This window comes from Cyprinodon tularosa, unplaced genomic scaffold (assembly GCF_016077235.1).
Source record: "Cyprinodon tularosa strain WSP-4 unplaced genomic scaffold, ASM1607723v1 ctg683, whole genome shotgun sequence".
NCBI classification, from domain to species: Eukaryota; Metazoa; Chordata; class Actinopteri; order Cyprinodontiformes; family Cyprinodontidae; genus Cyprinodon; species Cyprinodon tularosa.
In genome coordinates, this window is record NW_024039433.1 from 232,129 (window position 1) to 520,486 (window position 288,358).

The following is a 288,358-nucleotide window of genomic DNA, read 5'->3' on the forward strand; positions in this document are numbered from 1 at the left end:
TTTCCCATTTTGGACTATCTGTCCCTTGCAAAAACTCCTCCGACATGTCCCCAACTTTAACATTTGATAAATGAGAAATAAACTTGCCTGGTAACAGTGTAGCAAGCATGACTGTGCATGAAACTTCTAATGGCTATTAATAGCAGCTTTTCTGAGCTAGGAACAGCCATCTCGGCTAAACTTAAACTTTCAGGCAAAATTTTTTAAGATGTTGCTTTGATTTTGCGGCACATTTTTTTTTCTATTAGAATGCCATCTATATTGTAACGAAAAGACTCATTCTATTACTGAATTAAAATGATAAAAAAGGAAATTTAACATTTATTTGATTTAATTAAGATATCCAAGAAAAACTTGAAGAAGAAAATGAATACGCAGTTTAGATGACCAATGAGCAGTTTATCAAAAATGCAGCTAAAACTTAAACATGATTAAGCGGTTCTGGTAATTCTTTGATATTTACAAATTTAACATATGGAAATGACTTTGATCACTTTATCCCGGGACATTTTTTTTTTTTCTTTTTTGATAAAATGATTGTAAAATTTATTTTACATATTGTTTCAGTTGATTTACCAATTCAGAAGTACCAGGGAATACAATTAAAAGTTTAGATGATTTTAATATGATTGAAAGGTCAAAAACTGCAGCTTTATTTGATGGATACATATACCGGTAACAGAAATTTTGAATCATAATTCTCTAATGAAAGCTCTGTGTACCATTATTACACCACCAACACAATGGTACTTTTAAGAAGTAAAACACAATGTACACTTCAGCTATTTTAGTCTGCTTTTAGATCACAACAACAAGAATGATGAAGATTAGGCTGATGTTTTCTTTCACTGAAAACTGGTTTCCTTTAATTGTCTTTCTTTTCATGCACTTTGAAAGCACCCCTTCTTAAAGATTTACACAATTTATTTTAAAGATTATTTTGTCACATTCAAGAAGGCAGTTTAAAATGTTCCAACTTTATAACATAGTCCTGCTAGAGGTTACCAGGAGACGGATTGTGATGACCCCTGTGTTAGTTGGGATGAATTGAATTGAAACACCAAGGGTACGTTTCACAAAGCAGGTTTAGTTTTCTAAACCTTAAATCAGGGAAACTGAGTTTTCCGTTTCACAAAGAGAGTTTAATAAACCTCTGTTTCTCTGTTACTGAAGTAACATTCTCCCCAGAGTTTTGTTCAGTAAACTCAGGGTGTCCTCCTTCTCTGCTCTCCTTAAAGCCAATCACTTTATTTCCTGATTTAGACAGAAGATTTTTTCATAGTTTTATACATACAATCTAAAAAATATCTAGGTGTGTTACAAACATTGGGTATTAAGACCAAACTATACGTGTCCTTTTGGCGAGGATCTTATTAAAGAGTGATTTGAATTTTTTCACAGAGAATAAACTATTTATCAGGAGAGGATTCTACAACTCAGAGGACAGGATATATAATGTACTTGTGTTTGGTTTGTATAAGTAAAATGTTTTTTTAATGATGCATGAAGAAAAGCTGAAATTATTTTCAGAATACACACATTAATTCTGCGTGGGAAAATGGAATTACCTTAAGGTTAGAATTACGATTCACAAAGTTATAACAACCTACTGAGCATACTGGAAAAATCTGCTAAGACTATTTACCGTGTAATTAAAGTGAGAATCATAATGAGGGGGAACCCCATGAACAGGTCCCACCTAGTTGAACAATGACCACTTCCAACAAAAGTAAATTTTTCACATCTAGAATAAACATTCTGGATATCTAGATATTAATTTCAGATCTCCATATTCCTATTGTTACTGGCCATTTCTAGTTATATGAAACTTAATTCTTTCTAGTATGATTGTCAGTTCAATTCAAGCAGGCTCAGGACCCCCATCTGCTAAAGGTCGACTTGGGTTTAAGGAGAAAGAAACAGACATACAGAAAGTAGCAGAGATACAAAAGCTGACGGTCAACAGGCTCCACTTCTTGTTTTTTGTAATTTTAAAGTCTGTTATTACAGTTCTGTCCAGGAATGTGATTTTGACCAGGAAGAACCCTATTTTAGTGATCTACAAATGGAACAACAGAGGAGAGCACTTTTAATACATGTTAAAACACCTGCCAAAAAGAAACAGCCTGCCATAGAACACTTCATATAAACGTATACATTAAATTGAGCAGCACTCTTCTCCTAAAGTGCTTTTGCACTGTCTTTTCTCCAATAATTTTTTTCAGTTAGGCATTAATATCTCTAGACCAGTGGTCTGACTCATCGAATCAGGGCTCTACTGATAATGGCTATTCATATTTGTTACGCACGCTAAATATACCTACTCAGAGTTGCTTTTGTGCAACTGACATCTCAGAGTTTCCAACCTTAGGTTAGATCAATTCAGATCAATTTCAGTCTGAATTTGTTAAACCTGCTATGTGAAATGAACCCCTGGGCCAAATATTCCAAGTCAGTTGAAAACTACAGTATGTGCTGCCAATGCCCTTGTTGCTTCTTCACCCTCAGACAACTGGCTGCACATTAGCCTCACCTTGGGTTGTGTTTATTGTAGATCAGGTTTATTTCTGTTCTTGCCCAGTTTGTTTTAATTTGGTTTAGGCTATGTAAAGGCAATGTTCTACTGAAAAAGTAAACCCTACACATCTGATTGCTAGTGCTGCTTACATCCAATACATTAGGATTATTGTTAATTTATTGTAGCTTAAATTAGATTTAAAAAACTGGAAAAAGCACTGTGAGAGTGCAGACCTCTGCCAATCAACAAACTTTGCTCCAAATTGTCACTTACACCTATAGCTAAATTTGGCACATTATCTGGATCATTACCAAATCTAAATGAATGGTTCCTTGGCATAACACAGACCTCTGAGAAAAAGAAATTACATAAAATCTGTTCACAGGTTTTCACTTGATTCTGCTAACAAACCAACAACATTCCCTTTTTTATTGTGTTTTGGTCCTCAGTAAAATACCTCTGGGCTTTTTTAGTTCGATGCTGAGGCTGTCAATGGTCACTGCAGCTACCTTGTGGTTTAGTGGGGAACTGCTTGTTCCATCAAATATCTCTATCTCACAATCTTAGAGAATTCCTGAATCCAGATTATGATGTGGATCATCATCATGCCGGACAAGCTATCAGTTAATGTAACCTAAAATACAATACATTTTTGCTAAATGGTCAGTCTTCAATGCTTTACATTATAACCCTAAATTTTCATACATACAGTAATTTGCATAATTTAAAAAACTTCCAGTCATTAAAATCGATATCTTTTTTTCCTGAAAACTTGCATGCTATTAAATTCTGGTCCTGTTTGTATTTAAAATATGTTTGAAAATATTTGCTGAAGTGCCTGATCACTGTGGAGTTTGATCAAGGAACCACCAAATTCCACCACAATAAAAGGTCGCACAATTTTGTTTTGAGGAACCTTAAAGTGATCAAGTGAGGTTTTGTATTTATAGGTATAAATCCAGCCATTGCATCTCACTTCCTTAATAATACAAATATTAGGAAGAAAGACTTCAGAGTCGTAAAATGTGGTGAACATTAGGAGAATTTTGCTCACATCTTAAAAAAAAACCCATAAACTTATGCAATATAGTAGTTTTAATTCACATTCTTTTGTTCATATGATGTAGAATATATCATAAGAGAAACGTAATAGTTTTATTTCAAAGTATTACCCAGCCTCTAGGTAAATTTTGAAAAATGCAACCAAAGGGAGCATTGCAAGAAACTCCAAGTGTGGGAATTTGAGTCAGGATTAAGTAAGGGGATGGTCAAAATATTGAAAAAGGGCAGTTGGTCAAGGCTCAGAACAGAGGACCCAGTTTTCAAAGCAGACAGACAGTTTGATATCTCAAAAAGTGTTGATTAAGAGTAACGGATCTGCAGTGAACAACGAGGACATCTAAAGCCCCATTTACACTACCCTTGAAAAACCGAACCAGGCCCAGACCGGTCCAAGCTTGGATCGGTAACCAGGCCAAGCTCAGTTTTGACGACCGTTCACACGTCACACTTATCTCGGTTATCTCGACTCCTCGCCTCCTAGTGACGATGTGCGGTATTACTGCTAGGATTGAAGGAGGGACTCAAGCAGCTGGTGGCGGTAATGCACCAAACGCTGTTTGTCAACCGCCGTAAAACCCAAGAAGAAGAAGACGAAGGAGGAGGGAATCAAGCAAATCAAAATGGCGGCGACCGTCACATTCAGAAAGTTATGCTTGATTATTATTGCTGTACTTCCGTGTTTGCGGTGGGTCAGGCGAAGACGGCAACCTTGCGCGGATGTACTTGAATGGAGTGTGAATCGGCATGTTCAGCCAGTCGGCGATGACGCGTTCTGCTCATGCGCTCTTGTTATCAGAGAACCGAGCCAGGAAAAAACCGAGCCGAACCCACCTCGGGAACTGGTCTGCAGTTAGCGCGGTCCGGTTATGTCTATCTCGGTTCAGTTCAGGTTGTTTCCGTTCACACACGACAAGTTATCTCAGTTACTGAGCTCGGACCGGTCTCGGCTCAGTTTTTTAAGGGTAGTGTAAACGGGGTATAAGGCAGGAACCTCTGGTCTTAAAGTTCATTCCTTGCCAGAGGACGAGGTTGGTTCCAAACCGTCGGCTGCCGAAGAGATATGGCGGATGCTGCTAAGAGAGTCCAATATGTTGAAACTCCGGAGATAATCCAGAGGGAGAAGCCAAAGCCAGTGTTGAGGCGGTGCTCAAAGGTGCCAGAAGATCAGAGATCCGAAGGGAAATCCAGGCCGGTGTCAGTAATCAGTTTCAGGTGCGATAAACAGGCAGAATCCAGCAGGCGTCTGAAGACAGGTCAGGCAAATGGATCAGAATAGGAACAGGCAGGCTCAGAGGTCCAAAGGCAGAACAGGTCAGGATCAGACAATCAGAAACACTTAGATACACTAGAAGACTCTCACCAAGGGCTCTAATAATCTGCCAGTGACGTCTTGAAGAAGGCAGGTTCATAGAGGCTGGAGAAGGTGGAACAGATGAATGGTAATGAGAAACTGGGCAGAGCTAGGCAGGTGAATGAAATAAGTAGCATGCCAGTCACCAGCGCCAAGATCATGACACAGTTACTACAACAATCTAAACAAAAAAGAAAAAAGTGTGATGCTGTCCGATAGGTGATAAAATGTTCCTCTGTAAGATGCCATCAATCAGTGCTCTCAATTCCAACTCATGACTTGCTACACTAGTGCAAGTGTCTGAGTGAGATGGTTTTATGGTATCCAGATCAAAAGATACATTTGTTCTTCACATTATTATTTTTTTATATTTCTTTTTAGCTAAAATAATGCATTATTACTCATCCTCCTTTAGAATATTATATTTTAAAAGTCCAAGTCAGCTCGTCTGTATGGTGGTCATGTCAGTTTCTCTGTTTTTCTTAAGTGAGAAAATGCTTTTTTCTTATGAAGCCCTGATGACAAATATAAAACATCTTCTGTGTTCGAAAAGGCAGACTTGTTAAACTGCACAAGTAAGGCTTTCCACAATGTTTCATTATTGTCAAAGTTGGATGAAGGACCATAAAAATGTTACATTTCTTGAAATAACAGCCATTGTGTGTCAAACTAATTTTAAGCAGGTAAGTGGCAGGCAACAAATACAACTTCTTCAATAAGAGAAAGGTTCCATCTTTCATTTCATTCTACATTTTCCTCTCAACTTATCTCTTTGCCAAAATAGTGTTGAACTTAGACTACCTCATATCAGTAACACCCAAGGACTATTGTTACTTTTCCTTTCCTTCTAAAGGATTTCCCCACTTTTTTTTTAATCAAACCTGAAGGAAGGACAAGTCAACACTGCTAATCAGCAAAAGATGCCTCCCTTTACCACCAATGGCTTTGGAAAGCTTTTACTGGATAAACATGCTTTGGAGATTCAATTCAATTCAGTTTATTCATATAGCGCCAATTTACAACACATGTCATCTCAAGGCACTTTACAGTTCACCGGATCATCCAGTCAAATTGATTCAAAGTTTTCTATCTAAGGAAAACCAGTTGATTGCATCAACTCATTGACTCAAATGCAATCCCTCACACTAAGCATGCTTGTAGCGACAGTGGAGAGGAAAAACAGGAAGAAACCTCCAGCAGAACCAGGCATAGTGTGAGCGAGCATCTGCCGAGGCCTTATGGGCTTCAATGAGACAGAAACAGGGATACAAAAAGCAGCTGTAAAAGGCGACCCCTTCCAGGAAACACACCGCCAGGCAGATGAGCTCCGAGCCAACTCCCATGTCAGAGGATGAAGAGAGCACATCCAGCCAGTCACAGTCAGACACAGGACTATACTGGAAAACAGGCCGATCTCCAACATCTATAAGCAAGGGTGTTGATGGCAGCAGCACAGCTGATATTTCTCTCCAGGATGGCGTCACAGCCAAACAGGAACAGACGAGGCAAAGCTACTATGAGAAAAAGCAGAGAGAGTATAACATTTAAAATGAGATTAAAATAGGTTGACTTGAAAAGAATGTTGAGATCAATATTTAACTCTCTCTGTAATGCCAAAGAGTGACAGTCATTAAGCAACAGTCAGCTCAATACCCCAGCAAGCACATTAGCAACTAGACCAACCTGAAACACCCGTGGACCTTTCTAGGCATAAGGTTAAAAGATCATGAAGACGGCTGACAGGAAAAGTTCAGTTTTAGACAAAGCAGAAAGACCAGGGTGAAGAAATGTCCACATCGTGGTAGGGGGCATCTGTGAGCTAACAAGTGATAGGAGTGAAGCAGCTATAAACTCTGATATTTTTCTTTAAAATAGATTTGCTTCACCCCAAAATGGAAACAGGGAACACAATCTATGTTCTAACAGAAACAATCTTTATGTTTACCAGCTTTCTTCGCAATTGCAAAGAATAGGATCAGCTACTGGGCGAAAAACTGTAATAGTGCCAACCCAGTAAAAAAAACAAAAACAAAAAAACAGAAGTAATAAATTGTATTGACAACAGGTTTTCTGTAATCTCCAAGATAATTACTACAAGTACAAAAAAGTGCCTAGCCTGACCGATAATATATGCCCCTCCAGGCTAACAGCCCTTCTAGGTTAAGAGCGTTGCCAGGTGTAGATGAATGAAGCCCTGATGAGATGATGGGGTTAGCTCGAGTTGGAGATAATCCATTGTATTTTCCAGTGAGCTGATGTTGGAGAGCAGGATTGATGGGATCGGTGGTCTGTGGGGATTCCTTCTTAGCTTGGCCAATAGACATCCCCTCCGCTCTTCACCTGAGCCTAGCACACCCACGGAGGAGGAAAAAAAATCCACATGTGGACGCTGTTTTTGGACTTCAGTTCAGCTTTCAACACCATCTTCCAACAGCATCTAATATGAAAACTGGAACAGCTGGGCTTCTATACCTTTGCAATTGGATGTTAGACTTCCGCACAAACAGACCTCAGTCAGTATGGGTTGGACAGAACACCTCTGATGTCATCACCCTTAGTACGGGCTCTCCTCAGAGCTGCATCCTAAGCCCCCTGCTGTTACAGGATACAGAGAGGAGGTGGAGCCACTCATGGGCTGGTGCAGAGATAACATCCTGATCCTGAACGTGGAGAAGACTAAGGAGACCATCATTGAGAGAGCATTATGACCAGCTGTCTCAATGTATGGTGTGCAGGCTGCAGTGCCTCAGACTAGAAGAACGTGTGAAGAGTGGTAAGAACAGCTGAAAGGATAATCGGGGCTCCACTCCCCTCCATTCAAGACATTTGATCCCAGCGCTGCCTGTATCATGCCCATAACATCATCAGTGACCCTTACACCCCCACCATGGACTGTTCTCCCTGCTGCTCTCTGGGAAGAGGCTTTGCAGCATCCGTGGCAGATCCACCAGGTTCTGTGACAGCTTTTACCCTGCTGCCATAAGACTGTTAAACTGCTGAAACTGTAATCAAGTCGCAAAAGGAGACTCTGCATCACACTTGTAAACATCATATTTGGACTATATGGCAAAGTTTTCAAACCCCTCTTAAACAGAACTCAATGTTTCCACTGATTTTGCAACATATTCTTCTGATCACTACTGAATTTTATAAATGGAAATGTTCATTTGATTGCTGTAAGCTACTCATTCACTTTTGAAAAGCTGGATGTATCGAAATATTGTTTTGTATGCATTCTGTATACTTTGTCTAAGTCTAAGTTATCCAGGGGGTATCCCTGGAGAAGTCTGATCCCCTGATATTCCTTAAAAATTCTTCTGAACCTTTTGTTCTAACAATGAACCTATAAAACACTAATACAGAACACGGAGCCACATAATTATCATGAAGTTAGGCTCTGATTACAAACCAACTACAAAACTACACTGACTACAAAATTACAGAAACTAACAAATAGCTTTGGATCATCATCTGGAACAGCAAAATCTATGATCAGCCTCATAGATTTTGCCTCCATTTCTTTTCTGAATACTTTTTTTCCATTTCTCTTACCTCAGCATCATCTCAGCATGAATGTCCAATATAACATAACAATTGGCCTGTGTCTGGCTTGTATACTGGCTAATATTCTCTCCTTTCCATGGGGGAAAGGGCGCAGTAGATGTGGCACACCTTAGTTTTTTCATTAACAACCAAGTAACTCTTTCAGTGAAGGAACAAAATAACAAAAGGACTCCTTTGAAAAAACAGATGCTGTGGAGTGTGCCAACTTCTCCCAATATCGTCTTACATTCTTCACCCACTTTGAAAGCAGCTAACAATCCTAAGGAAACGTAAATAAGCTGACACCATCTTTATGGAGGTTGAAGCAAGAAAACTGTGAAATAAAATGAAGGCACAGTTGCATCTTTATACATGAAAACTTCAACAGCTGTCCAAAAAAAAAACAACTACAGCTCTCACTTGTTCTTTCAAATACACCACTTCCACTTTCTCCCTTAGTTACTAACCAACGCGTGAGTCCTCTGACTTGCAGCATTTTTTTTTATAAATACGGGTGCTCTTAAAATTATTACATTGTTCATTGGTAATAACGTTTAAGATAAAAAAAAAACACTAAAAATTTCAATATCGTGTTATCAACATGTTAATTAGTGTATGCCACTGCAAAGTTTTTTTGCTTTGTCTTTTTTTTATGTACAGCACTTGATATTGTCTTGCTCCTGCAATGTGCTTTATAGATCAACTCTCCTTGGCTTGACCAATTTTGAAATTTCTTTTCTATTTTATATCTTTATTCATATTTATTTATTTTTGTATTTGCTTTTTTTAATATATGGTTGAATATTGTAGGAGTAAAAATCAGTTTTCAATAAGATGTAAACTCTCCTTCTTTCCCTTCTGCTCCTCTTTCTTCCTTTTGGCTTTTTAGGCACAGTCAACACTTTTGTTGTGACTCCTACTAATGAAAAATATATCTGTGTTGTACATACTACTAAAGCACCCTTCTGCTTTTTGTCCATAGGTGAACAAAAAAAAATAAAAAATGCCAGAGACGACGACCACTGGTGTTCTCTCAGTACTGCCAACCACTGCTAACGCCAGCAGTTCTTTATCCCATTGTCAGGGGGTGAACCAACATGTTGCTCTCACCTTCTTCCTCTGCCTGGTGTTCTTCATTGGCTTCCTCCTGAATATATTTAGTCTGTGGGTGTTCTGCTGCCGTTTTCCATGCTGGACTTCTGGAACTATTCTACAGTTTCACCTGGCTTTAAGTGATGCGATAGCCACACCTGTTACCCCAATGATGGCTGTGTACTTTGCTGTGGGTAATGACTGGATCTTTGGCCGCTTCATGTGTCAGGTCAAGATTGCCCTGCTAAGCTCACATTTTTATGGTAGCTCCATATTTCTTACTCTCATAAGCATCCATCGATACACTACAGTGGTGCACTATAACAAAGGCTGCTGCATCAAAAAGAAATTATTTGTTCAGAAACTTTGTGCATGTGTTTGGTGTTTGTTGGGGATCCAGGCTATAATCTTTGCTATCCTGCTCCCTCCCAGCTCCGAGAAGGGTAACAGTCACTGTCTCTCAATTCATCAGAAAAATCTAACTGATTCCTACTTTATCATTAACTTCATCTTGTTTATAATTGGATTTTTACTTCCTTTCTCCGTGTCTGCTATATGCTATGGCCGTTTGGCAAACAAGTTGACTACCCTCAACGTTAGCACAGCGAAGGGTTTGAAGGTCAGGCTGAAATCTCAGAGGATGATAGGTATATGTCTGCTTATATTCTGTGTGTGCTTCCTCCCGTTGAATGTGTCACGAACTCTGGGAGTTGTGTTTAAAAAATGTTATCCACAAAAATGCCGCCTTCTCCAGGGGATCGAGACAGCATATTACACAACCTGGATTTTAGGAGGAGTAAACAGCTGTCTTGACCCTATTCTATATTGTTTTGGCTCTCAGAATTTTCGAGATGCATTTCAGTCTCTTCGAACTGGGAAGATGGATGTTCCAAACAGGCCAAACAGAAGTGAATCAGAAATGACTGCAAATCCATAGCCAAGAGGTTATTGACTAATTGGAGCCCCGTAAACTGAAGCAAACAACAACAAAAAAAACAACAACATCTGATATATCAAATACAAAACTTAGATCAGAGTTAATATTAAAGTAATGTACTGGATGAAGGTTCTTATAGGCAAGTATTAAAATCCGGCAAGTTAGCATGTTTTACCAAATTGATGATGCCCCTTATTAAATCAAATAAAACTCGCAATTATCACATAAATTATTTGGATCTGATTAACTTACAGTTTAAAAAAAAACTTCTAAGATAATGAACAAATGAAAGTCAGATAGTGTTTTCAACCATGCTTCAATTGAGAGATTTTAAAAACAAGCACATGAAATAGGCCTGAAAAAAATATATATATAAATTATATGACCAAAGGGACATGTTAGATTTGTGTGTCCACTAATTAGCATCACTGGTGTAGACAATCTTGTAATCAGCATAACAGGTGTCACAGGTGTCAGTCACTGTGCTGTTTGGTGACATGATTTGAACGAGATTCAACAGGGACCAGAGAAAAAATTAGAAAGAAAAATATTTTTGAAATGAAATGTTTCTCAAACATGTTAAAGATAAAAGCTATAAGACCATTTCTGAGCAGCTTGAAGTTCCTGTGACTACAGTTCCACCTTAGTTGTACTTCCCAGCATTAGAAAGCTTGATCTCATTCACAGGTCATTGGTGTTGCAATAGCAAAATTACCCAAAATGGCTAATAAGATATAATATAAAAATATTGGACTACTCTGAAGTGCCCTTCTATGAGCCCTGGGGACCCTTTCACGAAGCAGGTTTATCAAACTCAGATTCAAATCCACAGCTCTAGATTGATCAGCCCTAAAGTTTGTTATTCAGAGTTTTCGGTTTTGCAATAGCTGCTATGAATTATTGCTGTGAATATTGAATTAGTTCAATCAACTCCAAGTAGAACCACTCAGATCTATTAAGCTGAAATCTTCTGGTAGCAGGTGAAAATTAAGTCATCATCCCATGGGTCCCTCCTCATGTTGATTTAGTCTTATTTTACACAGTAAATACTAAGTGGCTGTTTGCAGCCACGGTTCGGATGTTATCATCCTAATAAACTGTTTTTATTAGCTATCAGTCCCTTAGAATGGTTTCAGATTGTGCCAATAGGCTTATTAGGTTGTTATCATCGAGTAAATCCTAACTCTAAAGTAATTCCTTTTTGCCCATTGAATCAATAAATGTGTAATCTGAAAATTTCAGTTGTGCTTCATCTACTTTAAATATAACTAAATAAAAATAAAATTATCCGTACCCTGGTCCGCTCATATTAAACAAACCAAAGACAAGTAAACCCATTCCCTGTCAACTCAGTTGTAGAATCCTCTCCCTATAAAAACCTAATTCTCTGTAAAAAAAAAAGTGAAGATCATTGTGTAATAAGATCTTCGTCAAACTGACATGTATAGTTTGGTTTTATATACCCAATGTTTCTAAACAGACCTAGATGTTTTTTGTATTGTATGCATAAAACTACATCAAACAACAACAAAATTCTGTCTAAATCAGGAAATAAAACAATGTGATTGGCTGCAGAGAGAGGGGAGACCGAGGAAACTCTGGGTTTACTGAAAAAACCCTCCTACTGACCAGGTAAGCTCTAGAGAGAATGTTACTACGGTGACTGAAACAGAGGCTGAGGAAACTATTTTAGTGAAATGGAAAAGTCAGAGTTTCCATGTTTTCAAGTTTAGATAACTTAGTTTTTGGTAAACCTGCTTTGTGAAACAGATCCCTGACCTAAATCATATTTAGCATCTTTGAAAGAAACATATGGTTTGGAAAAAGCACTTTTCAATTCTGGGACAACTGGGTAATGAGTGCTCCAAAATCCCTGCTGAGATGTGCATATGTCTTAGGTTTTGCAGCAAGATTTTATTTAAAATGGTACCATCATTTTTGTCCATGGCTGTTTCATGGCTTTTTTTTTTGTCATTCTGTTAAAGCATGTATAAAAACAATGTCTGACTTATATTTTTTTATTTTCAGATAATGGTTATTTATTTTTACCTATGAAGATTCAAGGTATTGCTGTAACCATAGTGTTTTTTTCTTTCAATAATCTAGGGGTACCAACAATTTTGTCCACAGTTGTATATGGTCTCTCTTCTATAATTTCAGTGTTACCGGATTAACCAAAACTTCTGTATTATTTTGATGTTTTTTTTTTTTTTTTTTTTTTTTTTTTTTTGTTAATTCATCTTTAGCTTCTTTGGAATTAAAAAAAAACAACAAGGATTTCTGTCACTGCTTCTGTCTAGCCAATTTATGATTTACAAAACAATATTTTTTATGTAACAATCAACTTTCTTCAATTGTGGTTTTTGTAATGCTATTTAGAATTTCATTTTTCTTTTCATTCACTGTTTTATGATAATACTCTTTATTTTCTTAAATTTGGCTAGTTTTGTATTCTTTCATGAGATTCCTTTTGAAATTTATGAGTATGGATTGATTGTTTTTTTCTTACCAACCTCTTAATAGGTCAACGATTATCATAAAATTCCAAGAATCTGTCCCCAGCTGTATTATAAGGTTCATTAATAACTTTTGCTGATAAGCATTGCTCTAAGTAAGTTGTAACACAATAAACAAAAATAAAGAGCTGTTTATTTTGTGCTTATTAAATTATGTTCTGTTTCAGAGATCATAGTCGACAATGCTCTTAACCTTCTTAAGTTCCATCCATCCATTAAATATAACTAGAAAATCCATGCATATTGACAGGACATGTTGGAAGGCCATTAAAGAGACACACAGATATGCTGTTGCTTTTGCATACAGCACAAGGTAGCCCTCCTAATTTCTTTTAACCTGAAGAGACAACCACAAACGGTCAACTGCACCCTGCTCATCCAGGACAGTCTGAGTTTTCATCTACCATTCAATTTATTTCCATCTAGTTTATTTATATAACTCTGTTTCACAATGCATATCATCTCAAGATATTTCCCAGAGACAATTCAGTCAGATCATTCAGTCAGTTGGATTAAAAAAAATGTTTTCTTAGAAAAAACAGCTTATGGCATCAAGTTTTGACTTTGCAGGACTTCTGGATTAGGGTTTGGCAACAGTAGATATTCGCTTGCATTTTGTTTTTGAGTGATCCCTTACAATGAGCATCCCTTCTTTCGAGGCCAACTGGAAGTTTAAGAAGACTGAAGCAGACACAAACATGGAAACACTGATCCATAAATACTTTAAATGTTAGATGATGTAAAGGTAAACTACCTGCACAGGTGTCTCTGTCTAGAAAAGAAACAGTTAAGCAGATGAGCTCTGAGCCAGTTTTCATGTCAAAGAGATAAAAGAGAACACTTATTATTGGTCACAGTAAAAGCTGAGCCCAGGCACAGGACTGGGGCTCCTCTATTATCAAAGGTGATGGTGGCATCAGCCCAGCTACTAGACCAGATTAATGCACTTTGATGAGAAAAAGCAGAGAGAACCTTAAGTTAGCGGTTTAACTAACATATACTGCAGAATTTTAGAAGAGACAGAATAAAGCAGATTTATGGTTGCTATGTCCTCCAGCAGCCAGGCCATTAGCATCATAATTATATTGATAGCTCAGGAGAAGCTGAGCCACTAGAACCACAACCGTGTCTGCCTCACAGACTAAAACTGGAGGTTGGTTCCACAGGAGAGGAGCCTGATAACTAAAAGATCTGCCTCCCATTCTACTTTTAGAAATTCTAGGAACTACTAGTAAACCTGCAGATTGAGAGCGAAGTGCTCTGTTACATAATGGAACATAAAGAACAATCATATCTCTGATATAAGATGGAGCTTCGCCATTTAAGGCTTTATATGTGAGTAGGAGGATTTTAAATTCTATTCTGGATTTAACAGGAAGCCAATGAAGAGAAGCCAGGATAGGAGAGAGATTTTTTCATCAGAACTCTCCCTGCAGCATTTTGGATCAGCTGAAGGCTTTTAATTACAGTTTGTGGACTTCCTGATAGTAAAGAATTACAATAGTCCAACCTTAAAGTAACAAATGCATGGACTAGTTTCTCAGCATCACCCCTGGACAGGATATTTTTAATTTTTACAATATTCCGCAGATGAAAGAAGGAAATTCGGGAAAAGTATTTGATATGGGATTTAAATGACAGGGCCTGATCAAAAATAACACCAAGATGTTTTACTTTATCATCTGAGATCAGTTTAATCCCATCCAAATGAAGTGACTGGCTAATCATCTTCTTTTTCAAAGACTCTGGCCCAAAGACTATAACTTCTGTTTTGTCTGCATTCAGGAGCAGAAAGTTAAAAGTCATCCAGTTTTTTATGTCTTCAAGACATGCCTGTATTCTATGTAATAGGTTAGCTTTATCTGGAGTTATAGACAGATATAGCTGAGTATCATCACAATAACAGTGGAAATTAATCCCATGCTGTCTAATAATTCTATCGATAGCATACTGTATACAGTACATAGTATATAGCACTGATCCCTATGGTATTCCACAGGTAACCCTTTAGCATGAGGAAGGTTTGCCATTATTTAGCACAATACAATAAACCTGTTCCTGCCCTTTTAACATTTCAGCTCAGTGGTCAACCACATGGTTGACCATTTGCTCAGTGAAATGCAGGTTGACAAGGCAGTTAAAGGGTTAATGCAATTTCATTTATCCACTATACATTGCAGGAGAGTTTGATGGCCATTTGCTGTGAGACAGGAGTTATCCCTGCTAACAAAGGCTGCTGACGCCTTACAATGACCTAGAATCAGGTCCCGAACAGAACTCCAGCTGGGCTCACTGCAGGACAAGATGACCATAGGCCTGTTCAAATCCTGTTTCCAGTGGCTACGTTACCTCAGGCTTGTGGTCATCACAATATTGCCACTTTTAGGGGGGTTAACATCTTGTTCTACAAATGTAAGACCCTGATGACGACCCCCTGCATCTACCAGCCATGCAGGATGGGAGAGTAGAAAGAGACACCATCTACCAGGGTCACTTCTTACTCTAAGTCACCACCATCACCACTGCTTAAGTAAAAAGAAAATAGTAAGATGACACACATTTTACTTGGTATTCTCTTTTTTCTACAAATATACATATGGAATGTTTGCATCTTTCCAAAAACTTTACATGAATCCTGTCACCATGCACTCTTTGCCAACTTGTGCTCCAGTATTTATATTTCCAGGCAGGCATGGACTGCTAATCGGGCATACCGGGCATTTGCCCGGTGGGCCGACGTGATGTTTGGGCCGGCAGACCCGACATGTATATTAATAATACGTATTATTATCATTATTATTAATAATATATAAAATATATTATATAAAAATAAAATCAAGAGTCTGTTCCGATCATCCGGTGTCGTGCCAAATGAAGTATCCCCGCCAGGATTTGTATCCCCTGCGTCGGGAGCGCGCATTTAGCTTGCTGAACGTATACACTAAACTACGCCTCATTTCCAGCCAATTTGGCGTGGAAATTAAGATGTTTTATTTATTTTAACAAAATAAAAGAAGAATAAAGCTTTTGCAAATGTGATTTACACCCACAAAAATAAAACACTAAAATGACTGTGTCGGTGATTTAAAACATGGTTCGAAAATCATACATTGTTCTCATGACACTGAAATACATGGTAGTCGTCACATTACAAATTTGCAAAAAGTGTGGCTGAAGGTTACGGCTGTAATATCAACAGCTAACTACTTCCGTTCAGTTAGTTATGCACAATTAAAACACACACATAAACTGTACTATAGCTCTATTCTTAAAATACTCAATCCCAAGATCGCTTATAGGACCTTGTCTCGTCCCATAGTTAATTATGCAAATTAGATGACGAAATACCTGAATGTTTTGCTAGCTGACAGTGCTTACGTTTTTGAAGTGGCTTGAGAAATCTACACCGACAAAAATGAATCCAGCAGAGTATGAAACCATTGTCAAATATAAACTCAATGGAGTTTACCCAGCTCTTTTAAACATGAGAGAAAAATTTCAGTTGCGACGAAAAGCTGCAATTTACAGCATTGAAGACGTCTTTTCATAATATTGGAGCGCTGATGTTGAAAAAAGAGTAATTAATTTTGGTCTTTTGAGAGCAATTTATTTTTTAAAAAAAAGTTTAAATTTCAAACATAAAAAGAATGTTTACATTATTTTTCTTATCATTTTTCTACATTGTGAGGAGTCTTTCTGGTCAGGATTTCATATCGCAACTTTCCAAAGTTTACATAAGGCAGGACTCTATACTTAAATTAAGTTTTTTGTCATTACATCTACAGAAGTTTATATGCTATTGTGTCTATATTCATATTAAACATGATGTATGGATTTGTCTGTAAATTATGAAACACGTATTATCTTGTAGGTCTGACAGTTGATTGACATAAACAAAAACGCTGTAAAAGTATGTGCAAATTACATACGTTAAAAAATTCACAGGAAAACTGTACAATGGAACTTTTTGAGAATTTGCCTGCGTCAGAGGTCTCTGAGGTAGTCTATTTTCACCTATTCAATTTTATTCAATTCAATTTTATTTATATAGCGGCAATTAATGAAACATCTCAAGGCACTTTACAAAGTCAAAATCAATCATTCATACAGATTGAGTCAGATTATACAGATTGGTAAAAAAAAAAATTTCCTATATAAGGGAACCAGTTGATTGCATCAAAGTCCCGACAAGCAGCATTCCCTCCTGAAGAAGCATAGAGCAACAGGATGAAACCTCAATATTTGCCATTACAAGAATACAGTGCAAGGAGCAGGATAAGTTGTGCTACAGCCCTGCAAATTCACCTCCAGTTGGCCACTGGCGTGAATGTCTAATCAAACTTTCAAAAACAGACTTCATAGGTAGATCTGAGGGCCTGGCATCCTTTAATTGGCCCTGTGCTCCCCACCTGACACTGTGAATCCCTCCTGATATTTGTGAGTGAACACCAAAATAGTAAGGTTGAGAATGTTCCCCTATTCTTTTCATGAATGAGAGCAGGTTCACTGTAAGCTCATGTGAAACAGACGAAAGGGTCTGTGGAAGTTGCATGGAATGTGACATTGCTGTTACAGTGTTCACGATGATTGACTTGGTGGGTCAATGTCTGTCTGGTGAGGTATTTCCATGGAGAGATGTTCAGATGAATCCAAGATAAACAGTTGCATATTGTCTGTCATTAGAGGTCAGGATGAAATCCTCTGACCTGTTGTTAGGCCCTTCGCTACTGCAGTAAGGCCTTTATTCCTCCTGCTCCATTACATAATACATCACATGGCAAGAGTCTGCATGTGACTCCTGAAGGAGGAAGTGACAGCATTAAATGGCTTTCACATTTCCCCAACTAAATGCAGCAAAATTCTCCAACACATCCTTTTTAGTTCCATAGGACACCCAAATGTTGTAATTCTGATTGTCCAGGAGCTCAGTGATGACCAGGTCATCATCTGGGAGCAGATACCCTGGACACCATGTGCCATCTTTTCACAGGGATTTTCCAAAGCTGTCAGGCATGGATACTATCCTGTAGCAGACAAACAAACTACTAAGTACCATCCTTTTTTAATTGCTAAAATGACATGTCAGCATATTAAGTCCTCAGTGGGATGATGATTTTTTTCAAATAAAACAGAACATTGTTTCTAACATAAAGATGGATGTCCAGCTGGAGCATTTTTCCAGATAAATCTGCTGTTTTCAAAGTGTTCCTTTATTTCTTCTGACCAGAAGATACTCAACATGTTGTGAAAGCTTAAAATGTGCAGTTTTTTAAACTCTGCTTAAACGTAATTTAATTTAAATTTTTATTTTTTTTTTCAGGAGAAAAGTTGTTTTACTGGCGTCACAAAGGTACTGCCAGAAGCCTCAAAACAGAAGTGGTCTGCGGTGCTGAAAATGCAGATAAAATGTTCAAGGATTTTCACTTCAGCTCTACTGGGGCCCACTGTGGCCAAACTAAAACAAGAGAAGCAATTTCTCAGAGATACTACTGGCCTGGCATGTCAGTCGACATCAACAAATGGGTATGTATGCTGTAACAAGACATATAGAGGACCTGATAATTTAGCTCAGACAAACAAAAATATGTTTACAAGGTTTTTTCAAGCAAAAAGCATTGAAAGGCTGGAAACTTGCTGGAGGGCATTCAGGAACCTCTTTAACAGAGAATAAGGTTAGCTGCTTCAGAAATCTCAGTGGAATGTGGTGAACACAGAATAAAAGCCAAGAACATTGTCAGTATCCGGTAGATGATGCTGGATACATTCAATGGGTCCACGAGTTGCACTTGCTTGGTGCTTATGTGAGAAAGTACAAAGAAAGGGCTTTGCTCATACTAGCTTGTGAGCTGTGTAGCAGTGAACAGGCGGTCCGAGAAGCACCCCACAGTCACTACCTCTATTTAGGGGTGACAGGTATTGCTACATGGAGCTAATAAGGAAAGCAGAGCAGTGAGTAACACAGAACACATTAACAAAAACACATGGAGCTGTAGCATTACAGTAAGCATTACATACACAAATAGAACTTTCAGTACAAAATTTGATAAATCTTGATATTTAATACCAGTTATTTTTTTTCATTTATTTCATATCACTTGTTTTTACCTTTGAGTTTTGTTCTTTATTGTATAACATTCTGTGCTTTAGGTCTCACAGTGCTTAGACTGTCAAGCCAGCATTCCATGTCTCAAGTGTCATGATGGGTCTCTGTGATTAAACCCACATGCAGAACACCACACGAAGCAGGGTAAAAGTTTAACAGTTTATTTAAGGAAGGCAAACACGGAGTAAACAATGCACTGGTTCTGGTACTGGTCTGGGACTTGGTTTCACAGAGTAATCTGCAGAGAAGGATAGTTTGGTTAGCCAGGTAATTATGACGTCTTGACAGGGTTTTGATTCAGAGTTGTACCTGATAAGGTTCAGACTGATCGGTGGAGAGGGGGAACCGGTTGGGTCCAGAGACTGTGGGTTCAGCAGAGAGCTTAGCAACGGCAGAGCTTAGCTTCAGGCTAGCGAGGTTCAGACCTTGAGTAGTTCTCCAAATTCTCTCCTGAGAACTAGCAGGGAGATTCAGACTGAGGATCTTCAGGTTTGGCTTCTTAGGGCAGGCAAGCAGGTTTCCAAACATGAGCTCCTCCAGAGCTACAGACTTCGATCAGGTTTCCTATAAGGCAGAGAAGACAGAGGCTGGTTAGAATCAGGTTACTCTCCAGAGCAGACAGAGATTCTATGTGCAGGCTGAGGATCAGGTTCTGCTAACCAAAACTGGTCAACACTCTGGCACTGAAGACAGGTCTGGCCGCTGCTTATGTAGCTGGTCTCCTGATGGGCTGATGATTCTCAGGTGTGCAGGAGGCTCCAGCTCAGGAGACCCATAGCGCTCTCTGCTGGAGACAGGTGGCAGCTCTCCAGATCCCAACATCAAGAAACCATCATAGTTTACGCCAATAAAGGTTTGTCCATTAATATTGCCCTTTTTCATGAAGGGGTACAAACTTAATCCCCAAAAGACATAAAGGACAATTTAAGAGACTTAATGTTATTTAAAAGTTGTTTTGAAAGTTTCCCAAATTAAGCTCTGTGTGAGAGAGATGGTTTGAGTTTTTGTAATGAAAATATATTGTCTTGTTTCAGGTTTCTCAGTCACTTGAACTGGTCGGGATGGACTTAATTGGAAAACTAACAACCACAACAAAAGGGAACCAGTACATCTGTGTAATGGTGGACTACTTCACCAAGTGGTCAGAGGCTTATCCATTAAAAACCAAGTCTGCCAAGGAGGTCACTGAGTGTATCCTCAAATTTGTTTATCGGTCTGGAGCCCCCAAGAGGATACAAACTAATGGGCTGGTTGAAAGGATGAATTTGACAATTCAGAGGTGAGTCATTTCTTTTCTTTTCTGCTCACAAACCATCAAATAATTATCTACTACAATTTCGTGCACATTGACTTGTGCAAAGATCTAGCATATGAGAAACTGATTCTGATACTAAATCATTAAAAACTTCTCAATCCTAGAGCCTTGAGTAAAGTGATTGGAGGTCATCCAGAAAAATGGGATGACTTTCTGGATCCGGTCATGTTTGGTCTGCGAACAAAAAAAAATATGACCACAAAGTACTCACCTTACTACATCTGGTTTTTGAGAGAGGCTCGATATCCCTCTGAAATTCCCTAGGAGGTTGAGGTATTGATATTCTGTTAAGTGATTCAAAGTTTAGTGTATTCTATTCAAACGGATGGCAAGTTTGTTCATATCACATTTATAAGAAACAAGATTATTAAAAGTGCATGTCAGACAGTTAGCTACACCATTATCAAGAAAACCAAAGGTTTACTGATGTCTCAGTTAAAATATGTATCATAAGATTGATGTTTCATTTTGGTTATGCACTTCCTTTAATATGTATCATAACAGTGTGAAATGTTCTGGAAGAGCAGGCTGGCTCCTTCAACTTTTTAAATATAATATTAACAGACAATTGTAACTCATGAAAATCACACAGTATTAATCCAAACTTCCTGTTACTTTCTCAAGATTGACAGCAGCATAGAGGATGCAGTGGCATCAGAGAAGTTAGCGCAGGACATTGTGGAGCAGATACTACTCTTTGAGAAAGTCAGAAAACATCTTGATGAGGGAGATGAAAAAACCAGAAACAAAAATAAGTCTGGCAAAATAGTTTTCAAAGTTGGGGAGAAAGTATGGAGACAAAATCTCAGAAGCCAACAAAGAAAAGGGGGGAAGCTGGAAAGAAGCTACTTTGGCCCTTATTTCATCACAGCAATAAAAGGAAAAAGTGCTGATCTGCGAGATGAGAAAGGGATTGTATTTAACAAAATTAGTACTGATCAGCTCAAGTTGGCTGTTGAGAGCACACCCAGGGTGCCCACAATCATCTGCAACCAAGACATACTATCCCTGCAGCTCCACCACAGCCTTCAAATGCTTGTTCTGAGCCAGCAGCAGAAGCTGTAACACCAGCTGCAGTGACTCCACCAAAGCCTTCAAATGCATTTTCAAAGCCAGCAGCAGAAGCTGTAACATCAGCTGCAGTGACTCCTCCAAAGCCTTCGAATGCATGTTCAAAGCCAGCAGAAGAAGCTGTAACACCAGCTCCAGTGACTCCACCAAAGCCTTCAAATGCATTTTCAAAGCCAGCAGCAGAAGCTGTCACACCAGCTCCATTGATTCCACCACAGCCTTCAAATGCATGTTCAAAGCCAGCAGCAGAAGCTGTCACACCAGCTCCAGTGATTCCACCACAGCCTTCAAATGCATGTTCAAAGCCAGCAGCAGAAGCTGTCACACCAGCTCCAGTGATTCCACCACAGCCTTCAAATGCATGCTCAAAGCCAGCAGCAGAAGCTGTAACACCAGCTGCAGTGACTCCACCAAAGCCTTCAAATGCATGTTCAAAGCCAGCAGCAGAAACTGTAACACCAGCTCCAGTGACTCCACCACAGCCTTCAAATACATGTTCTGAGCAAACATACACAACAGCTGTTTTTGAGAAATGTAAGAATGTTTTTGGCTCTGATTTATAAAAATACCTACCGGTATATCTAATCATGTTGTACACGTAATTCTGATCAACTACTATAATCATGCATTTTTAATTATGCCTTTGTTTTGCATGGAAAATGTGTGTCCTAGGGCACAACAGTTTGTTGCTTCAGTAGCAGCAATTCTTTATTGACAGTTTTGTTTCTTTATATTTTTAAATAGATGTCCAGGAAGCATGGGAAGGAAATGTTTCACATGTTCTCCTTTCCAAAATCGGGCCATACAAATTATTTTATTGGGACATTTCTCAAATTGGTCCAAACATGGAGCTGGACAGTGAGGTACACAGTACTGCTAATGACTTTAAGTGCTTTTTTAGTTATCCACATAACTAACTGCATTTTGCTATATCTATGAAAATTTCATTGACAGTCCATCAATGCCTACATGAATCTATTAGTGCGTGGGCACAATTGTGCCGACAAAGAAAAAGCAGCTGTGATAGACTCTTTTGCAATGAATGCAATTTGGAATGGAAAACCACAAAGGCTTAAGGTCTGTATAACCTAACGAGATATTTTTGACATACTCACAAATGCATAGTAATTTTATTTCAATCATTATCTTTCTATATTAAGTCAATGATTTAAGTTTTTGAAATGCAAGGAATAACCTGTTAGAAAAAAGAATGTAAGTAAAAACTGTCTTGACCAAATACTTTTATTCAATTAAAGGGTTTTCTTTATTTATTATTTATGTTTTTCAGATAAAACCAATGGAGCATGAAGTTTTACTGGGGATTATAAATTAGTATCACCACTGGAAATTTGCAGTAAATGGCACTTTAGACACAAACAACAACACAGATACTTGTAATAGTATTTTTTATTTTAATTCATACTGCTTTCCAAGGTAATTTATCTGCATGTAACGACACTATTCCTATATTTCGTTAAGAGAAATAAAACATCTTGATTTCCACGCCGAATTGGCTGGAAATGAGGCGTAGTTTAGTGTATACGTTCAACAAGCTGAATGCGCGCTCCTGACGCAGGGGATACAAATCCTGGCGGGGATACTTCGTTTGGCACGACACCGGCCCTTACCACAGACAACTGCAGCCCATTGGTTATCATCCCTGACAGTCTAAAGCAGGGTTCTTCAACGTTTTCCAGGCCAAGGACCCCCAAACTCATGGCAAGATGGAGCGGGGACCCCCGAATATTGTATCAAACTGGTCCTATAGTCACTCAACTACAGACGGAGTAATGCAATTAAAGTAATTTCTCCCTGGGATTATTAAAATATTTCTGATTCCTGGTTGATTGGACAGGTGTTGTGAATGGTGCCCACCTTGAAAGAGCTCCTGTGTGTTGCGGAATGTGTGCATTGATGACTGAAAGACATCTTCTGCCTCCATTTATCTTTTTACTACAGTGTGTTGAATTCATGTTAATGTATTTTTAAAGGCATTTCAATTAGTGGAAAAAATTACAGGGGAGAATATAAACAAAAATTTTGAATCAACCAAAACTTTCACGACCCCCATGCAGTACCTCCAGGGCCCCACTAGGGGTCACGGACCCCCTGTTGAAGACCTCTGGTCTAAAGGGCAAGGCCAATTCAGAAAGTAGAAAAACACCTTCACTCTCCATTAGAACTTTGTGCAGCGGAGTTCACAGTAGTAATGGATAAGAAACACAAGGGAGGCGCAGAGAAACTGCGCGAAAAAAATAAACGAGTTCTTCAAACAGACGCTGCGAATGTATCAAACTGACTGACATGTTCCCAACAGCAGGCCCTTCATCTGCTCCGGTGTCTGATGTAAAATATGACGGTGGTGGAGGTTGTAGTGGAGGCGATGGCGAATCGAGCAGTGAACATATCAGTGCGGCTTCTGCAGTAGTAGAACTTGCGGTAAGCCGGACAGTTTTCAGAGCCCCAAACTATGTAATGCAGACATCCCAAGTCTCCCGGAAGTTCTGGGAATCTCCCTGATATAGATAGTTGTTCACGGATGCCCACGAGTCTGATAAATTATCCCGGATTTTAGACTATGGGAGGTGGTGTTTTTTTAATGCGAGTGAGAGCGGGCAGGCAATACAATATTTCATGCATCATGTGCGGATTATAACTACTTCAATTGCGCAGACACAACAACCGAGAGCAGGGTGTGGGGAGGAGGAGGTTGCTGGTGAAACCTGTGCCGATGCTCTGATCAACCAGCGTTCCAGGCGACTGGTTGATCAGAGAGCTGATTGGATCAGTCTGATAAGTTTATCTGGGTTCCTCTCTGGCAGTCACCTAGTTACCACTTAAAGCTGTGCAAACGGCAGAGGTTGAATCCTCGAGTAAAAAACAAAAAAATATAGGACTAATTTTACAGCAATATAAAGTATATCCACGTCTAGTGAAGCTGAGGAACAGTGTCGGGCTGTTTCCAGGACTGCTTTTCTACTTTGGCAGTCCGAGTAAAATATTTCTTTTTCAGTCTTTTAACATTTTCTTCAGAAGGTAGATTTTATCTTCTTCTTTAACAGGTAGCTTGGGATACAGTTGCATATATTTTAAATTGCACAGAATTGCACAGAATGACCCTGTCAGGTTTACTTAGCTTCTATCTTAATGCGTCAATCTCTGCAGTAGCAGTTAAGTATATCTCCTGATGTGAATATATTAATACATCAGTAGGGGCTAAATGTCACACTATAATCCACAAGACTGTTAAGGAATGAAAGTGAATTGATAGTAATAGGCAACCTCTGATTCATCCATGAATTCCCCTCTGAAGGTCCCAGACAATGTCTCCTCATACACCCCGTACTAGTACAGTAACAATTTTCAGTATGGACCTTAAAAATCCTATTTTGAAAAATCTTTTTTTCAAAATGGGATTTGCTTACAGTTACAATGCCTGTTGTGGTATCAGGGGATCCACTGGGAACACAGCACCACCACATCCGTTGGGGCATAAGAAAGAAAAGAGATATGAAAGGTAAATGCATACTTTGATGTGAATGCTAAGAACAATTTGATGCAAACATGGGAATATATGATTGGACCATTCTTCTTTCCTTTTAAATCATGTTAATGTATTTTTGGTTCATCAATGGTAACTCCTGTGTTTATCATTTTATTTAGACATTACAGTTTTCCGATGGTTTAAGTTTTTATGATGCATTTTAAGGCCGCATAATGAGGATTCTTGGATTCCGACCAGACCTCGGCACCTTGCTCTGATGTAATCGTTCTTCGAATCTGGCCTTCTAAGGACGCACCCCAAGACTCCTCGTTATGCGGCCTTAATATGCGCCCTTCTTTTTGCCCGATTTGAAGGACGGTCCGATGTATCCTCTTTACCCTTGGTTTTCCCAGAAATCATTGCGAGACCAAGCAAGCCGGCTGCTCCGTGATCAGAGGAAAGGTTACTTGGCGCTGAACAGTGGTGAAAATTGGAAGTGCAGTTTAATATAATAAAAGTATTTGAATAGTTTCGTCTGAAATGAATGAAAATAGTTGTTTTAACTGTTATTGAGTCAGATATGTGGCGGAAATGTTTGGTTTATCTAAAGGTTTTTATCTGTTACTGTTTAAATGAGTTTGGCTGTAATTTAAGGACACATTCTAATGTATCTGCAGTGCAGGGACTGATAGGATTTTTATTTTTTTTTATTGCTGTTTTGCACAGTATGCTTAACTAAGTATTTTTTGTTGAATATTAGAGATTTTGCAGATATATATTTTATACATACATTGTTTAGATTTACTTATATAATATATTATGATTATTGAAATCAATAATCCGAAGATTTAAAGTGTAAACTGTAAAGGTTGACATTTTTTGGAACATTTTTCTACTTTTCACTAAATGTACATTAACCAGAAATTTGAATTTTACGTAGTGGGACGTTATAGGCTTATTTGGATAATCCTGATTCAAAATCTCCTTTGTAGAAACTAGGCAAAAACTAACAAGGTTGATCTACGTGTAAGATATTCGTCAAGATTATCTTTGAGCTTTTGGTGATGTCAGGAAGGAGACGTCAGATTAGGGGTGGAGTTAACGATCAAGGTAAAGCGTTCAGTTTGTTTGCAGTACAGGTGATCCTCGGTTTCGGTGAGAGGAGATCATGGGGAAACTTGAGACGTTCGAGATTGAGTTTAAAGATAAAAAAGACTTGTACGTCCCGGGAGAATCAATTTCTGGAACCGTGACAGTCAAACTGAACCAGCCGATCCAATGCAAAGGTAGGACAATTAACGCTCTCACCTGTTTTGGACACTGAACAAGGAAGTGGGAAGTTATTCAAAGTGAGGCTTTCCGCTTTTTTATGTTGTTTTCCCCTCCTCACCTCTATGACCAGGTGACGCTGTGCTTTATTTGAAGATTTTTTATTCTTCCAGTCTAATTTCTGTGACCCAACAGCTTGAGCTAAGGAAAGCTATGGAATACAATGTAGGCCTGGCTGTTTTTGAATTGGTGCCAGACTAGAGCGATATATCTGGGATTCAGAAGTTGGCTCCTTTTGTTTTATGTGTGACCTGCTTTTTAATTGCAGGCATATTAACTATGGCACTGTTACATCCTTGCACCATCTAACTAACTAACTAAATAACTAAATAACTAACCCACCCACCTAGCCTCCCTGTTGAGTTATAACATTGAAGCACTTCAAACCCGTAGGGATCACATGAAAATACAGAATTCAGGTGAATTAAAATAACCGTTATACTTTCAAAAGTTTTTAGTGGCTTTCATTGCTGATGATTGAATAGGCCTACTGAATAAAAATAAATAAAATCAGCTGCTGTCTTATTGATTACACTGGGATCCATTTATTAAAGCAGTTAAAAAAGGAATTGACTATAGCTAGGTTCAAAGTGTTATTAATCTAGTATTTTATAGCTGTCGAGTACTGATTAGTTGGAACAACTGAACTTGAGAACAGCACAAAACAAACCCGTCAGAATTTTCCAAATCACTTTACCCACCTTATTCTCATGGGCTCAAGCTACTCGGTCCAAGTGGGGAGGTGAAACTTCACTTCCTCACCATTTTCTTCCTTGTTGGGAGTGCCCCTCTGTTTATGGTATTTCCAGTTTGTCAAGATTCCTGTTTGGGCAGATCAGGTTGCTTCTCTAATAAAAGCAAGTTGGACGTTAATATCAGATGTATATTTCTAGGTAAATATTTTCATTGTTATAGAAGTTTCTGTCTTTAACAGTTTTTATTTCTCATCCAGTTGATCTTCTGGGGTTCCTATAATTGGAAAAATTTTAAATGAAGACAATTTGTTCACTGACTGTAGCTACGTACCTGTGGAAACAATTAGGTTTTTCTACTAGCTTTTTAGAAAATTATTCCCACAAATTATGTTATAACAAGCCTCTGTTCTGGCAGATTTGCAAAACATCCTGTAGGTTACGTTCACACTGCAGCCAAATCAGATTTTTGTGGCTCATATGCGACCTGTATCTGATCTTTTCATGTCTGTCTGAACAACACACTGATTTGTTTTTCAGTCTGACGCAGGCCACTTGGCTATGTGGTCCTGAATCTGATACGAATCTGATCTTTTCAAATGCGTCTGAACAGCCAGGTCGCATTCATCCGACCTGAACACCATTACCACCCGACAAAGGTCACTATACTGGGTCTTGCTATGAAGAAGCGGCAAGAAAAAACAACCGTGGCAGAAGATGATGCGGAGAGCAGTGTTTATGTTTCACCATCTTGATGGCGCTCTGGCACTACCATCCATGTTTACTTCCATGAATGCAGAGCACGCTGGCCTGTGATGTCATTGCAATGTCCTCTACTGCGCATGCAGGACACTTGCGTTGTATGACTGCAGTTCACGCAGGAGATCTCACATACAAGTTGCATATATTTGGAAATGTCAACAGCAACACAAAAAAATTCGTATTTCACCAAAAAAATCGGAATTGAGCATCAAGGCCTGCCGTGTGAACGTAGCCTTAGAGTGAAGGCAATTGATTCTGCCAGACCTGTGGCTTCCTGCTGCACAATTTGTGTGAGGACTGCATGCAAGAAGATTGTGCAATATCAGTTATTTAAATATATATATATATATATATATATATATATATATAAAACTTTAAATATTAGGAATGATACGCCTTTCTTCATATTCTCTCCTCTTCTTACTTTACATTCTGTCGTTTTAGCATTTTGTTTTTTGCAACTTCCACTTTCTTCGACCAGCTAAATATTACATGTAAAATACGAGTTTAGCATTTAGAATAATTTAGCCAACAGTTAACTGCTTTTTAAAATATCCTTCATGACAAGAATATTGCACATCCTTCTATTTAACTGAGGATATATTTATATGCTGTGCCACGTTATTCTGTACATTAGCAGCCTAACCAGAACACACAAAAAGTATCAGGAAATAAACCTGTCATTCATAAACCAGACAAAAATATTATTAAATGCACATAAATAAATACTTAAAGAAATAAGTAAAAATAAAGTTGAAGATTATAATATATACAATTCGATTTCTTTTATAAGATGGCGCTTGGCTTTATATGTGAAGAGACGGATTTTAAATTCTATTTTAGATATAACAGGAAGCCAATGAAGATAGCTAAAGGCTGAAACCTGTGTCCTGGCAACCATTAGATGAGTTTAATCTTTGTCCCGTCTGTTTTTTTGTTTGTTTTTTCCATCTGCAGCCGTGAAAGTGAACTGCAATGGTTTCTGTGGTATCACTAGTAAGATAAATGACACAGCATGGACAACAGAGGAGCAGTACTTCAACAACACCCTCTCTGTTTCAGATAAAGGTAATTTGCAGCACTGATGAGACTGTTAATATAAATGTCAAGTCTCCCTAACGTTTCTATTGTAAGTAAGCTTAGCAGCACCAATAATGTTTACCATATTATTGATTATTTCTGTGTCATGAAATTGGTAGTATCACTGTGTAAAGTTTGTAAACTTAAAGTTGTAATTGTCCACTTAGCCACTAAATGTAAAATAAAGCTAATTGTTTCTCTGTTCTCTCTGTGTCTCGTCCAGGAACCCTGAAACAGGGAGAGCACAAGTTCCCTTTCAAGTTCCTAATACCAGGTAGGTAGGGTTTGATAGCGGGGTTTTTCCCTTAGACTAAGAACAGCTCTCTAGACTATTTCATTTTTTAAAGTGCCACCTTGATAAGGTAAGTAGCAGTAATAGAAAAAAACAACATTGTGATGAAAAACAGTAATGTAAACATATGACTCTATAGTTACAGTTCAACATCCATTTAATTAACATTCTTTTTTTTTTTTTTTTTTTTTTTTACAAGGGTTTTGCTCTTGTATTTCCTATCATGCTAACTTTTTGAATGTGGATTTATAGCCAGATCTTGCCCTAGAGTAGTAGCGGTTACCAGCAACACTTAGATTTTTTTTTATAATTGGATAGTGACATAAAAATTCTATACAGTTATATTTTAAAACGCTGCCTTTTAAGGTTCCTGGGTAACCAAAGACCAAGATGGCTCTGATGAATTCCACTAAGAAGAACTTGCATTTAAAGCTCTTCAAAATTGTTGCTGAATCAACTGTTGATGTACTAAAAGAGCCCCTTTTGCCAAACAATTGGTTATACTACAAATTACATTAACATTATTTATGTTATAGTAATTGGATACAGTACCCTGTGTACCAATTACCTTTTGTGTTCTACCCTACTTCAGAAGGATGATGGCTCCCTTCTGGGCACTTGTCAGGTCAGCATCCTTGTCCATGATAATGTAGCAAACTGACCAAGAGTGAGAGGCCATTTCACAGCTCAGGAAACCTTTGCACGTATTTTGAGTTATTTAGTTGAATTTATGTGATGATTTTTATGATTTTCACTTCCTGAGATAACTACTAAAACATAATGCACTTTTACCTTGGGCTGGGCGATAAAAATAGATTAATCTAGTTTCTTTGTTCATGACTGTTTCATTTTTGGAAACCTGCATTTTTTTTAAACTAATCCTCTCCATAGGTTTTCATAGCTCACAGTTACATCAGTTTTTTGTTCTTATATTAGAACTCTTCTCATAACTGATAAACTAGGTCTCTTTGTAAAACCACTATCTGTTTAGTTGGTTGCATTTTCACTGTTTGTTGTGAAACGTGATTGTTTTACAAGCATGTTTCACAAAAAGTCTTCAAAATCAATATAAGCCATTTTGTTGTTTTGATTTAGAAATTTAAATGAAAAAATTTAATTTAGCAGGAAACTACATTCAAGATTAGATATTGAAGCCATATCTTCCACCTGACTTTTACCTAATATTCTGAGTTTTGAGTTGTGCCTGTAAGTACTGACTGGTGATTGAAAAGCTATATTAGTATATGTGCCCATTAAGACTGGATAATTTAGAATTAACTTCTCATGCAGAATTTGATAAAAATAAGTGGTTTGTTGTACATTTCAGCAGCTGTAGGGCAGCTTTGCCTCGCTGAAAAAAGGGAGCCAGATACCCAACCCTTTCTTCCAAGATAGTGGTTGGGGGTTTGATTCCAGCTTCCCCCAGCCACCTGATCCTCAGACAGAACAGTGAACCCCATTTGTATTCTAATCTATGTGTCAGTGTGTTATGTGTTCATTTAGTTTTTTTCTTTGTTTATAGATACAAAAAGTTCAGCATTCCAAAACAAAACACAACAATGGCACTTAAAGCGGTCATAGAATGATTCTATAGGGTATTTGGTGCTGGTCCTTAAGGGCTCTGTATAGAGTGTGTAACATTGGTTGGGCTGAAAATGGCATATTTACTGTTCTATGAGCCCTAATGCAAGCCTGGTTAAGAGCCCCAAAATAAAACTACAGGTTTACTTCCTTTTATGGTGTGTTCATGAATATGTAGATGAGCTGTGCACTGATTGGTTGGTTTACAATGAGGGAAGCTGCTGAGCAAAGACTCATCATAGCAAGAGGCACTCACTCACAGAAAAATCAAATTGTTAAAATGGTAGGGTGACGAGATGTCCTCTTTTCCCTGGACATGTCCAATATGTCCGGCGGGGGGGAGGGTTCAAAATCGTCCGGGATTTTGGTAGACTGCAGTGCAGCACGTAGTCGAAACACACCCGGCAGTTAATCTGAGCTGTCAGCTCTGGGACTGGTCCAGGAACCTCAGCAAACGGGGGCAAGGAGCCAGCGGGGGACACGGCGGCCGAACCTGACCCGTTGACTGTAGCCTGGAGACTGCCAGCCTTGTGCTTCCCCCCGCCGGCCTTACCGGCCCTCAGCCCCGCTCCTCCGGCTGAGGATGGGCGGCTTATGGCTCTCTGCTGAGCTTCGGTCCAGTCAGTGGCCCAGCAGTCGACACCTAATAGCCATCCCGAGTTTAGGTCAACTCCGTTTTATAATGGAAGTGTAGAATTGTGAAAATTGCAGAGAAAGGAGGTGTCAATGAAGTTTGAACTTCTCCTTACATCTGTTTCACCCACTAAACTATTGTTATTCATCTATGTTAATGTAAACTCGGTTTTGCATTCTATGACCCCTTTAATGAATTGCACTGAAAAAATAAAGCCTGGTTGTTTGATTTGAATGGCAGGTGCTCAGGATTGTTTTAATGAATGCCAACATATTGTCCTGTGATTAATGGGTTTTGCATACTATTTTGATTTAACAAAGATTTGGTTAGGATGTTACTGTTCCTTTTCACTCTACACCAATTCTTGCATTGTTAACGTTCACTGTGAGAGATCAGACATACCTTTGATATTGGCTGTAAATTATTCAGATACAGGTATGCTTCTGTTGCGAAATTGTTGGTAGCCTCTGAGATTTGGAGATGCATATTAATAGACAAGACTCTTATGGTGTTTTACTGGGAACCCCTTTAACAATAGTCTCTGGTTCATGCAAGATTTGTACGGATTTCAGTTGGACCCCTAGTATCTTAACACTGATACAGCCTATGGTGTCAAGTAAATCTTTAGTTCTCCTTTCTCCAAAACAATTCAATTCAATTTCAATTAGGGCTGCAACAACGAATCGATAAAATCGATAAAAATCGACTTTTAAAAGTGTTGGCAACGAATTTCATCATCGATTAGTTGTGTTGCGCGATTAATGCGTCATCCGCCGCCGCCGTCATCACTGCCACTTGACTGAAACGGGGGGAGAAAAAAAAAATACCACAGAGCGAGCCAGCGCTGCAGGTGCAGTGTTGCCAACTCAGCGACTTTTCAGACCCCTCCAGCGACTATTTTTCAAAAAAGTGACTAGTGACAAATCTGGCGACTTTTTACAGTGTCACTGGCGGCTTTTGGATACTCTTACGTGAAAGCATGTATTGTTCCTACTTTGCCGTGGGGCGCCTCCCCCATCCCAACCTCGTTCTCCCACAGGAGTCCCTCTCAGCGCTGCAGTCAGAGCTGCAGGATTTTTACCCTCAGCGTCATGACTGCAAATGAAGCGTGCATGCGCCGGGATTGACGGCTCAAATTGATCACAATTATTAAAATAGCCTGCGCTTTGTAAAGTAAAAAAAGTCGTAACAAGCAACTTTTGTAAAAACAAATTAACATGGCACGGAACCACCATGTTAGTTTTGTTTTAAAGTGGGGAAACGTAACGTTAGTTTCTCAGGTAGCTCATCTGATGCTTTCCTTACCTTGTTAGTAGGTTACAGACAGTGATAAGGTTGACTACTTATTTTACTTTTAATTTCATTTGAATCAGCTTAAGCAGCGTTTATTTTTACTTTATAAATAAATTAACTTGCAAATTATGAGGGCAAGGCTTTTAAAGTTTAAATCTTCTGGCAAAGATAAAGTAAAGAAGATCCTGCAATTTATGGAAGTAAAGCAGAATAAAATCCAGCAAGATCAGTAATATGTCAATTAATTATATGCCACATTCCCATGTAAATATCTGTTTTTGGAGGATGTGTTTTTTACCACCCCTAGTTCTCTCATTTTTATTCCAAATACAATTTATAATTTGAATCACAGGGCTATTTTTATCTCTATGGTTAAGTATTTTCTCAAGTAGCAACTTTAACTGCTATACTTTCCTGTCTTAAAAGGCAGAACTCTTCTAGTCTAAAAAAAACTAATTTGTTTAAATGGGGGGACCAATTGTTTGAAGCCCTTAGGGGCTTTTAAAAACAAAAATGCCTGTCTTTTTTGCGCTTTATGAAACAAAGTACCCTATATTTTGTGGATGTACAGCTACATTTCTCATGTAAGTTTGCATAGTTTTAACACAAACATTTATTTTTCATATTGCACCAGGACAGTTAATGAGCAACCTGTACTTGTGTGCTTGTTTGTTCTGTCTAAAATGTTTATTTTGGAATAAAGAGGTTAATATAAAAAATATTTTTTTGTCCGATTCATCGATTAATTGAAAAAATAATCATCCAATTCATCGATTTTTAAAATAATCGTTAGTTGCAGCCCTAATTTCAATTCAGTTTATTTATATTGCGCCAATTCACAACACAACTTATCTCAAGGCACTTTACAGTTCAACCAGATCATACAGTCAAATTGATTCAAAGTTTTCTATGGAAAACCAGTTGATTGCATTGACTCATTGACTCAAATGCAATCCCTCACACTAAGCATGCTTGTAGCGACAGTGGAGAGGAAAAACTCAGTCACGGTCAGAGAAACAGGACTACACTGGAAAACAGGCGGATCTCCAGCATCTATAAACAAGGGAGTTGGTGGAAGCAGCACAGCTGATGTTTCTCTCCAGGATGGTGTCACAGCCAAACAGGAACAGACGAGGCAAAGCTACTATGAGGAAAAAGTAGAGAGAGCATAAAGTTAGAGATTGAACTAACAGATTCTGCAGATTGGGAGAATAGAGAGAGAATGAAGCAGAATGATGAAATGGGGGTCCCTATGTCCTCCAGAAGTCTAAGCCTATAGCAGCATAACTATAGAGATAGCTCAGTATAACCTGAGCCACTCTAACTATAAGCTTTATCAAAAGGAAAGTTTTAAGCCTAGTCTTAAAAGTAGACAGGGTGTCTGCCTCACGGACTAAAACTGGTAGTTGGTTCCACAAGAGAGGAGCCTGATAACTGAAAGATCTGCCTCCCATTCTACTTTTAGAAATTATAGGAACCACTAGTAAACCTGCAGACTGACAGCGAAGTGCTCTGTTAGGAATATAAGGAAAAATTATATCTCTGATATAAGATGGAGCTTGGCCATTTAAGGCTTTATATGTGAGAAGGAGGATTTTAAATTCTTTTTTGGGTTTAACAGGAAGCCAATGAAGAGAAACCAGGATAGGAGAGATATGATCTCTCTTTTTAATTTTCATCAGAACTCTGGCTGCAGCATTTTGGATCAGCTGAAGGCTTTTAACTACAGTTTGTGGACTTCCTGATAGTAAAAAATTATAATAGTCCAGCCTTGAAGTAACAAATGCATGGACTAGTTTCTCAGCATCACCCCTGGACAGGATATTTCTAATTTTTGCAATATTTCTCAGATGAAAGAAGGAAATTCTAGAAACCTCTTTGATATGGGATTTAAATGACAGGTCCTGATAAAAAACAACACCAAGATGTTTTACTTTATTATCTGAAATCAGTTTAATCCCATCCAAATGCAGTGACTGGCTAATCAGTTTATTTTTTTTAAGACTCTGGTCCAAAGACTATATCTTCTGTTTTGTCTGCATTCAGAAGGAGAATGTTTAGAGTCATTCAGTTTGTCTTCAAGAGATGCCTGTAATTTATGTAACGGGTTAGCTTCATCTGGATTTATAGACAGATATAGCTGGGTATCATCAGCATAACCGTAAAAAATGAATCCCATGCTGTCTAATAATTCTACCGATTGGGAGCATATATAAAGTAAAGAGAATTGGTCCTAGTAGTGATCCCTGTGGTACTCCACAGGTAACCTTTGAGCATGAGGAAGATTTGTCATTAACGTGAACAAACTGAAATGAATCAGATAAGATTTAAAGAACACTTGATTGTCAGCATTTAGTTTTGTAGACGAGTGGTTCTCAACCTGTGGTTCCTTGTTCCTTAAAAAAAGTTTTAAAATGCCTTGCAGGATTTTACCATTAAGAAGTTTTAAACAACAGATGGACGTTTTTTTTTTTTTTTTTTTAAGTTTGCCAATTCAATTGTAATAGTTATTTATTAGATTAATTACAAGAGATCAATCACTGCTTGTGTTGAAAAGTACTTTCATTTTTTATTTGAATTGTTACCAAATTATTATTATTTTCTTTTTAAGAAAATTGATAGAAACAAACCTTAGATTATCAAAGAATCTTTTGTTGCACCATCTTGTCAAGTACGATTGTTTTATTAGCTTTGCCATTTCCGTGACGTTGGTGTCATAATTATGATGTGGTGTTCTAAGTCATTCCTGTCACAAATGCTCCACCTGCTGGTAAAAATTTTACCTGTGGAATTTTGAGCATTCTGAATTATTACCCCGACTTAAAACCCACCGGGTCGCCTGTGACCCGGTGGGTTTTAAGAGGTTAAGAAGCTTTTCTACCTGAGGTAATTTTTGTTACAAAGCACAAAATCAGTCCAACTAGTCCCTTGTTGTTACAAAACATTGTGATTATGTGTGTTTACTTGTTATCTGTTCAGTACTTTTTTGGCAGGGTCAGTGTATCTGAGTGTGTTTGCTCTTACCCTTTATCAATTTGTTTTCAAGTTCTTAACATGACCTGATCAATTTAAGTATTTGGAAGTAAAAAAAGTCAGTCTTGTATGTGATATATGATCTGATATACCTTGCTTGATCTGATTTTAAAATTGTAATGGTCATTTTGTTATGCTTGTGTTCCACAGCCACTGCCCCAACATCTTTTGAAGGCGTCTATGGTAAAATCATTTACAGAGTGAGGGCATTCATCGACACCCCGCGATTTTCCAAGGACTACAGCACAGAGATGCCTTTCTACCTGCTAAAAATTCTCAACTTGAACGAATTGCCAGATATATGGGTGAGCCATTATGAATTTTTCTCCAGACTATTCCTGGATCAGTTAAGCTTAGGTTTAGGATGTGGAGGTGTAGAAAAACATCCACTAAGATTAATAGTGTTAAAGTTGCTGTAGGAGATCTTGAAAAAGCGGTTCCAGCAAGCAATTTTTTTGAACATACACAACCATGCCTCTCCCTTCAGACCCCCCCCTCGAAACCACGCCTTCAAAACACATGAACATGCATGCTGTCTACAGCGTGTCTAGAGCAGCAGGAGCAGCGCATCTGAGCAGCTGAAGCAGCATGTCGCTGATCTGAGAGCTGGCAGAGAGACTGGCACAGCAGCTGATGATGCAGAGCGCAATGATCACTCCTCTGAAGCAGTGTATTAATGCCTAAATTAACTTAAAATGCTGAAAACTGCCAGCAAAACATGTTTGCTTTTATTATCCTAGTGCCTGCAGTTTGGTTACGTACACAAAAAATGCCTTCCAGCCGCCGTGGCAAACCGCAAAGCAGTGACCGAGCCAGTGACAGCACACTGCTGGTGTACAGGGGTCTGAGCGACTCGAAAAATACCCGAAATAATATTTGAAGTCAGGATGGTAATCTGGATGAACTGACTGCACTGACAAAGTTTTCAGGTGGACTTTCTCACTTAAAAATAGATTCAAAGTACTTTTTACCCACTGATCACAGCAAATATATCTGCCATTGTTACAGGCAAAGAAAGGACAGGGTAGCTCCGCTGAATGAGTTTTCCTGCTCTTGCTGCTTTAGGTGTGAACGTAGCATAACCCCCAGATTCCACATACTCCGTCAGTGCTCCGCCCCGCTCAGGTACGTTGTGCGGAGTACTTGTCTTTCATGTAAATCAATGCGAGCTGTTCCACATCCACCGCTACGCCTCCGCACGTCACCGTCCACGTACGTCTTCTCCGCCTGTCACCATCAAAATACGGAGCCAAGCTATTTTTTGCTCCGCTCCAGACTGGCCATGTCAAGACCCGCAATTGCAGTCACACCCAACAGAAAAAAACAACAACATGGAGAACATTCGGTTTGTCAAATTAAAATATAGTAACAATATATCGGTAACTAGAAAGAAGAGCAAAATTCTTATATATTTCCAAAAACTAAAAGCGTTTAATGAAATGATTGGATGCAAACTATTGGTACTTCATCATACCAGAAAGCTGATTTCTCATCTCCATCAACTTATTTATTTTATACTAAGAGGCTTAAAAGTTTAATGAAATCTGTTCAAAACTTCTAAGAGTGCCTCTCACAACTTCAAAAGAAGCTTCTTACTGCAGCATTTTATAGGTTTATTGTTGTTTGTTTTTTTTACTTATGAAGTTTGTTTAATTTAAGAGGTCAGGTTTATCATTCGATCGTGTCCCTCGTGCTGCCCTGTGGGGGGTGCTCCAGGAGTATGGAGTCGGGGGGCCCTTTATTAGGGGCCATCCGTTCTCTGTACAAGTGGAGCAGGAGTCTGGATCGCATTGCCAGCATTAAGTCGGACCTGTTCCCAGTGCAATTTGGACTCCGACAGGGCTGCCCTCTGTCACCGGTCCTGTTCATAACTTTTATGGACAGGATTTCTAGGCGCAGCCAAGGACCGGAGGGGTTCTGGTTTGGGGACCAGCGGATCTCATCCCTGCTTTTTGTGGATGACATAGTTCTGCTGGCTCCCTCCTGCCAAGACCTACAGCGTGTGCTGGGGCAGTTCGCAGCCGAGTGTAAAGCGCCTGGGATGAGAATCAGCTCCTCCAAGTCCGAAGCCATGGTTCTCAACCGGAAAAAGGTGGCTTGTCCCCTTCAGGTTGGAGGAGAGTCCCTGCCTCAAGTGGAGGAGTTCAAGTATCTTGGGGTCCTGTTCACGAGTGAGGGAAGAATGTAGCGGGAGATCGATAGACGGATCGGTGCGGCTGCTTCAATAATGCGGACGCTGCACCGGTCAGTGCTGAGAGAGCTGAGCAAAAAGGCAAAGCTCTCAATTTACCGGTCGGTCTATGTTCCTACCCTCACCTATGGTCATGAAATCTGGATCACGACCGAAAGAACGAGATCCCGGATACAAGTGGCTGAAATGAGCTTTCTCCGCAGGGTGGCTGGGCTCTCCCTTAGAGAAGAGGTGAGGAGCTCAGTCATTCGGGAGAGGCTCAGTGTAAAGCCGGTTCTCCTCCACATTGAGAGGAGTCAGTTGAGGTGGCTCGGACATCTTCTTAGGATGCCCCCTGGACGCTTCCCTCGGGAGGTGTTCAAGGCACGTCCCACTGGGAGGAGGACCAGGGGACGACCCAGGACACGCTAGGAGACTATGTCTCTCGGTTAGCCTGGGAGCGCCTAGGGCTTCCCCCAACAGAGCTGGAGGAATGTGTCTGCGGAGAGGGAAGTCTGGGAGTCTCTGCTGCCCCCGCGACCCGGTCCCGGATAAAGCAGGAGACGAGGAGTACGAGTACTAGAAGTTTATCATTTCACTTGTACATTGTAGACATAAAGAAGTAAATTTTACAACTGATTTTACCTTTTCTCTTTCCAGGGAAACAAAAGTGGTAACTGATAATGATAAGAACTAAAAATTTAAATTGTCAGCAAATAGATCTTTTACCATGAAAGGTATCATCATAGGGAAAAATAGTAAAATGTTTTTGCCAACTAGGATGTCATTCCAGTGCTCTATTTATTGGCAACATCATATCATAATGGCATATCATAATCTTTTCCATGATTGAAAAAAAAATGTGTGTGTGTGTGTGTGTGTGTATGTATATGTATATATATATATATATATATATATATATATATATATATATATATATATATATATATATATATATATATATAGTTTATGATATGATGTTTTTTGCAAGTCCAAGTCAAGTCTTGAGAAGGCCTGTCACAATAATCAATAATCTCACAAAAAATTCTAATCGCTTGATTAATAAAAAAAGTGCAATAATTCTCGTGCTTGCTTGTTTCTCCTTGTGTTTTCATCTCCGTCACTGAGACGGTATAGCTTAAAGGTCGCTATTATATCTATGGAATTATCATTATCTATAACTGCTAAATGAAAAATACAAATAAAAAAAGCACACATGCAAAAAAAATTTCCAGATAAATTTTGCATTTTTATTTTTTTTTCTTTTAAAAAAAACTATTTTCTTACAGTATTTACCTGACATTTGTGGTTACAACTTTTTCTAGTTTTAGCAGTAAATGTCTGCTCTTTCATTTTTAAGTGAAAATGAGGACTGGGAAAAAAAAAAAAACAATCACAATCCTGCCTTTTATTAATACATATGAGGTTAGCAACTACAAGAGATAAAGAAAAACCCTAAGAGCAGGACAATAACAATACTTTCATAAAAGACAGATTGTGGCAATAACTTTTTGTAACTTAATGTCTTGGCGGGCAGTATTTTCAATTCAATTCAGTTTATTTATTTAGCGCCAATTTACAACATTATTCACAACATATTTCTCCTCTACCACTGCCACTGCCATGAAGCTTTTAAAGCTGGGCTTGTCGATCAAAGACAAGGGGAGGTTGCATGAAATAATAAGGTCCTGCATTATTGCCTTATGTCTGTGATGTCCCTGGCTGTACACCTGCACTGCACTGTGGCTGATAAAATTAAATGTGGTGGACCAAGCATCGTGTATTTTTTTCTAAAGAATCTGCAGTTTGCTGCTCTTTTATTCCCGCCTTATGTAAAGTTTTTGTAGCCAAAGGTTATTATGAACGGTGGCACCGAAACAGGGGGGGTTATCATCGCTTCCATACCTGTATGGGTTGCATGCATGCATGCGCACGGGCATATATGTCACGTACTGTTGCGTCAGTGACGTCAGTGTGTTGCACAGGGAAAAATATGATTTATGGTTTTCTTTCATTTAAATGTTAGTTTTATGCTTTGCATGTTTGGAGAGGAAGATATAATTTGTTTTTCTTTGTATTTTCTTCTTGAGCTTTGCATGTTTTGATGTTTCTTTTTTATTATTGTTTTCCTTTATTTTAGACTTTTGAATTTTTCCTGCATGTTGGGTTGTTTTGGTTTGTTTTTCCCTTGTTACAATCCATGCGCACTGGACTGAAGTAGTTGTCTGAGGAGGCGGAGTGCATTAATCGCGCTGCGTAATTGCTGCGCTCAGGTGTGAGCAAGGGCTGATTAAAGCCGACATAAAAGGAGTCTGAAGGAAAGGAGGAGGAGAACGGAATCTGCAGGTGACAGAGACGGACGCGCTGCCGGGGGGAGAGGCAGGCGGGTGCACAGATGGCCCAGTAAGGTGTATTAGGGCAGAGGAGGAACCTCGCCTGTAAGTAGCGCTCCCCCTCCCTTAAAGCATAAACAGGAATATATCTTCCGACGGGGTTTTGGCGCGTGGATGCTGGCGTTTGAATTTTAGGTTTTATCAGGAGAAGAAAAGGACTGTTTTATCATGCCACTTTTGCTGTGGCTTTTTGTATAAATAAAACACTTGAACTTGAGTGTTTCACGGTTTGGGTCTTTGAGGTGTTTGCTCCCCCACTGAGTGTGGGGCCATACTGGCCATAAGTGCTACTTTTTTTTGTTTTACCTCTTCTGTGTGCGGGTAAGGCGAGCGGCGATCAGTCAAGTTAGTAAAACAAAAACTTGAATAAGTGTTTTTACACTGGAATAAAATATTGTTCACAAGTCAGAAATCACGAGTCTCAGTCGAGTCTGAAGTCCTCCAAATGCAAGTCCAAGTCGAGTCTGAAGTCATTAAATATGCGACTTAAGTGCGACTCGAGTACGAGTCAGAAACTCGAGTCCCCATCTCTGCTAGGATGTCATTCCAGTGCTCTATTTATTGGCAACATCATATCATAATGGCATATCATAATCTTTTCCATGATTGAAAAAAAAAATGTGTGTGTGTGTGTGTATATATATATATATATATATATATATATATATCCCTCAGGGAGTTTGATCCATATTGACATGATGGCATCACACAGTTGCCGCAGATTTGTCGGCTGCACATCCATGATGCAAATCTCCCGTTCCGCCACATCCCAAAGATGCTCTATTGGATTGAGATCTGGTGACTGTGGAGGCCATTTGAGTACAGTGAACTCATTGTCACGTTCAAGAAACCAGTCTGAGATGATTCCAGCTTTATGACATGGCGCATTATCCTGCTGAAAGTAGCCATCAGAAGTTGGGTACATTGTGGTCATAAAGGGATGGACATGGTCAGCAACAAGGTAGGCTGTGGCGTTGCAACGATGCTCAATTGGTACCAAGGGGCCCAAAGAGTGCCAAGAAAATATTCCCCACACCATGACACCACCACCACCAGCCTGGACTGTTGATACAAGACAGGATGAATCCATGCTTTCATGTTGTAGACGCCAAATTCTGACCCTACCATCTGAATTTTGCAGCAGAAATCGAGACTCATCAGATCAGGCAGCGTTTTTCCAATCTTCTATTGTCCAATTTCGATGAGCTTGTGCAAATTGTAGCCTCAGTTTCCTGTTCTTAGCTGAAAGGAGTGGCACCCGGTGTGGTCTTCTGCTGCTGTAGCCCATCTGCCTCAAAGTTTGACGTACTGTGCGTTCAGAGATGCTCTTCTGCCCACCTTGGTTGTAACGGGTGGTTATTTGAGTCACTGTTGCCCTTCTATCAGCTCGAACCAGTCTGGCCATTCTCCTCTGACCTCTGGCATCAACAAGGCATTTCCGCCCACAGAACTGCCGCTCACTGGATGTTTTTTTCTTTTTCGGACCATTCTCTGTAAACCCTAGAGATGGTTGTGCGTGAAAATCCCAGTAGATCAGCAGTTTCTGAAATATTCAGACCAGCCCTTCTGGCACCAACAATCATGCCACGTTCAAAGTCACTCAAATCACCTTTCTTCCCCATACTGATGCTCGGTTTGAACTGCAGGAGATTGTCTTGACCATGTCTACATGCCTAAATGCACTGAGTTGCCGCCATGTGATTGGCTGCTTAGAAATTAGGTGTTAACGAGCAGTTGGACAGGTGTACCTAATAAAGTGGCCGGTGAGTGTGTGTATATGTGTGTATATATATATATATATATATATATATATATATATATATATATATATATATATGATGATACTCTTCATGGTAAAATCTATTTGCTGAGAGTTTTATTTTTTAGTTCTTATCATTATCAGTTACCACTTTTATTATGGAAATAGAAAAGGTCAAATTAGTTGAAAAATGTACTTCTTCATGTCTACAATGTATAAGTGAAATTATAAACCTGACGACCTAAATGAAACAAACCTCATAAGTTAAAAAAGAAACAAAAAATAATCTCATTGCAAAATGTTAAAATCATAACACTGTATTCACTGTACAAAGCACCAAAACATGGAACACATTACCTGCAGAACTGAAGGGAGAGTCAAACTGGGTCCTTTTTAAACATAAACTTAAAGACTTTTTACTTTTTATTGAGAGGTTAGACATGTTAACATTAATAATTTAACTGACACGATCTTGTATCTGTGATGTCTTAATGTGTAATTTGTTCTGTTTTGCCTCGTCTACAGTCACTGTGTTTTGTGTAAAAGCCTAACTGGGGATAGGCATTGAGAATTAGCCTTAGCTATAATGCTGTAGTGTGTGACATGATTCATGAAACATACTTGTCCCTATCAAATAAACGAATAAATAAATAACACAAAGATCTTTCACACAGAGTCCAGCTCTTCAGAATCAGGGTCAGTCAAAGCCCACACTTAACAAGGTGGAGGATTAATATTAGCGCTCTTTTGTATTGAGAAACTAGTATCAAAGGGCCGGATTTATCAAGATCCAATTTTGCGTGCAGTAATTTGCGCTCGCAAACTGGAATTTTGCGCGAGGGGCTGGACCATGGTTTGCGGGTGATTTAACAAGAGCGATTGCGTAACTGGTGGCAGGTGCAAAACTGTTGGAGACGCCCTATTTAAATGATGGTTTTGCGCGTTTTGTAGTTTGCGGCAAAGTAGTTTGTAGTTTCTACAAACTAGTGCATTAAGAAATTTAAATCTTACAGTGATATATAAAGAAAAAACTTTGGCAACCTTTATTCCCTAAAGTGGTATGTGGCAGAATTTCTACTTTACTGCAGTAAAAAAAAACAACAACAAAAAAACAGGTGTTTTGTATTGGCCTGTAGAAAAATGCACATACCAAATGGCTCACAAGAAGTGACTGTGGATGAGATTATTGCGCGTATTCATACCCGCAGCATTTGGCATGTTGCTCCACAGGCGCAGGGGGAGAACCCCGACCCCGTCGGACAGCACTTCTGAAAAACGAGATTGGGAGATCCCAGCTCTCGCTGCAACCGTACGCTGGAATGACCCAGATGCAAAAAAGTGCAACGTTGCAAGGAGTTTTGTGATATCTGTTATTGCGTGGGTCCTCCTTGTGGCTGGCTCCAAATCCATTCGGAGTTCCCCCAACAGCTCCAAAATGGCAATGCTGGATAAACGACATGTTTTGATGATCGTTTCCTCGTTCATTCCAAAAATATTCACACGGAGTGAAAAAATGCGTTCTCTGCGTCTCCTTGCTTCATTTCCATGTCTCCTTCTTGCGACAATAACCGCTGCCATGTGTGCGCAATTACGCATACAGACCATTTGCACCTTCTTTTGAAACGTGTTAAATATAGAGTCAGATACCGTTAGCAATATTGCTTTCAGGTTTGATAAATCACTTTGCGAGTGCTAAATTAATATATTTACATGTTCACCTCCCACAAGACGCACTTTTGCGTGTAAACGCCCCATATTGCATATTCATTGCAGACAAAGTACTAAATGGATAAGAGGCGCTATTTAGCACGTTTTAAAGACCAAATCCTTTTAGCACGCTGTTGATAGATCAGTTTGTACATTTTTTAGCGTGGGCAGTGAAATAGCTCACGTTTTTATATGCGCAAACCTTTGATAGATCCGGCCCAAACACTCAGATTGCTAAAAAATATCCACCTTTCATCAAAATACAACACATATCGCTTCTCATTCATGTTGTATAATTAAATAATCAAAAAGCCAAAGCTGATGTCAGACATCTTCAGGTGGGTGCCTTGGTCTTTCTGCTGATCTTGGTCACTTACAAGGGACATTTTGAACGTTGTCTGCTGAGCAGCTGGTCTTCAAAACATCAGATGGATTACTGATGTGTTAATGAACAAATCAAAGGGGATTATTCTGCCCCTTTATTCTGATTTGCTTTGTTGAAACTTTTCCTGGTTCCTTCCTGATTAGCTGAGATGAGCTCTGATCAGTTTCTTTTGATGACTTTGAGCCACACCTTCTGGTGCTGAGGGATGGCTGAGATGTTTCTCAATGAGTGTCTCCAGGCACCTTGGTGTGTCTGTAAAGCAGTCTCTAATTAAGGGAAAAAGTGTCTTGTAGGCCGTTTTAATGTGTCACCTGTCAGTCCTAGTCTGGCCAGTGGTCTGGTTTGTTCTGTGGTCCAGGAAAGGGTTGACCCGTCATGAGCTCATGTGGAGTAAAACCAGTAAATTTACTTCCTTAGTTTTCGGTACTCTTTATCACTTCTGCACCTGCAGAAGTCCAAACAAACTTCTCCTCAGCAGAAGAGGGAGGGAGGACTGTGTGTGTGTCAGTGGACTACAGCAATGTATACAAGGGAAGGCACTGGGAGACATCTAATCGAGTGCATGTTTAATATTTTTCTATCCACCATCTACAGGCTGCTACAGTAATGGATATGCAATTTGTGACAGCCTTATTGTGTTTAAACTCTGCTTGAATGTGCAAGCGGCTCTAGATAACTTCTAAAAATCTTATAATTTGTTTTGTTGAGTAAATTGCAGGATTAATTTGCCTCGGGATAAATGCTCTCTGGCTTTCTGAAACCGAAAGTCCTGGTTATTCAGGGATTTATCCTCAAACTCATTCCAAGTTATGACTTATTCCACCTGCTTAAACAGGGCCCTGGTTCTGGTCAAACTCTTATGCTAATTCTGTATAGTTGAATATAGGCTTAGCTTCAGCAGCTGTCTTAAAAAAAAGATTGACCTCTTTTGACTAGAGGCATGTTACGGTATTCTGTTTTTGTTTTTTTTATATAACCAAGTCATTATTCATTTGCACTACCATTGATCACAAAATGAAAAAGTAATTAAGAAACATAAAATATTTTTGTTGAATTGTGGTGTTTTTCTTTTCTTCAAGACTTTAACAACTTATAAATTAGGGGATAAAAAAACTTGCAGACATATTCTATCTTGTGTCCTTTACCTCTGCTTTATAGGGACCTGCTTCCTCTGCAGTAACTCAACAGTTCACCTACATGCTTGTGAAAACGGGGACGATCATTCTGAAGGCCCAAACAGATATGAAGGGTTACACACCGGGCCAGATTATCAAGCTGTCAGCCAACATCAGTAACCAGTCCACCAAGACCACAGGCCACATAGCTGCCAATCTGATGCAGGTAAAGACTTTTACTAGTATCTTAAGCATTTTCGTTGCCCCTATCTATGTAATAATTCTGGAATTACTTTACAACTGGGAGCAGCCCATTAACAATTTTTAAGGAGTAGGACATTTAAGCCGTCTCTTCCATCAATCACTATGGGCATTAGGAAACAAGTTAAAATAACTTAAAGCCCTACCAAGGGCTATGATCCCTAATGTCGGCAATGCAGCATTATGTTTTTTTACTGAAACATGGCTTCAGGATCATCCTCCAGACTTCAGCCTCTTTCTGCCAGGTTTTCTGACAATAAGAGCAGATTGAGATCTAAAGAAGACTTGAAAACTCAATGGATGTTAGTTGGCAGTGTTTGTATGGCAGTTTGTTTTGACATTTATTAAAAGTGCTGTCCTCTCCATTGTGTTCTATTTGTTGATCTCTAAAATAAGATTCTTCCGGGTTAAAATTAAATTCCTACTAGTCAGAACTGGTCATATAGATATCCTGAATAACATTTTTGCAAGCAAAAATTTAATTTCAGGATGCAAGAAATATATTTGTACTTGTAATAATAGACTTTCAGAAACCTAGAAACCTGTACAAATTTTGAGTGGCCCTTTTGACATTTATTAGCTTGACTGAATAAATATTTCTGATATCTCAAATACATTTCGTCTTAGTCAAAATGAACAGTTCCAATATCTAAAATAATTTTTTTCCAATCTATAACAAGCAATTCAGATATCTTAAATGTAATTTGCACGAGTACAAATGACGTCATGTTTCCCATTCATGTGTATTGAGCTTTTACTTTCAGATATTTAAAATAACATTCTTTGTATCTAAAATTAATATTCTCCCTATCTAAAAGTGAATTCTGATGACCATAAACTATTTCAGATATCAAAAATGAACATAACCTTCTAGAAATCCAGAAATCCAATTATTGAAATCAAAAATATATTATGACTAGTTAAATTGGGTTTTCAAGTATCTTGATTTTAATAATGCCTATTAAAAATGCGGTTTTAGATACTTAAAAACATAATTTTGACTAACATAAAAAAATGCAGCTCCATTTTAACTGACTAGTCACATTTCTATTAGAGATAGCACTAAAGCACTCTACCTAGTCACAATTACAATGTTCCTGGTCAGAATTGTATTTTAGACTAATTACATTTCCACCAGTTGAAATTACGTTTTAAGTTAAATGGAATCATATTTGTAGTAGTAAGAACTACATTTCAGATATCTACAGATCTGTACTTATTTTAAGTGGCCGTTTCATATATATTTGCTTGACTGAATATGTATTTCAGATATTTTTAATAGTATTCCTCCTATCTAAGGTAATTTATCTAGTAATCCTAACTAGTACAAAATACCTCAATTTTCCCCATTCATCTGTGTTGAGCTGTTACTTTCACATATCTGAAACATTACTCCTATCTAAAAATAAACATTCTGGATGTCTAAAAATTAATTTTCAGATCTTTGTAAATTAGTTACTGGTTACTTTTCTCTAAGAGTACAAGTCACTTTATAAGGGAGAATCTGCCTTAGAAGGAAATGTAAGAGGATTTTCGCAGGAAGCTGAAGAGGCCCTGCAGGGTTGTTTTGAGTCTACTGGAATCCATTGTATCAGCTCCATGGAGAGGACATCCATGCAAGCACTGTGACTGACTACATCAACGTCTGTGTGGATAACACCACCCCAACAAGATGGTTCCACGGATTTCGTTCCACGGATTGCTGTGGGTTTGGAGTTGAAAATGCCATCATTCACCCGTTTCAAAAAAACCCACTGTCATTAAGAGAGGGCACACAGCACTGTGAAGGTCATTTTTATGTGGTTTATCCAGTGCTTTTAACACGATTCAGCCTGAATTACTTTGTGAGAAACTTCAGAAGACTGAGGTGGAGGCATCAACAGTCACCTGAAGGAAAGACTGCCTGACGATAAGCGTTAATGACTTGTCAATTAATTCCAATGCCCTTTTGCCATATTATACCAGTTAAAAGATCTTATGCAATTCTGTTAACTCTGTGTTTTAATTCAGTGGCATCAAAGCGATCGCCTTCAAGGAGTTGTTATCCTGCAACCTTTTTACGTGTTGAAGTCTGTTATGTCTAAATAAATGGAAGAATCACTTCCTCATGGACTTAAAATCTACATAGTACTGCTGATGACCCAACTATGTGGTTCGGGTGTGCTTACAGACAGACCAATTTGCAGTATACCAGCCCATGAGGACTGTACTTTGACATCTGTGCTTTAATGTTTACAGAGGGTGACGTATGAGACAAAGAAGCCAACCTATGACCTGAAGTCGATAGTGGAAGTGGAAGGAGGAGCAATAAAAGGTGGTAGAGAGGTAGATTGGAAAGAACAAATCATCATTCCTGCCCTCCCTCAGTCATCACTTGCTGGTTGTGAACTTATAAAGATCGAATACTATGTCAAGGTAATACATTTTCAACTCCAGTTCATTAAGTATAACAGTGACTGACTCAGTATCCAAGTATCTCTTTTTGTGAGGCAAATTACATTTATGCAGTTTTGTAATGTTCTTCAAGGCATCTCTAAGGCAGAGCTGATTTTTTTTTACATCCAATGTTTTTATTTCTTTAGTAATTCAGCTATATATATATATATATATATATATATATATATATATATATATATATATATATACACTATATTGCCAAAAGTATTTGCTCACCCATCCAAATTATTGGAATCAGGTGTTCCAATCACTTCCATGGCCACAGGTGTATAAATTCAAGCACCTAGGCATGCAGACTGTTTTTACAAACATTTGTGAAAGAATGGGTCGCTCTCAGGAGCTCAGTGAATTCCAGCGTGGAACTGTGATAGGATGCCACCTGTGCAACAAATCCAGTCGTGAAATTTCCTCGCTCCTAAATATTCCACAGTCAACTGTCAGCTGTATTATAAGAAAATGGAAGTGTTTGGGAACGACAGCAACTCAGCCACGAAGAGGTAGGCCACGTAAACTGACGAAGCGGGGTCAGCGGATGCCTACGCGCATAGTGCGAAGAGGTCGCCAACTTTCTGCAGAGTCAATCACTACAGACCTCCAAACTTCATGTGGCCTTCAGATTAGCTCAAGAACAGTGCGCAGAGAGCTTCATGGAATGGGTTTCCATGGTCGAGCAGCTGCATCCAAGCCATACATCACCAAGTGCAATGCAAAGCGTCGGATGCGGTGGTGTAAAGCACGCCGCCACTGGACTCTAGAGCAGTGGAGACGCGTTCTCTGGAGTGACGAATCGCGCTTCTCCATCTGGCAATCTGATGGACGGGTCTGGGTTTGGCGGTTGCCAGGAGAACGGTACTTGTCTGACTGCATTGTGCCAAGTGTAAAGTTTGGTGGAGGGGGGATTATGGTGTGAGGTTGTTTTTCAGGAGCTGGGCTTGGCCCCTTAGTTCCAGTGAAAGGAACTCTGAATGCTTCAGCATACCAAGACATTTTGGACAATTCCATGCTCCCAACTTTGTGGGAACAGTTTGGAGCTGGCCCCTTCCTCTTCCAACATGACTGTGCACCAGTGCACAAAGCAAGGTCCATAAAGACATGGATGACAGAGTCTGGTGTGGATGAACTTGACTGGCCTGCACAGAGTCCTGACCTCAACCCGATAGAACACCTTTGGGATGAATTAGAGCGGAGACTGAGAGCCAGGCCTTCTCGTCCAACATCAGTGTGCGACCTCACAAATGCGCTTCTGGAAGAATGGTCAAAAATTCCCATAAACACACTCCTAAACCTTGTGGACAGCCTTCCCAGAAGAGTTGAAGCTGTTCTAGCTGCAAAGGGTGGACCGACGTCATATTGAACCCTATGGATTAGGAACGGGATGTCACTTAAGCTCATATGTGAGTCAAGGCAGGTGAGCAAATACTTTTGGCAATATAGTGTATATATATATATATATATATATATATAGATATAGATATAGATATAGATAGATAGATAGATGCATTCTTGTTGTTTGTTTTCACTTGAAAACATTCATAAAACCTTTTAAACAAGCAAACATTTATCACAGTATATAACAAACATACTAACAAATTAAAATACATTCTATTATTTTTTATTCCAGTGTGATCAAATAGATTAGTCATTATTCTAATGTATTTTATGACAAATGCACAATGCTTCCAAAGATGCTGTTTATCTTAAACTGTCCTGTCTAAAAACAGCAACCATGTCAAGGTTGTTATGATATCTGCAGATAGTACTGATGATGTTTAAGTGATAACATTGTTTTTTGTCTAAGATATCTTTCCATTGTATACCTAGCATATCTGTGAGAAGATTATTACTGTTGAATGTTGCATATTTCCTATGTAACAATTTAAAAAACCCATCTTGCCTTCTTCAATATTTGGCTGAAGAACAGTTTTCTTTTTGTTGTTTTCCTTTCCTTAGGTCAGCCTAAAGTCTCCTGAAGTTACACTTACATTACCAATCCACATCGGAAATGTGTCACTTGACAGGAAACTCTGTTCATCCAAGAAAGAAGTTCCTCCTTCCAAGAAGGAGCTGACAGCCTCTGCGTCGACATCAGATGTCCTCCCATCTTCTTCCATGCTTACACCATCACCTCATATTGCCCCTAAACCTGCTCCCCGTCCAGCTCCACGCTCCAGGATTTCCTCCCCCAGCGCGCCTCCGGCTGATTACCCGTTAAGCACAGAAGCTGGGAACGTGACGAATGAACACTTTCCAAACAAGCGCCAGTCTCAGCCGGTGTCACCCAATGGATTCAGCTATGCCCCAGGCCTCTTTTTTCCACAGAATCAACTGCCTAATGTATCTGCCACAGCCTCAAGTGGGTCTTCATTAAGGGGGTCGACAGAGGCCACAGCTCCTTATCCTTCAGGGAATTGTGCCCAACCAAGAGCTCAACATGATACCCTTCCTCCAGACTATGGTGCCTTGGCTTATCCACAAGGTTTGTTGTTATGCAACATATTTCATGAAGGACTATAAAATCAGAAAGATGTACCTTAATCCATCAATGAAGTCCGGATATTTTATGCTCCTGAAAAACGAAAATCTGAATTTGCACCTAATCTGCCTGTGCAAATTTTAAGTCATCTTGGTCATGAAAACTTTAAAAAAGAGGGTAAAATCTGTAGTTGATTTGCGGAGATCAAATTTAATGCCAAAGTTTAGACCTAAAGCATAAGCCAGAGTTGGGGCGTGGGAACGTAACTACAAGTATAAATGTATTTTAGTGTGTTCAAAGACAATACAAGAATGGAGAGGTCAGTTCTCTCTTGGAGGTCTACGTGAATATGAAAGTGTGTTTTTGCAATGTTTTCAACACGTGACCTATGCACAGCTTAATCAAGTGTGGATCCAGGCTATTGTCTTAATGGTCAGCAGTTTGAATAAAACAAAGTACCTACACTGGTATATGCTACAGTGGGGGGTCTTATGAGTACTTCTAATTAGTTCTTGAGGTTTGATGTAAAATAAATTACCACTGCTGGAAGAACTCTGTTCTTTGACTCAGGGTTGCAAGAAAAAGACACATTCTCGATTCTTGCAGCACATAGAAAAGCTTAAAAGCCCAGGTTGCTGTTTATTTAAATGAATCAGCCATTTCAGCATTTCACCATGGTCTGCTTTTAAGGTTGTGGATTTTATATTTTGTATAAAAAGTGCACTGAGTAACATTTTTTTTTTTTTTATGTCTGTCTTTTCCAGAAGCCCCTCCTTCCTACACTGAGAGCTGCAATACATGAAGTTCATCAAGAAAACAGATCCAGGATAATAGTTGTGTGATTTTTAAAGCATGTACTATATGGACACGCAATCACAATTTGTTTTACTATAAAAAAAGAAATAATAATAAAATAAAATAAAAAGACAACTAAACAGAGGGGGCCAGCGAGCAACCATGAGCAAATGTATGTCTGGAGGGCTAGCTTTGGTCTATAATACACTATGGTTATTTTTTCTCCAGTTTTTAATACATTATTTTAAAGTGTAAGTTGACTTATCTCAGTCTCGTAACTCCCTGACAACATCTATCAATACAATACCTAAATAGAATACTTTGATTTGCATGTTTGCCTCAGATGTATATTTGTGGGTAACTTGTAATTTTTTCTTATATCGTTAGTTTTACTGTTAAATCTAGTAGCCTAAGAAACCAAACCTCTTAATGCCTTTTGTTTTTAGCAGTAAAATGTTGAAAATTATAACCATGTAAATGTTCATGGTTAGTTTTGGACCTTTATTTTTCTGTTGTTGTTTAATCTTTATCATCAGGTATGTGTACGGTTTTCTTTTTTCCATCTGTTTGCCTTGTGTTCACAAACTTGTGTGTATTAATGTCTAGAATAATCTAGCATGATTTTTATTTGAGCTTTTATTTCCCCATTACTAATATGATTTCTATTTACATCAGTGCAGATATATTGCTTTCCTGGTAAAATCCAGCAGACTCTATATTTATTTATTTTATCTTGCTGCTGTCGTTGTTTTAATAAACCAAATATAAATAAAGTGTTGCTAATCTTTCCTCCAACTTCTAATTTGTACAACAGATCTCTTTACCCCCCCCCACCCCCTTTCAAAAAAAAAAAAAAAAAGGGCTACAGTAGCACAGCAGTACTAGATTCCCTTATTATATCTCAAAACCATCACAACAAATCAGGTGGCAATTTCATTTGTACCTACAACAGTCTGCTTGTCCAAGGTAGTTTGACTACTAAATTAGTTGGATGAGCTTAGATGACTGCATTCTGTCATCTAAGCTTCCATATGAGAGCACCTCACCAAACCCATCTGTGAAACTAGCGAGTTTGCAAATCGCACCATTATCGATGGCCTCTTCAAAGACAGGAGTCCTTGCATAGATAAGATTGGCTGGTCCTCTTGTGCAGTCAGACTAACCCTAGCTTAAACATTTAGCGAACCCAGCCAATACTGCCCTTTTTCAGCAGCATAAAAAAGACTTTCTCAAAATGATGTAAGGTTTCTATTTAATAAATGCAAATATCTATGAAGTGTGACATAATCTGCACATCTAACACAATTATTTTGATTCATATCAGCTCACCAAATAAAGAAAAAAATGATTTGACTATTTTATTTCTAAGCACTTACATGCATTGATCATTTAGATAAAAAAGTGTTTCCTATTATATGGATTGCTAGCCTTTTCACTGTTGTCTCTCACCTTGTGAATTTCAAAATAAAGGTATGTATTAAATTTGAATCAATGTTTTTATTTCCTATAAATATAGTTGGAATGTTAATTTAATCAATACATCGGTATGGATTGATCTTTCATTAGACCTCTATTATTTATATACTGATGATCTCAACAGCTCATATCAAGGCCCTTAAAGAGTCAGTTAAACCAATTTATACAGATTGGTTAAAATGTTTATATCTTAAAAAAACTCAGCAGATTACAAGTCATTAAGTTGCAGAATTCAAACCCTTATGGATGAACATATAGAAACGGTGTACAATTGCTTCAACTGTGTAATTTGCAGCATTCCAATATAAAGCAATAAAGGAGAGTTATTTAACATCAAATTGATCTTTAAAGGCTTAATCCATGTTTTTTATATCCTCCATCTTCTCTTCTTTCCCCTAAGTATGCTCGAGACAGGAAAAGGACAAACAGTTAGGGAAAATAGTTGAATAAGCCAATAATTTGATGATTTGTATTGTTAATCACTAGCTGTTGCAACTGACCACTGTGACCATTGCAAATATAACCCTTTATACAGCTGAAGTAACCAGATTACTCAAAGCCCTGCCAGAAGAATGAATTAATTAGACTGAAAATGTAAAAGCTCATCGTCCTGCAACCTCTCAAAATTCAATAACTAGTACAATTAGAAACAGTTTAATCAAAACTGTACTCACTGGTATGATAAACAAAATAAGGCCTATAATGGTATGATAAAAAATGGTATTATATGATAAAGAAATCGATTGAAATTTTAGTCTAACTGAAAGCCCTACATAATTAAAAGCTGAGGACACACTCTTTAAAATTCAAATGCTATTTACACTTCCAAAGAATTACTAAAAATTTGTCACAATATTTATCAAAGTAAATGATAATCATGTGAAATAACAGACCATGCTTTCAATAATACATGCAACAAAACCAAAATATTCTGGAAATCCTTAGAAAGATGGTTCGGACAAAAAATTACACTTCCTGAACCAATGATAATATTGAAAGACAAAAAAATATTTAATTATATTGTATCATTATTTTTCAAAAACAGAAAATAACCTTAGATCATCTCCAGTTTTTAACATTTTCTTGAAATGTCTCAAACACATAAAGAAGAAATGTTATATATATATTATAAATGTTATGTTATATGAAATGCTAATGTACTACTCACTAATGCACATTGATACTAAAACATACACTCGTATGTTTTTTCTATTTTGGTGACTTTTATTTTATTCAAATGTTGTCTTTCATTTCTGAATATGCCACTGCTTTCCACACCGTTGAGTAGGACAACTGATAATTTCCAAACGCTTCCTTCTTTGAACTTCTTTTTAGTAAATAACTTTAAAAAAGAAGCTATCTAGGCAAGAAAAGCCCACTTTAAGCGTATTATCGCCACCTAAAGGACTAAGGTGAGAGTGTCTAACGCCCATAAATGTGCGTTTGCAATTTGAAAATTGCGTTTTGTAAAATCGCAATGATATTGCAAATGCAAGTTATTGCCTAATTCTAGTTTTAATCAGTTTAAAAATAAATAAATGGCTTTATTGTAATTAGACTAAGACAAACTTGTAAACATAGAGTGCATGCAGCTTACGACAAGTAAAGGGACTGGAGTTGAATTAAATAACATCACAATATAAAGTGCGGCAGTAATAAAGATATACCAGAGCAAGGAGAAAAACAGTTTTTTGTTTTGTTTTTTTAGCATGCAGAAGAATGAAAAAAATGTGTGCATAACAATGAACGGTAGCGTTGCAAAAATAATAATGGTGCAAATAAATGCTATAAAGTCCAATCAGAAGATGATACGAACAGGGAATAATCCGTTGTTACATCGATGTTACACCGGCCACCTTTAAAAAGATTTCAAATATCTTTAAATATATAGTTTCTGTTCTAGTAATTTCAGGAGGAATTGCGCTAAACATGACCCTTGAGGCATTCCGTACACAGTGTGCTTGCTGCTCTCTACGTTTCTCCTACTGGTTAGTTGAAACCTTGCTATGTTTTTTTTTTTAACCTTTCTTATTTAAGCCTTCATTTTATGATTCACCTATTAGCTGTAGTTTTCTAACACGACGTTCTAGTTGGATTATTCCTTCTTTAGGTAGAGTTCCACATGCTTTACTTTTGAACTCGTATAGAGACGATTTAAGAACTGCTTCTATTGTTTAAATACTGCAGACACTCGAGTCGCTATTCGGGATAAAAACGAACTAATCCAATTGAAATAGCTACTTTCCAAAGTCTGCCTCCCCTTCTTAAACAAAACAAAGATGGCACCCGTTGTTTCGTTGCTTATTTCAAGCGTATGACTTCATCGCATACCGTACTGTAGAAAGTTTGTGTTTTCGGTAAAGTATGCGGCTGAAGTTGGCGCTGCAGCGGTGCTTTCTGAACAGGCAGCGGTCATAGATTATATGGGGTACATTGGATGAAATGTGAAACGAAAGAGACCAAATTGAAGATATAAATAGCCTCAGTACAGAAACTCAGTTTGAAAAGCGTGTCAGTAATGCCACTGCCACTTGTAGAATGGTTTCACAGCAGGGCCGTGCAGAGACCACTAAAGGGGCAGGTGCTCAAAAGAAAAAGGGCACATCTTATCGCATTTTAGGACAGAATATTAACAAAGTCACATAGCTTTCAGAGTTTAATGAACAATGATAAATTACAAAATTGTGAGACATACAATCAAAGCTAAGGGAAATCTCTACATAGAACATAGAACTATGCATATGTAAAATATTTTATTAGTAATTTCTTTCTGCAGGTCTATTTTGTTATAGGAAAGTATTACAATATTCAAACCTGCAATTTAGCCAAAGATGTAAATCAGAGCTGGACCACCAGACATATTTTGTCTTTACAGAATTAAACTGTTAAAAATGCATACAAGGGCAAAATGCAACCTTTTAGTGTACTGTAATCTATAAAAAAGAATGTCTGCCTGGTTTGCTGTACTGACAGTGGAGATGGAGACGGTCCATTCAGAAAAGCAGAGCTGCTGCATCAAACTTTAACGTGGAACTGCAGAAAAAAAAGAACAAAACAAACATTTTATTAATGCATGTCACCATGAGAAAAGCCTACTCTGTTTGTGTCTTAGTGTATTTTCTAAGTACCTATATACATTTTCTTCAATCTTTCCTCTTCGTTTTTTCTTGTCAGTTTCTCTTCTCTTTTTTTCCTCATTGTCTCATCTTTTCTGTGTTGAGTGAAGGTCAATGTCTTATTTATTTCAGTCTCTTGCCTTTCTTTTTCCCCCAAACTAAATCCAAGATTATGATCCAAAAACTTATTTTCCGTCATGGTGATTTAACTGTTTAAAAACAAATTTCTAACTTTTAAGCATTTTTGTTCTCTTTTGTTCACAGCAGCAGTTTTCTGTTAGCCATGTCTTTAAAAATGTTAATAACCTCACTGTGAATGATTGGCACATCCTACTTGATTGCCAACAAAAGAAGGCCTGACAACCAATCCTCCTTGCATAAGCTGCACAGTTTTGTTTTCACCAGCTTCATACATTATATCTATCATATATCTATCATGGTAGTTCTAGATGAGTTCTCCTTTAAGATACATTTACCTAACGCTAGAATAAATGCAATGTACATCATGCTGCAAAGGAAATTAGAAAATCAGACATATATCCATTATGGAGATGATAGGTTTTTGACGGGCGATGTGCCCCTATTGCATAACTAATACTGAAGAATGTCCTATTATCATCAACGACACAGGGAAGCTTTTTAGTTATCTTGCTTTGCTAGCAAAGTCATTAGCTAGCAGGTAGCTCATAGCACAAGAACAACAGCCTAATGTCTGTATGATAAAAATACTGAATCGATAGATAAGAACAGCTTTTCCTCACCTGGCTGTCTCCTCCCGCTCAGTAGTTCTTCAGAGAAAGGCGCGCCGCCTCCTATACTTTCCTCCGTTTAAACCGCTACTCTTTGCTAAAGTAGAGAAATTATACAACTTTCAAAGTTTTCCGTTGTCTGACAAGTAGGAAGCCTACTCCAGTATTTTCACCAAAAATTATGTTTTTTAATTCACAAAAAAACTGTTCTGTAATCATTACAGAACAACCGATCATGGTTGATCTTGCTTAGGGCCAAATGAGCAGCGGCCACAGTGTAATGTGGAATATTCGCTACCTTTAGCTCCGCAGTTAGCCGCCTTATCTGACTGTGTGAGAGGCAAGTGCGTCGTCACCGGCAAAAGGTCAAAGGTAACAATGTGACCGGAGGGCTTATTGTATTGTTTTTCTTGCCAAAAAAAAAAGATAATAATAATAATTTCAGTACATGTGTCAAATAAAAAAATAAAAAAAGGGACCAAAAGGGCACATTGGGATCATGGAGCAAAAGGGGCAGGTGCTCAAGCCCCCTTAGCCCCCCCCTCTGCACGTGCCTGTTTCACAGTGATACCGGTGTTACGTCGAGCTGCATTTCCCCAACAGATACGGTTTCCCCTGCATCTCCGCACAGCGCAGGATGCACGATTCACCACGCAAGCTACAGGAAACGCGCATGCTCGCTAAAGACGCGTAACAGCCGCCCTGTGCTCGTGCCACAGGGGAACTACGGAGAGCGTAGATAGATAGATGGATGGATGAATGGATGTTGCTGTATCTATAACAATCCAAACACACAGGATTACTAGATAACTGAGATAGTAGGCCCGCTTAGGGTATGAATCTAAATTCAGTTATTTTTGTTTCATTTATTTCCTTGTCTTTCTTAGGAGCCTAACAGCAATACTCTTTGTTTTGGTGATCAAACAAGTGTCAATCAGACACATAAATATGCTTTCTCTTAACAGCAATGGAGACCAATGGAAACCATATGGCCGCTGAACTGAAGAGGTCCCCCAGCCCTGGTTCTACAACCCCCAAAGGAAAAGAAGCTAAGATTAATCAAAAGGCTAAATTTACATTGACTCCTTTCCATAGGTCCCCTATAATCAGTAACAATAGTGATTTGCAGAGAAAAGTTGCACAAGTATCTGCTGGGAAAGAGCTGCCACCTCGTTGTAGTTTGATATCAGCCTTTGCTGTAGGACTGGCTACTAAAGACATTGAACAGCCTCCTCAAGGCAATGTTACTGCTGCTGCGACAGCTACAAACTCCAGGCAACTGGTTCCATCTTCAGGTTCAGCAGAGGCTATGCAAGAGGGAGAAGCACAACATTCAGATTCTTTCAGCAAGGTAACTACCATGTAAATAGCTTTATATATAACAGCGAGTTTTGCATCTACAGAAAATTTACAAAAAATGCAATGTTCTCATTTTAGAAATCAAAACTCATTATATAGATTTATTGCACAGATTTTTTTTTAATACTTGTAATCTGGAGTGGCTTGAGAATGAAGTCAGCACATGAAGATCCAAGAGGCACAGATAAACCACACATTGGATTCTGGTGTCTTACCTGTAATAGGATAAAACAAATCAGAGCCATTGCTTATTGGTCCAAAGTCGTCTTTTAGTTTAAAGTAAAGTTGATCTTTCACTAAGAAATCTAGTTCCCGGTGTCTGAAGGAAGAGTTTAGAGGGACAGAATCTACATTGCTTGAAGTCCAGTTTAAAGTTTCCACAGTCAGTTATGGTCAGGTGTGCCAGCTAAATGCTAGTACTACTAATATTTTTTCTCTGATGTATACACTAAAAATATTACAGCTGTGGAATACTGTAACTATTGGAGGGGAGGTAGATATTCTGCTAAGTTATTTGATAAAAGCTTTTTTTTTTAATCAAAAATTATCCATGTCTCTTTTTCATATTAAAGACCTCTGGTAGAAAGACACCAAAGCCAACACCAAAGGACAACATACCTCAAGCACCATTCACTGCAGAGCCTCATCTGAACCAACAGGGGATGGGGATTGAGGTGTCTGCCTCTACGCAAGCTAAGATAGGTTGGTTGATGCTTTTTTCCTATTTTCTATTTATCCATCCATCCATCTAAAAAAAAAAACCTAATTAAGACTATTAATGTGTTTACCTATACAAAGTGTTTCAGTCAAAACAATAATTCTTGCCCCGCCAAAATATTATATTACAATTAAGTTTCTATTTTGATCTAATTGAAAATAGGATTTGATGTCACATGATCAGCAGCAACAGTATGTAGATAGTAATTCTTCCTTTTTTGGTTTGAATTTTCAAGCATTTATTACATCTGGGGAGTAAGCAGCTTTCACACAAAAACGTGCGGTACGGAGAACTTTAGAGTACTTTAATAACCTTGGTTCTCTGAGTAGCATGAGTGTGTGTTTCATATTGGCAACGACTTCAGCGCGACTTCATCAAAAGCTCCTTTTTACAATACCCCAGCCAGGACTGGCTGGAAAATAAACCTGTCGGTGTCAGAGAGGGCAGAGTCCCTCCCCCCATATATTAGGCAGATACTGCGCTGAGAGTTATTCAGAAACGATCACTTCCTTCTTGCAATGTTACAGCAAGGAGGATGATTTGGTGAGACGCTCACTCGTGCTACTCTGAGAACCGAGGTAACGAAAGTAACCCCTTTCATAGCATTCGTTTCGTGTCTCATATTGGGAACAAAACATATTGTGACTCCCTGCTGTCTCTTTTATGAATATTATTATAATTTTTTTCATAAGTGCTTGGTGTTACACTTAGTACTGAATGCGCCGGTGATGGAGCTGTGACATCAAGTTTGTAAAACTGAGTAAACATGATGATGCCCAGATGACGTCCAGCTTGCTGCAGCATAAATCTCTAGCAAGGATACTAATTTGAGTAGAATCCATGAAGAGCTTAAGCCTCTAGTAGGGTGGGCATGCCGGCCCTCTGGAGGCTAATGTCCTTTTGAGCTATATGCAAGGCGCACCGTACTAAAAGGCGCAGTCTCAGTTATATGTGTCATTACTGTATTTAACACACACATAAGGTGCACCGGACTATAGGGCGCGTTTTTTATATACAGGTACATGTCCTCTACTACATTTAAATACCTCTACTGCGTAGTTAAAAATAGAGCGGGAGTATTAATCAAACCTGGGAGCTGGCCGTGAGACAGACACATCGCTGATGACACAGGGCTGTGATCACTCCTCTGAAACAGTTTATTGACGCATATACTAGCACATACACCTCCCTCAGCCACGCTTTCATCATCTCCTCATCCTTCCAGCCCTTTTCATTTATTTCGTCAATAAACATCGCTGATGACACAGGGCTGTGATCACTCCTCTGAAACAGTTTATTGAAGCATAAATTAACTTAAAATCCTGAAACCTGCTGACAGAATATGTTCGCTTTTATTATCCTGCTGCCTGCAGTTTAGATTATTTAGATGAAAAACACCTGTCCAGAGGCTGCTGTTGAATTAAGTTTTCAGGTAGAAAATAGAGCGGGAGCAAAACTGAGTATGATTGTGCTTTATTCTAGTATTTATTACAAAGTATTAATCAAACCCATCAAAGTCATCATCCTCTGTTTCTGAATTAAACAGCTGTGCTAAATCAGACATGCCAGTTTCCCCTTCTTCGCTGTCAGAGTCACTTTCCGTGTCGGGCGGCTCCTCGGAAATGATGCCGGCTTTTCCTAAAGCTCGAACAACAGTGCCAGCAGACACGTTAGTCCAAGCATCAACAATCCATCCGCAAACGGTGGCGTAACTAGCCTTCCACTTTTCGTGAAACTGTGGTCTCAGTCTGTCATCCATCGCTCCCACGCCGCTCGCAGCCTTACTTTGAACGGCCGGTTCACACCGATGTCGAGCGGTTGAAGTTCCTTTGTCAAATCCCTGGGATAACGGTGAGCACAGCGTTAATTTGATTCACCTTTTTTTTCACATCGGCTGTGAGATGGGCACGCATGGAGTCACAGATTAACAGCAATGGTGATGCGTGGAAAAAAACACCTGGTCTCCTCACATACACCTGCCTCAGCCACGCTTTCATCATCTCCTCATCCATCCAACCCTTTTCATTTGCCTTAATATCATATGTCATCAGAGCGATGTGTCTATCTCACGGCCAGCTCCCAGGTTTTATTAATACTTTGTGTTAAATACACCTCGCAGCTATATTTGCTGTGATCAGTGGGAATAAAGTAGTTTTAATATGTTTTTAAGTGGGAAAATCCATCTGAAAACTGGATAATAAAAGCGAACATATTCTGTCGGCAGGTTAAGTTAATTTAGGCGTCAATAAACTGTTTCAGAGGAGCGATCACAGCGCTCTGTATATGTCTATCATCAGCGATGTGTCTGTCTCGCTGTCAGCTCCCAGATCAGCTTCTCTGATTGGTTGATGCGGCACGTCCAGCAGCAAAACTTCAATTTTTCCATCTCGAGCAGTAGCAGTGCATTGGCGGCTGCGCTTGCTGCTCAAAACGCGCTGCTGGACCTTTTGCTGCGTCTATACGCGCGTCAACCATCGACTTTGCATGTAAAGTCGCTGCTTCTGCTGCACCTGCTGCGTCCGGTTCACACCAATGTCGAGCGGTTGAATAACAGCAAGCACAGTGTTCATATGTTTCACCATGTTTTTCACATCAGCTGTGAGATGGGCACGCATGGAGTCACAGATTAACAGCAATGGTGATGAGTGGAAGAAAACCACCAGGTCTCCTTACATTCAGTTCCCTCAGCCTTTCATCATCTCCTCAATGAGGTGGTCTCAAAAGTCCGCAGTAACAACACACATAGGGCGCACCGCACCAAAGGGCGCGCCGCACATTTTGAGGGGGAAAAAAAGACGTTTATATGCGCCTTATAGTCGTAAAAATACGGTACTTAACCTCAAAATACGGAAAATACGGTACTTAACCATAGAGATAAAAATAGCCCTGTGATTCAAATTATAAATTGTATTTGGAATAAAAATGAGAGAACTAGGGGTGCTAAAAAACACATCCTCCAAAGACAGATATTTACATGGGAATGTGGCATATAATTAATTGACATATTACTGATCTTGCTGGATTTTATTCTGCTTTACTTCCATAAATTGCAGGATCTTCTTTACTTTATCTTTGACAGAAGATTTAAACTTTGCCCTCATAATTTGCAAGTTAATTTATTTATAAAGAAAATATAAACGCTGCTTAAGCTAATTCAAATGAAATTAAAAGTAAAATAAGTAGCCAACCTTATCACTGTCTGTAACCTACTAACAAGGTAAGGAAAGCATCAGAGGAGCTACCTGAGAAACTAACGTTACGTTTCCCCACTTTAACATGAAACATTCACCCTGCTGATCAGTTCTCCTCACTGCCATCGAAGGCTCCAACGGGTTTCCTTTTCAGGTGCTCTATCATAACTGTGGTGCTTCCGTGCCATGTTAATTTATTTTTACAAAAGTTGCATGTTACGACTTTTTTTGCTTTACAAAGCGCAGGCTGTCTGCGAATTGAGACGCAGCTTGCGTTTGCGGTATCGGTCATTAGAACAATTGAAGTTACTGCCTTTTGAAAACCGCCTTTGCTCACCTTTCGGCGCTGGCTCGCTCTGACGTATTTTTTTTCTTCCCGCGTTTCAATCAAGTGGCAGTGATGACGACGGCGGCGGATGACGCATTAATCGCCCGACACAACTAATCGATGATGAAATTCGTTGCCCACGCTTTTAAAAGCCGATTTTTATTGATTTTATCGATTCGTTGTTGCAGCCCTACACTTTACCTCACACTGTACCCTTGAACATCCCAAGTTGTATTCATTTCACTGCAGTCCTAGCAAGCAATTTGACCCACCATGTGCCACTATATTTGTGCAAAGTATTTAGTTGTCCTCATACAACTTTTTCATTTTCCATTCAATACTGATATTTCAGCTTTGAGTGTTGACCCATACCTGATACAGTATAGATATAAACCATACATAATTTGGTTAGGATTATTTTTTGTCATTCATTTATACGGTTGTTAAACAATTAAATAACTTTCCTATTGGGAATAGTAAATGTATTAGAATGTTTCCTTCCCATGGTTTACCACTATAAAGTATACAGGCTAATTTAAAGACAGATTAAATTATCATTAACTGAGAAAATCTCTGGTAGTTTGCAATTGAATATCCTTGATCTAGAAGAGTGTGTATATCTCAATATGGGTGGAGCCAGTGATGTCTCTTCATTTAGAAACGTGTATGATGTAATGATGTGGCAGGGTGTAACCGCAGATGTATGAAAATATTATTTTAACTGTTATTTGGGTCCTTTTTCTTAAAAAAGAACCCGATGGTAAGCACTGCCATTGTGTCCATCGAATCCTATCTTGTCTGAGTAAGACTGAATTCTCTTTAACCTGCAATCATGTTCAATAGTCATTTAATATATTTACATTCAAATGTGTTTTTTCAAGTCTTTCTACTAAGTGATCTCTTATCAGGAAAGTTTGAGGAGAGAAAGCTTGAAGCTGTAAGCACTTAGCTTTCCCCAACACTATTATTATTATACTAATTTTTTAAAGTGGAATGTCAGGAAAAGGATTGATCATGTATTGTCATTTAAACCCGGCGTACACTGTGCAATATTCGGGGTTATTTTCCAGTCATGCAAGTATTTTTCGATCGGCCTGACTCAGCCTGATCGTGAGTCGTGTACAGGGGGTTACGAGCGGCGATCAGCCTCTCACGACCAACTCCCGCTCAGGAATTGTGAGGTCAGGAGAAAATCAAACATGTTCGATATTCTCCGACTATCGTGTGCAAATCGCTCAGGGCGCATGCGCAAACAAGGATTTTTCTTTTTATTCTTCCTCTCAGATGTAAAAACAGCAGCGTGGCAGCGATGCAATGAGTGAAATGCAGTTCTGTAAAATTGACAGACCGTAGTAGCCACGTTTGCTCAGCCATGTTTTTTTTTTTCAAATACGTCGTCGCCTTTTCTTTTTAGGATTTTCAGCACAAAATTGCACAAATTGGCAGGGCAGCGCGGTTCACTATATTAAGTGTTAATACCCCCCTCTACTTGTTTGGCTTCCGGATAGAGGAGTCAGAGCAGCTCCATCTCACAGCGGAGCTCAGTCCGATGTTGTTTTTAGTCGCACAGTGTGAGCGGGTAGATCGCATCAGAGCGGCGGGCTGAACATAAATCGTGAGCTGTTAACTTAAAGGAGAAGTTCGGTTTTTTACACTTTAAGCCCATTTTCTGTAGTGTCCAGGATGAAATCGAATGATCGACACCAAAAGTTTGACAATTGCTCCTGTCTCTGCTTTTTGGCTCATTTAGAATCACCCCCTGGCTGCTTTAGAATAGCTTGCATAGAGCATGTCCGATTATGTCCTTAAAACAACCTTAAACGTTCTTTTTTTAAAATATGCTACTCACCGGGTCGTCAGCGCTGTTCAATGACGTTCCAAAAAAAGTTTCGTGAAGAAAAAACGTTCCTGTAGTGTTTTATTTAGCATTTTGTAAATCCCATTGAGTTCTGTAGGAATAGTCAATATTCCGCTGCCACCGGAAACGGAAATGGGGCCTGTTTACACAGTTGTAGTCTTTTCGCTTCACTCTGTGTACTCCGACGTCGAGAATCAAGAATTCACCTTTCGTATTCCATTTTCAGAGTTTTTTAAAGTGTTTAACAGAGACGTTAGCACCTCGACGTCGGAGTACACAGAGTGAAGCGAAAAGACTACAACTGTGTAAACAGGCCCCATTTCCGTTTCCGGTGGCAGCGGAATATTGACTATTCCTACAGAACTCAATGGGATTTACAAAATGCTAAATAAAACACTACAGGAACGTTTTTTCTTCACGAAACTTTTTTTGGAACGTCATTGAACAGCGCTGACGACCCGGTGAGTAGCATATTTTAAAAAAAGAACGTTTAAGGTTGTTTTAAGGACATAATCGGACATGCTCTATGCAAGCTATTCTAAAGCAGCCAGGGGGTGATTCTAAATGAGCCAAAAAGCAGAGACAGGAGCAATTGTCAAACTTTTGGTGTCGATCAATCGATTTCATCCTGGACACTACAGAAAATGGGCTTAAAGTGTAAAAAACCGAACTTCTCCTTTAAACTGTATGACCAAACCCTGCGATTAGTCGTACAGTGTGAGCAGCAGCTGCGTGCAACAATAGAAAACACAGTGTACGCCCGGCTTTAGAGAACAATAAGTAGTCATGAGAACTGACCCATGCATGATTAACTGATGGGTTACATAAACTTTAAACCAAAAGATTACAAACATATTAGATACTGGCTGATATTCTTATATTCGTTTTTCAGCTGATATTGGACTGTGTTTCAATATCTATACCAGATTGGGGTCATCCCTACATTTTTGCATTACTAACAGCTGTGCAGCTTAGTAATTAGAATGTTTTCTATTCAAAGAAGCTAATTCATCCATAGATCGTGTCCTTTTATACCAATATGAGAGTGGTCATAGCTGTGATTACATTTTGAGATTGACACATTAGTAGTGTATCATGTTTTTAATTTAATTTTTCAGTTGTGTGTTAAAAAAATCTCTGGAGACCCCTGGTTTGTTGGAACCATTTTGTTTTGTAGCATTTCATTTGCACAGTGAAAAAGCTTAGTGACTTTGTCAATGTTAAAGAGACCTTGAAAACACAATGCCAAATTTACAGAGTCATAAATATATTTTGTGTTTGATTAATCTAAGTTCTTGCTTGGACATTTGAATTGCCTCGAATAAACTCACAAAGCATAAAAAAAGAGAAATTATTCGACATGTCTGATACTAATACCTCTATGTGGATGATTCATTAACAAGGCTCTAGAGGCAACTAAAAATTGTCTAGAGATTCATAAGTTTTGCCATTTGGATCATGACATCATCAGACACAAGGACGCGTGTTTCAGTAAACAGGCTCTGTGTCCGGCTAAGAAAAAAACTAACTAAAATCACTACTAGGGCCAAAGGAGAGAGAGCGTGTTCTCAAGGGCTCCAGGAAAACCCAAATGTGTGATATGTTTTGCAATGTTTATTTTGAATAATAACAGTTTAGCAATCACAAACATTCTTTGTCTAAAATTAAGGTTCCTGCAGGTTTTTAAAGACATGATCGTTGCAGTGACCAGTGGACCAGGTGTCATGTGAAGGTATTTTATGTGATGAAAAAAACAAACAGGCATATTGCCCAGGACACACTGGAGGAACTGTGTCTCTCAGCTGGCCTTTTGTCGCCTCAGGTTCCCATGAGAGCAGCAGTAGGAAGTGTGCGTGGATCAGGAAGTCTGGGCATTTTTGCTTAGACTGCTGCCTCTGCAGCCCAGCCCCGGATAAGTGGAAGAGATGGATGGATGGATGGATGGATGGAGGGATGGATGGATGGATGGAAAACAACAAACTGAACTGAATTTATATTTATTATGATATATCATCCTGTTGTGATATCTCGAATCAATGCAAAGCTGATCTGGTGCTAGAAAGCCATGAGCCAACGGTTTCAGAGGATTGGACAGCAGACTGTTGGAAGTGAATTGATCTTTGCAGTATGATTACTTCTTTTTATTAAATTGTTGATGCCTGATTTATTTGTTCCTTTAGTTATAAAGAAGAACAAAAAGAAGAAGAGGAAAATGGGAATATATAGCCTTGTCCCAAAAAAGAAGATTAAGACTGTTAAACATCAGGAGAAGGCAAGTCCATTTATAATTTTCTTCTCTGTCAACCTTGCTTCCAAAGGGAAATGCATATCAGCAGCACCTCTATGAACCTTTTAATTCACTCCTCTAATTTGGGCTTTTATCACACTTTGTGCTTGAGTGCATGGAGAAAGGTAAAGATATTGGAAACCAAACTTGGGTAGTGGATTCTAAAGTAATTACACCTCTGCATAAAAATGTGTCTGAAAAAAATGCAGAACGTAACACCATGCAGCATGGACGACTGAACAGACCTGGCCAGTTGGAGCTTTTTATGTCTGTTAAAGCTAATTGATGTTGCGTATAACACCCCCCTGACTGACTGTATCCCATAGAACAAATCTCCTCTCCTGACATCAACTGTATACCCTAATGAATGTTAAGTGGTCACATGGCTAATTTAATGCCAATTAATGCCAAGTTCTCATCAAGTAAACAGCTCTGTAGTCATTTCCAGATGTCTGTCCAAAAAAAAAAAAACTACAGAATGTGCTCTTATTGCTGCACAAATCTTCAGAAGTCATCTTCCTCAGTGCATCGCACCGGTTTTTTACATTGGCCCCTTGATTTTACGTTATTACATCATGTTCTACTCACCCATATTAGTTTTGTGTCATTTGGAGCTGTTCCGAAGATATTCGGTTTTGTCATATCCGAGTAACATCTTCCTAATCTTCCTATGGGCAACGACTTGAAGGCACAAACTAAACTGTTCATAATTTATTCTTTATGGTACGTCAGCATTCATAACATGTAGGCCAATCACTGTCTCCTAGACATCCGCAGTCATATTTTTTATATTTATATTTTTTTAAAACAAAGTGGAGTGTGTATGACGTTATCTACGCGCGCTGGCTACCATTCATTCATCCTGTCCGCTGAACTGCTTCTAGTTTTACTCACATGCCTTGAAGATGTCTAGTGCTACTACCACAGATGATCTCGTTCTCGAAATGAAATTGAACGATTCAGATTAGGTGGCCAAATGAATAGAAGGGGTAGAGCGTAGCCGCCTGTGGCCCGGGCTGCCTGTCACAACTCCAGTCCAGCGTTTGGATAACGTCATACACACTCTGCTTTGTAAAAAAAAAATATAAATATAAAAAATATAACCATGAGCAGCTTGAAGCAGCCACACCAAAATATACATGTTTTACATGTATAGATGAATAACAAATAAGCTCTCAGGGCCAGCATAAAAATTATGTATCCTTTAGTAAAGTTATAGTGAAACCTAACAGGAATACATTTTCATAATCCCATTTTCTATTCATAGATACAGCTGTTTGTTGTTTTAAATAAGCTGTTATTATTTCGACAGGATGTAAATATAAAGATTATATGATCCTAGTTATCCCTGTTACAAAAATCCACAACAAAAAGAAAATATTTGGGTACAAATTGCACATATTCTAAATGCTGGGGATTTTTTTTATATGTCATTAAATTAAGCATTAATTTCCATATGTTTTGATCCTATGAACTTAATAATAATATCACGCATGCTTTCCTTGAGCTCCGAGGAAGTTGGAGTGCAGCGAGACAGGAGGAACAGTGTCACTGTAGGCTTTGCTGTGTGCAGGAGGTCTGGAGTGGTGACGGAGGATGTGGGATTTCGGGGTAACACAGGATAGCTGCGTCCAGCTGGCTGTAATAACGGACTTCCTCGTCTATTTTAAAACTGGTGCACTGTGCTCCTCATCTATATGTAAACTGCTGTTTCTGTGCGCAGCATGCTCGCGCACGCTTTCTACTATAGTAACAGTTTATATGCACCATTTTCCCCCTCATTCATAAATCTGGGGACATTGCCGGGGATAGCTTTAGCCAGAGACAAGTCCTCGAAAACGGCTACTGCCTCCGGAAATCAGAGATGTCTGGTCACCCTACTCAGGTGTCCGCTAAGTGTGATGCCCATTTCCCCCATCTTGCCCCCCTCCGCTGGCTGGTGCTTTGGCCTGCTGGGGCATTGGTGGTGCTCAGTGTTTGGAGGTGGATACCCGGGCGGGTGCTGGCTTATTCCTGGCGTCCCGGTCTGGGCTCCCGCCGGGGGGCGGGGTGCCCAATGGGCCTTGGGTTCCCGTGGGTTCGCTGGCCGTTTCCACTTCGGGGTGGCTGGCTCTTCTCTCTCTTTCATTTTTTTCTCCTTTTTCCTGTTTTTCCTTTCCTGTACTATTTTCCCATTGCAGTGTCCATATAATCTGTAATACTCCCTGCATGAAATATAATAAATCTATTTGCATGCATAAATCAAGCAGAACACTATGGCAATAGTACTGCTCCACTTGTGAAAGTAAAATCTATTGGGCTCTTTTTGGCATCAAGACGATTAATCTTATTGTCACATTGGCAAAGTAAAAAAAATACCACACTTATTACATATACCATTATCACTAAAGGACACAGATGAATTACACAGAGAGCAGGGGAGAGTAGAGGAGGAAGAAAGAGTCGAAAAGAATCAAGGGAGGGAGAGGAAGAAGTCATAGCTATGATAAGCTAGCGCTATCCTAGGCTAGCTACTCTTTACTACCAGAAATAAAACCTTGTGAAGGCAGAAATTGCTATGTTTTAAAGTGCGTCTGGACAGTTGGCGTTACTTACAGAGATATTACAGAAAAAAAGGAACTTAATCCAGATGGAGATAGCCAGACCAACAACACAACTCAGCAGTCAAAATAAGAAGTGAACACGACACGTCTCACCAACAGCAGCAGTAGCCCCCTCTAGTGGCAGGAGGTTTCCAACAACTAACATATTACCAGAATGATTGACAACTAGGAGGACCACTTATTTTGATGATCCACTTGGAAAAAGAACATCCTCCTCCATATCTTTAATTTCATATAATTCATTTATTTTCATACCTTTTGTTCCCTGTTTTAAAAATATTACTTGATCATTTACAGTATAGAGTAGGTTATAGAAGTTGGTTTGATTTGTGCTAATATTGGATCCGGTCAATATCGGTAGATTCTCAAAGCTGCAAGATCGGTATCGTATCGGAAATGAAGCTGTAGCGGAACTCCCCTATAAACAGGGGTGCACATAACTGGTACGCAGGTACACATGCGCATCACAAATAATGAAGGTGTAACGTCAATTATATTACTACGCGCATTTGCGTACTTACTGCTTGACCGTCACCTTATCAACACATGTTTTTACTGTCGAAGATGTCGAAAAAAACAACAAACATGAGGCAGCTTCTTTGGCGTTCAGCCACTAACAAAGAAACGCCAAACTGGACCGGAGCCGAAGAAAATAATTTTTTCAGAAAAGTGGCTCTAAGACGTGCCGTGGCTTGAAGCCGACGAGGAGCGCACTGAAATGTGGTGCAAGCCATTGTTAATAAACAAGCTAGCCGACAAGAACTGTCTAGTCGTCCACTTGGTAGATCGCAAGATAAACTAAATGAAGAACAGTGGCAAGCTCTCAATAATGTTTCTCCTCGCCTTCCAAAAAGCTAAACACGCATGTCCTATGTCTTCCTTTTCTGAGGACATTCCCTTACTGAAGCGGCTAGGAGTAAATGTCGGAGGTGCATATCATTCACGTGAAGGCGGCACACGGATCATGCAGACCATTGCTCAAACCATCAGAGAGGAGTTAAGAGTTAAGCTGCAGTCTGCTGAACTTTCTCAGACTTATTGAACTGGGTGCTGATAGAACCGCGTAGGCTATAACAGACGGACTTGTAAGACTTTCCTGGATGCAGGCTTGGATAACTGGACAACAAAGTTGGTCGACGGGGCTGCTGTCAACGTCGGTATGTACAATGTCATTGTGCCAAAGCTCAGGGAACTTGCTGCAGTTGGAGAGTCTCTTGTGCACATTTTGTGCACCGCGCACACACTGGAGAATTGCGCAAAATCCGCCGATCGCACTGTTGCTTACTGTGAGACATTAAATCGCACTGTGGTCAAGCTGCTGCAGTTTTACTTACAAAAACAGGGTGCAAAAAAATGCTGCACTGAAGAAGCTGTGTGAAGAAAATGGGATCTCCTTTGTGAAACTGGGTAAGTTTCATAATATCAGATGATCTGCACGGAGACATGAAACACTGTTAAAAATATCAAGACTACTGCCAGCCATTAAAATCCAACTGGCTACCAGTGATGACAGCGATTTGCAACAAATCTGCACAGTGTTTTCAGTGCTTTCTGTTGAACATGCTTGACATTGGAAACATGTTGAAGACCACATCCATCAACTTTCAGAAGGAAAAGCTGACCGTTGGAGAATGTAAAGATTAACTCATGGTGGCCATTGGACAGTTCACACTACTGCTTGATGGTGAAGGCCACTACAGGGCACACACTGCTTCTAATGTAGATGCTGACAAAGACAAGACACGCATACTTAGGGGCTTAATTAAAGAGTTTGAAATCAGATATGACTCCCTCAAGTCATGTGATAATTTTTTTGTATTTGATCATTCAACATGGCCAGAGGAAATGAAAGACCTCCACAGTTTTGGAAACACAACAGTTGGCAGCATTCTCCAGAAATATGAGGCCGCCTTGCACCTTGATAAAGACACCACTGTGACAGAATGGATGCGCTTAAAGCAGGCAGAAACACGACTCCTCTGTATATGACTTGGTCCAAATTGTAAAAACAAGTAACCCAGTTACTTACTCCAGCATCAACAAGGTGGTTAAGCTATCTCTTACACTGCCTTTAAGCAGTGCAGCTTGTGAAAGGGGATTCTCGCATCTCAGCATAATAAAAAACAAGTACAGATCTCGTCTGTCACACGCTCGTCTCTCAGCCCTGATGCACATTCATCTGTCAAGGCAGACCACAGAGACATTTGACCCAAAGCCAGCTCTAGACCTGTGGATCGAGAAAGCTAATGGGAGGCTAAACCAAGGACAGGGAAGTACTTCTGCAGCATCATTTACCACGCTGGAGTCTGAAGCAGAGGACAGTGGGAGCAACACTGAGGAGGACAGTGAGGAACTCTGAGCTTAATAAGACCACGCTACATATGGGGTGAGTAACAAACACCATCTTCTGGTACTCACCTGAGTAACTCATCCAAAATGTTATGTGCGCCCCTCCCTATAAACAAACAAGGACACCAAGTTAGCCTGAGTTGCTACGGCCTCTATCTGCTGTAATGAACTTAACAAGCTGCATCTAATCAAAGTAATTTAACACAAGCAAAAATCTAAATTATCGCAGATAGAAATATCCATCTTATAAAAACCTCTCTCTTCTCAAAACGGGCAAGGATATCGCTGAGGGGCTACAGGAGCTTTGGATGCAGTAGTTTGGGTTGGGTTGTTGTGTGCTTTGGAAAGACACTTCACTCACATTGCGTACTGATTGTGCTCTGCCTGTGTATGGCAGCCTTGCAGTGAGCCCCAGGACAGCTGTGGCTACAATGTAGCTTGCCACATCGAGTGAGTGAATGTGAGGATCAAACGGTGATTGACTCAATGTAGTGAAAAGCATATTAGTCAAGAAAAAGAGCTATATACCATTTATACCAGCATTTACCATTTACAAATGTAAGCTGCAGGACTAACATGTTTATATTTGACTCTGCACTCTGACAGTAAGGTTATCCCCAGCTCTTTACTTTTAAAGTGTTGATGATGCAATATTGATTTCATGTCATTTTGCATTAATATCATGCAGAAGCGCATACCAAGTGTCTCTGAATTATAATGAATCAGACAGGTTTATTTTATTTTTTTCAAATCTTTTTATTGAAAAGTCAGAGGTAGAAACAATAGATCGTCTTCATGGTTACAAATGACTTTCCGTTTTTCAAACTTTATACACATTTAGAAAAAACCACACCCTCCCCCCACTCAGACTGGACCCAAAAATAATTACAATAATTGTGATTGTACCCCGAATAACGCTATCATTGCACAGGGCTGTAGAGTGACTCCAAAGACTTTTGACAGTACATCAGATATATCAGACCAATAGCCTAACAACAGATGGCAAGACCAGAACATATGAGTCAAATCTGCAATATTAATATGACATCTGATACTGTTGCTGTCAATATTTGGGTATATGGAAGAGATCCTTGCTCTGCTCCAGTGCAAACGATTGGCAACCTTAAACTGAATGAGATTTAGTTTTGCACAAGACGTGCCACTGTTCACTCTTTTTAAAGTTTCAGTCCAAGTGTCGTCTGAGATTTCAGTTCCAAGTTCGTTCTCCCAATGATTTCTGATCTTGTCCAAGTTGACAATGTCCGTTTTCATGATGATTGCGTAACAGTGTGTGGTGAAACCTTTCAGAAAAAAAGGAGCCTTCAAAATTAAGTCCAAAAGTGATTCACTTGGAAGGGTAGGAAATTGTGGGCTATGGTTTCTAGCAAATTGGCCAGCTTGAAAATAGCGAAACATGTCGTTTTGCTGAAGTTCATATTTGGAAAACAGATCCTCGAAGCAAGAAAATGATCCATTAATATACAGATCACTAAACATCTTAATTCCTTTCCTGTTTCATGAGACAAAAGTGTGATCAAGGTTTGCTGGTAGGAAATTATGATTATTACATAGTGGAGTGTAACTCAAAACATTATCCCTCAAATTATGTTGCTTTCTGAATTGAGCCCATATTTTTAATGTAGATATCACTACGGGGTTGGAAGTGAACCTGGAAATCTTAATTGGAAGCTTAGAGGAAACCAAAGCAAGAGGGGACAATGATACGCATGACTTGTACTTCATTTCACACCAATCCGTATCAGCAGACTGAATCCAATATGCTATTTTATGGAAATTTGTTGCCCAATAGTAAGCTCTAAAGTTTGGCAGAGCTAACCCCCCTTCCACCTTTGATCGTTGTAAGAACTCCTTAATTTGAGGGTTCTGACCCTTCCATATAAATCTAGATATAAGCTTGTCAAGTTTAGTGAAGAAAGATTTTGGCAAGAAAATAGGAAGACATTGAAATAAAAATAAAAATTTTGGCAAAACATTAATTTTAATGCAGTTCACTCTGCCTGCCATGGTTACAGAACATCCCATCTTTGCAAATCTGAGTTTAATTTAGACATAAGTGGTGCTAAATTTTCATCAAAGAGGTTATTGAATGAAGGTGTTATATTGATACCTAAATACTTAAAACCTGACCTAGAAATATGAAATGGTAGTTCTTGGTCTGAGATTTGCATGGCTAGACTGTTTATGAGTAGACACTCACTTTTTGGTGATATAAACTCATTAAGTTTATATCCTGAGATCTCACCAAAGTTGCGCAAGACTGAAATGACTGTATCAATTGAATTCAATGGATCTGATATATATAAAGCAATAAATAATCGGCATGCAATGACAGTTTTTATTCTAATACCTCTTATTGATTGTGTTGATTTGAGAGTCAGGGCTAGTGGTTCTATGACAAGTGTGAAAAGAAGAGGGCTCAGTGGGCCGCCCTGCCTGGTACCCCTGGATAAAGTGAAGTTTTTGGAGCGGATGTGGTTTGTGATAACTGAGGCTTTGGGAGAAGAGTAAAGAAGTTGGATCCACTTGATGAATGCTGTGCCAAAACCAAATTTCTTCAAAACATAAAAGAGAAAGTCCATTTCTAGGCGGTCAAATTCTTTAAAAGCATCTAAAGAAACCACAATTTCTGGAACAATGGTTGATGAGGGGCTGTATAGTACATTTAAAAGACACCTTATGTTTGAGAATAAATGCCTGTTTTTAATAAAACCTGTTTGGTCAGGTGATACGATATGTGGTAGTGATTTTTCCAAACATGTAGCTAGTAATTTAGAGAGGATTTTAAGATCTGTGTTTAAAAGGGATATTGGTCGGTATGATCCACACTTTGATGCATCCTTGCCTGGCTTTAACAAAAGAGTTATACACTCACCGGCCACTTTATTAGGTACAGCTGTCCAACTGCTCTTTAACACTTAATTTCTAAGCAGCCAATCACATGGCGGCAACTCAGTGCATTTAGGCATGTAGACATGGTCAAGACAATCTCCTGCAGTTCAAACCGAGCATCAGTATGGGGAAGAAAGGTGATTTGAGTGACTTTGAACGTGCAATGATTGTTGGTGCCAGAAGGGCTGGTCTGAGCATTTCAGAAACTGCTGATCTACTGGGATTTTCACGCACAACCATCTCTATGGTTTACAGAGAATGGTCCGAAAAAGAAAATACATCCAGTGAGCGGCAGTTCTATGCGCGGAAATGCCTTGTTGATGACAGAGGTCAGAGGAGAATGGCCAGGCTGGTTCGAGCTGATAGAAGGGCAACGGTGACTCAAATAACCACCCGTTACATCCAAGGTGAGCATCTCTGAACGCACAGTACGTCGAACTTTGAGGCAGTTGGGCTACAGCAGCAGACGACCACACCGGGTGCCACTCCTTTCAGCTAAGAACAGGAAACTGAGGCTACAATTTGCGCAAGCTCATCGAAATTGGACAATAGAAGATTGGAAAAATGTTGCCTGGTCTGATGAGTCTCGATTTCTGCTGCGACATTCGGATGGTAGGGTCAGAATTTGGCGTCTACAACATGAAAGCATGGATCCATCCTACCTTGTATCAACGGTTCAGGCTGGTGGTGGTGGTGTCATGGTGTTGGGGGAATATTTTCTTGGCACTCTTTGGGCCCCTTGGTACCAATTGAGCATCGTTGCAACGCCACAGCCTAGCTGAGTATTGTTGCTGACCATATCCATCCCTTTAGGACCACAATGTACCCAACTTCTGATGGCTACTTTCAGCAGGATAATGCGCCGTGTCATAAAGCTGGAATCATCTCAGACTGGTTTCTTGAACATGACAATGAGTTCACTAGCCTCCACAGTCACCAGATCTCAATCCAATAGAGCATCTTTGGGATGTGATGGAACGGGAGATTCGCATCATGGATGTGCAGCCGACAAATCTGCGGCAACTGTGTGATGCCATCATGTCAATATGGACCAAACTCCCTGAGGAATGCTTCCAGCACCTTGTTGAATCTATGCCACGAAGAATTGAGGCATTTCTGAAGGCAAAATGGGGTCCAACCCGTTACTAGCATGTGGTACCTAATAAAGTGGCTGGTGAGTGTAGTTGCTTCATTAAGAGAATCTTGCAATTTACTATTTGACATAGCATCATCAAACATATCCAATAACAGCGGGGCTAGTTGTTTTTTAGAATATTTTATAAAAATCGATCGGAAAGCCGTCCGGCCCTGGAGACTTTCCATTTTGCATCGCAGAGATGGCCAAACTGATTTCCCTCAGTTCAATTGGTTCATCCAGACATTCTCTCTGTTTAGAAGACAATGTAGGGACTTCCAGATTTAAGAAAATATTACGGAACAATGTTGTGTCCTTTAAAGATTCTGAAGTATACAAATCAGAATAAAAATCTTTAAAAATGTTGTTGATTCTTAAGGGGTCGGTGGTGGTCCCTCCTGTTTCATCTGCAATTTCAGATATAATCTGTGCCGCTGACTTAGACTTAAGTTGATGTGCCAAAAGACGTCCTGATTTTTTCCCCTGCTCATAATATAACCCTCGGGATCTCATAAGTCGTTCTCTTTCAGATGGAGATATTAAGTTATATTGTGTTTGCAATGATATTCTTTCCTTATGAATTGATGCGTTTGGGGAGGTAGAGTTCTTCTTATCTAATTCAAATATAGCTTCAATCAACTTTTGTTTTTGTTTCTTTCTTTCCTTATTAATATAAGAAGAATATGCAATTATCTCTCCTCTAAGATAAGCCTTAAGGGTTTCCCATAAAAGTGATGTGGACACATCATCAGTCTTATTAGTTTCAAGGAATCTGTTGATGGCTACCTCAATTGAGGTGCAGAATGTGTTATCTGACAGTAGTGTGGTGCTAAAACGCCACTGAGACCGACAACTGAAGTTTTGGCAAAAAGTGAGATTAATTATTATGAGAGCATGGTCTGATTCTACAATGGTTGAATATTCAACTGCCTGTACTGAATTCAAGAGTCTTCCGCAATGAAAAAATAATCAATCCTAGAATAAGTGTGATGCACATTTGAGAAAAAAGAGAATGTCTTTGTATGTGCATTGAAAGGCCGCCATGGATCCACACATGCAACATGGTTGAAAAATTCTAAGAACCCGCCAGCCATTTTAGAAATGGTCTGTGTTTTAGGATTAGACCGGTCTAAGTTAGGATCCATTACGCAATTAAAATCTCCCCCCAAAATCAGCAGGTTATTGTCAAGGTCTGCCAGCTGAGACACAACTCTGCGCAAATCCTACATCATCCCAGTTGGGAGCATAAATATTTACCATTAAGACGGGTGTCTGATAGAGTGTTCCTGCTACTATAATATACCGGCGACAGGTTTATTTTTAACACAAATATACAACATTTAGTAGATCCACAGCACCACACCAATTAATTGCGAGAAAAACCTATGGGTGAGTGCTGATGTCAGAGGGATAACACTGAACAACATTCTATAATGAAGATGATGGGAACAATGATGATTGTTCCAGAAAATCAAGTGTTGAAAGGTTTTTTTTATATGAACCATCAGCCAATTTAAGCTCAGGAGAGCGTAGTGATGCTGAGGAATGTGGAGGCATCACAGCTTACAGGTCAGAACTATCCAGAGTAGACCTATAGCCTACAGAGTAAGACTCCGAGCCAGAGGGTTAAAGCTGGTATAACCATACCAGTCCCGTTAGAAGACACCTGTCAGGGAAACATGTCTTGCTACGCCTCTGGTGATGCCTCTTGATGTTATGATCAATTATTCATTTTCAAATATAAATTGGTATCTAATTAAAAAAAAAATATATAATGATTTCCAAATAAATACTCCTCCACTGTTGCAAAAAATTATCTACTATGTTCTTAAAGGTGTATCTAGCAACTCCATCTGTCTTTCACTGCCAGAGTTTTCAGATCTGTGTCTTTCCAGCCTAAAAACAATGTGAAATCCCATCACTATAAAAACACCCTAAAAAAATATATATATACATTTCTCTTAACCTTCTGTTAAAATCTAGCCTGATAACCCAGACTAAATGTGAGATTCAATGTGTAATTTATTCTGGCCAAAATGAGACGTCGGAAGATTGTTGATGAGAACAACCTGTTGTTTTTCAAACCATGTCTGTGCCTATTGATAGCTCTGACCAATGAGCACAACTGACTGTGACGTGGTAAGAGTGGCAGAAAGCTGGTGGGGGAGTGTAAACAAATAGTATGTGAAACGAATGTCGTTAAAATGGCAAGTACGTTTCTTAAAAATAAATGAGTGTAGAGCCTCTTCCTGCACACGTTTCAATGAAAACCGCAAGTATAATCCTTCCAAAACTGATTCCAAAGCTGACTCAAAACATCTTGGTCTTTTCTATGGAGAGACATTTGTGCCATCGGTTTGAGCGCGCAGGAACTAATCCGAGCGCTTAGTGAGACAACACGCGGGCACGCAAAACCGGTCTGGCGCGCGCTCAACTCTGAAAAACCCTCTCAACACACTGTTCTCGCGCTCAGTTTCATCTCTGCGCGTGCTCGAATCCGTCTCTGCTCGCGCTCGACCTGCTCTCTCCGCGCTCAACATCAGCTGTGCGCTCGGCTGTTTCTCCGCTAGCTTCGACAGCCTCTCTGCGCTCGCAACTTCAGCAATGTATGTTAATTAACCATACTATCAGCCAATCACGCTCACCTTCTTTTCATCCAATGAAAGCATTCGTTCCTTCTTCTTCTTCTTTTCTATCATGGCGGATCGCAAGCAACTTTAAGGTGCATACCGCCACCTACTGTTCATGAGTTTGTAGCAACATTGTTTTACATCTATTAAATTCTATTTTTTAATTTTGTATTCTGTAGATAACTAAATAATGCTTTCCTTAATCTATAAATATCCTTTATATTTCCTTTATTTCCCAATAATCTTTTAAGACTCTATTCTTGGCCTGTCCTTTCAACTACTCTTCTCAATTTCTCCCTTTCAGGTTCATATGTTTTGCAGTTCATCAATACATAAGCATTCGTTCCACATACTACATCCGGTTAAATGAAAAAAATAAAAAACACAGTCAGGAAAATCAAACAACTCTTACAGTAATTTGGTCAACACTCCTAACCATTTGATGGACAGAAGATGGTACTATAAAATATCTTGAATTATCTCAAATAAACTTCAGTAAAACAGCTATTAGATCATTGCCTCATCCATCTCTTTTACCTGCTATTGACATGGATTTAAATTTGCTGTTTTAAAAGAAAAATAAGGATATTTCAGGTTCAAGTTTTGCTCGCGCGCGTGTTGTCGCACTGCGCGCTCGGATTGGTTCCTGTGCGCTCAAACCGATGGCACAAATATCTCTCCATACGTTTCTCAATTCCCTAGAACGTGAGTACGGACTCGTGTCCTTGCCAAGTATGTTCTTGATAAGAACACAAGTATGGACTTGGTGAGAACTGGAGCGTGCAGTATAAATATGGGTCAGTTGAAACAGAAGCAAACTCGTGACGTCACCACATGACCGGCTGGTCTAGGGCTGCATTTCACCTCCTTTTAATAGTCTCTAGATAATAATAAATTATTACTTTTTTTCATTTGGTGGGGGAATAATGATGGACAAAGTCAGATAAACACAAATCAAATGAACATTTTGCCAAATACAACAAAGAAATCACCATCAGAGCCAGTGGTCCTTCACACATGGCTATGCCAAGAGAGAGCTGCTGCAGATGGGCTGTGGTTAGCCTTGAAGGTCTACTGGTTGCCGCGGTCCTCTCAACTTCGGAAATTGTTTTTTTAATTGCACATTAAATCGTTAAATGGACCATATAGTGACGCTTTAAAGTATATTTTTGCCTGAAATGATCTTAAAATGTACATTTATTGAACAACAGCAACTGAAAAGGAAACTAACTTTCAATGAAGCGCTCCATTAAAAGCTGCAACTACCGCAGTGCATGCTACTGTTCAATCGTTGTTGCCATCTTACTTGTTGTGCTTTCTCCAGCGTCAAGCATGTCATCATTCCCCTTAAAACCCTGCCCGCTATGTATCCAGAAGTTCAAAACGCATCTCTGCGTTGTGATTGGCCCGCCAGTTCTAAGGCGTGGGGCATTGATCGAGGCTAGATCAAACTTGCAGGCAAAAAGGATTTGGCCTCTGGCAGGTGGGGCTAGTTTACTAGCCTATTTAAAACCATGAACCTATAAAACTCTTCATACTGAATGAAGAGCCCCACTATTAACACAAAGTTAACCTCTCGCTTCAATATTATGGGAAGCTAATAATAATTGCATTTGAATGATGATTTGGGGCAGCATTAATCTACGATCTAACCTTCACATCAGCCTCCAGTTCTTATCTGAATATTGTTATAAATTTCTCTGCCGTCAACAACAGGGGACCCCAGTTAAGCCGCTTCATAGCTGCATCTCGGCAAACAGCAATTTTGGGCCAAGCTGTTTGGTGGGTCAATGTGCAAATGTTGTTTGACCGGACAAACTGGGTAGTTCTATGGCATCAAAACACCCCCAACTCCCCATATATTACTGTTTTCTGTTTTTGCAGTTTTTTTTCTTCTGGTCTCAGCTTAATTGTCTGGCTGTTTGGAGAAATTTCATTTAGCTAAAAGCCTGGTGTCTCTTTTTCTCCAGATAGAAAAGCCAAAGGAAGACATGGGAAAGAATGACTCTGTGACAGCTGAAAAGAGAGTACCTGAGCAGGACACTGGAAAAGATGAAGTACAGACAGCATCAGTAAAGAGGGAAATATCTTTAGAAGACACTCATGTTGATTACACAGAGTTGGCTTTGGACTGTCTTGACTTGAAAGCTCAGGAAGAGCTTTTCTCAGTATCTCTTTCAGGTATGAAAAGAGAGATGTGTTGAATTCATTACATGCTTAGAGCTTTACTGACTAGATAATGTTGCACCAATGTTGCAGGAGAGGCTGAGGAGAAGGAATATGCAGAAGAATTACCACTGTGTTGCTGTCGCATGGAGACTCCAAACAGTGATGGCTGCTCTTCTATAAAGAATCAGACCTGCATGGCCATGGATAGCTTGGATGAAAAGGTAATCAAAATACCCCAACAATATTATTTAGTAAAGGCTCTATGTAGACTGGTGAGAAAAAAACTACCCCCATATCGTCAGTGGTATTTACCATTATTGAGCTTGGTCATGATGTATATTTCCACAAATTCGTGCCTCAATTCAAACCTACTTTTAAGTATTTTTAACTGCTAGTCTCAATCTTGATTTTATGTGAGTAGCAGTGTTGGGCACAATACTTTGAAAAAGTAATTAGTTACAGTTACTAGTTACTGAGTTACTCCACAATAAAAGTAACTAGTTACTAGTAAAAGTAACAATTGCCTTACTTTTGCGTTTCTCGCCCCCGTAACCCTCACCACCTTCTCCCCCACCTTCTCACCGTGTGTTTCAAAATCCAGCTGAATAGAGTGGACAACAAAGACGAGTACCTGCAGAGAGTTTTTCATTTATTGCAACTCAACGTAAATGACATAAGGGGAAACGCTATCTGACGGGCCCCTTTTCTTAACATGGGGGGAATGGTATCTGATGCAGTGTTAATATCATCAGGCTGCATACCTCTACTGTTAGGTGTGAAGTTTAGATAGATAGATAGATAGATAGATAGATAGATAGATAGATAGATAGATAGATAGATAGATAGATAGATAGATAGATGTATCTGTCCGTCCGTCCGTCCCGATTTCTCCCTTTCTCCATATAAGCTAACATTTTATCGTTAATGCTCTCCGTAGTTCCCCTGTAGCACGAGCACAGGGCGGCTGTTACTCGCCTTTAGCAAGCATGCACGTTTCCTGTCGCTTGCTCAGTGAATTGTGCCGCCTGCACTGTGCGGAGATGCAGGGGAAACCATATCTGATGGGGAAAAACAGCTCCACATAACACCGGTATTTCCATCAGGAAAACAGTGTTTTTCTGCTGGAGTCCTCCTCACTCTCCATCTCTCTGTGTGTGCTGTACGTTAACACCCGCTAGCGGAAACACACACCTTCCCAACTGACATACGTAATCTCGCTATACATCAGCCAATCTCATCCTCCCCTCTCTCATGACAAGGCACGCAAAAGTCCTATCATGAAAAAAAGGTTAATTGTGCGACTTGAGTAATGTGCAGTAACGGGATGTCGGCATTGGTAACTGCATTATAGTTACAGTCAAAGCAATTAGTTAGATTACTAGTTAATAAAAAAATTTAACGGCGTTAGTAACGTAACTTTCAACGCTGTTACTCCCATCACTGGTGAATAGAATGCATGATTCTCATAATTTGTAATAGTATGACACAACAAGAGTTTTGTTTCAGGCCTCTCTTTCAGACAACCAGCCGAATTGTTTGATAGTTGAAACCTAATTGAAACTTAATTCCAAAGAAGTTAAAGTTAAAAAAAAAAAAAGCACTGGACTTTGTTTTCTAAATTTAAAGATGTTTTGCTTCCCATTCAGGATGCTTGCTCAATTCAAAATGTCTGTATTATGGTTGAGTATTGTATATTGAGGCTTTTAGCCTGACAAAAGCCTTATTATGGCTTAGAAAACATGCAAATTGAAGCCAGAAAAACAGCTCCAACCCTTAATAATGAGAGTCGTTGAGGTCGTTAATGGCCTGGCTCAGGCTCAGGCCCCGTCCACACGAAGTCAAAACGAACACGAAACGCTGATATTTTCCAAAACGTTTGCCGTAAAGACGGAGACGTAAAATAAATGTGAGCGTCCACACAAATGCATGAAAACGCTGCAAAATGTATGCCAGGCCTGTAAGTGGCGCTGTGGTGCCAAAGCAAAAATAAGCGACGAAATGTTGGGCATGTGCACTAATATTTATACATGGTTGCCCTGCGGGTCCATTTTCGTGGTTAAGTGAAATTCAGGTGCTGAACTATGTCGTCGATATTGCTCTGTTCTTCCTGGAGATATTCCAGAAGAAGAAGATTCTGTTGTAAGCCCGACAGCAGGGTGAGTAGCATTAGCAACGGCGCCATTGTTGTTGTGATACTGGTCGCGCATGCGTGTGTAGAGGCGACGCTATGACGCATGCGTGTAAAAAAAAAAATATGCGGTTAGGGCGTAAAGATGGAAACGCGAAAACGGCGTTTCGAAATCTTCCCACTCTGAAGGCTGAATAAAAAAAAGATCGTTTACAGACCCCCGAAACGCCGGCTTCGTGTGGATGAGAGGCTGGTTTGGTGAAAAATTTGTGCGTTTAGGCCAGGGTTCGTCTTCGTGTGGACGGGGTCTCAGAGCCTGGTGCTAGATATCCATTAACCTAAATCCATTATTTTACAGATTGAGTGGGATTCTGAATAAAAAATAATGCTCTGAGGCTAAGACCCTTAGAAATAAGGAAAGGTTTATGAAGAATGGGTGGAAACTTCTGTGGAAACTTCTCCATGACACTGGCAAGGGAAACTCTTTGCGTTGCTTTGTGTGTTGGTTAAGTGACGTGACCAACATTTTCGTGTACATTTTCTGAGTGCTGGAAATAGTCAATATAACAGCCTTTTTGTTTCTTATAATCTGCAAGGTAAATTGTCAGAAAACCAGTTCTAGAATGCCATAGCTCTATGTAGAGCTTATATATTGCTTAAAGGTACTAGGTGCTATTTCATTTGACCCTGAGGTGTTGGAAACTTAAGTTGTCTCGCAGGTTTGATAGTAACAACTTTTGTTGCTTGGATTGTTTCTTTCTAGCTGATTCAATGCCAAAGGCCGGTGATGAAGCCAGAATTAATGCGACCCTCGAACACCGTTCGCCTATTGGTTTTGTGTGAAGACCACAGAGCAGGCATGGTCAAGCATCAGTGTTGCCCAGGCTGTGGGCTATTCTGCAGGGTGGTAAGATGATACAAACACAATTTTTCTTCTCTGATCTACTAATATTCCAAATGCAAAATTGAATGTACAGTTATAAGCCATGTTGCAGGTGATCTGCTAAGATTGAATGCACTATTAATGACTAGTACACATTGCGGCTGACCACACTATTTAAATTGGCATTTTCTGATGCTGTCACCATAGTTTGGTAAAGCAGGGTGGATTTACTTTGAGGGTCCTAAAGACAGCATAGTCAAAGAGGGTGATTTCATGAGTATGTTTGTGGAAGGCTTACTCCGCCGTTAGTCCCATCACTGGTTTTCTTTTTCTTTAAACTTAGTTCTCATTATAAACTTAACAAAGACCTATTAAAATCCTTTATCTCTTCTGGTTTAATAGATGCTGTGCTGGCTGGTGAAGAAGTGGGGCTTTGCTTTGTAGCCCCAATGGTTGTTTAAAAAAACAAAAACTTGACACTGCACTCGGTGTAAAAATTGAATAAATAAGATCAGAGATTAAAAAGTTGGACACATCCGACTTGACATGGGCTTTAAACTCATGAATGGTTAAAGACTTCCGGTTTGGAGTTCAAAAATTGTCTTGTTGTTTCTGTTTCTGTTCAAGACGTTTAGTTGTTGGAGCACATAGTGTGGACAACAAAAGCATGAAACGGCTTTGAATAATCACATTACGCAATACTTATTTCAAAATAGCCACCCTCAGTGTTATGTGTGTTTAGCTCAATCAGATTCTGATCTTACTAGAACTCCCCCTGGCAATCAGTTTGATGCATAGCATTTTTCCCAATGGAACGCAAGACTAGTGACGATGTCATAGACCAGGGATGGGCAACTTCTATGATAAAGAGGGCCAAATTTTTTTCATCAGAGCTATTCGAGGTCCACATGACCATGCACTTCAAATAATTGGATATGAAAGATACAACGAATGATTCTCAATAAGAACAAATTTTATATGCCATACAGTACAATTATTTTCTACATATAAATGCATTTTAATATGTCAAAAGGAATTTGAACACATTCATAACAAAGAACAAAAAAGTTTTTAAAAAAATTATTGCAATACCTTACATTCAATGATAGCAGCAAACTAGACCTCAGAGGCTCAACATTAATTGAAGCTAATGAGAGAGCTGTGCTTTGGCCTTCTGGCTCACAATGGATTGGATGTCAATGTCAATTTTTGTGGTCCCAATGCACATCAAATGTAACAGTGTTCCATTGGTGATTCTGTTTCTCTCTTTGGATTTTGTGTGCTTCATGGTGGAAAAACTGCTCTCGCAAATGTAAGTGCTCCCAAACAAACTGGCCATTGAGAGGGCAAAATCTCGGAGAAGTTTAAAAAATGAAATTCCCCTCTCGTTGTGCTTTGCTTGAAAAAACGGGTCTGCCTGCAACTTGCAGAGTTCGGGCTGCTGCTCCGATGGTTGCGCGTTGACCACAGCAGAAAGGGGTTCCGTGAATAGCGCAGTTCATGGTTGCATCTCACGGAAATCTTGGAAACAATCGTTGAATTGCTGCTGTAATTTTTCGCCGTCTGCTCCATATTTCTGGATTTGTTTTTTGCAGAGGGGGCTCTCTTTACGAATCTCAGTGCATGCGGGAAAATGTGCAAGTTTTGCAGGAGGAGTAGAAAAAGTAGTCTGGCTTGCTTTTAAATGCGGTCAAGTGAGAATAGAGATCACACACTGTTTGATCTCTCCCCTTTAAGAGTGTACTTAGGTGATTGAGATGCGCGCTGATGTCTGTCAGAAAGGCCAAGTCACAAAGAAACTTTGTATCTTTGAGCTTCCCGCAGTATACACTTGTATCACCACTAATGCTGTTCTCCAAGAACACTGGTATTTCCAAGCACTTTCTTTGACTCATCCATCTGCTATGCAGTTGTAAGTCCCCATACTTTGCATCCAGTTCATCCAGAAAGATGATGAACCTCCGGTGACATAGCGATCTGTTCCCTCCTCGGATGATATTAGTGACTTTTGTCACCAAATCCATTACGTAGCCAAAGTTCAATGACTTTGCGCAGAGGGCTTCCTGAAAAGATTAGGAAAAAATAGTTGTGGTTAGAAGAAATACTGTTTGTATGTCATTCTATTTGATGTAATCATGGCATAACAGTTCTACAGTAGCCTACATCTCACAATAAATATGACCCTACTCACCTGATGGATGATGCAGTGCAGTATAGGGCATTTACTCCACTCTGCCTGAGTAGCCCCACAAAACCTCTGTGTCTTCCCGGCATCGCATGTGTGTCATCCGTAGCAACCGCTGACAGCTTTTCAAAGCTACCGTAATAACTCACAGCGCTGGTAATGGCATTGTATATATCGCTGCGTTTAGTGGTGTTGTGAAGAGAAGCCAATTTCAGTAACTCTTCTTACATCAAATGCATTGTCAAGAGTTCTAGCAAAAAACAGCAGTTTGCTAACATCTGTTATATCTGTACTCTCATCCAAAGCTAATAAGAAGTATTTGCAGCTCTGCATGACTTGTTTCATTTTTATATCGACGTGATTGTGGATCTCAAAAATCCTGCATGTCACTTTATGATGTGATAAGGACACAGCTTCAAAATCTTTTACTATGTTGTTGTCACTAAATACTTAGGCCATTTTCACTGCATTTGAGGTCTGCTACTACAGCGGCTCTGGCAGCTTCAGTGTACTTGTCATATTTAACCTTATGCAAGATGTTGTAATATCGACTTAAGTTGTAATCTTTCAGGGCTGATAATGTCTCCAAGCAAACTAGACACATTGGCTTTCCTTTGAATTCGGTGAAGAGGTACTCTTCTTCCCATTTTTTCTGAAAAATGCGAATTTCTCGGTCAAGTTTTCTCTTTATGCTTCTTCTAGTGGCAATGGTTCTTGACTTTCTTTCTCGCCGCCGTTGCAAGAAAAAATCTACCTCCCGAGCAACTTTTAGAAATTGTAGGAACCATTATTAAACCTGCAGATTGAGAGCGTAGTGCTCTATTAGGAATATAAGGAACATTCAAAACTCTGATATAAGGCTTTATAAGTGAGAATGAGGATTTTAATTTCTATTCTGAATTTAAGGAAACCCATGAAGAGAAGCTAGGATAGGAAGGAGAGATATGATCTCTCTTTTTAATTTTCATCAGAACTCTGGCTGCAGCATTTTGGATCAGCTGAAGACTTTTAACTACAGTTTGTGGACTTCCTGATAGTAAAAAATACAATAGTCCCTCTATGAAGTAATATTTGACTTGTCTTTGTACTGAATTGTGCTACATAAATAAACTTGTCCTGCCAAATTAATGCTTTTCCTTCTTCTATTGTCTATTACTGATTTCCCAGGGTTCCTTCATGGAGTGTAAGCCATATGGCAGTATTTCCCACCGCTTTCATCGTGACTGTGCCTCCATACTGAATGACTGCAGATTTTGCCCCCACTGCGGAGGGGATGCCAGTGGAGCAATGGAGGTCATGTTTCCAAAGCCTGATCCGTCAACCTTAGTACCCAAATCAAACCATGAAGCTTTACCTCCTGTTGTAACCACTCTGCCTTTAGCCACTTCTACACCTGTAGTTCCTCATATACTGAAGGCGAGGAAGAGCAGCCAACCACAAAAAAGTAGGGATGCTAGCCAGACAAGGTAAGTCTTTCCTTTTATGTTCGCCGGTTCAGTCTTCAAAATGGCTTTTCTATCACAATGATGTGACTGGTGGGCCCCCCCCCCCTCTCAGGGTGTCTGGGTGGCCTGCTGGTAGGCAGACACCGGGCTGACATTTCTGCTATCCCTAAAAGGGGTGAGGGGAGGGGTGGCTAGGGCATTGATGGAGAGGAAGTGGCCCGGTGGGGGAGGATGGAGGTTCCGGTTGGGGGGCGGGTTGTCCCTAGGGCCTCGGCTCCCCAGGGCCCATTGCCGGTTCAAAGAGGTGGCTGGCTGTGGCGTGGGCTCATCCCCACAGCTCCTGTGGGGCTTCGGCCTTGCGGCGGCTCGAGGATTTCCTCGGGGCCGTCTATCCTCCTCTCTTGGTGGGGGGGGGGCGGGTTTCTGGGGTTGGCCCCTCCTGGATGCCTTTACTCTGGGGATTCCTTTGCTCGCCTCGGTGCTCTGGGGGGGAGTGTCTTTTGCTCTTCACAACCACCGTTGTGCATTTTCCTTTGGATAAACTTAACATGCACATGTGCACCCTCACAAACAATTAAAGGTGCTTGGTTCCAGGTACTTAACTTCCATACAGAAAGCCCATATTCTTATCTTCATCTACCACAGTATACATGTCAGATTAAATAATACTACTTATACTTCAGCAATACTATCAAGGTGCTACTCTACTGTATCTGTTATAATATATCCACAATTGTGCTGTTCTTTTTTTTACATCTCTCTCTGCAGTTGATGAAGCAGACTGAAGACATTTTATCATTATCTCTAATTTTATCTCCTCTTTATTCATCTTTTCTCCATTTTTCCTTTCCTGTTCTACTTACATTGCAGTGTCCATATAATCTGTAATACTCCCTGGATGAATTATAATAAAGATATTTATATGCATAAATCAAGCGGAACACTATGACCATAGCCGTACTGCTCCACTTGTGAAAGCAAAATCTGTGGGCTCTCTTTTTGGCAGACAATTATTCTTATTGCAACATTGCCAGACAGGACACTGTTAAAGACAAAAAATAAATAGATAAAATGGCTTTTCCAATCAGTTACCACACAGATCAAAAATAATATATTTTTTTCTTTTGTTTTAACAAGATTAAAAAGAGATGCTGTGCATCCTAAAGTGTCACTGGAGACCGTCCTCTTGTCACTTGATGATGAGAAGTAAGTTGCAAACAAATGCTTAAAACAAGACCCAGCAAGTTGCATTTAGTTTATGAATGATTGTCTGTTATGTTTTACTTTTATTTTAGCACAAAACTGAAGAAAATGAAGGGCCCCAACAGGCAGCTGTATGTTTCTGCAAAGCAAGGAGATTTGCAGATGGTCATTCAGCTTCTTGGTAACTCTTTCTTTTCATCTCAAATTTGTACATATTTTCTCTGTACAACATTGTTATAACATCATTAGAACTTAAAATTAACATTGTTTTTTGCCCTGGTTTGGGAGATGCTCGATAATTCATAAACAGGTAGACATTTAGTTTTTTGCACACTCATTCTAAAGGATAACAACAGGGACAAATTTTAAGTGTTACTTTGTGAAATGTTTACTCCCTGCTTTAAACCACCCTGATATAATAGATAATTAAAAACATAATTTTAATCCGGAAAATTGCTTTCTGCAGTTGATGGAAAGGACCCCAACCTTTTAATGGAGGGACACAAAAAACGCACCGCACTTCATGCAGCTGCTGCTGAAGGTCATCAGGAGGTCTGCCACATGCTGGTCCAGGTAAAGCAGAATTGGCTTCGATAAGCTGCGCCCAGGCTGTCAGCTGGCCTGCTCACCATCACGCAGTTCTATCTATGGGAAACATTGGCATGCCTTTGGAAAAAAAGACCAAAAAAAACATTTGATTATGATAAAGTTATGAACACCAAACGTCAGTCCTAAATGTGTTTAGTTTGTCCATTGTGAGAATAAATAGAATACCAGCACTGAGTGCAATCACTAGATATAACATCTGCCAGCAGTACAGATCACCAAGCCAGATGGCCACAATAAACGCAACTTAAGGGGATATCTCAGGTTTTGGGCATGAAGTTGTGTGAAACATTCTCCATCACAGAGCCTCCTGCAAGGAAACCCACCCAGTAATGTAATGGAGAATTTATATCTTGCCAGAAGCCGATAGATGCATTAGCTCTAATACAGAAATGTTTCGGACTCATGAAATGCAGTGACATAAATTGACATCACCACGCCAACCAGAGCAAATGGCTGCAGCAAAAAACTAGATTAAGATAGAACACAATTTTTGCCTTTCTGGCTGCGAAGATGTTTGTGCTTTCCTCCAAACCAGATTTGGTAAGAGTTTGATTTAATAGTTAACTCTGGATCACTAATAAAAAAAAATGTGACATGTCTCAGCTGCTACTGCTAAAAACTTGACATGGGAGACAGGTAGCCAATCAGCTTGAAGAATTGTACTGAATGCCTAACAAATGGAATCCAGAAAGGGGTATTTTGTTCTGCATGAGCACAATTTTTTTTTTTTTTTTTTACACGTTTGAACTGTTGTGGATTACGTTCTGCAAAAAGACACAGTGTTGAAATATTTATCACCAAAAAATACTACAAGGCCTGTTCTATAAAATGGAACCACTTGCAAGCATGTAGGATTTAAGATGACATCTTGTGTATTGTCACAATATAAGTAAACTAAACTGAATTACTATTAATTGGCAAAGTAATTTTGGTATGTTCAAGCTTTGGGCACAAGCTTTAAACCACGCAGCATGGTTCAAATTCTTCACAGATTATTGTGTCACCTGTCTCTAAGCTAAACATAAGAAGTCCTACACTGAAAATCTGTTAACTAAAATTTCTTCAGTCCATATTGTTGAGGGCTTATAATCCTGAAATTTTGCCTTGCATGTGAGATAGTGTTAATGGGATTGTGCGCCCATGTATGCACAAAGGCTGGGGCCAACCTGGAGGTGTTTGATGAGGAGCAAAGAACGCCACTGATAGTGGCATGTGAAAACAACCATCTGGACACAGTGAAGTACCTGGTCAGAGCCGGAGCTGCTGTTGGCCACAAGGTAAGCCATCCACTTCCTAACACCCTGCCCTCTTTATCTGTTGTGTACTTAAATTAAGCCAGTGGTTCTCAAACTTTTTCTGTCATTCCCCACTTTGGACAAGGGGGAATTTTCAAGCCCCACCTGTCCCCATCGCCCCAACACAATGCTAATGAAATATGAAACAATCTTAAAATGTTCCAATTTTATTGAAGTAAAAAGTAGTATCTAAATACAAACTATCTACATCAAATAAACAGCAAGCTCAAAAATAAAGAAAATAAAAATGCAGCTGTGTCAAAATTTGTGTCAAGCTCAAAGATAGAAAAAAATAAAGTGCCACTCTGCAATCTGTTAATAAAAGAAAAGAAGTGAAATCCATCTGGCAAGACAGGTCTATTTATCCCTGCATTAGTGGCTGCAATGAGCCTGTTTTGCATTGCACAGTTTCTCAAAACGGGGTTGCAGGCTTGATACTGCCACTCTCAAGTCATGCTTTGTTTTCAGTGAAGCAACAGCTGAAAAGCCCATCTCACAGAGATATGATGTGGCAAAGGGAAGAAGAATGCACACAGCTCTCTGCCCGATGAGTGGATACTCCCTCTCCACTCCAAACCAGAAACATGAACATGTGGCTGTGTGAATCAAACGCCGTTATTCATTTAAGATAAAATATTTCAAATTCAGTTATTTATGATCAACCTGCGCCGTCAATCCCGGCGCATGTGCGCTTTATTTGCAGTCTGGACGCTGAGGGTAAACATGCTGTGTCTCTGCAGCGCTGAGAGGGACTCCTGCGATAGCGGGGGAGAAGGGGGTTGGCAGGGAGGAGGCGCCCCACGGCAGCACCTGCCGCTGGAGGACAAGAAAAGGAACGATACGTGCTTTTAAGAGTCTCCAAAAGTCGCTAGATTTGTCGCTAGTCGCTTTTTTGAAAAAGAGTCGCTGGAGGGGTCTGAAATATAGCGACAAAGTCGCTGAGTTGGCAACACTGGGGCGAGAAAGTTTATTCCGTTACAAATAATATGCTGACGTCACGTCAATCATTATTTTGGCACTTCAGTTCCAGGTGAAATTTTTCTCATATCTAATGTTCTTTTAATTAGACTGCATGTAGGCTAGTAATGATTATTTTGGGGGTTTGATTGGTCTAAAAAGCGGCAACATACAGCTATAAGGACAGTTTGCTCTCACACGTTCTACATTTATAGTCACACAACACACACACCGGAACTTGGCGCGCCCCACCTGTCACGTCTCAATTCCCCACCAGTGGGTCGCGCCACACACTTTGAGAACCGCGGAATTAAGCTCTACTTCTTTATACATTTTTTCTTCCTATCTCTGTTTGCTCTCTGTAATCCTTAGTTGACCAGTTATTTTCAAGTTCATGTGCAGATGAACTTTTAGAGCACACCTGTGAAACTTGGGCTCTTGAGCTGAATTTGGTTTGTCATGTTAAATTTATTCGGCCACCAGAAGCTAAAAAAAGGCACATTAAATTATAAAGTTAAGGTATATGTTCTTTTTAAAGGCCAATTTATGCTTCTGATGCATAGCCTCTGCAACCGTCAAATCTGTGTCTGTGCGCGACCACAACCCCCGCGGAGATGTTCTGTATGAAGGTAAATATGTGCCAAAATGAACGAACTTGTGAATTTAATGTGAAAACTTGAGAATGCAATGTGAGAATTTGTACCACAAAAATCTGAACTTGTATGCCAAAATGTTCTGCTGTAAAGAAAAACCGCACACACACAAACTGAATTTGAAGTTGCACTAAAAGAAATATCAGGCAAGACCATGTAAAAAAAAATTACACTTGTCAGTCCAATCTTCACCTGAAGAGGATTTTCACTCAAATCTGATTTAAATGTGAATGCACAAAAAAACTATTTACTGGTGTGTTCACATAGTTTTACACAAATAAAATTACAGCTGACAAATGATTATTGATAGTTTATTTGTAATTATTCTTGCATTACAACCTCAATTTTACATTACAGCTTCTTGAATCTGCTGCTTCAAGAACACAAACGCGCTCTCGCGAGACACAGCACGTTGACACCACGCTCTGACTTTTGTCACATTCCTTGCGAGATATTTGTGCCAAAACGAACTTGTGTTTGAAGATGTGAGAGATATGTATGTATATATATATATATATATATATATATATATATATATATATATATATATATATATATATATATATATATATATATATACATATGTGTGTTTGTGTGTAGGGAAATTACATCTTACATTTATTATATTCATGTTAATTTTGAGTAAGCTTGAAAAAGTAATCTCCAGGTTACCATTCCAAAGTCTTTTTCTGTAGAATTTCATTAATCCATCCAAATCATGAAACCTTCCTTTTTTCTAGCTTTAAAGAAACACTACAGAAAACAGGGGGTCAGTGGGAAGCCTACTGCTGCCACCTGGCCCTGGTTTGTCCTCATGGATGAGGTATTAGGACAGAGGCCCCCTAATGCCCCACCTGTCCTAATTGCCTCCATCCCTGAGGACACAGCAGGGCCAGGTGCTGCAGAGGCTGAGCAGCACTAGGTTGACGATGAGGAAGAGAATGAGGATGAGAGGCCAGGAGAGAGGAGGGAAAGGAGCAAGAGAAGAAGGAGAGACGAGTTGGTGGATTTAATCAGGGAGGATATCAGATGGCAGAGGGAAGCGGGATAGGATGGACAGATTATTTCATTTATTGGAGAGGATGGTGGACAGACATTATTATTTTTGGTGTTTTTTTTTTTTAACAAGTTCAGGTTATGTGTTGCTGTTATTAAATTAAATTATTAAATTGTTTATAAAAGTTATTGTTGTCGGTGTGTTCTTAAAGTCTTTTATCTGTTTCATCACTTCTTTATAATTTAAGTAAACTTAGAACAACATCTCAGTGACATCAGTTTATTTTTAGAGAAGCAAGTATTTACAATAAACTATTAAAAACATTTTTAAGTATTAAAATTAGATTTTAAAATTTACTACAACTATTTACAGAAGATATACAGTAAATATTACTAGAGAACATATATATATATATATATATATATATATATATATATATATATATATATATACAATTGTGACTGAGCAGGAGTCCCTGGTGGTGCTGCTGGACTGGATGGGATGCCACACAGATGACCTTTGAGTCTTCTGACTGTGAGTGGGACATCATCTGGGGGGTGGGGGTGCCTCTCTCCACTGTTCACCACATCATCCATCAGGGTTTGCAGGGCTGACCCAATCGACAGCTGCCCCAATTGACGGCTGCCATGTTACTAAAAAGGTTTAAAATGACGAAGAAAATAATGACTTTACTAAAACTGTTTTCATTACCCTGAAATAACAGCTAAAATGTGATTAAAATGTGCTAAAATGTGACAATCTAAATGTAATGGTGGTTGGGTAGACCCTCCTCCAGGGGCAGACACCTTGGCAGACAGCTGGTCCCTCCATGGAGCACCACTGACTGCCTCCAACACGTTCTCCCCTCCTCATCCTCTGGCATGTCATCCTCTGGGGCGGTGATATCACCAGCTCCCAGGCAGATGTTGTGCAGGACAGCACATGCCGTTTTGACCTGTAGAAAAAAAAAGACAAAAATATTTATTTTTATTCAGTCATCTATCTTTATTACATGATTTATTAGAAATTAAATTTTACTTAATCTAGATCCAATATTTAACTTATTTTTTCGTTTTTATATTTTTATTTTTTTCCTGTATTATGTTTATATATATATATATATATATATATATATATATATATATATATATATATATATATATATATATATATATATATATATATATATATATACAGTAATTGCAAATAAAATCAGGCAGTAAGGGGATAACAATTTAGACAAAAAATGATTTATTTCTCAACAGTTTGGCTTCTCAACAAAACATTAGTAATGGTGAAAGTAGTTATTCAAGTCAGTTATTTACAGGGTTTGTACACATTTAATTATTCAATTCAAATTACTAAAGTTACAAACAAATAAATTACAAACTTAAAAATAAATATAAAATTTGATATTTAAACATATTCATCAATCTGCTGACAAGCGTTTATTTAATAACTGGTATATTCTGATCAAGGGCGTAGGAATATGTTTACAATTGGGGGGGACACATGTCGGAAATCTGAGATTCGTAAATATTCAACAGAAACATATCTTAAGTACGCTACTTAAAAAAAAGGCTATTTAATCTTTTACTTTATTCCTTTATAAATGTGTTTGCAAAAATAATGCATTTAAAATAAACATAATGCATTTGTTCATAAGATGTGAGCATATCACCAAACAAAATGACTGGAGTCTTTTATTAAGCAAAGGGAGATGTCTTTCTAGGGCTTCAGCCCTTGGCATATTCAGTGTCCGCATACGCACTAGAAAATCAAATATTTCAGTTTGATTAAAAACAATTCAGTAGGCCACAGAAGTACAAAGTTTGATATGTTTTATTTTGTCAAACTTGCAATAATGGTCAAAAATGAATTTATATAGGTTGACTGACAGAGGGAGCTGACAGTGTGTTGAAGAATTATGGACAGGGCGCTTTGAAGCATCTGGTTCAAAAACGCATTATCAACCTTTGGTAGAAATCCATCCATCCTTCCATTTTCTGTACACCCTGTCCCTTAGTGGGGTCGGGAGGTGCTGGTGCGGGATACACCCTAGACAGGTGGCCAGTCTGTCCAGACCTTTGGTAGAAATGGCGCCTTTAATTCCAATTTGCAGTACAGAACAGAGAAAACTACAGAGTTGTCAATGTGTTAATCTGTTTATAGTGTAAAAAGAGGAGCCTGCAGTTTGAGGAAATAAAGGTGCAGAAGTTAATTAGTTGGTTAATTAGTGGTTGTGCAGCAGTCCGCTGCACGACCAATGCGGCCGCCGCTGCTAAGAATTAAAATTAATTCTCCCTGTGGTTTTAACTAACGATCAGGAGCGCGCCAGGTATAACATCTGTCCATTTCGGCGAATCAAAACCATGCAAAAAATAAAAAATCCTCGTAAAACGCACGCCCAGACCGGGCTAATTTCAACACAAGTTGTGTTAGGTGACTGTTACTCACACTGACGTTTCTCTTTTAAAAAAATCTGAGTAAGTCCTACTGCTGTTTCAGCCTTTTAGTCGGTGGTGGCATTGTACTGAAATGAGATATAAAAAAAAATATATAAAAAAAACATTTTGGCTAGCGTGACAAACGTCTAGAGAAAGTTAGCAGTTAAATATTGGATGAGTGATCATCCCAAGACTACGGAAGAGGATTAGGGCCACTGGAAAAAAAAAAGTTAAGTGATTTTTACATTTTATTTCAGTTTAATACGGGAAAAAAGTTAGAATTCTGACTTTTTTTTTCAGAATTAAGACTTTTTTTTCTCAGAATTCTGACTTTAATCTCAGAATTCTGGCTTTTTTTCTCAGAATTCTGACTTTTTTTCTCAGAATTTTGGATCTTAATGTAGATGGTCACCATGAAGGCAGAGATGTGGAGCACTCAGCTTCACTGACAAAGATGTGAGTTGTTTGAGATGGCCAGTGACACATGGTGGAAAATGACGGAATTAGGCAACTTTTTACGTGCCCGAGGGGTCCCCTCATTAATGGAGGAGCAGAAGGTCATTAAAACAAGAGATCTAGGCTCTAAAACAGACATGGCTATGGCTTGATGCTAACATGTTTGTTGTTAAACATACTATGTTATATTACATTTGTGTTGTGTTTTCCAAATAGTGTAGAAAATTAATGGTGGGTTTATAATGTTTACCTTTTATGAGCAGGACAGTAAGCAGAGAAGTGTAGCATTACCTCCAACTAGTTAAACTCATAATTATGAAGTTATTCAACAAATTCCTCAAGTAAAAAAGTGCAACTTCTATTTTTTATTTATTTTTTTTTTTTTTACCAGATTTGTGGATTAATTTCAGAATTATGTATTCCTTCCAAATTTCCAAATCTGAAGAATTTTTTAAACCAATATCTACATTATTTAACATTTAGTTTGTTTTAGCAGTACTTCCTGTTATATTTCTTTATACGTATATTTTACATTTTCCTGCACAGCAAGCTCAGCAGATTTGAAATTGTGTGCTTGTGTAAACACAAGTAGTCAATCTTTACTCTAAACATATATTCTGGTTATTTTTTAGTTAGACCTTCTTGTTTTTATATATCTGTATAGTACCCCCCCCCCCCCCCCCCCCCCCACCACCACCACCAAAAAAAAACTCTAAATTGATTAGAAATATTAATGATCTGTCAGATTTCTGAGAAAAAAGTCAGAATTCTGAGATTAAAGTCAGAAATCTGAGAAAAAAGTCAGAAGAAAAAAGTCAGAATTCTGAGATTAAAGTTAGAATTCTGAGAAAAGTCAGAATTCTGACTTTTCCCCCCATGTTAAACTAAAAAAAAAATTAAAAATCAGTTAACTTTTTTCAGTGGCCCTAATCCTCTTCCTACAAGTCTAAGATGCCTAAACCAAAAAGATTCAGTTTCTATATATGAAAGTGAACTGACAACAAGACGTTATAAATAAGCACTATTCATAGCAGCATTCCCGACAGACCATTTTACCTCATTAACAAGTTTCTGACTTTCTGTATCGCTGTTTCCCTCCCGTCTGAGTGCTCAAACACTCAACAGTTCACAGAGGGGAGGGGGAGTACAGTGACGTAACGCTATGCTGCGCCTTCAAAATAAAAGCACGATAGTTAAAAAATTGTCAAAATCTAATATTTTGCGGTACAATTTTTGGGGGGGACATATCCACCTGGCTTTTATATTGGGGGGGACATGTCCCCCCCGTCCCCCCCGCTTCCTACGCCGCTGATTCTGATCATTAGCAGGCCCCTGTGGGTTAGAATAATAGCAGGTAGATCTTACCTCTCCACTGCGCTCTGCCAGCCTGAGAAAAATCCGTCGCAGGTTTTGCTGCCGCCGAAGCCGTCAAAGCGACTCTCCTCCTCCAATAACAAGTAAATATAAAAAAAAAATTCCATATATATTTTTTTGTTGTTGTTGTTTCTTTCCGTATTTCTCGAGCTGTCGGATTTTGTTTGGCGCTGTTTTTGGGGTAAACGTGATGACGTCGTGTCGTAACCAGGAAGTGCTCCAAAGGCGTCCTGCCAAGTACGCAGCCTGCGAATTGAGACGCAGCCGGTGATTGGTTGGCCTATAGAACACATGGTCTTGCCTGATATGTCTTTTAGTGCAACTTCAAATTCAGTTTGTGTGTGTGCGGTTTTTCTTTACAGCAGAACATTTTGGCATACAAGTTCAGATTTTTGTGGTACAAATTCTCACATTGCATTCTCAAGTTTTCACATTAAATTCACAAGTTCGTTCATTTTGGCACATATTTACCTTCATAGTTCTGCAACCGTCGTTGGGCACCTCAAAAAAATCCTGACTACATGTCGGACAATCGCAAATCTGCGCAGACCTCAAGTGGAAATGTGCAGACAAAAAGCAGCTGTGATAGGTCCTTGGTATGCCTTTCCGGCTGTCTGTGTGGTCATCCTTCTCGATTCGGTGCCTGGGGCATGCCATTTTAAAAAACTTGTTATTTTAGTGTTTTTTCTTTTTTTCTTTGGATGTACGTCACTACAGAAACGTATTGCATTTACCAAAGAAAGAAAAATCTGACAGCTTATCTCATAATTACAAGATAAGTATCTCATAATAACGAGATCTTTTCTCATAATTACGAGATATTATCTCGTAATTACAAGTTCTTTTATCATAATTACGAGATATAGAAAAGTTTGAAGTCAGAGTGGGCTTCTTCGCTTAAAAAAATTGTAAGGACTTACTTTACAATGCTGACTAATTAAAATTAATTCAGTCCACATTAAGGAAAAACTCGGTATTTCCCAGTGTTGCATACCTAAAAGGAAATAAAAGCAGATTAAATCTTAAAACCTACTCATTGTTCACGTTTCATGTAGCGGAGATCAGCAATGACTGTCCTTCCAGATCTCCTAAATATGACATATTATCTCATAATTATGACATCTTATCTCGTTAATTATGAGACAAGATCTCATAATTATGAGAAAAAGATCTTGTAATTATGAGAAAAGATCCCGTAATTATGAGATAATATCTCGTATTTATGAGAAAAGATCTCGTAATTATGAGATACTGATCTCGTAATTATGAGATAAGCTGTCAGATATTTTTTCTTTGGTGAATGCAATACACTTCCTTACGTCACAACCATTCTGTGTCACCACAGTAACTGACAATTTGCTACATTTTGATGCAATTTAAATCAATAAATTCTTAATTTTGGTGTATTGCAAGTTTTTTTTTTTTTTTTTTTTTTTTTTTTTTACAAATGTAGCATTTGTCAGCATTGACTTTCATTTTGTAAGTTTTAAAAACTTACTAAAATGCGCATTCATCAAATATTGCTTGTAAAATATTTTTTCTGTTTATTGTGAGCATTTGTTTCTCCAAAATTAAAGGTAAAAATTAAGATGATTTTTTTTATTGTCCTTCAATAATAATTATAAATACATAATAAATAAATAAATAAAGTATTTTTATCTATTTTTCTTCATTTAGATTGAAATCTACTTTTACTCCCAATTCAAGTTTGTCAGATGGAGATATTGTTTTGGGTTTTAAGAAGCATTTGTGTTTAAAACTCAACTTTCGCAAGTTGGTAAATGTTTATTTTTCCCCAATGATGTTGATTTAGGTCCAGTTAAAATCATTTTCCAAAAAAAAAAGGTTCCACCACGACCATGTACCGTATTTTCACGACCATAAGGCGCACCGTACTAAAAGGCGCACTCTCAGTTATGTGTCCCATTTCTGTATTTAACACACACATAAGGCGCACCGGACTATAGGGCGCGTTTTTTATATACAGGTACATGTCCTCTACTACCTTTAAATACCTCTACTGCGTATCTAAAAATACAGCGGGCGCAAAACTGAGTATGACTGTGCTTTATTCATGTATTTATTACAAAGTATTAATCAAACCTAGGTGCTGGCCATGAGACAGACACATCGCAGATAACACAGGGCTGTGATCACTCCTAAATTAACTTAAAATCCTGAAACCTGCCGACGGAATTTGTTCGCTTTTATTACCGGTATCCTGGTGCCTGCAGCTAAAATTATTTAGATGAAAAACACCTGCCAGCAGCCGCGGTGAACCTGGAGGCTGCCCAGCCTAGAGGCTGCTGTTGAAGTGATTTCTGCTGTCGGTGCACCGCTGGTATGTGGGGGTCTGAGCGCCTCCGAGAGAAATAGATAATCTGGATGAACTGACTGCAATTATGAAGTTTTCAGGTGGACTTTCTCACTTAAAAACATATTAAAACTACTTTATTCCCACTGATCACAGCAAATATAGCTGCAAGATTTAGATTATTTAGATGAAAAAACACCTGCCAGCCACCGCGGTGAAGAGGAGGAGACCCGCCCAGAGGCTGCTGTTGAATTAAGTTTTCAGGTAGAAAAATAGAGCGGGAGCAAAGCTGAGTATGATTGTGCTTTATCAATGTATTTATTACAGAGTATTAATCAAACCCATCAAAGTCATCATCCTCTGTTTCTGAATTAAACAGCTGCGCCTTTTTCATTTAATATCATATGTCATCAGAGCGCTGTGTCTGTCTCGCTGTCAGCTCCCAGATCAGCTTCTCTGATTGGTTGATGCAGCGCGTCCAGCAGCAAAACTTCAATTTTTCCATCTCGAGCAGCAGCAGCGCGTTGGCGGTGCGTCAGATGCTTAAAGGCTGCGGGACCTTTTGCTGCACCTATACGCGCGTCAACCATTGACTTTGCATGTAAACTCGCTGCTTCTGCTGCACCTGCTGGGTCCGGTTCACACCGATGTCGAGCGGTTGAACAGCGAGCACAGCGTTAATTTGTTTCCCCATGTTTTTCACATCAGCTGTGAGATGGGCACGCATGGAGTCACATATTAACAGCGATGGTGATGAGTGGAAAAAAAAACACCTGGTCTCCTAACATTCAGCCACTCTTTCATCATCTCCTCAATGGGGTGGTCTCAAAAGTCGCAGTTACAACACACATAGAGCGCACCGCACATTTTGAGGGAAAAAAAGACGTTTAAGTGCGCCTTATAGTCGTGAAAATACGGTATATTCATCGTCAGTTCTGGGCAGTTTCCTACGTAGTTCTAACAATTGAGAGAAAAATGCTAAGGGGCCAGCAACTTCAAAGTAATAACTCAGGTTAAAGCAGGAAACTAAGCTGAACCAGGTTCAGCTTAGAAGAATGCGGGGGGGGGGGGGGGGGGGGGGGGGGGGGGGTTTGTTATAATTATATTGGTCACTTTTCTGTTCACTTTAGTTTATTCTTTGTCAGTATTTAATAACATAACTCAGGTCTCTTAAGTTATTTTTCTTTAAAACAATTCTGTTATGGTTAAAAAAGTTGGTTAAATAAAGATTTAATTGGAAGTCTGTGTTTGTGTTCTTTATTAAAATTAAATCATTTAGCAATATCATTAAAAAGTCCAGGCAGAGCTGCACATAAAATATGGTTTCAAATCTTTTCAATAATTATCGATATCGATCAATATGCATTTTTTTTATCGATAAGCTTTTTTTCTATATCGCCCAGCCCTACCTTAACAATTACAAGACTTTAATTTTCATATTTGAAAATATAAGCTTTAGAAATTATGACATTATTTGTGGATCATTTCCAAAGCTTATATTTTCAAATATGAAAATTAAAGTTTTGTAATTGTTAATACAGTGATTATGACATTATTTTGGGGGGGCTGCTCAGTGTCGCAGTGGGTAGCACTGCCTTGCAGTAAGAAGGTTGTGGGTTCGATTCCTGGCCCGGGGTCTTGCTGCATGGAGTTTGCATGTTCCCCCCGAGCTTTCGTGGGTTTTCTCCGGATTCCTCCCACAGTCAAAAAACTTGATTGTTAGGTTTATTGGCTTCTCTAAGTTCTTCTTAGGTGTGAGTGTGTCTGTGTGTGCGTGTGTGTGTGAATGGTTGTTTGTATGGGGTGTCCCCAGGGACATAAATCCGAATTAACTTCCACATGCACATATTAAATTAAACTCTTCCATTTATTATACTGAAAAACATGCATAAACACCAGTGAAAAGATCATACATCAATATTAATTCACATAAACCAGTGAAAACCTTTACCTTTTATATAACCCACTGAAAAGCTCTCATGAAAAGCGGTGAGAACTCTTCAAATAAACTGGTGAAAAGCTTTACCTCTCATACACACTACTAAAAAGCTTCCATACAAACTACTGAAAAGCTTTCATATACACTACTAAAAAGCTTTCATACATACTACCAGTATGTAGGAAATACCAGTATTAAACCAGTTTAAACCTGGGAACAATTGGCTTTTATTGGCAGTGGGAACAGCCGCCGCATGTCTACCCTGGTCAAATGACTCAGCAAGTGACCTGTATTAAAATCGCTTGACCTTCTAATTTACTTCAGTCATTGAAAGCAACATAAGGATGTGAACACATCGCGTCAGTCGCTTCTTATCTAACAAGCCGAAAAAACTGTTTACATTCGATCAATAAAGCACACTGACTATGCCCTGGCTTCCTTACATGTTGCTCTCCATTGTTTACTTTTCTGATTTCGCATTAGTGACATCATCAACACTAACCCTGCATGATGGTGTCACCAGACATGCAGCCGAAGGGGGCCGAGACCACGCAGATTCCCAGTGAGGGGTTAGACCCAGCTTTTTCTACCAGTGGGAAGCCAGCCAAATGCAGATTGTTAGCAGATCAACCCACATTTAAAAAACACGCTTTAACCCATTATTTTCAGTGAGAAAGAGGCTTACGTTTCACGATTGCTGTACACTAGAGGTAGCTCATGGAATTTGAGATGGCATAAACTCTGCCTTTAATTTAGAAAATAGCACTGGGTTAAGTTCCTGCAGATGTGCTATTTTACTAGCTGTATTGCTTCCTCTTGCTGCTGCTGTCCAAACGTACATTAAGCAAACTTCTTCCTCCAAGCCAATACCCTCCATCTTCGTGCAGTAGACGGACTAATAGTTTTTAGAGAACATACAAAAACATGTGCGATCTTAACCGATCATCTACAACATGCCCAGTAAACTCACATGAAGTTTTCTGATCTTAGTTGCTCAGAGTGCAGTTTGAGTGTTTTCTATCTTCTTAACACACTGCAGTATAATCTACTGCCAGGGCAAAATTTATATCTGTGAAGAACTAATTCTCAGATGCTTATATCGCAGGAGCTTTATAAAAGAAGACTTCAGCGGTTGTGAAATCATGATGTTTTCCACACAGGGGTTTACCGTGAACTCACTAATCTGTCTGCCTTAATTAGAAAATCATGTGTCACATTATAACTATAAGGTTTCCAAGAAGCTCACCCATATTTTTTTCTTTACCTTTTACTCAGCAAAAGGGTGTTCCTCTCCTGCTAGAGCTGAAGCTTATGTAGATATTGGCTGCATCTCAATTCGCAGGCTGTGTACTTCGGAGGACACATTTTGAGGCCGGTGACGTCACAACGCTGCGTGGAGGCTGTCCCATTTGGCAAAAATTCTGAGGACGCTTAAAATGCGTCCTCCTTTTCCCCGAATTCTGAGGATGCATTGCTACCGTCCTTAGTGGCCTCGCCTCCCACTTGATTTCCCGGAGTGCTTTGCGCGATTCTTTTTTTTTTTTTTTTTGTAGTAAAAGAAGAAGAAGAAAGACGGATTTTCTTCAAGTTACGGACAACGGAAAGCAGCAGCAGCGCCGGCCGGCAGTAGTGCGGAGAGCACTTTTAAATGTAAGTAGTTTGTTTTTGTTTTTTTTAAATGAACATCTATTAAAATACATAATGGTAACGGAGCCACTTGGTCAATTATAGACCTATATCCAATCTTCCTTTCTTATCCAAAATTCTTGAGAAAGTAGTTGCCAAACAAGTTTGCGATCACTTCCACCATAATGAACTTTTTGAAGAGTTTCAGTCTGGCTTTAGAGCTCATCATAGCACTGAAACAGCTCTGGTGAAAGTCACTAATGATATTCTCATGGCCTCAGATAATGGACTTGTATCTGTGCTCGTCCTGTTGGATCTTAGTGCTGCATTTGATACAGTTGACCATAATATTCTTTTAGAAAGACTTGAATATTTTGTTGGAATTAAAGGAACAGCACTAGACTGGTTTAAATCTTATCTATCTGATCGAATTCAGTTTGTTCATGTTAATGATAGATCTTCAACACGCTCAAAGGTTACCTGTGGAGTACCACAGGGATCAGTGCTAGGACCAATTCTCTTTACTTTATACATGCTCCCAATTGGTAGAATTATTAGACAGCATGGGATTAATTTCCACTGTTATGCTGATGATACCCAGCTATATCTGTCTATAAATCCAGATGAAGCTAACCCATTACATAGATTACAGGCATGTCTTGAAGACATAAAAACCTGGATGACTCTTAATTTTCTGCTTCTGAATGCAGACAAAACAGAAGTTATAGTCTTTGGACCAGAGTCTCTGAAAAAGAAACTGATTAGCCAGTCACTTCATTTGGATGGGATTAAACTGATTTCAGATAATAAAGTAAAAAATCTTGGTGTTATTTTTGATCAGGACCTGTCATTTAAATCCCATATCAAAGAGGTTTCTAGAATTTCCTTCTTTCATCTGAGGAACATTGCAAAAATTAGAAATATCCTGTCCAGGGGTGATGCTGAGAAACTAGTCCATGCATTTGTTACTTCAAGGCTGGACTATTGTAATTCTTTACTATCAGGAAGTCCACAAACTGTAGTTAAAAGCCTTCAGCTGATCCAAAATGCTGCAGCCAGAGTTCTAATGAAAATGAAAAAGAGAGATCATATCTCTCCTATCCTGGCTTCTCTTCATTGGCTTCCTGTTAAATCAAGAATAGAATTTAAAATCCTCCTTCTCACATATAAAGCCTTAAATGGCCAAGCTCCATCTTATATCAGAGATCTGATTGTTCCTTATGTTCCTAACAGAGCACTTCGCTCTCAATCTGCAGGTTTACTAGTGGTTCCTAGAATTTCTAAAAGTAGAATGGGAGGCAGATCTTTTAGTTATCAGGCTCCTCTCCTGTGGAACCAACTACCAGTTTTAGTCCGTGAGGCAGACACCCTGTCTACTTTTAAGGCTAGGCTTAAAACTTTCATTTTTGATAAAGCTTATAGTTAGGGTGGCTCAGGTTATCCTGAGCTATCTCTATAGTTATGCTGCTATAGGCTTAGACTTTTGGAGGACATAGGGACCCCCATTTCATCATTCTGCTTCATTCTCTCTCTGTTCTCCTATTCTGCAGAATCTGTTAGTTCAATCTCTAACCTTCTGCTCTCTCTGCTTTTCCTCAGAGTAGCTTTGCCTCGTCTGTTCCTGTTTGGCTGTGACGTCATCCTGGAAAAAAAACATCAGCTGTGCTGCTTCTATCAACACCCTTGTTAATAGATGTTGGAGATCGGCCTGTTTTCCAGTGTGGTCCTGTTTCTCTGACCGTGACTGAGTGGATGTGCTCTCTTCGTCCTCTGGCATGGGGGCTGCCTTGGAGCTCGTCTGCCTGGCTGTGTGTTTCCTGGACGGGGCCGCCTTTTACAGCTGCTTTTTGTATCTCTGCTTCTGTCTCCTTTAACCCCAGTCGGCCTCGGCAGATGGCCGCTCACACTGAGCCTGGTTTTGCTGGAGGTTTCTTCCTGTTAAAAGGGAGTTTTTCCTCTCCACTGTCGCTACAAGCATGCTTAGTGTGGGGGATTGTATTTGAGTCAATGAGTCAATGCAATCAACTGGTTTTCCTTAGATAGAAAACTTTGTATCAATTTGACTGTATGATCTGGTTGAACTGTAAAGTGCCTTGAGATGACATGTGTTGTGAATTTGGCGCTATATAAATAAACTGAATTGAATTGAATTGAATTGAGCCACGAGAATGTGTAGGACCAACTAAAGCTAAAGCTTAGAGCTAACACACTAATCGGATCTATTATTCTCAAACAGTTTATTACAAAGGATTAGAACTGTTAAAGCTTAATGCAGCTGAAGAAATAACATTAGTCCAGCTGTACTGGGCTGTCAATACTGCAAACGTTTTGTTTTAATACTCAATAATGTATAGTTAATTTACAGTACAGTATAATAAGGTTTAAAGTATAATTCACTCGAAAAACAATACCGGCGTAATTATACAGAACAGTCATTTTGCCTGTTGAAATAACAGAAATATGCTTTACATGTCATTTTGTTCCAGGGAGCAGACAGAGGAGTGGATAAAATGACCACTTAATCATCAGGGCCAAAAATACTGCCGCAGTCGGATGGAGGGAAGAGTTGAGGCAGAATTCCATCTACATGTTGCATTTCTATGTAAAATATAATCTTTTAATCACAACAAATTATGCCCAGATGACACTTTTTTGTAAATCTCATATTTGTGATAGAAGTGATACTTGTGTGGGACAACGTAAAAAAAAAAATACAATATATATATATATATATATATATATATATATATATATATATATATATATATATATATATATATATATATAATATACATATACAGGACTGTCTCAGAAAATTAGAATATTGTGATAAAGTTCTTTATTTTCTGTAATGCAATTAAAAATCATGAAATGTCATACATTCTGGATTCATTTCAAATTGTGTGTGCACTGACACACACACACACACGCTGGAAGCTTAAAAATGCCACGACATTCTGTATCTGTTAAATAGGACTATATATTAGTATAAACGAAACTACTTTAGAAGCCGGCATGTGTCTGTCTGTCTGTGTGTCTTTATGTTCTTTGTCTGTCTGTCTGTTCTATGTTGTTTGTTCAACGTCAACATGTCTGTCTGGGGTATAAAATATTAGTTCTATTATGTTTCAGTATAAACAGATCAATAGGATAATTAAACGGCAGATAATTAGGTTACAGTTATGTTAAAACATAGATTAATATGGCAATAAACATAAAATCCCATGAAGAACTGGATTCTCTCTATGCATCCACGTCTGGACATATGATAAGAAAGGTATGCAGGAAACCTGTTGCTGAAAAAGTCGAATTTTAATCGCCTGATACAGTTTAAATGTGTGTCCAGCTTCCAAACAGCTTAAGTGATCTGCTTTATATCAGTCATTAAAATAGGAGCAAGGGATTTAACTCACCGTCTCCTGATGACTTTCTTCAGTGATTCTAAAGTTGGTCCCGGTTCTTTTCTCAGCCAGGCCAATGCACCAAATGTGGTGGCTTTCAATGGTAGAATGTCAAAAATCAGGACACCTTCAGTCGATCATCTGATTGCCCCAGGACGGGAGAAGAAGCATTTATTTTATAGATCAAATTGACATGCTGTCCTCAGTACACGTAACACAGCGCTGAACATTTCAACAGAACACATCTGGCCTTTCTCAACTCTCATTCAAATCTGGGCGTTTATATAGTTTCAACATTGCACTGTGTGGATGTATGTGCACGACTGGACGCTCTGAAGAATTTCCTGGAAGTTCTTGGCCTGTGACCGGATTGCGTGCGAGTGGGCCTTAAAGACCCTGTTTTTCAAGACTTGTACTTGACTTCCAGCCTGTGAACACACTGTTACTGCCAAGATGTGTACGTGGCTTCCAGCCTGCTTGCTCTGTGTTATCAATTATTGTGAGCTTAAGGTCACGATGACCTAAGGCAACACAATTTGCTTCTACAAAATCAACTGAAATATCGCAAGCCTTTTATTGTTTTAATATCGCTGATTATGGCGTACAGCTGAAGAAACCCAAATATCCTATCTCAAAATATTAGAATATCGTGAAAAAGTATACTAGTAGGCTATTCAACTAATCACTTGAATCGTCCAATTAACTCGAAACTCCTGCAAGGGTTTCCTGAGCCTTGAAAAACACTCAGCTTGGTTCAGTAAACTAAATCACAAGTATGGGGAAGACTGCTGATCTGACTACTGTCCAGAAGACCATCATTGACACCCTCCATCAGGAGGGTAAGACATAAAAAGAAATTTCTCAAAGAGCAGGCTGTTCACAGAGTGCAGTTTCAAAGCACATTCACAAAAAGTGTGTTGGAAGGGGGAAATGTGGCAGGAAACGCTGCACAACCAAGAGAGGTGACCGCAGCCTTACCAGCATTGTGAAGAAGAGCCGCTTCCAGAATTTGGGGGAGCTTCAAAGACAGTGGACTGAAGCTGGAGTCCAGGTATCAAAAGCCACTGTTCACAGACGTGTCCGGGAAATGGGCTACAATAGCCGTATTCCCATGGTCAAGCCACTTCTGAACTCAAGACAACGGAAGAAGCGTCTGACTTGGGCAATGGAAAAGAAGCACTGGACAGTTGCAGAGTGGTCCAAAGTCCTCTTTTCAGACCAAAGCAAGTTTTGTATGTCATTTGGTAGTCAAGGCGCCAGAGTCTGGAGAAAGGCTGGAGAGGCGCAAAATCCAAGTTGCTTGAAATCCAGTGTGAAGTTCCCACAGTCAGCGATGGTTTGGGGAGCCATGTCAGCTGCTGGTGTTGGTCCATTGTATTTCATCAAGTCCAGAGTAAATGCAGCTGTGTACCAAGAGATTTTAGAGCACTACATGCTTCCATCTGCTGAAAAGCTCTATGGAGATGATGATTTCATTTTCCAGCATGATCTGGCACCTGCCCACAGTGCCAAAACCACCAGTAACTGGTGTACTGACCATGGCATTACTGTCCTTGATTGGCCTGCCAATTCCCCTGATCTGAACCCCATAGAGAATTTGTGGAGTATTGTGAAGAAGAAGCTGAAAGACACCAGACCCAACAATGCAAATGAGCTAAAGGCCGCCGTTGAAGCATCCTGGGCATCCATAACACCTCAGCAATGCCACAGGCTGATTGCCTCCATGCCACGCCGCATTGATGCAGTAATCTGTGCAAAAGGATTCCCAACCAAGTAGTGAGTGCATTAATGGACATTTTCAAATGTTTGATTTTGTTTTGATTTTATAATTTTCTTTTTTTACTTGGTCTGAGGAAATATTCTAATATTTTGAGATAGGATATTTGGGTTTCTTCAGCTGTACGCCATAATCAGTGATATTAAAACAATAAAAGGCTTGCGATATTTCAGTTGATTTGTAATGAATCCAGAATGTATGACATTTCATGATTTTTAATTGCATTACAGAAAATAAAGAACTTTATCACAATATTCTAATTTTCTGAGACAGTCCTGTATATATATATATATATATATATATATATATATATATATATATATATATATATATATATATGTTTATGTATATATATGTGTGTGTGTGTGGGGAAATTACATCTTACATTTATTATATTCATGTTAATTTACACTTTGAGTAAGTTTAAAAAAGTAATCTCCAGGTTACCATTCCAAAGTCTTTTTCTGTAGAATTTCATTAATCCATCAAAATCATGAAACACTCCTTTTTTCTAGCTTTAAAGAAACACTACAGAAAATTGCATCTGTTGATACAGATAGTTTTCCTCTACTTTAGGAATGCAAAGATCCAGGGACAGGGCAGGGGGTCAGTGGGAAGCCTACTGCTGCCACCTGGCCCTGGTTTGTCCTCATGGATGAGGTATTAGGACAGAGACCCTCTGTTGCCCCACCTGTCCTAATTGCCTCCATCCCTGAGGACACACCAGGGCCAGGTGCTGCAGAGGCTGAGCAGCATTAGGGTGAAGATAAGGAAGAGAATGAGAGAGGAGAAAAGGAGGAAGAGAAGAAGGAGTGACGAGTTGGTGGATTTAATCAGGGAGGATATCAGATGGCAGAGGGAGGAGGAAAAGGATGGACAGATTATTTCATTTATTTGAGAGGATGGTGGACAGACATATTTTTTTTTGTGGTGTTTTTTTTTAACAAGTTGAGGTTCTGTGTTGCTGTTATTGTTAAATTATTAAATTGTTTATAAAAGTTATTGTTGTCGGTGTGTACTTAAAGTCTTTTAACCTTTTTACATTATCTGTTTCATCACTTCTTTACAATTTAAGTAAACTTAGAACAACTTCTCAGTGACATCAGTTTATTTTTAGAGAAGCAAGTATTTACAATAAACTATTAAAACATTTTTAAATATTGACATTAGATTTTAAAATTAACTACTACAACTATTTACAGAAGATATTAAATAAATATTACTAGAGAACACATATATACAATCTTGACTGAGCAGGAGTCCCTGGTGGTGCTGCTGGACTTGATGGGATGCCACAGAGATGACCTTGGAGTCTTCTGACTGTGAGTGGGACATCATCTGGAGGGTGGGGGTGCCTCTCTCCACTGTTCACCACATCGTTCATCAGGGTTTGCAGGGCTGACCCAATCAACGGCTGCCATGTTACTAAAAGACACAGAAAAGAATGACTTTACTAAAACTGTTTTCATAACCCTTAAATAAGAACAGCTAAAATGTGATTCTACTTGCCATCTAAATGTAACTGGTCGGGTAGACCCTCCTCCAGGGCAGACACCTGGTCCCTACATGGAGCACCATTGACTGCCTCCAACACCTCCCCTCCTCATCCTCTGGCATGTTGTCCTCTGGGGCCGTGATGTCACCTGCTCCCATGCAGATGTTGTGCAGGACAGCACGTGCTGTTATGACCTGTAAAAAAAAAAACAAATAGAAAAATATTTATTTTTATTCAGTCATCTATCTTTTTTTCATTATCTTTATTACATGATTTATTAGAAATTAAATTTTACTTCATCTAGATCCACTATTTAACTTATTTTTTCGTTTTGATTTTTTCCTGCATTATGTTTATATATACACTATATTGCCAAAAGTATTTGCTCACCCATCCAAATTATTGGAATCAGGTGTTCCAATCACTTCCATGGCCACAGGTGTATAAATTCAAGCACCTAGGCATGCAGACTGTTTTTACAAACATTTGTGAAAGAATGGGTCGCTCTCAGGAGCTCAGTGAATTCCAGCGTGGAACTGTGATAGGATGCCACCTGTGCAACAAATCCAGTCGTGAAATTTCCTCGCTCCTAAATATTCCACAGTCAACTGTCAGCTGTATTATAAGAAAATGGAAGTGTTTGGGAACGACAGCAACTCAGCCACGAAGAGGTAGGCCACGTAAACTGACGGAGCGGGGTCAGCGGATGCTGACGCGCATAGTGCGAAGAGGTCGCCAACTTTCTGCAGAGTCAATCACTACAGACCTCCAAACTTCATGTGGCCTTCAGATTAGCTCAAGAACAGTGCGCAGAGAGCTTCATGGAATGGGTTTCCATGGTCGAGCAGCTGCATCCAAGCCATACATCACCAAGTGCAATGCAAAGCGTCGGATGCGGTGGTGTAAAGCACGCCGCCACTGGACTCTAGAGCAGTGGAGACGCTTTCTCTGGAGTGACGAATCGCGCTTCTCCATCTGGCAATCTGATAGACGGGTCTGGGTTTGGCGGTTGCCAGGAGAACGGTACTTGTCTGACTGCATTGTGCCAAGTGTAAAGTTTGGTGGAGGGGGGATTATGGTGTGAGGTTGTTTTTCAGGAGCTGGGCTTGGCCCCTTAGTTCCAGTGAAAGGAACTCTGAATGCTTCAGCATACCAAGACATTTTGGACAATTCCATGCTCCCAACTTTGTGGGAACAGTTTGGAGCTGGCCCCTTCCTCTTCCAACATGACTGTGCACCAGTGCACAAAGCAAGGTCCATAAAGACATGGATGACAGAGTCTGGTGTGGATGAACTTGACTGGCCTGCACAGAGTCCTGACCTCAACCCGATAGAACACCTTTGGGATGAATTAGAGCGGAGACTGAGAGCCAGGCCTTCTCGTCCAACATCAGTGTGCGACCTCACAAATGCGCTTCTGGAAGAATGGTCAAAAATTCCCATAAACACACTCCTAAACCTTGTGGACAGCCTTCCCAGAAGAGTTGAAGCTGTTCTAGCTGCAAAGGGTGGACCGACGTCATATTGAACCCTATGGATTAGGAACGGGATGTCACTTAAGCTCATATGTGAGTCAAGGCAGGTGAGCAAATACTTTTGGCAATATAGTGTATATATATATATATACACTCACCGGCCACTTTATTAGGTACACCTGTCCAACTGCTCGTTAACACTTAATTTCTAAGCAGCCAATCACATGGCGGCAACTCAGTGCATTTAGGCATGTAGACATGGTCAAGACAATCTCCTGCAGTTCAAACCGAGCATCAGTATGGGGAAGAAAGGTGATTTGAGTGACTTTGAACGTGGCATGATTGTTGGTGCCAGAAGGGCTGGTCTGAGTATTTCAGAAACTGCTGATCTACTGGGATTTTCACGCACAACCATCTCTAGGGTTTACAGAGAATGGTCCGAAAAAGAAAAAAACATCCAGTGAGCGGCAGTTCTGTGGGCGGAAATGTCTTGTTGATGCCAGAGGTCAGAGGAGAATGGCCAGACTGGTTCGAGCTGATAGAAGGGCAACAGTGACTCAAATAACCACCCGTTACAACCAAGGTGGGCAGAAGAGCATCTCTGAACGCACAGTACGTCGAACTTTGAGGCAGATGGGCTACAGCAGCAGAAGACCACACCGGGTGCCACTCCTTTCAGCTAAGAACAGGAAACTGAGGCTACGATTTGCACAAGCTCATCGAAATTGGACAATAGAAGATTGGAAAAACGTTGCCTGGTCTGATGAGTCTCGATTTCTGCTGCGACATTCGGATGATAGGGTCAGAATTTGGCGTCTACAACATGAAAGCATAGATCCATCCTGCCTTGTATCAACGGTTCAGGCTGGTGGTGGTGGTGTCATGGTGTGGGGAATATTTTCTTGGCGCTCTTTGGGCCCCTTGGTACCAATTGAGCATCGTTGCAACGCCACAGCCTACCTGAGTATTGTTGCTGACCATGTCCATCCCTTTATGGCACAATGTACCCAACTTCTGATGGCTACTTTCAGCAGGATAATGCGCCATGTCATAAAGCTGGAATCATCTCAGCCTGGTTTCTTGAACATGACAATGAGTTCACTGTACTCAAATGGCCTCCACAGTCACCAGATCTCAATCCAATAGAGCATCTTTGGGATGTGGTGGAACAGGAGATTCGCATCATGGATGTGCAGCCGACAAATCTGCGGCAACTGTGTGATGCCATCATGTCAATATGGACCAAACTCCCTGAGGAATGCTTCCAGCACCTTGTTGAATCTATGCCACGAAGAATTGAGGCAGTTCTGAAGGCAAAAGGGGGTCCAACCCGTTACTAGCATGGGGTACCTAATAAAGTGGCCGGTGAGTGTATGTGTATATATATATATATATATATATATATATATATATATATATATATATATAATTGCAAATAAAATCAGGCAGTAAGGGGGTAACAATTTAGACAAAAAAACGATTTATTTCTCAACAGTTTGGCTTCTCAACACAACATTAGTGATAGTGCAAGTAGTTATTTAAGTCAGTTATTTACAGGGTTTGTACACATTTAACTATTCAATTCAAATTACTAAAGTTACAAACAAATAAATTACAAACTTACAGATAAATATAAAATTTGATATTTAAACATATTCATCAATCTGCTGACAAGCGTTTATTTAATAACTGGTATATTCTGATCATTAGCAGGCCCCTGTGGGTTAGAATAATAGCAGGTAGATCTTACCTCTCCACTGTGCTCTGCCAGCCTGAGAAAAATCCGTCGCCGGTTTTGCTGCCGCCGAAGCCGTCAAAGCCGACTCTCCTCCTCCAATAACAAGTAAATTAAAAATAAAAAAAATTTCCATATCTATTTTTTTTTTTTTTTCTTTCTTTCCTTATTTCTCGAGCTGTCGGATTTTGTTTGGCGCTGTTTTTGGGGTAAACGTGATGACGTTGTGTCTCAACCAGGAAGTGCTCCAAAGGCTAGACCGTCCCATTTACCAACGGCTGAGGATCCTCCGGAGCAGCCTACCAAGGCTGGGTCCTCCGGAGGCTAGGTAGGCTGGGTCCTCGGAAGTACGCAGCCTGCGAATTGAGACGCAGCTATTTTCTGAACACTGAGCTCTAATTAAATGATCCTCTTATGATCACTGAGGTGCCACAAGAACCCAAGTGAACAGAACCATCTTTCATGAGTCAAATTTCTTGCACTATCTGTATTAAAGCTGAACATTATCAATGTGTCTAATGTGTCACAATGTGTGGTGACCACTGCCGACATGTTAGATTAGCCTCACCATAGACTTTAACTACAGTGGGTTGTTTTTGTGCCTACAGCAACTTCTGCAATGGGATTGACTTAATTTAAAATGTTATTGATTTTGTTCTTCTATTCTTTTATTTATTTCCTTTGTTTAAATAAAGGTGAGTATCCTTTGGTCCAAGGTAGTATCCATTTAGTTTCTTTTCATTGTGAATCATAATATCATCCCAGGATATCATGGGTTTCACCTGTCTGCATCTGGCTGCCAAGATGGGACATTATGATGTTGCCAATCATCTGCTTATCAAGGCACCAAAATACATCAATTGTCAGGTAAATGTGTATCTCATCTTCCTCAAATAACTGCTGGGTTCACCTGAGATTTCACAGTATATCAACCCCCATTTTAGTAATAAAAATGGTAGTTGATATTTTTACTTATATTAAAGATAAGAAAATGATTACATAAATATCAGTGTATATGTATATGAATTTTTCAACCCAATTGAAATGGTGTTCTGGGTTTTTGCCAACATCGTCAGATATATAAAGAATATAAAAAGAAATAAATCAGGAAAAAGTGGGTGCATCAAAACTACAGAGTGCCTCATGACCCATGCTTCTTTTTTATTTTGCTAGCATGGACAGTGAGCTCAGGTGAACTTACATTTTTTTGGTTATTGTTTTCTTCCTTGTCACAACACCATAACCAACTATTTGCTTAATGAAATAAATAATAGAGTAAATGCTTCATTTTGGTGTTTTGCAAAGATTTTTGGCATCTGATAATCAACAATGTGGCCTCTTTCAAAATAATATCATATAAATGCAGATATTATCAAGAGAGTTTAGCTGTAGACCTGCACTGTCAGGACCCTTGGTTCCAGACGTGTACTGTAAGGTCCCCTGCACTTTCAGAACCGCAAGTTTATTTGAAGCTTTTCAAAGTAAAAGTGAAATGAAATAAAAGCTAGTATAGCGGAAATATTTCACGTTTCCTTGTTTATTTCCTGGGTCTTCTCAATAGAAATATTTGGTGTATTCATATGTTTAATGATTTATATATAATCTACCTCCAGTTCAACTGGATAAGGTTAAAAACGCAAGAAAATGTCGAATTAATAAACTTAACTCTTATAAAGACATCTTTGTGTTTGAAAGTATTATATATTCTTTATTCTTTTAGTTTTGTCTGTGCTATGGTCTTACCTTTTGTTGTTGGACAAAACAGATTTACCAATGGAGTGTGTGATTTCAAATTAACTTAGCTTTGTGTTCTCTCAGTGCATTATTAACAGAAGATACAAAAAAAAAACTTGTTTCAGTAGTCGATTTCATATTCTTGGAACTGTTTTTTTGTTGTGGAAACAGCAAATTTATCTGAATGATGTGCAGTGGTTAGAGTCACATTAAAACATGCAGCTGTAAGAGGCAGATAATGTGGTACTGGGTAAAAGAAAATCATCCAAAATACATAAGATACACATGGTTTCTTGGTCTTTAAGTGGGGAAAAGTACGGAAAAAGGCACATTTAAGTGAGCACTCACGTCGCCAAAAAAAAAAAAAAAGCATAGCTACTCACTATTCCTGAAGGTTTTAATTAAAACGTCTGTAATAAACTTCTTGTTCTTACAGTGCAGGAGACTGCATTGTGCAGATCTGCAATGAAGCGTCCCAACAGGGCTGGTCTGCAGCCAGACCCCTTTCGATATTGTGGTTATCTTCCAACTCTATAATATGTCAGAACCATCTGTGTCACTTAAGAAGCATTTGTCTATAAAACAGTAAACTTTCTCAACTTGATGCATTTTTTTATAACTACCTCCATTTAAGTAATGAAATTTTACATTTCCGTTATTAAAAAAACCCATATGTGAAGAATCTTGACATGATTTGCAACCTGTTGTCTGTTCAGGATAATGGAGGGTGGACTCCCATCACCTGGGCCATTGAATACAAGCATAAAGAGCTGGTTCATCTATTTCTGAAAAAAAGGGCTGATGTTAACATCAGAGACAAGGTATGTTTTGACAACACGCTGCTCTGCCTTTATAGAGCCATCTCAAACTGACCTTTTGGGTTTATAAGTATCAGTCACTGAACATACTGTGGATGCACAGGTGTTCCAGAGTAAATTACATTTTAATAAAGCTCTGTGTTGTGCAAAATGCCGACGGGTCACAAAAATGCTTAATCTGATTAATCTGTGCCTGCGGTCAGCTTATTTTACTCCCACTACAGAATAATATGTTTAAAACCTAAATTATATCTTGAAGAATAAGTTACCATTGGACCTATTCGACTTGGATGAACCACTTGGTTACATTTGGTACTTAGTTTTTCAAAGGTGCAACTGAAAGAAGAGTATTGAAAAACATTGAAAAAAAATTAAATATAAATCTCCCAACTCTGAGAGTCTCACTGTGGTTTATGAGCATCTTAATACACCCATAAACCACAAGGAGTGTTAGCACTTTTTGCACTTTTTTATGAACCTGTGTTGTCTCCTACTCTGGGCTTTGTTTAGGAAGAAAATGTCGGTCTGCACTGGGCGGCGTTGTCAGGCTGTGATGGCATCGCCCAGGCCCTGCTGGAAACTGGATGCGACCTGAACGCTGTCAGCGTTCATGGTGACACACCGCTTCATATTGCTGCAAGAGCGAACCACCTAAAGTGTGTAATGTAAGTTTGACATTCAAAGATCTGCTGGATTCCTGCAAATATTTATCCTGCTCAAATTAGACCGAAACCAGTACAGAGTGTTTCTGAATCCAAAAAGTTCTTGATAGGTGAAAGGAGAAGCCTTTGGGGTGAATAATAAACCATTTCAAGAAGCAAGACAAGCCCAGCTCCTAGTTCTATTTAAGCTCTTATGATTGTCTTGCCAAGAATAAAATCATGTTTTCATAATCAGGTGCAAGCTTCTTATGAGTATTAATAGGGCTGGGCAAATAATTGCATTTGTGGTTTTTAGTAAAATGCTTGAAATGGGTTTGTCATCATACAGAAAGATAGATAGAGCTGTAGCTAGCTTGCAGATCCATGCATGTAAATAGAAGTAAAAACTTTTTTGCACAAAAGTTAAAGTCCTTCATATTATATTTATTTTTTGCTTACAGTGGCCCCAAGGACAGGGTTAAAACTGGAGCCGCACCAGATATTTAGAAAATGTAGTAAATTGGCAACAAAAACTATCCCTATAGAAGTAGGAAAAAAAAATACATTGAATTAGAATAGGAATGACAGCAAAAATTTGGTTGAAATTGTATTAAGTACACATAAAATGAAGACAGACATGGGTGTTACCTTGGATCAGAACCAGTACTTAGCCTTGCTTTTTGGTACAAACTATGTAGTTTCTTATCCAACCTCAGGCACAGTTGATGGCACTGGATAGAGATAGTGTGGAGCAGTGTTTACCAAACTTTTTTGTGTTGTGTACCTCTTTGCAAATTTTATTTTGCCATGAGTACACCTCTCAGTCAAAAGTATTGATGATTGTCCAAAAGTGGAACATACATGATTGATTTTAATTTAAGCATTTAATTCTTAGGCATTTTGTGCTTTCATCTCAGATAAAAAAAAAAAAAAAAAATATTGATGCGTTGCCTGGAAGTTAGTAAGGAATAAATACAACATAAAATTATATTATGAACGTGTATTTATCAAACTTGAGCTCCTCTGAGTAATTCCATTATAATCACAATTTAAACTTGATGAATTGGAAAAAAAATACAGAAAAACAATTGTAGTCAGACTGAATTTAAATAGTTTTACTTTGTTTTCATCAAGACACCTGAGTTGCTTTGATGAGCTCTGATAGCTCAGCAAGAAAAACAGCTGATACCAGGCTCTTCTCTACATCCAGTCTGTTCCTCCGCTTGGATTGTATGTGTCACAGCTGAAGGTGAACTTAAACATATAAGAAAAGCTTTTAAAAATGTTCAATTTGGTCCTCACAAAGCAAAACAGATCCCAGACCTAATTTACTTTACTAGCTAAAATATGTTTATTAACAGAATAATTCAGCACCAAGTCAAACATATTACAGTTCAAAACTAAAACTAGTGAGACTCAAGTAAACTAAACTACTATGTACAAAGAGGAATGGGAACATGGTTGAATATCATATAACAGTTTAAGATGAATTTTGTGTTTGAAAACCAAAGTTTATCTGGAAGAATTTGGGATATGATCAAATTAGCTTTTCACTAATGTAGAGAAATTGAAATGTTTTCAGATCAATTCACAATGCAAATCCACGAATTGAATAAAACATTATTTGGCCAAATTATATTCATATATTAATATATTATTAAACGATTTGCTTAATCAAGAACCAATAACTTATAATCAAATGACTCTTAATACATCAGGATTCCATTAAATGACTCTTGGTCATACTTGGTAATCAAAATGTTATGAGCTGTGAGGAACACATAAACACTTATGTTATATCAATGTTTAAATCCTTAGTGAAATAAAGCTTGTCCAAGCTTCAACAACAGCTCACAACATATTCCTGTAGCATAGTGTAGCATTCGATCTATCCTGTTAGCTTTGTCGTTACTCATCAGTAAACACATGAAATTATCAATACCATCAAAATACATATTGTTTGTTCTGTCCCTAATCATGCCAGACCTGCAAACCTTTTTGTCCATGTCCATTTGGTAAGCCAGAGTTTCATCCAGCAACAGCTCAGCAGTCAGGCCAACACCAAGGCAGACTCTCTCTCTGGCCCCGCCCACACGAAGACGAACCCTGGCCTAAACGCACAAATTTTTCACCAAACCAGCCTCTCATCCACACGAAGCCGGCGTTTCGGGGGTCTGTGAACGATCTTTTTTTTATTCAGCCTTCAGAGTGGGAAGATTCTGAAACGCCGTTTTCGCGTTTCCATCTTTACGCTCTAACCGCATATTTTTTTTTACACGCATGCGTCATAGCGTCGCCTCTAAACACGCATGCGCGACACATCACAACAACAATGGCGCCGTTGCTGCTAATGCTACTCACCCTGCTGTCGGGCTTACAACAGAATCTTCTTCTTCTGGAATATCTCCAGGAAGAACAGAGCAATATCGACGACATAGTTCAGCACCTGAATTTGACTGAATGGACCCGCAGGGCAACCATGTATAAATATTAGTGCACATGCCCAACATTTCGTCGCTTATTTTTGCTTTGGCACCACAGCGCCACTTACAGGCCTGGCATACATTTTGCAGCGTTTTCATGCATTCGTGTGGATGCTCACATTTATTTTACGTCTCCGTCTTTACGGCAAACGTTTTGGAAAATATCAGCGTTTCGTGTTCGTTTTGACTTCGTGTGGACGGGGCCTAAGTCTCAGTGGCTCACAGCAGGGGGCCTCTTTATCTCAGTGGTTCATCAAGGCAGGCTTTCTCATCCAGTCTGGCACTATAAGTTCTGAAACTCAAGAGAAATGTGTTGCAGAAGGTCTGTTTTGCAGCAGTTTGGAATCTGAAAGGTTCTGACCTATCCTTGATGATTTTTGTAGATCTGGATCTTTTTGGGCCCAGATCTCCATTCTTGCTGAAGATCCTGCCGAAGTGGACCCCAGCTTCATTGGCAAGGGAGAGGAGACTCCACTCAGCAGTCAGTTCCGGAGGTTTCTCTCCCCCCAGTTAGTGCAGCCGCTATGCACGATGGGACACTGTGATCCATGACTTCAGGAAAACGAAAGCTACTTCCAGTTAGCTTTTTTTTAGCATTTCACCTGATGGGGTCTTCCCTTACAGGCGATGGAACCCAGGAGGAAGAGAAAGATTTAACTTGCGTTTTAAACCATGAGTGATGTAGGGGCATTTCCTGTTAAAGTATCAGCCTCCTCAATCAGCTGATTGGTCCATGCGTGAGCTGACCGCCCCTACGAGGGGAAGTTCCAGAACTTTCCAGAGAATCTCTTGTTCTCAAGGGATGGTTTTAGATGGTTCATCCAATTGATGTGTGATATAAGTGACAGGTCCTGATCAAAAATAACAACGATATTTTTTACTTTATTATCTGAAATCAGTTTAATCCCATCTAAATGAAGTGACTGACTAATCAGATTATTTTTCAAAGACTCTGGTCCAAAGACTATAACTTCTGTTTTGTCTGCATTCAGAAGCGGAAAGTTAAGGGTCATCCAGGTTTTTATGTCTTCAAGACATGCCTGTAATATATTAAATCGGTTAGCTTCATCTGGATTTAAAGACATATAGCTATTAAGGTAACCTTTGAGCATGAGGAATTTTTTTCTTTAAGGTGAAATCGATCAGATAGATGAGATTTAAACAAGTCTACTGCTGCTCCTTTCATTTCAACAAAATATTCAAGTCTTTCTAAAAGAATATTGTGATCGACTGTATCAAATGCAGCACTGAGATCTAACAGGACAAGTACAGATATAAGTCCATTATCTGAGGCCATGAGAATATCATTAGCAACTTTCACCAGAGCTGTTGCAGTGCTGATGAGCTTTAAAGCCAGACTGAAACTTTTCAAAAAGTTCATTATGGTGTAAGTCGGCGGTCTTCAAGCGTGTACTGCATGTGGGTCGCGAAAGATGATGTTGATTAGACTTTTTTATATTCCCTCCTGTAATTTTTTCCACTAATTGAAATGTCTATAAATCAACATCAATTCAACACTGTAGTGAGCAGACAAATGGAGGCAGATGTCTTTCAGTCATCAATGCACACATTCAGCGACACACAGTAGCTCTTTCAAGCTGGGCATCGTTTCATTCACAACACCTGTCCCATCAACCAGGAATCTGAATCAGAAATACTTTAATAATCCCCGTGCTAATTACTTTCATTACATGAGATCCATATGCAGTAGAGTGACTATAGGACCAGTTTGATATAACACAATTTCATACAATATATATAATTAGAGGTCCCTGCTTCATCTTGCCATCAGTTTGGGGGTCCTTGCCCTGGAAAACGTTGAAGACCCCTGGTGTAAGTGATTCCTGGTGTAAGCGGGCAGTTGTTTGGCAACTATTTTTCAAGAATTTTAGATAAGAAAGGAAGATTGGACATAGGTCTATAATTGACCAAGTCATCTGTGTCAAGAGACAGATTTTTAAGCAAAGGTTTAATTACAGCAACCTTAAAAGCCTTTGGTACATATCCCTGAACAGGGATAGATTATTCAGATCTAAAACGGAGGTGGGGATCAAAGGGAATACCTCCTTAAATAACCTTGTTGGAACTGGATCTAACATACAAGTTGAAGGCTTAGATGAAGTAATTAGTTTGAAAGACTTTAAAAGACTGGATCAAAGCAGTCTAAACCCGGTTCAGATTGTATGGCTACCTCAGATGCTGCCTCACCTTCTAGAGGTAAACCAATCATAGATAGAGGAGTGCTTATGATCTTATTTTTAATAAGATCAATCTTATTTATAAAGAATCCCTTAAAATCATTACTGCTAAGAGCAGGTGGAATGGATGGTTCAACAGAGCTATGGCTCTGGGTGAGTTTGGCAACTGTATTAAAAAAATATCTAGTATTATTCTTATTCTCCTCTATTAATGAGGAAAAATGACAAAGGGTCCGCTTATACAGTAGTAATCTTATCAATTTGCGCCCTGGCACCGAATTGAGAAGGACGACCACACAGACAGACGGAAAGGCATTCCACAGAACAATCACAGATGCTTTTTGTCTGCGCACATTCGCTTGAGCTCCGCGCAGGTTTGTGACCGTCCAACGAGTAGTCAGGATTTTTTTGAGGTGTGCGACAACGGTTGCAGAACCTCTGTGCGGGGGGCGTGGTTGTGCACAGAGACAGATTTGACGGTTGCAGAGGCTTTGCATCAGAAGCATAAATTGGCCTTAAGGCAGTACGCAGAGAACTAGCAACCCCATCAACAAAGTCCTCACCTGTGAAGGGGAACAAACTAAGCTGTTGCACTCTGCAGCACTGCTCAGCGACACAGAGGAGGGAGAAAGTGAAACAGATTCTTTAAATTTATAACTGCACAACCTAATAATGATCTGCTAAAGTAAACAAAATTTTGGGGGGAGGAGAACTCTATTAAAGTAATCCTGAAGGTTATTAAAAAGTGGTCAGAGAGGACAGGGTTGTGAGAAAATACTATTATTTCTTCACATTCTATGCCATATGTCAACACAAGATCAAAAGTATGAAGATGAGAATGTGTGGTACTTTTTACATTTTGAACAAAGCCAATAGCGTTATCTATCTAAGATAGCATTAAAGGCTGCCCTTAAGCTATCACTTTCAATGTCAGCATGGATGTTAAAATCCCCCACTATGATGACCCTGTCAGTATTTAATACCAAATCAGAAAGGAACTCTCCAGCTGCAGTGCAGCTTGATAACCTTCAGTGCTTTGTGACAAGGGGTATGAGTTACCCCCGGCTGGGGTAACTCATACCCCAGCTGTGGAGGATATTCTGGGTTCAATTTAGACAACATCTTTTTGTGACATCTTAAATCAAAGGTAGTGGTTTACTGATAAGTTTTCAGCTTATGCTTCTGCACTTCTCCTATGATGATCTATACACAAGTAACAAACAGGTTATTAGAATTTTCCTTTTAATTAGATAAGCTGATAAGTGTATGATCTGATTTTTGTTCAGTAGTAAATTTATGTTTAAGTGAATTATGAAATGGTCACTTTGGTTCCTGAAAAGAAATGAGGGCAAGTTTAGCACTGCAACAATTTCACCTTACATGGTTAATGATTTCCTTATAGAGCGGCTAGCTTTCTCTGATTCAATTCTTTCTTTTTTTTATTGTCTACAGGTTGTTTTTGTCTCATGGGGCGGATGTATCTCAAAAGAACAAGGAGGGTTATACAGCTCTGGACCTCAGTGTAAGCGGCTCAAAGGTGTGGACTGCTCTTAACACAAACCAAAAGCTTACTGATGCCAGGAGAGAACGGGACTGTCGAATAGAGAGACAACTTAGCAGGTAGGCACAAGATTTAAGAGACTTTGAGGATTTGACAAAATAAAAGATTTCCATAGTTTATTATTTTTTCTCTGGCAATGGACACAATGTTGAACTGCCTATTTATTAGAGCAGTGTTTTTCAACCCTGGTCCTCAAGGCACACTGACCTGCATGTTTTAGATGTTTCCCAGCTTTCATAAACCTGTTACCTAAATCAGGTGTGCTGAAGCTCAGAAACATCCAAAACATGCAGAGCAGTGTGCCTTGAGGACCAGGGTTGAAAAACACTGTATTAGAGACTGTACTTGACTAAATCTGAACTACTTAGAATTCTAAGGTGTAAATTTGATGATTTTATAACGAACAGCCATGCAAATTAAACCAGTGTGTGATTTGTAGAAGCTTTACTTTACTTTAATTTACTGTTTTTAGCTGCCTAAAAAAAAAAAAAAACGGTTCTGTTAAGATATTAAAGAGTCTTAATTTGATTGTGCAAACAAAAAATGGCTCGTGCGTGTGTTGCAGGTAATCTACTCAGACTGAGATTCAAATATGTTGAAGATGGACATATTTAAATTTTTTTGTTTTTTCTGTCTGCTACTGGCTTTCAGGATCGAAAGTTTGGGAGAGGAGATGTGTTTGTTTTTGCAACCTTTTGTCACAATTAGGGCTGGGTATCAGACCGATGCAGTAAAATGCTAACCATGGCGACAACTGCATTCTGTGTTATTGTTGTCCTAGCCTTAGCATCGCTGGCTGCTGCCAGGGCCTGGGGCTGCCGCCGGGGCTCTTTCCATATTGCTTTGCCAAGATGATGATTTTCGGGCAGGCTATTAGGTTTGCTGTGGTAAAACCTGAAGCCTTTTTTCATCCTCTCGCAATTCTTGCTTTTAAGGTTTTGCAAACCAAAAAAAAAAAAGAAACACTGAAGACATGTTCTTGCTAGTAGGGTCCTGCTAGTAGGCACACAAAACCTTGCTTTTGCACTGCTCTAACTAAATAAAATTACACCAAATTAAATTGATTTATCATAAATCAAATGAAACTGATTTACCAAATGTATATTTTGTCGAAACAATGTACATTTCGGGCAGATATAGCCTAATCGGCCAATATTTTCGGCCGATATATATATATATATATATATATATATATATATATATATATATATATATATATATATATATATATCTCGGCTCCTGGTTCAATCGCTCTGTCTGACCGTTGTTCTGCGGGTGGTAGCCGGAGGTAAGGGTGTACCGGGCACCGAAAACACAAGAGGGAGGTAGGATAGGAACTGGTTCCTTATCAGAGTTGGGGGGAGCATAGAGGCGAGACAGGGCGTCAGGCTTCAGGTTCTTTGAGCCAGGGTGGTAGGAGATGGTTAAGTTGAAGCAAGAGAAGAAAAGGGACCAGGGGCCTGTCTAGGGTTCAAACGTTTGGCAGACTGGAGGTAGGCCAGATTCTTATGGTTGGTCCAAATTAACACGGGCTGCTCGGACCCCTCTAGCCAATGGCCCCACTCTTCCAGGGCGAGCTTAATGGCCAGGAGCTCTCCGTCCCCGACATCATAGTTACGCTCTGCCAGGGTTAGACGCCGAGAGAAGAAGGCGCAGGGATGAAGCTTCTGGTCCAGGTCTGAGCACTGGGACAACACCGCCACTACCCCAGAGTCAGATGCGTCCTTTTTCAACAGTGAATTGTTTTGCAGGGTCGGGGTGAATGAGGATGGGTGCTTGCGAGAATCTTCTCTTAAGATTGGTGAAGGCTCTGTTAGCCTCGGGGTTCCAAACGAAGGGGACCTTGACAGAAGTAAGGGCGTGGAGGGGAGCTGCGATCTGACTGTACCCCCTGATGAAGCGCCGGTAAAAGTTAGCAAAACCAAGAAAACGTTGTAACTCCCTCCTGGTCTCTGGTGCTGGCTAGTTGAGCACAGCCTTAATCTTCTTGGGGTCAGATCGGACCTGCCCCCCCTCCAGGATGAGTCCGAGAAAGGTGACTGAGTGCTAGTGAAACTCGCATTTCTCCGCCTTGACAAACAACCTGTTCTCCAGAAGCCGTTGGAGGACTTGACGAACGTGATGTTTATGTTCGGAGAGGGTGCGGGAGTAAATGAGGATGTCATCTATGTACACGAAGACGAAGATGTTGAGAAAGGCGCGGAGAACATCATTGACCAGAGCCTGGAAGACAGCAGGAGCGTTGCACAGGCCAAAAGGCATGAAGTGATACTCGAAGTGACCAAGGGGTGTCTTGAAGGCTGTCTTCCACTCATCCCCCTGGCGGATCCACACTAAGTGGTAAGCGCTACGTAAATCTAACTCAGTGAAGATGGCAGACTGGACAGGCTCGAGGGCGGAGGAGAGGAGCGGGAGAGGGTATTTATTCTTTAGGGTTATCGCGTTTAGGCTGCGATAGTCAATACACGGACGGAGCACTGCATGAAAAGTGAGATTTTCGTCCCCGTAAACTCCCGCAGATCTCCCTGATTTTCGTCAGTTTCCAACAATTTGCAACCCGCGCTTGTCGCCGTTTGTCAGTGCCACAAATTGTCGGAAACGGACTCTGACGTATGTGGAGAGCGATCAGCTGTACTAATGGCCCTAATTAGCATATGAATGCAGCCAACCCGCGCGGCTGGCCAGGTCTCGCTTGAATAACCTACTCAGTATTGCCTGAAACCACTTTTCTCAAACAAGTAAAATCGCCCGTGATTGGCAGCAAAACCACACGTGGCCACGCCAGGCTTGAATGTTCTTATTGAGTATTGGACGGAACCACTTCCTTTTAAACAAGTAAAATCGCTCGTGATTGGTTGGCATATATATATATTTACATATATATAAATATATATTTATTTATTCATATATTTATTCATTCATATATTTATTTATTCATATGCTGTGTATTTATGTTATCCTACACTACTACACAATTATTAGGCTACCATCAAGGACATGAATGAATTTATATAGGAAATAAACATTTGCCAGGAAGCTGTTTATGCAAAGAAAGAGCTTTATTAAAACACACACAACTATATACAACGCGTATCCAAACACATGCATATCCAAAAATTACAACTCTGTGAGCTGTTCGTTTGCCTCCTCGGGGTTGGAGGTAACTGGCAGCATTCCCTCCGAAGCAGGTCCGATGTGCAGGCGCCTACTGTGCGTGGCCCTGTACTTCGGCATCGCTTCTAACTGGGACTGCAGCTTAACACAGAGTTCAGAGAGATCCGGCCAACGACGCCATCTTCTTCGTCAAACATGAGGTCGACGGTGGCGGACTTCCAGAGTTCCACTTCCTCATGAGCTAGCACACTCTGCCTCGATTCCAGCAGCTGTAAAAAAAAAACAAAAAAAAAAACAATGAATCAGCACTATGCGATGGGATGCACTGCGTATGGACACAACACATCTATCAATGCACCCGAAAAATAATCACCAAATAAAGTCTTACTCTCTTTCTTTTCTGAATGCTTGGCAGCTTCCGCGCGCAACGAGTTTGCTGGCTGCGTATATCTGAAGCTCCTGCGTACCGTCTCATAATACGTCTTACAGGCAGCTGGAAAACAATTAAATGAGAGTGGTATGAATAATAGGAGGTCACCGCTTCATTATGAGGCAAGATTAGTCTGTGAAAACAAAATGTACAGTTATGATCGGTATCCATCCGTATCTATTTCCTTTTACTGCAGAATGAAAGCATATTCTTTAACTCTTACCCTTGCTCCGGTTCATAGTGCCTGCAATTTGTCTCCGAGTTGTGAAGACGGCGTACTGCTTCCTGTGAATCACAAAAAATACACTTTAATAAAGCTTGTTCTTGCAAGGCTACTATTAGCCGTAGCTTTAGCTTTTAGCTTAGCTAGCAGTAATCAAACATATATTTACCGCTAGCTTCACAGTTGTTCGACTGCAGAGTCGCCATCGCGTCCAAGAGGAGTTGAAGGCGAGTTGAACGGGGGACGCCGTCCAGGCATTGATCACGTACCAGCAAAATCCAAACAAAGGAACTGTAGATAAAGTTCTTCTGAGTATAGCTCCTCCAATCACATACGAGGTCATTGTTATACGGAAGGACTCGCGAGAACAGCTGCATCTATCATGTTTTTGTTTTTTGTTCTTTTTGCTTTATTGGCAATTCCGTGTAACAATACAGAGTAATTCAAACATCAAACAAAGATACACAGCAGTTGGTGACATTATAACTTAAAAAAAATTAGACATAGAATGTAAAAAATAAATAAAAATAAAACAAGGGAAACAAACATATAAATAAATAAACAAATAAATAAAATAAACATAAAATAATAATAGCTAGGGGTTGACATTGAGTTTATGGTCATTTAACTTTTTGTAGCTTCCTGTCCTAAACAGTCTTTAAGGAAACATATTAGAAGATGCAATATTGTATATGTGAGAGAGGAGTTGCTGTAATACAATGGTTTACCACAGATTTAAAACTAGTAATAGCATAAAGAAATATTGAAATTCTACAACAGTCTTTAGACTTTTTATCAGCAATTACTGTGGGTAGCACAACTTGTGTTACAGAAAATTGCAGGCTTTGGAGATATGTTCTGGGGAATCTTGATTTATACCATACTACAGAACATTTCAAAAGGCTGCTGACTTTTTCTATGTTTAGAGGTGAAAATAATAAAAACTACAAAAGAGCAACTTTGCTGTTCTTCATAAATGTTGGGAAAATTGTTTAAAAGTTTGTTGCATAAGGGCGTGCTTTGGTTGCCCAGTGTTTAGAACACAAAACCCATGTACAGAAAGATTCCTTAGTCCTCGACATGGATGACCCGGGTTCGAATCCTTGGCCGCATGTCTCTCCCTCTCTCATACCCCCTTTCCTGCCAGCCTACTGCCAAAAAAACAAGACACTAGTGCCGTAAAAACTCCAAAATGTGCTGTAAATACTCCCCAAAAAAAAGGCTCTTGCATAAAAGCTTCTACAACACAATGCTGTTGATGGTAGATTGTTTTGAAGGGTCAGACAGGAAAGCTTGGTAAACAAATCTAACATATCTGAGATGCCGATACCATTTACTGTGAAAGAAAGGACAACGGAGAGAAAATGTAGAGAATAATGTACTGTGCTGCTAGAATGTAGAGAATAATGTAGTGCTGCTAGAATTCCAGTTCCCAGATCTGTGTTTTCTATTACTTCTACAACCACTAAAACTTATGTTATAAATGTACGTTATTGGCAAGTGAAACCCTGTCAGAGCTATCCTTAGATATCAGCCCAGTTACAGTTTGCCCTGCAAAAATAATCTGCTCTCTTGAAAATCTCAAACTCTTGCCACATTTCAGGCATCGAACATAAACATTTTTTAGTGAAGAATCAACAGCTAGTTTTACCCAATCATGAAGTGTAATATTGGATATTTTAAACTTTTTTAACAAATAAAAAACTGAAGAGTGGGGTGTGCAAAATGAATCGGCCCCTTTTACTTTCAGTGCAGCAAACTCTCCCCAGAAGTTCAGTGAGGATCTCTGAATGATCCAATGTCGACCTAAATGATACTAAATAGAATCCACCTGTGTGTAATCACGTCTCCCGATAAATACACCTGCTCTATGATCGCCTCAGAGGTCTGTTTAAAGTGCAGAGAGCATCATGAAGAACAAGGAACACATCAGACAGGTCCGAGACACTGTTGAGGTGAAGTTTAAAGCTGGATTTGGAAACAAAAAGATTTCCCAAGCTTTAAAAATCCCAAGGAGCACTGTGCAAGGAATGCACATTTTACCTTGCTGATTCTGATTCACATTTTACCAACTGATTCTGATTAAAACTAATTTTTGAAATTAATTATTTTGTATATTTTTTTTACATAACATTTGCCATTGCTAATGGCATACACATTAATCTAGCGTACTTTAATTAAATAAATCAATTCAAGCTAAAGTGTAAGAGTCTATAATTAGGTCATACTGAGCCTGATCTATTTGTACCATCTATTTGGGGGATATTTATTGCCACACTTTGGGCCACTTAATACCAATTTAGCATGAAATAAATGAGGCAGCCTACCTCAGCATTGTTGCTGACCTTATGTCCTTATGACCACAGTGTACCAATCTTCTGATGGCTACTTCCAGCAGGATAATGCGCCATGTTATAAAGTGAATCATCTCAGACTAATTTCTTGAAACTTTTCCACTTAAGTAATTGTGAATTGAGCATATTGACAGACAACATTTTATTTTTTATCTTAAATGCAAATTTTTAAAAAAAAATAATTACTGCTCTAAATGTATTGCTCTGTCATCTAAAGATCTGTTTTGGTCTCTATACTTTAATTAAATAAATCAATTCAAGCTAAAATGTAAGAGTCTATCGGTCTCCGCCAGTCATGTGACATTTGTTGCTAAGACGCCATTTTAGGAGGAGAAGGCGTAGTGTAAACAACCGCAGCATAGCTAAACGAAGGACTAAAGGTTTGAGTTTGTTTCTCTGACTATATGGAAAAAAGTAAGCAGAATGCGAAATTACCGTACCGGCAAAAACTTAATAACGAGGCCAGGGACCGTTACTTGTCGAAACTGTCGGATATTAACGGCATAGATCCTTATGACCTCCGCAGCAAAGACTGGAGCTCCGACGTCACTTCACTGCCTCCGACCTCATCAGTGGACATACCAAACTCCCTAGTGTTTGGCGTCAGTGCCTACACTTGAGAGGAATTCAAAGCATATAAGTCACTGGAAGCACACGGACAGTTCACAAATGGCTCCTTTTTTGTCTGATTTAGACAGGGGGAACAGATTATAATAAAGGTCAATCAACTCCAAAGTTTCAGGGGTTAGTTGTCACCATAAAAGATGCTTATAAGCCAAAAGTGAAAAAGCTGGGGCCTTTTTTGCTTGATTTAGACAGGGGGAACAGATTATAGCAGGTGGCCTGCTATAATTTGTTCCCCCCTTATAACTTTAAGAAATAAAGATCAATCAACTCCAAAGTTTCAGGGGTTAGTTGTCATCATAAAATATGTTCATAAGCCAAAAATGAAAAAGCTGGGACCTTTTTTTGCCTGATTTAGACCGGGGGAACAGATTATAGCAGGTGGCCTGCTATAATTTGTTCCCCCCTTGTAACTTTAAGAAATAAAGGTCAATCAACTCCAAAGTTTCAGGGGTTAGTTGTCATCATAAAAGATGCTTATAAGACAAAAATGAAAAAGCTGGGGCCTTTTTTTGCCTGATTTAGACAGGGGGAACAGATTATTACAGGTGGCCTGCTATAATTTGTTCCCCCCTTATAACTTTAAGAAATAAAGATCAATCAACTCCAAAGTTTCAGGGGTTAGTTGTCATCATAAAAGATGTTTATTAGCCAAAAATGAAAAAGCTGGGACCTTTTTTGTCTGATTTAGACAGAAGGAACAGATTACAGCAGGTTTTATTTCATCCCATACTGCCAATTCTGACAATATGGGATGAAATAAAACGGCTGATGTTAGAAGACAAACAGTACAACATAGATAAATTTTACGTTACTATAAACTAGGGCTGGGCGATATAGAAAAAAAGCTTATCGATAAAAAAAATGCATATTATCGATAATTATTGGAAAGATTTGAAACCATATTTTATGTGCAGCTCTGCCTGGACTTTTTATAATATTGCTAAATGGTTTAATTTTAATAAAAAACACAAACACAGACTTCAAATTAAATCTTTATTTAACCAACTTTTTTAACCGTAACAGAATTGTTTTAAAGAAAAATAACTTAAGAGACCTGAGTTATGTTATTAAATACTGACAAAGAATAAACTAAAGTGACCAGAAAAGTGACCAAAATAAATATAACAAATAAATAAATGCCCCCCCACCGCCGCTCCGCCCCCGTTTCCTGCTTTAACCTGAGTTATTACTTTGAAGTTTCTGGCCCCTCAGCATTTTTATCTCAATTGTTAGAACTAAGTGGGAAACTGCCCAGAACTGAAAATATATATATATTTTCCGAAGATTCCTCGGAGGAGAGCCGCACCGGGGCCAACACAGCTCGTACTCCTGCGGCTGTGAGCGGCTGAGATGATAAAAAAAAGTTGGTTTCGTTATCAGACTGGTTTTCACTGGTTCCCGACACATTTTCCAGATGACTGTGGTTTGTTTTTGGTCCGACTTGCCATGACCGAAATACTGCCAGACTGCTGAACTACAAAACTCCTTGCTGCACAGCTTCATGTGCTCTGTGTTGTGGTTTGAGAGGGCGGCGCTTGGTGACGGCATGCCTGGGTCCGCGATTGTGATTGGTTGGGAGGAAACAGTGACTAGCATAAACCTACATGCTAGGCTACAATGAGAAGGAAGGAAAACTGTGTTTCTTTTTTATCTAACTTTTATCGACCCTCTTTTTTTCTATTGCGCCACATGTCTATCGATCGATATATATCGTTATTGAATTATCGCCCAGCCCTACTATAAACACAAATATAGATTTAAGTACTAAATTTCAACCAGGAAAAAATTATTTTCCGTCTGCATATAGTCTTTAATAATTACACGTGCACTCCATTTTCTATTTCATTTTTATTACAAGTATATGGTTTACAACAGTTTTCAATAGGATGAGAACATTTGCACACTGTGAAACAATGAGAGATTTTTTTAAGGAACGTATGGAAACGAACAAGGATCTGTTTGCTTTCAGAGAAAGGAGTAGACACTGCTGTCAGCGACCAGCTTTCAAGCAAACGTTTGTGTTTTATTATTAGTTTTAGATCAATATCACTGGCGATATTCTGCTATAACATGTGAAGTAAAGAATAAAACAGTGAAGCTCAACTTTCATACACGTAAAACCTTTCAAATTTCAAGTTCTGCACGTTGGAATTGAAGCAGAGTTAACTCGGGTTGTTCTTCCTACTCCGTGCACGCTCCCGACGAGGGGATACAAATTTTAGCAGGGATAACTACCTTGGCACGACACCGGGACTGGCAGCCTCTCACACAACACGATTGTGTCATTTCTGGTAAATAATTGTGCCGAAAGAATAGCCGCGTGTGGGTTATCTCGACTTTCCACCTAATATGGTTGTTTTCCCACGATGCATCGAGGTAAACAATTGACGTCACTTGGCGGAGACCGATACTGAGCCTGATCTCTGTATCAGAGATTTTCTTACCTTTTAGAAAAATGTCACTTTGCAACCCTGCAACCCTGATTTGCATTTGTATAGCTGACAGCATTTTCATTGACATGTTAAAGCCTCCCCTAGAATTCCATGGGGGGGAGGCATGGGGGGAACACTGCCTAAGAAAGCCCACGTCAATTTCTGAGAATTTATGGGAGTTTTCGGCGATGCCTGCAAATTACCGTAAACTGCCGTTAACCTGAACTTCCACGACAATCTACAGTGCCGCATATTGACGGAAAATCCCACTTTTCATGCAGTGGAGGGAGCCGTCCTTCTTGGAAACGAAGAAAAACCCCGCACCGAGAGGCGAGGACGACGGGCGGATTAGCCCGGCTGCTAGAGACTCCTTGATATATTTCTCTAGCGCCTGACGTTTGGCCCAAGAAATATTGTAGAGACGACTGGTTGGCAGCGGGGCACCTGGCAAGAGGTCGATGGCGCAATCGTACGGGCGATGCGGCGGAAGCAAGCAGGCCAGGGTCTTACTGAAGACCTGCTTGAGATCATGATACTGCTCAGGCACCAGTTTCAGGTTCTCAGGATCAACCTGAGCACAGGACAGTTCAGGAGGCGGACTAGACGGTTCAGCAGATTGCAGAAATTCGGCATGACATCTGGTTGACCAAGAATTAACACGTGGGTCGACCCAGTTTATTTGCGGGTTATACAGCTGCAACCACAGGAAACCAAGAACGATCGGTGCATGCTTAACAGGAAAAACTAAAAAGGTAACTCGTTCTCTATGGTTACCAGAGACCACGAGTTCAAGAGGCTTAGTACGATGGGTTAATCTAGGGAGAACACCACCGTCCAGGGCGGAAACCTGGAGAGGCGTGCACAAAGGGACCGTCTCGAGGCGAGAACGGAGGACAAAGGACCGATCAATTAAATTAAAATCGCACCCTGAATCAACGAGGGTTGACAACTTAAAGGTCAGCTGAACAGAAATGATTGCAGCCTGGAGACAGACCCACGGAGGTGAAGACAAAAGTAACTGAGATTGGTCCGCTGGCTCCTCCGCTACGACCGACGGACCAGTTCTTTTGGGCTCTTTGGGCAATCCCGAATAAAATGATCTGGTGAGGCGCAATACAGGCATAACCTAGAGTTCATGCACTGCTGTCTCTCTTCTGGGATGAGCCGCACCCGGCCCAGCTGCATGGGTTCCGGGGGAGAAGGCGGCGCCGCAGCGGCTCTCAGGGAGCTTCGATCGGGCTGAGGCAGCAGACTAAAGGTGGCTCTCTCTGGACGACTTCGACTCCGAAGCCGATTATCTAAACGAACCGCTAGGGCAATGTAATCGTTTAAGGTGGAAGGTTCCTCTAGCCGAGCTAATTCGTCCTTTAGAGACTTGTCAAGAGCCTGGAAAAACACTGACTTGAGAGCGCGTTGCTCCCAACCTGCCACAGCCGCCAAGGTCCGGAACTCTATGGCAAAATCCGCAACACGTCTACCCCGCTGCCGAAGAGCTAAGAGCCGCCATGAGTCCTGCACCTCATCAGAATCGGCTGCAAAAATCATCTTAAATTCAGACAAAAACTCTTAAAATGTGCAGCCAAAACGCTGGCAGTCAGGAAAACGGGACTCAGCCCATCTTAGTGCTCTTCCCGTTAACAGCCGTAAAATAAAAGAAATTTAGACATGATGCTGGGCGTACAAACGTGGGGGAACGGTTAAAAACGAGTGAACACTGGAAAAGGAATCCCCCACAATCTCCGCTGTCACCTGAGAACCTCTCTGGACTGGGCGAGGAGGGCTCGGGGGCGGAGAACCACGTCTCCGCTGACGCGGAGCAGTGGGCGGAGCCAGGGGCTGCGGAAGCGGTTGCCTGGGGGCTCACGCTTAGCACGCTAGTCAGCTGATTGATCTGAGCTGCGAAACCCTGTAACTGACTCTGCAGCCCCAGAACGGTGGCTTCTAAACCCCGAATCTGGTCCTGTTGAGTGGTTAACGCCCTACCGAGTGCGTTCACTGGGTCTGTTTTGTCAGAGTGTTCTTCTGTCATGTTTGGCTTGATGTGCCATGCCCACATGCAGAAACACACTCGGAAAACGTGTATTGTTTCAGGGGTTTTATTTAACACTAGGCAAACGGATCACAGAGATAAACGCCAACCAACAAAACTACAAAAGCTGGGGTGCTGCCAGGAAACCAGTTTCGTCTAAGAAGGAAAGAGATGAGGTTAGACCGCGGAGAGTTCTGGTGGAAAAAACCTACGGAGCTGAGCTTACCACTGAGCGTGGACACCGGGCCCGGAGGGAAGTAGTGAGGGCTTGGTGCTGCCTGATGGTGATGTGACAGGCGTCAGCGTGACCAGAGAGCGGGGGATGTGGAGTTGTCCAAGCAGCCCCCAGGAATCCGGAGATCAGAACCAGCGGGAGGAACCAGGGAGAAACGGGGGAAGCCAGGAACCCTGAGACAGGGTGACCAACTCTGAATGCTCCAGAGAGGAGCTGCAGGGATCCGCCATGAGAGAAGACAAGGATTCACGAGAGAGAACCTGGGAGACACAAATGCAGGCGTATAAGCTAGAGACAAGGTAACTTTGGCAAGAGGCCGTGGCCGATCTGGCATACCGCAACGGTAACACTCTGGCATCCTCCCGCTGTCTGTGCGCTGTTCAAATAGTGCTGTGCCAATGAAGGTAAACAGAGGAGAGAGAACCGGCAGCAAGCTGCACGGCTGAGCAGGCCGAGTCCTGACAGTATGCATTTTACCATACACTGCTAAGGCTACCAACAGTATCTTTGTAGGCTAAATGTAAACAAATATTTCATTTTGGTCATGTTCGTGTCACATGTAACAATGTCCAGCATCTGTCATTTACCTTAGGTGTCAATATATCATGAGAGGGATGCCAGCTGCCTCAGTATGTGATGCACAAGGAGCTTTGACAGAGGATGTTAGTATTTGACGAGATATGAGTGAGAATGTTTTGCAGTCAAAAGCTGGCCTTCCCCCACAAAATCCAGACTTTAAACATCTTTAGGGTTTTTTCTCTCACAGTGCAGCCTCATTATCAGTTCTGTTGTGATCAATACAAAGCTTACATTTAATTACTCATGGTAAAATATTTATATTTGATTTAATTTTATAAATGCTTAAGCCATCATTGAACTTTTTTTTTATATTTCCAAAGCTTCTGAAAGCGACAAAAAGGACATGCCGTTTTCAGACGCTGAAAAAGTATTTGTTTTTTTCTTTTAGGGATATCTCCCGTGGATTTGAGGCAGTTCCTATCAGCTGTGTTAATGGTGTTGACAATGAACCATGTCCTGAGAACTTTAAATATATACAAGACAACTTTCTCAACTCATCCCTGCATATGGACAAAGACATTACTCATTTTCAGGTTAGCCGTTACCCCTTAGTCTAAGGATTCTCCTAGAGCAGATAAGGCATAAAGCATGTTTCCTGTTCTATTTTGTTCTACATTGTAAAATGTTCAAATAGGTAACGTATGAATGTTTTTGCTCACAAAGCACTGCAGGTGTACAGACGACTGCTCATCAAGTTCCTGCTTGTGTGGTCAGCTTAGTCTGCGTTGTTGGTATGACAGTGTAAGTCCAGACCCACATATTTACACTACTAAAAACCCTTATCGAAAGTCACATATGCTTAGCTCTGTTTATTATCATAGCCCTGTATATACAAAATACCTCTTTATTCCATATCATTTATCATTCATGGCACATTGCTTTTGTGCTATTTAAATATTAAACATAAGATTTCATTAATTAGAAAATAACAATTGATTCAGTTTATATTAAATTAAAAGGCTACAGTTTTAACTTCTCGCAGCCAGTAAGTGGCACACTTACCTGCTGTACTGTTTGTACTAATGCTAGCAAAACCAAATAATAAACATACCAGTTCAGAAGAAAAGCAGAAACAAATATATGCCCCCTGAGCCCCTTTGCTTCCTTAAGTTGGATCCAATGCTAAAAAGCTTGACCAATACTCAACCTCATTTGGCTTCTATTGAGGATCTGGCTTTGTCTTACATAACTTCAACCCATTGGTGTGGAGTCCTTTTGTGTCCATGTAGGGATTGGAAGCAGGATAATTATATACTATATAAATAATTGTTTAATAATTCTGATGGATCCAAAATATATATTTTTAGAAATTCAATTGTTTCATTTAAAAGTTGTAGCTGTTTTACGGTTAAGGTTCCAACTGACTTGTTTAATATTTTGTTTTTGCTCAATATGTAATATAAATACACAGGCTAAAAAAAAAAGCTTTCACTTAACATTGAAGGGGTTTTTGTATGCTTCTGCAGGAGGGTCGCTTACCACTGGACTTCTGTGAATGGGAACCTCCAGTGTTGTTTGAGTGCAATCTTGCCTGTTCCTGCTGGAGGACCTGTAGGAACCGTGTTGTTCAAAATGGACTCAGGTGTGCTAACCTTTTGATAAGGAGATATGCTGGACCTAGCATTCTAAAAACTTAGTGTACTTTATATCCATCTTGATATTTCATGTGTTTTGACATTGTTCTTTAGGGATTATGAGTTGTATCGACACTTGTATTGACACTATTTTAATCTTTTGAGTTTGTGTCATTTTTGGCTCTATCAACCTGCTATTCTCTATTCTACCTATTTAAACATGTTTGTGTGACATGTGTAGATTTATTTAACTTTATTTAACCATGAATAAATACAAATTAAAAACCAATCTTTCAAGGGAGTCCTGACCAAGACGCAGCAAAGTTATACTAAACAGAAATACATTAAATTAAATGACAGGTACATAAAAACAACATATCAAGTGTCAAAAGCTTTCAAACGGTCAAAGCATAGCAGCAGTGATAGAGCTATGTTTGTTTTTGAAACATAATTGATATTTAGAAACGAATTTTAATGTAGGAACTCTTTCAATTTATCACAAGAGACTCCAGAATTTTGAATAAAACCCATACAATTAAAATAGGCCTATAATTGGTAAGAACTGATGGATCACCTCATTTTAATAAAAGAACAGAGGCAGCTTTCCAAAAAGATGGGATGTCCTCGTGTTCAATTGAAAGATTAAAATTAATGGACAGTGGTTCTGCCCTGAAATCAGCTGCCAGTTTTAAGAAGCCAGCCTCAAGCAAGTCAGGTCCAGGGGCCTTTCTGTGGTCTAATGTTCTTAAAGCTTTATGTACTTTGTGACAAGTCAAAGGAGCAGCATTAAAAGGATCTCCAGAAAACATGGGAGATTCTGTTCAAATATTCCCGTGAGTTGTCCCTTTTGAATCAAATAGAGAACCAGACAATAAAGAATGCTGGTTAAAACAATTCAAGGCTTCAGCTGAATCATAAACAGGCACGGAGTCTTTAAGTACAAATTTTGATATAAGGCTTGCTCATAAGTTTTAAGACTCCTTCTGCTAAAAATAAGGGGTTTGCATTTTGGAATCCTAGTAATTCTACATGCTGCAACCACACAATGATCGCTTAGGTCATTGCAGAAAACACCCAAGGAATAGAACTTATGAGGCACATTAGTTAAGATTAAGTCAATCAAGGTAGATTGATCTGGACAGGGGGAGTGGAGGCCTCGTTGTTAGGGTTCAAGCCTCAACCCCACAGACTGCCACTCTGGATCCCTGAGAAAGACTCTTAACCCCAAAAGCAGTTCAGTGTAATTTAACTGATGCCTCTTTTGAAGCAGATGGAGGCCTGTAACACCCAGCCACAGTAGTATGTAGATTCCAAGGCCACAAATTGTCTTCATTTACTAATTGACTGATAAACAATTAAAATGTGTCTGGAATTGACATAAATACCAACACCCCCATCTTTTTTCAGCCTATCAGTACAGTAGAGATTATACCCCATGATATAAATGTCTTAATTAGTAATAGACTTAGTAAGCCAAGTTTCTGAGATCAAAACAGCATCTGCACCTGTTGTTTCCACCCAAATTCTGACCATGTCCATATTTGGGAGTAAGCTCTGTAAATTAAGACACACATATTTAAGACCAGCTAGTGACTTACAATCAGAGGGTGTCTGGAAGCATTAAAGCTCAGGTCTTGTAACACGCACTGAAGCTTGGACCCAATATTCAGCAGACAAACATAAAGTTTTAAAACAGGTTTATTTCAAAGATAACAGAAAGAGGACGATGGAAACTCCTCAGAGCGGGTTCTCTGATTCTCTGCTGAGACAGGAAACTCAGGTCAGTGACAAGAATGAAGAGTGGAGAAGACAAAATGTAGCTGACCTGGTTGAGAGTTAAGTCCGAAACTCGGGGGAAGACAATCCACTGCTTGCAGTCGTTACCGCCTCAGAGAACAGAGTGCCACGGAGCCGGCGCCAGCCGACGCAGAGTGAGCTACAGTGTCCGTGAAGGATTATGCGAGGCCGAAAACCAGTCCAGAGCAGTGTCAGAAACCAGGTGATTCGAGAGCTGAAGAGGTATCCAAGCAGAGGTCAGAAAAACAGTCCAAGTTCGATAACAGGCAAAATACAGGCAGCCAGGCCAAAAAACAAACTGAGCAGGGCAGACAGGGAAAAAGGCAAAAACCAAAAACACATGGGCAAAAACCTGAGAAGAATTCCACAGAACAGAACACTAACTTTGAAAGCTTTGGTAACTGACACAGGTTGAAAAATCCGATGCTGATGGCAGGAAAGCAAACAGCCTAAATAGCTGCAGGGACCAGGTGAATCAGATTGGCAGTAATCTGCCACAGGGTCAATTAGGCAGGTGAGCAGGAGCAGAGGAAAAAAAAAAAACAACCATCAGCGCCAGGATTATGACAGGTCTAGGATTTGGTTGCACATTTCCAGACAACAGTAAAAGTAAAGTGACCGATGCCCACCCACTGTTCCAGACGGGAAAGTAAAATGACATGATCAACTGTATCAAAAGGTGATGATAAATCCAACAGCACCAAAACAACAACGTCACCTGAGTCAGTTGCTCAAAGTATATCATTAAAAACCTTTAAAAGAGTTGACTCTGTGCCATGAAGTGGTTTTAAACCAGACTGAAAAACCTCTAATATTTTATGTTTATTAAGATAAGCCATTAGCTGATTACAGACTACCTTCTCAAGAAATTTTGGAATAAAAGGCAATTTAGAGATAGGTCGATAATTTGCCAGAACAGTAGGATCCAAAACTGGTTTCTTAAGTAGAGGCTGCAGAACTGCATGTTTCAGAGTTTTAGGAACAACGCATGAGGACAAGCTACTATTTAAAAGAGCAACGACAGAAGGACCTATAGTAGAGAAAACTTCTTTAAATAATTGGGGCAAAATAACATCATCTGGAGAACGAGCTGGTCTTAAGTGACTAACCACCTCCTGCAATGATTTCAAGTTCACACATTCAAAGCTGTGGAAAACACCAGAACAAGGCACCACAACTGAAAGATCATAAGAAGAAGCGATAATCTGGGCCCTAATGGAAACGACTTTCCAGTGTAAGAAGTTTTCACATGCAGCAAGGGGAGGTCTCCATAAAACCACTATATGAATCATTTAGAACAGAGTTAATAATTTTAAATAGGATAGCAGGATTATGACTATTTGATACAATCAAACCCAACAGGTATTTTCTTTGGCTGCTTTTTGCAATCCCTTGATAACGGCGCCAACATTCCTTTAATATTTGGAGAGTCACCTGTAATTTGTCTTTTCTCTATTTGCATTCTGCTCTCCAGCAGTCTCTCCTGGCAGCCCGAGTGACCTTATTTAACCAGGGTTCACGCTTGGGTTTTGGAAGTCTAATTTTTAGTGGTGCCACCAAATCCAAGGCTGCTTTAGTGGTAGAATAAAACCAGTTGCTGAGTTCCTCAGTGTTATTTCCCACAGCCTCTGGAATGGTACAGTTCTGATTAAAAACAGAAGAAAAGTGACCAGCAGTAGTAGGGTTAAAAAAATGACAAAGCCGAGCTGTGGCTCGAGTTTTAGCTTTTCCACGGGACAGCATTATCTCATATAAAATAGGCATATGGTCAGAAAAGAATGAGTCACCTATTTCTAAGTTAAAGACTAGTAGGCCATAAGATAAAACTAAATCAAGAGTGTGACCATGCTGATGAGTAGCACCAGTCACACTGCACAAAATTATAAGAATCAATAACATTAAAAAATGACTGAGCCATAGGTGAAGTGGGACAGCAGACATGAATATTAAAATCACCAAAAAAGAGAACTCGGTCATATTTTGGCATGTTTTTGTTATACTTTGATGGCCGATAGAGTGCAGCACACAACACAGTGTGAGAGCTGCCAAGTTCAAATAGGCTCAGCTCAAAGCTACTATACGAGGGTACAGGCAACTGCTTGCAAGTAAAACTACTATTAAAAACAGTCACTATTCATCTACGACAGGAATTAGAAGTAGTTAAGAGCACCTGAGTGGAAATGGCACTGTCATCAACTTAGTTTCAGCAGAATGCCCACTGTAGCAGGCTTAAGCCTGATTTATACTTAAAAACTAGATCGTCTTGCGTAGGTGTCGCATTGAACAAAAAGACATCCCTGCCCCCACCGCAGACACTCTGTTGCACCTCTCCCAAATTGTAGGTGACCGCAGACCATGCCGCAGACAGGAAGCCTTTGCTTGGTCAAATCTGCACCCGCTTGCCGGCTTGTTTTATTTGTATGACCGCCATTGCGGAAAAAGACTCGTGAAGTTAGATCAGCTAGAAGAGCGAGGTGCGTGAGAACGCTGGGACCATTTTTACACCTGGATCCCCGGGCTTTTAGGCCCTCATGTCCCTCCGTTGTCGGACAAACCTGCCCCCACTTCCCTACCGCCTCGGCCGTATCTAGACCCACAGCAGATAACACAGACCATGCTCAAAATTGAGCATAAATCAAAAATGTCTGCTTCAAGTTCACTGCAACACACTGCTGTGGGGAGTAGGCCTCAGGGCTGGGTGGATTAAGGTAGTCCTCAGGCTCAAAGTATCTTTCCAAGATAGACACAAAAACCTTCCAAGTCCTCTGCTTGTTGGAATAAGAGTGATAAAAGCTTGTTATGCATACAGTCATGAGTAAAACAGTCAAATGACACCAGCAAATAAAACAGTAAAATCCCTAAAACAGATAAAAACTGAACAGAGACACCATACATTCTGCAATCTTGGATTTTAGCCTAATTCCTAAATTATGGGCAGTTGCAGAAAAAAACAGGAGGGTTTTAGGAATGTGCTGTCCTCATCACATGTACTTGATATGACTTGACAGTCAGTTAAACGCCTCCTTAACATCAAGACTCTGAAGACAGATGACTCCTTGTCCACAGGTTTATTGAAGTCATAAGGAAGGTGAAACTGCAACATACAAATTACAATCAACTCTTTTTCTACTCCTTTACATTAGAGCAAAAATAAGCATGTTTATTAGAAGTAAAATAAATCACATCATTGTAACATTAACATTGTAGAAGGCCTGATTAACCAACTTACTTCTGTTTATAAACATTTTTAAACCAAATTATTTATGCATTTATTAATGCACTTATTTAACTGAACTAGTTTGACACATTATTCAGCAAAATCACATATATTAACAGTGTTACTTAAGCAGGGATAAATTTATCATCATAAAATATTATTACACGCAAAATAACGAACTGAAGTTGCAAATATCATAATAAACTATCAATACATACCAACGATGCTACCAAAGGCATAAGAAGTTTGCAGATGTTGCTGGATAAACTTGACAACAAAATTTAATTCTGTAGCATGTGCATTTTACTTCCTGATTACCTCATTCTACATCCTATGTGACAACATTCTGTTACCAGGCTTCAGTGTTTCTTAAAGTGACAGCACCACCTCACTGATACTTAAAGATAACCTTAATAACAAATGAAAAAATGAACATAAAATTTGCTCATAACAATACACTCCCTGCCTGGCGTAGATATACGTCACTAAACAGAAAAACAACCTAAATAACTAATCCCTGCTTGGGAGGAGAACCACTATCTCTGTAATAGGTCTGAGATAGATTGCAGTCCTTCCTGCTTTCACAGTTTTCACTTCAACGTGTCCCACTTTTCCATCTTGACCAGGGAAGGTCTTTGTTATCAGCCCATCAGGCCATTCATTTCTCGCCACCTCGCTGCACTTTAACAGAACAACACTCCCTTCTTTGATGTTAGGTTGCATTGATTGCCATTTCTGACGGGGTTGCAGCATGGGCAGGTATTGTTTCCTCCATCTGTCCCAGAAGGTATTGGATATGTGTTGCACCTGTCGCCACTGAGACTTATAAAGGTCAGAAGCTCCAAACTCGCCCCCTGGAGCCTTAACAACATTCACCTTTTGAGTGAGGAGAGTTGCAGGTGTGAGCATGTAGAAGTCGTCAGGATCATCTGTTACTGGCAAGAGTGGCCTAGATTGATGATAGCGGCTACTTCTGCCATGAAGGTAACCAAGACCTCATGGGTAAGCTTGTTTTTTAGCTGAAGGAACATGGAGTCGAGAATTCTCCTTGCCAGACCGATCATTCTCTCCCATGCACCACCATGGTGAGAAGCATGTGGAGGATTAAAAATCCAAGTGACTCCCTGGTTCAACAGGTAAGTCTTGACTGTAGAGTCATCAATGTTGCATGGTATTCTCAATTCTTTACAGGCTCCGACAAAATTGGTACCACGATCTGATCGTATGTGTTTGACTGGTCCTCGCACAGCAAGAAAGCATCTGAATGCATTGATGAAGCTTGATGTGTCGTGGGACTCAATGACTTCAATGTGAACAGCTCTTACACTCATACATGTAAACATTGCAGCCCACCGTTTACTGTACAACAGGCCCCCTCTAGCACGACGTGAACTGATGTGCCATGGGCCAAAGACATCCAGACCCACATTAGTAAATGGGGGATCTGTGGTAAGACAATCTGCCGGTAGATTGGCCATCTTCTGGACAATGAGTGGCGCCCTGAGCCTTTTACATGTTACACATTGGTTGAGGATACTGCTCACCTTCCTTTTGCATCCGACTATCCAAAAGCCTGAGGTGTGGACAGCTCCCTCTGTAAAATGACTGCCCTGATGGTGAACTTGTTCATGGCAATGTCTGATTATTAGAGCTGCATCATGATGCTGTCCAGGGATGATCACTGGATTCTTTTCAGTCTGATTAAGGCTAGAATGGTGGAGATGTCCTCCAACTCTCAGGAGCCCATGTTCATCGATAAATGGGTCTAGTCTGTGGAGAGGGCTGGATTTAGGAATCTTTTTTTCCTTCTGAATTAACTTAATCTCTACCATGTAGGTTTCCTCCTGCACTGTTCGTGTGATGATATTCGAAACACGATCTATCTCCCCCACAGTTATCCTTGCTGTGCAATAGTGCCAGGCTTTACAAGACTGGTGTCCCTTCTGCACAGTCTTGAACATGCAGACTATGTGCAATAGACGTGCTATGGCCCGAGTGAGAGACTTCCATAAAGAGAACTTGGCAAAATGATGAGAGCCAAGAGTTGTGGTGGAAGCTGTGGTGAGTAAGGTGGACACTACAGGTCTTACATCTGGATCTGAGATTGGATCAACAAGGTCAAAAATGTCCTTACAGTTCCTTGGTTCTGGGCTGGACAGAAATCTTGGTCCACTTATCCAGTTTGTGTCCTTAAGGTGACTTGCAGCAACAGAACGCGTAGTGTGATCTGCCACTGGTTTGGAAGAGAGGATTTTCGAATGCGTAGCACCCGGTTGTTGACAAAGACATAAAAATGTCTGCTCTCATTGTGGATGTAGCCCAAGACCACTTTGCTGTCTGAATAGTAGTGCCAGGCATTGAGCTGGAGATCCAGTTCTGCTGAGAGTAGGTATGCTAGCTCTACAGCAAGAACTGCAGCACAAAGTTCTAATCTTGGCATGGTCATGTCAAGAAGAGGGGCAAGCTTGGCTTTGCCTATTACAAATCCAACATAGCATTTGCTGAATGTATCAATGACTCTCAGATATGCAACTGCAGCAATAGCCTTTGTTGATGCATCACAGAAGATATGCAGTTCTCTTCTGGAAGCAGCTGAAGGGGATGTTTCTGTATACAATCTGGGAACAGAAAAGCCAGACAGTCCGGATAAGGAGGCTCTCCATGACACCCAAATCTTCTCCATATTTTCTGGTAAAGGTGCATCCCAATCTCCTTTTTCAGTTGTGAGCTCTCACAGGATAGCCTTTCCTTGGATGGTCACAGGTGCTACAAACCCAAAAGGGTCATAAAGGCTGTTGATGGTGGATAAAACACCCCTCCGGGTGTAGGGTTTAACCTCTTTAGACACACTGAACACGAAGTGTGTGTTTGGAGGTTCCAGTCGATGTGTTATCATCAAGGTCGAGATCTTTGAGGCTGTTTGCATGATCAGTGGGAACGCTTCCATGACTTCCTTTCTGTTTGAGGCAATCTTATGTAGCCTAAGATTTGATTTAGAGAGAACATCTCAAGTCCTTTTCAACAACTTTACCGCTGCTTCAACTGTAGGCAGGGATTTAAGACCATCATCTACGTAGAAATCACGTGTGACAAAGTTCTTGAAATCTGCGTCAACTTTGAACTTTTGGTCTTGTACAGACTGATGGAGGCCATGAATAGCCACTGCTGGTGAGGGTCTATTTCCAAAGACATGGACATTCATACGGTAGTCTATAATGTTCTTACTGGGATCATTGTCCTGAAACCACAGGAAACATAAGAAGTTTCTGTCTTCTTCCCTCACATAAAAGCAATAGAACATTTGTTCTATATCTGCTGTGAAAGCCACTGCTTCTTTTCGAAAGCGCAGTATTTCATCCAAAAGTGAGTTGTTTAGGTCCGGCCCGGTTAGCAGCACATCGTTGAGTGTAACACCTTCATACTGAGCACTAGAGTCAAATACAACTCGAATTTGGTTGGGCTTCTATGGATGGTACACACCAAATATGGCCAAGTACCACTGCTCTTCATCTGCTGTCACTGGAGGAGCTATTTCTGCATGGCCCTTTACAAACATCTTCTCCATGAAGCTTAGGAAATGTTCTTGCATTTCTGGCTTCCTTCTGAAGCTTTGTTTGAGTGAGATGAGGCGTTTTAATGCTTGGGGCTTGTTATTGGGAAGCCTCTGACGTGGGTGCTTAAAGGGTAACGGTGCAACCCAGCTGTTGTTTGCATCTTTGTGTAGACCCTCATTCATTGTTTTCATAAAAAGGGCATCCTGAATTGAAGGAGCCAACTGGTTGTCCTCTTTAGTCTGCCTAAACACATCACATCCAAGATGATCAGCACAACACTCTGGGTCCATCTCGGAAAAGAGTGAAGGATGGGTTGGGATGTACTCACTGCTGTATTTCTCTTTGATGCAGAACACATTGGGGCAAGGTTCAAAGAGGGTAGGGCGTGTCGTTTCTGTGGTTTTGGTGTAAAAGGTGTTGATTGTTTGAGGCATGTGATTGCTGCCTAAGCATATATTCCCAATGATAACCCACCCAAGGTCAAGTTTCTGAGCATATGGCAGATCATGTGGGCCATTCAGCTGTTTACGTACCTTATGAACTCTGATAAGGTCTCGACAAAGCAGCAGCATAATCTGGGCTTGTGGGTCAATATTGGGGATCAGATGAGCCAATGATTTCAAGTGCTGATGGTGACGGGCCACCTCTGGGGTTGGGATTTCGTCTCTGTTGTTAGGAATGTCATTACATTCTATAAGACTTGGCAATAGGATCCGGACATTTCCATCTAAAGATTCTATTTCATATCCACTAGCTCTTCTTCCAGCTGCTTCCCTAACTCCAGCACATGTTCTCAGTGTATAGGGAGCACTTGAACACATCAAAAAACTGAGATCGCACAAGTGACCTGTTGCTCTGTTCATCCAGAATCGCATAAAGTTTCACAGCCTTGTCTCTGCAGCCAGCTGGATACACTTTTACAAGGCATATTTTTGAGCAGGATCGATATGTCTGTTCTCCACCACAGATTTCTGTACACTTCGAATTTACTTGAGGCTAACTTGTGGTTATTTCATCCTCCCCGCTATGCTGTGGTTGGGGGTCAACATCACTTCTGGGATCTGGATGAACTGCTGTGTGATGCTCCTCGCTTTTGCACTCTGCACAGAGCAGTTTGACTCTGCAATTCCTTGCAATATGTGTGGATGACAAACAACACCTAAAACAAATGTTGTTCTCCCTTAGCAGTGCCATACGGTCGTTAAGGGATTTCTCCTTAAATGCACGACATTTATAAAGAGGGTGAGGTTTTCTGTGTATGGGGCACATTTTGTCACATTCATTAGGTTTTAATGTTGTGTCAGCATCTCTGTAACCTTGAGGAGAGATTTCAGTCTTGTGAACATAGACCTCCTTAAACTTGTTTGATTTTGGAGGTGCTCTATTTATCTGAGCTCTGTCTGTGTGAGAAACAAAGTTGAAACTTGGATCACTGGCAATCCTTGCTTCCTGACACACAAAGTCCACGAAGTAAGAGAAGGGAGGATATTGAACACATTTTTGTTGTTTGTAGGATGCTCCAACCGTCGCCCATCTCTCCTGTAGACGATAAGGTAGCTTTAGCACTATTGGGTTCACGCCCCTGGCTGTGTCGAGGAAAGACAGTCCAGGTAAATCTCCCTTAGATTTAGCTGACAGGAGCTCCATTAAAAGATCACCTAACTTTGTCAACTTGGAGTAATCTCTGTTAGTTATTTTTGGGAAGTCTTCAATGTGTTTGAACAGAGCATCTTCAATAGCTTCTGCTGATCCATACTTTTCACCAAGTCTCTTCCATATCATATTTAGCCCTGCTTGTGGATGGTTTATATGTATTGCTCTAATCTGTTCCACATGCTGTACTGATTCTCTTCCAAGCCACTTCAACAGGAGCTCCATTTCTTCGCTTGGTGACAGGTCCAAAGCCAATGTTGCTGACTTAAAAGAGCGTTTCCAGGCTCTGTAGTTCTGTGGTTTGTCATTGAATTGCAACAAACCTGTTGCCACAAGCTCACGACGAGCTAAATATCGAACAAAGTCATTCATGTTTGAGCTGCTGTTATTTGTATATGCAGGATGTGGATAAAAAGGATTAATGTTTGGAGGTCTGTAATATTGGGTATTAAGACCACTATCATGCCCCAACATAACATCTCAAGGTCCCTCACTTTTACTGACTGACGGGTTCCGTGGAGCAACCTGCGGACATTGAAATGCAGTTGGAAGAAAGGATGTTGCATCTGCCTTAAGCTGGGAAGATGAGATATTGAAGTCAGGCTTTGACTCTGCGGCTGGATCACTACCAGCACATGACTGTCTGTGAGTCTCCTGAATCTGATTTTGGTTGAGAACATATTGCTCAGTATGTGCTGGGGTGTCCAATGGAGCAAAATCCATGCTTAATTTGGAGCTCTGTTTGTCAGAATTCAAATCAACAGCAGCTTCAAGCGCTTCTGCCTCAGCAATAGCTGCAGCTGTCTCTTTCTCATAATTAAGTTTTGTTATAGATGCCTCTAATTTAGCTTTCTCTAGCTTCAGAGCCACCTCCTTTTCAACAAAGACGAGGCGTGCCTTTGCGGCTTCAGCTTTTGCTCTGGCCTTTGCTGCAGCCGACCCAGTAGATGAGGCTGACGATTGTACTGAAGAGCATGAGGCATGTGAGCGTGTCTTCAAAGACGATGTCCCCTCTGCCATTTATACTGATTGTATGTTGAAATGTTGATGTACAAGGAACATTTTTGTTTTTGACTCCAAATCTGGGTTCCAGAATAGAAGAATTTATGGTCTTGCAGCCAGAAATCAATCTCTTATGATTATCTGACATTTTTCTGAAATTCAGAATGATGGATGTCACACTGTTACAGCTGATACGACCTACCTCTACTGATCAGCCAATATCTGACATTTTTCTGAAATTCAGAATGATGGATGTCACACTGTTACAGCTGATACGACCTACCTCTACTGATCAGCCAATAGCAGGTGCAGGTGCTGCTGGAGATGGTTCATGAAAGATCCAATAGAGAAAATTAATGCTTTATCTGTTTACGAATTTTGTATGATGTAAAGGAAATAATAACAATAAACAAATAGCACAATACATGTACCGAGAGGTTTATTTATGTAAAATGTAAGAAAGGGAATATTTAAAATCACTTATTCAGAAGAGATGAACAAGTCCCTGGCCAGAAACAGCCTAATTTCAATGTAGGCATCAGAGCTGAAGCACATGAAACGTAATGTCAAAGTGAAAGCATAACAAATGTAGGCTGCACCTACTGCTTGATTCATGTTCTTTATGATGCTTGGGATTGAGATCCCTATTGATAAGTCTGATTGAAAGAATGCCTAAACTCGTCCATCCCTTTCCTAATTTTTTCTGCATTCTCGGTTGTAAATTGATCTCCAGGGGTTTTAGAAAACTAAGCCTTTATGTCAACTGCTCTTCTGCTGCAACCTTGACATATGGTGGCAGGGGAGCTCAAACTCTTAACAAATTACTTACTGAATATTTCTAGCGGCTTGTGTTTATGTTGTTACAGGGTCCGCCTACAGCTCTACAAGACGGAGAAGATGGGCTGGGGAGTGAGGGCACTGCAAGATATCCCTCAAGGAAAATTCATTTGCGAGTGAGAATTTGCTGAAAAATCTAGACTGTATTCTTCTAATCCTCATATTACTGTTAAGCCGGACACTAAGCATTTTTTCTTCTTAATTCAGGTACATTGGGGAGATCATCAGTAACACTGAGGCTGACAAAAGAGAGAATGACTCTTTCCTTTTCACTTTGGACAATAAGGTAATTAATATTATACATGTTTATAGTTATACGAAAAACTAGAGAATTTTGGTAGGTTCTACACCATTCAGTACATCCAAAATCTCCACTACTTGAAACGTAGCTAATCATTTGTTGTGGAAAATACCTTTTTTTTTGAAAGAGCATAATTCTTTACCCCCCCCCCCCCAGAACATAGGTATTTGTCTAATAACCCATAGTCGCCTCCCAGTCCTGTTATTCTATAAAAAACATAGAAGACAGAAGGCTGCTCATTGTACTTTATCTCTTGAACAATGTACAATGTATAACAGGATCATGATGCTTGGAAAGAGATTTTAAAGATACTCTCTGTGTTTACACCTTAAAGCTTTCTCTCTCTGGTTCTTTATCATTAAGATATCACTTGTGACACTCTCTTCAAATAACACTTCATAACTTAAATGTTTTAAATAACCATGAGACATCACAACAGATTTTGGTAATCTTTCTTAGATCACAGAAGTTACTGAGACTTACAGAAGGCAGCTGCTTACCCCCAGGTTCATTTCTTAGGAAGTGGCCCTGATAAACAGTTGAAGAGGCATTTTATACATCTTCAGTATGCCACATCATCACATTTTACATCATACACATTAGCAGATGAGTAGACATCCATGGCTCCAGCCTTATCCAAATATTACACTTTGTTCTTAGCTGACATCTTTGAACCAAAGGGTCTTGGGGCTACCTACCTCTACTGATCAGCCAATAGCAGGTGCAGGTGCTGCTGGAGATGGTTCATGAAAGATCCAATAGAGAAAATTAATGCTTTATCTCTTTGCGAATTTTGTACGATGTAAAGGAAATAATAACAATTAACAAATAGCACAATACATGTACCGAGAGGTTTATTTATGTAAAATGTAAGAAAGGGAATATTTAAAATCACTTATTCAGAAGAGATGAACAAGTCCCTGGTCAGAAACAGCCTAATTTCAATGTAGGCATCAGAGCTGAAGCACATGAAACGTAATGTCAAAGTGAAAGCATAACAAATGTAGGCTGCACCTACTGCTTGATTCATGTTCTTTATGATGCTTGGGATCATAAACCTCCTCATTCCATTCCCAAATAATTGCCACATACATAATGATAAAGATTATAACTGTATATCCGAAAAGAGGAACTATATAAACTATTGTCGAAAACATGAGTTCAAACATGCAACAGGCAGCTAATATTAAGTGGTAATAAAATCACAAATCATCAATGATAATTATCCTAACAATTCTCCCTGAAAATGTGACGTTTTTAATGTCGCCTTTAAAAAAAACACTGTCTGTTCATGACCAGGATATTAAAATAGAAGAAAACTGTAAGCGGTGTTGCTTTCAACATAGAAACATGGAATAAACAATCAATAGTCTCCCTGATAATGTACCGTATTTTCACGACTATAAGGCGCACATAAACGTCTTTTTTTCCCCTCAAAATGTGCGGTGCGCCCTATGGTGCGGTGCGCCCTATGTGTGTTGCAACTGCGACTTTTGAGACCACCTCATTGAGGAGATGATAAAAGAGTGGCTGAATGTAAGGAGACCAGGTGTTTTTTTTTTCCACTCATCACCACACCATCGCTGTTAATCTGACTCCATGCGTGCCCATCTCACAGCTGATGTGAAAAACATGGTGAAACAAATTAATGCTGTGCTCGCTGTGAACCTGACGCAGCAGGTGCAGCAGAAGCAGCGAGTTTACATGCAAAGTCAACGGTTGACGAGCGTATAGACGCAGCAAAAGGTCCCGCAGCGCAGCAGGTGCAGCAGAAGCAGCGAGTTTACATGCAAAGTCAACGGTTGACGAGCGTATAGACGCAGCAAAAGGTCCCGCAGCGCGTTTTGAGCGAGTCGGGAGCGCACCGCCAACGCGCTGCTGCTGCTCGAGATGGAAAAAATTGAAGTTTTGCTGCTGGAAGCGCCGCATCAACGAATCAGAGAAGCTGATCTGGGAGCTGACAGCGAGACAGACACATCGCTCTGATGACATATTAAGGCAAATGGAAAGGGCTGGATGGATTGAGGAGATGATGAAAGCGTGGCTGAGGCAGGTGTAGGCTATGTGAGGAGACCAGGTGGTTTTTTTCCACGCATCACCATCGCTTTTAATATGTGACTCCATGCTTGCCCATCTCACAGCTGATGTGAAAAACATGGTGAAAAAAAATAAACGCTGTGCTCGCCGTTATCCCGGGGGTCTGACAAAGGAACTTCCACCGCTCGACATCGGTGTGAAGCGGCCGTTCAAAGTAAGGCTGCGAGCGGCGTGGGAGCGATGGATGACAGACGGAGACCACAGTTTCAGGATAAGTGGAAGGCAGCGCCGGGCAAGTTACACCACCGTTTGCGGATGGATTGTAGATGGACTAACGTAGCTGCTGGCTCTGTTGTTCAAGCTTTCGCAAAAGCCGGCATTATTTCTGAGGAGCCGCCCGGCACGGAAAGTGACTCTGACAGTGTTGTGCCTGAACGCGTTCATTGAACGAAAGTTCATGAACTCGTTCATATTTTGGGCGAACGTGAACTGAACGTACTGCATTACTGCCGGATGAACGTTATTGTGAACTCGTTCATTCTGGTGTCTGTGAACAGCACGCTCTCTCAGTTCAGCTCCGTTCAATAGGTTGCCAGATTTCTATAGAGTCCTCCAGGCGAAACCCCGGCTAAATCACACCGTAAACAGGCCTTAATATGTAGCGGGAAAAACACCCAATCTGGCAACACCAGCTACCAGTGTCGTAGCCTACAGCCGCGTGCGTCATCAAAACAAAATGCAGTGTGGAAGCCACAGCAGCATGTAGGCGACAAAGCAGCAGTATGATCACTTAAAACAGTTTTATGACCAGGTGGTCGGTGAGGATGATGGCAACAAGTTTGCCCGCCGGCTTTCAGTAAAAAAATCCGCACTTCAGTAACCTTAAATTCCTACCTCAGCCTGGTCCCTCAGTTTGTGTTAGTAAAATCTTCTTAAGCGGAGGTCTTCAACAGGGGATCCGCGACCCCTAGGGGGTCTACGGAGGTACTGCATGAGGGTCTGCATGGTTAGTTGATACTTTTATATTCCCCCCCCCTGCAATTTTTCCCCCCACTTATTGAAATGTCTTTAAATACTCATTAACATGAAATCAACACACTGTAGTAAACAGATAAATGGAGACAAAAGATGTCTTTCAGTCATCAATGCACACATTCAGCGACACACAGGAGCTCTTTCAAGCTGGGCACCGTTTCCTTCACAACAACCAGGAATCAGAATCAGAAAAACTTTAATAATCCCAGGGAGAAATTAATTTCTTTACATTACTCCATCTGTAATAGAGTGACTATAGGACACAATTTCATACAATATATATAGTTAGGGGGTCCCCGCTCCATCTCACCATCAGTTTGGGGGTCCTTGGTCTGGAAAACATAGAAGACCCCTGTTCTTGAGGGTTTTACTATCCATGTAACTTGTTTGTTAAACCTGCCTGGTATAATTTTCCAGGATTCCAGGATTCCTTTTTAGTATGTATTGAAATGGAATTTGAAATGGAAAAAATTATAAAAAAAAAAAAAAAACATTTGCACCTTAAAGACTACTTTCCTATTTTTCTTTTAATAATTCCTCATAAAAAAGACCATTCAAGCAGCACATTTTTCCTGATGTTTTTGAGAATATACTGTAGGGGTGAAAGCTGCAGCTGCTACTAGTGTGAAGTGAATGGACAGCAACAAAGCGTTAAAGCAACAATGGGGAAATGCTGTCCCCTCAATGCTAATGTAAACCCTGGTTGGATAAGGATTCAAAACTGGATATGAAGATGAAATCTGACGCACAGTTTCAGAGTTACAACTGATAAAATAATTGCTGTCTGTGGTTCTACAGTAGGCTATGGTGTAATTGAGCAATATATGAAAAAAAAAAAAAAGAACTATGAACTAGTTCATTTTTTGGTTTTGAATTATGAACTATGAACTGAACTAGTTCATTTTAAAATGTGTGAACTGAACTTTGAACTAGTTCACGTAGAAAGAGAAAACACTTTCCCAACACTGGACTCTGACAGTGCAGAAGGGGAAACTGGCATGTCTGATTTAGTGCAGCTGTTTAATTCAGAAACAGAGGATGATGACTTTGATGGGTTTGATTAATATTTTGTAATAAATACTTGAATAAAGCACAATCATACTCAGTTTTGCTCCCGCTCTATTTTTCTACCTGAAAACTTAATTCAACAGCAGCCTCTGGGCGGGTCTCCTCCTCTTCACCGCAGCGGCTGGCAGGTGTTTTTTCATCTAAATAATCTAAATCTTGCAGCTATATTTGCTGTGATCAGTGGGAATAAAGTAGTTTTAATATGTTTTTAAGTGAGAAAATACACCTGAAAACTTCATAATTGCAGTCAGTTCATCCAGATTATCTATTTCTGTCGGAGGCGCTCAGACCCCACATACCAGCGGTACACCGACAGCAGAAATCCACTCATCAGCAGCCTCTAGGCTGGGCAGCCTCCAGGTTCACCGGCGGCTGCTGGCAGGTGTTTTTCATCTAAATAATTTTAGCTGCAGGCACCAGGATACCGGTAATAAAAGCGAACATATTCCGTCGGCAGGTTTCAGGATTTTAAGTTAATTTAAGAGTGATCACAGCGCTGTGTCATCTGCGATGTGTCTGTCTCACGGCCAGCACCCAGGTTTGATTAATACTTTGTAATAAATACATGAATAAAGCACAGTCATACTCAGTTTTGCCCCCGCTGTATTTTTAAATACGCAGTAGAGGTATTTAAAGGTAGTAGAGGACATGTACCTGTATATAAAAAACGCGCCCTATAGTCCGGTGCGCCTTATGTGTGTGTTAAATACAGAAATGGGACACATAACTGAGACTGCGCCTTTTAGTACGGTGCGCCTTATGGTCGTGAAAATACGGTATCATTAATCAGGAATCAAAAGTACTTACAATCAAAATTTCACAGACCAAATGTTTTCACCCAAGACTACAGTTTCAGCATTTGACTACAATTTCGGTTTCATCTTATTAAAGGAGTGCTGTTTTAGTTTCGTATGCACACATAATTTTAATTTATCTTTGTCATATTCATCTACTCTCATTCCCACCTGGATGCCTCCTACAGTTAGTGTGACTGCTCATCATGGATAAACCATTCATCCAACTTTACCAATCATTCAGTTGCAGTGGATAGGCCGGGCCGTTCTCCGCCAGAAAACCCTGCCTTCTCTTAAAGGTAGTAAAAACTAGGGTAAGCCCAGGGAAATCCCACTCTCTGCCAATATGAGCAAGAAAACCCCATTTTGAATCTGACAGTTATCATTACAAACTAATTAAAGAACCTTTAAGTCAATTGGGTTCTGTGTTTTTCTATGTCAAAGTGAAAGTGGCATAAAACCTAATCTTGGTGGGTTTGGACCAAAATTTTTCTATGCTTTTCATCAAAACAAATTAAAATTAATCAAACACATAAATCGAAAAGTTAAAAACCAGAATTATCCTGGTCTTAGTTAAAGGCAAAAGATGAACATCACTGATGATGATGAATTATTTCAGTGTCTCTATCCTTCTTCAATGTAATACATTAACCAAAGTCTCATATGGTCTCCTCCACCTACCCTTTGGTCTCCATGCTGTCCAAATGCAGTTAAATGATGAATCCTAGTGCTGGTTCATGGTTTGTTCACAGCACCTTCCAGCAATCAGTCCATCTATGATCTTCCAACACATAAGAGGGAAATTACTGTTCTTATCAGGATCAGCACTGTCTTTACAGAGTAATTCATCATTTACTAAAAATTTACAAATTTTTTTTCACCAACCTTAACCCTTAAGTGCAGTCACAGCCAGATATTCTTATCCACAATTACTTTCGGTCTATCTCTAAAGTCTTCATTAAAAGCATTATATTATGATCCGCCGTCCGAATGTTTATTCAGCAGAGTGTTTGAGGTTCTAATCAGAAAACTTCAATCATGTTTTACATTTCAGTGCCTGGCAGTTATAAGTTATCTGTAATAGAATGTACTCAGCCTGAACATCTCATTGATGTTTCAGCTCATTATTTTGTGCATATAAGCTCAAATTACTGCAACTAATATTTTTAATCTGAAACCTACAGCTCATCACAGCATATTAAGTTCAGGTTCTTCAAAAACTATAATTGAATTTTTTTTCAGTTCATTCTTACCCGGTCCCTAATGAAAGTGATAAAAGTTGTTCTGTCTCTAAGAATAACCATCTTGGTGATGATTACCTCTTTAAATTTCCCTTTTCAGCCTTAGTAGCCTTGAATGATATTGTATAAAATAACCGAATTCCCATGAGGAACCTTGGGTGTCCATGTGTCTAAAACTATTACCCCGTTTACACTACCCTTAAAAAACTGAGCCGAGACCGGTCCGAGCTCAGTAACTGAGATAACTTGTCGTGTGTGAACGGAAACAACCTGAACTGAACCGAGATAGACATAACCGGACCGCGCTAACTGCAGACCAGTTCCCGAGGTGGGTTCGGCTCGGTTTTTTCCTGGGTCGGTTCTCTGATAACAACAGCGCATGAGCAGAGCGCGTCATCGCCGACTGGCTGAACATGCCGATTCACACTCCATTCCAGAAAGTCGGCTTCCCAAAAGCCGACTTTCTCAAGTACATCCGCGCGAGGTTGCCGTCTTCGCCTGACCCACCGCAAACACGGAAGTACAGCAATAATAATCAAGCATAACTTTCTGAATGTGACGGGCGCCGCCATTTTGATTTGCTTGATTCCCTCCTCCTTCGTCTTCTTCTTCTTGGGTTTTACGGCGGTTGACAAACAGCGTTTGGTGCATTACCGCCACCAGCTGCTTGAGTCCCTCCTTCAATCCTAGCAGTAATACCGCACATCGTCACTAGGAGGCGAGGAGTCGAGATAACCGAGATAAGTGTGACGTGTGAACGGTCGTCAAAACTGAGCTTGGCCTGGTTACCGATCCAAGCTCGGACCGGTCTCGGCCTGGATCGGTTTTTCAAGGGTAGTGTAAATGGGGCTTATGTGTTTGTTTCTTAGTAACTGAATATATGTGTGTGGGGATCTATGTGAGTGGCTCTATATGTGGGAGACTGGTCAGCACCCATCCTGCGACTGTTCTCCAACATGCAAAATAGTTCAAAGTTAGGGCAAGTTCATCAGCTTACCCTCTGTTACCACAGCATCTTTGAACCAAAGGGTCTTGGGGCCCAGGTTTCCCCACATCCCCTGATCAATAAGTCTTACCTGTATCATTAGCATCATAACACAGAGGCAGAAAGAATCAAAGTGTTGAAGAAGGGGATCCTCCGTTCAAGTGGAATTTCATATTTAAATGTTACTCCGTTCATAGTACAGTTTTGCACTCTGAGTTGTTTCTGCGTTTCCAAACCTCGGCAGTTCTTAGTTCCTGAAACTGCTGAATTCGACTCCATCTCCTCTATGCAGTGTGTCCAGCTATAGTCCATTGAAAATATTCTCCATTAAAAAAAGGTGCCCCATTGTAGAATAGTAAAAACAAAAACTGTTCTGACATCTCCACAGCCAGTCAATAGTTTGTTGTAGATAGTCTGCCTATCTGGGCCCCTCACCAGATCCGAAAATGTGCAGGAAACATAATAAGTCCCCATTTGTGTTTTATCTAATAAGCCATAAGTCTGCAGTTCCATTTAATTTTTGAATCCAGCTGCAGGTAAAGTACATTCAGTTGTTCTCATTACCTCATGCATCTAATGTGCGGTTGCCCTTCCCCATCTTTAAAAAAATAGTTTCTGTAATGCTAATTTTAAATCAGATCGCAGTTAAAAATTGGGAAGTTTTAGATCTTGGGCCTGATATTGAAATAAGTCTTTATCAATATTGCTTATATTAAAAGATGCCATCATTTGCTTAAAATATTCGTCCAAAGTAGTTTAGTATTCTTGAACGTTGAAGTTTCAGATGATTGCCCCTGCTGTGCATTATTTTCAAGCAACCATGCAGTTTCAGGTTATCCCCCTTTAACACTAGAAATCCCACATATAGGAGAATTTTCGTCAGCCTCCAATCCCCCTGCAGTACTTACCAACTCATGAATCCCTTTTCAGATGTAAATGCCCCATTAGCGCTGTGGCTGGAGAACCATTCCACCCCGTTCAATTTCGGTTTCAGCTAAAGTCTCTCTCTTTGAGACTGTTTTACCTGAGAGCAGGGGGGGGGGTCATATTTGTTCATAAATATAACTAGGTCTACGTCATCAGTCTTGCCAACAGCGCAATGATTTCAGCGCAGCCACCAGCACAGCGATCAGACGATAACTGATCTGTACAATGAAATAGCTGCATGAGCTGGAGCGCTGTAGAATACAACAATATTCATACAATAATGACCATTTATACGATAATGACCGTTATTTATTTTGGGAGAAATATAAATCAGGCGATCTCTCCTCTGCTGCAGCTGAGACACCATCGTGAGACTGCAGTAAAGTTGGCAATATATGCACAAATTCGACTTTTCCGGATTAATAACTAGTCGGCAAATTATTTGTTCTACAAAACAGACACCACAGCAAGCCATACAGTAAGCTACAACTGTAGTCCTCCAAACGAGTCTCCCATCGCGCTGGGAGAATTACATTGGACCGTACGGGGAGCTCGCTGCTCCAAAAATGTGCAGGAGGAGCGAGCTCTGCAAGTTGCAAAATAATAAGAGAGAAATATTCAAAAGCATTACCAAGGAGAGGTGGATTATTATCACATGTATTGGATTCGGAAATAATACTTTTCTGAGGAATTTCCAAAAGCCTAAATGATAAATTCCACCTATTTTCTAACTAGAATAAGTATGAAATGAGCAATGATTACACTATAGATCATTGCACTGCCTTCAAACTTGTAGGATACACAGATAACCTCATCTGGATCATACTACAACTCTTACGTTGGGAAGATAGGCCAAACTGTATGTTTGGAGATTTTGTCTTTGTTATTATAAGCATATAATAGCCAATAATTACACTGAAGATCATTTTAGTGCCTCCAAACTTGCAGCACACATAGATAACCTCATCTAGTTCACACTACAACTCTTACTTTGGGAAAATGTGCTAAACTCTATTTTTTTAAAGATTTTTTTCATTGTTATTTTAAGCAGGCCAGGTGTGCAATCTCTGCAACAGGAACCACAGCAATGAGTGTTGTGTGTGCTGCACAAAGTATACCTGTCACACATGCAGGAAGGACTCACCTTGGGTTTGTAAAAACTGCTAAATGGGACAATTGTAGCTTCATATGTAGTGCTTTTCCTTCGGTGAAATTGATGTTACTCCAGTACTGAAATCATACTGTTTGTCATTCTCTATGCTGAAATGTTGAATGACATGAAAAGGCGAGACAAGACAAAATACAATTATTCTCTACGTTTCTTTCACATAGTAAGCTTTGCAATATAAATGAGTCTGTTGGTGAATGGATAATATAAATAGGCTCTGCCTTGCCTTGTTGGAAAAGCATGGTTATGACCTGTTCTCAGCTCAGGTACTAGGACCCGTATGATATCTGGATGTTCAAAAGGTCTGCCTAAATATAAGATTTCGATATGACTTATCAAGATATTGCTGCAAAAGGGTCTGATGTTGTAGGGGCAGGTAATGTAAAGTGTTTGGAGCATGCTCTTGCCAGTTTTTTTAAACCTTTATCCAGTCTAATGTAGAAGGGCTGGTCATATCACAGGTTATTTGCATTACAACAAGGATAGTTAGCAAGGTAGAGTGAATAAACAAACTTGAAGAGGATAGGGGGGATTGCAGGAAAACTGGAATTCTCCGGGACATCTAGTGTTAATGTTATGCTAATTCAAACTAACCAGATTATTAATCAAATACCCAGTCTTATTTATAACAGAAAAACATCTCTAAGTCATCCTTTATTTCAATTGTTTAAGACTACCTCAACCCCTGATGATATAGAGAATAAAAATTAGAATGTTAAAAACTGTGTTAAAATTATTTCCATATTTTACCTCTATACTGGTGTCATCACTACTGATGTTATTAGAAATTTAGAATTTAGAAAGTTATTGTCTCTTTGTTGATCCCTGTAATTTATATACCTTATTCATATTCTGTATTAATCAGCCTGTTTCTTATAAGTCGCTCATAATTTTGAAAAATGGTGGGTCAGTTCACTTATCTTTTTTCATCCTGGTCCTGTCTGATTATCTTTGACCTTCCATTATCCCATCACTGCCAGTCGCCTGTTCTCATCTGAAGCATTGGGCATCCAGTCACCTCCTTAATGTCTGCATATAAGCAGCTGTACCCCTTCCCTCCTTATAAAGTTCAGTTATAAAATTAACCTCTGTCCCCTCTGTATTGTAATCCTTCCTGTGGCTCAAGAAAGAAAGTGTCCAATGTCTCTCCAAACAAAAGTCGAATGCTGACTTTCACATACACTGCTCAAAAAAATGAAAGGAACACTTTGAAAACACATCAGATCTCAATGGGGAAAAAAATCATGCTGTTTATTTATACTGATATGGAATGGGTGATGTGTTAGGAACAAAAGGATGCCACATATTTTGATGGAAATGAAAATTATCAACCTACAGAGGGCTGAATTCAAAGACACCCCAAAAATTACAGTGAAAAAATGATGCGGCAGACTAGTCCATTTTGCTGAAATTTCATTGGAGCAACTCAAAATGGCATTCAGTAATTTGTATGGCCCCCAAGTGCATGTATACATGCCTGAAAACGTCGGGGCATGCTCCTAAGGAGACAACGGATGGCGTCCTGGGGTATCTCTACCCAGATCTGGACCAGGGCATCACTGAGCTCCTGGACAGTCTGAAGTGCAACCTGGCGGTGTCGGATGGATCGAAACAATGTTCCAGAGGTGTTCTATTGGATTTAGGTCAGGTGAGTGTGTGGGCCAATCAATAGTATCGATTCCTTCATCGTCCAGGAACTTCCTGCATACTCTCGCCACATGAGGCCGGGCATTGTCGTGCACCAGGAGGAACCTAGGAACCACTGCACCAGCATAGGGTCTGACCATGGGTGCAAGGTTTTCATCCCGATACCTAATGGCAGTCAGGGTGCCGTTGTCTAGCCTGTATAGGTCTGTGCGTCCCTCCATGGATATGCCTCCCCAGACCATCACTGACCCACCACCAAACCGGTCATGCTGAACGATGTTAAAAGCAGCATAACGTTCTGCACGTCTTCTCGAGACCCTTTCACATCTGTCACATGTGGTCAGGGTGAAACTGCTCTCATCTGTGAGCAGCACAGGGTGCCAGTGGCGGACTTGCCAATTCTGGTGTTCTGTGGCAAATGCCAATCGAGCTCCACCGTACCGGCAGTGAGCACAGGGCCCACTAGAGGATGTCGGGCCCTCAGGCCACCCTCATGAAGTCTGTTTCTGATTGTTTGGTCAGAGCCATCAATGGCCTGCTGGTGGTCATTTTGTAGGGCTCTGGCAGTGCTCCTCCTTCTCCTCCTTGCAAAAAGGAGCAGGTTACCGGTCCTGCTGATGGGTTGTAGACCTTCTACGTCACTGTCCAGCTCTCCTGGAGTAACTGCCTGTCTCCTGGAATCTCCTCCATGCTCTTGAGATTGTGCAAGGAGACACAGCAAACCTTCTGGCAATGGTAAGTATTGATGTACCATCCTGGAGGAGTTGTATTGCCTGTGCAACCGCTGTAGGGTCCAGGTAGCACCTCATGCTAATAGTAGTGACAGTGACCCTAGCCAAATGTAGTAAAAAAGAGTCAGAAAAGATGAGGAGGGGAAAAATGTCAGTGGCGTCCAGCTGTAAAACCATTCCTGTTTTGATGGTTGTCTCGTTGTTGCCCCTCTAGTGCACCTGTTGTTAATTTCGTTAACACCAAAGCAGCTGAAACTGATTAACAACCTGCTCTGCTACTTACCTAACCAAATCAATATCCAAGAAGTTTAATTAACTTGATGCTATACTCTGATTACAAAGTGTTCCTTTAAGTTTTATGAATAGTGTATTTTTATCTGTAGAGTAACTGAGCTGTTCAAACTAAATTATTGGTAATGTCTTTTTTTTTTTAAACCTAGGATGTTAGTAAACAACCACAGAGGATAAACATACAGATACAAACAATGAAAAATATGTAAGACAACAAAATCCCTGTGTTTGCTATGATTTGTCCAAAAACTTCTGTGATCATCCTGCCATTCATTTAGCACCTCTGTCAGAATGGCTGGCTTTTAATGGGTCAAATTCACCCCAAGAAAACAATCCATAAGCTTCACAGCCACCATACTCAACTGTACCTCAGAGGCCATATGTCAACCATAGAGGAATAAAAACAAAACTCTGAGCTCTCCAAAATGGCCTTCAGTTCACAGGCAGAAACAAAAACAATGAGCCTACTATCTGAAAACACTCTGTGCCTCAGCGAGGTCAAACCCAGTCACACACACATTCACACATTTAGGCCCCTTCTCATTATTCAATAACCCCTTGCATTGGCATGCTGCAATTCGAAACCATTGCTCTACTGTCTTAATCTATGATTGAGATACAGTCCAGTCATTAACCATATCAGTCAAGTAAGTCAGAACCTATTCAAACCCTCTTATCAAACTCCAGTGCTTGCAACCATCTCAGCACCTCTCTGCTGCTTTCGGCCTATTCGTTCATTTTATTTCTCGGGTATTCTGCAAATGCTGAAAAAATAAGGATGAGTACACATCTGACACAAAATACAACGAAGCATGAAACTTTGCCAGCTTGTCCTGGAAGAAAAATATTAACACTTAAGGATTGTTACAAACACAGCATGGAAAAAAAACATATTTAAACAAAACAACCTCATAATTCAAAAGCAGGCCAAAAGTCAATGACCTCTCAGATTTGTTACCAAGAAAGGCAATTGAACAGTCGATCAATTAGTCAATAGTGAATCATGGCATTCATAAAATTTGTTTGATTTAATAAGTTATGCAAAGAAATTTAGGATCAGATGAATAATGAAAGATAATTGTTAGTTTTGATCACAGATACAAATTAATCAGTTTGTGCTTAGGCAGTTTCCAAATGGCAAAATATACATGAATAAAAACTGGTGGCCAGAACCAATGGTAAGTCAAATCTAAATTGATTTCAAACTTTCCAGCCTTGCTTCTCAAAGTGGACCCAGTTAATCTGCTGAGCTCCTCACGGTATCTTGGCCATATAAGAAATGGTTTCACTTTGTCTAGGTGCAGCTCGAAGTGTGATTCACCCAGTGTTTAATCAGACTCTAATGATATCATAATGAAAAGTTGAAACTACTTTTAAATAAAAATTATATAATGTCACCGTCCGGGATGATCTTTTCCCCCAAAAAGTAAAAAGGACCCATCCTGCTACTCTCTGATTGTTAAATCTACAGTCTCTCAGCTTCACTCAAATTTTCCCATTTATTAAAAAATTTGATGGCGATAGTTTTCAACTCAAGCTGTGAAAGTGTCAACACAAACAAGAATTACCTCACAATAGCAACTTGCTCCAGTCTTGTCAGTCTTATGGGTGGAGCATCTGAGCAACATGTTTGATCGTATTACCTGCGGTGGTCAGAAGAATCTGTTATTAGCCACAGTTTCACATCTACATGCGTCATTTTAGCAGCTTAAGCAGAATCAGTATACAGTATATATGTTTAGTTTTTTCCCTTCATGTAGTTTCCAGCACAAATGATAGCACAGCTTTCAGCAAGCTGTGGAGAAACAGAGGGTGAGGTGATCTCAGTCTCCAGTGTGTGCCACGTTTACCTGGCAGCAGTGCTAGAAAAGGGGCTGTTAAAACAGAAGGGAATATGTTCGTCTCTTCCCCCACCAGTGCTTCAAAAACTTGGGGGAAATCTGCAGTGGGGGCTTTTATTTTGCTTTCTGTACCATGCCTGGAATCAGTATATCAGATAACAAAACGTCTGGAATTGTACCTCTTATTCCCTCAATCTTCTCTTGTAAGGTGATGCTGTGATTAATGTATTACCTTATCCGATTCATTAATAAAAATCCCAAAAGACCCCACAAAGGTCTGCTGTGATTAATAATATTGGACATTAAATAAACCTCAAAAGTATTTTTACCCTTCTATTATGTCCTAAGAACTCCTTCCAAATCCTCTTAAAACTCAAACCATATCAATTTCATATCAAAAATCTATTCTAGTTCATTTCAAAATGCACCATACACAGTGGAATCAAACATCCATCATCACATGTATTCCACATATAGGACAAACAGACAGACATTGGCCACATAACGTTTGTTTAATCCATCAGTAACAATTTTGATTGATCTTAATAATGGAATTGATCCAATTTCAACAGAAAAATCATAGTCTCTTCACCAGTCTGGTCACAAAACAGCTGCATCAGTGCTTTTCAGTTTAATAATAGGATCCTTGATAAACTACATTTGCTCAATTTTAGTAAACAGATTTATTTCCTCTCTTTAGACCTCAAAATAGATTTTCAGAAACAACAAAACTTATTTCTGATCCTTATCAGTTTAGGTTTGTTGATTTTCTCGTTTTATATTCCTCTCCCCCCTTTTTGTTCAACAGAGCAATTACCATATGTTTTGTTGAAGAAACAACATAAAACTTCAGTCAATTTATCCTCTAGATATATCCAAGCTCATCCATCCATCCATCCATCCATCCATCCATCCATCCATCCATCCATCCATCCATCCATCCATCCATCCATCGTCTTCCACTTATCCGGGGTTGGATCGTGGGGGTAGCAGCTTCAGTCCCAAGAAGCTGCTACCCAAGGTGCTCCCAGGCCAGTTGAGAAACACAGTCCCTCCAGCCTGTCCTGGGTCTCCCCCTGGGCATCCTCCCGGTGGAACATGCCTGAAACACCTCACCAGCGAGACGTCCAGGAGGCATCCTTACTAGATGGCTGTGCTACCTCAACTGGCTCCTTTCGATGTGGAGGCGCAGCAGCAGCTCACACTACGGAAAAAGCTATAATATAATAGATCTTTGGTTTTGTTATATCCAAGTAACGTCCTCCTATGGACAGCGAGTTGAAGGCACAAACTGTTCATAATTTATGATTTATAGTACGCCAGCATTCATAACATGTAGGCTAATTTAACCACAGATCCCAGAAATACGCGGTTATATTTTTTATATATATATATATATATTTTTTTTTTAAACAATTGGGAGTGTGTATGACGTCATCTGCGCGTGGGGGCTACCATTCATTCATCCTGTCCGCTGAACTCCTGCTGGTTTTACTCACATACCAGGAAGATATCTAGTGCTACTACCACAGATGACCTCACTCTCGAATGGAATTGAACGATTCAGATTAGCTAGCCAAATGAATAAAAGGGGTAGAGCGTAGCCGCCTGTGGCCCGGGCTGCATGTCACAACTCCCGTCCGGTGCGCGGATGACGTCATACACACTCCTCTTTGTTTTTTGCCTGCTCAAATGTGGTGTTGTTGCGTGTTGTTCTCAGCTGTAATTGAAACTGGGCAAAAGGGGGTAAAGATCTAAATGCGAGAGAGGGGGTGGGGGGAGCGGACCGTGGTAAGGCCCATGAAATAAGCCCCCCATTGCCCTTGATGTGTGTTGTGAGAATGTTGTAGATGGAAGTGTCTAAAATGCAAAATAAAATTGGGGTGGGGGATGTCATCAGAGGGTGGGACCCTCCAGTAACGACCCTCTCCCAAATAATCTACGTGTGGCAGTGTGATGGAGCAGACAGAGGGAGGAATCCGGGGAGGGGGAGCAAAGGACTGAGGTGCTTACTGCACACCCAGGGAGCCAGCTCCCCAGCTGACTCCAATAGGCAACCCCGTTCCCCAAGAGCCCCACTAGTCGCACCACTGTAGCCAGGGGGCCAGGGACCGGCAGCAGGGCCCACAAGCCAACCGGGGAACCAGAGCCAACCCCTACATTAAAATTTAAACCAATCACCACACAAGTGACAAAAGACATCCAGGCCGAAATGACTCCCACTCACCGTGCCTCTCCTTTACCCGCTAGCAGATTTCAAAGCATCAGTCATAAGGTGTTAATGTCCATGCCCCCCCACAGCTAAACAGGCCTCGAGGCCCCCCAGCACACCTGAGGCCCTGGCAGGGATGGACAGCCGAGCGCACACCGGCCCAGATCCCAAGCATGAATTCCCCACAGAACCCGAACCCCGACGCCCCACCGGGTGCAATGTGCCCCAGACCCCGGACCGCTCCAGCAGCAGCACAGCTACCAGGCCAGTAACCAACATAAGCGGCCGCCGTAGGATGCCCCGAGACGTCCCAAGCCCCGCCCCGATGGGGGTAATAGACCCCAGGGTCAGACCCAACAGGCACCCCACCCGAGCGCCCCCCCCGAGCCTCCCAGGGCCCAAGGACCCCCGAACCAGCCCCTGCACCCTGTAGGACGCGCCCCACAGCCCCCCACTACACTAAGTGATGGTGCCGATCAAGGGAGCCCAGAGAGATCGGTCTGATGGGGGTGCAGATGCTGTCTCAAGATTAATATGGTCCAACAACAGATCTCTGAGTTTATCCTTACTTCCACTTCATGAGGATAGATTTCTTTGCGATACATAATGCAGTGAAAGCCATGCGAACAGATTTTTTTTCTTCCAGAGAGCTTCCCTCAAAGTCCCCCAGCAAGCAAACTGAGGAGGAAAGTGAGATTTTAGAACCCAGGCACAGTGATAAGTCCTTACATACCTGTACACAGAACCTCTGAACCGGCTTGCATAACCATAACGCGTGATTATAATTATCAAGATGATTGCCTGTGCACTGTGGACAGATATTAGATTGTGCAAAACCCATCTTGAATAATCTTTGACCTGTATAGTGCACTCTATGGAGGATATTGTATTTTATTATTTGTAAATTTGGGTTTCTAGTCATGTTGAAAGTTCTTAGACATATCTGAGCCCAGATGTTTTGTTCAAAACTGATTGAAATGAAATCTTTATACACTTCACAGTTAAATTCATCAGATAATGATATCAAGCGATTTCCAGATAAAATAACTCTTCATAAATGATCAGAGAGTCAAAGAGTGACCCTGGACTCACAGCTGTCAGCAGTTGAAGTACAGGAAGCATTAAAAAGCATGTCAAATAATAAAGCGCCAGGTCCAGATGGGTTTCCTACTGAGTTCTATAAAGAGTTCTAGAAACATTCTGGCCCCAATGTTCCACAGAATGCTGCAGGAAACTCAAGAAAAAGGCAAATTTCCAGTTAATATGAATTCTACCACCATTACTCTCCTGCTTAAGCCAGGCAAAGATCCTATGTTTCCGGTGAGCTATCGTCCCATATCCTTAATTAAAGGAATAGTACACCCAAAACATGATTAGCCTTCATTTTCTACTCACCCCCATGCTGAACAACACTCTGGAGTACTTTTTTGATATCTCAAATGCATCTGGAGATCTGGGAGGCTTCTTGCTGTCTGCTGACATTCAAATAATGGAGGTGCCCAGCGCCTGAGGCAGAAAGGTCCATAAAAGTCCACAAAAAACTTGTCAATATTCCTCCATACTGCTCGTCCAATGTATTCCAAGTGTCCTGAGTGGGTAGCGTCCATAATTTACTCGAAACGAAGTCATTTAGAATGTTTTTAGAGCATAAACAGTAGTGTATAGGATTTCCTAAAAGCGCGTTCACGAGTCTACGGAAACCGCGGCAGACCAAACCAGACGAAAGTGCGCATTCAGCGTCTGCTCTGCCGATAATGCAAGCGTAGAAGAAGAAATGTGCTGTTTACCTGTGCAAAGAAAGAAACAACCAAAGAAAAATGTCTGAGGACTTCAGTGTTGAGGAAGAGCATGAGTTCTTTGCCGAGCTGAATGCGCACTTTCGTCTGGTTTGGTCTGCCGCGGTTTCCGTAGACTCGTGAACGCGCTTTAAGGAAATCCTATACACTACTGTTTATGCTCTAAAAACATTCTAAATGACTTCGTTTCGAGTAAATTATGGACGCTACCCACTCAGGACACTTGGAATACATTGGACGAGCAGTATGGAGGAATATTGACACGTTTTTTGTCGACTTTTATGGACCTTTCTGCCTTGGGCACCATAGACCTCCATTATTTGAATGTCAGCAGACAGCAAGAAGCCTCCCAGGTCTCCAGATGCATTTGAGATATCAAAAAAGCTTGAGATATCAAAAATGTTGTTCAGCATGGGGGAGAGTAGAAAATGAAGGCTAATCATGTTTTGGGTGTACTATTCCTTTAATGTGGATATTAAAATAATCTGTAAAGCTTTAGCAAAACAATTAGATAAAGTCACTCCTCTAATAATCCACCCTGATCAAACTGGTTTCATTAAAGGAAGGCAGACAGCCGTTAACACACGCAGACTGCTTAACTTAATAGGTTATTCCTACAGTAAAAAATATAGAATCCTACATATTGTCTTTAGATGCAGAAAAAGCATTTCATAGAGTAAACTCGAAATTTTTATTTGCTACTCTAAATACATTTGGCTTTGGGAATTTCTTTATAAATTGGTTAAAAATATTATACAGCTTCCCAACAGCCTGTGTCAGGACATATATTCAAACATCTTTCAGTTTTTGTCTCCAGAGTGGCACCAGGCAGGAATGCCCGCTCTCCCCCTAACTTGTTGCCATTTTTATTGAGCCTCTAGCTGCTACATTCAGACAAACTAATGTGCTTAAAGGTATAAAAAGCATGAAAATAGAGCCTAACATTAGTCTTTACGCAGATGATCTATTACTTTATCTGCAGCACTCAAACACTTGCCTTTCTCAAGTAATTAGATCACTAGAATCTTTCTCAAAAGTCTCAGATTACTCTATAAATTGGTCTAATTTATAGAGTATCTATAATACTACCAATTAATTGGTCTCTACAGAATCCCTCAGGTTTATATCAGGAAATATCAAATATTTGGGAATTACTGTGTCATCTAAATTAGCTGAGTTACCAAAACTCAACCACATCCCTCTTTTTAAAAAGATAGAAGAGGAATTAGAAAGAGGGAAATCACTTTCAATCTCCCTTAAAGTCAGCGTTGATTCAATTAAAATGATGGTCTTACCTAGAATTAACTACTTTTCAATGATCCCCAATAAACCATCATCCGACTGATTTAAATCTCTGGATTTTTCCATCTCTAAATTTCTTCCGCTGCCACCGGAAACGGAAATGGAGCCTGTTTACACAGTTGTAGTCTTTTCGCTTCACTCTGTGAACTCCGACATCGAGAATCAAGAATCCACCTTTCGTATTCCATTTTCAGAGTTTTTTAAAGTGTTTAACAGAGACGTTAGCACCTCGACGTCGGAGTACACAGAGTGAAGCGAAAAGACTACAACTGTGTAAACAGGCCCCATTTCCGTTTCCGGTGGCACAGAACAGGAAACATGCAGTAATATCATAATTTCAGATTTGCCTAATATCAAGTGGTGTTCATGTTCTAAAAATATTAACATCATCTGTTCCCTGACAGCATGGTGGGAATTTCTTAAAATGACAAAGTCATCACTTATCCCATGCAGTCCTACATCCATCTGTAATAACCCTGACATTCTACAAAACAATAATATGATAAACTTTCTGTCATGATGGGTTCACTGGTGTGACCCAATAATGCAGAACACCACTGAAGCAGAAACTGGAGTAAAAGGTTTAACAGAGTTTATTGTCACAAGCACACTGAGAATAACTGGTTCTGGTTCAGGCCTGGGAAACTGGTTCACCGGAGTCTGCGTAAGAGACAGTTCAGTTAGCGTTGCACATAGAAGTTTGATTCTTGACAGTTACAGATTTGTACCTTGAGGGTTCTTGGTTAAAGCCTTGAGAGGGAAACTGTTGGGTCCGGAGATGGTTTGTTGCAGAGTCCGTAAGCTGCTTCAGCGTCTTACTTCTTAAGAGTGAGCAGACCTTGACTTTGAGTTTCCAGCTCTTGGTCCAGAGCTGCATGGAAGTTCAGAGAGAGGCTTCAGGTTTGGCTCAGAGGGCAGGCTCGGCAGGTTAAGCTCTTCCAGAGCTTTACAGGAGAAAAACTGGTTTCCTGGAAGACAGAGACAAAAGTTAGCATCCAGTCTGGATTCAAAAGTCAACAAAGTTTCTCAGAGGTACTAGGCTTAGGTGCTAACCAACTGGATCAACACTGCGGCGTTGAGGCAAGGTCTGAAGACAGCTTAAGTACTGTGGATCCTCTGATGATGGAATGGGCTGCAGCTGTACAGGAGGCTCAGCTCAGGAGGATCCACGGCGGACTCTGCTGGAGGAAGGTGGTACTTCTCCAGCTCCCAACACTTTCCATACTAGAAGAATAAAGGTATTACATATATGGATCACTTATTTGAAGGTACGGAGATTATCACATTTGCTAAAATTAAATTTGCAATATGGCATTAACAAAAATAACTTCTTAGAACATGAAAAAATTAAAGCTATAATTAGAAACAAATTTAAGCATATTGATGGAGGTTTACAAATTCTAATATATTAGAGTTCCTAGAGTTAAACCCCCCCAAACTACTGTCTAAATTATAGAGGACACTGACTAAACTGGATGAGATATTATCTCTTCCTATTATGAAATGGGAGGAGGACTTATCAAACAGTGGTAAAATCTTTACCAATTTTTACCATAGACTTAGACTTCGTTGGAAAGCTTAGATTGCCCACATTTATACCATTAACACAGATATAGCAGCATGTCAAAATGTAAACATGACAAAGCAGCTACAACAACATACATTTGGAGGCATCCAGAATCCATTTTTTGATGGAAGGTAATCCAGAGTATTCATAATAAAAAATGTTCATGATGAGAAAGTCGCCACACAACGTCCGGTTTGTTGACATCAGAAAAGTTAGCTGGTCATAGCTAATGCTTAGCATCTCGCTAATATTTACTTCCTAATACTTATTTCCTCATTTGTTAGCCTGCAGTTTTTGGTATGTTTCTTTACATTGTTGTCTTACCTACAGGACACAAGTGTCCGTATCTTTGTACAACTCAATTTGAGTCAGGGACAGTCGATGAAGTCTCACAAGCTCTCCTTGCCTATCAGCCGATGATGCCCCGCGTAGAGTGATATTATGCCTCATAGAGTCCTGCTGTTATTTGTTAAGACCACGTGGGCTGTTTGGCTTTGTAGCCAATGAAATAAGGTTTCAAACAGGGGTAGACATACTTCAGTGTTATTCTATGGGTCAAATAGTTTAGTAAAAACATTTGGCACAATCTGGCACATTTGGAGAAGTTTGGAGGTGCTGGTGAAACCATAATTTCAAAGCTCCGCAGCTCTGGAACTGTCATTTGTGGCTGACATGATGTAGAACAAATTTAATACAATGAGACATGCCTATTCTCAAGCATGTCTTTATTACTGCTGTCAAAAAAGACCTATTATTTTCAAGAATTAAAAAAAAAACTACTCAGACTTTCCTGGCACAGGGAAAAACTCATCATACTACAAAATCATGAAAAGATGAAGCTAATCTTTCCGAGCGGCTGTTGTGGAAATAGTGTAATATTGTGTCAGGCCAATGTTTGGACCCTCTTCTCTGGATTTCCTCACGTTTCCATCTCCAGGCTTTTCCATAACAGTATGGAACATGGTGACTGCAGGAAATACACAAAGGAGACCTGTCCTGTTTTTACACAAGCCACAGGCATGAAAAAACACCCTCTCTTTTTCAGTCATAAAGCCAACATAGGAAGACATAGTTGCTGCTGAGTTTTTTTTTTTTTTTTTTAGAACAATAGCCTTTGTTTTAGATATTTAAGGTTGGTTCCAATTTGTCAGAAATTATTATACTGACTCTGAAGCAATCATCTTGTAGTGTTAGAGACATAGGAATGATGTTTATCTCTACGTTATATCTGATAAGAATTTAGTTATTTAAATATAACAGTTTATTTTATTAAGCATTTGGTTATATTTTGTGGTTATTTTGTATCACATAATTAGGCTCCTTTTATTGTCCTGTGTTTAGTTAAGGTCACATGCACAGTTTTGCTTTAGGGGTAAACATGGCAGCGCTTTAGAAGTTTTAATGGAGCTGGACAAGGAGCAACAGTTTTCTGACCATCAAGGTTATTTGTAAGATATACTGTCACTACTGATTTATTAGATGAGACGGACCATCTTTTTTTTTTTTTTTTTTGTAAACAATGAGTTTCGTAATAAACTGAGGAGGATCTTCTTTCTTCTTAAGAAAGGTTAACGAGTCAGAAACTTCAGACTGGCGAAGTTGATTTTTATTGTCATGAAAGAAATTTAACCACTACATAAGTCAGAAAACTGCTCCTGAACAAGAGGATTTATAGAGATTACTGTGGAGCACGGGATTAATTGGACGAATGCGGCATGAAAAAAACCCCCAGCTCAAAGTAAGCATGTTTATGCATTACTTCTGTGAAGAATAAGAGCTCAAATTGGATCATTTGGATATTTCCCTGAGTGACTTTCATCAGTAAAATGCTAAATTGCAGAACAGATTTGTCGTGATGCAGTCATGATAGAATCTGCAGGGATGGAAAAAGCCACAAAAAGAGTTTCAGGGCCTACTCTTAAAATTCAAGAAGAGAAGCTTAACCAGCTCAAAGGAACAAGGAAATCTAAGTTAGGCTGTCTTACAAAAAAGATTAAGGAAATTGAGGCTCTCATGGAGGATGATGAAAACACTGATGAGCTTGCTGCTAAAATAAATTCTGAATTTGCAAGTGCATATGTGGAGTTCTGTGAAATAAATGACAGCATTAAAAGATATCTTAGTGATTAGAAACTGCATGATGATCAGGTGCAGTGGTTTGAACCAAAGGCCAAAAATCTGAAAACTTTTGTAGAGAAAGTTGAGAGTTGGCTGGATGCTGTTAAAAAGAGGTTAGAAGAGGCTAAAGCAGCTGATGCTGAAATTGAGTCAACAGACAGTGCTTCACTAGTATCATCTAAATTTGACAAAACACATAGCAGCAGTAAATCTTCTATGACATCATGTAGCCTGCCCTCTTCTGCAGCTTCTGCTAGACTCAAGGTTGAAGCTCAGAAAGCAGCTCTGTTAGCACGTGCTGATGCGTTGAAGCTAAAACAAGAACTTGAGAAAGTGGAGGCAGCCTTTAGGGCAAGAAAGGAGGAGTTGGAGTTAAAAACAGCTATTGCTGTGGCTGATGCAAAGCTAGAGGTTCTAACTCTAAAAGAGCCAGCTCATAGTGGATGTTCAGAACCTGTGGTTGGAATAGATGTTTATGTAAAAAATGCTGCAAGCCAAGGAGTTGAGAGCAGCTTCAAATCTGTGCAGCCAAATACACTGCCTGGCCAAAAAAAAAGTTGCCACAAAAAAAAAAGGTCACTCACACTAATACTTTGTTGGACCGCCTTTAGCTTTGATTACGGCATGCATTCGCTGTGGCATTGTTTCGATAAGCTTCTGCAATGTCAAAAGGTTTATTTCCATCCAGTGTTGCATTGATTTTTCACCAAGATCTTGCATTGATGATGGTAGAGTCTGACCGCTGTGCAAAACCTTCTCTAGCACATCCCAAAGACTCTCAATGGGGTTGAGGTCTGGACTCTGTGGTGGCCAATCCATGTGTGAAAATGATGTGTCATGCTCCCTGAACCAGTCTTTCACAATTTGAACCCGATGACTCCTGGCATTGTCATCTTGATATATGCCTGTGCCATCAAGAAAGAAAAAGTCCATTGATGGAATAACTGGTCATTCAGTATATTCAGGTAGTCAGTTGACCCCATTCTTTGAGCACATACTGTTGCTGAACCTAGACCTGACCAACTGCAGCAACCCCAGATCATAAAAACACCCCCACAGGCTTGTACAGTAGGCACTAGGCATGGTGGGTGCATCACTTCACCTGCCTCTCTTCTTACCCTGATTCGCCCATTACTCTGGAACAGGGTAAATCTGGACTCATCAGACCACATGACCTTCTTCCATTGCTCCACAGTCCAATCTTTATGCTCCCTAGCAAACTGAAGCCTTTTTTCCGCTTAGCCTCACTGATTAGTGGTTTTCTTACGGCTACAAAGCTGTTCAGTCCCAATCCCTTGAGTTCCCTTCGCATTGTGCGTGTGGAAATGCTCTTACTTTCAGTATTAAACATAGCCCTGAGTTCTACTGTTGTTTTTCTCCCATTTGATCTCACCACACGTTTAAGTGATCGCTGATCATGATCATTCAGGATTTTTTCCCGGCCATATTTCTTCTTTGAAGATTATGGGTCCCCACTATCCTTCCAGTTTTTAATAATGCGTTGGACAGTTCTTAACCCAATTTTAGAAGTTTCTGCAATCTCTTTAGATGTTTTCTCTGCTTGATGCATGCCAATGCATCAAGGGCTAGGGCTAGGTTTGCTGATCTGGTTAGAGTTGTGGATAAACAGGCAAAAATCACTTCTGATCCATTGTTTGGAAACATTCAAGAGCCTGCCTCATTCAAGAATGTTAGTAATCCAAATGCAAGGAAGGAATGTACGGCAAGAGTAAAAGAGAAGAAAAACTGCTTTGCTTTGGATGTATCAGAGATATCAGGCAATGCAGACCTGTTAAAGAAGCTAAAGAAAACAAAGGCCACACAGACAAAAAACTGTCTTTTCTGCCAGAAATTGGGTCATAATGTTGAAGTTTTCAGACTCCTGAAAGAGAAATCTCACAAGGAAAAACTTGAGTTTCTCAAATCAAATGGCTTATGCTTCGGATGTTTATCACAGGGGCATTTAAGCAAGGGCTGTCAGCAAAGACTAAGATGTCAGACATGTTGTGTATCCAACGGATAGTGAAACTTGTGGTTGCACAGGGGCCGGGGAAGCATCCTGTGCTGTTTCAGTTGTACCAGTGAAAGTCACATGCGTGAAAAATAATAAGACAGTTGTGACATATACGCATTCTTAGATCCAGGAAGCAATGGAACATCCTGCATTGAGCAGCTGCTGAAAGATAATAGGAAGAAATGACAAAATATTGCTCCGCACCAAGGGAAAAGAGGAGTTAATTAACACACATGTTGTCAAAGGGCTCGAAGTCAGTGGCTTGGATGAAAATAGTTTAATTGAACTCCCTCCAGTCTTCTCATAAAGTGAAATTCCAGTCAAAAGGGCTAATGTCCCCCAACCAAGTGACATAGACAGGTGGCCATTTTAGAGGGGTTCAGCTTAAACAGGTTAATGCAGAGGTAGGTTTGCTGATTGGAGCAAATGTCCCAAAGGCTGTTGAGCCACGGAAGGTTATTGATAACAAAGGAAATGGGCCATATGCTATAAAGACTGTTCTTGGCTGGACAATTAATGGGCCTTTGTTAAGAAAAGCAAACATCTACGAAGAAAATGCTGAATGGCCTCAGTTTACAGACCTCACACAAGAACAGATGAAATAGGACTTCCCTGAGCACCAACTGACTGGAAAACTGGAGATGTCTTGGGAGGACAGTTTATGGATTCTGTTTCACAGTTGGTGACATTTGTTGATGGCCATTACAGCATTGGTTTACCCTTTAAGGAGAAAAATGTTTCATTCCCAAATAACCGCACAGTTGCAATACAGAGGATGGACAGCCTGAAAAGAAATCTTTTGAGAAATGAAAAGTTTCATCAAGAATATAAAAAGTTTATGACCAAAACACTGGAGAAAGATTACGCTGATGAAGTCTCACTGAAAGAAGTTCAGAAAGATGGTGACAAAGTATGGTATATCCCACATCATGAGGTTTGCCACCCAACAAAAAACAAATTGCGAGTTCTGTTTAACTGTGCTTCTTCATATCAAGGAACTTCTTTGAATGGTCACTTGCTACATTGACCTGACCTGACAAGCTCCCTTATTGGTGTGCTGACAAGATTTAGGCAAGAGCCAGTCGCCTTCATATCTGATATTGAAAGCATGTTTTATCGGCTCAAAGTTCCTAAAGAAGACACTGACATGCTCAGATTTCTGTGGTGGCCACATGGTGACCTCAGCAAAGATCTGAAGGAATACCGAATGGTTGTTCACCTGTTTGGTGCAACGTTGTCACCAAGCTGTGGAAATTTTGCAATGAGAAAGTGTGCTTGGGATCATCAGGAAAGCTTCAGCTCAGAAGCAATAAACACAGTGCTGAAAAAGTTTTATGTCAAATCTGTTGCTACCAAGGAGCAGGCAGTTGCGCTAATTCAAGATCTTCGTGTTTTATGTAAAACAGGAGGCTTCAAGCTGATTAAATGGATTTCCAACTGCAAAGCTGTGCTTGCATCATTGCCTGAGGAGGAGTGGGCCAAAGAAATAAAGGAGCTGGACTTAAGAAAATATCATCTCTCATTTAAAAGAGCTTTAGTGATTCAGTGGTGTGTGGAGTCAGACACTATGAAGTTTAGAGTCATTATTCAGAGCAAGCCACTGACAAGGAGAGGAGTTATTTCAATGGTGAGTTCAATATATGATCCACTTGGGATTCTATCACCACTAATCCTTCCTGTGAAGCAGATTCTACAAGAGCTATGCATAACAAAACATGCTTGGGATGACAACATGCCAGAGGCTCTCTCTTTACAATGGGAAAAGTGGGTGACAACATTGCAACACTAAGCAGGGTTTCAGGTGAATAGATTTTTGAAAACAGCAGGCTTTGGTAAGACCATATCAGCGCAGCTCCACCGCTTTGCAGACGCAAGTGAGAAGGGATATGGTACAGTCACCTGCTTGGTCTCCAGAAACGAACAAAACCAGCTACACAGTGATTTTGTTATTCAAAGGCAAGGGTCACACCGCTAAAACCAGTTACTATTTCTCCTCTCGAGGTCACTGCTGCTGTTGTAGCAGCAAAAATGGACATAGTTATGAGGGAAGAACTGGATCTTATCCTGGAGGATTCTGTCTTCTGGACCGACAGCACTTCAGTTCTTCAGTATCTAAAAATCAAAGTGCAAGATACCATACCTTTGTCGCCAAAAAAGTTGCATCAATGAGAGACAAGTCAAAGGGTCCCAGTGTAGATTTGTAAACTCCTCTGCTAATCCAACAGGCTTTGCTTCCAGAGGACTTACCATGGAAAACTTTCTAAAGGCAGAGACTTGGATCAGGGGTCCAGACTTCCTGACAAAGCCAAAGTCAGACTGGCCAGATACCCCAGTCAGCATAAGTCAGTCACTCAGCTGTGACCCGGGGGTCAAAGAAGTTTCTCTATGCAGACTCGTCGTCAATATCAATTATTTAAATTGTTAAAAACTGTTAAAAACCAGGGCTCTGTTCGAAAACCTAGGACGCATCCCTAGAAGACCGGATTCGAAGGCCGATTACGTCATAGCGCGGCGCCGAGGTCTGGTTGGATTCCAAGAGTCCTCGTTATGCGGCCTTAAAATGCGTCCTTCTTTTTGCCCGATTTGAAGGACGGGTCTGATGTATCCTCAGTATTCTTGGATATCCCAGGATTCATTGCGAGACCAAGCAAGCTGTGATCAGAGGAAAGGTTACTTGGCGCCGAACAGTGGTGAAAATAGGAAGTTCAGTTTAATATAATACAAGTCATTTAATAGTTCCGTCTGAGATTAATAAAAAATAGTTGTTTTAATGGTTATTGAGTCAGATATGTGGCGGTAGTGTTTGGTTTATCTAAAGGTTTTAATCCGTTACTGTGTAAATGGGTTTGGCTGGAATTAAAGGACAGATTCTAATATATCTGCAGGGTGGGGACTATAAATTTCATAGGATTTTTATCTTTTTATTGCTGTTTTGCACAATATGCTTAACTACGTCTTTTTTGTTGTTGAATATTAGAGATTTTGCAGATATATTTTTTATAAATACATTGTTTAGATTTACTTATATCTTTCTACCCCTTTTATGGAATAGAATAGAAAATCCCTTTATTGTCTCACAATGGGCAAATTTACAGCAGCAGAAAGATTATTGAAAATGGTCACACAAATGTGGACCTTAGAAAATGTATAAGAATAACATAATAGGGAAGAGTTAAAATATAAACAATTCAATACTGTAAAGTGTTTTAACAATATAAAACTGGGGAATAAATAACCAGTATGCAGCTATGGACATTTTTACAGTAATGGATATTCGAAAATAGCAGCAACATCAGAGATGTGCAGAATGGCAGCAGCAGGTTATTAAACTGACTAAGGTTTCTATCATTACATAATTTTATTTGTTCCTGCTCCCAGTGGTTGGAACCTTTATTCCACTCTGGATTCTTGTGAGTGTAGTCTTTGTTCTCTTCACAATAAAAAATAAATAAATAAACAGTTTTGAAAACTTCTGTATTCATTCTTTTCCTGCTTTGTGTGTCAATGTTTACGGTTGCTAAGCAACAGAGCATACGGCGGTAAAACCCGCCGAAGGGTAGACCTGGTCGAATTCACAGCCTAAACTCTTCAGGTCTCCTTATTTTCAAGGACTTCGAAGGATCCAGTCTAGGTAGACCGCGTCCTTGGAGGACACGTCCTAGGTTTTCGAACAGAGCCCATGTATCCACACCAATTTAGTGACCTAGGCTAGGTTATGAGCACAGCTATTAATTATCAATCAAGGAATTATTTGACTCTGTTTATTGACACTAATTCCAAAAGAAGGTGGATCTGGCCTGAGTGATAAACTATCCGTATATGGATCACAAACAACTGCAAGTTAAACAATGACGTCTTTATTCTAATAATTCTGGATTACAGAAATTTCAACATCTATTCAAACACTACACGGTATTAGAGAAATAAAGATAATGTAGACTAAGTGACTAGTTTAAAAGGAATAAAACCCTAAAAGTCAGTTTATCTTGCTTCTGAGATTGAGATTCAAGATTGGCTAAATGTTAATACATTCAATATTGTCCGTTTGGAATAGCGGTTGAATGTGAGCAAATTCTCTATAACTAACCTTAAAGCAGAAAGAGAATTAAAACAGGATAGAAAGGAAGGAAGAAATATCACTTGCAAGTTTTCACATAACACTTATTTCAACCAGAGTTCTTATAACCAGCACAGATTAAACATCAGCATTGATTCAGACTTCTCCTATCTGCCTGCTCGCCCGAACGCAGCACATCATTAATGCATCAAATAGAAAAGTGGATGGGTTTTACTTTGAGACGCCTTCCAGTCTGGGAAGGAAGTGGGGCTCAGGGGGGGGGGGTCCGTTCTCGTAAAAGTTTAAAGTCAGTTTGATGCTACAGCAGAGGACTTGATGGGCTTTTAGGTCGAGGGAGGTTAACTTACAGGCTATCAAAGCAGAAGCGTCCCCCTGCAGATAGGCCATGAAGTCCGTAGTGAGGTCCTCACAAAGGGGGGAAAATCCACACAGCACGATGGGACACTGCAATCCATGACTTTTGATGCAGGAAAATGAAAGCTACTTCCAGTTAGCTTTCTTTTTGCATTTCAGGTGAAACGGGCCTCTCCTTATAGGTGTGTAAACCCAGGGGGTAGAGACCAATTGATCTTGCGCTCTGACTTTTAAACCCGCTCTACCCCTAGGAATTCATGGATTTTGGGTCAGGTGATCGAAATAATCAAGGACAGCAGAGGATATGTTCTTCAGGCAAAGGTGAAGACCAGTCGGCCTATTTCTAAGCTTTGCATGCTGCTTGAGGCTGACATGTAGCTGTTTTCACATGTCAAAATAGAGACAGCGGTAAAGGTCTGTCTCCAACGTTGGACTGCCTTTTTTAGCTAAATTTTCAATTCAATTCAGTTTATTTATATAGCGCCAAATTCACAACATCATCATCATCTCAATGCACTTTACAGTTCAACCAGATCATGCAGTCAAATTGATACAAAGTTTTCTATCTAAGGAAAACCAGTTGATTGCATTGACTCAAATACAATCCCTCACACTAAGCATGCTTGTAGCGACAGTGGAGAGGAAAAACTCCCTTTTAACAGGAAGAAACCTCCAGCAGAACCAGGCTCAGTGTGAGCGGCCATCTGCCGAGGCTGACTGGGGTTCAAGGAGACAGAAGCAGCTGTAAAAGGCGGCCCCGTCCAGGAAACACACAGCCAGGCAGACGAGCTCCAAGGCAGCTCCCATGCCAGAGGACGAAGAGAGCACATCCACTCAGTCACGGTCAGAAAAACAGGACCACACAGGAAAACAGGCCGATCTCCAACATCTATAAACAAGGGTGTTGATGGAAGCAGCACAGCTGATGTTTCTTTCCAGGATGATGTCACTGCCAAACAGGAACAGACGAGGCAAAGCTACTCTGAGGAAAAGCAGAGAGAGCAGAAGGTTAGAGATTGAACTAACAGATTCTGCAGAATAGGAGAACAGAGAGAGAATGAAGCAGAATGATGAAATGGGGGTCCCTATGTCCTCCAAAAGTCTAAGCCTATAGCAGCATAACTATAGAGATAGCTCAGGATAACCTGAGCCACCCTAACTATAAGCTTTATCAAAAAGGAAAGTTTTAAGTCTAGCCTTAAAAGTAGACAGGGTGTCTGCCTCACGGACTAAAACTGGTAGTTGGCTCCACAGGAGAGGAGCCTGAGAACTAAAAGATCTGCCTCCCATTCTACTTTTAGAAATTCTAGGAACCACTAGTAAACCTGCAGATTGAGAGCGAAGTGCTCTGTTAGGAACATAAGGAACAATCAGATCTCTGATATAAGATGGAGCTTGGCCATTTAAGGCTTTATATGTGAGAGGGAGGATTTTAAATTCTATTCTTGATTTAACAGGAAGCCAATGAAGAGAAGCCAGGATAGTAGAGATATGATCTCTCTTTTTAATTTTCATCAGAACTCTGGCTGCAGCATTTTGGATCAGCTGAAGGCTTTTAACTATAGTTTGTGGACTTCCTGATAGTAAAGAATTACAATAGTCCAGCCTTGAAGTAACAAATGCATGGACTAGTTTCCCTAGTTCACCCCTAAAGTAATTATATGGACTTTGCTTTACTTGTTCTTAAACAAATTTTAATTATACGACTCTAAGGACATTTAAAATAATGTATTGTTGTTCACAAGAACAATTAGGGGCCGGGATGTTAGAGCCATATTGAAATTATGTATATCTCTACGTTATATCTGATTTAGTCATTGAAATATACTGTTTATTTTATTAAGCATTCAGTTATATTTTGTGGTTATGTTATATCACTTAATTAGGCTCTTTTTAATGTCCTGTGTTAAGGTCACTTGCACAGTTTTGCTTTAGGCGTGTGCATGGCAGCGCTTTAGAAGTTTTAATGGAGCAGGACTAGGCTTGGGAATTGATATGATTTCACGATTCTGATTCCCTTATAGATTCTGTGAAATGATTTGATTCCTTATCGATTCTCTTATCAATTCCGTTTAATGAAAAAGCATTTTCAGGAAATAAGCTCATCTCCCCCTGATTTACATAAACGAGCGTCACCTTTCTCTCGCTACTTGAACAGCAGAGCAACTTCGTAGCATATTTTGTTACATCCACTGCAATAGCTAAAATCATGTAAGAATTCGTGCTACCAGAAGTGCTAATTAAACATGCTAGCAATGAAGGGCTGGATTAATGAGATAGACACACTCCCTTAATAACCCAAAAGACAGGTAGGAAATGGGTTTACTTCCAAAAATGACATAGGATTTCCTAGGAACCACATTAAGCACAATGATATAAAACTAGGTACTTACCACCAGAGTTGCTTTCCATGCTGCTTGAAACTTTAGCTTCTGTCCGGAAGCGTTCGTTAAAATGTATGCCATGTTGTGTGCGCAGGTGTTTCTGCATGTTGGATGTATTTCGTCCCGCAGATGTAATTGCCACTTTAAATCCAAACTTTCGATCGGTTTACCTGATGGAAAGCCATTTTTTTTTATTTGCTTTTTTTTTACGCAGACTTTTGTTTGCAACGTGACGTAACTTACGTAGAAAATGTGACGTAAGTCGAGCTGCCCAATGCTGGGCTGCCTGGAACCGGGATTTATTAGATGAGACAGACCACCATTTTTTTTTCAGTTTTTTTCAGCTTCAGTTCTTAAGAAAGGTTTACAAGTCAGAAACTTCATGTCCTGCAAGAGTGATGAAGCTAATTTCGGATGTCAGGAAAGAAATTTTGTAAAAGCCCACCAGGCAATATGTTATTGCCCGTTTAGATATTCTCCTATAGATGAGTCATGTAAAGGAAGTCAATCTATCAGCAAGCATTTACTTCATTGCAAGATGCAGAAATGAATGTAAATTATAGAGCTATTAAGCTTTTCTCTGCATCATTGGAAGTCTATGGAAAATGGAAAAAAAGTAAAATATATTGTCGATCACTTTACCCTTTACTGACTGCTGCCTCCAGGCGGTTTCACCTTGCAACTTCTTGTTCCACTTCATCTGCACTGCAAGTCTCTTTCCCATTTATCTTCATGAACCACTAATTTGACAATAATCAATATCCACACCTAGTCTGCATGTGCCAACCGGGATAAATCAGGGGGTTCCCACTCTAGATTACTGATGTCTCAGCAAAATCAAATTTCTCGTGGTGATATTTACAACCTTCCTCTCAGTACTTTGAGAGACCCCTCTGGGAATTACCCCTGCGTAGGGTCTTTGGTTCTCAAGTGGAAAAAACTAATCTACCTTTTTCCCTAGTAAAAACTGTTGCCTCTATATTAATTTTAAATCTAAAATATTTGAGCCATGTCAACTGAAGATTTCCCGCTGTCTTGAAAACATCAGTTCGTAATATCCTGCTGACAACATTTAGTCAGAAGTCTTCCATCCTCCATCTATTTGAGTTGAGGCCAGGAATTAATCCCAGGTTAATAAGACACTTCTGTGTTAACTGCTCCCAGAAGAATCAGTCAAGGGGATCCTCCTTTGACAATGCCAAATTGTCATGGGAAAAAATTATTCAACTATTTACTCCAGTCAGCATTTAATTTATCTTTGCAAAGAGAGAACAAGACATCATACAGCCCTTAGTGCATGGTAAAATGCCCTGTTCTGATCTAGCCAGAGTTTGTCTTCCTAACTTTCAATGATGGAAATACTGAAGGTTGTGTCGGAGTGAAAACACATCTCTACCCAGAGCAAAAAAAAAAAAAAAAAAAAATGAAATAGAAACAAAAAAAGTCTAACTTTTTTAGAACTATCCCATATTATGCACTGCAAAAAATGGAAATCTAAATAGGTAATTTTTGCTCATATTAAATGCATATTTTCTTGAATTGAGGATGTAAGTGAGACATTTTGCCAATGGAACAAGACATTTTACATCTAAAATAAGAAAATAACAATTGTATTGTCTTATTTCAAGTGTATATTATCTAATTATCTTATTTTAGGAGTAAAAATACTCATTCCATTGGCAGATCATCTTATTTACCTGCTCAAATTAAGGGTAAATACATTTAATTTAAGACATTTTTACTCATTTCTAGATGTTTTTTTGCAGTGTTGCCAAACACCCCCTAATAGTATAAACAGACATGTGTCCTTAGAGCTCCGAGGCCGAATAAATACAACTCAACTCTCATAAATCCGTGCATATATGCCTTCATAAATATATGTCAAAGAGAATTAATAGAATATTTTTTCCTTCCACATGTGGGAAACTTTTTAAGTTGCATTCACACACAACGTGAAACCTGCGAAAAGTTAGCATGTTTCGTCGGCTTTGGTGCACCTAAAATTCGCCTTGCCAGCGAAAGCGTTTCACAGGGTAGGCAAATTCGTCTGTTAGGCCAAAGGCTCCTATGTCATGGAGTCTGCTGGTCGTTGGTTTAACCTCATCATGGCAGACATAGATTTACAAAGCGCCAAAAATTTTATTTTTTTTTTTTACTTTAGGGAGCCGAACCAAACCGTCAGATTCACCAAATTCCCTTAGACTGAACCAGTATGGGGATTACCAAAACCCTCCAGAGGCTAGGTCTGAATGACGATCGCTTTCAGTGGTACTTTGGGGCTCTGCTGTCCTACTTTGGGGAGCAAATCTCTCAGACAACAGTGGGTTAGATGAGACGCAGCAGACGTAGCAGTGGTAAATTAGTGTGAGAACACCGGCAGAGAAAATAAAAAGCGTAATTCATCTTTCTAAATTTGCCACCTTTGCCTAACTCGGCTTCACTCCAGATTCGCCCTCTGTGTAGAGATAAGGAATTCTTCCCTCCAGCTCTAAAATTCATGTTCGATGTGAAAAAAACCTTTAAACGTCATATGCGATGTTAAGGCTTAGGAGAAATGATTTGTAAATTGTGACTGTAATGATTTTTTTCACATCAACCTTTTTAGGTAGGAGAACCATTTTGCCTTGATGCTAATCTCTTCGGCAACATTGGTCGCTTTATCAACCATCTCTGTGAGCCCAACCTGATAGCTGTGAGGGTATTCACCATTCACCAAGACCTGCGCTTCCCAAGAATTGCCTTCTTTTCAAGTAAACCAATCAAAGCTGGAGAGCAGATTGGGTAAGTTTAGAGCCGAATCATTTAAAGGCTTTTTATACTCGATTGTGGCATGATAAAGCTTCTTTCTCACTAGGATTGACTATGGAGACAACTACTGGAGGGTGAAAAGCAAGTACTTCAGCTGCTTGTGTGGCTCTCTGAAGTGTCATCACTCAAATGCAGGCAGATAGAAGATATCCAATGCTGTCTATATCAATACATTCTGTATTTGAGAGCTGTAGAGTTGTGTACTGTACCGGCCCTGGTCTGGCTTGTTGAATGTTTAGAGCTAATCTTTTTTCTCAGTTTATAAAGACAAGTAAATTTCTATGCAAACTACAAGACTGAACTTTTGTGATCTTACAATACTTAATTCTTGTTTTAGTTGCCCTTAAGTTCTGTGCTGACATAGTTAGAAATAAATACGGAAATATATAAATGCTAAATAGATAAATAGGCATGCAGTTAGATAGGCAAAAAATACATCAAATGAATAAATGCAAGCATTAATTGAATTATACAATAAGAAATGCATGTACACATTTTTAGTTAGCTTATTTGATCACTTCTATAATAATTGCCATATTTATTTAATATAATAATTTTCACCTTTACCATTTAAATACTTTTGTATGTATTTACTTCCTGTACGCTCTTATTTTTATTTTTGTTCTCTTATTTTTGGCTTTATTTCTTCTATGTTTTTTACTCTATTTCCTTCCCCCTATTTATTTTTTTCCTGTCCTTTTTCCGTTTCTGTATACATTTCTGCAATATCATGTAAATGAAGAGGGGATGGTCTTAAGGTGACAGCTTTTGCCCACTGGTTAGACTCCATATGCTACCAGGCCAGCCAAAGTCACAACAAGAGATACCTACCTACGATGATGTTCTCAATAAGTCAAACTGAGGAATTTACTACTTTTTTGATAACAGCAGGCATAGGCATTCTGAAATCACCAAGTCATTGCAATTCTATGTATTTGTTCTGCCCAACCACTTAACCAGCTATTTTTATTTTAACTATGCTGGCTTGACTCACCTGGTACAGTGGTTGGGCATAATAAATGGTTACTTCACAATACCCATATCTGTAAAACAGTGATGGAATTCCTGACTATTTTTCTCTGACAGAACATGTTTCTGATACCTGCACACATGGACAATTTTAGTTATATGCAGGGCTATGAACTGGTTCAAGGAACGAAAAGAACACCATAAACGAACGGAATTTTACTTGCAACATAAACAGAAATGAAAACAAAATGGTCTTCAACTGTTCCAGATCAGAAACATTACTCTGAAATACACAAAACTGTATTTTTTCATTTCGTTTACAAAATTTCACAAAAACATAGCCAATGTCAGTGGGGAAAAAAAGACTATTTCCAGTTGTGCGTTCAACCCAGGCCACTGTCCCTATATCCTATTCCTTTTCCACTACCACTCAAGAAACATGCTGAGATGCAACTGAGCTATCATCAAACATAAACATAAAGTCCACAATTATAACGTTAACTTAGTAATTCACTATAAAGTTTGCAAATATATCTCTATTAGACATTTTTAGCTACAAAAAACGAATAACCATCTACACTGTTCATGTGAGCTAACAAGCCAACATCAGCTATAGCAATGCTTGTTACGGATTGAATGCTGAAATTTATTTTGGCTTTTACATGTTGTTTAGATTGGACAGAACCAGGAAAACCCGATGAGATAGTATTTCTAGCTTAATGTAGCATCAAATCGAGCTCCAAACACTGCTGGAACGATATTTTGCATTCCAAACCGATTCAGGACCAATATGTTGATAGCGGAACGCAAGAATGAAAACATTATACATACCTAAACCGTTCAGAACAGAACGATTGAAAGGTAATTTCATTTCCAAGCCCTGGTTGTATGTTATTCTCTATCATGCCTGTGACAGGGGTCTTTGCTCTTCGAGTGTCCAGGCTCAGACAGGTTATAGATGTTGGTGGTTTACAATGCTCATCAGTCAAAGCAGGGTGCCAAGGAAACTATATACATATTTACAAGGTCCTCTGGGTCTCAGCCTCCCTTCAGTTACCAGCAATGTAACATAGAAAGATACAATGACCGCCCTTCTACCCAAACCCCTTAATAGATATACATTTTTTCTTATTTCTTACAGTGTCCTGTCTGGCGATGTGGCAATAAAAATAATTGTCTTGATGCCAAAATGAGCTTTATTATAATTATGCAGGGAGTTTTACAGATTATATGGACACTGCAATGTAAGTAGAAGAGGAAAGAAAAACAGAAAAGAAAGGAGAAAAGATTAAAGAAAGAGGAGATAAAAGGGAGATGACGATAAAACATTTTCAGTCTGCTCCATCATCTGCAAAGAGATGTAAAAAGAACAGCGCAACCTATGGTACAAGATATACAATAAAGCAACACCTAGATACTATCACTGAAATATAAGTAATATTATTTAATCTGACATGTATTATATGTTACCTGAAGAAACAAATATGGGCTTTCTGTGTGGGAGTGAAGCTCTAAGAACCTCGAACCAAGCACCTGTAGTTGTTTGTGAATGTGCCCTTGTGCATGTAAAGTTTATCCAAAGAAAAAATACTCAATAGTGGTTGTGAAGAGGCACCCCCCACAGAACACAGATTCAATCACCAGGAGACCCAAAACCCCAGACGCCCAAAGGGACCACAAGAGCGATGGAGCCAAGGAGGGACCCACCCAAGAAATCCGACCCCCACCAAGGGAGGAGGAGAGACAGTCCCGAGGAAGTCCCCCAGCCACCGCAATGCCGGAGCCCCCGGGAGCCACGGGGATGAGTCCGCGGGTGTCGTGGAAATGTCCTCCCAACGACTTAAAATTGGTGCTAAGTCTTATAAAAATTCTAAGTTCTCAAAAAGCAGTAGAAAAGTCTTCAAACAATGATCAAAAATCAGGCAGAGGCATCTCTTGCAGGTCATGATGACATATTTTGCAATTAAATAAAAAACTCATCAGTCTTAATCATCAATATGTCAAAACAAAGTTTTCATCCAGTGTGACTTATGATTATAACATTTCATTAAAAAAGTCAGCATAACCTTGATGCTCAAAATTCCAGTAACACATCACTTGTATGTCGCTCAGTACCGCACAGTATCACTTTGAATATGACAACTCAATATATCACAATTAGCTCAGCTGGACTAAGTCCAATACTTCTGTCTCCCTCCCATTACCTGTCCTTTCCTCTCCTGATCTTCATACCAAACTTCAAAGGGCTCAGCTGCAGAAAGCCTTACCCCAGGCTCACACCGACTCCGGTCTTACCTTTGCTTTGGGTGCGGCGCAGCAGTGATTCCAAGTCATTAAAAAGACGTAAACCTCTCTCACCGGCTGCTGAGCTGTCCGGCTGCGGTTACCGAGCCCTCCGCAACAAGCTCTCGCAAAAATCCTTTATTTGGGCCGTGTTATCGCGTGAAGTTACGTGAACTCAAGTGAACTTCTGTTAAATCTCCGGACCTGTTGCCGCAGCCGCAGAGCCGCACCGCACCGTAGTCAAAAGGGCGGTGTGAGAGGGGGTGTGCGGGAGTTGCGGTCTCCGTCGGCTCGGTAACTGCACCGGAGCCAGTGTGAGCAAGGGGTTACACACACACTGCTCTATTTTTCTCCATATTGGAGCACACACTTTTGGACTCTTTGGCCTTTATAACATAAATGTATTTATTGTAAAACATTTATCCATTATATTCTAATCATTGGTGCAGCATTAATTCACTACATTTCCCCCCTGTGATCCTGAAAAGGATCACTAAGTGAATCTACAGGTGATTGTCACGGTGAAATACTATAAACGTGAAGTTTCAAAAGTAACTGATGTTTATATATTTTGCACACCAAACTAAAAGTGAGACTAAAACACACCATATACTTGTAGTGAGTGATATAAGATGTGGTGATTACATGATAAAGTGATAAAATGTAAAATTGGAGAACATCTTAAAACAAAGAGGGATCCCCCCCCTTTGGCTCACTTACGAGGACCATTCCTCTTGCTTACTTTTTTGTAGAAGGATTTTCAGTTATTGTTTTCTAAGCAGCAATGATACGAGGTAGGGGAATTCCAATGCCCAAGCAGCTTCATCTCCTACTAGGTCACTGCATCCCCCTCCATGTGGTGTCATTGCACACCCATAAATAATCCAAGAGAAACTCCATCATGCCTGGACTATGCCAGGCAAACACATCATCTAATGGTCAATGGACCGTCATTACAACCAACATATGAGTAACCATGTGGCACTCTCCTGCACAGTACTTGTACTGTCACATATTCAATTATTCTGTCAGTTATTTTTAGCATAGGTATTCATAATCATTAATAATCAGTATTGTCCTTTATATCCAGCATGGTGTTGTGGTTGAGATTAATAATAGTTCGGGCCTCCGTGGGGGTTAGCAAGCATCCCCCATGGTCTCGCATCGGTATTTCCTGGGGCTTGTGGCCCCGGCAGCTGCAGCAATGTAGTAGTAGTAGTAGTAGCCATGCGCCCTTGATCAGCGGTCAGCTGCAGCAACCTCCCTTCAAGGAGGATTATGGTCTGCCGTGCCTCTTGAAGTTGACGTGTCAGCTCCGCATTCTCTCGGGTCAAACGCTGATTCCTTCCCTTTTCCCTGGTTTTGTATATGCTGAGGCGAAGTGCCTCTATGGGACGCCGTGAGAAGGGGGGCTTCAGACTGTTGAGGTATATTACCAACATGGAGCTAAATCACTGGGCTAAACCATCCCCCTTGTTAGCGACCTGAAACCCATCCCCTCCTCTTCCCCACAAAGGAGAACAAAGCATTCCCACTGTGGGAGGCGGCCACCTCAAATGGACCAATCAGCCGAATACTCCAACAGGAAGTTCCACCCTGTCACTCATGGCACAGACAAATCAGCCGATACTTCCACAGGAAGTGCTCCCGTGTCACACATGGTTTAAAAGCCAGGCGCGAGAAGACTTCTCCCTCTATTTCCATAGGTTTGGAGCCCGTCAGGAGAGACTCGTTTCACGTGAAATACCAGAAGAAAGCTGACTGGAAGTAGCTTTCGTTTTCCTGCGTCAAAAGTCACAGATCGCAGTGTTCCATCGTGCATAGCGGCTGCGCCGACTGGGGAGACAGAAGCCTTTGAAGCTGACCGCGGAGTTTCGTTTTTTCCCTTCCTTGGAAGAATCGGCTGAGAGGACGCTCTCTAGCCGACCACCTCCTAAGATCACCTCCTAAAATCCCTCCTTTCCAACTTGTGAGCATATCAAGCCCTCTGCTGCAGCCCCGAACTGACCGAACTTTCCCGAGGAGTGGACCGGTGGCAGAGAACCCTATGCCCGACAGAAACCAAGCTGCGGTTGCCGTGGAAACGCCAACCTCCCTCGGACGACGCATCTCACAGTAAAATCAATTTACTTTCCTTTGATGCATCAGAATTGCTGTGCTCAGGCGAGAGAAAGACAGTTTAGGGTTTTGAATTAATGCTGATGTTTTTTTTTTATCTGTGCTGATTAAGAGTTTGTTCATTTGGTTGAAATAAGTGTGTGCTTCTTTATTTTCTTTCTTGGCTTTCCTGTCCTCTTTGTTGTTTCTGCTTTGAGATAGATATAAAGTTATCACAGTCAGCCATGTGGGGTCCCCGTGGTTGCCGCCATCTTGATTACAGGTCGCCCCCCCCATTTCTCTTTGTTCCCCTCACTGCGTGGAGAACAAAGGGGGGTGGTCCCCCATTTAGCTACACTCATTCACACACATCACTACATTGCCAGGCAAAAAGGGGTTTTTGCAAAAACGCTGCTATTGTTAATACATGTTTAATAATTTACCAATACTAAGCTGGATGTGTTAATGTTACATGATCAATTGCACTGTTATCATCATACCTGCTGCTTTGTTAATGCATTTAATCATTTGCTGATTTTAAGTTGGATGTATTAGTTTACATGAGCAATTGCACTATTATCATACCTGCTGCTAGCGGACATTAGTGAATGTATTAATATCTGGCATATTTTGGACAATTTCAGACACCAGTAAATGGACTCTTATGGTTTTATTTCTTTGTTTCTATCTCGTTTAATTCTTTATTTTCGATTTTTCTTTTAAACTAGTCATTTAATCTACCTCGTGTTTTTTTTTTTCTAGTAGTGTGTAGTGTTTGCATAGATGTTAGATTTCTGTAATCCTGAATTATTAGAATAAAGACATCATTGGTTAATCTGTAGTGGTTTTGGTCATTCATATAACGGAGGGTTTATCACCTGAGACTGAAACTTCTGTTATATGAATAACAGATAAATCATCCAGAAATTAAAACAGCTTAAAAACGCTACTACTGCTAAAATAGACCGGGTATATTTGTGGTGTTGCAGTGACGGAGTCCAGCGGGTTTGAGTAGATTTAACGGCCAGTTAATTGAATCTCAGACTTATAATCCAATAGAGAATTGGTGATTTGGGACTTCGGCTGCATTGTTTGTTGGTTGCTGCTATTCTGAAGCCGTGAGATCAAATTGTGGATTGGTGCAGCACAAAAGGGTTCTTAAAGTCACAGCGACTGGGTCAGTGTAGGCCACGTTGGCAGAGATTGTCATCTCCCCCTAGTGGTAGCTTATGTAATTACAATTACTCAGCTGGTTCCAGTGTTTTGAGATCCAAATTGTGTAGTGCTCTCTTAAGCGCCATCTGGTGGCATAAGCGTGTTATTGCAACAACAGTTTGAAAATTCCCAGGCGAAGACATCCAGTATCCCCCCTGGTGGTGGCTTCTGAAATTGCAGCTGAATGGTGTAGAGAAGGAGTGACTTGTTATTTTTTTTCTTAAATGTTATATTTCTTTCTTTCGTGCTGTTTCACTATTGCTTTCTGTGCTGTGGACTAACAGTGTTTTAACAATTGGAGAGTGGTTAAACTTAAACTGCAGGTATAAAGAAACAAAACCTTTAATTGTGCAGCTGCTGCCACCTTTTACCACTTCTGCCAGGTTTTCTAACACTGCATTCTCCATTTTGGGTGCAAGAGTTGTTTGTTAAGTGTTCTACACATATATACACACACACACGCACACATCTATACACATATACACACTTTCGAACCAGCCAATCTTACTTACTGAAAGGTGAGTGAATCAAACCATTAGAAACACACAGATTTAAAAGCAAACCGGCAACCTGTCAAATTAAAGAGGAGGTCGCAAGTTGAAAGCAACCTGCGTATTGTTTTATCCGCACGTTGTACACCTGCCGTATAGGTAACGAACCTACAGTAAACAGAGCGTGTTTGTTTAGTGCGTGTAGTGCTAACACGGTTAGAGATTTGTAGCCAGTGCGCTGCGTTTCCTGCTTTGTGTTCTCCCTAGCGAATCAAATGGATAGGGATCAGGATCAGCAAGCAGTGGGAGCTTCTGCGGCCTCCATCGAAATGGAAGCCCAGAACTTAATAAGCTCATTGATTTCGTTGTCAGAAGACGAACACAGAGCCCTTGGTAGTTTGGATCTACAGGCTTGTGACAGCAAGATCCAGAAACTAATGGAGTCAGCTAGAAAGCCAGGGAAAGAAATGCTTATTGCAAACATGCTTGGTCAACTTGCATTGCTGTACCAGAGGAAGTCCCAGTTAATGGTTTTGGTCATTCATATAATGGAGGGTTTATCACTCAGCGGAAATTCAACCCCTTTTGGTAATAGTGGGAATAAACAGAGATAGAATGTTCTTTATTGATAATTTAATAGCTTTGCTGATAACTTAACCTGGGCCATTAGACTGGTGGATACCTGGATTTTAACAGCCAGTCCAGGGACCCTCCAGAGGTGAATCAGCAACCGGTAAGTAGATAATTCAAGGCTATAATTATCCACCTAAGAACACGAAATTGATTTTGCCTTCGATGTTGAATAGGATAATAATTAACTATAACTCCAGTTCTAGTTAACCATCTATTCATTATCTGCAGGACATTATTTTTGCACAACAAGACCCTTCATCATCTTTGAATACACCTCTTTGGTCATAGAGGTGACCTCGGGCTCTATGTCATCGACGGAGCGATAGGTATTCATTGGATGAGCAAAGAACCCTGTAAGGTGACGATATTCCTCTTTGCTGACCAACATGCCTGCGAAGACTTCTTCTGGCGGTGGGGCAGGCCTCATGTCATTTGGCCTGGCCATCATGCCTGAAGTGGATGGCAGCTCCTGGAGTGATCTGGCGGGCTGTCCTCGGTCCTCCGGGTTCTCAGGACTGGCAGGGGTGCTGTTTGTGCCGAAGTCGATCCTGAGGGCCCCAGGTGATGGCGGGTTGGACATTGGCCTCCCTCTAGGTGGTGGTGGTTGATCATCCGGCTGCCTTCTGGGTGTCATCATGGGTCTGTTCCACCCCGGAGGTGCGAAGCCTGGCCCCTCTGCAGGATCTTCTGGCTGCCTGTTAGGAATATTGGAGCCTGCGGCTACTTCTACTTGTGTGCCTACCGACGCCTGTGTGAAGTATCTCTCTCTATTGATCTCTAGGTAATCCTCTCTGGTTGGGGGAAGTGGGCCATAATAAGCTTCCATGTAAGCCTGTGCTTCCTCATAATTCTTTGCCATTGTCAATTAATCTGCATTTGGAGACATAGTGTGGCATATTTATATATCATCATAAGGCATATTATCTCCTAAATCTAAGGATAATTCAGCATGCAAATTACTATATCTACGTAAGTAGGTATATGAGTCATTGTTATGCATGTTAATTTACATATATACAATTTTGTTATTAAAGAAATGCACGTACCTGGTGGGGGTGGCAGGAGATCATGGTTATGTTCTATATGACTTGGTCTAATTGTATTTCTACAATTGGGAACTGTCCAGTTACACTTACAATAAGTCGCGAGACTAGTCCCCAAACAAGGGGTATGACGCAACAAATCACTATCAATATGATTAATATTATTGCTCCTAGAATCATCCCTGCTGCCTTAAGATATTTTCCCCATCCAAGCTTATTAAACCAATCCCAGAATCCCTTCAACTGAGTGTTCCAATTAGACTGCAGCACATGTTCATCTCTCATGCGTTTCATTTCCTGTAGGACTCCTGTGAGGCTGCCGTTAACATCTGTATGCATAGGGATTAAAGTACAACAATCTTCCCCGATATAGTCACATATTCCTTGGTCCCCAGCCATGCGGGATTCTAGCACGAACCTATTTTGTAGAACCATTAGTGATGTAGCATGTTAGGTTTTATTATTTATACATCATGTGCACTGTTAATTTGTTAGTCAGATTAGACAGAGCAGAAGGCCTTCCTTCACATTGTGGATATCACGGTGTGTACGGAGGTCATCTAATCAAGACAGCCTTCGTGTCTCTAAGAGTACAGAGGATATGGGCACATCTTGGAGCCGGTCTGATAGGAGAGCTTCTGTATCTGTAACCCTGAGACAGAGAGGCAACCTGCATGGAGTTCAAGACATGGATGGTGTGTCAGTTTCTGATACGGACAGCTAAGCATCCACATGATGCAACACAGACTCAGAAGGTATAAGAAGCAGGTGATGACGTTGTTCGGGGCTCAAACTTTGCCGGACGCTTGCGGACGTGATTTTTGAGACCACAGCTGTGCATAGCTCGAAGCATTTTTCTCTGTCCTGTAACGACCTGGGGCTGCTCAGTGGCGCAGTGGTTAGCACTGCTGCCTTGCAGCAAGAAGGTTCTGGGTTCGATCCCTGGCCCAGGGTCTTTCTGCATGGAGTTTGCATGTTCTCCCTGGGCATGCGTGGGTTCTCTCCGGGTACTCCGGCTTCCTCCCACGGTCCAAAGGTTAGGTTAATTGGCTCTCTAAATTGTCCTTAGGTGTGAGTGTGTGTGTGAATGGTTGTTTGTCCTGTGTGTCTCTGTGTTGCCCTGCGATGGACTGGCAACCTGTCCAGGGTGTACACCGCCTCTCGCCCATTGACTGCTGGAGATAGGCACCAGCACCCCTCGCGACCCCAATTGGGACAAGCGTGTAAGATAATGGATGGATGGCTGTAACGACCTGATCTGGAATAAACACTGTTACTTTTTTACTCCTGTTTTATAGTCCTTTTTTATATGGTTTTACCCAGTTTGAGTTAAGAGTAGTAAATAACTTGCTCCCAGGAAAAGAACCGGCGAGAAGGCCCCTGGGGCGCTACAGCCTTCCTTACAAGGGGACAAATCCTTCTTACTTTAACACAATTGATCCTTTACCAGATGTACACCTTTAATTGTAAAATTTATAAACCTTTGTTGATTATATCACAGGAGATTCACCCATCTACTATTTTGGGCTATGTAACAATTGATCCGTAGATTGGTACTGCACCGGCCCCTCTTCCGCTTTCTATCCAACCACTCCCTATGGCAACCTGTTCTTCAGGTACTCCATATGGGATCTGATCCCAGGTGATATATACCTCATCCAATGTTTTCCACTCGTGTTTAACGGGAGTACTTCTTTTAGCGCGGTTGGTTATTTCGTTAGATGTTTCATTAATGCCTATTGGGTTATTTACTATTAACTTCAGTTGTCCTGTCAGCATTACTGGTGCACAGATCCCTTCCCACTGAACGGGAAGTGTGGCCAACATCTGTGTCTCATTGTGACACATCCAAAAAATGTCACCTAAAGGGACAGATCCCTTCACCAGGCTCAGTATTCGGTATTGAGATACACTTGAAGGTTGGAACTCATAGATGACATGTCCCCCATCTGGTACTACTTGTTCACAACGTATGGTAGCATTGGGCTTGTTTTACAAAACTTAACGTGGTAGGTGAGGTTCCCATCTGCTGTCGGTGGGTACCACGTTCTATTACTACATGTCACCAGTCTATCCGTTGTCCACATCTGTCTAGAGGATCTATCGGTCACCTCTTCTAATTCTTTCCCTTGGGCTATACAAAACGGAAAAATCAGGTCAGCTGGTTTTTGTACTACTGGTGGGAGGGAGAACGTACTCATTACATCGTTTATTGAGGAGTTCAGCACTCTGGGGCATGCTGTCCAATTTTTTGACCATAATTTCATACCTGCAGCCATATGCATGGCACAGTGAGCGAAGCACCTTACCGTTATTTCTGGGCAGTCACCTATTTTACTTCCTGGTAGAATCCGAAGGGCTGGTAATTTTTTAACATTATAGCAGGCTATACAATCATCTTTAGGGCGCTTTTTGGCTTTGAACATTGTCTGGACAGAGTACTGAATCCATTGTTGGAAAATATTGGTCTCCCAGTGTGCAGTCTTTAATTTGTCTAGATCTCTTTTATGTCTTCTGTTCATTAGTTGTACCACTCTATGCGCTCTTTCTACTGTCATTCCTTGTTTTGTTAGTGTGTTTTGGCATATGTTTGTTTTGCATCTTACCTCAATGATCACCATCCCATCCCCACGGCAGTCCATGCTTCGTGGAATTCCAAGCCAATGTTTCCCCATTGACTCATCTCCTAGAATTTCTTCAGACATTACATAATCATATCCTTTGATTTGCACATGCATTAGTGATATATTCTCCCCATCATTATTACTGATTACCCCTTGGTTAGTAGCTAGTGTTATCATTGCTAAGGCGCATGTTTGTGTTTGACGCATTAAATGTGAGTGTGCATTGTTAGTAGTAATTTTAATAAGATCCCCCCTTGTTAACCCACAAAGGGTTAACAAAACAAGGAAACTAATCAGAAGACGCATGCGAGAGACGCCCAGACGGCGATGGGGTGGGCGGGACCGATTCGCCCGACGGCCCACTTGCCGTGGAGGAGGAAGGGGAAAGGAAGGGGAGGAAAGGGGAAGGTGCAGGTGAGGGATGTGAAGGGGACAGGACTCCACCAGCATCTGGTGGGTCAAAAGAAAGAAGTTCGTCCAGTGCCTGAACGAGGGATGGATCTGGGTCAGACCCATCAGAGCTCTGAGGGGCAGAAGGATCATCATCATTGACACCAGAGTCAGAAGGCGAAGCGGGAGCATAAGAATGAACATTGTCATCCTCAGAGTCCCCTGACATAGGAGACCGCCGGGCTGCCAGGCGTGCCGAACGCCTTTGACCAGCTGATGTGGACGGCGGTGAGAGTACATCAGTGCCTGATCCTAACGTCTGTGAGCTTCTGGTGGGGTGCTGCGGAGGGAGACTTGTTGCTGCCCTGTCAGCATGCGCAGAGCTCGTCGGTCCTGGATCGAGTCCAGGTGGGTCTGGCGGCCGATGCCGGGTGCAGTGGTTTTTTGTGGAACCAGAAGGGCTTACCTTCAACTTTCAGGGCAGTGGGAGTGGTAAGTACAACTTTAAAGGGGCCTTCCCTACGAGGCTCGTTCCACTGACGTCTAAAGACTCGTATGAACACGCTGTCACCAACTTGAACGTCCGTGATGTCCACCGGAATGTGTGTCTCGTCTGTGAATGCGGGTTAAGGACCTGAGGTAATCCCCAGTTCACGCTCGAGCTGTGCCAAGGAAACCACCTCCTGCTGGGGTCCTCGAACCTGTGGGAGAGGCATGAGGGGTAAGCTGGGTTATTTGGTTAGTTTGAGAACGCATTGCCATCAGTGCAACAGGCAAGGCATCAACCCATGTTAAACGGTTGTTGCTGTCAGCAATTACCTTAGCTATCTTAGATTTCAGCACTCTGTTAGCTCGTTCCACCGATGCCTGTGACTGGGGATGATACACACAACCAAATTTTTGTTTTATGCACAACTGTTTGAACATTTGCTGGATCACCTGTGAAACAAAATGAGGTCCATTATCAGATGATATTGTATCAGGCATGCCAAACCTGGGAAACACTTTACACAAAAACCTTGCTGCTGCTTTGTGGTCGTTTCTAGCAGTGGGGCATGCCTCCACCAATCTGCTAAACCTACAAACAACCACCAACATATACCTCTTCCCCTGAAACCGAGTTATCATGTCAACATAAACCATAATCAGATGGCGGAACGGACCGTCTGGCATGGGGATATGTGCTAAGGGTTGTGTAAACATTTTACGCACATTATACTTGTCATGACGTAGCAGGTTTGCTAGCCCAAATGCAGAACTCAACAGAACACAGGCAGGATTAAAGTCCAATATTTATTGAAGACTCAGGTTTTCCTACTGGGAGGCAGAGAGGACAGAGCATGTTAAGTTCAGGTTACAGGTTAACAGGCTCAAACTTACTGGTTTGCAGGTTCAGACAGGCAGGGTTTAACAGGCTCAGGTTTGCTTCCATAGCAAGGACAACAATCCGGCACAGAGGGGAGCTCTAACTCAGCTTATATAGGGAGGGCTTAATCAACAGAGCTGATGGGGATCGGGTGTGAGCGCTGAGCAGCAGCTCCCAGGAAAGGATCCACATCGCCCTCTGGAGGGCAAAACCCCTGGATCCAAACAGTAACAGAAGCCCACAGGAAGGGATCCACATCGCCCTCTGGAGGGCAAACCTCTGGATCCCAACAGTACCCCCCCCTCAAGGGCGGATACCAGACGCCCAAAAACAAAACACCCAAAAACAAAAAAACAACCCACCCAGGGCGAGCAAAAGGGAAAACAGGCAAGGAGGGCCAGGCACAGAAACAAAAACAGGGTCCAGAACTCAAAACAACCCACCCAGGGTGGGCGAGGACAGGGAAAGTCTCAGGTGGCCGGCTGTGGGACCGGCAGCAAGGCAGAGTTCCAGGTGGCCGGCCACGGGGCCGGAGACAAGGCAGAGTCTCAGAAGGCCGGCCGTGGGACCGGCAGCAGGGCAGAGTTTCAGGTGGCCGGCCGTGGGACCGGCAGCAGGGCAGAGTCTCAGATGGCCGACCGTGGAAACAGAGCTGAGGCAGACGCTCCGGAGGCCGGCCGCGGGACCGGAGTCTCAGAAGCTGCAGGGGCCTTGGAGGAGGACGCCATCTCTGCTTCTGCAGGAAGCACCGAGGAAGACGCCGTCTCTGCTTCTGCAGGAAGCACAGAGGAGGACGCCGTCTCTGCTTCTGCAGGAAGCACCGAAGAGGACGCCGTCTCTGCTGCAGGAAGCCCTGAGGAGGACGCCGTCTCTGCTGCTGCAGAAAGCTCCGAGGAGGGCGCCGTCTCTGCTGCTGCAGGCAGCTCCGAGGAGGACGCCGCCTCCACTTCTGCAGCTCAGCAACAGGCTCAGACAGGGTCACCCACAGTGGCTCTGAATCAGGAACTGAGGAGGCCGTCGATTGCGGCTCTGCATCAGGAACTGAAGAGGCCGCCGATTGCGGCTCTGCATAAGGAACACCAGAAGCCACCGACTGTGGCTCCGAATCAGGAGCACCGGAAGCCGCCGATTGCGGTTCTGAATCAGGAGCTCCGGAAGCCACCGACTGTGGCTCCGAATCAGGATCACCGGAAGCCACCGACTGTGGCTCCGAATCAGGAACACCGGAAGCCGCCGATTGCGGTTCCGAATCAGGAGCACCGGAAGCCACCGACTGTGGGTCCGAATCAGGAGCAGAGGAAACCACCGATTGTGGCTCCACAGGAACAGAGGAGACCACCGATTGTGGCTCCACAGGAACACAGGAGGCCGCCGATAGCGGCTCCAGATCAGGAACAGGGGAGGCCACCGACCGTGGCTCCACGTACTGGAATGAAGAGGGCTTAAAGGTCCATGGACGGCGCTGAGCGGGCTCAGAGGTCTCCCGACGACTCAGAGCGGACCAAAAGGTCTCCCAACGGCTCAGAGCGGGCTCAGGGGTCTCCAGACGGCACAGAGCGGGCTCAGTGGGTCTCCTAATCAGGTCACTCGGCCTCAGGGCGGGCTCAGGGGTCTCAAGACGGCTCAGAGCGGGCCCAGGGGTCTCTAGACGGCTCAGAGCGGACCGAAAGGTCTCCCGACGGCACAGAGCGGGCTCAGGGGTCTCCAGACGGCACTGAGCGGGCTCAGGGGTCTCCAGACGGCTCAGAATCTCCTGCCATCGAAAGAACGAAACCGTCCAGTGTGGCTCCGTGGAGTCCGTCGGCTCCTCCTTAAACATGGTCAGGTAAGTCTCTAGAGATTCTGCTGGGCTAGTCTGTTGGCCGGATTGTTCTGTCATGATGTAGCAGGTTTGCTAGCCCAAATGCAGAACTCAACAGAACACAGGCAGGATTAAAGTCCAATATTTATTGAAGACTCAGGTTTTCCTTCCGGGAGGCAGAGAGGACAGAGCAGGTTAAGTTCAGGTTACAGGTTAACAGGCTCAAACTCACTGGTTTGCAGGTTCAGACAGGCAGGGTTTAACAGGCTGGGTGGCTCAGGTTTGCTTCCATAGCAAGGACAACAAGCCGGCTCAGAGGGGAGCTCTAACTCAGCTTATATAGGGAGGGCTTAATCAACAGAGCTGATGGGGATCAGGTGTGAGCGCTGAGCAGCGGCTCCCAGGAAAGGATCCACATCGCCGTCTGGAGGGCAAAACCCCTGGATCCAAACAGTAACAGAAGCCCACAGGAAGGGATCCACATCGCCCTCTGGAGGGCAAACCTCTGGATCCCAACAATACTTAGGACAATGTGGGCATAAGGCCAGTTCTCTGTCCACCATAGGTGTCATGTAAGGTGACCACCAGACTGCCTGTAACTTTTGAATAACTTGGGCTCGTGAACAATGTTCAGGTCCATGCATTATTTTAATGGCGGTTGGTAACCAAGACAAAGGTAGTACAAAATGCCCTCGAAAACTTCGCCACAACCCATCATGGGGGCGTGATAGACGTGTCGCCCCCCTTTGCACCCACAGACGCTTTTCCGCTTCAGATACTCTATTCTGGGCTTCTATTAACGAGGCTAGATTAGTAATAGGTTCACATTCAGCTACATGAACCATTGGTCACTGCACTGCAGGTCCTGTGGCTTCTTTGGCTGCTTCATCTGCCAAGTTGTTTCCTATGGCGATAGGTGTTTTTGCCGTCTGATGTGCAGCACATTTTACAATAGCTAACGCAGATGGGAGTTGCATAGCTTGTATTAATTCCACGACAGCCTGCCCATGTGTCACGGGGGTGCCATCTGTCCTAACGAATCCTCCTTGTTTCCAAATGCTTGCGTTTATATGGCATACCCCGTATCCATATGCACTGTCAGTATAGATTGTCACTCTTTTACCAGTAGCTAATTTACATGCAGCTGTTAATGCTTTTATCTCTGCCAACTGGGCAGAGCAAGGTTGGTCAAGGCTCACTGACTGCACCTTGGTAAAGGTCCCGTCGGGGTCAAGTTGGACTATTCCATATCCAGCTTTGTTCCCTGTTTCGCCTCTGACGCATGATCTGTCTACAAAAAGCGTCAGATCAGATGGGATTGGATGATTGTACAAATCCTCCCTTACCTTCATGAAGGTGTCCGTCTCCTGGAGACAATCATGGGGCTCACCTTCTGTGGGCAATACCATTCTAGTGGCTGGGTTGATTGTGGTACATCGTTGTATTTTTAGGTCAGGTCCTGAAAGCAGATCTTCATAACCTGTTCGACGAGCTTGGGTTATCACAAAGCGTGGGCTGGTGAGCAGTGCATGCAATCGATGTGATGTATACAAAATAACAGGGTGGCCCATAGTAATAACTGAGGCCTTTTTATATGTGAAGGCTGCTGCTGCCAAGCCCTGGTAGCAGGGAGGCAGACCTTCTTCGACACCATCTAATTTTGTGCTGTAATAAGAAATTGGCTGTTTACCTGTGGGGGTGCCTTGCATCAATACTGCACATGCATATCATACCCTTGTCGTTCAGCCACATACAGATGGAATGGTTTGCCATAATCTGGATTGGCCAGAGCAGGAGCAGTTTGGAGATCATGTTTTAGCAGCTGGAACGCACCCTCTGCCTCGTCTGTCCATTGCAATTGAGCCGACTGGTGTCCTTGACCTGCGGCTTTAATCAGTGCTCTCAGTGGAGCCGTTTTGATGGCATAATCACACACCCACGGTCTGCTGTAACCTGCCATGCTTAGCAAAGACAACATGTGACCAACATTCTGAGGTTTGGGCAATTGAGTTATGGCTTCTAGTTGGGACGGTGCGATACACCTCTTGTCCCCACTGAGTTGCCTGCCGACATACTCCACTGTTTGCTGGCAGAATTGCAATTTTTGTTTACTTACTTTGTGTCCTCCTTCTGCCAATGCAGTCAACACTATAATGGAGTCTCTCTCACAGTGCTCTTTAGAAGCAGAACAAATCAAAATGTCATCAACATACATCAACATTGTAGATGGTATGTCAAGGTGATTTAAATCATTCGCCAGTACACGATTGAAAATTGATGGCGAGTGTACAAAACCCTGTGGTAAACGCGTATAAGTATATTGTTGGCCTTTGTACATAAATGCAAACAAATACTGGGAATCTGGATGGACCGGTACACTGAAAAATGCTGAACACAGATCTATCACAGTAAACCATTTTGTGCCTGGGGGCATATTACTCAGTAGTGTGTGGGGGTCTGGTACTACTGGTATTTATTCTACTACAATAGCATTAATTAATCTTAGATCATGGACTAGTCTGTAGTCATTACTGTTGGGTTTTCTGATGGGAAAAATTGGTGTGTTACAGGGACTTATTGTTGGCTTAAGAACTCCTGCTGTTTCTAATCCTGTAATGATAGGCTGTATTCCTTCTATCGCTTCTCTTTTCAGTGGGTACTGTCTTTGGAAAGGTAACTTAACATTTAGTTTGATGGTGAATTTGATGGGATCTGCTGATTTTACTAATCCTACATCTGTTTTACTTTTAGACCATACCTGCTCTGGAACTTGTTCTAATAATGGTTCATGCTCGTTGGCCACTGCCATTTGTCTTTTCCCAGGAACTTTAATGTGTTCTGCTATTACTTTGTCAGCTTGTGAATATGAGATTTTGAAGAACAGCTCCAGGCTGTATCAACCCATTCGGTGACTTGCTTGGCTTCTTGAACCATGGGTCCTAGGTCATGTGACTCATACTTGTCTGCAATCAGCAATGTGACATGTGGTGCTGAGTTGGTAACTTGGAACCATTCTGCTACATCTTCATCAGGAAATGTGACAACAGCTGCAGCTCCTTGTGGTCCAACCATTATGTCAGCGTATTGGATGACAGTTGTTTTGTTGTTAATTTCTTCATCCCAACTTTTCTCATAGTCTTCGTGTGTTTTGCCTTTGTCATAAAACATGGTACAATGGGGAGGGAGAAAAGGTTCTTTAGATATGTCGTAGTGATTCATTATCAGGGGTCTCCATGTTTCCCACTCCAGTTGGAGGAAGGAAGTTGGTGATGTGAGTTTCAACCAAAATACTTGGTCTTTTAGTTAATGACTTGTTGCCTGGGGGGTCATTTGTGGGCCTAGTGGCATCATGTAGGCTTCATTATTGTCAGTTGCTTCAAAAGAGATTCCATTTGGGGTACATTTAATTTTGGCATTGAGCTGGCATAGTACATCTCTACCCAGCAGATTAATTGGCGTATCTTCTGAGTAAAGCAGTGGTGCATACACAGTCTTTTCAGCTATGATCATGGGAACTGGCTCAGTCATGGGTATTATTTGGGTCTTCCCAGAGAAACCTACTGTTCGAATCTTTGATGCTGAGAGAGGCAGGCCAATTCCACTTTTCCCTATACAGGAGTAGGCTGCTCCTGTATCAATCATGAAGCGATGATGGCTGTCATATATAGTGACATCAATGGTGGGTTCTGTTTGTGGGTGTTGGGTTAATACAGGTAGAATGGCCTCTCCATCAGGTTTCTCTGGGCACCCCTATAGCCAGTCCGCCTCTTGTCCTGCTCCATAGGTGGCTGGTCCAGCAGTAGGGGGCTGGGGTCCCATCCATGGGTTAGTGGGGCAGTCCCTTTGCATGTGTCCGACTTGTCCACATCCCCAGCATTGCAGTCTCGCTCGCTGTTGTCCCATGTCTGGACCGGCCTGGGGCATCTGCTGGTATTGGCCTTGAGGGGGCCTTCTTGGGGCTCCTTGTGGTCCCCTCCATCTTCCTCGCATGGGTGGCCCCCCTCGTCCTCTTCCAAACACTGCTTGTTGGGGGCCTCCTCCTTGGTTTAGATGCACATGAATAGGAGGGACTGGTTGAGGTTGGGTCTGCTGTAGCAGGGCTCCTCCCACAGGTGGTGCTGCTGGATATTGCATCTGCTGTGTGGGCGGAGGGATGACAGGAGACACTACTGGTGCTTGCACGACTGCCTCCCCTGTTGGTGTACCCTCGGTCGGGGGTGTGGCTGCCACAGTCAATGCTGCTTGATGTTTGGGCTTTTCTTTTTCTTTCTTTGCTTTGGACAATTCCCCAATCTGCAGCTGGGTTAACTTGGTGGCCAGCATCTTGCTTTGGTCCTCAAAGGCCCATTTTTCGGCCCGATGCATGTTTACATAATGTATGACATGCTCTGAGAACGGTGCTTTTTCCTTTTCTTCCCTGCTGACGATTAGTGAAAATTCTTTCCTCAGTTCCTCCAGCTCCCTGTCTATTTGATCTGCCATTGATTCGGTTTCATCCATATATGTCAACCTGGTCCTGGGCTCTGAGTGGCATGTGGGGTCCCTCTGATATGGTGTTCGTCTGCGACGTCTTGGGGGTAGTGAGTAGCTATAGCGTGATCTTCTCCTTACTCCAGCTAAGGGTCTATCTGATTCTTCCTCCTCACTACTATATTCAAACTCTTCCTGCTGCTGGCTCCTTGCTGCTGTCTCTGCTTCTTCCTCTTCTTCTAACACTAATTTGAGTTGTCCTGTAATTTTTCGCTTGCTGCTCTGCCTTTCACATATTCAATATTGTCCTACAGTTGTTGGGTGATAAGGTGGTGGCTTATGATCGGTATAGTTGGGTGCTGTTGGACTCTTATGGTGTTCAACTTTAAAATATTGCAGGATGTCTCTCTGTTCAGCATGTTTCTGTTTTTTATGCAAATGAATTCGGTCTCGTTTTTTATCTTTATCCCTCAATTTTTCAAGATTCAAGAGACTTTATTGTCATTCACATCACGTGTTACATGAGGTAGAACGAAATTGAGAGTCACGGCCCCAGTTACATCCGAATATAAAAAATAAATTATAAAAACTAGCCACAAGATCAAATTATATAAATAGAAAAATATTTACAGATATATAAAAACAAGAAGTAGAGAATAAAATCTATATTAATACGAATATACAGGATGGATGAAGTATAAGTAATGTAGCAGCGTGGGAAGATATATTTAGTAGTGCAACATTTTAAAGTGTCCGAGTGTAAACTGCAATACAGTGTCATTGGGGTGGTTAGGGGTTGAAGTGACCAAGTTATTGTTAGGGACAGTTTGAGAGTCTCACAGCTTCTGGTATGAAGCTGTTTCTCAGTCTGGTTGTCCTGCATTTGATGCTCCGCAGCCTCCTGCCTGAGGGTAGCGGGACAAAAAGTGAGTGTGCTGGGTGAGTGGGGTCCTTCATGATGCAGGAGGCCCTTTTCCTGCATCTGGAGGTGTAGATGTCTGTGGTGGTGGGGAGGTTGACTCCAACAGTTCTCTGTGCAGCCTTCACTACTCTGCAGAGCTTTCCTGTCTGCAGCAGAGCAGCTGCCATACCACACGCTGATGCTGGAGCACAGCACACTCTCCATCACACATCTGTAGAAGGAGATGAGGACTGAGCTCCCCAGTCCTGCACGCTTCAGCCGCCTGAGGAAGTAAGCGGAAGTATTGTTGCTCCAGGTGAGGTTGTTGCTCAGGTGCACACCCAAGTACCTGTAGCTGGAGACAACTTCCACCGCAGATCCTCCGACGAGCAGGGGGAGGTGTGCGTGTCTGCTCCGTCTGAAGTCCACAATCATCTCCTTCGTCTTCTTGACGTTGATGCAGAGGTTGCATGAAGGGTCAAAGCTGCCCTCTTTAGGCCAGCGATTTTTTCCAGATGTTATCTTTTGCCATTCTGTCATGCATTTTTGAATTTTGAGCTTATTGGATGGGTGTGTCATTATTACCAGCTTGGCAGGCGTCAGCCCCTCAGTCTGTTTGCTCACATTGGCTCCCATGGCAACCAGCAGTCACTCCACCCTCGGGGTCTTGTGTTTATCCACCAACCTTTATAGTCCCTAATGTTTTAATTCAACTTGTTCTGCTCTCTCCAATACAGATCGCTTTTATTTTATTTATTCTACTTTTCTAATCTTTAGATTTCTTCAATTTTTTTAAGGTTAGGGCATTTAACAGAACAAATTTATAGTATTATTTTGTACTTTTCACTAAGTATTCTGTATTGTTACTCTATAATTTATTTTATGTATAAATTTATGATAATATATGTTTATAATATCTAGTATAACATATAACACTTATAACCTATTTTGTAATTTTATACTATATTTATAATAATTAATTCTGTTAATTTATTATTATACCTTTTAAGCTTTATTAATATTATTATCTTTATTATTATTATTATTATTATCGTTATTATTATTATTATTCGCCCCTTACTCCCCCTTAGTAAATTATTCTTTCACACTTCACTCAGACAATGACACACAAGACAAATGATTATATATTTACAGTGCACTTCTACTTTTCCTCACTGTCTCCTAAAGTGGCACACGCATTTTCCCTGCTACCCGGACCCACTCAGATAACTGAAAATGGATAGACGTCATCCGGTAGAGCGGTACTATTTCTCCGACTATCGCTTAGTCAGTAATATTCTGGCTATCCCTTAGCCTGGCTATCGCTTAGCCTCTCAATACCTAATACAACACAAGTTCACGGAGCACGCTGACTATCACTTAGTCAGTAATATTCTGGCTATCCCTTAGCCTGGCTATCGCTTAGCCTCTCAATACCTAATACAACACAAGTTCACAGAGCACGCTGACTATCCCTTAGTCGCTAATACTCCCACTTAACACGCGTACTTTAATGTTCCGGATTTATGGCTTCCCTTTGCCAATCGTCCACTCAGAACATCGCCTGTTAAGCTTAACTCAACTATACACAAAATAGCTCAAACACAGAACAGTTCAAATACAGAATAGTTCAAACATTAATCAATACTTAAACCATGCATTCACATATACATTCATACCATACATTCATACATACAGTGGGGCAAAAAAGTATTTAGTCAGCCACCAAGCCAGACAAAATGAGAAAAAAAAAATCCAGAAAATCACATTGTCTGATTTTTAAAGAATTTATTTGCAAAATATGGTTCAAAATAATTATTTGGTCAATAACAAAAGTTCATCTCAATACTTTGTTATATGCCCTTTGTTGGCAATGACAGAGATCAAACGTTTTCTGTAAGTCTTCACAAGGTTTTCACACACTGTTGCTGGTATTTTGGCCCATTCCTCCATGCAGATCTCCTCTAGAGCATTGATGTTCTGGGGCTGTCGCTGGGCAACACAGACTTTCAACTCCCTCCAAAGATTTTCTATGGGGTTGAGATCTGGAGACTGGCTAGGCCACTCTAGGGCCTTGAAATGCTTCTTATGAAGCCACTCCTTCATTACCCGGGCGGTGTGTTTGGGATCATTGTCATGCTGAAAGACCCAGCCACGTTTCATCTTCAATGCCCTTGCTGATGGAAGGAGGTTTTCACTCAAAATTTGACGATACATGGCCCCATTCATTCTTTCCTTCACACGGATCAGTCGTCCTGGTCCCTTAGCAGAAAAACAGCCCCAAAGCATGATGTTTCCACCCCCATGCTTCACTTTAGGTATGGTGTTCTTCGGATTCGGGCCTTGACATGTACTGGCTTAAGCAGGGGGACACGTCTGGCACTGCAGGATTTGAGTCCCTGGCGGCGTAGTGTGTTACTGATGGTAGCCTTTGTTACTTTGATCCCAGCTCTCTGCAGGTCATTCACTAGGTCCCCCCGTGTGGTTCTGGGATTTTTACTCACCATTCTTGTGATCATTTTGACTCCACGGGGTGAGATCTTGCGTGGAGCCCGAGATCGAGGAAGATTATCAGTGGTCTTGTATGTTTTCCATTTTCTAATAATTGATCCCACAGTTGATTTCTTCACACCAAGCTTTATACCTATTGCAGATTCAGACTTCCCAGCCTGGTGCAGGTCTATAATTTTGTTTCGGGTGTCCTTTGACAGCTCTCTAGTTTTGGCCGTGGTGAAGTTGAGGACTGTTTGAGGTTGTGGACAGGTGTCTTTTATACTGATAACGGGTTCAAACAGGTGCCATTAATTAAGGTAACGAGTGGAGGACAGAGGAGCCTCTTACAGAAGAAGTTACAGGTCTGTGAGAGCCAGAAATCTTGCTTGTTTGTAACTGACCAAATACTTATTTTCCACCATATTTTGCAAATTAATTCTTTAAAAATCAGACAATGTGATTTTCTGGATTTTTTTTTCTCATTTTGTCTCTCATAGTTGAGGTATATCTATGATGAAAATTACTGGCCTCTCTTATCTTTTTAAGTGAGAGAACTTGCACTATTGGTGGCTGACTAAATACTTTTTTGCACCACTTTACCTTGGACCTTTCCCCAGTTTAGTCTGCCTTTTGTATATTCTTATATAAGTACTTATTAAATTTGGAAAATACTTATTAAATTTGGAATACTAGGTTTTTTTAGGAGAGCTTTGTTGGTGCCTGACACCAACAAGCAGTCGCTGGAGGCTGGTTCCCCACTAATTTAGAAAAATATAACAAATTGTGTCTCACCTGTAAGTTGGTGAATAATAGTGGGCCCTTGGGGTTCCTGGCCTCCACCTGGTGCCTGCAGGTTGTCCGGCGCCTGGGCTTCCTCCTGGCTGGCTTGCCAAAATGTCGTGGAAATGTCCTCCCAACGACTTAAAATTTAAGTCTAAGTCTTGTAAATAATCAAAGTTCTTAAAAAGCAGTAGAAAAGTCTTCAAACAATGATCAAAAATCAGGCAGAGGCAACTGGGTCCAGGTCCAGAGTGGTTTATTGCGAAACACAAGACAACCACATGAGCTGTTCACCGGTGAGCAACTGACTTACATGCAGAAACAGGCCCTGTTTTATACACTCCTGGGGCTTGGGGGAGGAGCCCCCAAGCTCCTCCTATTTTGCATAATCTCAGGTACTTTTCCACGGGTATTTCCAATTATTTTTATCTTACCGGTGGAAAACCCTCCTCAAAACATATTTTTTATATATCTAATTAAAAGCCTTTGTTACAGGTCATGGTAACATCTCTTGCAGGTCATGATGACATATATTGCAACTAAATCAAAAACTCATCATAGTCTTAATCATCAATATGTCAAAACAAAGTTTTCATCCAGTGTGACTTATGATTATAACATTTCATTAAAAAAGTCAGCATAACCTTGATGCTCAAAATCTCAGTAACACATCACTTGTATGTCGCTCAGCATCGCTTTGGATATGACAACTCAATATATCACAATTAGTTCAGCTGGCCTGTGCAACCTTGATATGACAAAATAATATATTCTTATTGTGTATGACTTCATCATTAAAAGGCCTAATTTCTGCAACTTGGTAGCCTCAAAGTCTTGGACTGAGTCCAATACTTCTGTCTCCCTCCCAATACCTGTCTTTTCCTCTCCTCATCTTCATACCAAACTTCAAAGGGCTCAGCTGCAGAAGGCCTTACACACACAGCTCTATTTTTATCCATATCGGAGCACACACTTTTGGACTCTTTGGCCTTTATAACATAAATGTATTTATTATAAAACATTAATTTCATTATATTCTAATCATTGGTGCAGCATTGATTCACTACACGGGCTCCGCCGGCAGCCAGCCACCCAGAGGTGAATCCGGCCATGGGCCCCCCGACAGGAGCCCCAGCCAGGCCCCGGCTGGCCCCCGGCTGGCAAACCCAGCCGGCCGCCAGCGGAGGGAGAGCAGGACGGGGGAAATGGGCTCCGCACTTGGTGGAGACTTGAGATGTGCTAGTGAAAGGGAGCAGTTCACCTGGGAAAAAAAAAAAAAAAAAAACAGCCTTCCCGCCCTAGTGCACCCACACACCAGTGTTAATTTCGTCAACCATGACAATGACGAAAATATTTCGTCAACGCCCATTTTTCCCGTGACGAATTAGAGACGAAAACGCACAAAAATTGTTTCCAGAAAATAAAAATATGACGAAAATAAAAAAAAGATTTTCGTCAACTAAGACAGACGAAATTTACAATCCATTGACGAATAGACACTAAGAAATGTAATTGTTTATATTTAATTTGTAATTGTTAATATAAGTGTTTCTTGAGCTTCATAGAAGATTACGCGTTGTTGTGCTGTTTGTCCCTACACAGCACCTGTCCCACAGTGACTCGCGCCACTCAGTCAGTAGCAGCAGAGGGCTTATACTCATAGCTCAACTTCTCAGTTATCTGAGGTGCCAACAGCTGACATATGGAAGAAGGTAAGGAACAGGTGGGCCTGTAGTAGTAGGAACGGGTGTGTGTGTGCGCGCACGAGCGCATGCATGTGAATGTATATATGTGTGCGCATGCGGACATGCATGTGGCTCTGTGTGTGTGTGTGCACCTTCCTGTGCCTGTATCTGTCTGTCTCTGTCATAGAGGAAAGATGTTCTACTGATACACTGGATATTAATCGGTTAAATTTCTTCCTCCCAGCTCAATTCCTGCCACAGTGACACCACAGCCAAATCAGACGTTGGGGAAGAAAGGGAAATCTGTTGCAGAGATGTTGGGAGCACCCCCACCCTACAAACCTGACGCCAAAGAGAAGAAAGCCCTGGAGAGCTCAATGGCATGTGATTGGGCTTTCTGACCTGCCTGCAAGGACCATTGAGGATGAGGACTTTGTGGAAATTATGAAACAATCCAACAAAAGGTTCAAGGTGTACAGTGTGATATATGTTAAAAAGAGAATCGGTCTGCACAGTGTTATATAAATAAAATAGAGAAAAAGAGAAGCAGTGTGTGGTGAAGTTTTATTCTGTACAGTCTGATATATATGATAAAAAAGCAGTGTGTGGAGAAGTTTTATTATTTACAGTGTTGACTAATATGACTAAAATTTGACTAAGACTAAAATTGATTTTCGTCATTTAGACTAAGACTAAAACTAAATCGTGAAGGCAATGACAAAATATGACTAAGACTAAAAATGATTTTTGTCATTGTGACTAAAACTAAAGTTAAAAAAAGCTGACGAAATCAACACTGCCACACACACTACTAGGGGTGTAAATAATAATCGTTTTGTAATGATGCATAGATCCAACAGCAGAACACAAATCGATACGTCCGCAAGAGTATCGATTTGTGTTTTTTTTCCCTCTGGTCTATTTTTATCCATTTGCTCCTGGATGTAATTCTCCCTCCCGTACTGTTGTGGCGCTAAACCTATTTTGCCCTCCTAGCTCGCTTCCATTGTACTCTTACAGCAGTATGTTGCAGTAAGCTTGACAGACATTTTGAATTTATTCTCAATATTGAAGCGTGGTCTGCGCTATACACTCTGGAGCAAGATACGGCCGAGGCGGTGAGGAAGTGGGCGCGAGTTTAGTCCGACGACGGAGGGGCATGAGGGCCAAAAAGTGCGGAGATCCAGGTGGAAAAAGGTTCCAGTGTTCTCGCGCACCTCGCTCTTATAGCGAATCAAACTTGACGAGTTTTTTTCCACAATGTGTCATAAAAACAAAACAAGCTGGCCTCCTGTCTGCGGCACTGTCTGCGGTCAGCTACAATTTGGGAGAGGTGCAGCGGAACGTCTGTAGAGGGGGCGGGGACATCTGGAGCCAAGGTATGGAATTGCACTCATTGCACTGATTTTGTGCATTATTTTTTGATGCAAGGCCTTTCAGAATCTATAACGCAGGGGTATTATTATTCTTCAGTGTATGAGGTATTAATAAGAATAGGTAGAGTGCAAGTTTTCTACTTCTGTTATTTGCTGTTGTTTCTCAAAAAAGATGCAAAAAAAACCAATCAAATCGTATCGTGGTGTTTTTTTTGAGTATCGGAAATAATTGAATCGTTGGGTCAAGAAATCGATTCTGAATCAAATCGCCATGATGGATGTGATTTACACCCCTACACACTACATAGTCTCTGTTAACATAAGAAAAAATAAACGTGGATGCACATTCACACATAACACTCACGTCCAACAATCCCAGGACCAAGGACCCAGCAGCGCTGGTGGCCGGTCCTGGGTTTATCGGATGACCCAATAAGTGAACCTAAAATCCAGATGAGGGGGAGGGGAGCGGTGACACCGCCACACTAACCCATCTTATTCCTGCTTCGAGCCAGGCCACCCAACCAGAGACCCCCCACCCCCCATAAATAATTCACCCAGCCACTTCCTCCCCTCAATTTCCCACTCGCCCCTCCCTCCACCCTTCTTTGGTGAGAGCAGAAGTGACAGCCCCGGCACCGGCAGGCCACCCAGGCCCTGCAGCAGCCCCCCCACCAAGACCACAGACAAGGCATCACACTCTTCCTCCTGGCCCCAGACTCCGGGTGGCAGCCGGAGAACAGGGTTGTGAGAAGACCCCGATCCTCCCTACGCCTGCTCAAATGTGGTCTTGTTGCCTGTTGCTCTCAGGTGTAATTAAAACTGGGAGTACCAAAAGGGGGTCAGGCACAGTCAGCAGCAATCCACAGTCTAAATGCGAGAGGGGGTGGGGGGAGCCACCGTGGTGAGGCCCACGAAATAAGCCCCCCCGGTGCCCTTGACCCCCACCCCCCCATACAGTGCCCTATATAGATGTGTGTTGTGAAAATGTAAATGGAAGTGTCTAAAATGCAAAATAAAATTGGGGTGGGGGATGTCATCAGAATCTGAGACCCTCCAGTAATGACCCCCTCCCCAAGAACCTACATGTATTGCAGTGTGATGGAGCAGTCAGAGGGAGAAATCCAGGGATGGGGAGAAAAGGACTGGGGTTGCATACTGCCCTCCCAGGGAGCCAGCTCCCCCACTGACTCTAATAGGCACCCCACCAGTCGCACCACCATAACCCGGCCCAGGCGGCAGAGCCCACAGACCAGCCGGCAACCAGGGCAGACAACACCCCTCCGCCCCGATTATGGTTACAGACCCCGGGGTCAGACCCGCCAGGAACCCCACTCCGAGCGCCCACAAGAGCCCCCGAACCAGCCCCCACGTCCCGTAGGACGTGCCCGACAGCCCCCCACTACACCAAGTGATTGAGCCGATCAAGGGAGCTCAGAGAGATCGGTCTGATGGGGATGAAGATGCATTCTCAAGATTGATATGATCCAACAACAGATCTCTATACTGATTGATGCTGAGTTTGTCCTTACTTTTCCAATTCATGAGGGTAGTTTTCGTCGCGATACATAATGCAGTGAAAGCCATGCAAACTGATTTTTTTTCCCAGAGAGCTTCCCTCAAAGTCACCCAACAAGAAAACATATGGGGAAGGTGAAATTTTACAACCCAGGCACAGTGACAAGTCCTTACATACCTGTACCCTGAACCTCTGAACAGGCTTGCATAACCATAACGTTTGAATTTAATTATCAAGTTGATTGCCTCTGCACTGTGGACAGATATTAGATTGTGCAAAACCCGTCTTGAATAATCTTTGACCTGTACAGTCATGGCCAAAAGTATTGAGAATGACACAAATATATTTTCACATGATCTGCTGCCCTCTGGTTTTCATGTTTGTATGTCAGATGTTGTCATCACATACAGAAATACAATTGCAATCAAAATATGAGTAACAAAAGCTTTTAATGACAGAAAGAGTTAATGCAGCAAGTCAATATTTGCAGTGTTGACCCCTCTTCTTCAGGAGCTCTGCAATTCTCCCTGGCATGCTCTCAATCAAGTTCTGACTGATAGCAGTCGATTTTGCACAAAATGCAAGCATTGCATTTTGTGAAAGTTCCTAGGTTTTTGTTTGTACACCCGTCTAAGTTTTCAATGGGATTAAGATCAGGGAAGTTTCCAGGCCATGGACCCAAAATCTCTATGCTTTGTTCCCTGAGCCATTTAGATATTACCTTTGCTTTATGGCAAGGTGCTCCATCATGCTGGAAAAGGCATTGTTCATCACCAAACTGCTCTTGGACGGTTAGGAGAAGTTGCTCTTGGAGGACGTTTTGGCAGGCTTACAATGTAATGCAATGCAGACGTGCACAGCGCCCCCTTCCGAACAAAATGGGTAGCCCGGTCAGCAAGGACCTGAGGAAGAGCGGCTGCTGACGTCACTCTGCTGCACCCGCCGCTTTATGAAGGTAGATTTGTTTATTTATTATTTAATCAAAAAAAGGTTCTCCTCAATCAAAAAATATATTTTCAATTAAAAAAATCTTCATTTCAATGAAAAGAAAACTTTTCAATCAAAGAAAAAAAGTATTTGAATGCAAAAATATATTTGATACTCAAAAAAATACATTTGAACACTGCTTTTCTTTAATTGAAAATGTTTTATTTGATAGAAGTGCAGTCTTTTTTGATTAACGCAACTGTTTTAATTGAAGTAACATTGTTTTTTGATTGGACCATATAATGGTTAGGACATTTGTGTTTGTATTATTCAATCAAAAAAGAAGTAGCTTCAAATAAACAAACAACAGAATCAAGAAAAAAAGTAACTTCAATGAAAAGAATGCTTTTTCGTTTTCAAGTTATGGACTGTACTTTGCTGGCAGACCACCGAAACGAAAAAGCAATGTCCGCTGTGTTTTTTTCTATGATTATGGCATAAAATGTGCAGTCTTGAAGAAGAAAATGAAAACAGGATGATTGATTACTAATTTCATTTATGGGTCAAGTAATGCAGCCACATTCTTAAAATGAAAAAGCATTTCTGGAAATGCTTTTTCATTTGAAATATGGTAACGATTTGCTTCCATAGTTTTCCAGATGTCCCAAACAATCAGAAAGGGGATTCGTCAGAGAAAATGACTTTACCCCAGTCCTCAGCAATCCACTCCCTTCTTTGATGCCCTCCTTGAGACCAGGCCTTGCTCCAAGAGTCTCCGCCTCACAGTGCGTGAAGATGCACTCACACCTCTCTGCTGCCATTCCTGAGCAAGCTCTGCACTGCTGGTAGCCCGATCCTGCAGCTCAAATACTTTTAAGAGATGGTCCTGGTGCCTGCTGGTCTTTCATGGGCACCCAAGAGCCTTTTTGGCAACAATGGAACCTCTCTCCTTGAAGTTCTTGATGATGCAATAGATTGTTGACTGAGGTGCAATCTTTCTAGCTGCGATTCTCTTTCCTGTTAGGCCATTTTTGTGCAGTGCAATGATGACTGCACATGTTTCTTTAGAGATAACCATGGTTCACAGAAAAGAAACAATGAGGCTAAGCACCAGCCTCATTTTAAAGTGTCCAGTGGTGTAATTTTTACTTAATCATGACAGATTGATCTCCAGCCCTGTCCTTGTCACTACCCACACCTGTGTTAATGGCGCAATCACTGAAACGATGTTAGCTGGTCCTTTTAAGGCAGTGCTGCAATGACGTTGATATGTGTTTTGGGGGAAAAAGCTCATTTTCTAGGCAAATATCGACTTTGCAATTAATTGCTGTTACGCTGATCACTCTTTATAACATTCTGGACTATATACCAATTGCTGTTATAAAAACTGAAGCAGCAGACTTTGTAAATATTAACATTTGAATCATTCTCAAAACTTTTGGCCAAGACTATAGTGCACTCTGTGGAGGATTTTGTATTGTATTAGTTGTAAATTGGGGTTTCTAGTCATGTGAAAAGTTCTTAGACATATCTGAGCCCAGATGTTCAAAACTGATTGATAGATCCTCCTCCCATTTCATAATAGGAAAAGATATTGTCTCATCCAGTTTAGTCAGTGTCCTGTATAATTTAGACAGTAGTTTGGAGGGGGTTAACTCTAGGAACTCTGATATATTAGTTGGAATTTGTAAAACTCCATCAATATGCTTAAATTTGTTTCTAATTATAAATTGAATTTGTTCATATTCTAAGAATTTATTTTTGCTAATGCCATATATGCCAGTACGGAAAGTTTACCATATAATTGTTTTGTGGAAAATCAGGGTTATTCCAGATGTGTTGGGATCCTCAGGCTTGCCCACCAGAGGGCGCCGAGGATCCTCTTCTGTTTTTATGTTTTCTCTTAGACTGGAGTTACTGTTGGGATCTGGAGCTTTACCACCTTCCTCCAGCAGAGTGCACCGTGGGTCTCCTGGAGCGCCGTGGGTCTTTAAGACTCATAACTCATCAGTCCAGGTGCTAACTGAACTGTTATCCCTGCAGACTCCAGTGAACCTGCCCTCAGGCCCGAACCAGTTCCAGTGCAATATTCTTGTGCTTGTGTAATCAATAAACCTTGTTAAACTTTTCATCAGCCTCCGTGTGTGTTCTGCATATTGGGTTTATTCTGAAACCAATGACACTTTTAGAGTCCGGTTAGTGGCTGTTTCATTGGAGGGACTGGTGAAGATGGGAAAAACCAAAGTGGTTTTGCTGCCTGGTGATGACCGTTGGACTGGTGTTAGTAGGGACTCAAACTGACTGTCTGAAACAAAGGAGGAACAGAATGGTCTTTGATGGATCCACAGCAAGTCATCCTACAGTGCCAAAATGTGGTGGCAGCATTCCAAGCGCGTTGCTGAAGATTTGAACAAAACAGACTGTTATGTTTGTACTCATATTCCTACTTCTATGCATATAATATAAATTGAAAGATGCTGATGTTTAATATTGTTAAAGTGAGAAGGATTTGTCCCCTTCAAAGTAAAGGCTGTAACGCCCCGGGGCCTCCTCACACGGTTCTTTTCCTGGGAGCAAGTTATTTACTACTCTTAACTCAAACTCGTTAAAACCATATAAAAAAGGACTATAAAAACAGGAGTAAAAAAGTAACAGAGTTTATTCTAGATCAGGTCGTTACAGGACAGAGAAAAATGCTTCGAGCTATGCACAGCTGTGGTCTCAAAAATCACGTCCGCAAGCGTCCGGCAAAGTTTGAGCCCCGATGAAGGTCATCCCCTGCTTCTTATACCTTGTGAGTCTATGTGTTGCATCAGGTGGATGCTTAGCTGTCCGTATCAGAAACTGACACGCCATCAATGCCCTGGCCTGTATACAGCTTGCGTCTATGCCTCAGGGTTACAGATAGCCATCCTCTATCTGACCGGCTCCAAGATGTGTCCATATCCTGTGTACTCTTAAAGACACGAAGGCTGTCTTGATTAGATGACCTCCGTACACACCGTGACATCCACAATGTGAAGGAAGGCCTTCTGCTCTGTCTAATCTAACTAACAAACTAACAGTGCACATGATGTATAAATAATAAAACCTAACAACTCCCCCTGATAAGTAACCGTTTTTACAGGTAACTTAAAAACACAGTGTGTGACACATTATTGAAGGACCGGGTGACTCAGAGAGCATCTATAACTGGGCAAACCCTCCCCCCAGGAAAAAATCACCCCACCCTGAAGTGTGTGCATGGAGTCCTATATGAGACCGAAGGACCCCCTTCCAGCCGTCGCGTAGTTCGGCAAACAAACCCTTGCCCCCCCCGTCAAGGGCACCGAACGCCATCCCTCAGGTGGGTCCCCGGTGTGTACTTGCAGAAAGAGCCCTAGTGTTACATCCATCTAAAATAATACAACCCCAAGTAGTTTATGTGTATGATAATGATTGCAAAGGCAAAAAAAAATAAAAATAAAAAGAAGCCTAAAAGCACAGCAGAAATAACTTCTCTAACATCATGGAATCAGTATATCGTAGACCCTAAGCATAGGTGATCCAAAATTCCCCCGCAGACCCCCTGACGGCATGTCCTCTCACTCTCGACCGGCCCTCCCATGGCACACCTGAAAGAAAGTGATTAGCCCTACCCTCTCGAGGACCCCGGCACCCTCCATGATTAACGTCTAGACACAATCAGTTCATTACTATGAAAAAGTTTATAATATCTCAATAAAAAGAAAAAATCTGGTGCCGGTACAGTGCCTGTAACGGCAGATGGTCCTTGATTATTATTATTCTTTGATTCAAAAACAGCATAAAATGTAAAGTTTAAAAAATGTTATTATGACTGAAAAATAATCACCGAAAACTACTCACTATGCCCCCTGATTATCTGAGCCCCCCGTCTCCTTCATACATCAGCCTCCTCCGTCCGCATCAGTCTGATCATTTGCTCCTCCTGCTCATATTCCTTTAGTATTGGTGTCGACACATGAGCCAGGGGCATCTGATAGGTGGTCGTTTCACCCCTTTTACTTCCATCAAGAGAGCTAATAGCTCCACCAATTAACCTAAGGATGAGAACACGGATACAAGGCGCGCAACAGCACGCACAAACTGCTATGACAGCAGCAACAACAACGGTGGAAGAGAATATACTCACCAATAGATTTCCCCATTTTCCAAACCATGAATGAAACATATTGGATAACGGTTCATCTATCCCAGAGTGTGATTTTAACTCGACTGATAGGGATCTCAGTCCTTTTAAAGCCTTCGTCAGTGATCCATCCGGACTTGTATTTTCCGGAATGTAAGAACAACAACTGTCCCCGATAATACTACACACCCCCCCTTCCTTAGCAAGGACCATGTCCAAAGCCAGCCTGGTCTGGTAAGACACCAGGGAGGTCGCTGAGAGCTGTCCGTGCACAGCCTCAAAACCATCACGGGTGTAGTTTGACAAGCGTTGAACATTGTAGTGTACATAGTTTATGCGATCCACATTTTTGTTCGGTGTGACCCAAAGAAATATAGATTCAAAACCCGCTGCAACCTGATTTGCCAATTTATACTCATCCGGAACGCCCCTCGGTATAGCTATTGCGTCAATCCACACCGGGGAATCAGCATATGGGTCAATGGAACGCCTGCTCACATGGTTCTTGAAAATGCCCCCTGAAGGATGCGGCCAGTCAGCCTCAGGGATGACCTGAATAGGGGAGAGCAGGGAAACCACGGCGCACCTCCCCTTCCAATTTACCGGCAGCCATCCCCACAATACTTTCCCCGCGCAGTACCACCAAACATCAGCCCTATTCACCACCAGCCGACTAGCGACAGCCTTCCCGGTGAGATCATAAGTTCGAACACAAAACTCAGATGAAAGCCTCCCCACATCGACACGCCCACTCGCTGTGTTAGCATTATTAAAACAGGTCACCTTGGTTAACATAGTGGGCTGAAAAACAGGTGGAGCGGTGTTCTGCGGCGCCACTGGGTAGATTTTATCCCAGCCTGCGCATTCATCCCTCAAATTGTCATGTGACATAACCTGTAGTAAACAGTTTATGTCACTACTATTCGAGGTTCGTCTGGACCCATTTTTGGTGTATTCAAAAGCTGATTCAGCCAGAACCAGATTTGGTCTAGCCTGCGCACAAACAATACAGTTACCTTTCTGGGCCCGATGCGCCGCGTCCTGCACCAGGGCCAGCCAGGTGTTAACTTGGGAATAACCAGTTTCTATTTTCAGCTGGTCAGGGTATGAAATTTTGCCAGTGTCATATGCTCTAACCGAACCCTTTTGCTTAGGCCTCAACCTAGATGTCTTTACTCGAGGGGGGTCCAACAAATTGAATCTTACCAAGCCTTTTGGATCAACCCCAGCAACCTCAACTCCTAATATCAAATAGAAACCCTTATCCCCTCTCTTTTGACAGTTATTTAGGGGGTTGCTTCCACAATAGTATGCATTTTCCTGAAGGCCAGTTACTGTAAGTAGAAGGGGATTAACCTTCATGTTTGAGCCGTGACCCGACCATGTGGTCAGTCTGGCACGTAACAATCCAATATTATGTTCCTGCATCTGCTGCAGTTTCCCAGTTTGTGGCGCTGTGTAACCTCCCGGTCTGGTGTTCCAAGCCACATAGCTCCATCTGGGACACAACTGTCCCCCATATGGAGCTCCCCATTTAAAATGGCAAAGGTAGACATCATAGCCCCTCCATGCCATGTCATCCGAACCACAGTCTATAACATCACATAGGTCAAATTGAAAAGTCATTGAACTTCCCAGAGTGTAATTCAACTCCACACCCCCGTATTCTCTTATGCAGGGATCCGACATCACCTCCGGTCTATATGTGTCACCTTTTGCTCGGTGTGCAGCAGTGTCAACATACCTTATGCTCTCCTGGTTCATACTCACCCCAAAATCCTGTATCACCACTGTGAGGAAAAACATTAAGGTTCCGGCATGTGTCCCCCTGAATGCCCGTCCTTCACATCGTTTCGACATCCTGTTCTGCGTCGTCCTCACCAATAAACCTCAGGAGCTCTCTGATTTCTCTGAGGTTCCTCTACGTGGGCTCGTCACCTTTCCTGCAATGTGCTTTATGCCAAGCCTTACTCACCTTAGTTTGACCCTCGTCCAGCCAAACTCTCACACTGTGAGAGCTGGTACTCACCACCTGAAAAGGTCCTATCCACCGAGGGTTTTTCCAGGTCCTATGGAAAACTTTCCTGTATATCTAGTCACCAGGTGTCACGGGCTCCAACACCTCTCCCTCCCCTCCTCTGGTCTGTGCTTCCTGTACATTGTGAGATAAGAACTTGACAGCAGACTGCAACTGTTGTACATAATCTATGACCTCCTTCTTTTGTCCATCCAGTGAAGGGGCACACCCCGACTGGATGGAAGAGGTCAATGGACAGGGCATTTTCCGCCCCGTCAGAAGCTCGTGAGGGGTCAACCCCATGCACTCAGTAGGTGATGTTCGCATGGAGAACATCACTAATGGTAGTGCATCCACCCAAGTCATCTTCGTGTCATCACAAATTTTAGCTAATTGCTCTTTGATTGTGTGATTAGCTCGTTCAACGAGCCCTTGAGAGGCTGGATGGTAAGCAGCCCCGAACCTGTGTTTGATTCCAAAGTAGGTTTCTACTTGTCTCAAGGATTCCGATGTGAAATGTGTCCCATTATCCGATCTGACAGAAAAAGGGACACCGTAGCGTGGAATCAGGTCATTGATTAACCAATTGATGACCTCCCGGGCACATTCTGTCTTTGTGGGTGTAGCCTCCACCCATCTAGTGAAAGTGTCAACACAGACAAGTAAATATCTGTAGCCTTTCACTCTGTTTTCTCTGCCCATGTCCACAAAATCAATGACAACTGTTTGCCATGGTCTGTTAGGGACGGGGAATGCCCCCATCCCAAGTTTCAGCATAGCCTTTGGGTTAAACTTCGAACAAGTGGCACACGTATTTACAAAATATTTACAAATTTCGGCGAGGAAAGAGTGCCACCACTTGTGACCAATCAGTCCTGCAAGTTTACGCCAAGACTGGTGGCCCCTGTGGTGTCCCTCCTCACACAGTAGCAGAAGTAGTGAGGATGAGGCCACCAGTCTCCCGTCATGTGACCTCCATACCCCATTCACCTTGTCCCGCGATGCTCCCCTCTCCACCCATGCCTGTTTCTAATGTGGTGCTGCAGCTGTCTGCATGTCAATGATTTCCATCAACCCAGCGTCCTGTGTGGCTACCGATGCCTGAAGCAGCTGCAATTTAGGCATTGTCTTTTTCCTGTATCCAGCTACATTTTTTGCAGCCGTATCCGCAGCATTGTTACCTAGTATCACCTTGGATGCGCCGGACTGGTGCGCCGAACACTTCACTACAGCAACCCGTTCTGGTTTTGTCAAAGCCTCTTTAAGGCGAAGCATCTGTGCAACGTGTTTGACTACATTTCCCGTGGTCGTCAAAAAATCTGTTCTTAGCCAGTGTTTCAGATCCACATGCACCGTTTTCACAGCGTACGCAGAATCTGTGTATATGTTCAGTACTTTACCCTCATAAAGTTCGCAAGCACGGGTAACAGCGCTTATTTCAGCAAGCTGTGCAGACGCTGGGGGTGGAACAATCTCAGCCTCCAGCGTGTGCCACTCGTAACCGGTTTCAGGATCAGGCCTGGCAGAAGAACAAACAACAGCATAAGACGCCACTACCCCTCCCCCTGGTTTAACGTGACTGTGACCATCTGTGAAAACATCAATTGCTCCCTCTATGGGGTCCACTAAAACAGTAGGGAAAACGTTCATCTCATCCCTCACCAGTGCCTCGCAAACGTGAGGGAAACAATCTGTAGTGGGAGCTGCCATGTTGGTTTCTGTCTCAGTATAAAACACATTAGGTTGTAGTAGAATTTCCTGCATTTTTGACGTCCGATTTTTCCCAAGGGTGAACTTATTTCCTGAGATGTAACTTACTACAGCATGATGTGTGTGAACCCTGGTGTCCTGTCCCCTGGTGATGTGCGAGGTCCCCTTTAATGCTCTAGCAATAGCACAAAGTGCTCTCGTGCATGATGGATGCCCAACCTCTACAGGATCCAGCTTAGTACTGTAGTAACACAGGACCCGCCTCCCCATTTCGCCCTGCTGCCACAACACAGAGGAAACAAAACCGTCATTTTCTTTTACATCCAACTCAAACATTTTTGTCAAATCAGGGGATGCCAATTCTGAGGCTTCATTCAAACATTGTTTTAGTGTTATAAAAGCCTGTTCTCCCTGTGTATCCCAACATACCGGTGCTTTTAGGTTACCATGTCCCGCCGCTGTGAGCATCTTTCTCAAAGGTGCTGCGGTTTCTGTAAAGTCAGGCACATAATTTTTGCTGTAATTTGCCATTCCTAAAAATGACATGAGCTCACGTACCGTGCTCGGTTTCGGATGTGCGAGAATGCTCCTCTTATGCGCTTCTGTTATGCCCACCCCGGCTGAGGTTATCACCCTTCCTAGAAACACCACTCTTGGTCGGCAGCACTGCAACTTGTCCCTAGAGACTCTGAAACCCTTAGATCCCAGCCACGCTAAAAAATCTGCACTCAACTGACCCACCTCGTGTTCTGTCTGCCCCGCAAGGAGAATGTCATCCACGTACTGCAACACACAGCACCTGTCCAAAAGAGGATGTTGAAATGTCTTCATCAATGTTTGTAAAACATGATTAAAGAGGGACGGGCTATCGGTCAGTCCCTGTGGTAACCTGGTATACGTATATTGTTGACCGTCAAACGTGTACGCGAACAGCCCCCGGCAGCTTTCCTGAATGGGTATGCAAAAAAACGCGTTAGCGAGATCAAGCACAGTAAAGAATTTGTAGTTATTTTCCAAGTTCGAAAGCATCGTGTATGGGTTAGGTGTGTCATAGTGCGTGGACTTAAGCCCTTCATTTATTTTTCTGAGGTCGTGCACCAATCGATAACTGTTTTTTCCTGGTTTTGCAACAGGTGAGATGGGGGTGTTGTAAGGGGAATCGCATAGTGTCAGTACCCCTGATGACAAAAGGCCTGCAATCGTGCCCCGTATCCCTTCTGTTTTCTCAGGTGAGAGCGGATACTGTGGTTGATTTATTACTTTATCAGATCGCATCTCTAAAAGGAGCGGGGGAACCTCAGTGCAAAGGCCTACATCATAAGGCCCCTTTGACCACACGGCCTCCGGAACTAAGTCCAGAAACCTTAGGGCCACCTCTGAATCTGTGTTCTCCCTCCCATGTGTTCTGCTCCTTTCGACCATCTCCAAATGTATTTTTAGGTGCCCCTGAAAAAGGAGTTTGTAGGTGTTGCAGCTTGGGCTGTATGTTATCAGGGGAGAACCCTGCACCGTCTGCCAGTCAGTGGCAGCTACAGCCTTTTTAATCATTGGACCCAGATTTTTTGCTTGTTCCCCGTTGGTGACTTTTAAGGTGAAATGGGGGTGCATTTCTTCCTGAAGCCGGTACAGCATCTGCAGTTCCTCTGACAAGGAGGCTGCTGCAGCGACCCCTTGTGGTCCAATATAAATATTAGACCACCCTATTTGCAGTTCCGGCTCGGTCTGATGGAAATCCTGCATAAATGCAGTCATCATTTCCCATGTGTCTTGATAGCTATTAATGTCAGATAGCTGCTCTGGGTATCTCAGATAGTTTAGCGTGACATGAAGTGGGTCCGGTGGGGTGCTGTAAGAACGGAGAGAGTTTATCAAAACATCCCATTGTTTCATTATATCAACCAGAGAATTTTCCTCAGGGTGGACTGCTCTCCCCCACCAGACCCGTGCATTTGCCTCTTCATTCAATGGTAACTGACCTAACTGATTTTCATCAGAGGTCTGAGTTCTGACAATCTTCCCGTTTTGGAAGATCACGTCGGTGTAATAGTGTGAGCAGACGACGGTTGCTCTCAGCGTAGCAATCAAATCGCGTCCTAACAGATTTATTGGGCACTGTCTCTGGATCAGAAATTCATGCAAAAATGGCAAATTAGAATTTTCAAGTAGGAGAACACCTGTAATGGGTTCTGAAAAGTGGCACGTTTGTTTTTCTCCGGAAAATCCCATTACCTGTGTAGTTTTCAGGGAGATGGGGACATCAAGATTTAGGGTGCTGTATCTGGCCCCCGTATCAACCATGAAAGGACAGTTACTGCCCTCAATCAAAATATCTACTACTGGTGCCGGAAATTTTTCAAGACCCACCTCTGTAACTACACAGTTAATGGGATCCCGGCCCCCCTAGTGTTGTGGCATCTGCTGGGAGTTTGGTGGTTTATGGCAATGGCATCTCTGGCCCTCTGTCGGCTCACTCTTCCGCGTCTGCGACTGGTGTGTGGGATAGCCGTTTCTACACCACTTTGCTCTGTGTCCCGTCCGTCCGCAGACCCAGCAAGTTAAATACCTTTCCTCTTGAACGTATCCCCTGCCCCTGCCTCTGCCACGTCCCCTGGTAAACACTGCCCCCGGTGCGTGTTGGTACATCTGGTAGTTTTCCTCCGTGTGTGTGCTGGCAAGAGTCACATGTTCAGGGTTATTCACATTTGCCTGGATGTCGTTTTTTGTGATTTTGCAGTTTTATTTTCTTTTTTCTTTTCCTTAAACTCACGTAATTGTTCAGCTAGTAGTTGTTGTTGCATTTGTTTTTGTTCTAAAGCCTGGTTTCTTTCCACCTCCTCGGCCATTTCCATGTGGTGGATCAGTGTTGCTGTCCATTGATCCATGGGGAGCTTGTTCCCTGCAACTAGTTTTTTTTCATTTCTGCCTTCACCTGTCCTGAGCTCCCTTTTATCATGGTTTGCTTGAAAAGTTTCTGCGAAGTGCCTGTTAGGGGGCTGGTTCCCGTCTGTTCTTCCCAAGATCTTAACATTCTACCAACGTATGTCTCAGCGCTTTCACCTGTTTTCCGTGTGGTATCTGTTAGAATATCACAATCTGTTGTAATCGGGTAGGTTGCTCTTAGGGCTGCCCAAAAACGGTCCGACACAGGGGCCAGCGGGGCAGAGGATATCAAATTACTCGTCCCCGCGTGTACCTCTACGTCATGCAGCTCATGTGGCTCCAGGTGGGCTGTCAGGCAGGTCCGTAGGTCACCAATCGCTATAGTCTGTCCGCTAAAAGCAGATAAAAACTCTTTAATCCATATCTGTGCTCCCTTTTTAGGATCTGGAAGTTTGGATCTTAGCATAGTACTGTCATTGTAAGTTAGGGGGCTGTAGCTGATTGTTTGTACTCTACCTGCTTCGTTATACGTTTGGATTAGTGGCATCTGGACTGCCATATCCTTATCACCTCTATTGTTTTCACTACGCAGGTTGTATTTGATTCCAACAGGGTTGGGTGGCTGGGAATAGGCAAGCCTGTTCTGTGTTAATATTGTGGAGGGATAGACAGAGTATCCTCTCCCTCTCTGAAAGCCCGTGGCATGCTTTGGCGTGCTGGTTCTGTTACTCACATCCATGGCGTCTTCGACTAGTTCCGCAACTCTATCAATTCTGTCATTTATGGTTATAAGACACTGATCTGTTGCTTGTGGATGTCTCATATAAGTGGCTCCCTCCTGTGCCCCATAACAAAGGTGTTCCTCATGTTTAAACGCCCCTTGTCTGTCCGGTACTTTATTTAGCTGTGTTTGTTTTTCTGCCCGCTGTTTATCCATTTCCTGTCATTGCAGTTGCATTTCTAATCTCATCCTTTCCATTTGTATCAAATCTTCCTCATTTCTACCCGTATGTGGTCTGCTCTGTTCAGCCTTCCCTCTGGGACAGTCAGCTGTCCCTAGACTGTGCCCTTCATGTTCATGGTCTGCATCCTTCAATGGATAACTCGCCATGATCATATTTCTCCCTTTATCCAGACTCGCTTTTAACGAGGTGTTTCTGGATTCAATTTCTAGTCCACATGCATCCATCTTTCACACCTTCCGTTCACACAGTGTATAAAATCAGACCTCGATGTCTTACGTGAGATCCCTCGGTGCTTTAAACTTTTTACCTATAAACTTCAGTGAGCCGCTTTTCTGCTAAGGAAGCCCGTTAGTCAACAACTGTGTCCGTCAAGGAAGTGTGTCCGTCAAAAAATGCGTCCGTCAGTGAAAAGGAAAACAGAAAGGAAAGAAAAGATTTAGATATAGTTCCGCCTAGTTCACTCCACCAACTTTTAGGATTAGACAAACAAGTTACCTAATCCGGGCATCAGTCTCTTCTAGTTTTATGAGGAATATCATTTTATCGTCTCTCTCTTTTCCTTTTATAAGAGAAGAGAAGGAAAGAGAAAAACACCTCAAAAGGTCCGTTTCAACCTGATCCGCTCGCTTATTTCCAGTCTCGGTTTTTCGTAAATGTCCTTATGGGAGGTATACTGGCAAACTCTAGCCGGCTATGTGACTGGTTTCTGTCTGTGCGTCTGTTTTCAGAAGTGCATCTTTCGTGTCTGCAGGCAGACCGGGAATAAAATCACCATCCCTTTCTGCATGCAGAAACCGTTGGGCTCTCCAACCAACTTATCCTAGTGAGCAGTATAGTTCTTGAAGACGTTTGCGCAGTCGCCTTCAGTCGGACTTTCAACCGCTACCCACAGCAGAACGCACGACTTTCTTCCTCTCTCTCTCTCCTTTTTTTCTTTTTTTTTTTTTATGTGTACACGTTCGCAATGTAAAAAAAAAACAAAAAAAAAAAACAACAACAAATACAACAAAACAAAAACCGCAAAAACAAAAAACTAAAATCACTCTGAGCAATTTCTCTGTCCTCTTTTGCATAAAAAGCTTCAGCTCACTTCAGAAAATCACAACACAGCCAAAGTGTTTTAACAGTAAAAACACTGGAGATATTTTGTAATAAGGAATCTCCTCACCTTATCAGTTGTTAGCGGCCGCAGGCTGTTGAGCTTTTTCCGTCGGTGGCTCTGTTGTCCTGCTTCCAGGTCACGGGCGGAAACACCAGTTTGTTAAAGTGAGAAGGATTTGTCCCCTTCAAAGTAAAGGCTGTAACGCCCCGGGGCCTCCTCACACGGTTCTTTTCCTGGGAGCAAGTTATTTACTACTCTTAACTCAAACTCGTTAAAACCATATAAAAAAGGACTATAAAAACAGGAGTAAAAAAGTAACAGAGTTTATTCTAGATCAGGTCGTTACAGGACAGAGAAAAATGCTTCGAGCTATGCACAGCTGTGGTCTCAAAAATCACGTCCGCAAGCGTCCGGCAAAGTTTGAGCCCCGATGAAGGTCATCCCCTGCTTCTTATACCTTGTGAGTCTATGTGTTGCATCAGGTGGATGCTTAGCTGTCCGTATCAGAAACTGACACGCCATCAATGCCCTGGCCTGTATACAGCTTGCGTCTATGCCTCAGGGTTACAGATAGCCATCCTCTATCTGACCGGCTCCAAGATGTGTCCATATCCTGTGTACTCTTAAAGACACGAAGGCTGTCTTGATTAGATGACCTCCGTACACACCGTGACATCCACAATGTGAAGGAAGGCCTTCTGCTCTGTCTAATCTAACTAACAAACTAACAGTGCACATGATGTATAAATAATAAAACCTAACAATATGCACAACAGGGGGGAATGTTAGAGTTATTGAATGACAATTATACAATTAATGTGTGTGCATATGAAACATTGAAGAAATAAGATGCTATATTCTGTCCTGTGATTCAATTAGGAGGGTCATTCTAGACATGCCTTCAGCCAGAAGGCATTTACAGGGTCATAAACTTTGATGACCTGCCTCTCAGCCAGTTGGTCATTCTAGGGTCATAAAACCCACCCATCTGTTTCTGCTCTGTGAATAAAAGACTTTGTTTCAGAATTTTAAGTTAATTTATGCGCAAATAAACTGTTTCAGAGGAGTAATCACAGCCCTGTGTCATCATCATCATCATATGTGTCTCTCACGGCCGGCTCTCAGGTTTGAATAATACTTTGCAATAAATACACCTTGCAGCTATATTTGCTGTGATCAGTGGGAATAAAGTACTTTTAATATGTTTTTAAGTGAGAAAGTCCACCTGAAAACTTAATCATTGCAGTCAGTTCATCCAGATTATCATCCTGCGCTCAGACCCCCACATACCAGCGGTGCGCTGACGGTAGGAATCCCTTCAACAGCATCCTCTGGCCGGCCGCGAGAAGGCAGGCGCCAGGATGATAAAAGCGAAAATATTTTGCCGACAGGTTTCTACATTTTAAGTTAATTTAGGCGTTAAACTGTTTCAGGGGAGTGATCACAGGGCTCTGGGTCATCAGAGCAATGTGTCTGTCTCACGGCCAAAGCACAATAAAGCACAATCATACTCAGTTTTGCTCACGCTCTATTTTTAAATATGCAGTAGAGGTATTTAAACGTAGCAGAGGACATGTACCTGTATATAAAAAACGCGCCCTATAGTCCGGTGCGCCTTATGTGTTTGTTAAATACAGAAATGGCACACATAACCGAGATTGCGCCTTTTAGTACGGTGCGCCTTATGGTCGTGAAAATACGGTACTTAGAGGCACTATAAATAAGTTATTTGCCAAAAAACGGCATGAAAAAGAAAAAAGAAATAAAATCAAAACCGTGAGCGGTATTGATGGCCCTCGCAGCTTAGCGTCGCTCGGCCTATTGCAACCGCGGAAGCCAAGCAATCGCCGACCCCTATCTCCCTCCCAGCCAGCAGAACAAGTTCCACCCTTCACGTCTTGACCAGCTGGAGACAACCACAGCTTTGGCCAAGAAGGGTTAAACTAGGGATAAACGATAATATCTGACGCTGCGGCCATCTCAGCTGGTGGGTCAAAAGTATATATTCAAAAGAGGGAGAAACAGCACCCCCCAAATCCACGGTTAGCTGTATTACACCCTACTCAAAACTATAAAAAAATCATTAAAAATCCATAGTTTACAGTAAAATCCCGAAAAAAATCATACATTTCGAGGAATACATCTTGCATGTCATGACTGGTTTTAATTCAAACCCACATGCAGAACAGAACGGAGGCTGGGTAAAAGTTTAACAGAGTTTATTAAAGATTGTTGACACAAAAACATGAACAGGATCTGTGTTGGGAGCTGGAGAAATGCCAACTTTCTCCAGCAGAGTCCGCCCTGGTTCCTCTCAGCTGAGCTTTTGACACACCTGCTTCTGATCATCTCATCTGAAGTCTTGACGGAGTCAGGCTTCTCTTGTGAGAGAGGGAACCGTTGGGTCCAGAGACTGTTGGTTCAGCAGAGTACACAAGCAGCTGCAGCGTCTAGCTTCTGATTTTGAATGGCAGACCTTGATCAGAGTTTCCAGCTCTTCACAGAGAGCAGGAGGGGAAATCCAAATAGGAATCTTCAGGTTTGGCTCACCAGGGCTGGAAGGCAGGTTAAGCTCACCCAGAGCTTCAGGCTTGAGACAGGTTTCCTGTGAGCAAAGACAGAGGAGGGTTAGAATCAGTTTTCTCACTTAGAGACAACTTAGATTCTTTCAGGTAACAGAAGCTCAGGTTGCTAACCAAACTAAGGTCAACACTGCGGCGTTGAAGGAAGGTCTGGCAGCTGCTTATGAAGGGAGGGTTCCTGATGAGCAGACGAGCTCCAGGTGTGCTGGAGGGCTCCAGCCCAGGAGACCCACGGCGTACTCTGCTGGTGGAAGGTGGTACATCCCCAGATCCCAACAGTAACCCAGTCCCTAAAAGAAAACAAAAAGCAGAAGATGATCCTCAGCGCCCTCTGGTGGGCAATCCTCAGGATCCCAACACTGCATATTCTAGAATTTTTTTAGATTATTTATTAATTAATTGAAAGAAAGAAAAATCTTTAAACTTGAATGCCATATACTAAGGCAGTTGAAAACCCCATAAGATGCTCAAACATGCATAGATTCACGCCAAACTTGGCAATCTTTACTATAATCAAAGGATAAATAACTGTTCCAAATTTGGCTAGGATTGCTATAAAACTTTTTGAAAAACAACAATTTGCTGTTAACACAAACTTTTGAAAAATCAGAGTGACAGACTTTTAAGAAGAGCTATGCTGTGTTTACCATCAAACACGTAGCGATTAAATGAATATATTCCAAAATTCCTAGCTCTTTTGGGAAAACTACTGATTTTTTAGAAATATTTTAACATAGTGATTCTATTTTCATAAAGGTGCCATTTGATTCAAAATGGCCGACCTCATGAGAGGTTTAGACCATGGCTCCAATTAAACTTTTTGTAGGTGGAGGGCTCATACAGATGTGTGCCAAATTTCATTATCCTAGGAAACGAGCATGGCTACCCAGATAGTAGGCGACACAGCGCCAGATCCGTTTTCTGACCGGCAGATCTGCATAATAGTCACGTCTGTTTTACTGCCCGCCCCCAAATCAGAGAGTACCAATCACAGTCAGTTTACAGATGGTTTGGAGCTGGGAATACGGACTGAGGCTCAACCAGAGAAAGGCGACGGAGACAGTACTGCGGCTGAAGATTTTGAAATTAAAATCATAACCAAAGTTGATTCCTCATTAAGGTAAGCCCAAGTTGTTCAAAAAGGTATGTAAGAAAATATATTTTCTTTAGTTTTGTCAAATATAAGTGCCATTGACAGCTTTTAGGATCAAAAGTAAAGCTAATCTTTACTTGTGTTTATTAAAATCCATCAAGAGTTTGTGTGCTTGATCTGTAATAAAAAAAATAACCATAGTAAAAATCATTTCACCATCAGACTCACAAAATTAACAGATTTTATCACTTAAGTTTTAGCATTGATGGGGTTTTGGCTAGGTGACTGTAAAGCCTATTTTACAGCAATTATGACAAACCCATTTTTTATTCAGTTAGTGACTACAACTCTATGAGCATATAGATCAAAAAGTGTTAAGAGAATAAATTTAAGATAAAACAGATTCAATACAACGCAAATTTACCAAACTAGTACAACTACATCTCCCATCATGCACCGGACAAGATGGCGGTAACAGCTGACTGTGTCGGCTAAAAAAAACTGTTCACTGTCAAATACTGGTGGGAGAGTTTACATGGCAGGGGTTTGTTACGCCTGCGTAACAATAATATAATGAATTTTGTGGGAGATTAAAGTCTAAAGATTATGGAAGCCCGTTTCTGCTACTCTTTAAAAAAAGAAAAAAAATCTCATTATAATGAGATAGTAACTCATTATATTGAGATACTATCTCATTATATTGAGTTACTATCTCCTAATACATAGGAGAGTATATTTAACTCATCTCTCCTTTTTTCTTTGTTTTTTTCCTTGTTTCAACCCGAGAGGTCCTGATTTGTTTCAATCCGGCCAAAATACACCAGTTGTAGAAGCTCATTGGTAGAATTCCCTTATGACAGAAAGAAGGCAATGATTCACACCATTTTATCATCCAGAGGGGGGAAACATTTATTGAAATTCTGAAATTCCTACTGCTGTCTTTAACACTTCATAAGTTCAGGGCTTCATCATCAGGCATATCGGCTTTTCCCCCGAAACTCATCATCTCAACATCGCATTATGTAACTGCACATGCACAGGAATATCATGTCGAAAGCTTACTGGAATTCACGTGTGCTGGTCAGAGCCAAAGGTTGCTTCGACCCTAAAAGAATGTTTATACAAACGTTATCTGTTTATGCTAAAATCTTTTAATATCTCATCTAATTGCGTACAAATCTGCCATTAGAGACCTTATTATTGCTAAGACTCATACTTGACCTTCAGCATGTACTGTTTTGTTGCTAAGTAAGTATAGGGCCACGAAGGAGGCTATATAAGGCAATAAATACTCTTTAGCAACTTACTGTTAGTTTTATATGCTTTCTCACCATTAAAGCGGACACGGGCTGAGCTGTAGATTTCCGAGCGCACAAGAGCGGTGTGAGTAACTGATCTGTAGCTCATTTGCGCAAGCGCAAGCAAATATCGGGTAGGGGAGGAGAAGAGCAGGAGGACTACAGTGTGCGAGAAGGACAGGGAGAGCGGCTGCATTGCTGGGTGCATAATGGGTTAAAACGCTAAACCGATGCTACTACAATTTACACTGTCCAGTGGGGGGGGCAGTGGGGTAGCCAGGGCATAACCCAGGGTGGCCATGGCTGCCCTCGGCCACCCCCTGGTGGCGCCCTTGCTGCTGAGGAGAAGTTTGTTTGGACTTCTACAGGTGCAGACGTGATAAAGAGTACCGAACACTAAGGAAGTAAATTTACTGGGTAAGTTTGAAATTATGGAATAATTCAATGATTTGTGACAAAGTTCAAATTTTGATCTAAAGTTCTTTAAGCTACGTGAACTTATTTTTATCTGCTGTTGTTTGTGAAAGGGTAAGATAACATATGATCTGTCCTTCCTTCAGCTCATTTAATTCAGGCTGTTGGTAACTTTGACTCACAGTTTTCCTCCACATGAGCTCATGACGGGTCGACCCTTTCCTGGACCACAGAACTGACCAGACCCCTGACCAGACTAGGACTGAGAGGTGACACATTAAAATGACCTACAAGAACCTTTCCTTAGTCAGAGACGTCTTTACAGACGGACCAAGGTGCCTGGAAACCCTCATGGAGGACCATCTCAGCCATCCTTCCATCCTTCAGCATGAGGAGGTGTGGCTGAGAGTCATCAAAAGAAAGTGATCAGAGCTAATCTGAGCTAATCCGGAAGGAACCATGAAGAGCTTCAACAAAACAAATCAGAATAAAGGGGCAGAATAATCCACTCTGATTTGTTAATTAACACATCAACCTGATGTGTTGAAGACCAGCTGTTCTGCCGACAACGTTCAAAATGTTCCCTTTATACAACATCAACAGAAAGATGAAGACATCCACCTGAAGATGTCTGACAACACGAATACAACATGAATAAGAAGGTGAATGTGTTGTAATGTGTTGTATTTTAATCGAAGAAAAAAAAAATTAGTATTAGTGTTTCATATTAGTTTTCTTTAAAAAAATGAAGTCCAAGTGTTACATGACCACCTGATGGCTGCTGTAAGTATTGACAGAGATTTCCGGATTAGAGAATGAACTCTGACGATCAAGTCATCTCAGCTACCATAGGGGAAGAGGAGCGCTGTTATTAAATCCTGATTCTGAAGAGCTGAACTGAATCTGTGTGAATCATATTTATATAGAGATTGATCTTTTTTTTTCTTTTTTTTTTAAAGGAAGCTCAGGTTAATAATTTGACTTACACTTTGTAGAGAAGAAGGAGTCTATTGTTTTGTCTGTTTTGAACTTTTCTCTTTCCAGGGAGACAAAGGGTAACTGATAATGATAAGAACTGAAAATTTAAATTTTTAGCAAATAGATCTTTTACCATAAAAGTATTGTTAAGCCATATGCCATGATCATACTTTTGGACATTGGGAACCAGTGTCCATATTTCATCTTGACATGATGTGGAATCAGCTGTAGAATCTCTGCAACAACCCCTGTTCCTCCACATTTATCATTATTTTTCCTCCCTATTAAGTATAAATTGTCATTTAAATAAGTATGACCTACTCTTAGTCTGATCATTATTATTTCTTCCCTTCGGTTTCTCTCATTAATATTTCTATTTAATACTGACTTTTGTACTTTATATAACCTTCTTCCTTTTTATCTTCATTCCACCTTTTTTGCCATTTTTCAATTTCTTTCCAATTAATAAATGATTTTCCTTCCCCTTTCCCTAAAGGAACTGTAATTGTTATTGCCTCCTCTAAAGCCCTTTTTGCTAATTTGTCTGCCTATTCATTTCCTTTTACCCCTTCATGTGCTGGAACCCAACAAAACCAAATATCAATGCCACTCATATCAATTTCTAATACTAAATCTTTCCTATTATTTCCTTCTCCCTGAATACTTTCTAAAACTGCGTTGGAATCCGTGCATACCACCAACCTGTCTGCTCTGACCTCCTCAACCCATTGGAAACTCAGTATAACTGCCACCATCTCTGCTGTGAAAACAGATAGTTGATCTGAAATTCTTTTAGAAATGTGTATTTTGAACTCTGGTACATATATTCCTATTCCCACACACCCTTTTAAATTCTTAGAACCATCAGAATATATTTTAAGGTAATGATAATATGAGTTTGCTTGTTGGAATCATTAACTGCTTTAAAAAATATTATTATTATTATCACTATGCTTTTCAAAGAAAAGCATAGTGATAATAATAATAATAATAATAATAATAATAATAATAATAATAATAATAAATAATAGTGACCAGATTTTGACCAAAGAGGTTCCTCTTTGGTCAAAATCTGGTCAAAACCCATCAATGAGATCGCACCAAACAGGAAGTTAAATGCACAAAGGATCCGGTAAATTTCCAAATAAAACACATCCGATCTTAACCCATTATCCTTTTTTTTAACATTAGTTTCTCCCGTATGCCACGACGTAATGCATTGATCTGAAAATCAACCTCAGAAGCAACGCGCGCAGTGGCGAGGGTTTGATCCGTCAGATGGAGTTAAATCACAAAGAATTCAATGTTGAATCGGGGCGGCAAATGCTAGGCGATGGGTAGCAGCCAAAACGTTGCAATTTCACATAATCCTGATGAGATCCAAAAAACCGTAGCAAAAACTAGCAAGCGGGTGATTATGTATGTTCACTAAGTAAATATTATGTAAATAAACCCTAAACTTCTCGCTATAAATGTAATCAAAACCCATTTAAATGCAGAAACTGATTGAAATTATTGATTTTCCCACTAAAAGTTAGAGAAATCTCAGCCATGTTTATACCAAAACGTTACAGTTTCACATTATCTTAAAAAATCTTTGCAAGAAACGAACAAGCAAGTGAATATGTACATTCCCTGAGTAAATATTCTGGCAACAAACTATACATTTCTCACTAGAAATGTAATCAAAACTCATTTTAATGCAAAAACAAACTCAAATCATTAATCTTTCCACAAAAAAATGAGCGAATGTCGGCCATATATATATTTTTTTTCTTCTCCCAGCTGGAATCTTGAAAGTCACGTGACTAGGACGTAAAACAATAGAAAGCGTATAGGCAGAAGAAATGTAACAGTACCACAAAAAAATGGCCATTAATGTACCTCCACTACGTTTTGCAGTGTGGACCAACGTGGTGGGGGTACATTTTCCTATGAGACTGGGTTGGTTTCAGGCAAGGCCTCCACAGGCAAGTCACATGACAAGTCACAGAGGTGTGACCAACTGTACCAGCCCCCCCCCCCCCCCCCCCCCCCCCCCCCCCCCCCTCTGTGTGAGGACAGACAAAACCACAGAGCACACAGAACTCTTTTGCCTCCTCACTCTTTGGCTCCTGCTCTCCTGGCCTCCTCTCCCTTGCCCATGAAGCTGCAGTCCACAGTGGAGATGCAGGCCCAAGGGGAACCAGATCTCCAGAACCATCAAGGATAGGTCAGAACCTTTCAGAACCAATCTGCTGCAAACAGACCTTTTGCAACAGAACTTATGGAGCCAAACTGTATGAGAACCATCCACTGGGTGTGAGCCTGAGGGGACCCCTGCTGTGAGAGAAGGACTGCCTTGACAAAGGACCCCTGCTGTGCCCTAACTACAGAGCTGCAAATGGATGAAACTCAACCTTTCCACAACGGGACATGGAAAAAAAAAAGGTTTGCATTGTCTGGCATGATTAGGGACAGAACAAACAATATGTCTTTTGATGATGTTAATCATGTCGTGTGTTCAACCTGAGTAAAGACATCGCTAATTGACGCCAAAGAATAGATTGCATGCTATGCTATGCTACAGGAACATGTGTTGAGCTGTTTTTGAAGCTTGGACAAGCTTCATTCACTACGGGGTAACACTGATATAACAAGTATTCAAGTGTTCCTCATCTGCTCATTACATTTCCATTAGCAAGTATGACCAAGAGTCATTTAGTGGAATCCTGATGTCTATTCGCAGTTAGCTATTTCAAAGAAGGTAAATAATCATTTAACTGAAGGTTTTTGGTTCTTGATTAAGCAAATCATTCAATAAAACATTATTTGGCAAATAATGTTTTATTCACTCCATGGATTTGCATTGTGAAATTCACTAATTAAAATGAGTGAAAAGCTAAGTTGATCACATCCCAAATTCTTCCAGATAAACTTTGGTTTCAAACACAAAATCCATCTTAAACTGTAAAATGGTTTTCAACCATGCTTCCCTTCCTCTTTAGACATAGTAGTTAAGTGTTGAATATTATAATATGGTTATTTCATATTTTTCAGAGGTAAAATAAATACAACAATAATTAAACACAAATACATTTCAGGTTTAGGTTGTACTGGGTTGTTGTATAAGTAATTCTCCAACAGATGGCGTAGGTTCAATATGTCAGCCATAGTTGTTGTTTTTTCCTGTTTTCTGACCAGCGAAGAAGTCAGTGTTATTCTAGAAAATGTATTCTCTATGTTTATATGTATGTTGCCACAGTTCAGAAATAAAGCAATACAAATGAAGTTGAATCTCCTGTGTTTTTTTTCCAGCAAGATGGGATGTTTCAGCTAAATCCACAACATTAAGTTTCGTTGGGTTTCACTAGTTTTATTTAATACTGTTAAACTGAAATATGTTTGACTTGGAGCTAAATCATTTGTGTTAATAAACTCTTATATTTTGAACAGAAGTTGTGAATTTATTCCATGTATGTGCAGAATTAACTGTTTGACCATGATTAGTCCACCCCCACCCCCACCCCTTCCGAGGAGGGCAATACACATCTTAAAGTATCAGAAATGTAAATTCCCAGCTGGCTGGGAATAGAATTTAACATAGAATCACAACAGTATCATCATGGGGAAAAACAGTAAATATTTTTGCCAACTAAGATGTGATTCCAGGGCTCTGTTTATTGGTAACATATTTTAGCTATCATAATCTTTTCCATGCAGTGCATGAAAAGTGAGATTTTCGGCACCGCAGATCTCCCTGATTTTCGTCAGTTTCCGACAATTTGCAACCCGGGCTTGTCGCCGTTTGTCAGTGCCACAAATTGTCGGGAACGGACTCTGACGTATGTGGAGAGCGATCAGCTGTACATATGCCCTAATTAGCATATGAATGCAGCAAACCCGCGCGGCTGGCCAGGTCTGTCTTGAATAACCTACTCAATATTGGCTGAAACCACTATTCTCAAACAAGTAAAATCGCTCGTGATTGGCAGCAAAACCACACGTGGCCAGGCCAGGCTTGAATTTTCTTACTGAGTATTGGACGGAACCACTTCTTTATAAACAAGTAAAATCGCTCGTGATTGGTTGACATATATATATATTTACATATATATTTACATAAATATATATATTTATATATATTTATTTATATATTTATTTATTTATTCATATATTTATTCATTCATATATTTATTTATTTATATGCTGCGTATTTATCCTACACTACTACACAATTATTAGGCTACCATCAAGGACATGAATGAATTTATACAGAAAATGAAATTTGCCAGGAAGCTGTTTATGCAAAGAAAGAGCTTTGTTAAAACAAACACAACTATATACATTGCGAGGACCTGCCCACACATGCGTATCCAAAAATTACAACTCCGTGAACTCTCCGTTTGCCTCCTCGGGGTTGGAGGTAACTGGCAGCATTCCCTCCGAGGCAGGTCCGATGTGCAGACGCCTACTGTGCGTGGCCCTGTACTTCGGCATCGCTTCTAACCGGGACTGCAGCTTAACACAGAGTTCAGAGAGATCCGGCCTACGAAATGGCGGCGGCCATTCCAGAGTTCCACTTCCTCATCAGCTAGCACACTCTGCCTCGATTCCAGCAGCTGTAAAAAAAATAAAAAATACAATGAATCAGCACTATGCGATAGGATGCACTGCGTATGGACACAACACATCTATCAATGCACCTGAAAAATAGTCACCAAATAAAGTCTTACCCTCTTTCTTTTCTGAATGCTTGGCATTCCGCGCGCAACGTGTTCTCTGGCTGCGTATATCTGAAGCTCCTGCGTACCGTCTCATAATACATCTTACAGGCAGCTGGAAAACAATTAAATGAGAGTGGTATGAATAATAGGAGGTCACTGCCTTATGAGGCGAGATTAGTCTGTGAAAACAAAATGTACAGTTATGATCAGTATCCATCTGTATCCATTTCCTTTTACTGCAGAATGAAAGCATATTCTTTAACTCTTACCCTTGCTCCGGTTCATAGCGCCTGCAATTAAAATACACTTTAATAAAGCTTGTTCTTGCAAGGCTACTATTAGCCGTAGCTTTAGGCTAGGCTGCTATTAGCCGTAGCTTAGGCTAGGCTGCTATTAGCCGTAGCTTAGGCTAGGGTGCTTTTAGCTTAGCAGGCAGTAATCGAACATATATTTAGCGCTAGCTTCTCTTCTTTGAGTTCGTCTCTCCCGCACAGTTGTTCGACCGCAGAGCCGCCATTGCGTCCAAGAGGAGTTGGAGGCAAGTTGAACGCAAGACGTCGTCCAGCCATTGATCACGTACCAGCAAAATCCAAACAAAGGAACTGGAGATAAAGTTCTTCTGAGTATAGCTCCTCCAATCACATACGAGGTCATTGTTATACGGAAGGACTCGCGAGAACAGCTGCGTCATCATGTTTTTTTTTTTTTTTTGCTTTATTGGCAATTCCCTGTAACAATACAGAGTAATTCAAACATCAAACAAAGATACACAGCAGTTGGTGACATTATAACTTAAAAAAATGGGACATATAATGTAAAAAACAGATAAAAAAAATAAACAAACATATAAATAAATAAACAAATAAATAAAATAAACATAAAATAATAATAGCTAGGGGTTTACATTGAGTTTATGGTCATTTAACTTTTTGTAGCTTCCTGTCCTAAACAGTCTTTAAGGAAACATATTGGAAGGTGCAATATTGTATATGTGAGAGAGGAGTTGCTGTAAAACAATGGTTTACCACAGATTTAAAACTAGTAATAGCATAAAGAAATATGAAAACTCTAAAACAGTCTTTAGACTTTTTATCAGCAATTACTGTGGTTAGCACAACTTGTGTTACAGAAAATAGCAGGCTTTGGAGATATGTTCTGGAGAATCTTGATTTATACCATACTACAGAACATTTCAAAAGGCTGCTGACTTTTTCTATGTTTATAGGTGAAAATACCGTAAATTCTCTAATATTGGCCTGTATTCCATTAGCGGCCGGGACTCTAACATTGGCCGGTCTCGCTGTCAGAGGAGGTAAAAAATGGCCGGTCTCTAATACAGGCCGGGGCTATAAACGTTTTTTCTGGGCATACCTCAACATTATACTTGTGTTAGTAACATACAAGTACCACAGCCCTGCGCAGCTGGACGACAGGCCTTGACTGCTGCCCGTCTGCGCGAGGAAGAGAACAGACACGCAGCAGAACATGAGGAGGAGCGCGAGTGATGAGGAGATTAATACCCCGTTTACACTACCCTTAAAAAACTGAGCCGAGACCGGTCCGAGCTCAGTAACTGAGATAACTTGTCGTGTGTGAACGGAAACAACCTGAACTGAACCGAGATAGACATAACCGGACCGCGCTAACTGCAGACCAGTTCCCGAGGTGGGTTCGGCTTGGTTTTTTCCTGGCTCGGTTCTCTGATAACAAGTGCGCATGAGCAGAACGTAGGGTGGCCAGATGTCCGGCTTTAGGGCGGACAGTCCGGATTTTCATTGCACTGTCCGGCGTCCGGCGCTGCACCCAGCCGGACGTGTATTTGTCCTCCTTTACCCCCAGATTCCACATACTCCGTCAGCGCTCCGCCCCGCTCACGTACGGAGTACTTGTCTGTCATGTAAATCAATGAGAGCTGTTCCACATCCTCCGCTCGTCACCGCCCACGTACGTCTTCTCCGTCCTTCACCGTCAAAATACGGAGCTGAGCTATTTTTTGCTCCCCTCCGGTCCGTCCAGATCAAGACCCGCTATTGCAATCGCACCAAACAGAAAAAAGAATGTAGAGAAGACCCGGTTTGTCAAATTAAATTATAGTAAAAACAGATCGGTATCTAGAAATTAGAGCATAGTTTGTATATATTCCCAAAAACTAAGAGCAATTAATTAAATAATTGGATGCAGACTATTGGTGCTTCAACAGACCAGGAAGAAGTTGTGAGATTCTAGAGTGAATCTCACAACTTTATAAGAAAATTCTTATTGCAGGAATGGATGAGATGATGAGTTTGGAAGCAGAGAATAAACAGAGTTCATACAAACTATGTTTGATCCTAGTTATCCCTGTTACAAAAATCCACAACAGAAAGAAAATATTTGGGCAGAAACTGAACATCTGCTGGATGATGATGGGGATTTTTTTAATATGTCAGATTAAATTAAGCGTTCACAGGTTTTATACAGGAATGAGGAACTCTAATTTAATGCTCTTTTAATGCTATTAGAAATAATTTTAATGCCATCAACAAGTATCATGTGCACAAGTTATTAGTTTACATAAAATAAGGAGCTGTAAGCACAGTTCCATGACTCAAGTTTATATATATATATATATATATATATATATATATATATATATATTTATATTTATATATATATATAGATATATATATATATATATATATATATATATATAGATATATAAATATGGATAGATAGAGAACATGGTGAAATCATCTTTACTCTCGACAGGCTGCAGCCATGTCATGAATTCCTCTTTTCCAGCCACTTTTTGCAGTTTGCATCGTCCTATTCTCTAGCTCTTTCTCGAGCTTCTTTTCCAAACAACTGCTTTATGATCAATTGCAGCAGTTCTGCGCAAATTAATCGTGTTAAAAAATGGTCACTTTTTAAACACCACAATCTATTAAATAAATACAAATGCTGGGAACCAATTCTTTTTTACATTTCTTTAATATTTTGTTCTATTCAGCTACACAAGCATCCTCTTTAAACTACTAAGAATTGTGCTATAAATGTGACTTTACCCGATTCTTATGTACACCTTAGTAATTTATTGATATGCCGCACAATGTCCTCCTTTTTGGTGCTATAGAAATGGCCACCCTAGCAGAACGCGTCATCGCCGACTGGCTGAACATGCCGATTCACACTCCATCCGCGCAAGGTTGCCGTCTTCGCCTGACCCACCGCAAACACGGAAGTACAGCAATAATAATCAAGCATAACTTTCTGAATGTGACGGGCGCCGCCATTTTGATTTGCTTGATTCCCTCCTCCTTCGTCTTATTGGGTTTTACGGCGGTTGACAAACAGCGTTTGGTGCATTACCGCCACCAGCTGCTTGAGTCCCTCCTTCAATCCTAGCAGTAATACCGCACATCGTCACTAGGAGGCGAGGAGTCGAGATAACCGAGATAAGTGTGACGTGTGAACGGTCGTCAAAACTGAGCTTGGCCTGGTTACCGATCCAAGCTCGGACCGGTCTGGGCCTGGATCGGTTTTTCAAGGGTAGTGTAAATGGGGCTTAAAGGGAGAGATGAAGAGGAGGAGGAAACTGAGGAGGAGGATTAAACAGAATTGGAGGATTTTTTTTTTCTTTTTTACTTCAAACCAAGCGAGACATGGTAACTGTATTTTTTCAATAAATGAACCTAGTGTTTTATAGGTTCAAATAGACACAAATTCTCATTTTTATTCATTCCACTGGTAGTCTGTTTTGCTCAAATAGCAATAGAGGCCTGTCTCTAATTCTGGCCTCTTTCCAATAAAGGCCTGGACCGCGATGCACTTGAGTGAAATAAAGGCCCGGGCCTATATTAGAGGATTTACGGTAATAAAAACTACTAAAGAGCAACTTTGCTGTTCTCCATAAATGTTGGGAAAATTGTTTAAAAGTTTGTTGCATAAGGGCGTGCTTTGGTTGCCCAGTGTTTAGCGCACAAAACCCATGTACAGAAAGATTCCTTAGTCCTCGACATGGATGACCCGGGTTCAAATCCTTGGCCGCATGTCTCTCCCTCTCTCATACCCCCTTTCCTGGCAGCCTACTGCCAAAAAAATTAGACACTAGTGCCGTAAAAACTCCAAAATGTGCTGTAAAAACTCCCAAAAAAAAGGCTCTTGCATAAAAGCTTCTACAACACAATGCTGTTGATGGTAGATTGTTTTGAAGGGTCAGACAGGAAAGCTTGGTAAACAAATTTAACATATCTGAGATGCCGATACCATTTACTGTGAAAGAAAGGACAACGGAGAGAAAATGTAGAGAATAATGTAGGAGTGCTGCTAGAATTCCAGTTCCCAGATCTGTGTTTTCTATTACTTCTACAACCACTAAAACTTATGTTATAAATGTACATTATTGGCAAGTGAAACCCTGTCAGAGCTCTCCTTAGATATCAGCCCAGGTATAGTTTGCCCTGCAAAAATAATCTGCTCTCTTGAAAATCTCAAACTCTTGCCACATTTCAGGCATCGAACATAAAGATTTTTTAGTGAAGAATCAACAGCTAGTTTTACCCAATCATGAAGTGTAATTAAATATATTGGATATTTTTAACTTTTTTAACAAATAAAAAACTGAAGAATGGGGTGTTTAAAATGAATCGGCCCCTTTTACTTTCAGTGCAGCAAACTCTCCCCAGAAGTTCAGTGAGGATCTCTGAATGATCCAATGTCGACCTAAATGACACTAAAAAGAATCCACCTGTGTGTAATCACGTCTCCCGATAAATGCACCTGCTCTGTGATCGCCTCAGAGGTCTGTTTAAAGCGCAGAGAGCATCATGAAGAACAAGGAACACATCAGACAGGTCAGAGACACTGTTGTGGAGAAGTTTAAAGCTGGATTTGGAAACAAAAAGATTTCCCAAGCTTTAAAAATCCCAAGGAGCACTGTGCAAGGAATGCACATTTTACCTTGCTGATTCTGATTCACATTTTACCAACTGATTCTGATTAAAACTAATTTTTGAAATAAATTATTTTGTGTATTTTTTTACATAACATTTGCCATTGCTAATGGCATACACAGTAATCTAGCGTACTTTAAATAAATCAATTCAAGCTAAAATGTAAGAGTCTATAATTAGGTCATACTGAACCTATTTGTACCATCTATTTGGGGGATATTTATTGCCACACTTTGGGCCACTTATTACCAGTTTAGCATCAAATAAATGAGGCAGCCTACCTCAGCATTGTTGCTGACCTTATGTCCTTATGACCACAGTGTACCAATCTTCTGATGGCTACTTCCAGCAGGATAATGCGCTATGTTATAAAGTGAATCATCTCAGACTCATTTCTTAAAATTTTTCCACTTAAGTAATTGTGAATTGAGCATATTGACAGACAACATTTTATGTTTTATCTTAAATGCAATTTAAAAAAAATAATTATTGCTCTAAATGTATTGCTCTGTCAGCTAAAGATCTGTTTTGGTCTCTATACTTTAACTAAAGAAATCAATTCAAGCTAAAATGTAAGAGTCTATACTGAGCCTGATCTCTTTGTATCAGAGATTTTCTTAGCTTTTAGAAAAATGTCACTTGGGGTAAAACTCCCCCTGCAACCCTGATTTGCATTTGTATAGCTCACAGCATTTTCATTTACATGTTAAAGCCTCCCCTAGAATTCCATGGGGGGGAGGCATGGGGGGAACACTGCCTAAGAAAGTCCACGTCAATTTCTGACAATTTATGGGAGTTTTCGGCGAAGCCTGCAAATTACCGTAAACTGCCGTTAACCTGAACTTCCACGACAATCTACAGTGCCGCATATTGACAAAAATCCCACTTTTCATGCAGTGATGATTCTTCCATCTATTATAATCATTTAACATCGTCCACTGACTTAATGCAATTGTGCATTTTTTTATTTTCTTTCGTTTTCTTATTATTTTTAATTTCTTATTTTTTTTCACTTTACATATATTCACAATTTTCTTTTTTAGCTTCTTTACATTTATTCACAATTTTAGTTTTTTAATTTTTAGCTTTCTTTACATATATTCACAAATTAAGTTTCATAGTTTTTTATATTCATAAATTTTTCTTATTTTTAATATCGATAACACAAGGATAATATCCTTTTATAATCGAAAGGGTGGTCTGTTATCGGAAAATTTTTATTTCTGTTTCACCTTAAAGGCCACACCTGTTGGGATCTGGAGATTCACCGCCAGCAGAGTGCGCTGTGGATCTCCTGGGCTGGAGCCCTCCAGCACAGCTGACATTCATCAGCCCATCAGGAGACCTGCCTATATAATCAGCAGCCAGACCTTCCTTTAACGCCACAGTGTTGAACAAGTTTGGTTAGCGAACCTGAGCAACTGTTACTACTAGAACCTTTGTCTCTGAAGAGAAACCCAATTCTAACCTGCCTCTGTCTTCTCGCTCCTAGGAAACCTGTCTCTCGTGTGAAGCTCTGGATGAGCTTAGCATGTTACCTGCCTGCCTACCCTAGAGAGCTAAACCTGAAGATCTCACTCTGGAATCCACCTGCTGCTCTCAGGGAAAGAGCTTATCACTCAAACCAAGGTCTGACACTAAAAAGTCAGAAGCTAGACGCTGCTGCTGCTGAGCACTCTGCTGAACCAACAATCTCTGGACCCAACCAGTTCCCTCTCTCAGAGAAAGCCTGGACCTTGTCAAGGTATTTTCAGAAATATCAGAAAACTCAACAACTCATCAGTTAACCTGGCTAATCAAACTATCCGTCTCTGCAGACGCCTGAGAATCCTGCCCGGACCTGTTTCCTGAATCCAGTTCATGTTTACTTTGTGCAAACCTTTAATAAACTCTGTTGAACTTTTTATCAGTCTCCAAGTGGTGTTCTGCATGTGGGTTTGATTCCCAAACCAACCATGACAACACCATTCTCTGCAGGGTATGGTTTGTAGACCAGACATTGCTTCTTCCCATAACAAATCAGATTCTTTCTCAAGGTTTATTCATAACATGTTTAAGCACTGATTAACCAAAGTGTCTGTAATTTGTTTTGACTCTTACTACTTTTCCATTGTTGTAAGTAAGGAGGAATGAACGCTGCTCATGCAGAAAAGGGCATAATGCTGTGCCTGTATGATGAACTGTTCTCTATTTGCAAAGATATGAATAAATGTGCCGACTGAGTGAAATCCATCGATCTCCGTTTATTTAACTAGGGTGAATAGTTGAATACTTTTTTTCCCACTACCATTTGACGTTGTCAAAGCAGGATTCTCCTTGACTGATTTTTTTCTGAGGACAGCAATTGCCAGAAGTGTCAGGTACTTCTGGAGGAAGCAGTCTTCCAGCCTCAATACCCCGTTAGAAGGTAAAGGGAGTGAGGACATCTGGCATTGAGGTCCCAGAAGGTCAGCAGGAGGATCAAAACAAACCATTTTTTGATATGGTGAGATGAATCTGCTGTTCGCATAGTTTAAATTAAATTTCAAAAAATGAATTACAAAACAACAGTTTAACAGATTTACAGATCATTAGAAATCAAATACTGGAAAATTAGCTCAAAGTCCTTCTCTTCTCCTTAAAAAAAATCAAATAAATGTAATCTAGCAAAAAATCTAACTAAATTAAAGATTAATAGGTTAATCATTTTAATGCACTAAAATTAGTATAATACTAAAGAATATACATATAAAATAAAAGATATCTTTTCTTTTGGGGACACACGCAATTCAGTTTTTTTCCCCCGCCTGTTAACCAAAAGACCCTCGCATAGGAATGTGAGGCTCTCTCTAAGCACTGAGAGGAAGGTTGTAGGTGCCACCAGAAGGTACTTAATTTTACTGAGATGTCGGTAATCTAGAGTGGGATCCCCCTCAGGTATTCAGGTCGGCACCAGAGGATTGGTGTGCATATTGGAAACGGGTAAATTACCTGTAGATAATGGGACAGATTTTGTAGTTCTAGGGCAGTAGAACAAAGGCAAGATTCCAGGGAATTGTCAACTCCCCAAGAAGAAATTTTTGATTTAATGTTGCAATACAAAAATGTTAAAGATAAGATAAACCAATATGATGAGAAGTTAGAGACTAAAAAGATAAGATAAGATTTACAGATTTGAAAAACAAAAAACAAAAAAGAAGAGGAAAACAAACGTTTAAAATGATTGATGGATGAGAGGAGAGTTCAAAGAAACTCTCAGCTCCAGAGGGAAATGGGTTAAAATATGAAGTCCAAAAGGCAATGTTTAAACCTGATACTAAACATATTTACACTGTGTTATATATTAAACTTACACTATACTAAGTAATAATAATGAATTTTAATTTCAATTGTGCTTTTAAAGAAACAAAACTCTAAAATGTTTAGAGGTAATTAAAAACTTATATTTAAAAAAAAAAAAAAAAAAAAAAAAAAAACTATTAAATTATTACAGAGTAAGTAGGGCATAAAATAAGGTGAAAATTAAAAGCTGAAAAGAGTTGTAACTTGTAAAATGGAGGAATTAACCTAAAATTACATTACAAAAAACAAAATGAAATAGAGAAAAGTATGTTGAGAAAAAGGCAAAGTATGTTGATAAAAAGGCAAATTGTGGAATTCAGACCTGGAGGAGATGCCCCCCTCCTATCAGAAAGGCAGCCTGCCACAAGCATCAATCCCCCCTACCCCTCAACGCACACACACCGTCACAGGAACGGATGGAAATGATGAGTTAAAATATGGGGAAAACAAGACAAAAGGATTTTCATCTGCTCTGAACCCCTGACTCTAATAACTCACCTGAGCTTCAACTTGCTTCCCAATGTGTGTGCAAGAACTATGAGGACAGAGACACTGGGGACATTTTTTTTTTGTGGGGAAACAAGGAGGAGGTGCACCAAAACTAAGGCTTTTCTTCTCCTCGGTGCTAATTTAATTTGTAATTAATGAAGTGTTTGTTTTTGTTTGAGAAGTGGCTAACCTTTTGGACTGAGGTGTGTAGTGTACTTATACCATTATATAATAAACGGTGAGGCTTGTTTTTCTGGTGAGGCACTTTGCATGTAACTTTTATTGCAGCTCGCCAACTACACAGACCAAACATATCGAACACTGAGTGATGCGTTTCTCATAGGGTAAACCAATTGATCACAGATGATCCAGATCATTCTAACAATATACTACATCCTCCCTTTTTAAGCATGAGAATCATATTTAACTTCACCGTAACTCTAGATATTTAAAGTAACATTTTAAGATTACCACAAGATATAACATTTGAATTAGGCGTTTTAAACGACAGCCTTACACTGTAAAACAACCTTTAAATTTGTCATGATGGGTTCACTAAAAGTGACCCAAGAATGCAGAACACCACTGACGGACACAGGGATGAAAGTTTAACAAGTTTATTTATGCACAAGCACACAGAATGTACTGGTTCAGGTTCGGGGCCTGGATACTGGTTCACCGGAGTCTGCGTGAGAGACAGTTCAGTTAGCGTTGCCAACAGAGGTTTGATTTCCTGAAGTTTACTGATTGTACCTTGAGGGTTCTTGAGGTTAGCTTTGGGAGAGTCTCTGTTGGATCTGGAGAAGAGTTCATCAGCAGAGTCCGTTAGCTGCTTCAGCGTCTCACGTCTATAGTGAACAGACCTTGGTTTTGGGATTCCCAGCTCTAGTCCAGAGCTGCTTGGAGGTTCTCTGAGATTCTTCAGGTTTGGCTCTGAGGGTCGGCTCGGCAGGTTAGCTCTTCCTGAGCTTTCACAGAGGAGACACAGGTTTCCTAGAAGACGGATAAGAGATAATAGTTAGAATCCAGGCTGGATTCAAAGTCAAGAAGTTTCACTGAGGATCTAGGCTTAAGCGCTGACCAACTGGAACAACACTGCGGCGTTGAGGCAAGGTCTGAAGACAGCTTAAGTAGTGGATCCCCTGATGATCTTGATGAGCTGCAGCTGTGCAGGAGGCTCCCTCAGAGGATCCACGGCGGACTCTGCTGGAATTTCTCCAGCTCCCAACAAAAATTACATTCATACAAATCTTTTAGAAAAAAAATTTTTATACACATTCTTTCATTCACCTTTTTTTTGTTTTTGTTTTGTGCGTGTCTTTCTGTCTATTTTGTTGTCAGTTCAGTCACACTGTGAAACAAAGAATATGGAAGTAAAAAAAATTAGCCCATCAAACTGGAACAAGGAAATGTAAACAAAGTCAGAACATGACTTATCTGCAGGCAGGACTTAAGTGTTATTTCAACTCATAGTCCATGAACCTTGTAGGAATCTTCACGAGCCTCCCACTTCTTGTGCTGTAGGTGGTTGCAGCTGGAGTGGGACTGGATGGTTCACAGGCTGGTGTGCATTGGTCTTGCTGGGCCTGTAATGCACTGTCCTCTCTCTGTGAAGCAATGGGCTGCTCTAGAAGTTCATCGTCGTCCACTCGATGAAGACTGGGGTGGATTCTCCTTAGATGATGTCGATTTCTCCGGAACGTGACACCACTGGGAGTCTGGACGTTGTATGCACGTGGTTCCTCTCTTTTGCTCAGGACCATCGCTGGTTCCCAACCACGACGTGTTGACATGTGCACTGTGGTACCAGGAGCAAACTCTGGCAGTTTCTTTGTGTTGTGGTTGTAGTAGTGCACTTGCCTGGCTTGTAGGTGTTTTAGCCTCGTGTGGAACCCGTGTGGCAAAGCTGGTTGCAGAACAGCTGTGGAGGTCGGCAGGGTGCTCCGCAGTACTCTTCCCATCAGGACTTGTGCTGGTGAGAACTCTGTGCCAGTCACTGGAGTGTTGCGCAGGACACAGGAGAGCTAAGTACGGGTCTGTGCCGGCCTGTGTCGCCTTTTTAAGTGCCTGTTTTACAGTCTTTACCATTCTCTCTGCTAAGCCGTTTGACTGTGGATACCCAGGGCTGGAGTGAACAAGATTTATGCCCCATGACGACGCAAACTGTCGCATTTCAGAACTGGCGAAATGGACGTGATCGCTTACAAGCTCTTTTGGGATCCCATGTCTGGCAAATATTCTTTTCATTTTGCGTATGACGGTGTGGGCAGTTTTGTCAGGTAAGTGGAGCACTTCAGGGTATTTTGACATGTAATCCACCATCAGAAGATATGACTGTCCGGGTTGCTCAAAGATGTCTGCATCAATCTTCAGCCATGGCAGTTCAGGTACCTCGTGTGGAATCAGGGGTTCTTTGTGATTCTGTGGCTGGAGGTGTTGGCATGGGCTGCATTTCTCCACCTGGTTTTCGATGTCGTGTTTCATACCTGGCCAGTACATCACCTTTCTTGCTTGTGCTTTCGTCCGCTGTATCCCCTGCTGTGCGAGGTGCAGTCTGTCAAGCATCAGCTGCTTCACACTCTGTGAGATCACGATCCTGTCACCAGTCATCAGGATGCCATCCCTGATGCTGATGTTGTGTCGCATTGACCAGTACTGGTGTAGGTTGGTAGGAACACTGCGCCGTCATCTCGGCAAGCCTCTCTTGTGTAACTCCATCACCTGTTGCAGTGTGCTGTCTGTCGGCGTGGCCCCCTTGAGCTTTGAGAGCATGTCTGAGTCGAGTGCGTCTGTGGCCTCCATTGCATACACTACTCTCTCTTCTCAAACAGATCCTCTTTCACGTCATCGTTGCTGTCACTGACAACAGCATGGGACAGGGTATCATCAACGTGCATGTCCTTGCCTGCTGTGTGGATGATTTTCAGGTCGTAGCATTGGAGCTGCAGTAGCATGTGCTGGAGTCATGCAGGTGCCTTGCTCAGATGTTTTTTGAAAATGACTTCTAGGGGCTTATGGTCAGATTGTACAGTCACTGTGTTGCCATACACATACTGGTGAAAGCGTTTTTTGGTGAAAGCTATTGCCAGCAGCTCTTTCTCTATCTGAGCATAATTTTTCTCAGAGTCTGAGTGCTTGTGATGCATATGACAGTGGCCTACCTTCGTGCAGCAGTGAGGTGCCGAGTCTGTCTTTCAATGTGTCACACTGTATGGTGAGTGGCTTGCTCCGGTCGTAGAACTGTAGAACTGGGGCTTGCATGAGGGCGGTCTTCAGCTTGTCCACTGCAGCAGTGTGTCGGTTTCTCCAGTGCCAGGCAGCATCCTTTCGAAGCAGCTCTCTGAGTGGGCTTGTGATCGTGGCTTCATTTGGGATGTATTGGCAGAGGTACCTTGTCATTCCCAGCAGTCTTTGTAGTGCTTTCTTGTCCTCTGGCTGTGGCATGTCTCTGATGGCGAATACCTTGGACTCGTCCGGCTTCACTCCCTTCGAGGTGACAACATGGCCCATGTATTTGACTGAGTCCACTTTGTATTGAATTTTCTCCTTGTTGAATTTGATGTTATTTTTCAGTGCAGGGTCCATGACTTTTTGCAGAATAGAATCATGCTCTTCCTCAGATGCAGCGGCGATGATCATGTTGTCCAGAATGATGTTCACTCTTTCTATGCTGCTGAATGTCTCACAGTTCTTTTGTTGAAAGACCTCACCGGCGGACTTAATGTCAAAAGGAAGTCTGTTAAAGCGAAACCTGCCCCACGGCGTCCTGAATGTGCAGAGCATAGAGGAGGGCTGGTCCAGACTCATTTGCAGTATCCGTCCTTCTCGTCTAGGATGGAGAAGATGGTTTTTCCTGACAGGCGGTGGAGTGCTTCTTCTAGGGTTGGTATTGAGAAGTGCTGTTTTTGAATCGCCTTATTTGGGTCACGAGGGTCCAAACACACCCTGAGCGACCCGTTTTTCTTTTCTGTAATGACAAGGCTATTTACCCACTCTGTAGACTCCATCACTGGTACGATGACATCTCTTTCGACGGAGTCATCTAGCGTGGTTCTTAGCCGGTCCATGACAGCAATGGGAATTTTCCTGCAGCCGTGCAAAACTGGGGTCACATGTGGGTCTGTGTGGATGTGATGCACACCTGGAAATTGTCCCAGCCCACTGAAGATAGATAGTGGCTGGTGTTTTGACTGCGATGGTTTGCATTCTTTTCACCAGCTTTAGCTGTTCACATGCATCTTGGCACAGGATCAGAGTGGAGGAGTGCTTGGTGATGAAGAACAGAAGATCTGACATTGTTCTGCCCATTTCACAGGTAAGTCTCACGGTGTCCTCTGGCTTCAGATGTGTTCATCCATAGGCGACGAGAGCGATGCGTGTGGGTTGCAGCTGATGAGGACCTGGAATCTTCTGCAAAATGCTCAGAGGAAGCACATTTGCATCTGCCCCAGTGCACAATTTAAACTCGACCTCTGTGTTTTTAATGTTGGCTGTTGTGTACCACGAATTATCCTGTTGAGTGTGTTTTGGTTCAACACAGGACATTGTCAATATGAACAGTGACTCCACCTCAAGATTGTGCACGCCCCGGGCAGTGGCTCCTCTGTCTTGTGTTGACGCACACATCTTCGCGTAGTGGTTCTTCTTGTTGCAGTTGTGGCAGATGACCCCGAACGCTGGACACTGACGAGGATTGTGCACCCCGCCGCATTTTCTGCAAGTGTTGAGATTTCTGTTTGCTGCCTGTGTCTTTTTCTCAGGTGGTAGTGACATTTTTTTTATGGAGACTCTCCCCTTCAGACACCTTGTGGAGAGCTTCCATGGATGCTTCAGGCTGAGCTGATCTCATAGCTCGCATCTGTGATTAAGTGACTTCAGCTGCTCTACAGATATCGACAGCTTTATCCAGAGTTAAGTCAGTTTCTCGTAGTAATCGCTCTTTCACGCGAGCGTCTGGCACAGAAAAAACACAAGCTTATCCCTGATCATGTCATTCTCTGTTAGTCCAAACTCACAGTTCTTACATTTTTGACGAAGTTCAGTCATGATCTGATCTACATTGGCTCCCTCAGACATGGGTAGCGACCAGAACAGGTGACGGTCGAACACAATGTTTTTTTTGCGGTATGCAATACTTTCTGAAAGCATCCAAGATGTCCTTCATTTTTAGCTCACCAGGCTGTCCGTCCTCACCCGGTTCCACAAACTCATCCAGGGTGTTGTAGATTTCTAGTGCTTCCTCACTGACCGTGTGCAGCATGATGGCCATCTTCACCAGTTCAGCTTTCGTGTCCGCGCCCATAGCCGTCATGTACAGCTAAAAACGTTGCTCCCATCGGCGCCAATTCTCGCTGATTTAACGAAAACTATTGTAGTCTTGCGGCTCATGTGGAGTAAGAAACGACCTCTTCTGATACCATGTAGTGTACTTCTAACACTATATAATAAACGGTGAGGCTTGTTTTTCTGGTGAGGCACTTTGCATGTAACTTTTATTGCAGCTCGCCAACTACACACACCGAGCACCAGACCAAACATATCGAACACTGAGTGATGCGTTTCTCATAGCGTAAACCATTGGATCACAGATGATCCAGATCATTCTAACAATATACTACAGGGGAGCTCCAGGACTGAAACCACCAGTTGGTAACAGGCAGTAAAGGGTACAGTGATCAACCATATATTTTATTTTATTTTCCATTTCTATAGACTTCTATGACCTATGCCAGAAAAACTTGATAACTTTCTCATTTAGATTCATTTCTGCATCGTGCAATGAAGAAAAAGCTTGCTGACAGACTGACTTTCTTGACAGGACTTTTATCTATGGGAAAATGAGGGTGATAATGTACGGCCTGGTTGCCTTTCACTAAACAATGATTGTTTTAGAGTAATTTCTGATCAAATTACAACCAACAATAAATATCTAAACTAAAAATTATCTTTTTAAAAGAAAAAAATCAGCAGCAACTACCTTTTCCTATGTCGGCTTCAGAACTGGAAAACAAAACATTTTTAATAAGGCCTGTGGTTGTTTAAAACAGGATGGGTCTTGTTTTGTTAATTTATTGGCTGTCACCATGTTCCAGAATGTTATGTAAGGACGTTGAAAACTTAGGCAAATCCAGAGAGAGAAAAGGTTCCAAAAATGGTCTGACACAGTAGTAGTAAAATGTGCACAGGTTTTAGTCACAAACCAAATTCTCCATTTCCACAGCAGCCACTCAGAAAGATTAGCTTTATCTCTTCATGATTTTGTGGTATGTTGCTTTGTCCCTGTGCCATCAATGTCTGAGGACTAAGACAGAGAAAAGGTGATGGTTGCTCTGACTTATGAAAATGTAAACAAAATAACACCTTATAGACGAAAAAGAATGAATTATATAATCCAATGGGATAAAATCTAAAGTTATGTGTCACTTTAATCTGAATTAGTTTTCACTAAATGAAAAACTAAGAGAATTTGATTTCCCTTTCCTCAAAAAATATTAATACACATGTAAATCACTTAAAACATATAAACAATGAAATCAGTGCCTTTCATCCCTTAAGTGTTAAAAATAAATGTCACCATACAGATTACCAAATATATGGGATACAGTTTGGAAAATGCAAATAAAATACATAAAGCCTATAAGTTTATTAACTAAAATGGCAGATTTGCAAAAAATAATGAATTCCTAAGGATTTGAGTGGCATATTTCCCTTAGAGAGTGAAATAATAATAATAATTTTTGGCACATTTAAAACAAGTATGTTTAAAAGAGAATGGAAACCTAAAACCTACCTAATGGATTTAAATCTAGGATGATAAAAAACAAAAAACATCCTAACTTTCAGAATTAGGACTAAAATAGCACCTGACATGAAGTTATAAATGGTTGATGATGCTTTCTACTGAGGAGTGGGACATAAAAGGTGATTAGGATTTTTCACCTGAGAACCCAAAAGACCCCCCACAGGCTCTAGGTAACCACTGGAGGTTCGGTAAAGATGAGTAGGCTAAGGGTTCTAGCCTTTTTTCTGTAAAATGTGAACTCCATATTTATTGTATTTTGCTTAATTTAACTTAATACTTTTTTGCCCTGTAAGCTGCTGGTAACCTTAATTTCCAGAGGGAGTCTTCCCAAGGGATCAATAAAGTACTGTCTAAGTCTAAGTCTATAATTAAGGTTAAACTGTAAAATAAGGACAGTTTCTAGTTTCCGTGGCTCATTCTTTCCCCTAACCTGTTTTCAAAACAAAGCAGGAGTCAAATGTGTTAAAGTTAAAGCTGTTCAAATTGGGAATATAGGGGATTGATATAAGGTTCAAATATCACAACAAATAAAGTTTAATGAAACAGATTTAAAAAAAAATCAATCAAATGAACAGATTTTGCTTGTTTAACAATAAATGGGCATTTCTTCAAATAAGCTGTGTCATTATTTAAATGCTTAAGTTTAATTAGCTAACCTTAATTCATCCATCCATCATCTGACACACTTGTCCATAGTGGGTTTGGTGGGGTGCTGGTGCCTATCTCCAGCAGTCAATGGGCAAGTGGTACACCCTGGACAGGTCACCATTCTATTACAGGGCAACACAGAGACAAACAACCATTCACACACACTCACACCTAAGGAGAATTTAGACAAGTAACAGTCATGTTTTTGGACTGTGGGAGGAAGCCGGAGTACCTGGAGAGAACCCACACATGCTCAGGGAGAACATGCGGAACCTTCTTGCTGCAAGGCAGCAGTGCCGCCCACTGAGCAGCCCTAACGTTTAACCTAACCATTAAACTTTAAGGGTAAATAAATCTATATGTGTATGTTACGCCCCTGAAAATGGGGAGGAATAAAGACAATGAAAAGAGATGTTTCCTCAGCGAGAACTTTTACTCTAATGAAATATTGGTTTTACAACAATAAACATTTATACAGTCTTACAGCAAAAATGCCTGGGTATAGAGAGAGCACACATCTTGCTAATATAGCATTTACCTGAGGCATAATCCCTACAACGAGCAACAGGTCCTCAGAGATTAACATTATAACACCAAAAAGTGTTTATTTATTTATAAAAGAATTGAAGCACATCATTTAATCCATTAAACAACTAATAAGTAGCTTTTGTACATAAACAGGTAACTGTTTTCTCACCCATTAGAAAAACAACTTTGTGCTTCAATACAAACTAGTAATGTAATAAAACTCTTACAAAAATAAATGTGTGCAAAACCTCCAAAATAAGTGCACTACCAGGTGCATCTATGCACATCTACAAATGACCCAAAATGGTGACGCCTGTTACAACTATGTGATGATCAGCGTTCTAGCAGGGAGCTAGCTGACACGACCACACTTACACACGTGACTACACTCGGTAAAACATCTTTCTGAACAACTTAAATTATAACACAAACACATTTAACATTGCTTCAACATGTAAGCTGATTACTACAATCATGCTAAATATCTTTAAGAGTGACAACATACCTGAAAATGGGGAGGAATAATGACAATGAAAAGAGATGTTTCCTCAGCGAGAACTTTTACTCTAATGAGGAAAAGACGGCGGAATCTCCAGGCATGTGGGAGGAGACATACGGCGTCATGTCTAGCTCAAGATGGCCTCGTAAATTGTAAATTCACACATCTTAACCACAAATTACACAATCAGGAAGAACATTAACCATGTAAGGCAAACCACTTTTTAGCGTTTTAACCCTTTTTAAATCAGAAGATTTTCCAGATTACCCACTTTTGATTTCTCTTCCTAATGTATTACCACTTTTTGTAATTACGAATTCAATCAATTCTCTTATGGTCTGTTTTGTTAATATCTACAATTTTAACTTATCACATGTAGAGCAAAATAATTTGTATAAAAATAAATTAGGCTGATTAAATTTGCTTTTAAATCATTGACAATTCATTAAGAAGTAAATATCTCTTAAGCTGATCTGGAATAAATATGCAAATGTATAAATAATGATAATAATAATTTTACTTAATTAATAACAATAATAATAATGATAATGATAACATTAATAATAATGATGAAAGTGACATAGAGGATATAGATACAGGATTTAATTCCTACATTAAGATGAATGGTGGTGGCTCTAAATTGATCTATTCTCAATGAATCCATAGCTCAGATATATCTGGAGGTTAAATTGACTGAAACTTTATGTTTTTTCTTAAACAGAACATGTTATTTGTTCTGAGGAAGAAAAGGGTGGAAAGAAGGGAAGGATATTCAAACAAGAGAAAAAGAGCAAACCTAAACTCATAAGGATCCATATAGATGATTTTTATTTTTCCATCTGGAACAGTTCATGTGGAATTTGGGTTGATAATTAAGAGCAGAATAAATAAACAACCTAAATAAAATACTAAATTATGACTAAACCAGGAAAGTGAATAAATATGGGAAATAAATGCCTTTCTAAAGGGAATTGATCCAGGAACAGGTGGAACACCTGCTTTCACTGAGTTCTGCATGCTCCTGTCATCAATGGTGCTGACTGTCACTGGTCTGCTGCTGTTTCATGCTCATCAAACTCACGGCTCTGTGTCTTCATCATGCTGGTTGATCTGTTTCTCTCCTCCATCCTCCTTCTCTCTCTCCTCCTCCTCCTCCTCCTCCTCCTCCTCCTCCTCTCTCTTCTCCTCCTGCTCCTCCTCCTTCTCCTCCTCTCTCTCCTTCTCATCCTCCTGCTCCCCCTCCTTCTCTTCCTCTCTCTTCTCCTCATCCTCCTGCTCTTCCTCCTCCTCTCTCTTCTCCTCATCCTCTTGCTCCTTCTCCTCCTCTCTCTTCTCCTCATCCTCTTGCTCCTTCTCCTCCTCTCTCTTCTCCTCATCCTCCTGCTCCTCCTCATTGGTTATCTGTTGCTCCCCTTTCATCTCTTTCTCTGCTTCTACTGTAATTCTCTTCTTAAAATAAAAAGAGATGTTTGTGGACCTTCTCTTCATGTCTGAAAATTGACAAGCCATACACAATCAACAACTCATCCAGTTAGCTACATAACTATGTCAAAAACACAGTAAAAGCTGCTTTAACAATAGACCCAGAGAGGAACAGGTTCAGGTTCTGAATGCACCCAGCCAGAAGGAGGTGGTTCTGAAACGGACAAAGACAGAAGCACATGCTTCTGAATGGACTCAGAGAGAAGGAGGTCCTGGTACTGAAATGATCCAGAGAGGAGGAAGTTCAGGATCTGAACAGACCCGTTAATCAAGAGGTTGGGGTTCTAAATAGACACAAAGAGGAACATGTTCAGGTTCTGAATGCTCCCAGCCAGCAGGAGGTGGTTCTGAAACAGACTCAGAGAGAAGGAGTTGGTTCTGAATGGACGCAGAGAGGAGGAGATTCTGGTTCTGAACTGACCTAGACAGAAGAATTTGGTTCAGGTTCTGGTTCTGAATGGACCCAGAGAGAATTAGGTTCTGGTTCTGAATGGACCCAGAGACCAGGAGGTTCATGTTCTGAACTGACCCAGAGAGGAGGAGGTTCTGGATCTGGACGGACCCGTAGAGGATGAGGTTCTGGTTCTGAACCGACACAGAGAGGAAGAGGTTCTGGTTCTGAACAGACCCAGAGAGGAGGAGGTTCTGGTTCTGAATGGACCCAGAGATATGGAAGTGTTGGTTCTGAATGGACCCAGAGAGGAGGAGGTTCACGTTCTGAACTGACCAAAAGATCAGGAGGGTCTGGTTCTGAACCGACACAGAGAGGAAGAGGTTCTGGTTCTGAACAGACCCAGATAGGAGAAGGTTTTGGTTCTGAACCAACACAGAGAGAAAGAGGTTCTTGTTCTTAACATACCCAGAGAGGAGGAGGTGAAAGAGGTTTTGGTTCTGAATTGACCCAGAGATGTGTGTTCCTGGTTCTGAATGGACCTAGAGAGGAGGAGGTTCACGTTCTGAACTGACCCAAAGATCAGGAGGTTCTGGTTCTGAACCGACACAGAGAGGAAGAGGTTCTGGTTCTGAACAGACCCAGAGAGGAGGAGGTTCTGGTTCTGAACTGACCCAGAGAGGAGCAGGTTCTGTATCTGAATGGACCCAGAGATGTGAGGTTCTAGTTCTGAATTCTGGTTCTGACCAAGAGAGAAGGAGGTTCTGGTTCTGAATGGTCCCATAGATATGGAGGTTTTGGTTCTGAATGGACCCAGAGAGGAGGAGGTTCTGGTTCTGAATGGACCCAGAGATATGGAGGTGTTGGTTCTGAATGGACCCAGAGAGGAGGAGGTTCACGTTCTGAACAGACCCAGAGAGGTGGAGGTTCTGGTTCTGAACCAACACAGAGAGGAAGAGGTTCTTCTTCTGAGCATACCAAGAGAGGAGGAGGTGGAAGAGGTTTTGGTTATAAATGGACCCAGAGATGTGTGGTTCTGCTTCTGAATGGACCTAGAGAGGAGGAGGTTCACGTTCTGAACTGACCCAGAGATCAGGAGGTTCTGGTTCTGAACCGACACAGAGAGGAAGAGGTTCTGGTTCTGAACCGACACAGAGAGGAAGAGGTTCCGGTTCTGACCAGACCCAGAGAGGAGGAGGTTCTGGTTCTGAATGGACCCAGAGATATGGAGGTGTTGGTTCTGAATGGACCAAGAGAGTAGGAGGTTCACATTCTAAAATGACCCAAAGATCAGGAGGTTCTGGTTCTGAAACGACACAGAGAGGAGGAGGTTCACGTTCTGAACAGACCCAGAGAGGAGGAGGTTCTGGTTCTGAACCAACACAGAGAGGAAGAGGTTCTTCTTCTGAGCATACCAAGAGAGGAGGAGGTGAAAGAGGTTTTGGTTCTGAATGGACCCAGAGATGTGTGTTTCTGGTTCTGAATGGACCTAGAGAGGAGGAGGTTCTCGTTCTGAACTGACCCAAAGATCAGGAGGTTCTGGTTCTGAAACGACACAGAGAGGAAGAGGTTCTGGTTCTGAACAGATCCAGAGAGGAGGAGGTTCTGGTTCTGAACTGACCCAGAGAGAAGCAGGTTCTGGTTCTGAATGGACCCAGAGATGTGAGGTTCTAGTTCTGAATTCTGGTTCTGACCAAGAGAGAAGGAGGTTCTGGTTCTGAATGGACCCATAGATATGGAGGTTTTGGTTCTGAATGGACCCAGAGAGGTGGAGGTTCACGTTCTGAAGTGACCCAGATAGGAGGAGGTTCTGGTTCTGAACCAACACAGAGAGGAAGAGGTTCTTCTTCTGAGCATACCAAGAGAGGAGGACGTGAAAGAGGTTTTGGTTCTGAATTGACCCAGAGATGTGTGTTCCTGGTTCTGAATGGACCTAGAGAGGAGGATTTTCACGTTCTGAACTGACCCAAAGATCAGGAGGTTCTGGTTCTGAACCGACACAGAGAGGAAGAGGTTTTGGTTCTGAACAGACCCAGAGAGGAGGAGGTTCTGGTTCTGAACTGACCCAGAGAGGAGCAGGTTCTATATCTGAATGGACCCAGAGATGTGAGGTTCTAGTTCTGAATTCTGGTTCTGACCAAGAGAGAAGGAGGTTCTGGTTCTGAATGGTCCCATAGATATGGAGGTTTTGGTTCTGAATGGACCCAGAGAGGAGGAGGTTCTGGTTCTGAATGGACCCAGAGATATGGAGGTGTTGGTTCTGAATGGACCCAGAGAGGAGGAGGTTCACGTTCTGAACTGACCCAGAGAGGAGGAGGTTCTGGTTCTGAACCAACACAGAGAGGAAGAGGTTCTTCTTCTGAGCATACCAAGAGAGGAGGAGGTGGAAGAGGTTTTGGTTCTAAATGGACCCAGAGATGTGTGGTTCTGCTTCTGAATGGACCTAGAGAGGAGGAGGTTCACGTTCTGAACTGACCCAGAGATCAGGATGTTCTGGTTCTGAACCGACACAGAGAGGAAGAGGTTCCGGTTCTGACCAGACCCAGAGAGGAGGAGGTTCTGGTTCTGAACTGACCCAGAGAGGAGCAGGTTCTGTATGTGAATGGACCCAGAGATGTGAGGTTCTAGTTCTGAATTCTGGTTCTGACCAAGAGAGAAGGAGGTTCTGGTTCTGAATGGACCCATAGATATGGAGGTTTTGGTTCTGAATGGACCCAGAGAGGTGGAGGTTCACGTTCTGAAGTGACCCAGATAGGAGGAGGTTTTGGTTCTGAACCAGCACAGAGAGGAAGAGGTTCTTGTTCTTAACATACCCAGAGAGGAGGTTCTGGTTCTGAAATAGACTCAGAGAGAAGGAGTTGGTTCTGAATGGACCCAGAGAGGAGGAGGATCTGGTACTGAACTGACCTAGACAGAAGGATTTGATTCAGGTTCTGGTTCTGAATGGACCCAGAGAAAATTAGTTTTTGAACGGACCCAGAGCTTCTGGTTCTAAATGGACCCAGAGATAATGAGGTTCTGGTTCTGAATGGACCCAGAGACCAGGAGGTTCATGTTCTGAACTGACCCAGAGAGGAGGAGGTTCTGGATCTGGACAGACCCGTAGAGGAAAAGGTTCTGGTTCTGAACCGACACAGAGAGGAAGAGGTTCCGGTTCTGAACAGACCCAGAGAGGAGGTTCTGGTTCTGAATGGACCCAGAGATATGGAGGTGTTGGTTCTGACTGGACCCAGAGAGGAGTAGGTTCACGTTCTGAACTGACCCAGATAGGAGGAGGAGGACCAGTGATGACATGTTTAGCCGCATGTCGTCATTCAACCGCTGGTTGTCTAGGTGGTGTCCTGAAAACAACGTGGGCTACATTAATAATTGGCAATCCTTTTGGGGAAAGCCTGGTCTGATTCGGAGAGACGGCATCCATCCCACTTTGGATGGTGCAGCTCTTCTTTCTAGGAATCTGGCCACATTTATTAGTCCTCCAAAACCCTGACCACCCAGGGTGCAGACCAGGAAGCAGAGTTGTAGTTTAACACACATCCCTGCAGCTTCTCTACTGTTACCCACTCTTTACTCCATCCAGACAGTGTCTTGCCCACGACCAAAATCTAATAAATTAGCAAAGATTCCCAAAGGAGTAAATCATGATAATCTAATTAAAATCAAAATAACTCCAATTGGGGAAAAAGTTAAAACAATTAAATGCGGTCTGTTTAACATAAGATCGCTTTCCTCTAAAAGTCTACTAGTTAATGACTTGATTTGTGATAATCACATTGACTTGTTTTGCCTTACAGAAACCTGGCTGCAGCAAGAGGATTATGTGAGCATAAATGAGGCAACTCCTTCAAGCTATTTAAATTTTCACATACCCAGAAGTTCTGGGCGAGGAGGAGGAGTAGCAACAATCTTCCAGTCTGACTTACTGATTACTCCCAAAACAATTAATACCTACAACTCTTTTGAACATTTAACCCTTAATTTCCCTGATCCAAATTTCAAGGCAAGAAAACCTCTTCTTTTTGTAACTTTGTATCGTCCACCAGGTCCTTACTCTGAATTTTTAGATGAGTTTTCAGAGTTCCTTTCTGATTTGGTATTAAATACTGACAGCGTCATCATAGTGGGAGATTTTAACATCCATGCTGACATTGAAGGCGATAGCTTAAGAGCAGCCTTTAATGCTATCTTAGACACTATTGGCTTTGTTCAAAATGTGAATAGTCCCACGCATTCTCATCTTCATACTTTGGATCTTGTGCTGACATACGGCATAGAATGTGAAGAAATAACAGTATTTCCTCACAACCCTGTCCTCTCTGACCACTTTCTAATAACCTTCAGGATTACTTTAACAGAGTTCTCCTCCCCCAAAAGAAGGTTCAATTTTAGTAGATCTTTATCAGATAGTGCAGTTATAAATTTTAAAGAATCTGCTTCACTTTCTCTCTCCTCTGTGTCACTGAGCAGTGCTGCAGAGTGCAAAAGCTTAGCTTATTCCCCTTCACAGGTTGACCATTTTGTTGATGGGGTTGCTAGTTCTCTGCGTATTGCCTTAGACAACGCAGCTCCTTTGAAAATGAAAACCGTTAAAAATAGAAAGCTTGCTCCTTGGTTTAATGCAGAGCTGCGTACTTTGAAGCAAAATGCTAGGAAACTGGAGAGAAAATATCGCTCCACAGGCCTGCGAGAGTCCTTCCTAGTCTGGAAAAATGGTTTACTGCTGTATAAGAGGACCCTTTGTAAAGCAAGAGCAGCATACTTCTCCTCATTAATAGAGGAGAATAAGAATAATCCTAGATTTCTTTTTAATACAGTTGCCAAACTCACCCAGAGCCATAGCTCTGTTGAACCGTCCATTCCACCTGCTCTTAGCAGCAATGATTTTATGGGATTCTTTATAAATAAGATTGATCTTATTAAAAATAAGATCATAAGCACTCCTCTATCCGCGATTGTACCTGAGGTAGTCATGGAATCTGAACCGGGTTTAGACTGCTTTGATCCAATTGAACTCTCTGAATTAGCAAAATTATTGTCTTCATCTAAGCCTTCAACTTGTATGTTAGATCCAGTTCCAACCAGGTTATTTAAGGAGGTATTCCCTTTGATCTCCTCCTCCATTTTAGATGTGATTAATCTATCTCTGTTACAGGGATATGTACCTAAAGCTTTTAAGGTTGCTGTAATTAAACCTCTGCTTAAGAAACCGTCTCTTGACCCAGATGACTTGGTCAATTATAGACCTATATCCAATCTTCCTTTCTTATCCAAAATTCTTGAGAAAGTAGTTGCCAAATAAGTTTGCGATCACTTCCACCATAATGAACTTTTTGAAGAGTTTCAGTCTGGCTTTAGAGCTCATCATAGCACTGAAACAGCTCTGGTGAAAGTCACTAATGATATTCTCATGGCCTCAGATAATGGACTTGTATCTGTGCTCGTCCTGTTGGATCTTAGTGCTGCCTTTGATACAGTTGACCATAATATTCTTTTAGAAAGACTTGAATATTTTGTTGGAATTAAAGGAACAGCACTAGACTGGTTTAAATCTTATCTATCTGATCGAATTCAGTTTGTTCATGTTAATGATAGATCTTCAACACGCTCAAAGGTTACCTGTGGAGTACCACAGGGATCAGTGCTAGGACCAATTCTCTTTACTTTATACATGCTCCCAATTGGTAGAATTATTAGACAGCATGGGATTAATTTCCACTGTTATGCTGATGATACCCAGCTATATCTGTCTATAAATCCAGATGAAGCTAACCCATTACATAGATTACAGGCATGTCTTGAAGACATAAAAACCTGGATGACTCTTAACTTTCTGCTTCTGAATGCCGAGAAAACAGAAGTTATAGTCTTTGGACCAGAGTCTCTGAAAAAGAAACTGATTAGCCAGTCACTTCATTTGGATGGGATTAAACTGATTTCAGATAATAAAGTAAAAAATCTTGGTGTTATTTTTGATCAGGACCTGTCATTTAAATCCCATATCAAAGAGGTTTCTAGAATTTCCTTCTTTCATCTGAGGAACATTGCAAAAATTAGAAATATCCTGTCCAGGGGTGATGCTGAGAAACTAGTCCATGCATTTGTTACTTCAAGGCTCGACTAATGTAATTCTTTACTATCAGGAAGTCCACAAACTGTAGTTAAAAGCCTTCAGCTGATCCAAAATGCTGCAGCCAGAGTTCTAATGAAAATTAAAAAGAGAGATCATATCTCGCCTATCCTGGCTTCTCTTCATTGGCTTCCTGTTAAATCAAGAATAGAATTTAAAATCCTCCTTCTCACATATAAAGCCTTAAATGGCCAAGCTCCATCTTATATCAGAGATCTGATTGTTCCTTATGTTCCTAACAGAGCACTTCGCTCTCAATCTGCAGGTTTACTAGTGGTTCCTAGAATTTCTAAAAGTAGAATGGGAGGCAGATCTTTTAGTTATCAGGCTCCTCTCCTGTGGAACCAACTACCAGTTTTAGTCCGTGAGGCAGACACTCTGTCTACTTTTAAGGCTAGGCTTAAAACTTTCCTTTTTGATAAAGCTTATAGTTAGGGTGGCTCAGGTTATCCTGAGCTATCTCTATAGTTATGCTGCTATAGGCTTAGACTTTTGGAGGACATAGGGACCCCCATTTCATCATTCTGCTTCATTCTCTCTCTGTTCTCCTATTCTGCAGAATCTGTTAGTTCAATCTCTAACCTTCTGCTCTCTCTGCTTTTCCTCAGAGTAGCTTTGCCTCGTCTGTTCCTGTTTGGCTGTGACGTCATCCTGGAAAGAAACATCAGCTGTGCTGCTTCCATCAACACCCTTGTTTATAGATGTTGGAGATCGGCCTGTTTTCCAGTGTGGTCCTGTTTCTCTGACCGTGACTGAGTGGATGTGCTCTCTTCGTCCTCTGGCATGGGAGCTGCCTTGGAGCTCGTCTGCCTGGCTGTGTGTTTCCTGGACGGGGCCGACTTTTACAGCTGCTTTTTGTATCTCTGCTTCTGTCGCCTTGAACCCCAGTCGGCCTCGGCAGATGGCCGCTCACACTGAGCCTGGTTCTGCTGGAGGTTTCTTCCTGTTAAAAGGGAGTTTTTCCTCTCCACTGTCGCTACAAGCATGCTTAGTGTGGGGGATTGTATTTGAGTCAATGAGTCAATGCAATCAACTGGTTTTCCTTAGATAGAAAACTTTGTATCAATTTGACTGTATGATCTGGTTGAACTGTAAAGTGCCTTGAGATGACATGTGTTGTGAATTTGGCGCTATATAAATAAACTGAATTGAATTGAAATTGAATTTTGGTTCTGAACCAACACAGAGAGGAAGAGTTTCTTATTCTGAGCATACCAAGAGAGGAGGAGGTTCTGGTTCTGAATGGACCCAGAGATGTGAGGTTCTAGTTCTGAATTCTGGTTCTGACCAAGAGAAAAGGAGGTTCTGGTTCTGAATGGTCCCATAGATATGGAGGTTTTGGTTCTGAATGGACCCAGAGAGGAGGAGGTTCTGGTTCTGAATTGACCCAGAGATATGCAGGTGTAGGTTCTGAATGGACCCAGAGAGGAGGAGGTTCACGTTCTGAACTGACCCAGATAGGAGGAGGTTTTGGTTCTGAACCAACACAGAGAGAACAGGTTCTTCTTCTGAGCATACAAAGAGAGGAGGAGGTGAAAGAGGTTTTGGTTCTGAATGGACCCAGAGATGTGTGGTTCTGGTTCTGAATGGACCTAGAGAGGAGGAGGTTCACGTTCTGAACTGACCCAGAGATCAGGAGGTTCTGGTTCTGAACCGACACAGAGAGGAAGAGGTTCCGGTTCTGAACCGACACAGAGAGGAAGAGGTTCCGGTTCTGACCAGACCCAGAGAGGAGGAGGTTCTGGTTCTGAATGGACCCAGAGATATGGAGGTGTTGGTTCTGAATGGACCAAGAGAGTAGGAGGTTCACATTCTAAAATGACCCAAAGATCAGGAGGTTCTGGTTCTGAAACGACACAGAGAGGAGGAGGTTCACGTTCTGAACAGACCCAGAGAGGAGGAGGTTCTGGTTCTGAACCAACACAGAGAGGAAGAGGTTTTGGTTCTGAATGGACCTAGAGAGGAGGAGGTTCTCGTTCTGAACTGACCCAAAGATCAGGAGGTTCTGGTTCTGAAACGACACAGAGAGGAAGAGATTCTGGTTCTGAACAGATCCAGAGAGGAGGAGGTTCTGGTTCTGAACTGACCCAGAGAGGAGCAGGTTCTGTATCTGAATGGACCCAGAGAGGAGAGAGTTCTGGTTCTGAATGGACACAGGGAGGAGGAGGTTCAGGTTCTGAACTGACCCAGGGAGGAGGATGTTCTGGTTCTGAACAGGCCCACAGAGGAAGAGTTTCTTGTTCTGAATGGACCCAGAGACATGGAGGTTGTGGTTCTGAATGGAGCCAGAGAGGAGGAGGTTTACGTTCTGAACTGACCCAGAGTGGAGGATGTTCTGGTTCTGAATGGACCCAGAGATGTGAGGTTCTGGTTCTGAATAGACCAAAACAGGAGAGAGTTCTGGCTCTGAATGGACCCCAAGATATGAAGTTTCTGGTTCTGAATGGATACAGAGAGGAGGAGGTTTCTGATCTGAATGGTCCCATAGAGGAAGAGGTCCGGGTTCTGAATAGACCCAGAGAGGAAGAGGTTATTGTTCTGAATGGACCCAGGGAGGAAGAGGTTCTGGTTCTGAATGGACCCAGAGACTTGAAGGTTCTTGCATTGAATTGACCCAGAGAGGAGAGAGTTCTGGTTCTGAATGGACACAGGGAGGAGGAGGTTCAGGTTCTGAACTGACCCAGGGAGGAGGATGTTCTGGTTCTGAACAGGCCCACAGAGGAAGGGTTTCTTGTTCTGAATGGACCCAGAGACATGGAGGTTGTGGATCTGAATGGAGCCAGAGAGGAGGAGGTTTACGTTCTGAACTGACCCAGAGTGGAGGATGTTCTGGTTCTGAATGGACCCAGAGATGTGAGGTTCTGGTTCTGAATAGACCAAAACAGGAGAGAGTTCTGGCTCTGAATGGACCCCGAGATATGAAGTTTCTGGTTCCGAATGGACACAGAGAGGAGGAGGTTTCTGATCTGAATGGTCCCATAGAGGAAGAGGTCCGGGTTCTGAATAGACCCAGGGAGGAACAGGTTTAGGTTCTGAATGCACCTAGCCAGCAGGAGGTGGTTCTTAAACGGACCCAGACAAATGGAGATGGTTCTGAATGGACCCAGAGAGGAGGAGGTTCTGGTTCTGAACGGAGCCAGACAGCTGGAGTTGGTTCTGGTTCTGAACAAACCCAGAGAGTACCAGGGTCAGGTTCTGAATCGACCCAGAGAGAAGGAGATTCTGGTTCTAAATGGACCCAAAGTGGAGGACAATCTGGTTCTGAACAAACACAAAGATGAGGAGGTGGTTCTGAATGGACCTAGAGAGGAAGAGGTTCGGATTCTGAACGGACCCAGAGAGAAGGAGATTCGGGTTCTGAATGGAGCCAGAGAGAAGGATGTCCTGGTTCTGAACAGACCCAGAGAGGAAGTGTTTCTTGTTCTTAATGGACCCAGGGAGGAAGAGGTTCTGGTTCTGAATGGACCCAGAGAGGAGGAGGTTCTGGTTCTGAACGGACAAACAAAGGAACGGGTTCTGGTTCTGAACAGACCCAAAGAGGAACATATTCTGGTTTTGAATGAATACAGAGAGGAGGACGGTCTCATATTGAACAGACCAAGAGAAGAACAGGTTCTGAACAGAGCCAGGGAGGAGGAGGTTCTGGGTCTGATCAAACCCAGAGATGAGGAGGTGGTTCTGAACAGACCCAGAGAGGAAGAGGTTGTGGTTCTGAACAGACCCAGAGAGGAGAATGTTCTAGTTCTGAACGGATACAGAGAGGAGGACGGTCTGGTATTGAACAGACCAAGAGAAGAACAGGTTCTGGTTCTGAACAGAGACAGAGAGGAGGAGGTTCTGGTTCTGAACAGACCCAGAAAGCTGGAGTTGGTTCTGAATGGACCTAGAGAGGAAGAGTTCTTGTTCTCAACGGACCCAAAGAGGAGGAAGTGGTTCTGAATTGACGCAGAGAGGAGGAGGTTTCGGTTCTGAATGGAGCCAGAGAGGAGGAGGTTCACATTCTGAACTGACCCAGAGAGGAGGATGTTCTGGTTCTGAATGGACCCAGAGATGTGAGGTTCTGGTTCTAAATAGACCAAAACAGAAGAGAGTTCTGGTTCTGAATGGACCCAGAGATATGAAGATTCTGGTTCTGAATAGACCCAGAGAGGAGGATGTTCAGATTCTGAACTGACCCAGAGAGGAGGAGGTTCTTGATCTGAACGGTCCCATAGAGGAAGAGGTCCAGGTTCTGAACAGACCCAGGGAGGAACAGGTTTAGGATCTGAATGCACCCAGCCAGCAGGAGGTGGTTCTGAAACGGACCCAGACAAAAGGAGTTGGTTCTGAATGGACCCAGAGAGGAGGAGGTTCTGGTTCTGAAGGGAGCCAGAAAGCCGGAGTTGGTTCTGATTCTGAACAAACCCAGAGAGTACCAGGGTCAGGTTCTGAATCGACCCAGAGAGAAGGAGATTCTGGTTCTAAATGGACCCAAAGTGGAGGACAATCTGGTTCTGAACAAACACAAAGATGAGGAGGTGGTTCTGAATGGACCTAGAGAGGAAGAGGTTCGGATTCTGAACGGACCCAGAGAGAAGGAGATTCGGGTTCTGAATGGAGCCAGAGAGGAACAGGTTCTGGTTCTGAACAGACCCAGAGAGGAACATGTTCTGGTTCTGAATGGACCCAGGGAGGAGGAGGTTCTGGTTCTGAACAGACCCAGAGAGGAACAGGATCAGGTTCTGAATCGACCCAGACAGGACGAGGTTCAGGTTCTGAACGGACCCAGAGAGGAGGATGTTCTGGTTCTGAATGGACCCAGAGAGGAGGAGGTTCACATTCTGAACTGACCCAGAAAGGGGGATGTTCTGGTTCTGAATGGACCAAAACAGTAGAGAGTTCTGGTTCTGAATCAAACCAGAGAGGAGGTGGTTCCGGCTCTGAACTGACCCAGAGAGGAGGAGGTTCTTGATCTGAACGGTCCCATAGAGGAAGAGGTCCAGATTCTGAATAGACCCAGGGAGGAACATGTTCTGGTTTTGAATGGACTGAGAGAGGAGGAGGTTCTGGTTCTGAACGGACCCACAGAGGAATAGGTTCTGGTTCTGAACAGACCCAAAGAAGAACATGTTCTGGTTTTTAATGGACTGAGAGAGGAGGAGGTTCTGGTTTTGAACGGACCCAGACAGCTGGAGTTGTTTCTGGTTCTGAACAAACCCAGAGAGGAACAGGATCAGGCTCTGAATGGAGCCAAACAGGAAGAGGTTCAGGTTCTGAACGGACCCAGAGAGGAGGATGTTCTGGTTCTGAATGTAGCCAGAAAGGAAAACGTTCAGATTCTGAACAGACCAAGAGAGAAGGACATTCTGGTTCTAAATGGAGCCAGAGAGGAGGACGTCCTGGTTCTGAACAGAGCCAGAGAGGAAGAGTTTCTTGTTCAGAATGGATCCAGGGAGGAAGAGGTTCTGGTTCTGAATGGACCCAGAGATATGGAGGCTCTGGTTCTGAATGGACCCAGAGAGGAGAAGGTTTGCTTTCTGAACTGACCCAGAGAGGAGGATGTTGTGGTTCTGAATGGACCCAGAGAGGAGGAGGTTCTGGTTCTGAATGGTCCCATAGAGGAAGAGGACTGGGTTCTGAATGCACCCAGCCAGAAGGAGGTGGTTCTGAAACAAACCCAGACAAAAGAAGTTGGTTCTGAATGGACCCAGAAAGGAGGAGGTTCTGATTCTGGACGTACCCACAGAGAAACAGGTTCTAGTTCTGAACAGACCCAGAGAGGAACATGTTCTGGTTCTGAATGGACCCAGGGAGGAGGAGGTCCTGGTTCTGAACTGACACAGAGAGGAGGATGTTCTGGTTCCGTATTTAGCCAGAAAGGAAAAGGTTCAGAATCTGAACAGACCATGAGAGAAGGAGATTCTGGTTCTTAATGGACCCAGAGTGGTGGACGATCTGGTTCTGAACGAACCCAGAGATGAGGAGGTGGTTCTTAATGGACCCAAATAGAAGGAAGTGTTTCTGAATTGACCCAGAGAGGAAGAGGTTCGTATTCTGAACGGACCCAGAGAGGAAGAGTTTCTGGTTCTGAACAGACCCAGAGAGTAGGAGCTTCTGAACGGACCCAGAGAGTAGGAGGTTCTGGTTCTGAACAGACCAAGAGAAGAAAAGATTCTGGTTCTTAATGGACCAAGAGAGTAAGGGCTTCTGGATCTGAACCGACCCAGGGATTATGAGGTTTTGGTTTTGATCCAACCCAGAGATGAGGAGGTGGTTTTGAACACACCCAGAGAGGAAGAGGTTGTGGTTCTGAACAGAGCCAGAGAAGAACAGCTTCAGGTTCTGAACAGACCCACAAAGGAATGGGTTCTGGTTCTGAACAGAGCCAGAGAAGAACAGGTTCAGGTTCTGAACAGACCCAGAGAGGAGGATGTTGTGGTTCTGAACCAACCTAGAGAGGAGGAGGTTATGTTCTTAATGGACCCAGAGAGGTGATGTTCTGTTTCTGCATAGACCATGAAAGGAGGAGGTTCTGGTTCTGAACGGATCTAGAGATCTGGAGGTGGTTCTGAATGTACGCAGAGAGGGAGGGGTTCGGTTTCTGAACTAACCCAGAGAGGAACAGTTTCTGTTTCGAAACAGACCCAGACAGAAGTGTGTTCTGGTTCTAAAGGTCCCAGAGATGTGAGGTTCTGGTTCTGAATAGACCAAGAGAGGAGGAGGTTCTGGTTCTGAATGGACCCAGACAGCTGGAGTTGGTTCTGGTTCTGAACAAACCCAGAGAGGAACAGGATCAGGTTCTGAATGGACCCAGACAGGAAGAGGTTCAGGTTCAGAACGGACCCAGAGAAGAGGATGTTCTTGTTCTGAATGTAGCCAGAAAGGAAAAGGTTCAGATTCTGAACACACCAAGAGAGAAGGACATTCTGGTTCTTAATGGACCCAGAGTGGGGGACGTTCTGGTTCTGAACGAACCCAAAGATGAGGAGGTAGTTCTGAATGGACCTAGAGAGGAAGAGTTTCGGATTCTGAACGGACCCAGAATGAAGGACATTCTGGTTCTAAATGGAGCCAGAGAGGAGGACGAGCTGGTTCTGAACAAACCCAGAGATGAGGAGGTGGTTCTGAATGGACCTAGAGAGGAAGAAGTTCGGGTTCTAAACAGACCCATAGAGAAGGAGATCCGGGTTCTGAACAGACCCAGAGAGGAAGAGTTTCGGGTTCTGAACTCAAGTCAAGTCAAGTCAGCTTTTATTGTCATTTTCTACATATGTACAAGACATACAAGGGAAATGAAATTACGTTTACTCTCTGCAATATACAAATATACAAGAAATATAAAAGACTGACATTTACAAACTGACATAGAGTGCGGGACATGACAGGTAACAGTGGTAAGATAAATATAAATATGAAGTATAAACATTACAATAAAAAGCAATAAAAACAGCAGCAATAGTTTGTTCCAGGCTGAGGTAGTGCAGGTAAGGTGCAGTCTCTGGTACAGTGTATGTGTGTGTGTGAGTGTGGGTGTGTGTGAGAGAGAGAGAGAGAGAGAGAGAGAGAGAGAGAGAGAGAGAGAGAGAGAGAGAAGGAGAGAGAGAGAGAGAGAGAGAGAGAGAGAGAGAGAGAGAGAGAGAGAGACCTTTGACGTTGTTTATTTACTTTACATCAGGAAAACATAGTCTGTTTCCATCATCACAATAAAAAAACAACCATTATCACACAAAAAAACACACAAATGTTAAATATTAAGAACCAGGGAGCCATCTTCCTCTACTGAACATAAAACATGTCTAGTCCCCCACAGAGCGCTAAAAGCCTCCACATTACTAGTCAGTGTGTAGAAAGCATGCTCCACTCTCAGACGAGCTGCAACCAAACCTTTCAGGCTCTGCACCACATCTGTCCAACCCTCACCCAGCATCTGATTCTTCCTGGTTCTCCAAATGGCTAGTTTAGCCACCCCAAACAAAAAATTAATTAAAACTAATTTCAGTTTTCTCCTCACTGTGTATCTGGGTCCAAAAACAAACAGAGGAAGAGAGAAAACCTCCCCCAAAGCTTCCACCCATCCTTTCAAAACTTTAAAAAGATCAACTAGCCGAGGACAACCCACCACTAAGTGATCTAATGTTTCCCTGTGAGTGCAGAATGGACAGCCCTCCCCAGTGCCTGGATCCAGGTGAGCTCTGTGTCTGTTTGTGGCTATTGCTCCATGTATAATCCTCCACTGAAGGTCCGCCATCCTTTTCTCAACAGGGGGTTTATACAGGACCCTCCACCTGCCTTTAGGGGTAACGTCTGAGGCAAATATCTCACACCATTTTGACTCCTTCACTCCAACCAGAGAGTTAAAATTCAGCACTTTCACACAGTTGTAGTACAGCTGCTTCTTCCCACAGGAGCTGAAAATACCCAGCTCTGGTGTTTTCATGCTGAGAAGAAAACCACTCTTCTCCTGTTGCTCCTCAGTAGCTGGACAGACACTCAGAGAGGGAAAATTATACACACCATCATCCTTCCACTGGCCAGCGTGATTCTTAGCAAAGCTTCTCATTGGTTCAGACAGGGACTGCCAGACTTCCTCCATAATCCTATTCAGCACTCTGTAAGACTGGATGCTTGTAATGTCACTGAGCGTTTCCAGGGATGTTTTGGTGAGGTGGCCCAGTTTAGTAATGCCGGCCTCAACAAATTTTGTTCTTAATGTAGCAGAAGAAAAAGTAGCGTTTCTAAAGAAGTTGTTGTGAAACAGTGGTTCCTCATAGATCCACATCCCTGGCCCAGAGTCCTGATTCCTTGTGACCTTCAGTGTCTGCCAGGCATTAATCACCGACGTGTAGAAAGGTGTGAGTCCTGTCAGGTCAACTTCAGATGGTCTTAGCAGAAATAACTGCTTATCCAGTCCAAGCCGTCCAGCATACCTAAGTAGCAATCGAGCAGGGGATAACCAGCAGCGACTGCAACCATACAACAGCCTCTGTGCCGTTTGCAGTCTGAAAGCCGCGGTTCTGGACAGAATGTCTACAAGTCCTTGTCCTCCTTCTGCCACAGGGAGATACAAGACCGATGCCCTCAGCCAGTGTTGACCAGACCAGAAAAAGTCAACCAGGAGCCGCTGCACTTCTTTCAGTAGGCCTGATGGTGGCACCAACACGATGAGCTTGTGCCACAGAGATGATGCAACCAGGTTATTCACTATCAGAGCTCTTCCCCTATAGGACAGGTGAGGTAGCAACCATTTCCATTTAGACAACCTGGCTTCTACCTTTTCCCCTCCCTCCCAGTTCTGTCTCTGAAAAATCCCTATTCCCAATAAAAATCCAAGATTTTTATACCCCTTTTTCCCCCTTAAGGTTCCCCAGGAAGAAAAGGAATGCTCCCCCACCCCATCCCCACTAAACAAGCCTCACTTTTCCCCCAGTTCATTTTAGCAGAGGAAGTTTTTCCATCAAGGAAAAACTTTCTTGTAAAACTCTTAAAACCGTCTCCCTTATTGAAAAATAATTTGTTTCATCATCAGCATATGCTGTACAAAAAAAGGGGCTGTTACCCAACCCCGGCGGGAGAAAAACCTCGGGGTCTACCCCTAACCCGACGGGGGGCTCAAGGGCAAACTTTTAAAGCGGGCCCTGAAAGGGGGCACCTTGTCTGATCCCTCTCCTAACTGGCACGGGAAAAACACTAACCCCCTCCCACCTTCACCACACAACAGGATTCGATACAACAGTTTTACCCAAGACAGAAAAACCTTTCCCCCAAACAAAAAAAGCCTTTTTTAAGGGTGTAAAAAAAAAAAATCTGACCCACCGGTCAAAGGCCTTCTCCTGGTCTATGGATATATCCCAACATTAAGTCATAAATTTAAAATATCAAAACCCCCCTTCTTTTAAAAACAAATTTCAAACTTAGCCCTTCAGGTCCCAAAATTTATGATTGATCTGCCCCAATTTTTAAAAAATCAATAACGTTTTCAGTCTGTTTGAAATACTTTTGAAAGAATCTTGTGCCCCGTACATAAAAGAGTATGGTCCCCCATTCTTTAAAAGGGTTTTTAAAAATCCCCCTTCTTAGGGAGCAAAAGAAAGAACTGCACGCCTCAAGAACCTGGAATGTTTTTTTTATAAGACACTCATTAAAAACACCAAAAGGCCCTGTCCCATGGGGGTCCAGAAATTTTTTAAAAAAGTCGAAGGCAGACCATCTTTTCCCCGGGGACCTTTCCGATGTCATCCGGGGGCACAGAGCATCAGTTTTTCCCAGGTTATTTTCCAAACCCAGAGCCTCCCGATCCCCTGGACCCAACTGAGGAACCCTTGAAGAAGCTCCCACAGCACCCACATCACAGCCTCCGCCCTAAAAAGTAAAGTGAAAAAAATCCACGGCATGCCCCCTCCCCCGTTGGGTCTGTGGTCCCCTTTTCCCATCCGGGGAGGGAAAAACCACCAGGGGTTTTTTTGAAGTAGTTGACTTCTCCAGGTTAAAAAAGAAGGTGGTTGGTGCATCAAGTCTGTAGTCTGGTGAAGGTGCCGGACTAAAGCTCCCTTTTTCTCCTCCTGCCCGGAAAGAGTTGAGCCCCCCCTTTTTTGATGTAAAAGATCATTTTGTGATTCCCCTTTTAAGGGCTTTTCCAATTCCCTTTTCTGGTCCTCTAAATCCTGACAAAACCCTCTGGTTTTTGGGGTGGGGCCCAACGTAAAATTCCTGACAAAAAACTTTAACCTGAGCTTTTCCCACCTCCCCCCAAATGACCGGGGAAAGAAAATAATTTCTGGGATTTCCAGGAGGCCCAAAAACAAATTTAAAAAATTTTTACAAAAAGAAGATCCTTTAAAATTTTTTATTTTAAAAAGCCCAAAAGTTGTTTTTTTTTCTAGTGGGGGGAGGAGAAACACTCCCTTTAAGGGCAGATGGTGGTCGTTTAAAAAAATACTGGGAATATTCTAACTAGCTCTAGTAGTGAAAAAAAGCAGGTAGATAAAAAAACCCGTCCATTGCTGCACTTACCTCCATCTGAATTTTTACCCAAGTGTCTGCCCCATCAGAGGGGTTTCATCCCCAAATCAACCAAAAGGTTTTTGTTAAAACTGAAGACAGAAACAAGGAGGACTGAACTGTGGTCCTCTGGTCCTATCTAATGTAAAAATTTTAGCAGTTCCATCACCACCCATACAAAAAACTCTCCGTCCAATATTATTTAGTTCTTCCTTTAGTTTTTTTAAAAGTTTTTTTCCCCCTCAGAGCCTTGGGTTTGGTGCATAATAAAATTTAAGAAAATTGAAGCTGAAACCCCCCTACTTTTGCTTCACCCTAAAGCATTCTGCCCTTCACCACCTCTGTGCTGGAAATAACGTTACATTTAACCTCGAAGAAAACAGAATGGAACTCCAGAAATTAGATTTTTCCCCCGGCTGGACATGCTGCCCTCCCCCCATAAAAAAAACCCCCAAATCTATTTCTTCGGTGCAATCAGTGTGGTTTTTGTAGGAAAATTACATCCAGTCTTTTTGTGTGATAACATTGTTAATATAGCCCCTTTTTTTTCCTCCTACCCCCCTTTTTGTTTAAAAAAGGGGCCCCTCTTAGACCCCGCAGTAAGGAGAAAAGAGACAGACCATAGGGAAAAACCAACAGAAAATTTAAAACCCCAGTGTTTTTACAATCATGTTACTGTTTGTTAAAAATTCATTTTTCTTTTACATTTTCCCTTTGTTGTTTTAAGAGTTTTCCTTAACCGTGACGTGCTTCTTTTTGACGGGGAAAAGTTTCTTGCTGTCCGTAAATCATAACCAACAACTCTCTGCAAAGTTTGTGATTTAATAAATTTTTTCCACTCGGAAAATAATCTTTTACATTAAAATTTTTTTTCCAAAGTGTCTCTAGGGAAAAACCCTGATTCCTCCCCAGTACAAAAACATCTGAAAGTAGCTGTTGCGATAAGAAACTATCAGAATCAGAAACATTATGGCCCTGAGTGGGGTTCCTTATATCTGCTCACTATCAGGGTTACCCCGCAGAAGCTCTGCACCTGCACAGGACGCATCTGCATCCTTTTTACCTCCCCGGTAACGTCTCTGCCTGTCCCGTCCCCCAGTTCTTCCCCACCTACAGCCGTCCCGTCAATGGGGGGAAACCCCAAACCCCCATTTCCCGACCCGGAGCCCCTGTCCTCCCACCACGGGCAGTTCCCCAGATTTTAGGGAGCGCCGGGCAGCGCCCGCTTCCCCTGCTCCCCTCCCCCTTCCTCTCCCCCAGCGGGCCCCCCCGGGGCCCCCCGCAGCCCCCGCCGCGGGACCGCCCCAGCGCCCGCCGGGGACCCCCCGGGGACCCGCCGCAGCCCACGCCGCGGGACCCCCGCCGCAAAGCCCGGGCCCCCCACACTTGTCTGGGGGACAATCCACCCGCTTTTGGCCCACATCTCCACACTCAAAAAAAATTTTATGTTTCCAGAACTGGCGTACACCTGTATGTCCCCGCTCATGTTTTGCCGGAACGAAAAAGGTCCAGCGTTTGGGGTTTGGGGAATTAGGAACAAAAACTTGTCTCCGCAGAATTGAACTGTTTCAGGTTTTGGCGTCCTTTCAGCCCAGATTCACCCCCCGGGAAAAACCCCTCGAAATCTTCCAAAACGCTTCAGCTCTTTCCAGAGCCTCATTTGGAAAAAAAACGGGGGGGCCCAATCGGTGACCCCGGACCCAAGGCACTGCCAAGGGGGGGAAAACCCGAAAAAACTCATATCCAGGGCCTCCCCCCGGTTTCTATGAGTGACTTACATGTTCCAGATTTTTTAGAAACACAACCACTGCCTTATTCATGCGTGAGGCATATGAGATGTTTCCATGTCCCACCTGTTCTCCTACTGCCAGCAGCACCTGCTCCACCGTAGTGCTGGGCTGCGGCACAATCCTCACCCCATGCTTCAGAGACAGGGACGGCGCCACCGAGGACGCCATCCCTGTCAAGAAACACGGCCTACCGCCCCCCAAAGCACCCAAACACACAGTAACTTGGGGTGATACAAAAATAAACAATTAACAAACAATCACACAGTAAACAGTCAGAGAGAAAAAAAGAAAAGTTTGAGATTACTCACAAGCTCTCAGCCACACTCTCCACCACCAAACTCCCAGCATGCACTCAGAGAGAGAGAGAGAGAGAAAGAAAGAGAAGAGAGAGAGAGAGAGAGAGAAGGAGAGAGAGAGAGAGAGAGAGAGAGAGAGAGAGAGAGAGAGAGAAAGAGGGGGGCAGTCTTAGCTTCCTGTCTGCCTGGTGGCTGGAGCAGACGGTGTGGGGAGGGGGTGGAGGGAGTTCAGCACTGAACACTGAACTGACCCAGAGAGGAGGATGTTCTGGTTCTGAATGGACCCAGAGATATGAAGTTTCTGGTTATGAATAGACCCAGAGAGGAGGAGGTTCAAGTTCTGAACTGACCCAGAGAGGAGGAGGTCCGGGTTCTGAATAGACCCAGGGAGGAACAGGTTTAGGATCTGAATGCACCCAGCCAGCAGGACGTGGTTCTGAAACGATCCTATAAAAAGTAGTTGGTTCTGAATGGACCCAAAGATGAGGAGTTTCTGGTTCTGAATGGACCCAGAGAGGAAGAGGTTTGGATTCTGAACGGAACCAGAGAGAAGGAGATTCAGGTTCTAAATGGAGCCAGAGAGGAGGACGTCCTGGTTCTGAACAGACCCGGAGAGGAAGAGTTTCTTATTCTGATTGGACCCAGGGAGGAAGAGGTTCTTGTTCTGAATGGACCCAGAGACATGGAGGTTGTGGTTCTTACCCCAGGCTCACACCGAGTCCGGTCTTACCGTTGCGGTGCGGTGGGTGCGGCGCCGCAGTGATTCCAAGTCATTAAAAAGACGTAAACCTCTCTCACCGGCTGCTGAGCTGTCCGGCTGCGGTTACCGGAGCCAGAGAGGAGGAGGTTTACATTTTGAACTGACCCAGAGTGGAGGATGTTCTGGTTCTTAATGGACCCAGAGATGTGAGGTTCTGGTTCTGAATAGACCAAAACAGGAGAGAGTTCTGGTTCTGAATGGACCCCAAGATATGCAGTTTCTGGTTCTGAATGGACACAGAGAGGAGGAGGTTCTTGATCTGAATGGTCCCATAGAGGAAGAGGTCCGGGTTCTGAATAGACCCAGGGAGGAACAGGTTTAGGTTTTGAATGCACCTAGCCAGCAGGAGGGGGTTCTGAATCGGACCCAGACAAAAGGAGTTGGTTCTGAATGGACCCAGAGAGGAGGAGGTTCTGGTTCTGAATGGACCCACAGAGGAACGGGTTCTGGTTCTGAACAGAACCAAAGAGGAGCACATTCTGGTTTTGAATGGACCCAGAGAGGAGAAGGTTCGGGTTCTGAACGGACCCAGACAGCTGGAGTTGGTTCTGGTTCTGAACAAACCCAGGGAGGACCAGGGTCAGGTTCTGAATTGTCCCAGAGAGAAGGAGATTCTGGTTATAAATGGACCCAGAGTGGAGGAAGATCTGGTTCTAAACAGACCCAAAGATGAGGAGGTGGTTCTGAATGGACCTAGAGAGGAAGAGGTTCGGATTCTGAACGGACCCAGAGAGAAGGAGATTCGGGTTCTGAATGGAGCCAGAGAGGAGGATTTCCTGGTTCTGAACAGACCCGGAGAGGAAGAGTTTCTTGTTCTTAATGGACCCAGGGAGGAAGAGGTTCTGGTTCTGAATGGACCCAGAGAGGAGGAGGTTCTGGTTCTGAACGGACAAACAAAGGAACGGGTTCTGGTTCTGAACAGACCCAAAGAGGAACATGTTCTGGTTTTGAATGGACTGAGAGAGGAGGAGGTTCTGGTTCTGATCAAACCCAGAGATGAGGAGGTGGTTTTGAACAGACCCAGAGAGGAAGAGGTTGTGGTTCTGAACAGACCCAAAGAGGAGAATGTTCTAGGTTTGAACGGATACAGAGAAGAGGACTGTCTGGTATTGAACAGACCAAGAGCAGAACAGGTTCTGGTTCTGAACAGAGCCAGAGGAGGAGGTTCTGGTTCTGAACAGACCCAGACAGCTGGAGTTGGTTCTGAATGGACCTAGAGAGGAAGAGTTCTTGTTCTCAACGGACCCAAAGAGGAGGAAGTGGTTCTGAATTGTTGCAGAGAGGAGGAGGTTCGGGTTCTGAATGGAGCCAGAGAGGAGGAGGTTCACATTCTGAACTGACCCAGAGAGGAGGATGTTCTGGTTCTGAATGGACCCGAGATGTGAGGTTCTGGTTCTAAACAGACCAAAACAGGTGTTGGGATCTGGAGATTCTCCACCTTCTCCAGCAGAGTGCGCTGTGGATCCTCCTAGGCTGGAGCCCTCCAGCACAGCTGACGCTCATCAGCTCATCAGGAGACCGGCCTTTATATGCAGCTGCCAGACCTTGCTTCGACGCCGCAGTGTTAGCCAAGTTTGGTTAGCGAACCTGAGTCTCTGAATTTATTAATAGTTATCTTCCTAGAGAAACCTTATTCTAATTGCCTCTGTCTTCTCGCTCCTAGGAAACCAGTCTCTCGAGAGAAGCTCTGGATGAGCTTAACCTGAATCTGCCTGCCTGCCCTAGAGAGCCAAACCTGAAGACTACATTCTGGAATCCACCTGCTGCTCTTGGGAAAGAGCTAATCACTTCAACCAAGGTCTGTTCACTGGAAGTCAGAAGTAAGACGCTGCTGCTGCCTAAGCACTCTGCTGAACCAACAGTCTCTGGACTCAACCGGTTCCCTCTCTCAGCACAAACCTGGACCTCTTCAAGGTATCCACTGAAATATCTGAAAACCCATTCAACTTATCTGCATACCCAGCTAACCAACTATCCGTCTCTGCAGACGCCAGAGAATCCTGCCCGGACCAGAACCTGAATCTTATCTTGTTTGTGTGAAACTTTAATAAACTCTGTTAAACCTTTTACCAAGTCTCAGTGGTGTTCTGCATGTGGGTTTATCTCTAAACCGATCATGACAGAACACTGTGGCCAAACACAAAGCCCAGCAGATCACCTCCGGAGGAGGCTTGAGGAGCAGGAAACCCAAATCCATGGACAAGCGCACACCCTCTGTGAGTTAAACCGCCAGCTAGAATATCAGAACCAAGTTTTACAGAATTATGCTAGCTACATGGCAAATGCTAACGCTACGCCTGCAGCCCGTCCAGTTCCGAAACCACTTCCGCCACTCAGGTCACCGTCCGTGACGTCATTTCCTGAGTTCCGTCCGAGTCCTCCTGAAAGATTTTCAGGTAATCAAAAGGATTGTAGAAGATTTTTCTTTCAGTGTCGTTTACTTTTTGAACACTCACCTGGCAGTTTTCCCAATGACAGAAAGATTTCTTTCATTCTCTCTCAGCTTTCTGGACGAGCCCTTGAATGGGCGGAGGCAAGGTTCTCTTCTGAATCCAGTTTTTCATGTACTTTTTCTGAATTCATCTCTGAGTTTTCTCAGGTTTTCAACCATGACTCTGATAAAACCATTGATTCCCGAGCCCTGCTAGATTTGAAACAGGGAAAATCAAGAGTAGCTGAATTTTCCATTGACTTCCGGGTTAAGGCTGCAGCCTCATGTTGGAACGAGTGCGCACTTAAGAGTGCTTACTTTAAGGCCCTGAATGACAACATTAAAGATGAACTCGCCACATTAGACGAACCAGCTAGTTTGGAGGATTTAATCCGTCTGACTATCAGGTTGGATAACAGGCTTCGGATTAGAAATGTTAGGATCCTCAGGCTTGCCCACCAGAGGGCGCTGAGGATCCTCTTTTGTTCTTTGTTTCTTTCCATTAGGACTGGAGTTACTGCTGGGATCTGGAGATTACCCTCTGTCTCCAGCAGAGTGCGCCGTGGGTCTCCTTGGGCTGGAGTCTTCCTGCACACCTGTTGTTAATCCTCTCATCAGGAGACCTCCCCTTTATAAGCCCCTGCCAGACCTTGCTTCCACACCGCAGTGTTGATCTTAGTTGGTTAGCTTCCTAAGCCTCTGTTATAGATTGAATCTTGGTTGTCTCTAGTGTGAGATCAGATTTTAATCTCTCCTTTGTCTGTGCCTCACAGGAAACCTGTCTCTGGTCTGAAGCTCAGGAAGAGCTGCCTCACTGGAAACCTGTCTCTGGTCTGAAGCTCAGGAAGAGCTGCCTCACTGGAACGCTGTCTCTGGTCTGAAGCTCTGGGAGAGCTGCATCACAGGAAACCAGTCTCAAGTCTGAAGCTCTAGGAGCGCTTAACCTGCTAATCTGCCCTGGTAAGCCAACCTGAAGGTTCCTATGTGGAATCATCCTGAAGAATCCTTTGTGGATATTCCCTGTTGTTCTCTGCAATGAGCTGGAAGCTCACCCTGAAGAATCCTATGTGGATTTTCCCTGTTCTCTGCAATGAGCTGGAAGCTCAGCCTGAGCAATCCTATGTGGATTTTCCCTGTTGTTCTCTGCAGTGAGCTGGAAGCTCAGATCAAGGTCTGCCATGCTAAGCCTGAAGCTAGTTTCTTAGCTTCCCATGAACTCTACTAACCAACAGTCTCCAGTCCCAGTCAAGACTTTAGTGAACCAGCCCTGAATCAGTTCCAGTGTTTCATTCCTTGTGCTTGTGCAAATAAACTCAGTTGAACTTTTACCCAGTTTTTGTGTGTGTTCTGCATTTTGGGCTTAACTCTAGAACCCATCATGACAAGAAATCTCTCAAGACAGAGAGACCAAAATTTTTGTTTCAACCCCTGCATCTGATAATGCTTCTGTTTTTCCTGGCTCCCCAGAATCAGTTTCCAAGCCGAGGTCAAAGGATCTGTCTCGCCCAGCTCCCGTCAAGGTATCTTATTTCTCTCCTTCTGAAGGAGCGGAAGGTGAACCCATGCAAATCGGACACACCAGGCTATCTCCTGAAGAAAGGCAACGAAGATTCAGAGCTAAACTGTGCCTGTACTGTGGTGAGACTGGACACTTTATTGCTTCTTGAGGAGTCTGACGGGCCACCTAAGATCTGAAAAAACTCATTTGTTACCAGCTACTCTGTTTTTTGATAACCAGAATCTCACCCTGTCAGCATTCATCGATTCAGGGTGTGAAAGAAACCTAATTTATTCTGAACTGGTCCAGCAGTTAAAGATTGAGACTGTTCCTTTAATGAAACCCCTCCGAGTCTCTGCCATCGATGGAAAGAAATTACATCAAGTTACTCATCAGACACAGCCGTTGGAACTGTTTGTGTGAAACTTTAATAAACTCTGTTAAACCCTTTACCAAGTCTCAGTGGTGTTCTGCATGTGGGTTTACCTCTAAACCGATCATGACAACAGGAGAGAGTTCTGGTTCTGAATGGACCCAGAGAGGAGGAGGTTCTGGTTCTGAACAGACCCAGACAGGAACAGGATCAGGTTCTGAATCGACCCAGACAGGAACAGGATCAGGTTCTGAATCGACCCAGAGAGGAGGAGGTTCACATCCTGAACTGACCCAGAGAAGAGGATGCTGTGGTTCTGAATAGAACAAAACAGGAGAGAGTTCTGGTTCTGAATGGATATAGAGAGGAGGAGGTTCAGGTTCTGAACTGACCCAGAGAGGAGGAGGTTCTTGATCTGAACGGTCCCATAGAGGAAGAGGTCCGGGTTCTGAATACACCCAGCCAGCAGGAGGTGGTTCTGAAATAGACCCAGACAAAACGAGTTCTGGTTTTGAATGGACTGAGAGAGGAGGAGGTTCTGGTTCTGAACGGACCCACAGAGGAACGGGTTCTGGTTCTGAACAGACCCAAAGAGGAACATGTTCTGGTTTTGAATGGAGCCAGAGAGGAGGACTTTGTGGTTCTGAACGGACCCAGACAGCTGGAGTTGGTTCTGGTTCTGAACAAACCCAGAGAGGAACAGGATCAGGTTCTGAATGGAGCCAAACAGGAAGAGGTTCAGGTTCTGAACAGACCAAGGGAGAAGGAGATTCTGGTTCTTAATGGACCCAGAGTGGGGGACGATCTGGTTCTGAACGAACCCAGAGATGAGGAGGTGGTTCTGAATGGACCCAGAGAGGAAGAGGTTCGGATTCTCAATTGACCCAGAAAGAAGGAGATTCGGGTTCTAAATGGAGCCAGAGAGGAGGACGTCCGGGTTCTGAACAGACCCAGAGGGGAAGAGTTTCTGGTTCTGAATGGACCCAGAGAGGAAGAGGTTCTGGTTCTGAATGGACCAAGAGACATGGAGGTTCTTGTTCTGAATGGATCCAGAGAGGAGGAGGTTCACGTTCTGAACTGACCCAGAGAGGAGGAGGTTCTTGATCTGAACGGTCCCATAGAGGAAGAGGTCCGGGTTCTGAATAGACCCAGGGAGGAACAGGTTTAGGTTCTGAATGCACCCAGCCAGCAGGAGGTGGTTCTGAAACAGACCCAGACAAAAGGAGTTGGTTCTGAATGGACCCAGAGAGGAGGAGGTTCTGGTTCTGAACGGACCCAAAGAGGAACAGGTTGTGGTTCTGAACAGAACCAGAAAAGAACAGGATCAGGTTCTGAATGGAGCAAAACAGGAAGATTTTCTGGTTCTGAACGGACCCAGAGAGGAGGATGTTCTGGTTCTGAATGTAGCCAGAAAGGAAAAGGTTCAGATTCTGAACAGACCGAGAGAGAAGGAGATTCTGGTTCTTAATGGACCCAGAGTGGAGGACGATCTGGTTCTGAACGAACCCAGAGATGAGGAGGTGGTTCTGAATGGACCTAGAGAGGAAGAGTTTCTGGTTCTCAATGGACCCAAATAGGAGGAAGTGGTTCTGAATTGACCCAGAGAGGAAGAGGTTCCTATTCTGATCGGACCCATAGAGGAAGAGGTTCTGGTTTCTGAACAGACCCAGAGAGAAGGAGCCTTCATGAACCGACCCAGAGAGTAGGAGGTTCTGGTTCTGAACACACCAAGAGGAGAATACATTCTGGTTCTTAATGGACCCAAGAGAGGAAGAGACTTCTGGATCTGAACCGACCACAGGGATTATGAGGTTTTGGTTTTGATCCAACCCATAGATGAGAGTGGTTTTGAACCACCCAGAGAGGAAGAGGTTGTGTTTCTGAACAGCAAGCCGAAAGCCACGCTCTCATTGTTCGGCCAACAACGAACCCACAAAAGCGACCAGAACACTGGTCTAATACTTGGAGTTTCTGCCCAAGCCCAGAAAAACGAACCCCAAGTTCTAATCTCAGTCGCTTCTCCTTGCAACACACGACCACCCAGAGCGAGAGCAGCGCAGATCGACTTCTGTGTCTGCGACAACCAACCAAACACCGCGCACATAAGACGACGAGCCCGCACGAGTGTTTCTGTACTCTCTCTATGGACAGTTTGTTACTGGATCTGCATATCCATGAAAGGAGAGGTTGTATGGGTGCTGAACGGATCTAGAATCGTGAGGGGGTTCTGAATGTACGCAGAAGGAGGGTTTCGTTTTCTGAACTAACCCAAGAGAACAGTTTCTGTTTTCGAAGACAGAGCCAGATAGCATGTGTTTTCTGGTTCCAAAAGGTCCAGAGTGCGAGGTCTGGTTCTGAATAACCAACGAAGGAACAGGATCAGGTTGTCTGAATGGTCCCAGCAGGAAGAGGTTCAGGTCTGACTGGACCCTAGAAAGGATTGTTCTGGTTCTGAATGTAGCCAGAAAGGAAAAGGTTCAGATTCTGAACAGACCAAGAGAGAAGGAGATTCTGGTTCTTAATGGACCCAGAGTGGAGGACGATCTGGTTCTGAACGAACCCAGAGATGAATGAGGTGGTTCTGAATGGACCTAGAGAGGAAGAGTTTCTGGTTCTCAACGGACCCAGAGAGGAGGATGTTCTGGTTCTGAATGTAGCCAGAAAGGAAAAGGTTCAGATTCTGAACAGACCAAGAGAGAAGGAGATTCTGATTCTTAATGGACCCACAATGGAGGACGATCTGGTTCTGAACAAACCCAGACATGAGGAGGTGGTTCTGAACTGACCCAGATAGGAGGATCTTCTGGTTCTGAATGGACCCAGAGATATGAAGTTTCTGGTTTTGAATAGACCCAGAAAGGAGGAGGTTCAGGTTCTGAACTGACCCAGAGAGGAGGAGGTTCTTTATCTGAGCAGTCCCTTAGAGGAAGAGGTCCGGGTTCTGAACATACCCAGGGAGGAACAATTTTAGGATCTGAATGCACCTAGCCAGCAGAAGGTGGTTCTGAAACGGACACAGACAAAAGGAGTTGGTTCTGAACGGACATACAGAGGAACAGGTTCTGTTTCTGAACAGACACAAGAAGACATTTCTGTTCTGATGACCCAGGAGAAGGAGGTTCTGGTTCTGAACAGACCCAGAGAGGAACATGTTCTGGTTCTGAATGGACCCAGGGACGAGGAGGTTCTGGTTCTGAACAGACCCAGAGAGGAACATGTTCTGGTTACTAATAGACCCAGGGAGGAGGAGGTTCTGGTTCTGAACTGACCCAGAGAGGAGGATGTTCTGGTTCTGAATGTAGCCAGAAAGGAAAAGTTTCAGAATCTGAACAGACCAAGAGAGAAGGAGATTCTGGTTCTTAATGGACCCAAAGTGGAGGACGATCTGGTTCTGAACGAACCCAGAGATGAGGAGGGTCCCACTGCAAAAAATATAAATCTCAATAAGTTATTTTTTCTTAAAATAAGTGTGTTTTTCCTTGATTTGAGGAGGTAAGTAAGACACTTTGCCAATGGAACAAGGGAAAAATTTTTCCTTTTAAAATAAGAAAAAACTATTTTATCGTCTTATTTCAAGTAAATATTATCTAACTATCTTATTTTAAGAGTGAAAATACTCATTCCATTGGCAAATCATCTTATTTACCTGCTCAAATTAAGGCTAAATATACTTACAGGTGCTGGTCATAAAATTAGAATATCATGAAAAAGTAGATTGATTTCAGTAATTCCATTTAAAAAGTGAAACTTGTATATTATATTGATACATTACATACAAACTCATATATTTCAGATGTTTATTTTGTTTAATTTTGATGATTACAAATGACAACAAATGAAAATCTCAAATTCATCATATCAGAAAATTAGAATATTACTGAAGACCAATAAAAACAAAGGATTTATAGAAATGTTGGCCAACTGAAAAGTATGAACATGAAAAGTATGAGCATGTACAGCACTCAGTATTTAGTTGGGCCTCCTTTGGCCTGTATTACTGCAGCAATGCGGCGTGGCATGGAGTCGATCAGTCTGTGGCACTGCTCAGGTGTTATGATAGCCCAGGTTGCTCTAATAGTGGCTTTTAGCTCTTCTGAATTGTTGGGTCTGGTGTATTGCATCTTCTTCTTCACAATACCCCATAGATTTTCTATGGGGTTAAGGTCAGGAGAGTTTGCTGGCCAATTAAGAACAGGGATACCATGGTCCTTCAACCAGGTACTGGTAGCTTTGGCACTGTGTGCAGGTGCCAAGTCCTGTTGGAAAATGAAATCTGCATCTCCAAAAAGTTGGTCAGCTGCAGGAAGCATGAAGTGCTCTAAAACTTCCTGGTATGTGGCTGCGTTGACCCTGGACCTCAGAAAACACAATGGACCAACACCAGCAGATGACATGGCACCCCAAACCATCACTGACTGTGGAAACCTTACACTGGACTTCAAGCAACGTGGATGAAGTGCCTCTCTTCTTTTCCTCCAGACTCTGGGACCTTGATTTCCAAAGGAAATGCAAAATTTACTTTCATCAGAGAACATGACTTTGGACCACTCACCAGCAGTCCAGTCCTGTTTCTCTTTAGCCCAGGCAAGACGCTTCTGACGCTGTCTGTGGTTCAAGAGTGGCTTGACACAAGGAATGCGACAGCAGAAACCCATGTCTTTCATACGTCTGTGTGTGGTGGTTCTTGAAGCACTCACTCCAGCTGCAGTCCACTCTTTGTGAATCTCCCCCACATTTTTGAATGGGTTTTGTTTCACAATCCTCTCCAGGGTGCGGTTATCTCTCTTGCTTGTACACTTTTTTCGACCACATCTTTTCCTTCCCTTCGCCTCTCTATTAATGTGCTTGGACACTGAGCTCTGTGAACAGCCAGCCTCTTCAGCGATGACCTTTTGTGTCTTGCCCTCCTTGTGCAAGGTGTCGATGGTCGTCTTTTGGACAACTGTCAAGTCAGCAGTCTTCCCCATGATTGTGTAGCCTATAGAACTAGACTGAAAGACCATTTAAAGGCTTTTGCAGGTGGTTTGAGTTAATTAGCTGATTAGAGTGTGGCACCAGGGGCCATCAATTTTGAACCTTTTCACAATATTCTAATTTTCTGATATGATGAATTTGAGATTTTCATTTGTTGTCATTTGTAATCATCAAAATTAAACAAAATAAACATCTGAAATATATGAGTTTGTATGTAATGTATGAATATAATATACAAGTTTCACTTTTTAAATGGAATTACTGAAATCAATCTACTTTTTCATGATATTCTAATTTTATGACCAGCACCTGTAATTTAAGCCATTTTTTACTTATTTCTGGATTGTTTTTGCAGTGTGGTTCTAAATGGACCTAGACAGGAAGAGTTTCTGGTTCTTAACGTACCCAAAGAGGAGGAAGTGGTTCTGAATTGACCCAGAGAGGAAGAGGTTCGGATTCTGATTGGACCCAGAGAGGGAGAGCTTCTGGTTCTGAACAGACCCAGAGAGAAGGAGCTTCTGAACAGACCCAGAGAGTAGGAGGTTCTGGTTCTGAACAGATCAAGAGAAGAAAAGATTCTGGTTCTTAATGGACCAAGAGAGGAAGGGCTTCTCGATCTGAACGGACCCAGAGATTATGAGGTTTTGGTTCTGATCCAACCCAGAGATGAGGAGGTGGTTTTGAACAGACCCAGAGAGGAAGAGGTTGTGGTTCTGAACAGAGCCAGAGAAGAACAGCTTTAGGTTCTGAACAGACCCACAAAGGAACGGGTTCTGGTTCTGATCAGAGCCAGAGAAGAACAGGTTCAGGTTCTGAACAGACCCAGAGAGGAGGATGTTGTGGTTCTGAACCGACCTAGAGAGGAGGAGGTTATGTTCTGAATGGACCCAGAGAGGTGATGTTCTGTTTCTGAATAGACCAAGAAAGGAGGAGGTTCTGGTTCTGAACGGATCTAGAGATCTGGAGGTGGTTATGAATGTACCCAGAGAGGGAGGGGTTCGGTTTCTGAACTTACCCAGAGAGGAACAGTTTCTGTTTCTAAATAGACCCAGATAGAAGTGTGTTCTGGTTCTAAATGGTCCTAGAGATGTGAGGTTCTGGTTCTGAATAGACCAAGAGAGGAGGAGGTTCTGGTTCTGAATGGACCCAGAGATATGGAGGTTCTGGTTCTGAATGGAACCAGAGAGGAGGAGGTTCATGTTCTGAAATGACCCAGAGAGGAGGAAGTTTTGGATCTGAACTGACCCGTAGAGGAAGAGGTTTGTGTTCTGTCTTTCCAAGTTTTTTATTTAAAAATCTAAATAGGCTGACCTGCAAGGCTTTAAACCTGCGTTTGAATGGAGACGAAGCCATTCTAAAGCACATATCAAGGTGATCATTATGAGCCTTGATCCATATTTATTTTTGATTATGTTCATGGTCGAGAATCCAGCTTCACAGCAGCAGGTTGAGCCAAACATACTCTAAATGTGCAGGGTCATCTTTAAGCACACCATTTCACTTTTCGTTCACCAGTTCACCACAGTTCTTCCAGCTGTCCACACTTTCTCTGCTCTCTTTTTCTCATGATGTGTTTAAGATGCAAAGATCAATTTCTCGAATGTGGATTCAGTAAAGTTCAATTATATAACAGGTTAGCAAAAGCGTGAGATTACTGTATTTCTGGAACAACCAAAAAAGATAAATCAAGTTGATTTTCTTTTCTTTGTTTACATGGTTTAAAAATATTTCAGTGATAGAGGATATAATTTCTTCACTAAAATGTAGTAAATAACATCAGAAGTTTTTTTTTTTTTAGATAGTAAAAAAAAAAATCAAATTTTTCAACATTTTATTTTTTCTTCATTATTCTTCGTAGTAACCATTAGATGTCGCCAAAGCATTTTGTCTGATTCCACCTTAACATCATGACTGCCTTGCAAATGAAAGACTATACTGCTTCCTAAGTAGAGGTGCTCTAATATACTGGTCAGAGATAGTAGTCAGCTAGGTTTCCTATCATCAGTTTTGAGTAGGGACCTGTACAAAATTTGAAAAATCTGAGCTTTGTGTCTGTTTCCTGTGCAGTATCTATATATTGATTTTCATTTTAGTTCAATTCAGTTTATTTATACAGCGCCAATTCACAACACATGTCATCTCAAGGCACTTTACAGTTAACAGATCATACAATCCAATTTATATATCAACAGGATGTCATAAAAGCCTTATGATATAAACACCTCAACTAACAGCACACATTTGCTGTGTGCTTCTGGCCCATCTAGGCATTGCATATACATCTCTATCCTTACACATCTATAAGGCAACTATCTGCAGCATTTGGGAGAGGTGTGTAAAGTTAAGAAGGAAGGTTCACAGCGAAATAGAGAAAAACAGAACAACTAAAATAATCTTTTCTAAAGAACCTTTTTCAAAGTTGAACAGGAGGAATAAAAGTGAAGCAGCATTTACTGTGGAATGTTATAAAAATATAAAAGGATGTACAACATTTAGTAATGGATCATTATTCCTCTACCCTCATTCTTATAAATGGACTAAAATAAAAAAAAGTGACACATCAGGAGTACAGGATTTGATGATGTCTCTCAACATTTCAATGAGGTTTTTTCCTGTTTTGAGCACAGCTGCTCCCTACAGTCATCCGCTCTGCATACCTGAAGAGGACGTGGCAGAAGCAGAAAGAAGAGACAGTGCAGTTGTCTGATCTTATACAAAGTTGGTCTTTAAGAATAAAAATTTGGGCTATTTGAGAAAGCCTTTGACTCAGCTCAGAAGGGGATTTACCATTAGGCAATACTATTCAGTTGCCTAGTTCCTGGGGGCCACATAAAACTCTGTTTATGTGTATGGTTAATACAACTATTCCTTATTTGTACACATTAAGTATGTTTTTGACAACAACACTTTTGCTAAAATGCCGTCAGAATGCTTTTTAAAGCTACAGTGTGTAATTTTCAGCGACATCTAATGTCCAGACTGCAGACCTCAGCAACATGAACATCTCCCCCCCACCGCTTCTCCCCCCAACAGTACGGCGAGCGTTACAGGATAAAAAAAGTCATGAGGTTTGTTTACATAGATAATTTTACAGATAGTATTTCATTAGTCTGTGTAGGGTATAGATTTCAGTTAATCTCTCTCAACTTGCCGTAGTTACTTTCAAGCGTAATGGGCGATCTCGCAATCGCTAGTTTGTTGGCTCTGCGCTGCCGTAGCGCAAAGATTTCTGCCTCCATGGCTGCGAGACCCGCTCCTATGTAATTATAAATAAGGAATTCTAAGGCAACGCAAATATTAAGGTTAAGAGGCTGAGCTCGTAGATTATGATAAATAACATAGTTATGTATAATATATTACATTTCTGACTGTATATCCCTGTAATTATTACACACTGTAGCTTTAATATTAAGTGTGCCTCAGCACCCCCTTCAGTGTCCACTACATTGGATCAGTCCATTTGCTACACATGCTGAGAAAGGTCAAAAGAGACAGCAGCAAACCATTTGAAGGCTAATGATGAGAAGAGCAGTGTTGCCAGCTTAGCGCTTTTGTCACCATATTTAGCGACTTTTATTTGAAAACAGTGCCTTGTGCCAAATCTAGCGAGTTTTTTCTGCTACTGAAGACTTTGGCGACAACATATAAAAGCACCAAACTCTGCTCTCCAGAGTAAGTAGATTGGTAACCCCTCCTCCTGCTCTCCTCTATGTTGTCTACTGTCATGATTCATGCAGATATTATTTCATACAAATGAAAAAGGGAGAACAGATAATCACATCATGGCTTGTCTGTGGTGAAAAGAAGGACTGGGTTATTTACTTTTGCCGTCGCGTTTTTGAAAACACAGGAAGGAGCAATCAACTAAGTGAGCTTAGTGCTTGGAAAAAATCTTTCATTCCTTTTGAGACAGCATGAAAAGTCAGCTGAGTACAAAACATAGAGAGGAAAACAAGAAAATGGACAAGAAGAGAGGGACAAAAAAATAATAAATAATGAATGTCTATTCTATTAACATTTCTGTGTCTGTATAATAGGTCTGTTTTATGTGTTGTCCTCTCAATTCAGAGGGCCCTCTGCCTATCTCTGCCTAGGGCCCCAAATTTCCTATATCCACCCCTGCCTATGACTACCCAATTCTAGAGCCAAAGGCTGTATTTCTCATGAAAAAATAAAAAAAGACTCTGTAATTGTAGTCATTCTGTAGCAATCAGAGGTAAGCAAACATTGAGGAAACATAACCTCACTGAAAGGATTTTACTGCTCTGATACACATGGAGAGGCTACTGTGCTCACTTTCATTCTATCTCTATTCTCCCACTCTGCAGAATCTGTTAATTCAATCTCTAACGTTATGTTCTCTCTGCTTTTCCTCATAGCTTCATCTAGTCTGTTCCTGTTTGGCTGTGACACCATCCTGGAGAGAAATAGCAGCTGTGCTGCTGCCATCGACACATTTGTTTGTAGATGTTGGAGATCAGCCTGTTTTTCAGTGAAGTCCTGTTTCTTTGACTGTGACTGGCTGGATGTGCTCTCTTCGTCCTCTCACAAGGGAGTTGGCTCGGAGCTCTTCTACCTGGCTGTGTGTTCCCTCCGTGGGGCCGCCTCTTAAAGTTGCTTTTAGTGTAAGCGGCAGATGGCCGCTTACACTAAGCTGGAGGTTTCTTCGTATTAAAAGGGAGTTGTTCCTCTCCACTGTTGCCACAAGCATGCTTAGTGTGACGGATTGCATTTCAGTCAATGAGTTGATACAGTCAACTGGTTTTCCTTAGATAGAAAACTTTGAATCAATTTGACTGGATGATCTGATGAACTGT

General features: G+C 41.4%; 3 protein-coding genes and 3 long non-coding RNA genes across 11 annotated transcripts; 4 read left to right on the top strand and 2 right to left on the bottom strand.

The window, feature by feature from the left end:
- The first annotated feature begins 9,191 nt into the window (after nt 1-9,191).
- Nucleotides 9,192-12,665, top strand: LOC119771647 (P2Y purinoceptor 2). Its single transcript, XM_038267764.1, has one exon. It carries the CDS (start codon nt 9,478-9,480, stop codon nt 10,501-10,503), a length of 1,026 nt encoding a protein of 341 aa, XP_038123692.1. The 5' UTR covers nt 9,192-9,477; the 3' UTR covers nt 10,504-12,665.
- Nucleotides 12,666-19,849: 7,184 nt separating this feature from the next.
- LOC119771646 lies at nt 19,850-27,104 on the bottom strand. Its single transcript, XR_005279174.1, has 3 exons — nt 27,023-27,104; nt 20,649-20,721; nt 19,850-19,906 (listed from the first exon to the last, which is right to left on the bottom strand). It is a non-coding gene; the product is annotated as an uncharacterized LOC119771646 (long non-coding RNA).
- On the top strand, nt 26,088-52,063 carry arrdc1a (arrestin domain containing 1a). The gene is made up of 8 exons (XM_038267763.1): nt 26,088-26,278; nt 28,733-28,843; nt 29,079-29,129; nt 35,839-35,993; nt 45,261-45,443; nt 47,717-47,893; nt 49,886-50,411; nt 51,173-52,063. The coding sequence occupies exons 1-8, from the start codon at nt 26,161-26,163 to the stop codon at nt 51,208-51,210; spliced, it is 1,359 nt and encodes a 452-aa protein (XP_038123691.1). The 5' UTR covers nt 26,088-26,160; the 3' UTR covers nt 51,211-52,063.
- Nucleotides 52,064-54,595: 2,532 nt separating this feature from the next.
- Nucleotides 54,596-183,484, top strand: ehmt1a (euchromatic histone-lysine N-methyltransferase 1a). 6 transcript variants are annotated; one of them, XM_038267751.1, is made up of 23 exons: nt 54,596-54,667; nt 57,510-57,895; nt 58,476-58,605; nt 66,179-66,270; nt 79,883-80,093; nt 80,172-80,302; nt 82,973-83,116; nt 86,445-86,743; nt 87,860-87,928; nt 88,018-88,106; nt 88,392-88,498; nt 89,689-89,811; nt 113,241-113,342; nt 114,926-115,030; nt 115,538-115,692; nt 121,802-121,969; nt 134,322-134,466; nt 134,597-134,674; nt 135,400-135,515; nt 147,597-147,683; nt 147,775-147,853; nt 182,064-182,239; nt 182,313-183,484. In XM_038267751.1, the coding sequence occupies exons 2-23, from the start codon at nt 57,512-57,514 to the stop codon at nt 182,407-182,409; spliced, it is 3,087 nt and encodes a 1,028-aa protein (XP_038123679.1). In that variant the 5' UTR covers nt 54,596-54,667; nt 57,510-57,511; the 3' UTR covers nt 182,410-183,484. The 6 variants fall into 6 exon arrangements, with proteins under 6 accessions (XP_038123679.1, XP_038123684.1, XP_038123685.1 ...); XM_038267753.1 differs by lacking the exon at nt 54,596-54,667 and adding an exon at nt 54,699-54,789; XM_038267752.1 differs by lacking the exon at nt 54,596-54,667 and adding an exon at nt 57,257-57,377.
- On the bottom strand, nt 92,890-96,769 carry LOC119771642. Its single transcript, XR_005279173.1, has 3 exons — nt 96,705-96,769; nt 93,243-93,391; nt 92,890-93,089 (listed from the first exon to the last, which is right to left on the bottom strand). It is a non-coding gene; the product is annotated as an uncharacterized LOC119771642 (long non-coding RNA).
- Nucleotides 183,485-241,520: 58,036 nt separating the features above from the next.
- LOC119771636 lies at nt 241,521-242,346 on the top strand. The gene is made up of 3 exons (XR_005279172.1): nt 241,521-241,558; nt 241,648-241,899; nt 241,973-242,346. It is a non-coding gene; the product is annotated as an uncharacterized LOC119771636 (long non-coding RNA).
- Nucleotides 242,347-288,358: the final 46,012 nt, after the last annotated feature.

Excerpts from the sequence above, each read along its gene's own strand:
- LOC119771647 (XM_038267764.1), top strand. The coding sequence starts at position 9,478 with ATGCCAGAGACGACGACCACTGGTGTTCTCTCAGTACTGCCAACCACT.
- arrdc1a (XM_038267763.1), top strand. The coding sequence starts at position 26,161 with ATGGGGAAACTTGAGACGTTCGAGATTGAGTTTAAAGATAAAAAAGAC. Across the intron at positions 28,844-29,078 it reads CCTCTCTGTTTCAGATAAAG|GAACCCTGAAACAGGGAGAG; the intron begins GTAATTTGCAGC and ends TGTCTCGTCCAG. Across the intron at positions 47,894-49,885 it reads AGATCGAATACTATGTCAAG|GTCAGCCTAAAGTCTCCTGA; the intron begins GTAATACATTTT and ends TCCTTTCCTTAG.
- ehmt1a (XM_038267751.1), top strand. The coding sequence starts at position 57,512 with ATGGAGACCAATGGAAACCATATGGCCGCTGAACTGAAGAGGTCCCCC. Across the intron at positions 115,693-121,801 it reads AACCACCTAAAGTGTGTAAT|GTTGTTTTTGTCTCATGGGG; the intron begins GTAAGTTTGACA and ends TATTGTCTACAG. Across the intron at positions 147,684-147,774 it reads CAAGGAAAATTCATTTGCGA|GTACATTGGGGAGATCATCA; the intron begins GTGAGAATTTGC and ends TTCTTAATTCAG.